The 288,358-nt window shown below is 38.3% G+C and overlaps 10 protein-coding genes across 23 annotated transcripts; 1 reads left to right on the top strand and 9 right to left on the bottom strand.

The window, feature by feature from the left end:
- Window positions 1–67,488: 67,488 nt before the first annotated feature.
- Window positions 67,489–116,378, bottom strand: synrg (synergin, gamma). 7 transcript variants are annotated; one of them, XM_039670443.2, is made up of 24 exons: window positions 116,290–116,378; window positions 111,782–111,822; window positions 111,484–111,608; window positions 111,252–111,379; window positions 111,069–111,174; window positions 109,542–109,653; window positions 106,968–107,270; window positions 104,926–105,201; window positions 103,057–103,131; window positions 102,762–102,958; window positions 101,081–101,320; window positions 100,862–100,992; window positions 99,754–99,872; window positions 99,402–99,464; window positions 96,582–97,529; window positions 88,450–89,001; window positions 85,729–85,892; window positions 85,510–85,563; window positions 83,838–83,934; window positions 82,816–82,964; window positions 81,231–81,341; window positions 79,650–79,688; window positions 74,224–74,256; window positions 67,489–68,013 (listed from the first exon to the last, which is right to left on the bottom strand). In XM_039670443.2, the coding sequence occupies exons 1-24, from the start codon at window positions 116,322–116,324 to the stop codon at window positions 67,882–67,884; spliced, it is 4,230 nt and encodes a 1,409-aa protein (XP_039526377.2). In that variant the 5' UTR covers window positions 116,325–116,378; the 3' UTR covers window positions 67,489–67,881. The 7 variants fall into 7 exon arrangements, with proteins under 7 accessions (XP_039526377.2, XP_039526380.2, XP_039526381.2 ...); XM_039670446.2 differs by lacking the exon at window positions 104,926–105,201; XM_039670447.2 differs by lacking the exon at window positions 106,968–107,270.
- A 5,956-nt stretch (window positions 116,379–122,334) lies between these two features.
- On the bottom strand, window positions 122,335–154,361 carry hnf1ba (HNF1 homeobox Ba). 4 transcript variants are annotated; one of them, XM_089121364.1, is made up of 12 exons: window positions 154,302–154,361; window positions 144,202–144,313; window positions 140,609–140,815; window positions 136,835–137,160; window positions 134,459–134,658; window positions 132,572–132,842; window positions 132,261–132,496; window positions 128,170–128,330; window positions 127,322–127,448; window positions 127,065–127,244; window positions 126,856–126,974; window positions 122,335–123,878 (listed from the first exon to the last, which is right to left on the bottom strand). In XM_089121364.1, exons 3-12 carry the CDS (start codon window positions 140,633–140,635, stop codon window positions 123,858–123,860), a joined length of 1,668 nt encoding a protein of 555 aa, XP_088977490.1. In that variant the 5' UTR covers window positions 140,636–140,815; window positions 144,202–144,313; window positions 154,302–154,361; the 3' UTR covers window positions 122,335–123,857. The 4 variants fall into 4 exon arrangements, with proteins under 4 accessions (XP_088977490.1, XP_088977489.1, XP_039527199.1 ...); XM_089121363.1 differs by lacking the exon at window positions 154,302–154,361 and adding an exon at window positions 154,225–154,278; XM_039671265.2 differs by lacking the exons at window positions 140,609–140,815; window positions 144,202–144,313; window positions 154,302–154,361 and having other exon boundaries at window positions 136,835–137,348.
- Window positions 154,362–155,289: 928 nt separating this feature from the next.
- dynll2a (dynein, light chain, LC8-type 2a) lies at window positions 155,290–157,186 on the bottom strand. The gene is made up of 3 exons (XM_039671268.2): window positions 156,963–157,186; window positions 156,052–156,188; window positions 155,290–155,948 (listed from the first exon to the last, which is right to left on the bottom strand). Exons 2-3 carry the CDS (start codon window positions 156,181–156,183, stop codon window positions 155,811–155,813), a joined length of 270 nt encoding a protein of 89 aa, XP_039527202.1. The 5' UTR covers window positions 156,184–156,188; window positions 156,963–157,186; the 3' UTR covers window positions 155,290–155,810.
- A 1,658-nt stretch (window positions 157,187–158,844) lies between these two features.
- Window positions 158,845–162,416, bottom strand: srsf1a (serine and arginine rich splicing factor 1a). 2 transcript variants are annotated; one of them, XM_039671266.2, is made up of 5 exons: window positions 162,275–162,416; window positions 161,939–162,161; window positions 160,635–160,855; window positions 160,389–160,561; window positions 158,845–159,465 (listed from the first exon to the last, which is right to left on the bottom strand). In XM_039671266.2, exons 2-5 carry the CDS (start codon window positions 162,130–162,132, stop codon window positions 159,271–159,273), a joined length of 783 nt encoding a protein of 260 aa, XP_039527200.1. In that variant the 5' UTR covers window positions 162,133–162,161; window positions 162,275–162,416; the 3' UTR covers window positions 158,845–159,270. The 2 variants fall into 2 exon arrangements, with proteins under 2 accessions (XP_039527200.1, XP_039527201.1); XM_039671267.2 differs by having other exon boundaries at window positions 161,939–162,158; window positions 162,275–162,404.
- A 508-nt stretch (window positions 162,417–162,924) lies between these two features.
- aldoca (aldolase, fructose-bisphosphate C, a) lies at window positions 162,925–169,252 on the bottom strand. Its single transcript, XM_039671260.2, has 9 exons — window positions 169,163–169,252; window positions 167,789–167,920; window positions 167,492–167,703; window positions 166,028–166,082; window positions 165,288–165,448; window positions 165,119–165,202; window positions 164,146–164,320; window positions 163,857–164,056; window positions 162,925–163,468 (listed from the first exon to the last, which is right to left on the bottom strand). Exons 2-9 carry the CDS (start codon window positions 167,898–167,900, stop codon window positions 163,373–163,375), a joined length of 1,095 nt encoding a protein of 364 aa, XP_039527194.1. The 5' UTR covers window positions 167,901–167,920; window positions 169,163–169,252; the 3' UTR covers window positions 162,925–163,372.
- Window positions 169,253–169,372: 120 nt separating this feature from the next.
- On the bottom strand, window positions 169,373–179,974 carry rskra (ribosomal protein S6 kinase related a). The gene is made up of 12 exons (XM_039671259.2): window positions 179,777–179,974; window positions 178,826–179,071; window positions 177,954–178,037; window positions 177,770–177,838; window positions 177,473–177,542; window positions 175,659–175,766; window positions 175,504–175,544; window positions 175,240–175,267; window positions 174,757–174,846; window positions 174,502–174,590; window positions 174,222–174,332; window positions 169,373–171,470 (listed from the first exon to the last, which is right to left on the bottom strand). The coding sequence occupies exons 1-12, from the start codon at window positions 179,801–179,803 to the stop codon at window positions 171,159–171,161; spliced, it is 1,275 nt and encodes a 424-aa protein (XP_039527193.2). The 5' UTR covers window positions 179,804–179,974; the 3' UTR covers window positions 169,373–171,158.
- Window positions 179,975–180,406: 432 nt separating this feature from the next.
- Window positions 180,407–205,357, bottom strand: bltp2 (bridge-like lipid transfer protein family member 2). Of its 4 annotated transcripts, XM_089121360.1 has the most exons (41): window positions 205,260–205,353; window positions 205,088–205,190; window positions 204,560–204,687; window positions 204,328–204,454; window positions 204,055–204,104; window positions 203,840–203,981; window positions 203,248–203,366; window positions 202,528–202,588; window positions 202,229–202,418; window positions 200,836–200,959; window positions 200,630–200,754; window positions 200,445–200,512; window positions 200,215–200,351; window positions 200,001–200,119; window positions 198,850–199,037; window positions 198,475–198,739; window positions 198,160–198,365; window positions 195,686–196,724; window positions 194,353–194,544; window positions 194,064–194,266; window positions 193,866–193,984; window positions 193,547–193,770; window positions 192,514–192,704; window positions 191,933–192,032; window positions 191,648–191,847; window positions 191,178–191,475; window positions 190,874–191,031; window positions 190,584–190,790; window positions 190,391–190,490; window positions 188,218–188,400; window positions 188,005–188,126; window positions 187,769–187,924; window positions 187,542–187,663; window positions 187,272–187,452; window positions 187,040–187,126; window positions 184,757–184,867; window positions 184,519–184,654; window positions 183,689–183,810; window positions 183,511–183,612; window positions 181,712–181,846; window positions 180,407–181,612 (listed from the first exon to the last, which is right to left on the bottom strand). In XM_089121360.1, exons 3-41 carry the CDS (start codon window positions 204,625–204,627, stop codon window positions 181,427–181,429), a joined length of 6,663 nt encoding a protein of 2,220 aa, XP_088977486.1. In that variant the 5' UTR covers window positions 204,628–204,687; window positions 205,088–205,190; window positions 205,260–205,353; the 3' UTR covers window positions 180,407–181,426. The 4 variants fall into 4 exon arrangements, with proteins under 4 accessions (XP_088977486.1, XP_039526642.2, XP_088977487.1 ...); XM_039670708.2 differs by having other exon boundaries at window positions 205,088–205,357; XM_089121361.1 differs by lacking the exon at window positions 205,088–205,190 and having other exon boundaries at window positions 205,260–205,357.
- A 610-nt stretch (window positions 205,358–205,967) lies between these two features.
- Window positions 205,968–209,557, bottom strand: glod4 (glyoxalase domain containing 4). Its single transcript, XM_039670373.2, has 9 exons — window positions 209,397–209,557; window positions 209,127–209,176; window positions 208,884–209,004; window positions 208,044–208,188; window positions 207,758–207,894; window positions 206,998–207,084; window positions 206,805–206,918; window positions 206,633–206,719; window positions 205,968–206,553 (listed from the first exon to the last, which is right to left on the bottom strand). Exons 1-9 carry the CDS (start codon window positions 209,484–209,486, stop codon window positions 206,488–206,490), a joined length of 897 nt encoding a protein of 298 aa, XP_039526307.2. The 5' UTR covers window positions 209,487–209,557; the 3' UTR covers window positions 205,968–206,487.
- A 682-nt stretch (window positions 209,558–210,239) lies between these two features.
- mrm3a (mitochondrial rRNA methyltransferase 3a) lies at window positions 210,240–212,591 on the top strand. The gene is made up of 4 exons (XM_039670426.2): window positions 210,240–210,679; window positions 211,310–211,554; window positions 211,639–211,806; window positions 211,941–212,591. The coding sequence occupies exons 1-4, from the start codon at window positions 210,279–210,281 to the stop codon at window positions 212,465–212,467; spliced, it is 1,341 nt and encodes a 446-aa protein (XP_039526360.2). The 5' UTR covers window positions 210,240–210,278; the 3' UTR covers window positions 212,468–212,591.
- A 2,043-nt stretch (window positions 212,592–214,634) lies between these two features.
- nxn (nucleoredoxin) lies at window positions 214,635–288,131 on the bottom strand. The gene is made up of 8 exons (XM_039671135.2): window positions 287,634–288,131; window positions 232,250–232,367; window positions 227,707–227,840; window positions 225,134–225,234; window positions 224,233–224,339; window positions 221,867–222,046; window positions 221,600–221,724; window positions 214,635–215,211 (listed from the first exon to the last, which is right to left on the bottom strand). The coding sequence occupies exons 1-8, from the start codon at window positions 287,940–287,942 to the stop codon at window positions 215,029–215,031; spliced, it is 1,257 nt and encodes a 418-aa protein (XP_039527069.2). The 5' UTR covers window positions 287,943–288,131; the 3' UTR covers window positions 214,635–215,028.
- Between the last annotated feature and the right edge of the window lie 227 nt (window positions 288,132–288,358).

The raw sequence follows: 288,358 nt of genomic DNA, 5'->3' as shown, positions 1-288,358 counted from the left end.
GAGTGCAAAAATGGAGGCTCTAGACCCTTCCAGAGCTGAGATATCAAAATTCAAAATTTCGACCCGAAAAAAAAACGACAGTGTTACCCCTTTCGTTTTTTTTCATTTTTGGGCGAAAAATTAAGTTTCTCCAATCTTCTCAAAACTCTGGATTATGATAGAGGGCCACGAGACTTTCACCTGAGTGTAAAAATGGAGGCTCTAGACCCTTCCAGAGCTGAGATATCAAAATTCAAAATTTCGACCCGAAAAAAAACCGACAGTGTTACCCCTTTCGTTTTTTTTTCATTTTTGGGCGAAAAATTAAGTTTCTCCAATCTTCTCAAAACTCTGGATTATGATAGAGGGCCACGAGACTTTCACCTGAGTGCAAAAATGGAGGCTCTAGACCCTTCCAGAGCTGAGATATCAAAATTCAAAATATCGACCCGAAAAAAAAAAACGACAGTGTTACCCCTTTCGTTTTTTTTTTCATTTTTGGGCGAAAAATTAAGTTTCTCCAATCTTCTCAAAACTCTGGATTATGATAGAGGGCCACGAGACTTTCACCTGAGTGTAAAAATGGAGGCTCTAGACCCTTCCAGAGCTGAGATATCAAAATTCAAAATTTCGACCCGAAAAAAAAAACGACAGTGTTACCCCTTTCGTTTTTTTTCATTTTTGGGCGAAAAATTAAGTTTCTCCAATCTTCTCAAAACTCTGGATTATGATAGAGGGCCACGAGACTTTCACCTGAGTGCAAAAATGGAGGCTCTAGACCCTTCCAGAGCTGAGATATCAAAATTCAAAATTTCGACCCGAAAAAAAAAACGACAGTGTTACCCCTTTCGTTTTTTTTCATTTTTGGGCGAAAAATTAAGTTTCTCCAATCTTCTCAAAACTCTGGATTATGATAGAGGGCCACGAGACTTTCACCTGAGTGCAAAAATGGAGGCTCTAGACCCTTCCAGAGCTGAGATATCAAAATTCAAAATTTCGACCCGAAAAAAAAACGACAGTGTTACCCCTTTCGTTTTTTTTCATTTTTGGGCGAAAAATTAAGTTTCTCCAATCTTCTCAAAACTCTGGATTATGATAGAGGGCCACGAGACTTTCACCTGAGTGCAAAAATGGAGGCTCTAGACCCTTCCAGAGCTGAGATATCAAATTTCAAAATTTCGACCCGAAAAAAAAACGACAGTGTTACCCCTTTCGTTTTTTTTTTTCATTTTTGGGCGAAAAATTAAGTTTCTCCAATCTTCTCAAAACTCTGGATTATGATAGAGGGCCACGAGACTTTCACCTGAGTGCAAAAATGGAGGCTCTAGACCCTTCCAGAGCTGAGATATCAAATTTCAAAATTTCGACCCGAAAAAAAAACGACAGTGTTACCCCTTTCGTTTTTTTTCATTTTTGGGCGAAAAATTAAGTTTCTCCAATCTTCTCAAAACTCTGGATTATGATAGAGGGCCACGAGACTTTCACCTGAGTGCAAAAATGGAGGCTCTAGACCCTTCTAGAGCTGAGATATCAAAATTCAAAATTTCGACCCGAAAAAAAAAACGACAGTGTTACCCCTTTCGTTTTTTTTCATTTTTGGGCGAAAAATTAAGTTTCTCCAATCTTCTCAAAACTCTGGATTATGATAGAGGGCCACGAGACTTTCACCTGAGTGTAAAAATGGAGGCTCTAGACCCTTCCAGAGCTGAGATATCAAAATTCAAAATTTCGACCCGAAAAAAAAACGACAGTGTTACCCCTTTCGTTTTTTTTCATTTTTGGGCGAAAAATTAAGTTTCTCCAATCTTCTCAAAACTCTGGATTATGATAGAGGGCCACGAGACTTTCACCTGAGTGCAAAAATGGAGGCTCTAGACCCTTCCAGAGCTGATATATCAAAATTCAAAATTTCGACCCGAAAAAAAAACGACAGTGTTACCTCTTTCGTTTTTTTTCATTTTGGGGCGAAAAATTAAGTTTCTCCAATCTTCTCAAAACTCTGGATTATGATAGAGGGCCACGAGACTTTGATCTGAGTGCAAAAATGGAGGCTCTAGACCCTTCCAGAGCTGAGATATCAAAATTCAAAATTTCGACCCGAAAAAAAAACGACAGTGTTACCCCTTTCGTTTTTTTTCATTTTTGGGCGAAAAATTAAGTTTCTCCAATCTTCTCAAAACTCTGGATTATGATAGAGGGTCACGAGACTTTCACCTGAGTGCAAAAATGGAGGCTCTAGACCCTTCCAGAGCTGAGATATCAAAATTCAAAATTTCGACCCGAAAAAAAAACGACAGTGTTACCCCTTTCGTTTTTTTTCATTTTTGGGCGAAAAATTAAGTTTCTCCAATCTTCTCAAAACTCTGGATTATGATAGAGGGCCACGAGACTTTCACCTGAGTGTAAAAATGGAGGCTCTAGACCCTTCCAGAGCTGAGATATCAAAATTCAAAATTTCGACCCGAAAAAAAACCGACAGTGTTACCCCTTTCGTTTTTTTTTCATTTTTGGGCGAAAAATTAAGTTTCTCCAATCTTCTCAAAACTCTGGATTATGATAGAGGGCCACGAGACTTTCACCTGAGTGCAAAAATGGAGGCTCTAGACCCTTCCAGAGCTGAGATATCAAATTTCAAAATTTCGACCCGAAAAAAAAACCGACAGTGTTACCCCTTTCGTTTTTTTTCATTTTTGGGCGAAAAATTAAGTTTCTCCAATCTTCTCAAAACTCTGGATTATGATAGAGGGCCACGAGACTTTCACCTGAGTGTAAAAATGGAGGCTCTAGACCCTTCCAGAGCTGAGATATCAAAATTCAAAATTTCGACCCGAAAAAAAACCGACAGTGTTACCCCTTTCGTTTTTTTTTCATTTTTGGGCGAAAAATTAAGTTTCTCCAATCTTCTCAAAACTCTGGATTATGATAGAGGGCCACGAGACTTTCACCTGAGTGTAAAAATGGAGGCTCTAGACCCTTCCAGAGCTGAGATATCAAAATTCAAAATTTCGACCCGAAAAAAAAAACGACAGTGTTACCCCTTTCGTTTTTTTTCATTTTTGGGCGAAAAATTAAGTTTCTCCAATCTTCTCAAAACTCTGGATTATGATAGAGGGCCACGAGACTTTCACCTGAGTGCAAAAATGGAGGCTCTAGACCCTTCCAGAGCTGAGATATCAAAATTCAAAATTTCGACCCGAAAAAAAAACGACAGTGTTACCCCTTTCGTTTTTTTTCATTTTTGGGCGAAAAATTAAGTTTCTCCAATCTTCTCAAAACTCTGGATTATGATAGAGGGCCACGAGACTTTCACCTGAGTGCAAAAATGGAGGCTCTAGACCCTTCCAGAGCTGAGATATCAAATTTCAAAATTTCGACCCGAAAAAAAAACGACAGTGTTACCCCTTTCGTTTTTTTTTTTCATTTTTGGGCGAAAAATTAAGTTTCTCCAATCTTCTCAAAACTCTGGATTATGATAGAGGGCCACGAGACTTTCACCTGAGTGCAAAAATGGAGGCTCTAGACCCTTCCAGAGCTGAGATATCAAATTTCAAAATTTCGACCCGAAAAAAAAACGACAGTGTTACCCCTTTCGTTTTTTTTCATTTTTGGGCGAAAAATTAAGTTTCTCCAATCTTCTCAAAACTCTGGATTATGATAGAGGGCCACGATACTTTCACCTGAGTGCAAAAATGGAGGCTCTAGACCCTTCCAGAGCTGATATATCAAAATTCAAAATTTCGACCCGAAAAAAAAACGACAGTGTTACTACCTCTTTCGTTTTTTTTCATTTTTGGGCGAAAAATTAAGTTTCTCCAATCTTCTCAAAACTCTGGATTATGATAGAGGGCCACGAGACTTTGATCTGAGTGCAAAAATGGAGGCTCTAGACCCTTCCAGAGCTGAGATATCAAAATTCAAAATTTCGACCCGAAAAAAAAAACGACAGTGTTACCCCTTTCGTTTTTTTTCATTTTTGGGCGAAAAATTAAGTTTCTCCAATCTTCTCAAAACTCTGGATTATGATAGAGGGTCACGAGACTTTCACCTGAGTGCAAAAATGGAGGCTCTAGACCCTTCCAGAGCTGAGATATCAAAATTCAAAATTTCGACCCGAAAAAAAAAACGACAGTGTTACCCCTTTCGTTTTTTTTTCATTTTTGGGCGAAAAATTAAGTTTCTCCAATCTTCTCAAAACTCTGGATTATGATAGAGGGCCACGAGACTTTCACCTGAGTGCAAAAATGGAGGCTCTAGACCCTTCCAGAGCTGAGATATCAAAATTCAAAATTTCGCCTCGAAAAAAAAACGACAGTGTTACCCCTTTCGTTTTTTTTTCATTTTTGGGCGAAAAATTAAGTTTCTCCAATCTTCTCAAAACTCTGGATTATGATAGAGGGCCACGAGACTTTCACCTAAGTGCAAAAATGGAGGCTCTAGACCCTTCCAGAGCTGAGATATCAAAATTCAAAATTTCGACCCGGAAAAAAAACGACAGTGTTACCCCTTTCGTTTTTTTTCATTTTTGGGCGAAAAATTAAGTTTCTCCAATCTTCTCAAAACTCTGGATTATGATAGAGGGCCACGAGACTTTCACCTGAGTGCAAAAATGGAGGCTCTAGACCCTTCCAGAGCTGAGATATCAAATTTCAAAATTTCGACCCGAAAAAAAAACGACAGTGTTACCCCTTTCGTTTTTTTTCATTTTTGGGCGAAAAATTAAGTTTCTCCAATCTTCTCAAAACTCTGGATTATGATAGAGGGCCACGAGACTTTGATCTGAGTGCAAAAATGGAGGCTCTAGACCCTTCCAGAGCTGAGATATCAAAATTCAAAATTTCGACCCGAAAAAAAAACGACAGTGTTACCCCTTTCGTTTTTTTTCATTTTTGGGCGAAAAATTAAGTTTCTCCAATCTTCTCAAAACTCCGGATTATGACAGAGGGCCACGAGACTTTCACCTGAGTGCAAAAATGGAGGCTCTAGACCCTTCCAGAGCTGAGATATCAAAATTCAAAATTTCGACCCGAAAAAAAAAACGACAGTGTTACCCCTTTCGTTTTTTTTTCATTTTTGGGCGAAAAATTAAGTTTCTCCAATCTTCTCAAAACTCTGGATTATGATAGAGGGCCACGAGACTTTCACCCGAGTGTAAAAATGGAGGCTCTAGACCCTTCCAGAGCTGAGATATCAAAATTCAAAATTTCGACCCGAAAAAAAAAACGACAGGGTTACCCCTTTCGTTTTTTTTCATTTTTGGGCGAAAAATTAAGTTTCTCCAATCTTCTCAAAACTCTGGATTATGATAGAGGGCCACGAGACTTTCACTTGAGTGTAAAAATGGAGGCTCTAGACCCTTCCAGAGCTGAGATATCAAAATTCAAAATTTCGACCCGAAAAAAAAACGACAGTGTTACCCCTTTCGTTTTTTTTCATTTTTGGGCGAAAAATTAAGTTTCTCCAATCTTCTCAAAACTCTGGATTATGATAGAGGGCCACGAGACTTTCACCTGAGTGCAAAAATGGAGGCTCTAGACCCTTCCAGAGCTGAGATATCAAATTTCAAAATTTCGACCCGAAAAAAAAAACGACAGTGTTACCCCTTTCGTTTTTTTTCATTTTTGGGCGAAAAATTAAGTTTCTCCAATCTTCTCAAAACTCTGGATTATGATAGAGGGCCACGAGACTTTCACCTGAGTGCAAAAATGGAGGCTCTAGACCCTTCCAGAGCTGAGATATCAAAATTTTTAAAATTTCGACCCGAAAAAAAAACGACAGTGTTACCCCTTTCGTTTTTTTTTCATTTTTGGGCGAAAAATTAAGTTTCTCCAATCTTCTCAAAACTCTGGATTATGATAGAGGGCCACGAGACTTTCACCTGAGTGCAAAAATGGAGGCTCTAGACCCTTCCAGAGCTGAGATATCAAATTTCAAAATTTCGACCCGAAAAAAAAAACGACAGTGTTACCCCTTTCGTTTTTTTTCATTTTTGGGCGAAAAATTAAGTTTCTCCAATCTTCTCAAAACTCTGGATTATGATAGAGGGCCACGAGACTTTCACCTGAGTGCAAAAATGGAGGCTCTAGACCCTTCCAGAGCTGAGATATCAAATTTCAAAATTTCGACCCGAAAAAAAAAACGACAGTGTTACCCCTTTCGTTTTTTTTTTTCATTTTTGGGCGAAAAATTAAGTTTCTCCAATCTTCTCAAAACTCTGGATTATGATAGAGGGCCACGAGACTTTCACCTGAGTGCAAAAATGGAGGCTCTAGACCCTTCCAGAGCTGAGATATCAAATTTCAAAATTTCGACCCGAAAAAAAAACGACAGTGTTACCCCTTTCGTTTTTTTTCATTTTTGGGCGAAAAATTAAGTTTCTCCAATCTTCTCAAAACTCTGGATTATGATAGAGGGCCACGAGACTTTCACCTGAGTGCAAAAATGGAGGCTCTAGACCCTTCTAGAGCTGAGATATCAAAATTCAAAATTTCGACCCGAAAAAAAAAACGACAGTGTTACCCCTTTCGTTTTTTTTCATTTTTGGGCGAAAAATTAAGTTTCTCCAATCTTCTCAAAACTCTGGATTATGATAGAGGGCCACGAGACTTTCACCTGAGTGTAAAAATGGAGGCTCTAGACCCTTCCAGAGCTGAGATATCAAAATTCAAAATTTCGACCCGAAAAAAAAACGACAGTGTTACCCCTTTCGTTTTTTTTCATTTTTGGGCGAAAAATTAAGTTTCTCCAATCTTCTCAAAACTCTGGATTATGATAGAGGGCCACGAGACTTTCACCTGAGTGCAAAAATGGAGGCTCTAGACCCTTCCAGAGCTGATATATCAAAATTCAAAATTTCGACCCGAAAAAAAAACGACAGTGTTACCTCTTTCGTTTTTTTTCATTTTGGGGCGAAAAATTAAGTTTCTCCAATCTTCTCAAAACTCTGGATTATGATAGAGGGCCACGAGACTTTGATCTGAGTGCAAAAATGGAGGCTCTAGACCCTTCCAGAGCTGAGATATCAAAATTCAAAATTTCGACCCGAAAAAAAAACGACAGTGTTACCCCTTTCGTTTTTTTTCATTTTTGGGCGAAAAATTAAGTTTCTCCAATCTTCTCAAAACTCTGGATTATGATAGAGGGTCACGAGACTTTCACCTGAGTGCAAAAATGGAGGCTCTAGACCCTTCCAGAGCTGAGATATCAAAATTCAAAATTTCGACCCGAAAAAAAAACGACAGTGTTACCCCTTTCGTTTTTTTTCATTTTTGGGCGAAAAATTAAGTTTCTCCAATCTTCTCAAAACTCTGGATTATGATAGAGGGCCACGAGACTTTCACCTGAGTGTAAAAATGGAGGCTCTAGACCCTTCCAGAGCTGAGATATCAAAATTCAAAATTTCGACCCGAAAAAAAACCGACAGTGTTACCCCTTTCGTTTTTTTTTCATTTTTGGGCGAAAAATTAAGTTTCTCCAATCTTCTCAAAACTCTGGATTATGATAGAGGGCCACGAGACTTTCACCTGAGTGCAAAAATGGAGGCTCTAGACCCTTCCAGAGCTGAGATATCAAATTTCAAAATTTCGACCCGAAAAAAAAACCGACAGTGTTACCCCTTTCGTTTTTTTTCATTTTTGGGCGAAAAATTAAGTTTCTCCAATCTTCTCAAAACTCTGGATTATGATAGAGGGCCACGAGACTTTCACCTGAGTGTAAAAATGGAGGCTCTAGACCCTTCCAGAGCTGAGATATCAAAATTCAAAATTTCGACCCGAAAAAAAACCGACAGTGTTACCCCTTTCGTTTTTTTTTCATTTTTGGGCGAAAAATTAAGTTTCTCCAATCTTCTCAAAACTCTGGATTATGATAGAGGGCCACGAGACTTTCACCTGAGTGTAAAAATGGAGGCTCTAGACCCTTCCAGAGCTGAGATATCAAAATTCAAAATTTCGACCCGAAAAAAAAAACGACAGTGTTACCCCTTTCGTTTTTTTTCATTTTTGGGCGAAAAATTAAGTTTCTCCAATCTTCTCAAAACTCTGGATTATGATAGAGGGCCACGAGACTTTCACCTGAGTGCAAAAATGGAGGCTCTAGACCCTTCCAGAGCTGAGATATCAAAATTCAAAATTTCGACCCGAAAAAAAAACGACAGTGTTACCCCTTTCGTTTTTTTTCATTTTTGGGCGAAAAATTAAGTTTCTCCAATCTTCTCAAAACTCTGGATTATGATAGAGGGCCACGAGACTTTCACCTGAGTGCAAAAATGGAGGCTCTAGACCCTTCCAGAGCTGAGATATCAAATTTCAAAATTTCGACCCGAAAAAAAAACGACAGTGTTACCCCTTTCGTTTTTTTTTTTCATTTTTGGGCGAAAAATTAAGTTTCTCCAATCTTCTCAAAACTCTGGATTATGATAGAGGGCCACGAGACTTTCACCTGAGTGCAAAAATGGAGGCTCTAGACCCTTCCAGAGCTGAGATATCAAATTTCAAAATTTCGACCCGAAAAAAAAACGACAGTGTTACCCCTTTCGTTTTTTTTCATTTTTGGGCGAAAAATTAAGTTTCTCCAATCTTCTCAAAACTCTGGATTATGATAGAGGGCCACGATACTTTCACCTGAGTGCAAAAATGGAGGCTCTAGACCCTTCCAGAGCTGATATATCAAAATTCAAAATTTCGACCCGAAAAAAAAACGACAGTGTTACTACCTCTTTCGTTTTTTTTCATTTTTGGGCGAAAAATTAAGTTTCTCCAATCTTCTCAAAACTCTGGATTATGATAGAGGGCCACGAGACTTTGATCTGAGTGCAAAAATGGAGGCTCTAGACCCTTCCAGAGCTGAGATATCAAAATTCAAAATTTCGACCCGAAAAAAAAAACGACAGTGTTACCCCTTTCGTTTTTTTTCATTTTTGGGCGAAAAATTAAGTTTCTCCAATCTTCTCAAAACTCTGGATTATGATAGAGGGTCACGAGACTTTCACCTGAGTGCAAAAATGGAGGCTCTAGACCCTTCCAGAGCTGAGATATCAAAATTCAAAATTTCGACCCGAAAAAAAAAACGACAGTGTTACCCCTTTCGTTTTTTTTTCATTTTTGGGCGAAAAATTAAGTTTCTCCAATCTTCTCAAAACTCTGGATTATGATAGAGGGCCACGAGACTTTCACCTGAGTGCAAAAATGGAGGCTCTAGACCCTTCCAGAGCTGAGATATCAAAATTCAAAATTTCGCCTCGAAAAAAAAACGACAGTGTTACCCCTTTCGTTTTTTTTTTCATTTTTGGGCGAAAAATTAAGTTTCTCCAATCTTCTCAAAACTCTGGATTATGATAGAGGGCCACGAGACTTTCACCTAAGTGCAAAAATGGAGGCTCTAGACCCTTCCAGAGCTGAGATATCAAAATTCAAAATTTCGACCCGGAAAAAAAACGACAGTGTTACCCCTTTCGTTTTTTTTCATTTTTGGGCGAAAAATTAAGTTTCTCCAATCTTCTCAAAACTCTGGATTATGATAGAGGGCCACGAGACTTTCACCTGAGTGCAAAAATGGAGGCTCTAGACCCTTCCAGAGCTGAGATATCAAATTTCAAAATTTCGACCCGAAAAAAAAACGACAGTGTTACCCCTTTCGTTTTTTTTCATTTTTGGGCGAAAAATTAAGTTTCTCCAATCTTCTCAAAACTCTGGATTATGATAGAGGGCCACGAGACTTTGATCTGAGTGCAAAAATGGAGGCTCTAGACCCTTCCAGAGCTGAGATATCAAAATTCAAAATTTCGACCCGAAAAAAAAACGACAGTGTTACCCCTTTCGTTTTTTTTCATTTTTGGGCGAAAAATTAAGTTTCTCCAATCTTCTCAAAACTCCGGATTATGACAGAGGGCCACGAGACTTTCACCTGAGTGCAAAAATGGAGGCTCTAGACCCTTCCAGAGCTGAGATATCAAAATTCAAAATTTCGACCCGAAAAAAAAAACGACAGTGTTACCCCTTTCGTTTTTTTTTCATTTTTGGGCGAAAAATTAAGTTTCTCCAATCTTCTCAAAACTCTGGATTATGATAGAGGGCCACGAGACTTTCACCCGAGTGTAAAAATGGAGGCTCTAGACCCTTCCAGAGCTGAGATATCAAAATTCAAAATTTCGACCCGAAAAAAAAAACGACAGGGTTACCCCTTTCGTTTTTTTTCATTTTTGGGCGAAAAATTAAGTTTCTCCAATCTTCTCAAAACTCTGGATTATGATAGAGGGCCACGAGACTTTCACTTGAGTGTAAAAATGGAGGCTCTAGACCCTTCCAGAGCTGAGATATCAAAATTCAAAATTTCGACCCGAAAAAAAAACGACAGTGTTACCCCTTTCGTTTTTTTTCATTTTTGGGCGAAAAATTAAGTTTCTCCAATCTTCTCAAAACTCTGGATTATGATAGAGGGCCACGAGACTTTCACCTGAGTGCAAAAATGGAGGCTCTAGACCCTTCCAGAGCTGAGATATCAAATTTCAAAATTTCGACCCGAAAAAAAAAACGACAGTGTTACCCCTTTCGTTTTTTTTCATTTTTGGGCGAAAAATTAAGTTTCTCCAATCTTCTCAAAACTCTGGATTATGATAGAGGGCCACGAGACTTTCACCTGAGTGCAAAAATGGAGGCTCTAGACCCTTCCAGAGCTGAGATATCAAAATTTTTAAAATTTCGACCCGAAAAAAAAACGACAGTGTTACCCCTTTCGTTTTTTTTTCATTTTTGGGCGAAAAATTAAGTTTCTCCAATCTTCTCAAAACTCTGGATTATGATAGAGGGCCACGAGACTTTCACCTGAGTGCAAAAATGGAGGCTCTAGACCCTTCCAGAGCTGAGATATCAAATTTCAAAATTTCGACCCGAAAAAAAAAACGACAGTGTTACCCCTTTCGTTTTTTTTCATTTTTGGGCGAAAAATTAAGTTTCTCCAATCTTCTCAAAACTCTGGATTATGATAGAGGGCCACGAGACTTTCACCTGAGTGCAAAAATGGAGGCTCTAGACCCTTCCAGAGCTGAGATATCAAAATTCAAAATTTCGACCCGAAAAAAAAACGACTGTGTTACCCCTTTCGTTTTTTTTCATTTTTGGGCGAAAAATTAAGTTTCTCCAATCTTCTCAAAACTCTGGATTATGATAGAGGGCCACGAGACTTTCACCTGAGTGCAAAAATGGAGGCTCTAGACCCTTCCAGAGCTGAGATATCAAATTTCAAAATTTCGACCCGAAAAAAAAAACGACAGTGTTACCCCTTTCGTTTTTTTTCATTTTTGGGCGAAAAATTAAGTTTCTCCAATCTTCTCAAAACTCTGGATTATGATAGAGGGCCATGAGACTTTCACCTGAGTGCAAAAATGGAGGCTCTAGACCCTTCCAGAGCTGAGATATCAAAATTTTTAAAATTTCGACCCGAAAAAAAAACGACAGTGTTACCCCTTTCGTTTTTTTTTCATTTTTGGGCGAAAAATTAAGTTTCTCCAATCTTCTCAAAACTCTGGATTATGATAGAGGGCCACGAGACTTTCACCTGAGTGCAAAAATGGAGGCTCTAGACCCTTCCAGAGCTGAGATATCAAATTTCAAAATTTCGACCCGAAAAAAAAAACGACAGTGTTACCCCTTTCGTTTTTTTTCATTTTTGGGCGAAAAATTAAGTTTCTCCAATCTTCTCAAAACTCTGGATTATGATAGAGGGCCACGAGACTTTCACCTGAGTGCAAAAATGGAGGCTCTAGACCCTTCCAGAGCTGAGATATCAAAATTCAAAATTTCGACCCGAAAAAAAAACGACAGTGTTACCCCTTTCGTTTTTTTTCATTTTTGGGCGAAAAATTAAGTTTCTCCAATCTTCTCAAAACTCTGGATTATGATAGAGGGCCACGAGACTTTCACCTGAGTGTAAAAATGGAGGCTCTAGACCCTTCCAGAGCTGAGATATCAAAATTCAAAATTTCGACCCGAAAAAAAAACGACAGTGTTACCCCTTTCGTTTTTTTTTCATTTTTGGGCGAAAAATTAAGTTTCTCCAATCTTCTCAAAACTCTGGATTATGATAGAGGGCCACGAGACTTTGATCTGAGTGCAAAAATGGAGGCTCTAGACCCTTCCAGAGCTGAGATATCATAATTCAAAATTTCGACCCGAAAAAAAAAACGACAGTGTTACCCCTTTCGTTTTTTTTCATTTTTGGGCGAAAAATTAAGTTTCTCCAATCTTCTCAAAACTCTGGATTATGATAGAGGGCCACGAGACTTTCACCTGAGTGTAAAAATGGAGGCTCTAGACCCTTCCAGAGCTGAGATATCAAAATTCAAAATTTCGACCAGAAAAAAAAAACGACAGTGTTACCCCTTTCGTTTTTTTTTCATTTTTGGGCGAAAAATTAAGTTTCTCCAATCTTCTCAAAACTCTGGATTATGATAGAGGGCCACGAGACTTTCACCTGAGTGCAAAAATGGAGGCTCTAGACCCTTCCAGAGCTGATATATCAAAATTCAAAATTTCGACCCGAAAAAAAAACGACAGTGTTACCTCTTTCGTTTTTTTTCATTTTGGGGCGAAAAATTAAGTTTCTCCAATCTTCTCAAAACTCTGGATTATGATAGAGGGCCACGAGACTTTGATCTGAGTGCAAAAATGGAGGCTCTAGACCCTTCCAGAGCTGAGATATCAAAATTCAAAATTTCGACCCGAAAAAAAAAACGACAGTGTTACCCCTTTCGTTTTTTTTCATTTTTGGGCGAAAAATTAAGTTTCTCCAATCTTCTCAAAACTCTGGATTATGATAGAGGGCCACGAGACTTTCACCTGAGTGTAAAAATGGAGGCTCTAGACCCTTCCAGAGCTGAGATATCAAAATTCAAAATTTCGACCCGAAAAAAAAACAACAGTGTTACCCCTTTCGTTTTTTTTTCATTTTTGGGTGAAAAATTAAGTTTCTCCAATCTTCTCAAAACTCTGGATTATGATAGAGGGCCACGAGACTTTCACCTGAGTGCAAAAATGGAGGCTCTAGACCCTTCCAGAGCTGAGATATCAAAATTCAAAATTTCGACCCGAAAAAAAAACGACAGTGTTACCCCTTTCGTTTTTTTTCATTTTTGGGCGAAAAATTAAGTTTCTCCAATCTTCTCAAAACTCTGGATTATGATAGAGGGCCACGAGACTTTCACCTGAGTGTAAAAATGGAGGCTCTAGACCCTTCCAGAGCTGAGATATCAAAATTCAAAATTTCGACCAGAAAAAAAAAACGACAGTGTTACCCCTTTCGTTTTTTTTTCATTTTTGGGCGAAAAATTAAGTTTCTCCAATCTTCTCAAAACTCTGGATTATGATAGAGGGCCACGAGACTTTCACCTGAGTGCAAAAATGGAGGCTCTAGACCCTTCCAGAGCTGAGATATCAAATTTCAAAATTTCGACCCGAAAAAAAAACGACAGTGTTACCCCTTTCGTTTTTTTTCATTTTTGGGCGAAAAATTAAGTTTCTCCAATCTTCTCAAAACTCTGGATTATGATAGAGGGCCACGAGACTTTCACCTGAGTGCAAAAATGGAGGCTCTAGACCCTTCCAGAGCTGAGATATCAAAATTCCAAATTTCGACCCGAAAAAAAAACGACAGTGTTACCCCTTTCGTTTTTTTTCATTTTTGGGCGAAAAATTAAGTTTCTCCAATCTTCTCAAAACTCTGGATTATGATAGAGGGCCACGAGACTTTCACCTGAGTGTAAAAATGGAGGCTCTAGACCCTTCCAGAGCTGAGATATCAAAATTCAAAATTTCGACCCGAAAAAAAAACAACAGTGTTACCCCTTTCGTTTTTTTTTCATTTTTGGGTGAAAAATTAAGTTTCTCCAATCTTCTCAAAACTCTGGATTATGATAGAGGGCCACGAGACTTTCACCTGAGTGCAAAAATGGAGGCTCTAGACCCTTCCAGAGCTGAGATATCAAAATTCAAAATTTCGACCCGAAAAAAAAAACGACAGTGTTACCCCTTTCGTTTTTTTTCATTTTTGGGCGAAAAATTAAGTTTCTCCAATCTTCTCAAAACTCTGGATTATGATAGAGGGCCACGAGACTTTCACCTGAGTGTAAAAATGGAGGCTCTAGACCCTTCCAGAGCTGAGATATCAAAATTCAAAATTTCGACCCGAAAAAACAACAACAGTGTTACCCCTTTCGTTTTTTTTTCATTTTTGGGTGAAAAATTAAGTTTCTCCAATCTTCTCAAAACTCTGGATTATGATAGAGGGCCACGAGACTTTCACCTGAGTGCAAAAATGGAGGCTCTAGACCCTTCCAGAGCTGAGATATCAAAATTCAAAATTTCGACCCGAAAAAAAAACGACAGTGTTACCCCTTTCGTTTTTTTTCATTTTTGGGCGAAAAATTAAGTTTCTCCAATCTTCTCAAAACTCTGGATTATGATAGAGGGCCACGAGACTTTCACCTGAGTGTAAAAATGGAGGCTCTAGACCCTTCCAGAGCTGAGATATCAAAATTCAAAATTTCGACCAGAAAAAAAAAACGACAGTGTTACCCCTTTCGTTTTTTTTTCATTTTTGGGCGAAAAATTAAGTTTCTCCAATCTTCTCAAAACTCTGGATTATGATAGAGGGCCACGAGACTTTCACCTGAGTGCAAAAATGGAGGCTCTAGACCCTTCCAGAGCTGAGATATCAAATTTCAAAATTTCGACCCGAAAAAAAAACGACAGTGTTACCCCTTTCGTTTTTTTTCATTTTTGGGCGAAAAATTAAGTTTCTCCAATCTTCTCAAAACTCTGGATTATGATAGAGGGCCACGAGACTTTCACCTGAGTGCAAAAATGGAGGCTCTAGACCCTTCCAGAGCTGAGATATCAAAATTCCAAATTTCGACCCGAAAAAAAAACGACAGTGTTACCCCTTTCGTTTTTTTTCATTTTTGGGCGAAAAATTAAGTTTCTCCAATCTTCTCAAAACTCTGGATTATGATAGAGGGCCACGAGACTTTCACCTGAGTGTAAAAATGGAGGCTCTAGACCCTTCCAGAGCTGAGATATCAAAATTCAAAATTTCGACCCGAAAAAAAAACAACAGTGTTACCCCTTTCGTTTTTTTTCATTTTTGGGCGAAAAATTAAGTTTCTCCAATCTTCTCAAAACTCTGGATTATGATAGAGGGCCACGAGACTTTCACCTGAGTGCAAAAATGGAGGCTCTAGACCCTTCCAGAGCTGAGATATCAAAATTCAAAATTTCGACCCGAAAAAAAAACGACAGTGTTACCCCTTTCGTTTTTTTTTCATTTTTGGGCGAAAAATTAAGTTTCTCCAATCTTCTCAAAACTCTGGATTATGATAGAGGGCCACGAGACTTTCACCTGAGTGTAAAAATGGAGGCTCTAGACCCTTCCAGAGCTGAGATATCAAAATTCAAAATTTCGACCCGAAAAAAAAACGACAGTGTTACCCCTTTCGTTTTTTTTTCATTTTTGGGCGAAAAATTAAGTTTCTCCAATCTTCTCAAAACTCTGGATTATGATAGAGGGTCACGAGACTTTCACCTGAGTGCAAAAATGGAGGCTCTAGACCCTTCCAGAGCTGAGATATCAAAATTCAAAATTTCGACCCGAAAAAAAAACGACAGTGTTACCCCTTTCGTTTTTTTTCATTTTTGGGCGAAAAATTAAGTTTCTCCAATCTTCTCAAAACTCTGGATTATGACAGAGGGCCACGAGACTTTCACCTGAGTGCAAAAATGGAGGCTCTAGACCCTTCCAGAGCTGAGATATCAAAATTCAAAATTTCGACCCGAAAAAAAAACGACAGTGTTACCCCTTTCGTTTTTTTTTCATTTTTGGGCGAAAAATTAAGTTTCTCCAATCTTCTCAAAACTCTGGATTATGATAGAGGGCCACGAGACTTTGATCTGAGTGCAAAAATGGAGGCTCTAGACCCTTCCAGAGCTGAGATATCAAAATTCAAAATTTCGACCCGAAAAAAAAACGACAGTGTTACCCCTTTCGTTTTTTTTTTCATTTTTGGGCGAAAAATTAAGTTTCTCCAATCTTCTCAAAACTCTGGATTATGATAGAGGGCCACGAGACTTTCACCTGAGTGCAAAAATGGAGGCTCTAGACCCTTCCAGAGCTGAGATATCAAATTTCAAAATTTCGACCCGAAAAAAAAACGACAGTGTTACCCCTTTCGTTTTTTTTTCATTTTTGGGCGAAAAATTAAGTTTCTCCAATCTTCTCAAAACTCTGGATTATGATAGAGGGCCACGAGACTTTCACCTGAGTGCAAAAATGGAGGCTCTAGACCCTTCCAGAGCTGAGATATCAAATTTCAAAGTTTCGACCCGAAAAAAAAACGACAGTGTTACCCCTTTCGTTTTTTTTCATTTTTGGGCGAAAAATTAAGTTTCTCCAATCTTCTCAAAACTCTGGATTATGATAGAGGGCCACGAGACTTTCACCTGAGTGTAAAAATGGAGGCTCTAGACCCTTCCAGAGCTGAGATATCAAAATTCAAAATTTCGACCCGAAAAAAAAACGACAGTGTTACCCCTTTCGTTTTTTTTTCATTTTTGGGCGAAAAATTAAGTTTCTCCAATCTTCTCAAAACTCTGGATTATGATAGAGGGCCACGAGACTTTCACCTGAGTGCAAAAATGGAGGCTCTAGACCCTTCCAGAGCTGAGATATCAAAATTAAAAATTTCGACCCGAAAAAAAAACGACAGTGTTACCCCTTTCGTTTTTTTTCATTTTTGGGCGAAAAATTAAGTTTCTCCAATCTTCTCAAAACTCTGGATTATGATAGAGGGCCACGAGACTTTCACCTGAGTGCAAAAATGGAGGCTCTAGACCCTTCCAGAGCTGAGATATCAAAATTCAAAATTTCGACCCGAAAAAAAAACGACAGTGTTACCCCTTTCGTTTTTTTTCATTTTTGGGCGAAAAATTAAGTTTCTCCAATCTTCTCAAAACTCTGGATTATGATAGAGGGCCACGAGACTTTCACCTGAGTGCAAAAATGGAGGCTCTAGACCCTTCCAGAGCTGAGATATCAAAATTCAAAATTTCGACCCGAAAAAAAAAACGACAGTGTTACCCCTTTCGTTTTTTTTCATTTTTGGGCGAAATATTAAGTTTCTCCAATCTTCTCAAAACTCTGGATTATGATAGAGGGCCACGAGACTTTCACCTGAGTGCAAAAATGGAGGCTCTAGACCCTTCCAGAGCTGAGATATCAAAATTCAAAATATCGACCCGAAAAAAAAAACGACAGTGTTACCCCTTTCGTTTTTTTTTCATTTTTGGGCGAAAAATTAAGTTTCTCCAATCTTCTCAAAACTCTGGATTATGATAGAGGGCCACGAGACTTTCACCTGAGTGTAAAAATGGAGGCTCTAGACCCTTCCAGAGCTGAGATATCAAAATTCAAAATTTCGACCCGAAAAAAAAAACGACAGTGTTACCCCTTTCGTTTTTTTTCATTTTTGGGCGAAAAATTAAGTTTCTCCAATCTTCTCAAAACTCTGGATTATGATAGAGGGCCACGAGACTTTCACCTGAGTGCAAAAATGGAGGCTCTAGACCCTTCCAGAGCTAAGATATCAAAATTCAAAATTTCGACCCGAAAAAAAAACCGACAGTGTTACCCCTTTTGTTTTTTTTCATTTTTGGGCGAAAAATTTAGTTTCTCCAATCTTCTCAAAACTCTGGATTATGATAGAGGGCCACGAGACTTTCACCTGAGTGCAAAAATGGAGGCTCTAGACCCTTCCAGAGCTGAGATATCAAAATTCAAAATTTCGACCCGAAAAAAAAACGACAGTGTTACCCCTTTCGTTTTTTTTCATTTTTGGGCGAAAAATTAAGTTTCTCCAATCTTCTCAAAACTCTGGATTATGATAGAGGGCCACGAGACTTTCACCTGAGTGCAAAAATGGAGGCTCTAGACCCTTCCAGAGCTGAGATATCAAATTTCAAAATTTCGACCCGAAAAAAAAACGACAGTGTTACCCCTTTCGTTTTTTTTTTTCATTTTTGGGCGAAAAATTAAGTTTCTCCAATCTTCTCAAAACTCTGGATTATGATAGAGGGCCACGAGACTTTCACCTGAGTGCAAAAATGGAGGCTCTAGACCCTTCCAGAGCTGAGATATCAAATTTCAAAATTTCGACCCGAAAAAAAACGACAGTGTTACCCCTTTCGTTTTTTTTCATTTTTGGGCGAAAAATTAAGTTTCTCCAATCTTCTCAAAACTCTGGATTATGATAGAGGGCCACGAGACTTTCACCTGAGTGCAAAAATGGAGGCTCTAGACCCTTCTAGAGCTGAGATATCAAAATTCAAAATTTCGACCCGAAAAAAAAACGACAGTGTTACCCCTTTCGTTTTTTTTCATTTTTGGGCGAAAAATTAAGTTTCTCCAATCTTCTCAAAACTCTGGATTGTGATAGAGGGCCACGAGACTTTCACCTGAGTGTAAAAATGGAGGCTCTAGACCCTTCCAGAGCTGAGATATCAAAATTCAAAATTTCGACCAGAAAAAAAAAACGACAGTGTTACCCCTTTCGTTTTTTTTTTCATTTTTGGGCGAAAAATTAAGTTTCTCCAATCTTCTCAAAACTCTGGATTATGATAGAGGGCCACGAGACTTTCACCTGAGTGCAAAAATGGAGGCTCTAGACCCTTCCAGAGCTGATATATCAAAATTCAAAATTTCGACCCGAAAAAAAAACGACAGTGTTACCTCTTTCGTTTTTTTTCATTTTGGGGCGAAAAATTAAGTTTCTCCAATCTTCTCAAAACTCTGGATTATGATAGAGGGCCACGAGACTTTGATCTGAGTGCAAAAATGGAGGCTCTAGACCCTTCCAGAGCTGAGATATCAAAATTCAAAATTTCGACCCGAAAAAAAAACGACAGTGTTACCCCTTTCGTTTTTTTTCATTTTTGGGCGAAAAATTAAGTTTCTCCAATCTTCTCAAAACTCTGGATTATGATAGAGGGTCACGAGACTTTCACCTGAGTGCAAAAATGGAGGCTCTAGACCCTTCCAGAGCTGAGATATCAAAATTCAAAATTTCGACCCGAAAAAAAAACGACAGTGTTACCCCTTTCGTTTTTTTTTCATTTTTGGGCGAAAAATTAAGTTTCTCCAATCTTCTCAAAACTCTGGATTATGATAGAGGGCCACAAGACTTTCACCTGAGTGCAAAAATGGAGGCTCTAGACCCTTCCAGAGCTGAGATATCAAATTTCAAAATTTCGACCCGAAAAAAAAACGACAGTGTTACCCCTTTCGTTTTTTTTCATTTTTGGGCGAAAAATTAAGTTTCTCCAATCTTCTCAAAACTCTGGATTATGATAGAGGGCCACGAGACTTTCACCTGAGTGCAAAAATGGAGGCTCTAGACCCTTCCAGAGCTGAGATATCAAAATTCAAAATTTCGACCCGAAAAAAAAACGACAGTGTTACCCCTTTCGTTTTTTTTCATTTTTGGGCGAAAAATTAAGTTTCTCCAATCTTCTCAAAACTCTGGATTATGATAGAGGGCCACGAGACTTTCACCTGAGTGCAAAAATGGAGGCTCTAGACCCTTCCAGAGCTGAGATATCAAATTTCAAAATTTCGACCCGAAAAAAAAACGACAGTGTTACCCCTTTCGTTTTTTTCATTTTTGGGCGAAAAATTAAGTTTCTCCAATCTTCTTGTTACGTTCCGTGTGTACTCGTTCCTAAATCAGATGGAACTTTCCGTTTTTGCACGGATTATCGGAAGGTGAACGCGGTTACGAGGCCAGATTGCTATCCCCTTCCTCGGATGGAGGATTGCATTGATAACATTGGTTCTGCACGCTTCGTTACTAAATTAGATCTACTAAAAGGCTATTGGCAAGTGCCTTTAACTAGTCGTGCATCGCAAATCTCCGCATTCGTGACACCTGATCACCTTATGGAATATAAAGTTATGGCGTTCGGTTTGCGGAACGCACCCGCAACCTTTCAAAGGTTGGTGAACTTAGTGTTGGCGGGTGTGCCAAATTGTAATGCGTACTTGGATGATTTGGTCGTATACTCTTCAGAATGGTCAGAACATCTATCCTTGCTGCACACTGTCTTTGAACGACTGGAAAAAGCTACGTTAACCCTGAATCTAGCCAAATGCGAATTTGCCCGAGCAACGGTGACGTATCTTGGTAAGGAGGTTGGTCAGGGGCAGGTTCGACCTGTAGCCGCTAAGGTTTCTGCTATCAATGAATTCTCCATTCCCACAACCAGACGCGAATTACGCCGGTTTTTGGGAATGGCAGGATATTATCGTAGTTTTTGTCGAAACTTTTCCAGCGTGGTGCATCCACTCACGAGTCTACTGAGTCCGTCTAGAGCATTTGTTTGGTCACCTGAGTGCCAACATTCGTTTGATAGTGTAAAAGCTTTGCTGTGTAGTACTCCTGTCTTGGCAGCTCCGGATTTTGCTTTGCCTTTTAAACTTGAGGTCGACGCAAGTGCTGTAGGTGCTGGTGCAGTACTCCTTCAAGAGGATAAAAACCACGTTGAACATCCTGTGTGTTATTTCTCTCGAAAATTTAATAAACATCAGTGTAATTATTCGACCATTGAGAAGGAGGCTCTGGCATTACTGTTGGCATTGCAATACTTTGAGGTTTACATCGGCTCTAGTCCTCTCCCGGTTATCGTTTACACGGACCATAATCCGTTAGTGTTTCTTTCCCGCATGTACAACCAGAATCAGCGACTCATGCGCTGGTCTCTGATTGTGCAAAATTATAATTTGGAAATCCGTCACAAGAAAGGAACAGAAAATGTTGTAGCCGATGCCCTTTCTAGGTGTGCTTAGTTCTTGACTTGGCTAGGTTCAGGTATGTATAAAAAAAATAGGTGACCTACTTGTTTTTTTTTTTGTTGTTTTTTTTATTTGTCTTGATTGTAACAAACTAATCATTTCATCATTATAAGTTTGTTCTTATGGAGGGGGATGTTACGTTCCCGTATCGCGTGTGTGTTCTTGTGTTTTTCTTTCCCGCTTTCTCTCTCTCTCGGTTACTTTCACTTTTGTAGGTACCCGTGATTGGCCAATTGACCTGTCAATCATCGTTGGCGCTGACGTCACCTCTTTTCGCCATCGCCAATAGGAACAGGCCACCTGGGGAATAAGAGTGCACGCCAGACGTCTCCACGGAAGCTCTCGGCTCGCTGAGACTCAAACCACGCTGCTCTCTGTTACTGTTACGCTGTCCCTTTGTATACCCTGTTGAGGTTATGATTCTCGTTCACTCGGTGTGATGTTAAGTAGTATGAGTGAATGCTCCCTGTGTTGACTCTCTGATTTTATGTGACCTGCTCTACAGAGCTCAGTAGGTTACTAGTATGGAGAAGAGATAGACAGATAGCATGTCACGTGACATACACTGCACCACGCAGGGGTTTTCGATTCTGTTTAGTACACTAGGGTAGGGGCGAGCGCCACACTTTGTATTTCTGCTTCTGTTAGTTAGTGGAGACTAGATAGGGCGTCCTGGACGCTGAAGATTATTATTTTCTTCTTTATTTTCTTAGTTAGGATTAGAGGTTATTTAACAGCTAGACTTCATTTGGTTTTGTTCTTTTCTTTTCTTTGGCGCCGTCCACGTCTATCTTTTCTTCTTATTAACTTTATCCACCTTACAGAAATTCTGTATAACATGTCCATTTTTACATTTATGTTAATCTATATTCGTATAGATTAAATTCTTTTCACTTTTGCCACTGACCTTATTTGTTAAATAAAGGTTTTGGCTTTTTTGCACAGTAAATCTGGTTGTAGAGTGTTTTTTGTACAACTCATGGTTTATGTAGGTTTCTCTATAATGTCATCTTTAAAATGTTGGACTCCCGAACCCCTGGACTAACTCGGGGGTCGTAACACTTCTCAAAACTCTGGATTATGATAGAGGGCCACGAGACTTTCACCTGAGTGCAAAAATGGAGGCTCTAGACCCTTCCAGAGCTGAGATATCAAAATTCAAAATTTCGACCCGAAAAAAAAACGACAGTGTTACCCCTTTCGTTTTTTTTCATTTTTGGGCGAAAAATTAAGTTTCTCCAATCTTCTCAAAACTCTGGATTATGATAGAGGGCCACGAGACTTTCACCTGAGTGTAAAAATGGAGGCTCTAGACCCTTCCAGAGCTGAGATATCAAAATTCAAAATTTCGACCCGAAAAAAAACCGACAGTGTTACCCCTTTCGTTTTTTTTTCATTTTTGGGCGAAAAATTAAGTTTCTCCAATCTTCTCAAAACTCTGGATTATGATAGAGGGCCACGAGACTTTCACCTGAGTGCAAAAATGGAGGCTCTAGACCCTTCCAGAGCTGAGATATCAAATTTCAAAATTTCGACCCGAAAAAAAAACGACAGTGTTACCCCTTTCGTTTTTTTTCATTTTTGGGCGAAAAATTAAGTTTCTCCAATCTTCTCAAAACTCTGGATTATGATAGAGGGCCACGAGACTTTCACCTGAGTGCAAAAATGGAGGCTCTAGACCCTTCCAGAGCTGAGATATCAAATTTCAAAATTTCGACCCGAAAAAAAAACGACAGTGTTACCCCTTTCGTTTTTTTTCATTTTTGGGCGAAAAATTAAGTTTCTCCAATCTTCTCAAAACTCTGGATTATGATAGAGGGCCACGAGACTTTCACCTGAGTGCAAAAATGGAGGCTCTAGACCCTTCCAGAGCTGAGATATCAAATTTCAAAATTTCGACCCGAAAAAAAAACGACAGTGTTACCCCTTTCGTTTTTTTTTTTCATTTTTGGGCGAAAAATTAAGTTTCTCCAATCTTCTCAAAACTCTGGATTATGATAGAGGGCCACGAGACTTTCACCTGAGTGCAAAAATGGAGGCTCTAGACCCTTCCAGAGCTGAGATATCAAATTTCAAAATTTCGACCCGAAAAAAAACGACAGTGTTACCCCTTTCGTTTTTTTTCATTTTTGGGCGAAAAATTAAGTTTCTCCAATCTTCTCAAAACTCTGGATTATGATAGAGGGCCACGAGACTTTCACCTGAGTGCAAAAATGGAGGCTCTAGACCCTTCTAGAGCTGAGATATCAAAATTCAAAATTTCGACCCGAAAAAAAAACGACAGTGTTACCCCTTTCGTTTTTTTTCATTTTTGGGCGAAAAATTAAGTTTCTCCAATCTTCTCAAAACTCTGGATTGTGATAGAGGGCCACGAGACTTTCACCTGAGTGTAAAAATGGAGGCTCTAGACCCTTCCAGAGCTGAGATATCAAAATTCAAAATTTCGACCAGAAAAAAAAAACGACAGTGTTACCCCTTTCGTTTTTTTTTTCATTTTTGGGCGAAAAATTAAGTTTCTCCAATCTTCTCAAAACTCTGGATTATGATAGAGGGCCACGAGACTTTCACCTGAGTGCAAAAATGGAGGCTCTAGACCCTTCCAGAGCTGATATATCAAAATTCAAAATTTCGACCCGAAAAAAAAACGACAGTGTTACCTCTTTCGTTTTTTTTCATTTTGGGGCGAAAAATTAAGTTTCTCCAATCTTCTCAAAACTCTGGATTATGATAGAGGGCCACGAGACTTTGATCTGAGTGCAAAAATGGAGGCTCTAGACCCTTCCAGAGCTGAGATATCAAAATTCAAAATTTCGACCCGAAAAAAAAACGACAGTGTTACCCCTTTCGTTTTTTTTCATTTTTGGGCGAAAAATTAAGTTTCTCCAATCTTCTCAAAACTCTGGATTATGATAGAGGGTCACGAGACTTTCACCTGAGTGCAAAAATGGAGGCTCTAGACCCTTCCAGAGCTGAGATATCAAAATTCAAAATTTCGACCCGAAAAAAAAACGACAGTGTTACCCCTTTCGTTTTTTTTTCATTTTTGGGCGAAAAATTAAGTTTCTCCAATCTTCTCAAAACTCTGGATTATGATAGAGGGCCACAAGACTTTCACCTGAGTGCAAAAATGGAGGCTCTAGACCCTTCCAGAGCTGAGATATCAAATTTCAAAATTTCGACCCGAAAAAAAAACGACAGTGTTACCCCTTTCGTTTTTTTTCATTTTTGGGCGAAAAATTAAGTTTCTCCAATCTTCTCAAAACTCTGGATTATGATAGAGGGCCACGAGACTTTCACCTGAGTGCAAAAATGGAGGCTCTAGACCCTTCCAGAGCTGAGATATCAAAATTCAAAATTTCGACCCGAAAAAAAAACGACAGTGTTACCCCTTTCGTTTTTTTTCATTTTTGGGCGAAAAATTAAGTTTCTCCAATCTTCTCAAAACTCTGGATTATGATAGAGGGCCACGAGACTTTCACCTGAGTGCAAAAATGGAGGCTCTAGACCCTTCCAGAGCTGAGATATCAAATTTCAAAATTTCGACCCGAAAAAAAAACGACAGTGTTACCCCTTTCGTTTTTTTCATTTTTGGGCGAAAAATTAAGTTTCTCCAATCTTCTTGTTACGTTCCGTGTGTACTCGTTCCTAAATCAGATGGAACTTTCCGTTTTTGCACGGATTATCGGAAGGTGAACGCGGTTACGAGGCCAGATTGCTATCCCCTTCCTCGGATGGAGGATTGCATTGATAACATTGGTTCTGCACGCTTCGTTACTAAATTAGATCTACTAAAAGGCTATTGGCAAGTGCCTTTAACTAGTCGTGCATCGCAAATCTCCGCATTCGTGACACCTGATCACCTTATGGAATATAAAGTTATGGCGTTCGGTTTGCGGAACGCACCCGCAACCTTTCAAAGGTTGGTGAACTTAGTGTTGGCGGGTGTGCCAAATTGTAATGCGTACTTGGATGATTTGGTCGTATACTCTTCAGAATGGTCAGAACATCTATCCTTGCTGCACACTGTCTTTGAACGACTGGAAAAAGCTACGTTAACCCTGAATCTAGCCAAATGCGAATTTGCCCGAGCAACGGTGACGTATCTTGGTAAGGAGGTTGGTCAGGGGCAGGTTCGACCTGTAGCCGCTAAGGTTTCTGCTATCAATGAATTCTCCATTCCCACAACCAGACGCGAATTACGCCGGTTTTTGGGAATGGCAGGATATTATCGTAGTTTTTGTCGAAACTTTTCCAGCGTGGTGCATCCACTCACGAGTCTACTGAGTCCGTCTAGAGCATTTGTTTGGTCACCTGAGTGCCAACATTCGTTTGATAGTGTAAAAGCTTTGCTGTGTAGTACTCCTGTCTTGGCAGCTCCGGATTTTGCTTTGCCTTTTAAACTTGAGGTCGACGCAAGTGCTGTAGGTGCTGGTGCAGTACTCCTTCAAGAGGATAAAAACCACGTTGAACATCCTGTGTGTTATTTCTCTCGAAAATTTAATAAACATCAGTGTAATTATTCGACCATTGAGAAGGAGGCTCTGGCATTACTGTTGGCATTGCAATACTTTGAGGTTTACATCGGCTCTAGTCCTCTCCCGGTTATCGTTTACACGGACCATAATCCGTTAGTGTTTCTTTCCCGCATGTACAACCAGAATCAGCGACTCATGCGCTGGTCTCTGATTGTGCAAAATTATAATTTGGAAATCCGTCACAAGAAAGGAACAGAAAATGTTGTAGCCGATGCCCTTTCTAGGTGTGCTTAGTTCTTGACTTGGCTAGGTTCAGGTATGTATAAAAAAAATAGGTGACCTACTTGTTTTTTTTTTTTGTTGTTTTTTTTATTTGTCTTGATTGTAACAAACTAATCATTTCATCATTATAAGTTTGTTCTTATGGAGGGGGATGTTACGTTCCCGTATCGCGTGTGTGTTCTTGTGTTTTTCTTTCCCGCTTTCTCTCTCTCTCGGTTACTTTCACTTTTGTAGGTACCCGTGATTGGCCAATTGACCTGTCAATCATCGTTGGCGCTGACGTCACCTCTTTTCGCCATCGCCAATAGGAACAGGCCACCTGGGGAATAAGAGTGCACGCCAGACGTCTCCACGGAAGCTCTCGGCTCGCTGAGACTCAAACCACGCTGCTCTCTGTTACTGTTACGCTGTCCCTTTGTATACCCTGTTGAGGTTATGATTCTCGTTCACTCGGTGTGATGTTAAGTAGTATGAGTGAATGCTCCCTGTGTTGACTCTCTGATTTTATGTGACCTGCTCTACAGAGCTCAGTAGGTTACTAGTATGGAGAAGAGATAGACAGATAGCATGTCACGTGACATACACTGCACCACGCAGGGGTTTTCGATTCTGTTTAGTACACTAGGGTAGGGGCGAGCGCCACACTTTGTATTTCTGCTTCTGTTAGTTAGTGGAGACTAGATAGGGCGTCCTGGACGCTGAAGATTATTATTTTCTTCTTTATTTTCTTAGTTAGGATTAGAGGTTATTTAACAGCTAGACTTCATTTGGTTTTGTTCTTTTCTTTTCTTTGGCGCCGTCCACGTCTATCTTTTCTTCTTATTAACTTTATCCACCTTACAGAAATTCTGTATAACATGTCCATTTTTACATTTATGTTAATCTATATTCGTATAGATTAAATTCTTTTCACTTTTGCCACTGACCTTATTTGTTAAATAAAGGTTTTGGCTTTTTTGCACAGTAAATCTGGTTGTAGAGTGTTTTTTGTACAACTCATGGTTTATGTAGGTTTCTCTATAATGTCATCTTTAAAATGTTGGACTCCCGAACCCCTGGACTAACTCGGGGGTCGTAACACTTCTCAAAACTCTGGATTATGATAGAGGGCCACGAGACTTTCACCTGAGTGCAAAAATGGAGGCTCTAGACCCTTCCAGAGCTGAGATATCAAAATTCAAAATTTCGACCCGAAAAAAAAACGACAGTGTTACCCCTTTCGTTTTTTTTCATTTTTGGGCGAAAAATTAAGTTTCTCCAATCTTCTCAAAACTCTGGATTATGATAGAGGGCCACGAGACTTTCACCTGAGTGTAAAAATGGAGGCTCTAGACCCTTCCAGAGCTGAGATATCAAAATTCAAAATTTCGACCCGAAAAAAAACCGACAGTGTTACCCCTTTCGTTTTTTTTTCATTTTTGGGCGAAAAATTAAGTTTCTCCAATCTTCTCAAAACTCTGGATTATGATAGAGGGCCACGAGACTTTCACCTGAGTGCAAAAATGGAGGCTCTAGACCCTTCCAGAGCTGAGATATCAAAATTCAAAATATCGACCCGAAAAAAAAAAACGACAGTGTTACCCCTTTCGTTTTTTTTTTCATTTTTGGGCGAAAAATTAAGTTTCTCCAATCTTCTCAAAACTCTGGATTATGATAGAGGGCCACGAGACTTTCACCTGAGTGTAAAAATGGAGGCTCTAGACCCTTCCAGAGCTGAGATATCAAAATTCAAAATTTCGACCCGAAAAAAAAAACGACAGTGTTACCCCTTTCGTTTTTTTTCATTTTTGGGCGAAAAATTAAGTTTCTCCAATCTTCTCAAAACTCTGGATTATGATAGAGGGCCACGAGACTTTCACCTGAGTGCAAAAATGGAGGCTCTAGACCCTTCCAGAGCTGAGATATCAAAATTCAAAATTTCGACCCGAAAAAAAAAACGACAGTGTTACCCCTTTCGTTTTTTTTCATTTTTGGGCGAAAAATTAAGTTTCTCCAATCTTCTCAAAACTCTGGATTATGATAGAGGGCCACGAGACTTTCACCTGAGTGCAAAAATGGAGGCTCTAGACCCTTCCAGAGCTGAGATATCAAAATTCAAAATTTCGACCCGAAAAAAAAACGACAGTGTTACCCCTTTCGTTTTTTTTCATTTTTGGGCGAAAAATTAAGTTTCTCCAATCTTCTCAAAACTCTGGATTATGATAGAGGGCCACGAGACTTTCACCTGAGTGCAAAAATGGAGGCTCTAGACCCTTCCAGAGCTGAGATATCAAATTTCAAAATTTCGACCCGAAAAAAAAACGACAGTGTTACCCCTTTCGTTTTTTTTTTTCATTTTTGGGCGAAAAATTAAGTTTCTCCAATCTTCTCAAAACTCTGGATTATGATAGAGGGCCACGAGACTTTCACCTGAGTGCAAAAATGGAGGCTCTAGACCCTTCCAGAGCTGAGATATCAAATTTCAAAATTTCGACCCGAAAAAAAAACGACAGTGTTACCCCTTTCGTTTTTTTTCATTTTTGGGCGAAAAATTAAGTTTCTCCAATCTTCTCAAAACTCTGGATTATGATAGAGGGCCACGAGACTTTCACCTGAGTGCAAAAATGGAGGCTCTAGACCCTTCTAGAGCTGAGATATCAAAATTCAAAATTTCGACCCGAAAAAAAAAACGACAGTGTTACCCCTTTCGTTTTTTTTCATTTTTGGGCGAAAAATTAAGTTTCTCCAATCTTCTCAAAACTCTGGATTATGATAGAGGGCCACGAGACTTTCACCTGAGTGTAAAAATGGAGGCTCTAGACCCTTCCAGAGCTGAGATATCAAAATTCAAAATTTCGACCCGAAAAAAAAACGACAGTGTTACCCCTTTCGTTTTTTTTCATTTTTGGGCGAAAAATTAAGTTTCTCCAATCTTCTCAAAACTCTGGATTATGATAGAGGGCCACGAGACTTTCACCTGAGTGCAAAAATGGAGGCTCTAGACCCTTCCAGAGCTGATATATCAAAATTCAAAATTTCGACCCGAAAAAAAAACGACAGTGTTACCTCTTTCGTTTTTTTTCATTTTGGGGCGAAAAATTAAGTTTCTCCAATCTTCTCAAAACTCTGGATTATGATAGAGGGCCACGAGACTTTGATCTGAGTGCAAAAATGGAGGCTCTAGACCCTTCCAGAGCTGAGATATCAAAATTCAAAATTTCGACCCGAAAAAAAAACGACAGTGTTACCCCTTTCGTTTTTTTTCATTTTTGGGCGAAAAATTAAGTTTCTCCAATCTTCTCAAAACTCTGGATTATGATAGAGGGTCACGAGACTTTCACCTGAGTGCAAAAATGGAGGCTCTAGACCCTTCCAGAGCTGAGATATCAAAATTCAAAATTTCGACCCGAAAAAAAAACGACAGTGTTACCCCTTTCGTTTTTTTTCATTTTTGGGCGAAAAATTAAGTTTCTCCAATCTTCTCAAAACTCTGGATTATGATAGAGGGCCACGAGACTTTCACCTGAGTGTAAAAATGGAGGCTCTAGACCCTTCCAGAGCTGAGATATCAAAATTCAAAATTTCGACCCGAAAAAAAAACGACAGTGTTACCCCTTTCGTTTTTTTTTCATTTTTGGGCGAAAAATTAAGTTTCTCCAATCTTCTCAAAACTCTGGATTATGATAGAGGGCCACGAGACTTTCACCTGAGTGCAAAAATGGAGGCTCTAGACCCTTCCAGAGCTGAGATATCAAATTTCAAAATTTCGACCCGAAAAAAAAACCGACAGTGTTACCCCTTTCGTTTTTTTTCATTTTTGGGCGAAAAATTAAGTTTCTCCAATCTTCTCAAAACTCTGGATTATGATAGAGGGCCACGAGACTTTCACCTGAGTGTAAAAATGGAGGCTCTAGACCCTTCCAGAGCTGAGATATCAAAATTCAAAATTTCGACCCGAAAAAAAACCGACAGTGTTACCCCTTTCGTTTTTTTTTCATTTTTGGGCGAAAAATTAAGTTTCTCCAATCTTCTCAAAACTCTGGATTATGATAGAGGGCCACGAGACTTTCACCTGAGTGTAAAAATGGAGGCTCTAGACCCTTCCAGAGCTGAGATATCAAAATTCAAAATTTCGACCCGAAAAAAAAAACGACAGTGTTACCCCTTTCGTTTTTTTTCATTTTTGGGCGAAAAATTAAGTTTCTCCAATCTTCTCAAAACTCTGGATTATGATAGAGGGCCACGAGACTTTCACCTGAGTGCAAAAATGGAGGCTCTAGACCCTTCCAGAGCTGAGATATCAAAATTCAAAATTTCGACCCGAAAAAAAAACGACAGTGTTACCCCTTTCGTTTTTTTTCATTTTTGGGCGAAAAATTAAGTTTCTCCAATCTTCTCAAAACTCTGGATTATGATAGAGGGCCACGAGACTTTCACCTGAGTGCAAAAATGGAGGCTCTAGACCCTTCCAGAGCTGAGATATCAAATTTCAAAATTTCGACCCGAAAAAAAAACGACAGTGTTACCCCTTTCGTTTTTTTTTTTCATTTTTGGGCGAAAAATTAAGTTTCTCCAATCTTCTCAAAACTCTGGATTATGATAGAGGGCCACGAGACTTTCACCTGAGTGCAAAAATGGAGGCTCTAGACCCTTCCAGAGCTGAGATATCAAATTTCAAAATTTCGACCCGAAAAAAAAACGACAGTGTTACCCCTTTCGTTTTTTTTCATTTTTGGGCGAAAAATTAAGTTTCTCCAATCTTCTCAAAACTCTGGATTATGATAGAGGGCCACGAGACTTTCACCTGAGTGCAAAAATGGAGGCTCTGGACCCTTCTAGAGCTGAGATATCAAAATTCAAAATTTCGACCCGAAAAAAAAAACGACAGTGTTACCCCTTTCGTTTTTTTTCATTTTTGGGCGAAAAATTAAGTTTCTCCAATCTTCTCAAAACTCTGGATTATGATAGAGGGCCACGAGACTTTCACCTGAGTGTAAAAATGGAGGCTCTAGACCCTTCCAGAGCTGAGATATCAAAATTCAAAATTTCGACCCGAAAAAAAAACGACAGTGTTACCCCTTTCGTTTTTTTTCATTTTTGGGCGAAAAATTAAGTTTCTCCAATCTTCTCAAAACTCTGGATTATGATAGAGGGCCACGAGACTTTCACCTGAGTGCAAAAATGGAGGCTCTAGACCCTTCCAGAGCTGATATATCAAAATTCAAAATTTCGACCCGAAAAAAAAACGACAGTGTTACCTCTTTCGTTTTTTTTCATTTTGGGGCGAAAAATTAAGTTTCTCCAATCTTCTCAAAACTCTGGATTATGATAGAGGGCCACGAGACTTTGATCTGAGTGCAAAAATGGAGGCTCTAGACCCTTCCAGAGCTGAGATATCAAAATTCAAAATTTCGACCCGAAAAAAAAACGACAGTGTTACCCCTTTCGTTTTTTTTCATTTTTGGGCGAAAAATTTAGTTTCTCCAATCTTCTCAAAACTCTGGATTATGATAGAGGGTCACGAGACTTTCACCTGAGTGCAAAAATGGAGGCTCTAGACCCTTCCAGAGCTGAGATATCAAAATTCAAAATTTCGACCCGAAAAAAAAACGACAGTGTTACCCCTTTCGTTTTTTTTCATTTTTGGGCGAAAAATTAAGTTTCTCCAATCTTCTCAAAACTCTGGATTATGATAGAGGGCCACGAGACTTTCACCTGAGTGTAAAAATGGAGGCTCTAGACCCTTCCAGAGCTGAGATATCAAAATTCAAAATTTCGACCCGAAAAAAAACCGACAGTGTTACCCCTTTCGTTTTTTTTTCATTTTTGGGCGAAAAATTAAGTTTCTCCAATCTTCTCAAAACTCTGGATTATGATAGAGGGCCACGAGACTTTCACCTGAGTGCAAAAATGGAGGCTCTAGACCCTTCCAGAGCTGAGATATCAAAATTCAAAATATCGACCCGAAAAAAAAAAACGACAGTGTTACCCCTTTCGTTTTTTTTTTCATTTTTGGGCGAAAAATTAAGTTTCTCCAATCTTCTCAAAACTCTGGATTATGATAGAGGGCCACGAGACTTTCACCTGAGTGTAAAAATGGAGGCTCTAGACCCTTCCAGAGCTGAGATATCAAAATTCAAAATTTCGACCCGAAAAAAAAAACGACAGTGTTACCCCTTTCGTTTTTTTTCATTTTTGGGCGAAAAATTAAGTTTCTCCAATCTTCTCAAAACTCTGGATTATGATAGAGGGCCACGAGACTTTCACCTGAGTGCAAAAATGGAGGCTCTAGACCCTTCCAGAGCTGAGATATCAAAATTCAAAATTTCGACCCGAAAAAAAAAACGACAGTGTTACCCCTTTCGTTTTTTTTCATTTTTGGGCGAAAAATTAAGTTTCTCCAATCTTCTCAAAACTCTGGATTATGATAGAGGGCCACGAGACTTTCACCTGAGTGCAAAAATGGAGGCTCTAGACCCTTCCAGAGCTGAGATATCAAAATTCAAAATTTCGACCCGAAAAAAAAACGACAGTGTTACCCCTTTCGTTTTTTTTCATTTTTGGGCGAAAAATTAAGTTTCTCCAATCTTCTCAAAACTCTGGATTATGATAGAGGGCCACGAGACTTTCACCTGAGTGCAAAAATGGAGGCTCTAGACCCTTCCAGAGCTGAGATATCAAATTTCAAAATTTCGACCCGAAAAAAAAACGACAGTGTTACCCCTTTCGTTTTTTTTTTTCATTTTTGGGCGAAAAATTAAGTTTCTCCAATCTTCTCAAAACTCTGGATTATGATAGAGGGCCACGAGACTTTCACCTGAGTGCAAAAATGGAGGCTCTAGACCCTTCCAGAGCTGAGATATCAAATTTCAAAATTTCGACCCGAAAAAAAAACGACAGTGTTACCCCTTTCGTTTTTTTTCATTTTTGGGCGAAAAATTAAGTTTCTCCAATCTTCTCAAAACTCTGGATTATGATAGAGGGCCACGAGACTTTCACCTGAGTGCAAAAATGGAGGCTCTAGACCCTTCTAGAGCTGAGATATCAAAATTCAAAATTTCGACCCGAAAAAAAAAACGACAGTGTTACCCCTTTCGTTTTTTTTCATTTTTGGGCGAAAAATTAAGTTTCTCCAATCTTCTCAAAACTCTGGATTATGATAGAGGGCCACGAGACTTTCACCTGAGTGTAAAAATGGAGGCTCTAGACCCTTCCAGAGCTGAGATATCAAAATTCAAAATTTCGACCCGAAAAAAAAACGACAGTGTTACCCCTTTCGTTTTTTTTCATTTTTGGGCGAAAAATTAAGTTTCTCCAATCTTCTCAAAACTCTGGATTATGATAGAGGGCCACGAGACTTTCACCTGAGTGCAAAAATGGAGGCTCTAGACCCTTCCAGAGCTGATATATCAAAATTCAAAATTTCGACCCGAAAAAAAAACGACAGTGTTACCTCTTTCGTTTTTTTTCATTTTGGGGCGAAAAATTAAGTTTCTCCAATCTTCTCAAAACTCTGGATTATGATAGAGGGCCACGAGACTTTGATCTGAGTGCAAAAATGGAGGCTCTAGACCCTTCCAGAGCTGAGATATCAAAATTCAAAATTTCGACCCGAAAAAAAAACGACAGTGTTACCCCTTTCGTTTTTTTTCATTTTTGGGCGAAAAATTAAGTTTCTCCAATCTTCTCAAAACTCTGGATTATGATAGAGGGTCACGAGACTTTCACCTGAGTGCAAAAATGGAGGCTCTAGACCCTTCCAGAGCTGAGATATCAAAATTCAAAATTTCGACCCGAAAAAAAAAACGACAGTGTTACCCCTTTCGTTTTTTTTTTTCATTTTTGGGCGAAAAATTAAGTTTCTCCAATCTTCTCAAAACTCTGGATTATGATAGAGGGCCACGAGACTTTCACCTGAGTGCAAAAATGGAGGCTCTAGACCCTTCCAGAGCTGAGATATCAAATTTCAAAATTTCGACCCGAAAAAAAAACGACAGTGTTACCCCTTTCGTTTTTTTTCATTTTTGGGCGAAAAATTAAGTTTCTCCAATCTTCTCAAAACTCTGGATTATGATAGAGGGCCACGAGACTTTCACCTGAGTGCAAAAATGGAGGCTCTAGACCCTTCCAGAGCTGAGATATCAAAATTCAAAATTTCGACCCGAAAAAAAAACGACAGTGTTACCCCTTTCGTTTTTTTTCATTTTTGGGCGAAAAATTAAGTTTCTCCAATCTTCTCAAAACTCTGGATTATGATAGAGGGCCACGAGACTTTCACCTGAGTGCAAAAATGGAGGCTCTAGACCCTTCCAGAGCTGAGATATCAAATTTCAAAATTTCGACCCGAAAAAAAAACGACAGTGTTACCCCTTTCGTTTTTTTTTTCATTTTTGGGCGAAAAATTAAGTTTCTCCAATCTTCTCAAAACTCTGGATTATGATAGAGGGCCACGAGACTTTCACCTGAGTGCAAAAATGGAGGCTCTAGACCCTTCCAGAGCTGAGATATCAAAATTCAAAATTTCGACCCGAAAAAAAAACGACAGTGTTACCCCTTTCGTTTTTTTTTCATTTTTGGGCGAAAAATTAAGTTTCTCCAATCTTCTCAAAACTCTGGATTATGATAGAGGGCCACGAGACTTTCACCTGAGTGTAAAAATGGAGGCTCTAGACCCTTCCAGAGCTGAGATATCAAAATTCAAAATTTCGACCCGAAAAAAAAACGACCTTTCGTTTTTTTTCATTTTTGGGCGAAAAATTAAGTTTCTCCAATCTTCTCAAAACTCTGGATTATGATAGAGGGCCACGAGACTTTCACCTAAGTGTAAAAATGGAGGCTCTAGACCCTTCCAGAGCTGAGATATCAAAATTCAAAATTTCGACCAGAAAAAAAAAAGACAGTGTTACCCCTTTCGTTTTTTTCATTTTTGGGCGAAAAATTAAGTTTCTCCAATCTTCTCAAAACTCTGGATTATGATAGAGGGCCACGAGACTTTCACCTGAGTGCAAAAATGGAGGCTCTAGACCCTTCCAGAGCTGATATATCAAAATTCAAAATTTCGACCCGAAAAAAAAACGACAGTGTTACCTCTTTCGTTTTTTTTCATTTTGGGGCGAAAAATTAAGTTTCTCCAATCTTCTCAAAACTCTGGATTATGATAGAGGGCCACGAGACTTTCACCTGAGTGTAAAAATGGAGGCTCTAGACCCTTCCAGAGCTGAGATATCAAAATTCAAAATTTCGACCCGAAAAAAAAACGACAGTGTTACCCCTTTCGTTTTTTTTCATTTTTGGGCGAAAAATTAAGTTTCTCCAATCTTCTCAAAACTCTGGATTATGATAGAGGGTCACGAGACTTTCACCTGAGTGCAAAAATGGAGGCTCTAGACCCTTCCAGAGCTGAGATATCAAAATTCAAAATTTCGACCCGAAAAAAAAACGACAGTGTTACCCCTTTCGTTTTTTTTCATTTTTGGGCGAAAAATTAAGTTTCTCCAATCTTCTCAAAACTCTGGATTATGATAGAGGGCCACGAGACTTTCACCTGAGTGCAAAAATGGAGGCTCTAGACCCTTCCAGAGCTGAGATATCAAATTTCAAAATTTCGACCCGAAAAAAAAACGACAGTGTTACCCCTTTCGTTTTTTTTCATTTTTGGGCGAAAAATTAAGTTTCTCCAATCTTCTCAAAACTCTGGATTATGATAGAGGGCCACGAGACTTTCACCTGAGTGCAAAAATGGAGGCTCTAGACCCTTCCAGAGCTGAGATATCAAAATTCAAGATTTCGACCCGAAAAAAAAACGACAATGTTACCCCTTTCGTTTTTTTTCATTTTTGGGCGAAAAATTAAGTTTCTCCAATCTTCTCAAAACTCTGGATTATGATAGAGGGCCACGAGACTTTCACCTGAGTGCAAAAATGGAGGCTCTAGACCCTTCCAGAGCTGAGATATCAAAATTCAAAATTTCGACCCGAAAAAAAAACGACCTTTCGTTTTTTTTCATTTTTGGGCGAAAAATTAAGTTTCTCCAATCTTCTCAAAACTCTGGATTATGATAGAGGGCCACGCGACTTTCACCTGAGTGTAAAAATGGAGGCTCTAGACCCTTCCAGAGCTGAGATATCAAAATTCAAAATTTCGACCCGAAAAAAAAAACGACAGTGTTACCCCTTTCGTTTTTTTTTTATTTTTGGGCGAAAAATTAAGTTTCTCCAATCTTCTCAAAACTCTGGATTATGACAGAGGGCCACGAGACTTTCACCTGAGTGCAAAAATGGAGGCTCTAGACCCTTCCAGAGCTGAGATATCAAAATTCAAAATTTCGACCCGAAAAAAAAACGACAGTGTTACCCCTTTCGTTTTTTTTCATTTTTGGGCGAAAAATTAAGTTTCTCCAATCTTCTCAAAACTCTGGATTATGATAGAGGGCCACGAGACTTTCACCTGAGTGCAAAAATGGAGGCTCTAGACCCTTCCAGAGCTGAGATATCAAAATTCAAAATTTCGACCCGAAAAAAAAACGACAGTGTTACCCCTTTCGTTTTTTTTTCATTTTTGGGCGAAAAATTAAGTTTCTCCAATCTTCTCAAAACTCTGGATTATGATAGAGGGCCACGAGACTTTCACCTGAGTGCAAAAATGGAGGCTCTAGACCCTTCCAGAGCTGAGATATAAAATTTCAAAATTTCGACCCGAAAAAAAAACGACAGTGTTACCCCTTTCGTTTTTTTTCATTTTTGGGCGAAAAATTAAGTTTCTCCAATCTTCTCAAAACTCTGGATTATGATAGAGGGTCACGAGACTTTCACCTGAGTGCAAAAATGGAGGCTCTAGACCCTTCCAGAGCTGAGATATCAAAATTCAAAATTTCGACCCGAAAAAAAAACGACAGTGTTACCCCTTTCGTTTTTTTTCATTTTTGGGCGAAAAATTAAGTTTCTCCAATCTTCTCAAAACTCTGGATTATGATAGAGGGCCACGAGACTTTCACCTGAGTGCAAAAATGGAGGCTCTAGACCCTTCCAGAGCTGAGATATCAAATTTCAAAATTTCGACCCGAAAAAAAAACGACAGTGTTACCCCTTTCGTTTTTTTTCATTTTTGGGCGAAAAATCAAGTTTCTCCAATCTTCTCAAAACTCTGGATTATGATAGAGGGCCACGAGACTTTCACCTGAGTGCAAAAATGGAGGCTCTAGACCCTTCCAGAGCTGAGATATCAAAATTCAAAATTTCGACCCGAAAAAAAAACGACAGTGTTACCCCTTTCGTTTTTTTTCATTTTTGGGCGAAAAATTAAGTTTCTCCAATCTTCTCAAAACTCTGGATTATGATAGAGGGCCACGAGACTTTCACCTGAGTGCAAAAATGGAGGCTCTAGACCCTTCCAGAGCTGAGATATCAAATTTCAAAATTTCGACCCGAAAAAAAAACGACAGTGTTACCCCTTTCGTTTTTTTTTCATTTTTGGGCGAAAAATTAAGTTTCTCCAATCTTCTCAAAACTCTGGATTATGATAGAGGGCCACGAGACTTTCACCTGAGTGCAAAAATGGAGGCTCTAGACCCTTCCAGAGCTGAGATATCAAAATTCAAAATTTCGACCCGAAAAAAAAACGACCTTTCGTTTTTTTTCATTTTTGGGCGAAAAATTAAGTTTCTCCAATCTTCTCAAAACTCTGGATTATGATAGAGGGCCACGAGACTTTCACCTGAGTGTAAAAATGGAGGCTCTAGACCCTTCCAGAGCTGAGATATCAAAATTCAAAATTTCGACCCGAAAAAAAAAACGACAGTGTTACCCCTTTCGTTTTTTTTTTATTTTTGGGCGAAAAATTAAGTTTCTCCAATCTTCTCAAAACTCTGGATTATGACAGAGGGCCACGAGACTTTCACCTGAGTGCAAAAATGGAGGCTCTAGACCCTTCCAGAGCTGAGATATCAAAATTCAAAATTTCGACCCGAAAAAAAAACGACAGTGTTACCCCTTTCGTTTTTTTTCATTTTTGGGCGAAAAATTAAGTTTCTCCAATCTTCTCAAAACTCTGGATTATGATAGAGGGCCACGAGACTTTCACCTGAGTGCAAAAATGGAGGCTCTAGACCCTTCCAGAGCTGAGATATCAAAATTCAAAATTTCGACCCGAAAAAAAAACGACAGTGTTACCCCTTTCGTTTTTTTTTCATTTTTGGGCGAAAAATTAAGTTTCTCCAATCTTCTCAAAACTCTGGATTATGATAGAGGGCCACGAGACTTTCACCTGAGTGCAAAAATGGAGGCTCTAGACCCTTCCAGAGCTGAGATATCAAATTTCAAAATTTCGACCCGAAAAAAAAAACGACAGTGTTACCCCTTTCGTTTTTTTTTCATTTTTGGGCGAAAAATTAAGTTTCTCCAATCTTCTCAAAACTCTGGATTATGATAGAGGACCACGAGACTTTCACCTGAGTGCAAAAATGGAGGCTCTAGACCCTTCCAGAGCTGAGATATCAAATTTCAAAATTTCGACCCGAAAAAAAAACGACAGTGTTACCCCTTTCGTTTTTTTTCATTTTTGGGCGAAAAATTAAGTTTCTCCAATCTTCTCAAAACTCTGGATTATGATAGAGGGCCACGAGACTTTCACCTGAGTGTAAAAATGGAGGCTCTAGACCCTTCCAGAGCTGAGATATCAAAATTCAAAATTTCGACCCGAAAAAAAAACGACAGTGTTACCCCTTTCGTTTTTTTTCATTTTTGGGCGAAAAATTAAGTTTCTCCAATCTTCTCAAAACTCTGGATTATGATAGAGGGCCACGAGACTTTCACCTGAGTGTAAAAATGGAGGCTCTAGACCCTTCCAGAGCTGAGATATCAAAATTCAAAATTTCGACCCGAAAAAAAAACGACAGTGTTACCCCTTTCGTTTTTTTTCATTTTTGGGCGAAAAATTAAGTTTCTCCAATCTTCTCAAAACTCTGGATTATGATAGAGGGCCACGAGACTTTCACCTGAGTGCAAAAATGGAGGCTCTAGACCCTTCCAGAGCTGAGATATCAAAATTCAAAATTTCGACCCGAAAAAAAAACGACAGTGTTACCCCTTTCGTTTTTTTTCATTTTTGGGCGAAAAATTAAGTTTCTCCAATCTTCTCAAAACTCTGGATTATGATAGAGGGCCACGAGACTTTCACCTGAGTGCAAAAATGGAGGCTCTAGACCCTTCCAGAGCTGAGATATCAAATTTCAAAATTTCGACCCGAAAAAAAAACGACAGTGTTACCCCTTTCGTTTTTTTTTTCATTTTTGGGCGAAAAATTAAGTTTCTCCAATCTTCTCAAAACTCTGGATTATGATAGAGGGCCACGAGACTTTCACCTGAGTGCAAAAATGGAGGCTCTAGACCCTTCCAGAGCTGAGATATCAAAATTCAAAATTTCGACCCGAAAAAAAAACGACCTTTCGTTTTTTTTCATTTTTGGGCGAAAAATTAAGTTTCTCCAATCTTCTCAAAACTCTGGATTATGATAGAGGGCCACGAGACTTTCACCTGAGTGTAAAAATGGAGGCTCTAGACCCTTCCAGAGCTGAGATATCAAAATTCAAAATTTCGACCCGAAAAAAAAAACGACAGTGTTACCCCTTTCGTTTTTTTTTTATTTTTGGGCGAAAAATTAAGTTTCTCCAATCTTCTCAAAACTCTGGATTATGACAGAGGGCCACGAGACTTTCACCTGAGTGCAAAAATGGAGGCTCTAGACCCTTCCAGAGCTGAGATATCAAAATTCAAAATTTCGACCCGAAAAAAAAACGACAGTGTTACCCCTTTCGTTTTTTTTCATTTTTGGGCGAAAAATTAAGTTTCTCCAATCTTCTCAAAACTCTGGATTATGATAGAGGGCCACGAGACTTTCACCTGAGTGCAAAAATGGAGGCTCTAGACCCTTCCAGAGCTGAGATATCAAAATTCAAAATTTCGACCCGAAAAAAAAACGACAGTGTTACCCCTTTCGTTTTTTTTTCATTTTTGGGCGAAAAATTAAGTTTCTCCAATCTTCTCAAAACTCTGGATTATGATAGAGGGCCACGAGACTTTCACCTGAGTGCAAAAATGGAGGCTCTAGACCCTTCCAGAGCTGAGATATCAAATTTCAAAATTTCGACCCGAAAAAAAAAACGACAGTGTTACCCCTTTCGTTTTTTTTTCATTTTTGGGCGAAAAATTAAGTTTCTCCAATCTTCTCAAAACTCTGGATTATGATAGAGGGCCACGAGACTTTCACCTGAGTGCAAAAATGGAGGCTCTAGACCCTTCCAGAGCTGAGATATCAAATTTCAAAATTTCGACCCGAAAAAAAAACGACAGTGTTACCCCTTTCGTTTTTTTTCATTTTTGGGCGAAAAATTAAGTTTCTCCAATCTTCTCAAAACTCTGGATTATGATAGAGGGCCACGAGACTTTCACCTGAGTGTAAAAATGGAGGCTCTAGACCCTTCCAGAGCTGAGATATCAAAATTCAAAATTTCGACCCGAAAAAAAAACGACAGTGTTACCCCTTTCGTTTTTTTTTCATTTTTGGGCGAAAAATTAAGTTTCTCCAATCTTCTCAAAACTCTGGATTATGATAGAGGGCCACGAGACTTTCACCTGAGTGTAAAAATGGAGGCTCTAGACCCTTCCAGAGCTGAGATATCAAAATTCAAAATTTCGACCCGAAAAAAAAACGACAGTGTTACCCCTTTCGTTTTTTTTTCATTTTTGGGCGAAAAATTAAGTTTCTCCAATCTTCTCAAAACTCTGGATTATGATAGAGGGCCACGAGACTTTCACCTGAGTGCAAAAATGGAGGCTCTAGACCCTTCCAGAGCTGAGATATCAAAATTCAAAATTTCGACCCGAAAAAAAAACGACAGTGTTACCCCTTTCGTTTTTTTTTCATTTTTGGGCGAAAAATTAAGTTTCTCCAATCTTCTCAAAACTCTGGATTATGATAGAGGGCCACGAGACTTTCACCTGAGTGCAAAAATGGAGGCTCTAGACCCTTCCAGAGCTGAGATATCAAAATTCAAAATATCGACCCGAAAAAAAAAACGACAGTGTTACCCCTTTCGTTTTTTTTTTCATTTTTGGGCGAAAAATTAAGTTTCTCCAATCTTCTCAAAACTCTGGATTATGATAGAGGGCCACGAGACTTTCACCTGAGTGTAAAAATGGAGGCTCTAGACCCTTCCAGAGCTGAGATATCAAAATTCAAAATTTCGACCCGAAAAAAAAAACGACAGTGTTACCCCTTTCGTTTTTTTTCATTTTTGGGCGAAAAATTAAGTTTCTCCAATCTTCTCAAAACTCTGGATTATGATAGAGGGCCACGAGACTTTCACCTGAGTGCAAAAATGGAGGCTCTAGACCCTTCCAGAGCTGAGATATCAAAATTCAAAATTTCGACCCGAAAAAAAAACCGACAGTGTTACCCCTTTCGTTTTTTTTTCATTTTTGGGCGAAAAATTAAGTTTCTCCAATCTTCTCAAAACTCTGGATTATGATAGAGGGCCACGAGACTTTCACCTGAGTGCAAAAATGGAGGCTCTAGACCCTTCCAGAGCTGAGATATCAAAATTCAAAATTTCGACCCGAAAAAAAAACGACAGTGTTACCCCTTTCGTTTTTTTTCATTTTTGGGCGAAAAATTAAGTTTCTCCAATCTTCTCAAAACTCTGGATTATGATAGAGGGCCACGAGACTTTCACCTGAGTGCAAAAATGGAGGCTCTAGACACTTCCAGAGCTGAGATATCAAATTTCAAAATTTCGACCCGAAAAAAAAACCGACAGTGTTACCCCTTTCGTTTTTTTTTTTCATTTTTGGGCGAAAAATTAAGTTTCTCCAATCTTCTCAAAACTCTGGATTATGATAGAGGGCCACGAGACTTTCACCTGAGTGCAAAAATGGAGGCTCTAGACCCTTCCAGAGCTGAGATATCAAATTTCAAAATTTCGACCCGAAAAAAAAACGACAGTGTTACCCCTTTCGTTTTTTTCATTTTTGGGCAAAAAATTAAGTTTCTCCAATCTTCTCAAAACTCTGGATTATGATAGAGGGCCACGAGACTTTCACCTGAGTGTAAAAATGGAGGCTCTAGACCCTTCCAGAGCTGAGATATCAAAATTCAAAATTTCGACCCGAAAAAAAAACGACAGTGTTACCCCTTTCGTTTTTTTTTCATTTTTGGGCGAAAAATTAAGTTTCTCCAATCTTCTCAAAACTCTGGATTATGATAGAGGGCCACGAGACTTTCACCTGAGTGCAAAAATGGAGGCTCTAGACCCTTCCAGAGCTGAGATATCAAAATTCAAAATTTCGACCCGAAAAAAAAACGACAGTGTTACCCCTTTCGTTTTTTTTCATTTTTGGGCGAAAAATTAAGTTTCTCCAATCTTCTCAAAACTCTGGATTATGATAGAGGGCCACGAGACTTTCACCTGAGTGTAAAAATGGAGGCTCTAGACCCTTCCAGAGCTGAGATATCAAAATTCAAAATTTCGACCCGAAAAAAAAACGACAGTGTTACCCCTTTCGTTTTTTTTCATTTTTGGGCGAAAAATTAAGTTTCTCCAATCTTCTCAAAACTCTGGATTATGATAGAGGGCCACGAGACTTTCACCTGAGTGCAAAAATGGAGGCTCTAGACCCTTCCAGAGCTGAGATATCAAAATTCAAAATTTCGACCCGAAAAAAAAAACGACAGTGTTACCCCTTTCGTTTTTTTTCATTTTTGGGCGAAAAATTAAGTTTCTCCAATCTTCTCAAAACTCTGGATTATGATAGAGGGCCACGAGACTTTCACCTGAGTGCAAAAATGGAGGCTCTAGACCCTTCCAGAGCTTAGAAATCAAAATTCAAAATTTCGACCCGAAAAAAAAAACGACAGTGTTACCCCTTTCGTTTTTTTTTTTCATTTTTGGGCGAAAAATTAAGTTTCTCCAATCTTCTCAAAACTCTGGATTATGATAGAGGGCCACGAGACTTTCACCTGAGTGCAAAAATGGAGGCTCTAGACCCTTCCAGAGCTGAGATATCAAATTTCAAAATTTCGACCCGAAAAAAAAACGACAGTGTTACCCCTTTCGTTTTTTTTCATTTTTGGGCGAAAAATTAAGTTTCTCCAATCTTCTCAAAACTCTGGATTATGATAGAGGGCCACGAGACTTTCACCTGAGTGCAAAAATGGAGGCTCTAGACCCTTCCAGAGCTGAGATATCAAAATTCAAAATTTCGACCCGAAAAAAAAACGACAGTGTTACCCCTTTCGTTTTTTTTCATTTTTGGGCGAAAAATTACGTTTCTCCAATCTTCTCAAAACTCTGGATTATGATAGAGGGCCACGAGACTTTCACCTGAGTGTAAAAATGGAGGCTCTAGACCCTTCCAGAGCTGAGATATCAAAATTCAAAATTTCGACCCGAAAAAAAAACGACAGTGTTACCCCTTTCGTTTTTTTTTCATTTTTGGGCGAAAAATTAAGTTTCTCCAATCTTCTCAAAACTCTGGATTATGATAGAGGGCCACGAGACTTTGATCTGAGTGCAAAAATGGAGGCTCTAGACCCTTCCAGAGCTGAGATATCAACATTCAAAATTTCGACCCGAAAAAAAAACCGACAGTGTTACCCCTTTCGTTTTTTTTTCATTTTTGGGCGAAAAATTAAGTTTCTCCAATCTTCTCAAAACTCTGGATTATGATAGAGGGCCACGAGACTTTCACCTGAGTGTAAAAATGGAGGCTCTAGACCCTTCCAGAGCTGAGATATCAAAATTCAAAATTTCGACCAGAAAAAAAAAACGACAGTGTTACCCCTTTCGTTTTTTTTCATTTTTGGGCGAAAAATTAAGTTTCTCCAATCTTCTCAAAACTCTGGATTATGATAGAGGGCCACGAGACTTTCACCTGAGTGCAAAAATGGAGGCTCTAGACCCTTCCAGAGCTGATATATCAAAATTCAAAATTTCGACCCGAAAAAAAAACGACAGTGTTACCTCTTTCGTTTTTTTTCATTTTGGGGCGAAAAATTAAGTTTCTCCAATCTTCTCAAAACTCTGGATTATGATAGAGGGCCACGAGACTTTGATCTGAGTGCAAAAATGGAGGCTCTAGACCCTTCCAGAGCTGAGATATCAAAATTCAAAATTTCGACCCGAAAAAAAAACGACAGTGTTACCCCTTTCGTTTTTTTTCATTTTTGGGCGAAAAATTAAGTTTCTCCAATCTTCTCAAAACTCTGGATTATGATAGAGGGTCACGAGACTTTCACCTGAGTGCAAAAATGGAGGCTCTAGACCCTTCCAGAGCTGAGATATCAAAATTCAAAATTTCGACCCGAAAAAAAAACGACAGTGTTACCCCTTTCGTTTTTTTTCATTTTTGGGCGAAAAATTAAGTTTCTCCAATCTTCTCAAAACTCTGGATTATGATAGAGGGCCACGAGACTTTCACCTGAGTGCAAAAATGGAGGCTCTAGACCCTTCCAGAGCTGAGATCTCAAATTTCAAAATTTCGACCCGAAAAAAAAACGACAGTGTTACCCCTTTCGTTTTTTTTCATTTTTGGGCGAAAAATTAAGTTTCTCCAATCTTCTCAAAACTCTGGATTATGATAGAGGGCCACGAGACTTTCACCTGAGTGCAAAAATGGAGGCTCTAGACCCTTCCAGAGCTGAGATATCAAAATTCAAAATTTCGACCCGAAAAAAAAACGACAGTGTTACCCCTTTCGTTTTTTTTCATTTTTGGGCGAAAAATTAAGTTTCTCCAATCTTCTCAAAACTCTGGATTATGATAGAGGGCCACGAGACTTTCACCTGAGTGCAAAAATGGAGGCTCTAGACCCTTCCAGAGCTGAGATATCAAAATTCAAAATTTCGACCCGAAAAAAAAAACGACAGTGTTACCCCTTTCGTTTTTTTTTCATTTTTGGGCGAAAAATTAAGTTTCTCCAATCTTCTCAAAACTCTGGATTATGATAGAGGGCCACGAGACTTTCACCTGAGTGCAAAAATGGAGGCTCTAGACCCTTCCAGAGCTGAGATATCAAAATTCAAAATTTCGACCCGAAAAAAAAACGACAGTGTTACCCCTTTCGTTTTTTTTCATTTTTGGGCGAAAAATTAAGTTTCTCCAATCTTCTCAAAACTCTGGATTATGATAGAGGGCCACGAGACTTTCACCTGAGTGTAAAAATGGAGGCTCTAGACCCTTCCAGAGCTGAGATATCAAAATTCAAAATTTCGACCCGAAAAAAAAACGACAGTGTTACCCCTTTCGTTTTTTTTTTATTTTTGGGCGAAAAATTAAGTTTCTCCAATCTTCTCAAAACTCTGGATTATGATAGAGGGCCACGAGACTTTCACCTGAGTGCAAAAATGGAGGCTCTAGACCCTTCCAGAGCTGAGATATCAAAATTCAAAATTTCGACCCGAAAAAAAAACGACAGTGTTACCCCTTTCGTTTTTTTTTTCATTTTTGGGCGAAAAATTAAGTTTCTCCAATCTTCTCAAAACTCTGGATTATGATAGAGGGCCACGAGACTTTCACCTGAGTGCAAAAATGGAGGCTCTAGACCCTTCCAGAGCTGAGATATCAAATTTCAAAATTTCGACCCGAAAAAAAAAACGACAGTGTTACCCCTTTCGTTTTTTTTCATTTTTGGGCGAAAAATTAAGTTTCTCCAATCTTCTCAAAACTCTGGATTATGATAGAGGGCCACGAGACTTTCACCTGAGTGTAAAAATGGAGGCTCTAGACCCTTCCAGAGCTGAGATATCAAAATTCAAAATTTCGACCCGAAAAAAAAACGACAGTGTTACCCCTTTCGTTTTTTTTCATTTTTGGGCGAAAAATTAAGTTTCTCCAATCTTCTCAAAACTCTGGATTATGATAGAGGGCCACGAGACTTTCACCTGAGTGCAAAAATGGAGGCTCTAGACCCTTCCAGAGCTGAGATATCAAAATTCAAAATTTCGACCCGAAAAAAAAAACGACAGTGTTACCCCTTTCGTTTTTTTTCATTTTTGGGCGAAAAATTAAGTTTCTCCAATCTTCTCAAAACTCTGGATTATGATAGAGGGCCACGAGACTTTCACCTGAGTGCAAAAATGGAGGCTCTAGACCCTTCCAGAGCTGAGAAATCAAAATTCAAAATTTCGACCCGAAAAAAAAAACGACAGTGTTACCCCTTTCGTTTTTTTTTTTCATTTTTGGGCGAAAAATTAAGTTTCTCCAATCTTCTCAAAACTCTGGATTATGATAGAGGGCCACGAGACTTTCACCTGAGTGCAAAAATGGAGGCTCTAGACCCTTCCAGAGCTGAGATATCAAATTTCAAAATTTCGACCCGAAAAAAAAACGACAGTGTTACCCCTTTCGTTTTTTTTCATTTTTGGGCGAAAAATTAAGTTTCTCCAATCTTCTCAAAACTCTGGATTATGATAGAGGGCCACGAGACTTTCACCTGAGTGCAAAAATGGAGGCTCTAGACCCTTCCAGAGCTGAGATATCAAAATTCAAAATTTCGACCCGAAAAAAAAACGACAGTGTTACCCCTTTCGTTTTTTTTCATTTTTGGGCGAAAAATTACGTTTCTCCAATCTTCTCAAAACTCTGGATTATGATAGAGGGCCACGAGACTTTCACCTGAGTGTAAAAATGGAGGCTCTAGACCCTTCCAGAGCTGAGATATCAAAATTCTAAATTTCGACCCGAAAAAAAAACGACAGTGTTACCCCTTTCGTTTTTTTTTTCATTTTTGGGCGAAAAATTAAGTTTCTCCAATCTTCTCAAAACTCTGGATTATGATAGAGGGCCACGAGACTTTGATCTGAGTGCAAAAATGGAGGCTCTAGACCCTTCCAGAGCTGAGATATCAAAATTCAAAATTTCGACCCGAAAAAAAAAACGACAGTGTTACCCCTTTCGTTTTTTTTTTCATTTTTGGGCGAAAAATTAAGTTTCTCCAATCTTCTCAAAACTCTGGATTATGATAGAGGGCCACGAGACTTTCACCTGAGTGTAAAAATGGAGGCTCTAGACCCTTCCAGAGCTGAGATATCAAAATTCAAAATTTCGACCAGAAAAAAAAAACGACAGTGTTACCCCTTTCGTTTTTTTTCATTTTTGGGCGAAAAATTAAGTTTCTCCAATCTTCTCAAAACTCTGGATTATGATAGAGGGCCACGAGACTTTCACCTGAGTGCAAAAATGGAGGCTCTAGACCCTTCCAGAGCTGATATATCAAAATTCAAAATTTCGACCCGAAAAAAAAACGACAGTGTTACCCCTTTCGTTTTTTTTCATTTTGGGGCGAAAAATTAAGTTTCTCCAATCTTCTCAAAACTCTGGATTATGATAGAGGGCCACGAGACTTTGATCTGAGTGCAAAAATGGAGGCTCTAGACCCTTCCAGAGCTGAGATATCAAAATTCAAAATTTCGACCCGAAAAAAAAACGACAGTCTTACCCCTTTCGTTTTTTTTCATTTTTGGGCGAAAAATTAAGTTTCTCCAATCTTCTCAAAACTCTGGATTATGATAGAGGGTCACGAGACTTTCACCTGAGTGCAAAAATGGAGGCTCTAGACCCTTCCAGAGCTGAGATATCAAAATTCAAAATTTCGACCCGAAAAAAAAACGACAGTGTTACCCCTTTCGTTTTTTTTCATTTTTGGGCGAAAAATTAAGTTTCTCCAATCTTCTCAAAACTCTGGATTATGATAGAGGGCCACGAGACTTTCACCTGAGTGCAAAAATGGAGGCTCTAGACCCTTCCAGAGCTGAGATATCAAATTTCAAAATTTCGACCCGAAAAAAAAACGACAGTGTTACCCCTTTCGTTTTTTTTCATTTTTGGGCGAAAAATTAAGTTTCTCCAATCTTCTCAAAACTCTGGATTATGATAGAGGGCCACGAGACTTTCACCTGAGTGCAAAAATGGAGGCTCTAGACCCTTCCAGAGCTGAGATATCAAAATTCAAAATTTCGACCCGAAAAAAAAACGACAGTGTTACCCCTTTCGTTTTTTTTCATTTTTGGGCGAAAAATTAAGTTTCTCCAATCTTCTCAAAACTCTGGATTATGATAGAGGGCCACGAGACTTTCACCTGAGTGCAAAAATGGAGGCTCTAGACCCTTCCAGAGCTGAGATATCAAATTTCAAAATTTCGACCCGAAAAAAAAAACGACAGTGTTACCCCTTTCGTTTTTTTTCATTTTTGGGCGAAAAATTAAGTTTCTCCAATCTTCTCAAAACTCTGGATTATGATAGAGGGCCACGAGACTTTCACCTGAGTGCAAAAATGGAGGCTCTAGACCCTTCCAGAGCTGAGATATCAAAATTCAAAATTTCGACCCGAAAAAAAAACGACAGTGTTACCCCTTTCGTTTTTTTTCATTTTTGGGCGAAAAATTAAGTTTCTCCAATCTTCTCAAAACTCTGGATTATGATAGAGGGCCACGAGACTTTCACCTGAGTGTAAAAATGGAGGCTCTAGACCCTTCCAGAGCTGAGATATCAAAATTCAAAATTTCGACCCGAAAAAAAAACGACAGTGTTACCCCTTTCGGTTTTTTTTTATTTTTGGGCGAAAAATTAAGTTTCTCCAATCTTCTCAAAACTCTGGATTATGATAGAGGGCCACGAGACTTTCACCTGAGTGCAAAAATGGAGGCTCTAGACCCTTCCAGAGCTGAGATATCAAAATTCAAAATTTCGACCCGAAAAAAAAACGACAGTGTTACCCCTTTCGTTTTTTTTTTCATTTTTGGGCGAAAAATTAAGTTTCTCCAATCTTCTCAAAACTCTGGATTATGATAGAGGGCCACGAGACTTTCACCTGAGTGCAAAAATGGAGGCTCTAGACCCTTCCAGAGCTGAGATATCAAATTTCAAAATTTCGACCCGAAAAAAAAACGACAGTGTTACCCCTTTCGTTTTTTTTCATTTTTGGGCGAAAAATTAAGTTTCTCCAATCTTCTCAAAACTCTGGATTATGATAGAGGGCCACGAGACTTTCACCTGAGTGTAAAAATGGAGGCTCTAGACCCTTCCAGAGCTGAGATATCAAAATTCAAAATTTCGACCCGAAAAAAAAACGACAGTGTTACCCCTTTCGTTTTTTTTCATTTTTGGGCGAAAAATTAAGTTTCTCCAATCTTCTCAAAACTCTGGATTATGATAGAGGGCCACGAGACTTTCACCTGAGTGTAAAAATGGAGGCTCTAGACCCTTCCAGAGCTGAGATATCAAAATTCAAAATTTCGACCCGAAAAAAAAACGACAGTGTTACCCCTTTCGTTTTTTTTCATTTTTGGGCGAAAAATTAAGTTTCTCCAATCTTCTCAAAACTCTGGATTATGATAGAGGGCCACGAGACTTTCACCTGAGTGCAAAAATGGAGGCTCTAGACCCTTCCAGAGCTGAGATATCAAAATTCAAAATTTCGACCCGAAAAAAAAACGACAGTGTTACCCCTTTCGTTTTTTTTTCATTTTTGGGCGAAAAATTAAGTTTCTCCAATCTTCTCAAAACTCTGGATTATGATAGAGGGCCACGAGACTTTCACCTGAGTGCAAAAATGGAGGCTCTAGACCCTTCCAGAGCTGAGATATCAAAATTCAAAATATCGACCCGAAAAAAAAAAACGACAGTGTTACCCCTTTCGTTTTTTTTTTCATTTTTGGGCGAAAAATTAAGTTTCTCCAATCTTCTCAAAACTCTGGATTATGATAGAGGGCCACAAGACTTTCACCTGAGTGTAAAAATGGAGGCTCTAGACCCTTCCAGAGCTGAGATATCAAAATTCAAAATTTCGACCCGAAAAAAAAACGACCTTTCGTTTTTTTTCATTTTTGGGCGAAAAATTAAGTTTCTCCAATCTTCTCAAAACTCTGGATTATGATAGAGGGCCACGAGACTTTCACCTGAGTGTAAAAATGGAGGCTCTAGACCCTTCCAGAGCTGAGATATCAAAATTCAAAATTTCGACCCGAAAAAAAAAACGACAGTGTTACCCCTTTCGTTTTTTTTTTATTTTTGGGCGAAAAATTAAGTTTCTCCAATCTTCTCAAAACTCTGGATTATGACAGAGGGCCACGAGACTTTCACCTGAGTGCAAAAATGGAGGCTCTAGACCCTTCCAGAGCTGAGATATCAAAATTCAAAATTTCGACCCGAAAAAAAAACGACAGTGTTACCCCTTTCGTTTTTTTTCATTTTTGGGCGAAAAATTAAGTTTCTCCAATCTTCTCAAAACTCTGGATTATGATAGAGGGCCACGAGACTTTCACCTGAGTGCAAAAATGGAGGCTCTAGACCCTTCCAGAGCTGAGATATCAAAATTCAAAATTTCGACCCGAAAAAAAAACGACAGTGTTACCCCTTTCGTTTTTTTTTCATTTTTGGGCGAAAAATTAAGTTTCTCCAATCTTCTCAAAACTCTGGATTATGATAGAGGGCCACGAGACTTTCACCTGAGTGCAAAAATGGAGGCTCTAGACCCTTCCAGAGCTGAGATATCAAATTTCAAAATTTCGACCCGAAAAAAAAACGACAGTGTTACCCCTTTCGTTTTTTTTCATTTTTGGGCGAAAAATTAAGTTTCTCCAATCTTCTCAAAACTCTGGATTATGATAGAGGGTCACGAGACTTTCACCTGAGTGCAAAAATGGAGGCTCTAGACCCTTCCAGAGCTGAGATATCAAAATTCAAAATTTCGACCCGAAAAAAAAACGACAGTGTTACCCCTTTCATTTTTTTTCATTTTTGGGCGAAAAATTAAGTTTCTCCAATCTTCTCAAAACTCTGGATTATGATAGAGGGCCACGAGACTTTCACCTGAGTGCAAAAATGGAGGCTCTAGACCCTTCCAGAGCTGAGATATCAAATTTCAAAATTTCGACCCGAAAAAAAAACGACAGTGTTACCCCTTTCGTTTTTTTTCATTTTTGGGCGAAAAATCAAGTTTCTCCAATCTTCTCAAAACTCTGGATTATGATAGAGGGCCACGAGACTTTCACCTGAGTGCAAAAATGGAGGCTCTAGACCCTTCCAGAGCTGAGATATCAAAATTCAAAATTTCGACCCGAAAAAAAAACGACAGTGTTACCCCTTTCGTTTTTTTTCATTTTTGGGCGAAAAATTAAGTTTCTCCAATCTTCTCAAAACTCTGGATTATGATAGAGGGCCACGAGACTTTCACCTGAGTGCAAAAATGGAGGCTCTAGACCCTTCCAGAGCTGAGATATCAAATTTCAAAATTTCGACCCGAAAAAAAAACGACAGTGTTACCCCTTTCGTTTTTTTTTCATTTTTGGGCGAAAAATTAAGTTTCTCCAATCTTCTCAAAACTCTGGATTATGATAGAGGGCCACGAGACTTTCACCTGAGTGCAAAAATGGAGGCTCTAGACCCTTCCAGAGCTGAGATATCAAAATTCAAAATTTCGACCCGAAAAAAAAACGACCTTTCGTTTTTTTTCATTTTTGGGCGAAAAATTAAGTTTCTCCAATCTTCTCAAAACTCTGGATTATGATAGAGGGCCACGAGACTTTCACCTGAGTGTAAAAATGGAGGCTCTAGACCCTTCCAGAGCTGAGATATCAAAATTCAAAATTTCGACCCGAAAAAAAAAACGACAGTGTTACCCCTTTCGTTTTTTTTTTATTTTTGGGCGAAAAATTAAGTTTCTCCAATCTTCTCAAAACTCTGGATTATGACAGAGGGCCACGAGACTTTCACCTGAGTGCAAAAATGGAGGCTCTAGACCCTTCCAGAGCTGAGATATCAAAATTCAAAATTTCGACCCGAAAAAAAAACGACAGTGTTACCCCTTTCGTTTTTTTTCATTTTTGGGCGAAAAATTAAGTTTCTCCAATCTTCTCAAAACTCTGGATTATGATAGAGGGCCACGAGACTTTCACCTGAGTGCAAAAATGGAGGCTCTAGACCCTTCCAGAGCTGAGATATCAAAATTCAAAATTTCGACCCGAAAAAAAAACGACAGTGTTACCCCTTTCGTTTTTTTTTCATTTTTGGGCGAAAAATTAAGTTTCTCCAATCTTCTCAAAACTCTGGATTATGATAGAGGGCCACGAGACTTTCACCTGAGTGCAAAAATGGAGGCTCTAGACCCTTCCAGAGCTGAGATATCAAATTTCAAAATTTCGACCCGAAAAAAAAAACGACAGTGTTACCCCTTTCGTTTTTTTTTCATTTTTGGGCGAAAAATTAAGTTTCTCCAATCTTCTCAAAACTCTGGATTATGATAGAGGGCCACGAGACTTTCACCTGAGTGCAAAAATGGAGGCTCTAGACCCTTCCAGAGCTGAGATATCAAATTTCAAAATTTCGACCCGAAAAAAAAACGACAGTGTTACCCCTTTCGTTTTTTTTCATTTTTGGGCGAAAAATTAAGTTTCTCCAATCTTCTCAAAACTCTGGATTATGATAGAGGGCCACGAGACTTTCACCTGAGTGTAAAAATGGAGGCTCTAGACCCTTCCAGAGCTGAGATATCAAAATTCAAAATTTCGACCCGAAAAAAAAACGACAGTGTTACCCCTTTCGTTTTTTTTCATTTTTGGGCGAAAAATTAAGTTTCTCCAATCTTCTCAAAACTCTGGATTATGATAGAGGGCCACGAGACTTTCACCTGAGTGTAAAAATGGAGGCTCTAGACCCTTCCAGAGCTGAGATATCAAAATTCAAAATTTCGACCCGAAAAAAAAACGACAGTGTTACCCCTTTCGTTTTTTTTCATTTTTGGGCGAAAAATTAAGTTTCTCCAATCTTCTCAAAACTCTGGATTATGATAGAGGGCCACGAGACTTTCACCTGAGTGCAAAAATGGAGGCTCTAGACCCTTCCAGAGCTGAGATATCAAAATTCAAAATTTCGACCCGAAAAAAAAACGACAGTGTTACCCCTTTCGTTTTTTTTCATTTTTGGGCGAAAAATTAAGTTTCTCCAATCTTCTCAAAACTCTGGATTATGATAGAGGGCCACGAGACTTTCACCTGAGTGCAAAAATGGAGGCTCTAGACCCTTCCAGAGCTGAGATATCAAAATTCAAAATATCGACCCGAAAAAAAAAACGACAGTGTTACCCCTTTCGTTTTTTTTTTCATTTTTGGGCGAAAAATTAAGTTTCTCCAATCTTCTCAAAACTCTGGATTATGATAGAGGGCCACGAGACTTTCACCTGAGTGTAAAAATGGAGGCTCTAGACCCTTCCAGAGCTGAGATATCAAAATTCAAAATTTCGACCCGAAAAAAAAAACGACAGTGTTACCCCTTTCGTTTTTTTTCATTTTTGGGCGAAAAATTAAGTTTCTCCAATCTTCTCAAAACTCTGGATTATGATAGAGGGCCACGAGACTTTCACCTGAGTGCAAAAATGGAGGCTCTAGACCCTTCCAGAGCTGAGATATCAAAATTCAAAATTTCGACCCGAAAAAAAAAACGACAGTGTTACCCCTTTCGTTTTTTTTTCATTTTTGGGCGAAAAATTAAGTTTCTCCAATCTTCTCAAAACTCTGGATTATGATAGAGGGCCACGAGACTTTCACCTGAGTGCAAAAATGGAGGCTCTAGACCCTTCCAGAGCTGAGATATCAAAATTCAAAATTTCGACCCGAAAAAAAAACGACAGTGTTACCCCTTTCGTTTTTTTTCATTTTTGGGCGAAAAATTAAGTTTCTCCAATCTTCTCAAAACTCTGGATTATGATAGAGGGCCACGAGACTTTCACCTGAGTGCAAAAATGGAGGCTCTAGACCCTTCCAGAGCTGAGATATCAAATTTCAAAATTTCGACCCGAAAAAAAAACCGACAGTGTTACCCCTTTCGTTTTTTTTTTTCATTTTTGGGCGAAAAATTAAGTTTCTCCAATCTTCTCAAAACTCTGGATTATGATAGAGGGCCACGAGACTTTCACCTGAGTGCAAAAATGGAGGCTCTAGACCCTTCCAGAGCTGAGATATCAAATTTCAAAATTTCGACCCGAAAAAAAAACGACAGTGTTACCCCTTTCGTTTTTTTCATTTTTGGGCAAAAAATTAAGTTTCTCCAATCTTCTCAAAACTCTGGATTATGATAGAGGGCCACGAGACTTTCACCTGAGTGTAAAAATGGAGGCTCTAGACCCTTCCAGAGCTGAGATATCAAAATTCAAAATTTCGACCCGAAAAAAAAACGACAGTGTTACCCCTTTCGTTTTTTTTTCATTTTTGGGCGAAAAATTAAGTTTCTCCAATCTTCTCAAAACTCTGGATTATGATAGAGGGCCACGAGACTTTCACCTGAGTGCAAAAATGGAGGCTCTAGACCCTTCCAGAGCTGAGATATCAAAATTCAAAATTTCGACCCGAAAAAAAAACGACAGTGTTACCCCTTTCGTTTTTTTTCATTTTTGGGCGAAAAATTAAGTTTCTCCAATCTTCTCAAAACTCTGGATTATGATAGAGGGCCACGAGACTTTCACCTGAGTGTAAAAATGGAGGCTCTAGACCCTTCCAGAGCTGAGATATCAAAATTCAAAATTTCGACCCGAAAAAAAAACGACAGTGTTACCCCTTTCGTTTTTTTTCATTTTTGGGCGAAAAATTAAGTTTCTCCAATCTTCTCAAAACTCTGGATTATGATAGAGGGCCACGAGACTTTCACCTGAGTGCAAAAATGGAGGCTCTAGACCCTTCCAGAGCTGAGATATCAAAATTCAAAATTTCGACCCGAAAAAAAAAACGACAGTGTTACCCCTTTCGTTTTTTTTCATTTTTGGGCGAAAAATTAAGTTTCTCCAATCTTCTCAAAACTCTGGATTATGATAGAGGGCCACGAGACTTTCACCTGAGTGCAAAAATGGAGGCTCTAGACCCTTCCAGAGCTTAGAAATCAAAATTCAAAATTTCGACCCGAAAAAAAAAACGACAGTGTTACCCCTTTCGTTTTTTTTTTTCATTTTTGGGCGAAAAATTAAGTTTCTCCAATCTTCTCAAAACTCTGGATTATGATAGAGGGCCACGAGACTTTCACCTGAGTGCAAAAATGGAGGCTCTAGACCCTTCCAGAGCTGAGATATCAAATTTCAAAATTTCGACCCGAAAAAAAAACGACAGTGTTACCCCTTTCGTTTTTTTTCATTTTTGGGCGAAAAATTAAGTTTCTCCAATCTTCTCAAAACTCTGGATTATGATAGAGGGCCACGAGACTTTCACCTGAGTGCAAAAATGGAGGCTCTAGACCCTTCCAGAGCTGAGATATCAAAATTCAAAATTTCGACCCGAAAAAAAAACGACAGTGTTACCCCTTTCGTTTTTTTTCATTTTTGGGCGAAAAATTACGTTTCTCCAATCTTCTCAAAACTCTGGATTATGATAGAGGGCCACGAGACTTTCACCTGAGTGTAAAAATGGAGGCTCTAGACCCTTCCAGAGCTGAGATATCAAAATTCAAAATTTCGACCCGAAAAAAAAACGACAGTGTTACCCCTTTCGTTTTTTTTTCATTTTTGGGCGAAAAATTAAGTTTCTCCAATCTTCTCAAAACTCTGGATTATGATAGAGGGCCACGAGACTTTGATCTGAGTGCAAAAATGGAGGCTCTAGACCCTTCCAGAGCTGAGATATCAACATTCAAAATTTCGACCCGAAAAAAAAACCGACAGTGTTACCCCTTTCGTTTTTTTTTCATTTTTGGGCGAAAAATTAAGTTTCTCCAATCTTCTCAAAACTCTGGATTATGATAGAGGGCCACGAGACTTTCACCTGAGTGTAAAAATGGAGGCTCTAGACCCTTCCAGAGCTGAGATATCAAAATTCAAAATTTCGACCAGAAAAAAAAAACGACAGTGTTACCCCTTTCGTTTTTTTTCATTTTTGGGCGAAAAATTAAGTTTCTCCAATCTTCTCAAAACTCTGGATTATGATAGAGGGCCACGAGACTTTCACCTGAGTGCAAAAATGGAGGCTCTAGACCCTTCCAGAGCTGATATATCAAAATTCAAAATTTCGACCCGAAAAAAAAACGACAGTGTTACCTCTTTCGTTTTTTTTCATTTTGGGGCGAAAAATTAAGTTTCTCCAATCTTCTCAAAACTCTGGATTATGATAGAGGGCCACGAGACTTTGATCTGAGTGCAAAAATGGAGGCTCTAGACCCTTCCAGAGCTGAGATATCAAAATTCAAAATTTCGACCCGAAAAAAAAACGACAGTGTTACCCCTTTCGTTTTTTTTCATTTTTGGGCGAAAAATTAAGTTTCTCCAATCTTCTCAAAACTCTGGATTATGATAGAGGGTCACGAGACTTTCACCTGAGTGCAAAAATGGAGGCTCTAGACCCTTCCAGAGCTGAGATATCAAAATTCAAAATTTCGACCCGAAAAAAAAACGACAGTGTTACCCCTTTCGTTTTTTTTCATTTTTGGGCGAAAAATTAAGTTTCTCCAATCTTCTCAAAACTCTGGATTATGATAGAGGGCCACGAGACTTTCACCTGAGTGCAAAAATGGAGGCTCTAGACCCTTCCAGAGCTGAGATCTCAAATTTCAAAATTTCGACCCGAAAAAAAAACGACAGTGTTACCCCTTTCGTTTTTTTTCATTTTTGGGCGAAAAATTAAGTTTCTCCAATCTTCTCAAAACTCTGGATTATGATAGAGGGCCACGAGACTTTCACCTGAGTGCAAAAATGGAGGCTCTAGACCCTTCCAGAGCTGAGATATCAAAATTCAAAATTTCGACCCGAAAAAAAAACGACAGTGTTACCCCTTTCGTTTTTTTTCATTTTTGGGCGAAAAATTAAGTTTCTCCAATCTTCTCAAAACTCTGGATTATGATAGAGGGCCACGAGACTTTCACCTGAGTGCAAAAATGGAGGCTCTAGACCCTTCCAGAGCTGAGATATCAAAATTCAAAATTTCGACCCGAAAAAAAAAACGACAGTGTTACCCCTTTCGTTTTTTTTTCATTTTTGGGCGAAAAATTAAGTTTCTCCAATCTTCTCAAAACTCTGGATTATGATAGAGGGCCACGAGACTTTCACCTGAGTGCAAAAATGGAGGCTCTAGACCCTTCCAGAGCTGAGATATCAAAATTCAAAATTTCGACCCGAAAAAAAAACGACAGTGTTACCCCTTTCGTTTTTTTTCATTTTTGGGCGAAAAATTAAGTTTCTCCAATCTTCTCAAAACTCTGGATTATGATAGAGGGCCACGAGACTTTCACCTGAGTGTAAAAATGGAGGCTCTAGACCCTTCCAGAGCTGAGATATCAAAATTCAAAATTTCGACCCGAAAAAAAAACGACAGTGTTACCCCTTTCGTTTTTTTTTTATTTTTGGGCGAAAAATTAAGTTTCTCCAATCTTCTCAAAACTCTGGATTATGATAGAGGGCCACGAGACTTTCACCTGAGTGCAAAAATGGAGGCTCTAGACCCTTCCAGAGCTGAGATATCAAAATTCAAAATTTCGACCCGAAAAAAAAACGACAGTGTTACCCCTTTCGTTTTTTTTTTCATTTTTCGGCGAAAAATTAAGTTTCTCCAATCTTCTCAAAACTCTGGATTATGATAGAGGGCCACGAGACTTTCACCTGAGTGCAAAAATGGAGGCTCTAGACCCTTCCAGAGCTGAGATATCAAATTTCAAAATTTCGACCCGAAAAAAAAAACGACAGTGTTACCCCTTTCGTTTTTTTTCATTTTTGGGCGAAAAATTAAGTTTCTCCAATCTTCTCAAAACTCTGGATTATGATAGAGGGCCACGAGACTTTCACCTGAGTGTAAAAATGGAGGCTCTAGACCCTTCCAGAGCTGAGATATCAAAATTCAAAATTTCGACCCGAAAAAAAAACGACAGTGTTACCCCTTTCGTTTTTTTTTCATTTTTGGGCGAAAAATTAAGTTTCTCCAATCTTCTCAAAACTCTGGATTATGATAGAGGGCCACGAGACTTTCACCTGAGTGCAAAAATGGAGGCTCTAGACCCTTCCAGAGCTGAGATATCAAAATTCAAAATTTCGACCCGAAAAAAAAAACGACAGTGTTACCCCTTTCGTTTTTTTTCATTTTTGGGCGAAAAATTAAGTTTCTCCAATCTTCTCAAAACTCTGGATTATGATAGAGGGCCACGAGACTTTCACCTGAGTGCAAAAATGGAGGCTCTAGACCCTTCCAGAGCTGAGAAATCAAAATTCAAAATTTCGACCCGAAAAAAAAAACGACAGTGTTACCCCTTTCGTTTTTTTTTTTCATTTTTGGGCGAAAAATTAAGTTTCTCCAATCTTCTCAAAACTCTGGATTATGATAGAGGGCCACGAGACTTTCACCTGAGTGCAAAAATGGAGGCTCTAGACCCTTCCAGAGCTGAGATATCAAATTTCAAAATTTCGACCCGAAAAAAAAACGACAGTGTTACCCCTTTCGTTTTTTTTCATTTTTGGGCGAAAAATTAAGTTTCTCCAATCTTCTCAAAACTCTGGATTATGATAGAGGGCCACGAGACTTTCACCTGAGTGCAAAAATGGAGGCTCTAGACCCTTCCAGAGCTGAGATATCAAAATTCAAAATTTCGACCCGAAAAAAAAACGACAGTGTTACCCCTTTCGTTTTTTTTCATTTTTGGGCGAAAAATTACGTTTCTCCAATCTTCTCAAAACTCTGGATTATGATAGAGGGCCACGAGACTTTCACCTGAGTGTAAAAATGGAGGCTCTAGACCCTTCCAGAGCTGAGATATCAAAATTCAAAATTTCGACCCGAAAAAAAAACGACAGTGTTACCCCTTTCGTTTTTTTTTCATTTTTGGGCGAAAAATTAAGTTTCTCCAATCTTCTCAAAACTCTGGATTATGATAGAGGGCCACGAGACTTTGATCTGAGTGCAAAAATGGAGGCTCTAGACCCTTCCAGAGCTGAGATATCAAAATTCAAAATTTCGACCCGAAAAAAAAAACGACAGTGTTACCCCTTTCGTTTTTTTTTCATTTTTGGGCGAAAAATTAAGTTTCTCCAATCTTCTCAAAACTCTGGATTATGATAGAGGGCCACGAGACTTTCACCTGAGTGTAAAAATGGAGGCTCTAGACCCTTCCAGAGCTGAGATATCAAAATTCAAAATTTCGACCAGAAAAAAAAAACGACAGTGTTACCCCTTTCGTTTTTTTTCATTTTTGGGCGAAAAATTAAGTTTCTCCAATCTTCTCAAAACTCTGGATTATGATAGAGGGCCACGAGACTTTCACCTGAGTGCAAAAATGGAGGCTCTAGACCCTTCCAGAGCTGATATATCAAAATTCAAAATTTCGACCCGAAAAAAAAACGACAGTGTTACCCCTTTCGTTTTTTTTCATTTTGGGGCGAAAAATTAAGTTTCTCCAATCTTCTCAAAACTCTGGATTATGATAGAGGGCCACGAGACTTTGATCTGAGTGCAAAAATGGAGGCTCTAGACCCTTCCAGAGCTGAGATATCAAAATTCAAAATTTCGACCCGAAAAAAAAACGACAGTCTTACCCCTTTCGTTTTTTTTCATTTTTGGGCGAAAAATTAAGTTTCTCCAATCTTCTCAAAACTCTGGATTATGATAGAGGGTCACGAGACTTTCACCTGAGTGCAAAAATGGAGGCTCTAGACCCTTCCAGAGCTGAGATATCAAAATTCAAAATTTCGACCCGAAAAAAAAACGACAGTGTTACCCCTTTCGTTTTTTTTCATTTTTGGGCGAAAAATTAAGTTTCTCCAATCTTCTCAAAACTCTGGATTATGATAGAGGGCCACGAGACTTTCACCTGAGTGCAAAAATGGAGGCTCTAGACCCTTCCAGAGCTGAGATATCAAATTTCAAAATTTCGACCCGAAAAAAAAACGACAGTGTTACCCCTTTCGTTTTTTTTCATTTTTGGGCGAAAAATTAAGTTTCTCCAATCTTCTCAAAACTCTGGATTATGATAGAGGGCCACGAGACTTTCACCTGAGTGCAAAAATGGAGGCTCTAGACCCTTCCAGAGCTGAGATATCAAAATTCAAAATTTCGACCCGAAAAAAAAACGACAGTGTTACCCCTTTCGTTTTTTTTCATTTTTGGGCGAAAAATTAAGTTTCTCCAATCTTCTCAAAACTCTGGATTATGATAGAGGGCCACGAGACTTTCACCTGAGTGCAAAAATGGAGGCTCTAGACCCTTCCAGAGCTGAGATATCAAATTTCAAAATTTCGACCCGAAAAAAAAAACGACAGTGTTACCCCTTTCGTTTTTTTTCATTTTTGGGCGAAAAATTAAGTTTCTCCAATCTTCTCAAAACTCTGGATTATGATAGAGGGCCACGAGACTTTCACCTGAGTGCAAAAATGGAGGCTCTAGACCCTTCCAGAGCTGAGATATCAAAATTCAAAATTTCGACCCGAAAAAAAAACGACAGTGTTACCCCTTTCGTTTTTTTTCATTTTTGGGCGAAAAATTAAGTTTCTCCAATCTTCTCAAAACTCTGGATTATGATAGAGGGCCACGAGACTTTCACCTGAGTGTAAAAATGGAGGCTCTAGACCCTTCCAGAGCTGAGATATCAAAATTCAAAATTTCGACCCGAAAAAAAAACGACAGTGTTACCCCTTTCGGTTTTTTTTTATTTTTGGGCGAAAAATTAAGTTTCTCCAATCTTCTCAAAACTCTGGATTATGATAGAGGGCCACGAGACTTTCACCTGAGTGCAAAAATGGAGGCTCTAGACCCTTCCAGAGCTGAGATATCAAAATTCAAAATTTCGACCCGAAAAAAAAACGACAGTGTTACCCCTTTCGTTTTTTTTTTCATTTTTGGGCGAAAAATTAAGTTTCTCCAATCTTCTCAAAACTCTGGATTATGATAGAGGGCCACGAGACTTTCACCTGAGTGCAAAAATGGAGGCTCTAGACCCTTCCAGAGCTGAGATATCAAATTTCAAAATTTCGACCCGAAAAAAAAACGACAGTGTTACCCCTTTCGTTTTTTTTCATTTTTGGGCGAAAAATTAAGTTTCTCCAATCTTCTCAAAACTCTGGATTATGATAGAGGGCCACGAGACTTTCACCTGAGTGTAAAAATGGAGGCTCTAGACCCTTCCAGAGCTGAGATATCAAAATTCAAAATTTCGACCCGAAAAAAAAACGACAGTGTTACCCCTTTCGTTTTTTTTCATTTTTGGGCGAAAAATTAAGTTTCTCCAATCTTCTCAAAACTCTGGATTATGATAGAGGGCCACGAGACTTTCACCTGAGTGTAAAAATGGAGGCTCTAGACCCTTCCAGAGCTGAGATATCAAAATTCAAAATTTCGACCCGAAAAAAAAACGACAGTGTTACCCCTTTCGTTTTTTTTCATTTTTGGGCGAAAAATTAAGTTTCTCCAATCTTCTCAAAACTCTGGATTATGATAGAGGGCCACGAGACTTTCACCTGAGTGCAAAAATGGAGGCTCTAGACCCTTCCAGAGCTGAGATATCAAAATTCAAAATTTCGACCCGAAAAAAAAACGACAGTGTTACCCCTTTCGTTTTTTTTCATTTTTGGGCGAAAAATTAAGTTTCTCCAATCTTCTCAAAACTCTGGATTATGATAGAGGGCCACGAGACTTTCACCTGAGTGCAAAAATGGAGGCTCTAGACCCTTCCAGAGCTGAGATATCAAAATTCAAAATATCGACCCGAAAAAAAAAAACGACAGTGTTACCCCTTTCGTTTTTTTTTTCATTTTTGGGCGAAAAATTAAGTTTCTCCAATCTTCTCAAAACTCTGGATTATGATAGAGGGCCACAAGACTTTCACCTGAGTGTAAAAATGGAGGCTCTAGACCCTTCCAGAGCTGAGATATCAAAATTCAAAATTTCGACCCGAAAAAAAAAACGACAGTGTTACCCCTTTCGTTTTTTTTCATTTTTGGGCGAAAAATTAAGTTTCTCCAATCTTCTCAAAACTCTGGATTATGATAGAGGGCCACGAGACTTTCACCTGAGTGCAAAAATGGAGGCTCTAGACCCTTCCAGAGCTGAGATATCAAAATTCAAAATTTCGACCCGAAAAAAAAACGACAGTGTTACCCCTTTCGTTTTTTTTCATTTTTGGGCGAAAAATTAAGTTTCTCCAATCTTCTCAAAACTCTGGATTATGATAGAGGGCCACGAGACTTTCACCTGAGTGCAAAAATGGAGGCTCTAGACCCTTCCAGAGCTGAGATATCAAATTTCAAAATTTCGACCCGAAAAAAAAACCGACAGTGTTACCCCTTTCGTTTTTTTTTTTTCATTTTTGGGCGAAAAATTAAGTTTCTCCAATCTTCTCAAAACTCTGGATTATGATAGAGGGCCACGAGACTTTCACCTGAGTGCAAAAATGGAGGCTCTAGACCCTTCCAGAGCTGAGATATCAAATTTCAAAATTTCGACCCGAAAAAAAACGACAGTGTTACCCCTTTCGTTTTTTTTCATTTTTGGGCAAAAAATTAAGTTTCTCCAATCTTCTCAAAACTCTGGATTATGATAGAGGGCCACGAGACTTTCACCTGAGTGTAAAAATGGAGGCTCTAGACCCTTCCAGAGCTGAGATATCAAAATTCAAAATTTCGACCCGAAAAAAAAACGACAGTGTTACCCCTTTCGTTTTTTTTTTCATTTTTGGGCGAAAAATTAAGTTTCTCCAATCTTCTCAAAACTCTGGATTATGATAGAGGGCCACGAGACTTTCACCTGAGTGCAAAAATGGAGGCTCTAGACCCTTCCAGAGCTGAGATATCAAAATTCAAAATTTCGACCCGAAAAAAAAACGACAGTGTTACCCCTTTCGTTTTTTTTCATTTTTGGGCGAAAAATTAAGTTTCTCCAATCTTCTCAAAACTCTGGATTATGATAGAGGGCCACGAGACTTTCACCTGAGTGTAAAAATGGAGGCTCTAGACCCTTCCAGAGCTGAGATATCAAAATTCAAAATTTCGACCCGAAAAAAAAAACGACAGTGTTACCCCTTTCGTTTTTTTTCATTTTTGGGCGAAAAATTAAGTTTCTCCAATCTTCTCAAAACTCTGGATTATGATAGAGGGCCACGAGACTTTCACCTGAGTGCAAAAATGGAGGCTCTAGACCCTTCCAGAGCTGAGATATCAAAATTCAAAATTTCGACCCGAAAAAAAAACGACAGTGTTACCCCTTTCGTTTTTTTTCATTTTTGGGCGAAAAATTAAGTTTCTCCAATCTTCTCAAAACTCTGGATTATGATAGAGGGCCACGAGACTTTCACCTGAGTGCAAAAATGGAGGCTCTAGACCCTTCCAGAGCTGAGATATCAAAATTCAAAATTTCGACCCGAAAAAAAAAACGACAGTGTTACCCCTTTCGTTTTTTTTTTTTCATTTTTGGGCGAAAAATTAAGTTTCTCCAATCTTCTCAAAACTCTGGATTATGATAGAGGGCCACGAGACTTTCACCTGAGTGCAAAAATGGAGGCTCTAGACCCTTCCAGAGCTGAGATATCAAAATTCAAAATTTCGACCCGAAAAAAAAAACGACAGTGTTACCCCTTTCGTTTTTTTTTCATTTTTGGGCGAAAAATTAAGTTTCTCCAATCTTCTCAAAACTCTGGATTATGATAGAGGGCCACGAGACTTTCACCTGAGTGTAAAAATGGAGGCTCTAGACCCTTCCAGAGCTGAGATATCAAAATTCAAAATTTCGACCCGAAAAAAAAAACGACAGTGTTACCCCTTTCGTTTTTTTTCATTTTTGGGCGAAAAATTAAGTTTCTCCAATCTTCTCAAAACTCTGGATTATGATAGAGGGCCACGAGACTTTCACCTGAGTGCAAAAATGGAGGCTCTAGACCCTTCCAGAGCTGAGATATCAAAATTCAAAATTTCGACCCGAAAAAAAAACGACAGTGTTACCAATTTCGTTTTTTTTCATTTTTGGGCGAAAAATTAAGTTTCTCCAATCTTCTCAAAACTCTGGATTATGATAGAGGGCCACGAGACTTTGATCTGAGTGCAAAAATGGAGGCTCTAGACCCTTCAAGAGCTGAGATATCAAAATTCAAAATTTCGACCCGAAAAAAAAACGACAGTGTTACCCCTTTCGTTTTTTTTCATTTTTGGGCGAAAAATTAAGTTTCTCCAATCTTCTCAAAACTCTGGATTATGATAGAGGGTCACGAGACTTTCACCTGAGTGCAAAAATGGAGGCTCTAGACCCTTCCAGAGCTGAGATATCAAAATTCAAAATTTCGACCCGAAAAAAAAAACGACAGTGTTACCCCTTTCGTTTTTTTTCATTTTTGGGCGAAAAATTAAGTTTCTCCAATCTTCTCAAAACACTGGATTATGATAGAGGGCCACGAGACTTTCACCTGAGTGCAAAAATGGAGGCTCTAGACCCTCCCAGAGCTGAGATATCAAATTTCTTAATTTCGACCCGAAAAAAAAAACGACAGTGTTACCCCTTTCGTTTTTTTTCATTTTTGGGCGAAAAATTAAGTTTCTCCAATCTTCTCAAAACTCTGGATTATGATAGAGGGCCACGAGACTTTCACCTGAGTGCAAAAATGGAGGCTCTAGACCCTTCCAGAGCTGAGATATCGAAATTCAAAATTTCAACCCGAAAAAAAAAAACGACAGTGTTACCCCTTTCGTTTTTTTTTTCATTTTCGGGCGAAAAATTACGTTTCTCCAATCTTCTCAAAACTCTGGATTATGATAGAGGGCTGTGAGACTTTGACCTGAGTGCAAAAATGGAGGCTCTAGACCCTTCCAGAGCTGAGATATCAAAATTCAAAAATTCGCTCCGTAAAAAAAACGACAGTGTTACCCCTTTCGTTTTTTTCCGTTTTCGGGCGAAAAATTAAGTTTCTCCAATCTTCTCAAAACTCTGGATTCTGATAGAGGGCCACGAGACTTTGACCTGAGTGCAAAAATGGAGGCTCTAGACCCTTCCAGAGCTGAGATATCAAATTTCAAAATTTCGACCCGAAAAAAAAACGACAGTGTTACCCCTTTCGTTTTTTTTCATTTTTGGGCGAAAAATTAAGTTTCTCCAATCTTCTCAAAACTCTGGATTATGATAGAGGGCCACGAGACTTTCACCTGAGTGCAAAAATGGAGGCTCTAGACCCTTCCAGAGCTGAGATATCGAAATTCAAAATTTCAACCCGAAAAAAAAAAACGACAGTGTTACCCCTTTCGTTTTTTTTTTTCATTTTCGGGCGAAAAATTACAATTCTCCAATCTTCTCAAAACTCTGGATTATGATAGAGGGCTGTGAGACTTTGACCTGAGTGCAAAAATGGAGGCTCTAGACCCTTCCAGAGCTGAGATATCAAAATTCAAAAATTCGCTCCGTAAAAAAAAACGACAGTGTTACCCCTTTCGTTTTTTTCCGTTTTCGGGCGAAAAATTAAGTTTCTCCAATCTTCTCAAAACTCTGGATTCTGATAGAGGGCCACGAGACTTTGACCTGAGTGCAAAAATGGAGGCTCTAGACCCTTCCAGAGCTGAGATATCGAAATTCAAAATTTCAACCCGAAAAAAAAAATGACAGTGTTACCCCTTTCGTTTTTTTTTTCATTTTCGGGCGAAAAATTAAGTTTCTCCAATCTTCTCAAAACTCTGGATTATGATAGAGGGCTGTGAGACTTTGACCTGAGTGCAAAAATTGAGGCTCTAGACCCTTCCAGAGCTGAGATATCAAAATTCAAAATTTAGACCCGAAAAAAAAAACGACAGTGTTACCCCTTTCGTTTTTTTTTCATTTTCGGGCGAAAAATTACGTTTCTCCAATCTTCTCAAAACTCTGGATTATGATAGAGGGCTGTGAGACTTTGACCTGAGTGCAAAAATGGAGGCTCTAGACCCTTCCAGAGCTGAGATATCGAAATTCAAAATTTCAACCCGAAAAAAAAACGACAGTGTTACCCCTTTCGTTTTTTTTCATTTTCGGGCGAAAAATTACGTTTCTCCAATCTTCTCAAAACTCTGGATTATGATAGAGGGCTGTGAGACTTTGACCTGAGTGCAAAAATGGAGGCTCTAGACCCTTCCAGAGCTGAGATATCAAAATTCAAAAATTCGCTCCGTAAAAAAAACGACAGTGTTACCCCTTAAGTTTTTTTCGTTTTCGGGCGAAAAATTAAGTTTCTCCAATCTTCTCAAAACTCTGGATTATGATAGAGGGCTGTGAGACTTTGACCTGAGTGCAAAAATGGAGGCTCTAGACCCTTCCAGAGCTGAGATATCAAAATTCAAAAATTCGCTCCGTAAAAAAAAACGACAGTGTTACCCCTTACGTTTTTTTCGTTTTCGGGCGAAAAATTAAGTTTCTCCAATCTTCTCAAAACTCTGGATTATGATAGAGGGCTGTGAGACTTTGACCTGAGTGCAAAAATGGAGGCTCTAGACCCTTCCAGAGCTGAGATAATGAGATATTTATAATGAAATGGCTCTGGAAGGGTCAAGAGCCTCCATTTTTGCACTCAAGTCTAAGTCTCTTGGCCCCTCTATTAGAATCCAGAGTTTCAAGAAGATGGGAGAAACTTTTTTTCGCACCAAAAAAAAAAAAAAAAACGAGTTTTTTTCTTTTTTTTTTTTGGTGCAAAAAAAAATAAGTTTCTCTAATCTTCTTGAAACTCTGTATTCTGATAGGGGGCCATGAGACTTAGACCTGAGTGCAAAAATGGAGGCTCTAGACCCTTCCAAAGCTGAGATATTGATGTGCACGTAGCATTTATGCCATTATAAAAATAGTGGGTTCGTGGACGGTGGAATTATGGGAGGGCGCTTGGTGCTACGGACTCAGGGGCCCCAGCTGAGTGCAGTAAAATAGTTTTTATCATAAAAGAAACTTTAATTAAATCATTCAATAGATTGCTGGCGGGATTCTGTCCAATTGCAGCTTATTGCATGAACGCTGGGGTTAGTACTTTTCAAATATAGTGGGTTATTGGACACATACATCTATACACACACACACACACACACACACACATATATACTATATATATATATAACATATATATATGTATATGTAGTTGGCCTTATTTCAACAATTTTTTTTGTATGTACAGACTGGGACTAAACTTACTGTATTTTCACAATGTTACAAATTCAAAGTCTTGTATCCTTGGAAACTGCTGCCAAGATTATACTGCTGTGAATGGCAGCTATCAGCGCTGAGTCAGTGTGAGGGATGTGTGAGGAGCTGGTCCTGATACAGATGAAGAAACGCAGAGTAATCACTTTAATGTGTGGCACAGAAATTTCACATTTGTATTCAATACTAACATTCAAAGATTTTAATTTACCCTTGCAGGCTTCAAGTATTAACAGAAATACATACATAAAAGGACACACAAAATAAGTTTAGTAGAAAAGGCTCATAAATTAATAATAATGAATGAGATGAATTCATGATACAATGACAATAAAGACCATTAAAAAACCATTAAGACCCCAGTAAAACACCAACAATGACCATCATGTACAAAGCAATTTAATCTATTTTGTATCCTCATCAATTCATTAATAGTGCCTCAATTAAAAGTTAACTCATTATGAAAGTTTAGGGTCATTCTGCTTGAGTTGGAAGAAGAGGGAAAAGGCTTGACTTTATTTCTTACATCCCCCGACTTTTAAATTTTCTTCAAAGTGTCGCACAACAAAGTCCTTTAAAAGCGTCACATCTAAATTCAGAACACTAAATATCAAAACATTTCAGAACAGCGCCCAGGCTTGATGCTTTAGAAGATGCTCAGAAACTCAAGCATTCAAGGACCGTTTCCAGACCCACTACAAAAGTGACTTGTGTTCCAGCACAATTATAACAGAAAACAATGACACACAAAAGAAAATACCAATATTGAAATATATTTCAGTAATATCTGCTACAAATTTTTGATGCTTTCCAATGTTTTCCCTTTATTGTTTTATATTACAAGTCTAATATTCATAACATGCAGAACAGCTCTGCGGTAATTATTTCACATGGTAGAGAAATCAACAGCAAAGAATCAACCAACCAGACACATCTGTACATGACCGAGTCAGATCCAAAAAGGTAAAGACAAAGACACATTTACAATATTTTAAATAACTATTATTCAGTAGTACATCTCACCTGATCTTCCTACAGACAATGGCAGATCTAGATCTAATTGCATCCCAATTTAAAATGGCGAGAGCTGTACCGGTTGAAAGGCAAACAGCGTTAAACAGTTAAGTGACTCCCATAATCCTTCAGGCAGTGGCTCGGGGTTCTAGAGCAGGTCGGGCAGGATGAGACCCGGGGGTTTGGGTTCCACGCAGTTGATCCAGAAGTTAGCGCAGCTGGCGTGGTACTGGTGACCTCCGTACATGAGCTTGAAGTTGTCCGTCTCAGAATTAAAGGCCTGCAGAGGATTTGTGCAAGAAAAGAAGAAAAAAATTATTTTATAAAATAAACTCCAACTTAATGATAGGGACAGGTTGGGTTGATCTACTGGGATTTTGGCCTGGTTTCACAGACAAGGCTTAGATTAAGACAGGAATAGGCCTTATTTCAATTAGGCTATTTAAGTAGCTTTTATAAACGTGTCTTAGAAAAAAATGTGTCAGTGCCAATGTTTTGTGTCAAGACGCACACAAGTGATGTTTTTAAGATAGGTCTGTGCAATTTGCTTTCAGTTAAAACAGTTCAAATATGGATTTTAGTCCAGGACTAGGCTTAAACCTTGTCTGTGAAACCGGGGGGATAACGTTTTCAGGGTGGGTTTATAGGAATGTTCCAGGTTCAATACAAATTAAGCTTTTTTTAATACAATATATAGTGGCATCATGTCGGTTATCTACCCTATTTTTACATTTAGATTAGCATTGCGGCCATCTAACATCGAATTAAAAACACTAAATTAATAACACTTAACACTGTTAAATGTAATACATTTTTCATACAGTGTATAAGGGCATGTTTACATGACAACGATACACTAAAAACTGAAAAGTTTTTCCTTTGCATTTGTTTACACTAATGTCAAAACAATCCCTGTTCTCACAGATCCGCGAACACGACTATAAACACTGTATTCTGCAGCCAGGCCAGTAGTTGGCGATGCCACTTTGTAGAGAAACACTACGAGCCTATAGACCGAACATGTCACAAGCGACAGTTTTTACAAATTCACATTTTTGTAGTTTAAATGGTATGGTTTTCAAAAACTTGCACTTGGAATCCCACTATCAAATGATTGCGTTTTCAGGCCACAAAACGCTGTTGTCGTGTAAATGAATGCCAAAATGCATAAAACGTTTCCATTTTCAGTTGAAAATAGTGTAGTGTAAACAGCCCCTAAATTCACTAGTCCCAATTTAAACAATTGATATATTTAAACACTTGATATCTATATTTACAAAAGATATATATATATATATATATATATAAATATAATTTATTTTTAGGCAATTTACCTGTACTATCCTTCTCTGATATAATACAATATTTCAACTTCTGGTCACAGTGTTTAGTGGCTTAACATGGCTATGACAGAAGTTCAGCTCATAGCTAGGGTCATTATCATTACCTAATGCCTTGTTTCAACCGAGCGTACGGTACGATTCGGGAAAATTCCTTCCAACTTGTCAAGAAAGAAATTACATTCAATTGAATAACATTCAACCTGCGTCTCTAAACTACATGTTAGATGTTGAACTAGTCATATAGTATCTGATTGCAGGGTGCCATATCACCACACTTCATAAGAGACAAGAGCTCAGCGATGTACTGACAATTTGTAGGATCAATATAGAAAAAGAAGTGCGCAGTCCTCCTACATAAAAGCTCTATATATAGAGAAGCGAAACAAGAACCCAGTGAACTTCACTCAATATACCGATGAGACACGTGCGAGTGTGCTTTCATTCTGAAAGACACAGCTGTAGTTGTGTATTTGAGATAAGGCAGTTATGCAGAATGAAGCTCCTGATGCTGGAAGGAGAAATGGCTCATGTTGTGACTCATCCCCTCCCACACTGATACTATGCATGCACGCACACAAGTTCTTCTAAATTCTCTTGTAAAACAATGTTGTTCTGTTTAAAGAATGTTGCATTACCTTATTTTAAAAAAGTATTAAATAAAAGATATTTTGCCATAAAAGCTTGCCACAAAAGCCACCTTTTCGCAACCTTTTCTAGACCTTTTCGCCCGCCTGCCTCAATATCTCAGCTCTGGAAGGGTCTAGAGTCTCCATTTTTGCACTCATGTCTAGGCTTCATGGCCCTTTATCAGAATCCAGAGTTTCGAGAAGATCAGAGAAACTTTTTTTTTTTTGCACCGAAAAAGTCAACAGGGGTACCCCTGATGGTTTGTTTGGGTCGAAATTTTGAGTTTCTCCGATCTTCTTGAAACTCTGGATAGTGATAGAGGGCCTGGAGATTTAGACCTGAGTACAAAAATGGAGGATCTAGACCCTTCCAGAGCTGAGATATTGAGATATTTATAATGGCATAAATGCTACGTGGGATGTCAATATCTCAGCTCTGGAATAGTCTAGAGCCTCCATTTTTGCACTCAGCTCTAAGTCTCATGGCCCTCTATCAGAATCCAGAGTTTCAAGAAGACTGGAGAAACTTTTTTTTTTCGCACAAAAAAAAAAAAAAAAAACGACAGTGGTACCCCTTTCGTTTTTTTTTTTTTTTTGGTGCAAAAAAATAAGTTTCTCCAATCTTCTTGAAACTCTGGATTCTGATAGAGGGCCATGAGACTTATACCTGAGAGCAAAAATGGAGGCTCTAGACCCTTCCAGAACTGAGATATTGACATCCCACGTAGCATTTATGCCATTATAAAAATAGTGGGTTAAATGCTATGTGATATCTCAAAATCTCAGCTCTGGAAGGGTCTAGAGCCTCCATTTTTGCACTCAGGTCTAAGTCCCATGGCCCTCTATCAGAATCCAGAGTTCCAAGAAGATTGGAGAAACTGTTTTTTTTTTCGCACAAAAAAAAAAACGACAGTGGTACCCCTTTCGGTTTTTTTTTTGGTGCAAAAAAATAAGTTTCTCCAATCTTCTTGAAACTCAGGATTCTGATAGAGGGCCATGAGACTTATACCTGAGTGCAAAAATTGAGGCTCTAGACCCTTCCAGAACTGAGATATTGACATCCCACGTAGCATGTATGCCATTATAAAAATAGTGGGTTAAATGCTATGTGAGATCTCAATATCTCAGCTCTGGAAGGGTCTAGAGTCTCCATTTTTGCACTCAGGTCTAAGTCCCATGGCCCTCTATCAGAATCCAGAGTTTCAAGAAGATTGGAGAAACTTTTTTTTCGCACAAAAAAACAAAACAAAAACGACAGTGGTACCCCTTTCGTTTTTTTTTTTTTTTTGGTGCAAAAAAATAAGTTTCTCCAATCTTCTTGAAACTCTGTATTCTAATAGAGGGCCATGGGACTTAGACCTGAGTGCAAAAATGGAGGCTCTAGAGACCCTTCCAGAGCTGAGATATTGACATCCCACGTAGAATTTATGCCATTATAAAAATAGTGGGTTAAATGCTATGTGATATCTCAAAATCTCAGCTCTGGAAGGGTCTAGAGCCTCCATTTTTGCACTCAGGTCTAAGTCCCATGGCCCTCTATCAGAATCCAGAGTTTCAAGAAGATTGGAGAAATTTTTTTTTTCGCACAAAAAAAAAAAACGACAGTGGTACCCCTTTCGTTTTTTTTTTTTTTGTTGCAAAAAAATACGTTTCTCCAATCTTCTTGAAACTCTGTATTCTGATAGAGGGCAATGAGACTTATACCTGAGTGCAAAAATGGAGGCTCTAGAGACCTTTCCAGAGCTGAGATATTGACATCCCACGTAGAATTTATGCCATTATAAAAATAGTGGGTTAAATGCTATGTGATATCTCAAAATCTCAGCTCTGGAAGGGTGTAGAGCCTCCATTTTTGCACTCAGGTCTAAGTCCCATGGCCCTCTATCAGAATCCAGAGTTTCAAGAAGATTGGAGAAACTTTTTTTTCGCACAAAAAAAAAACAAAAACGACAGTGGTACCCCTTTCGTTTTTTTTTGTTTTTTTTGGTGCAAAAAAATAAGTTTCTCCAATCTTCTTGAAACTCTGTATTCTGATAGAGGGCCATGGGACTTAGACCTGAGTGCAAAAATGGAGGCTCTAGAGACCCTTCCAGAGCTGAGATATTGACATCCCACGTAGAATTTATGCCATTATAAAAATAGTGGGTTAAATGCTATGTGATATCTCAAAATCTCAGCTCTGGAAGGGTCTAGAGCCTCCATTTTTGCACTCAGGTCTGAGATATTGACATCCCACGTAGCATTTATGCCATTATAAAAATAGTGGGTTAAATGCTATGTGAGATCTCAATATCTCAGCTCTGGAAGGGTCTAGAGTCTCCATTTTGCACTCAGGTCTAAGTCCCATGGCCCTCTATCAGAATCCAGAGTTTCAAGAAGATTGAAGAAATTTTTTTTTTCGCACAAAAAAAAAAACGACAGTGGTACCCCTTTCGTTTTTTTTTTTTGTTGCAAAAAAATACGTTTCTCCAATCTTCTTGAAACTCTGTATTCTGATAGAGGGCAATGAGACTTATACCTGAGTGCAAAAATGGAGGCTCTAGAGACCTTTCCAGAGCTGAGATATTGACATCCCACGTAGAATTTATGCCATTATAAAAATAGTGGGTTAAATGCTATGTGATATCTCAAAATCTCAGCTCTGGAAGGGTCTAGAGCCTCCATTTTTGCACTCAGGTCTAAGTCCCATTGCCCTCTATCAGAATCCAGAGTTCCAAGAAGATTGGAGAAACTGTTTTTTTTTCGCACAAAAAAAAAACGACAGTGGTACCCCTTTCGTTTTTTTTTTTGGTGCAAAAAAATAAGTTTCTCCAATCTTCTTGAAACTCTGGATTCTGATAGAGGGCCATGAGACTTAGACCTGAGTGCAAAAATTGAGGCTCTAGACCCTTCCAGAGCTGAGATATTGACATCCCACGTAGCATTTATGCCATTATAAAAATAGTGGGTTAAATGCTATGCGAGATCTCAATATCTCAGCTCTGGAAGGGTCTAGAGTCTCCATTTTTGCACTCAGGTCTAAGTCCCATGGCCCTCTATCAGAATCCAGAGTTTCAAGAAGATTGGAGAAACTTTTTTTTTCGCACAAAAAAAAAAAAACGACAGTGGTACCCCTTTCGTTTTTTTTTTTTGTTGCAAAAAAATAAGTTTCTCCAATCATCTTGAAACTCTGTATTCTGATAGAGGGCATTGAGACTTATACCTGAGTGCAAAAATGGAGGCTCTAGAGACCCTTCCAGAGCTGAGATATTGACATCCCACGTAGCATTTATGTGCAAAAATGGAAAAAAATAAACTTTTTTTTTCGCATCAAAAAAACAACAAAAAAAAAACGACAGTGGTACACCTTTCGGTTTTTTTTGGTGCAAAAAAATAAGTTTCTCCAATCTTCTTGAAACTCTGGATTCTTGTAGAGGGCCATGAGTCTTAGACCCGAGTGCAAAAATGGAGGCTCTAGACCCTTCCAGAGCTGAGATTTTGACATCCCACATAGCATTTATGTGCAAAAATGGAAAAAAAAGAAACTTTTTTTTTCGCATCAAAAAAAAAACAAAAAACGACAGCGGTACCCCTTTCGTTTTTTTTTTTTTGGTGCAAAAAAATAAGTTTCTCCAATCTTCTTGAAACTCTGGATTCTTATAGAGGGCCATGAGACTTATACCTGAGTGCAAAAATGGAGGCTCTAGACCCTTCCAGAGCTGAGATATTGACATCCCACGTAGCATTTATGCCATTATAAAAATAGTGGGTTAAATGCTACATGAGATCTCAATATCTCAGCTTTGGAAGGGTCTACAGTCTCCATTTTTGCACTCAGGTCTAAGTCTCATGGCCCTCTATCAGAATCTAGAGTTTCGAGAAGATCAGAGAAACTTTTTTTTTGCACCTAAAAAGTGCAACCTTAAATCAATAATCTTCAATTTTAAAATTAATTAAACAATATTTGTAATAAAAATAAGTTTACAAATTACACAAAATAAATACAGTATGGTGTAGAATTGAGAGCACTAATGTTTCTATGACAGTGTGTACTGTATTGTAAGATAGTTGGGAATACCAAACTATAGTAAAAGATAAATTATATATCATCAGTCGGTGTCGCTGATGCACTTGGTCATCTCTGTACTAGGAATGTGAAAGGCAGAAAGTGAGAGAGAATGTACGTGTCCGAGTGTCCAACATCTGAACGACGCTGTGTGATGAACGGCTGATCCTGCGGTGTATACGTGCGTGCGTGTGTGTGTGTGTCTGTTGTGCACAGAGGGACAGCAGCTGCTGCACAAGCGCTCTTTCTCTCCTCTCAGATGAACAGGTGGCTCAGAATCACTGAAAAGGTCATCCTAATTCAACAGACCTTGTTTAGCTGGCGGAAAGGTTAATTACTATCTGATTGCAAACAGTGCATCCTACCTGCAAAGATGACAACCCTTCTTACAACAAAGTCTGAAGGACGGTGAGGGACACTTCAGCTTTAACCTACATTCACTAAAGTGAAGCTTTGAGAAAAACTGGAATATTTACCCTTAATTTGGAGCGACTGTCTTTTGTCAGTGCCTGCAAGTAGCATAAACAAGTCAGCATCAGCGTTAGTATAGAGCTTTTTACTATTTTTTTTGTTTGGTTAATGAGCAAAACTAGAGCACCAGAGAGCCCACAGTGGAAGAAGGGTGTCCACTTAAAGGCGGAAGCTTGTTGCAAATTAGCTACAGTACAAGACAAGAAAGGGCAACTGTGAGTAACTAGAGTTCCTAAGAATCATCAAAGATAGCTTTGTACCATTAATAAGAGTGGTGCCGAGCACCGGAAATGCATATACAACCCTTTTCTAAAATGTTTTAGGGTGCTTTCACACTTGGTTCGATTGCCTGGTCTAAACCGGTGATTGATTGCTCCCCCTGTCGGACGATGTTCAGATTATATTATTCGAGTCGACCCACGGTGCGTTTGCATCAAAACAGCTTGGGAATGACGCCACAAAAATTAATAGCGTTAACACAAACACACATTCTTATGATTATCAAAAGCGGTTCACTTTGGTAAGTTTCTCTCCTGATATGACCGCAATCGTTCCAAGTTTACATGAACCGATTTGCAGCTGAGCTCGGAAGACTACGTTCACATCATCCAATCGAACTGAACGCTGATGTCAATCGAACCCAAAAGTGCTAGTGTGAAAGCACCCTTAGGATGTGTTCACACTTGTAGATCGGTTCACTTGGTCCGGACACCAAAAAAATAAAAACATTTAGTCCTGGTCCAATTAGCATTCAGATTGGTATAATCATCACCAAACCAAAAGATACCAAACCTAAAAGACTAAAGGCATATGTTTCACAACCTGATTACTCGGGCTTTTATGATGTACTGGCCATTTTGAGATGGAACTTAGCGAACATCCAAAATGCAGTGTGCTGAGATATATACGCTCAATGTATGTGTGTAACCAGCATGTGATGGTATCTTGACCAGCTGAGGACTTGTGAAGAGCTTATAAAATGTGTAAAGGAGTCAAAACAGCGACAGGAATCTCTCCGTCACACACACAAATGAAGATCCTGATGCCTGTACCGAACTATGATGATGGGCAAACTTACGACTATGAGGAGAAGAAAACCGATATGACCACGAGTGTGAGCATTCGCTCCTTTTAAGGATCTAATCTTCCTGTTTTTGGTTTGTTTACATGTATCTGGTTCATCTTGCGTTCATATATCAGTCGAACAGCACCAGAGTTCGTTTGGAAGCAGACCGAGACCCAGATTGTTTGGCGCGCGCACCAGGGTTCGGATGGCAGCGTTCACAGTTATTCAAATGAACTGCAATAACAGAGGAACCGCACCAGGGTTTGTTTAAATCGAACCAAACATGCCAAGTGTGAACACACCCTTAAAGAAGTCTCCTATGCTCACCAAAGCTGCATTTATTTGATAAAGAAAATACAGTAAAAATTGTACTATTGTGAAATTTTAAAATCACTCCAGCCTTCAGTGCCACATCACATGATCCTTCAGTAATTCAGGGATGGAGGGACCGTTCTAATACGCCGATTTGCTGCTGAAAAAACATTTCTTAGTATTATCAATGTTATTAACACTTGTGCTGCTTAATATTTTTGTGAAAACCATGATTTTTTTAAAATCTGGATTCTTTGATGAAAGTTCAAAAGAACATTTATTTGAAATTCAAATATTTTGTAACAATATAAATTACTGTCATTTTGGATTAATCTAATGCATCCTTGCCAAATAAAAGTATTTTCAAAAATAAAAAATGTATTTCTTACTGTCAATGCACTACTTAATTGACCATGACTTTTTTCCAAGACTGTGGCAACCATTTATAAATGCAAAACTAACAGGTTGCATGTTTTTTTTTTGTGTGTGCAAGACTTCCATTTAATTAGCTGAAAGGGGAATAAGCTTGTTTGTTTACCAACCATGTCATGGGAGGACGTTCAAAACAACAAGACTTCTTACATGATTTTTAACTATTTATGTATTTTGGTGAGCCGATAATGCATAGTAAAACAAAAAGCATAGTGGCCGAATGTCTATCAAAGATCGATGAACTGCTGTTTCTGAAATCTGAAACATTCCACTCTGTCAGAATTATTTTTACATTTGAGATATTGACATCCCACGTAGCATTTATGCCATTATAAAAATAGTGGGTTAAATGCTATGTGAGATCTCAATATCTTAGCTCTGGAAGGGTCTAGAGTCTCCATTTTTGCACTCAGGTCTAAGTCCCATGGCCCTCTATCAGAATCCAGAGTTTCAAGAAGATTGGAGAAACTTTTTTTTTTTTGCACAAAAAAAAAAAAAAAAAAAACGACAGTGGTACCCCTTTCGTTTTTTTTTTTTTGTTGCAAAAAAATAAGTTTCTCCAATCTTCTTGAAACTCTGGATTCTGATAGAGGGCAATGAGACTTATACCTGAGTGCGAAAATGGAGGCTCTAGACCCTTCCAGAGCTGAGATATTGACATCCCACGTAGCATTTATGTGCAAAAATGGAAAAAAAGAAACTTTTTTTTTCACATCAAAAAAAACAAAAAACGACAGTGGTACACCTTTCGGGTTTTTTTTTGGTGCAAAAAAATAAGTTTCTCCAATCTGACAGCTCCTGTCCTGCATAATGTTAAAGGTATGCTGTATCTACTGAAGCAAACTAATGGCTTCCTTTCAACAGCTACTTGTTATTGTTTTTCACATTAGGGGCAACCAGCTGTGCTACAGGTACTTGAATTTAATAACCTGGCATCTGTTCTAATTTTAGCATGGATGCCCACCTCACAGAGTAAGGGTTTTTAATAGGATGCTGTATTAGCGTGACATTTAAGGCTGGAATATACACTACATTGCAAATTCTGAACAGATTTAAAAACACTAGGCATCATACACTTTGTAAATGGTTACCCAGAAAAAGCTGGGAAACATAGACTAAATGACTGAGGATCATACACTACCAGACTTTCAAATCGTTCTGCACACAACACATTCATATTATATTCTGGACATACAGTTTATAATCTAAACACTTCTAAGCAAACATAAAATCTAAAAGTTGTTTACTGCACAAAGTCTTTTGAGAATCTATAACTACTTCTAGTTAATTGACTTGTGAAGTATGCAATATACTTATCAAAATTATCAATCTAACCCATCTAAACAATGGGACGCTTTCTAAATGCTGTTTGTTGGAGTGGTTTGATGCATCTAGCTCAACAAATGGCTGGACTACATGTACTGAGAAGTTTTGCAAGAAACCGATTAGATTGTATGGGAAACCTGATGGATAATCATCATTTTTGCGGTTCAATTTGTGCAAAAAGCTTTACAGAGACCACAACTTGAGTTGTGTGGTTAGCTAGATACATTGGAAAAACAAGCCAAACCGCTTGAAGTGGCCAACCTTAGCATATAAAAGTCTTATAAAATATGAAAATATTCTTTTCAAATATTTTACAAGTCTTATAAAATAAGTTTCTGACTATGCTTAATTTTACGATAATAAGTTTAAAATTGAATTAAAGATTAAAATTGAATTATTGAATAAAGATTAAAATTGAACAAAACAGCAAAAACATTTATAATGTTACAGAAGAATGTTTCTATGTCTTTAAAGACTCCTAAAAATACATGCATCATGGTTTCCACAAAAGCATTAAGCAGCACAACCGTTTTCAATATTAATAAGAATCAGAAATGTTTCTTGAGCAGCAAATTGGCCTATTAGAATGATTTCTGAAGGATCAAATGTATTGGTGCACATACATACATACATACATATTTTAAATATTACTATTTTTAACTGTATTCTTGATATATTACATGCAGCCTTGTTGAGCATAAGAGACTTATTTACAATAAACAAAAACTTACCAACCCCAAACTTTTGACTGGAAGTGTATATAACATTTTATTTTAGTTTGCATAGATAATCTATGCAAAGTGCTAAGTTAATACACTGTTGCCCATTCCTGCAGATAAATCCTGTTAGCAGATGCAGCAGGATCACATGCCTCCCCGGCGGGGACAGAAACTGAATGCTAGCCCAAGGTCAGCAGAGTGAATCATCCACAGCACAGTGAAAATCTCCACCTGCAGCCCAACACCCCCACCTTTAAAAACATCTCATCTCAGAGATGCAGCTCCACCTTCAAAACCCTGATTTCATTCGCCCCAGACAGTGACGGTGCCCCCCAAACCCACCAAAAACGTAATTAAAAAGCGGGATATTAATCGGATGTCAGGAGCAGACGGAAACGGCTCTATTAATCTGCGGCGGGCTGGATGTGTTCAGCGGATCTATTAGCACCTGTGTTTTTGGTTGCCGTGACTGATGACTGAGCTGCATCTGCTCCTCAGACATCCGTCCCATGATTCCTTGCTGCACTGAGCCCCTCCATCCCTGATTGCACTCTGAGCAATGTTTACCCCTTATTACATCAGCAACCCTTGACCGTCACATTAATGTGAGGGAGATTCAGGAGGGTTTCAGTGAGATGAGGAATCTTAATGGCCATTATATGTTAACAGGGCGAGTGACAAAGTGACAATTACGTGTTTAAACCTGTACAGGATTGGATTGTGCTTATGAACAGATTAATAATTAAAAGGGATAGTTCACCCAAAAATTGTAATTCTGTCATATATGTCATGTTGGTCTAAACTACTTTGGTACCAATTCAACACTATAACAAAAAAAATTGAATGAAAATGAGAACCAAGTCAATTTGGTAACAGCATACGGTCTGACTGACAGATGATGGCTGCTTTTTAAAGTCATAGAATTATTGACTTCAAACTCATGACCAAATATAGTGCACAAGTCATATGAAACACTTTAATGCTGTTTTTATGACATCACTTTTAATTCACTTGCATGGTCTGAAAAAGAGCAGCTAGGACATTCTGCTAAAAATATTTTGTGTCCCATTGAAGAAAAGACAAAAAATAGCCTAAGGGTTTGTTTAAATGAAAGTGAGTAAAATTACACATTTTGTGTGAACTATTCCCTTACATATGAAATTTCATTTACCCCATACCACTTTTTCTTCACCGCCCAGGGGTGCCAAAATGACGAATACATCACCTATTTGCCACCTGCCTCATGCTTTTTGGACGTCAATCAGACTCACTGGACTCTTAGGCAATACAAGCTCGACATGAAAGATTTCTGTAAATGCTCAGAAAACAGGAGCTAAGAGCTCATAGCCAAATGAAATACCTAAAGCTACTTGAATGAAAGCGTGGCCTTGACCGAGCGCCTGTAGATTTAGATGCATGAGTCAGAGCGCGCCTCTGAGAGCTGTTTTTGGCAGTCTGAAACGAGTTGAGTGGCAAGAGGCGAGTTCTGGTCATTTTGACTGCAACACATGGGTTTGTCTGTCTGACCCCTGCAACAAGCTGCAAATTGGAGTTGAGGCAGTTCAGTAAATCCTACTCTTTTAAACAGGCGTCCAAAAGTGTTCTCGTTTTTCTTCTGTAAAATTGTGAAAATCAAAGAAATAGTCAGGAGGGATGTTTCTTTTGTTGTTGTTGTTTTTGAATGGGAAATTCAAATGGGAGTTTACCTAAAAATGAAAATTCTCTTATTAATTACTCACCCTCGCGTCGTTCCAAACCCTTAAGACTTTTTTGATATTTTTGATATCAAAATTATTGATATTTAATTATTGATATTTTTGATATGTTTTAGCTTACCTCAAGGGCATCCAAGATGTAGGTGTCTTTGTTTCCACAGTATTTTCAATTTTGACATTTTTCAGTCAAACCGTTGTTGTCTATCAGTCATACACTGGAGGCAAAGGGGGTCCACCAAAAAGCATGCACAGAGAAGTCAAAATTGAACATGATTTAATGACTCGTAAATGTAAGTACACATTGATGGCCTAAGACACGAAACGAGCGGTTTGTGTGAGAAAACTAACAGTATTTATATCGTTTTTACCTCTTGTAATCATAGCCATGACAAAATGATCTGACGGCACGGGCGCTTCGATCTGCGCATGCGCCGGTAGTGACCGCTTGCGCGCCGACGTCACTCTTTGTTTATACAGAGATTTCGGAAGTTTTACCTTTCACTAAACATATTTAGATATACGGGAAACCACAATGGAAGACAATTTCGGTATATCTAAATATCTTTAGTAAAAGGTAAAACTTCTGAAATCTCCGTGTAAATATTGAGTGACGTCACACGCAAGCGATCACTTCCGGCGTAACATTGAACTGATTCAGTTCGGTTCAGTTGGACATTGAACAACTGATTCAGATCACTGTGATTACAAGAGGTAAAAACAATATAAATACTGTTCGTTTTCTCACACAAACCGCTCGTTTCGTGTCTTAGGCCATCAATGTGTACTTACATTTACGAGTCATTAAATCATGTTTAATTTTGACTTCTCTGTGCATTCTTTTTGGTGGACTCCCTTAGCCTCCAGTGTATGACTGATAGACAACAACGGTTTCGGTTAGACTGAAAAATGTCAAAATTGAAAATACTGTGGAAACAAAGACACCTACATCTTGGATGCCCTTGAGGTAAGCTAAAACATATCAAAAATTTATTTCAAAGTTAACTATCCCTTTAACAGCAACAAAACTACCAAAGTTCATAAAGAGATTATAAAAGTAGAGTAAAAAGACATGATTACTTTATATGATGAACAGATTGTATTTAGGCTTTTATTCAAATTAACATATTAACATTGATCAGCAAACATAAACAGTTGCTCAACCAATATATTTTCATGATGGTGGTTTTGAATCTGTCTTTTGAACCAATAAAGCTATGGTTCCTATTCATTGTAATGATATGGAAAAGGAGAGCCAGAACATACTTTAAAAATCCTGTTTTGTGTTAGACAAAAGAAATAGAGTTTGGACCAACATGTCTGGGTAAATAAATAACAGAATTTTCATTTTTGGGTGAACTATAAAACATAAAATACAATATATTTGTTGCGTTAGTGTTGCTAATGATTGAATGCAGATGTGCGTGTTCTTGGTGCGTACAGACCTTGCTGCGCGAGTCCACGTTGAGCAGACACACTCCGCACGCCAGTTCTTTGGCATTCTTAATGCCGTGCCTCAATATACAGGAGGAGAAGTCCAGTGAGCTCTCGTCGGGCTAAAGAAAAAACACACACACAATCATCATGAATTCAGTTCTTAAAAAGCAATCCTCCACACAAATCACTGTCTGCCACTCAAACTTCAGATCAGAGACACCACTGAACCAGCCCATCAACCTCACAGCAGTTGATTGGCCCTGCAGATCAATAGATCAGCTACAGAATCTGGCCAAAACAGCAGGATCCGAGCAGAGGCAAACCCTCCACCCTCTAACCACGTTCATTTTTATTATGCTTCAGAGGGTTTGTGGGTTTTCGGCTGTGTGCCTACACTTCATTTTCCCAAGCTGATATTATCTGACCGCACAACTCTAATATTATCTGCTGGAATTGATATTCTCCCATGAGTACACTGCAGAGAGCTTTATCATGCAACTTGTTCGCTTTCCACAAATAAGGTACCTCATGACTTTATGCTTGCAAAGATATAAACATACAATTGCCATGATTTCTGTAAGAACTATGATATATGCATTGAAATATTATTATCTGACAAGTTAAAATGTTGATTTTCACTTCTCATTGACTCTTGATATAATTCTTTTGTTTTATGTTTTTGTTTACTGACTATCTGTTATAAAACATACTGTTAATGGTTTAAGCACGTTAAAGGTGGGCTGGGAAATTTCAGAGGCTAGCAAGAGCAAGCTAGATTTGAAAGCATAAGACCCCACCCTCCCTTCAGAGCATCTTCACGCCTCCTTCAAAACACAAGAAGGAGTACAGCAGAGTTTGCAAAGCATCACGAGAGACCGTGTTAAATTACGTCATGTCTCAAAGCACATAAACTTACAATAATAATGACCGTAAACAACTAAGAGCTCTGACTTGTACCATCTGACAGCTGAAAATTAATTTCAGTGTTGATAGTGCTGACATAGAAACACATAACTCTGAGTCAGAGGACGTGAACAGCTCCGGGTAGAGTGTCATGGGTAATAACGACATGGTGTGAACATAGCATAAGCTAATTTTTTTGCATCAGGTTTGTTTGTTTGTTTGGGGCACTTGGTGACTGACTATCTACAACTCTGCATAGCCTCATGGGACACATTGATGACCGAATACAATGATTGGAAAAAAATATTTTTTGGGTCCTGAGACTTCCACAGAAGATGTAAATTTTTTAATATTCAGACGACTTCTATTATTTATTCGCTATCAGGATGTGAAGAGTGTTTAAACTAGTGTTATTGCCTACCCACTTCAAGTACTAACACTAAACTGGTTAAGCTGCTTCAGAACACACCATTTGTTGAAAGAAAAAAAATAATTAAATACATTTTATAATAGCTTTAGGCTACATTTTGTATCTTGTGCCACATTTACAGAAGTGCCTATGGCTCCAGAGCTCAAAGCTCACATAAAGCATAGTTTACCTCAGTTATACTCATAAATTAAGCATGAATCAATATTTGTGCCTTACTGGACTTGCTACAAGATCTAGTATTGTTTATTCGGTCAACTCACAGTGAGGTTTGCCAGCGACATGAAGCCCATCAGGTTGTTCCACACACGGCTAATGTCTTTAAGCAGCTCCTGTAGTTTCTCCGAACAAACGGCCGTGGCTTTGATACCCAGCTCCACACGCTTGGTTACACGATACACCTCCACCACACCTGATATATATACGCAAAAAAACAACGACAACATTTGTCATGTAAAAACCTTCGATGTAATGCAAAAACCAAGAGTGTCAATGAAAATAGAAATGTATGATAGTTGTGATTGACATGGTATGAGAGTATTCATGATAGCAGTCAACTCAAAATATGTTCTTTCCCCTAAAATTTGTCTATTTAAAAACAAAAGAACATGTGAATGAGTCTATTTTTGCGTTAACAGTATTTCCAGTTTTCTCTTGCCATCATTACTATAGCAACCAAAGTGAAAGTATTACAGATATTGCCAATGCTGTTTGGATTTGTGTGCGAACAGAGCCTGTGCATAACCAAACAGGAGAAACAATAACCCGGCGGTGCCATTCCCAGCACTCACCAGTGCTGAATGTCCTTTTAAGCTGAACATATTAGAGCGGCCCAGAATAGTTGCTCTGCTCTGTAACACTAGCCTCTCCTGGCCAGACCCACAATGCCCTGCTCTGACTCCAGTCACAATCGCAAGAGCCAGATCAAAGAGCTTTAACTGTTTGTTTCTATGTATAACAGCCACACCCCATGTTCCCTTTCAGCCAGCATAGGCACGTACAGCTCATTAAAGCCACCCTGAGTGAGTGAGTGTGTGTGTGTGTGTGTGTGTGTGTGTGTGTGTGTGTGTGTGTGTGTGTGACAACAGAAATAGGAAGCAGATAACCAAAACACCTGGCCTGTCTGTTTGACGGAAGACTGCAGGGACGCATGAGGAGCAGGTATGAATGTGTTTAAAGATATGGTGTGACATGGCTGATCTTATGAGATTTACTGATGTCTGTTATGATGGGTAATGCTGGCCTCTGATCAGTAAATGAAGCGTGGATGTAGTCGTAGTCTCACCTAGAAGGTACTCCGTCCCCTGTGCAGACTGGATGACCTCTGTGCACACTGTGGAACTGCTGATGCTATTAAGGGTGTTATTAGCAGTGTTGATGACCTGAAAGGAGAAGAAAAGACATGGCTGTAAAGTGGCTAAAGTGGCATGGCTAAAAAGACATGGCTGTATAAATATTTTACATTATCCCCCGGTTTCACAGACAAGGCTTAAAACTAGTCCTGGTCTAGCATGTTTAATCTGTTTTAAACTAAAGCAACTTGCACTAACATCTTAAAATATGTCAGTGCCATTGTTTGTCTCAAGATGCACACAAATAAAAAAAAAACATAGCTTTTTGAATGTCCAAGGCCTAATCCTGGCTTAAATTTAAGCCCCGTCTGTGAAACCAGGCCAAAATGTTTATGTTAATTCATGATTATGACAAATGATTTCATATCAATATTTCCTGAGAAAAGCCCTCAAAATTAATTACTGCTATTCAAAGACATTAAACTGAGGAAAGCACGTAGATTCACAAAAAAAGTCATTGTATGTCCTCATCATTAAACCTTAAGATTATTAATCCAGTCTAAACACACGAATGTATCTAATGTGAATGATTTGAAATTGCTTAAAGGGAATCACAAAAATAAACTAAAGGGATAAACAAACATTCTTTAAAATATCTCCTTTTTTGTTCAATAAAGAAAGAAACTCATACAAGTTTGGAAAAACATGAGGGGGGAATAAATTATGTCAAGGGATAGTTTGCCGAAAAATGAAAATTAAGTAGTAAAAAAAAGGGGGGAAATTAGATTTTTAATTGCCAGCCTGAAATATTCCCTTTAGGGAATATAAATTCATTACTTTTTCTTCTAACAAGCCAACACATTTCTACAACAACCAACAAGACATGTTGTCAAACAAATTTATATAATGATCATAAATGCGAACATAGAACAGTTTCTAAAATGTTTCTATGAAATATTTCTAAAATTTCTGTAATGCAAAAACAAAACAAAAAAAATCATAAAATGTATCTCTCTTTATAAATCAGCTCATCTTAAATTCACAGCAATGTGTACAAGCGCATCACCTCCACCAACACAACGCCCACAAATATCCCTTTATAGTTCAGAAAAGTATCAATAGGCAAGGAAATCCAAGCACACTCTCAGACAATGTATGGCATGGCCTGGTTTCAGTATGTGTGTTTGTAGGCATTTATTATAGTTATTTTCCGGAAATCATTAATATAAATGACTTCATTTCAGTGATGTAATTATTATAATTTGCACATATAATTATACTAATGCATATCATTCCATGATCATGAATTAATTGAATCACTGGTATAAGAGCACCAAAAAGTTTGTACACATGCTTCAGTTGGCGTACACATATTACATTTTCACATCAGTTTCTGCCTTTATAAATCCCTATTTGTTCCTCACTTAGGATGTAGGATAAAATCTATGGAATTTAGGATCAATTCCGATTGCATGTGCATTTTATAAATAAGGCCACAGGTTTATATTTGTGGCAACATAGGTTCCATAATGTTCCAACTCCTACTCTGTTGTTGATTTTGGTATTGTGTTATTGTGATTCTAAGTGTATCTGGAGACTGATAGAGTTTTAAAGTGTAAACAAAACTCTTTATGAATGTGTGCGTGTGTGTGTGGTATACATTACCTGCAGAGCGCTCTCCAAACACCTCTGCCATTCGTACGCATATCGCTCGCTCTCCTGCCAGGAGTGTTTGGACGAGAGACAGTGGGAGAAAAAAAAAATGAAAAAGATGAAACCGAATAAGAGCTTTGTTCATTGAGAAACCTCTGGCTGTATTCAACACAGAGAACCAGTCTGTGTGCACAAAGAGAATGAAGGACGAGAAGAGAGCAAGTGACTGACCTCCACCTCTCCTGTGAGGTCCTTGTACTTGTCGCGGATGATCGGCAGCGCTGGTTTTTCATTTAGGGTGTTGGAGCGGTCTCTGAAGGGCTGCTCAGGGGCAGGAGAGGGGATGGAGCGTACAATTTCTTTCTCTCCCAGACTGTGGCTACGCTTATGAGAACCTTTGTACAATTACATGAAAGTAAAAAATAAAAGAAAGTTTGCCAGAAAGTTTCAATTTAATGACTGTAAAACATCAGGTAATGTAACTTACCAAGTAAAATTGATAATATAGTACAATGTTATCAACATTTAAAATGTATGTCTATATATTATCAAAGGTAAAAAATAAAATATTAAAATGTTTTTGGTCATTGAAATCAAGCTGAAATAAAATGCAAAATTTAGAAATAGAAAAAGTTGGAATTACTAAAACTGCAATAAAAATAAAGTTAAATAAAAAAAATATAGAAAAAAAATATAAAGGATGAAAGCACATAACATTTCTACAACTTAAAGTAAAATTAAAATAAAAAACAGAAAATACAGTATTTTTTAATATTTTAAATTACAGTTATAACAGTATGTATATAATATAAAAATAACAGATCATGAGTCATAGCACAACATTAGCTAAAATTTCCTAACATTTCCTGTTTTATGGGTATTTTTTATGCATGTTAATCACACCACATGGCTTTGGCGAACATATACCATTAAATATTTTTTATATTATGTATAATATAATTATATAAGGTTACGTTAAAACTTTTTTTTTCTACAAAATATTACTTTTCGGTTCAATAATTAAATACTTCTATTGTACCACCCTGACATTTCATGGAAAAAAAAATTTAAAAAGAGATGCACTGGATCCAATGCACTCATTGGGTCTCATTCACTAATAACGGTGTGGATTATTCTGTATTGGTACGCACATGAGAACTCATTCAATCTTAACCTCAAATTTTTTTTTTTTTTAAATCAGAAATTAAAAACATGCACTTCACAGTTCTATTTGAATTGTATTTGTAATACATAGACAGGTCATGTGACAAAGGGGATGACACATCTTACCCCACACTAACTCTATATTTAATGTACGAGTTGAATTGTTGATCTTGCTGTATAATTAAAACGTTCAGGAGCACACAAACTGTCATTGGTAATCCACGGTTGGGCCACAACACGAACCACAAACACCTCATTTGCAACAAATGATAATTATGTGCAAAACAGCAGCATAGTAATATGGACATGCATTATTCATGAGGCATCGCACAGTCAAACGGGCAAGAAAAAGCATGCCGTGCACACATAAGCAAGGAGACGGACAGCGGCACAACAAGCTCATGTGATGCAGGGACAGGTAAATCATCATCAGTCTCTGCATGATTTCAGCCGCTAATCCATTCCAGCACAAACCTCATTCCTCAGATTAACTGTCTGATAGGAGGTCGGCAAAGGAGTAAACCCTCTTTTGTTGAAACAAATGAAATTTAGCGGATGTGGTTGGGGATCAATAAGAGACAAATAAGCGTTTATGCCATTGAATAAGTGCTAATGCATTTTTGGGGAGCGAGGATGAAAAACCAAAGTGATGAGGGAAATGGGTGGTAATGTTTATACATTGACATTGCCATACGCATCAGATGCCACTCTGCCATCTGTTGACTTTCAGAGAGAATGCAGCTGTGGAGATGCACTCATTGGGTCTCATTCACTAATAACTGCGTGGATTATTCTGTATTGGTACGCACATGAGAACTTGTTCAATCTTAACCTCATTTAATGTTAATGAATTTGGATTATAAATGAGCGACCGAGTGCCCAAGGTTAGTCATTTGCATAGAACGTTCTTTCGTGTTTCACAAAACCAAGTTTCACAATCTTTCGTCACTCTCAGAAAGCCTATGATGCCAACTCTAAAGACGTGTTTTCTTCTGAGCACATGCAACAAGAGCCTTAAAAAACGGCAAGTGCGCTATCCTCAAAACCAGTTCCAACACAATAAACACCTTTTATACTGGTACATGTATCGGTGTTATACAGAGAGCTTTTCTTACTCTTTTTCACTATATATTGAAATATCCAAGAATAAAATTTATCATAATGCGATTGTAGTCATCTCGATTATGTGATTTTTGCATACATGTGGTTTAAAGGGATACTCCACTTTTTTTGGAAATAGGCTCATTTTACAACTCCCCCAGAGTTAAACAGTTGAGTTTTACCGTTTTCGAATCCATTCAGACGATTTTCTGATATTTAGAAGAATTTCAGTAACCAGACAGTTTCTGGTCTCATTGACTTCCATAGTAGGAAAAAATATATACTATGGAAGTCAATGAGACCAGAAACTGTCTGGTTACTGATATTCTTCTAAATATCAAAAAATAAGCTGAAAGGGTTCGAAAACGGTAAAACCCAACTGTTTAACTTGTAAAAGGAGCCTATTTCCAAAAAAAGTGGAGTATCCCTTTAAGTTAATTCTACTTGTTTTGTAAACGTAATGTTTGTACAAAAGTTATTGGTGACTCATGATTTGTTTGTAGAAACAATTTGTATGATGATTTCATGCACAAACTTCTGTAGGGAATGAGATCCATAGCTGTCGCATTTGATAACCGCATACATCATTGAGGCTGCCTCATTTCAGAAATGTAACCATTACATTGCAAAGTCAAAAGAAATTACAACAATTTAAATTTTAGCATAAAATATTGTGATGACACTTACCCTGCACGGACAAGTCAAAGGTGGCGAGTTCGTTCTTGATCATTTCTTCGCTGGATTTGACCTTGGCCTGTGTACTGGCCTTCAAGAAATCTGACTTGCCAAATTTGGGCTTGTCTCCTTGGAAGGCTCCAAACTCATCTGTCATTTCGCCCTGGTTGCTCTCCGCTTCTGCGATTCCAGGAGGGGAGTCGGATTTCTCAGAAACCGTGCTGGCAAAGTCGCCAAAGTCGTCGTCGTCGTCGTCATCTTGGCCGGCCTGTTCAATGGAGCCAAAGTCAGCGAAGGCTTCGAAGCGGTTTTCAGCAGTGGAGCCACCGTCTTCGATTGGGAAGGTGGTCACCTTGGCAACTGTGGTGTGGGTGATGTTCTCAGAGCTCCCGAAAGAGGTCTCTTTCCTATGGACAACAGCTGAAGATGGCAGTCCACCTTGAGACTCTCCCTGGAGCTTCTTTCCTTGACCAGATGGGAGATCGTCCTTGTCGGACCAGTCGTAGCTGCCCAGACTGCTGACGGCAGATGTGCCAAAGGGGTCAAATTTTAAATCATCAGACTCTGTAAATGACAAAATGGAACATCCATGAACTTTTAGGTTTCAGTGCCTTAAAAGGATAGTTCACCCAAAAATGTATTACTCACACTCATGTCATTCCAAACGTTTAAAACTTCAGTTAATCTTTGGAACATGAATGGGCAGCTAGACAACTACCATTTTGACTCTAAAAGCTTAAAAAACTAATCCATACGAATTGAGCGGTTTAGTGCAACTTTTCTGAAGAGACTTGTTCACTTTATATGACGAACAGATTGACTTTAGACTTTTATTCATAAACATCCATTAATGCACATATCAGTTGTGGTAAACGAAAGCTTAAGCAAGCTCACTTGATGTGTGAGAACCAATGAGGTTCATTCTCGTGTTACGCAGCACGTTTGAGCTTCTGCAAGAGGCATAGTTGAGCTTCTGTTTATGTCCACTGATCAATGTTAATAATCAAGCCTAAATTCAATCTGTTCATCGAGATCGAGTCCATTCAGAAAATTTGGACTAAACCACTTAATTCATATGGGTTAGTTTTACGATCTATTTATGAACTTTTTGAAGCATTAAAGTGGTAGTTGCACAAACTGTCAATGGAAGAACAGAAATCTCTCAGATTTCATCAAAAATACCTTAATTTGTGTTCCTAAAATGAACGAAAGTCTTGCGGGTTTGGAGTTATATGAGGTTGAGTAATTAATGACAAGATTTTTCATTTTTAGGTAAATTTTAGTACATTTATAGCTATAGTACAGTTTAGCATTAAGTACTTTCATGTTGTAGTATAATTGTAGAATAGGATGTTCTGGGTTCAATAAAAGTATAGTTTTACTGACTGCATTTAATTAAAGCAGCATTTATAGTGGTAATACACTTTCAAAAGTATATGAAGCAAGGCCATACAAAAATGCGTATTTAGGCTGTAAAGTTGTCTAAATTGCCCATTTAGTGGTGGGACTACCGTTCTAGGCTGGTAAAATACACCAGTGGTTCTGGGGCCAATAGGGGTCTCAAGATGACTGAAATGTATTAAATGAATAAATTATTATTAAAATAAAAAAATAAAAACTAAATTGAAATGCTAAAAAACAAGATATAAACATTTCTATTAGAACATAAATAAATAAATAAAAAATTAAAAAAAAAATTAGTTACTCTAAAACTAAATAACAGTTGCCTTCAATTGAAAACTCATAGATGATTAAATATATCAACACTCATAGTTTGAAAACAAGACCAAACAACAAAACAAGCTTTGAAGAAAATACCAAAAAATAGCCAATATCAGGGGACCTTTAAGTCTAAAAGGTTGAGAACCACTGATCTAAAGTCCCTTTTTGATATCCACATTTGTGAAACTTACCATGTTTACCAGCTTTCCATGGTCAGCAGCTGAAAGACTGGATTAGAACAAGTGGCTTTATAACACTCACGTTAATGCTTGTGTAAGTTTTGGAGGTATATTTCTGAAACATGCATTTCACTTTTTTTTTGTGCAACCTTTTGCTTTACAGACTTTCACTAAAATGGCTTTATAGTGCACATTATAGTATTTTTTACACACTGACGAATGAGTTATTATTTTGTGTGGTGATGACACTGATGCTTTCAATACAAATTCAACTTGTGTTGAACCCTCAACTTTCTTTATAAAAGAAGAAAGCTTAAAAGTAAGTCGGGCAAAGTCTTTAAATCTCTCCCCTTTATCTAAATTTGTTTCAAGTTAAAATTGCATTTTTTTTTTAAATGATAAAATCAAAATTTGTAATAAAGTTTGTAATATCTTTAATAAAGATATAGCGTACATATCATTAAGCCTTAGGGGTCTTTCTAACTGGGCACCCAGGTGCAAGTTAAATCATCACCACGGTCAACCCCTACATGTGTTTTGTTGACAAATGAAAGTGTCATTTTGTCTATTGGTTACGGATTCAGGATGGTCTCAAGTGCTCATCCTGGTCATGATAAATTATTCCTGATATCGATGAAGCCCTGGTTCATTAACTAGAGACTTCTGGCACACAAAGCCACTCTAATGATTCCTGAGTCCTTATCTACACCCAGAAGTCATTCTGAGCCGAGGAAGATACACTCAACTTCTTATTCACTAGATTGGGGTGAGTGACATCTGCATATGAGGATTGACAAATGCTTTTCAGATTTGTTACTAGAAGTAAAACTTCATTTTGAAGGTCAAAATAGCCATGTCAGTCATTCTGCACCTTTCATTTTTATAAAATGAATCAGTTTTGACTTCTTTTTTTTTTAATCGCAACTAGACTGACTCACCAAGAGATGTTTTTTGCCATTTTCAGTGTAGTGATGTGCAATCATTCACAATACAATACAATCATCCAGACACTGACAGACTGAAAGAACTGCAAAGCTGTATTGTGCTGTGCACTTTGAAGCCACCGCACACACTTATTTCAAATGCAGATAAATAAGCAGGAACTGGCTTCATATTGAGAGCATAATGTTGATTAAAATGAATAAATTCTACTAAAATACTGAAATTTATAATTGATTGGCAGCTCTAGAAAAAAACAATCACGTATGCATGACAATACCTAATTACCTCACAGTTGAGCGGGGCACGACTGTTCACATACTCAATCAATTTGTGAAATTGACAAGAAGCTGGTGCAGTGTGATAATTCTGATGCCTAAATCTGCTTTGGGTGGCAAGTTTGAAGGATGGAGAGAGAAATCAAGACGGCACGCATGTCTGCTGTACCATTGTTCATATTTATTACGACAACATTGGCAGAGAGAGAAAGAGAAAGAGGTCACAAAATTCCATGAAAGATCTTGTTACAATAGTCTTGCCAAACTAACAATTAAAAAGTGTTTGTTTTTTTTGCATTATAAGAATACAAGGGCATGCAAAGTCAGAAAAAGCAGAAGTGAGAAGGAAACAAAAACAAGACAGAAAATCCCAAATCCAGATGCAGAACCCAGCATTGAGAAGGCACATTCACAGATTAAGATTAGATTAGTTCCCATTGGTCAAAGACACACTGTAGTCAGACTATAAAAGGAAAAAGCAACCAGAAATAAGGGAAGGTGATACAGAACATTTAAGCAAAGATCAAGGTGATGCTATGCAGCTTATTAAAACCCTTTGAGAACCTGAAAGCATTTACAGAGACTCATTATTAAATTTTGTGATAAATTGGCAAGCCACCACCCACAACAACTCATCGAAACTTCAAACTAAGGCTGCACAATTAAATCAAAAGAATAATTGAGAATCCGCTTAGGTCTGCCCTGATTAATGTGTCAATTACAAAGTTCAAATTGGGTCTACTACTATTAAGCATTGTAGTTTGTAACCAATCACACTGATTTAACACCTTTGATTCCCCTTCATTCATGTGAATGTGGACCCTCACAATGTACCCTGCAAGTGACAAAGCTTAAAGGCTCCTTTTTAATTAGTCAACTATTGTAAAATGATTAATTAGATTATAAAATGATGCATATATCTAGCTGTAATAAGCAAATGCATTAGCAAAACCTTGTTGATCCACTACTACTGTAGTTCTTTGATTTAGATGTGTAGCCTACATACACTACAAAATGATTAAATTCTATCAATCAGAATTATTAAATCGCAACTAGGTGCTCAAAGGGTTAAAAGAAACCAGATAAATCCAGCCTATAAGAGCATTTATTGGATCGAGTGACAGGTAAAGAACGACAAAAAGAGACAGTACCCTTTTTCTCTCGCCATCCTGTACATCTCAGTAGGAGCTATTTTTGACCCACACAAGTCAAAAAGGTAACAATTTCATATCACGGCAAGCAGTGTTCTCCTCATAAATACAAATAATATGCTTTCTGGCATTTATGCAACACAACCAGGAGTATTAATCAAGTCTATCTATATTCAAAATAAATAAGAGCTTATTTTCCTGTAATAAAAATACACTATTAAATTTGCATGTATACATTTCCATTCTTGATAAAAACAACCTATTTTGTTAGTATGCCAGAAAAACTGACTAATCCTACTAATTGTTTACTGCATGTATATACTTGTCAATTTCACAAATTGAAGGCTGGCACGTATACTGAAGCATGGAAAAGCAAAGTTAGAAAGAGTTCCACCTTCAGAGTGGTCTACGAGAGCCGCACGTACCGCAACAAACCTGAAGTAAAGTCACCTTCTCATGGAAAGACCACGAGAAGCGCTCTGGCCTGGAAAAGAGATAGCCTACGGTGGTTAGCTACACATCCAAGGGCGTAGGGCAAGTGTTAGGAAACCCAACACTCGAAACATGCTACAATATTTATGCTTGGGCTCTAGAGGTGTCCAGTAACCGAGCTAGAAGCATTTGTATAAGATGTAACTAAAATCAACAGTGTTTGACAGGGTTTAGGTAATGATGACAGAATTCGTTTAGATAAGGCAAAAGGGATTCCTACAGACCTCAGTCGGAGTGAAAGGCAAGTTTAACACGACGTAAGCGAAAATGAGTTCATTCAGTATGTTATATTCTTAACATATATGTGGTTGCTTAACATTCAGCGGATAAGAGAGTGAAAATTGAGAGGAACAAAATGTCTTAAACAATGGGTTGTGAAAATAGTGATGCACAATGCTAAAATTCTTGTCGATACTGGCATTAGATTTTTTCATAGCCAAAAATGCTAAATGGCTGATCAAAATTATTTATTATCTTGCCTAAATAAACTGTAAACACTACAATCAGTTGTTTAAAATACTATAAGTGAATTTAGTTTTAAAATATCAAGTGCACTAAAAAAAATTGCTTATAAATTTCCCAATTAATTTTCAAAGTAAAAAAAAATGTATTAAAAGGTGAAATTTTTACGACTGAAATAGTATTTTCTTGTAAAATGTTCTCCAATTTTACGTTTTAGCATTACATGATGGAAAAGGTAATCTACTGTAAAACAGGAAAAAAACGAGAATTAAATATCCAATATAGACTGAAAAATATCAATATATGATCTCTAGAAATTCACTAAAATTAAACGTGACCTAAAACCTTTACAGAATACAACATATTGAACAAACTACTTTCATCCCTCACGGCCTTGTTTTGCTCAAGTCTAAATACGGCTACTAAATATATCTACTCTGGCTAATGTCTATTGCTACATTCATGTCATGTTGAAATTAGCGTAATTATGAGTTGAAAAGCTCACCTTCAAATATTGAATGTTTTAGTTGCTTTTACGTGAAGGTACAAGAGTCAAAACGGAGAAGTCAGAGCTTTCATTACGTTTCCAATTCAAATAAGTTTGACATAAATGTAAATGGATTCCAGTCAAAAACTGGTAATTACTAGCAAGAAACGTGTAATTATAGAAATTCTGACTAGATGTAGAAGCAGTCTATTATTTTCAGGTATGGTTGTTGGCTCTGGTGAGACCACACAAGTGTATGGGAACTCTTTCTACTGTGCTTCCTCAACTCCAACCAGTCTGTGCACACGAGGGCTGATATGACTGAACTGAACTGAATGAAATACTGTGACTGTGTTCTCACCCTGATACATAATGATGATGAATGATCAAGGGAACACAAGCACACATTTGAGGGATGCATTTCATGCAGAGAATGAGTGTAAATAAATGCTGAATGACTGACTGACATTAGGAAAAAGTGTCAAGAGCTCCTGGCAGTCACCGAGGCCTCTAAGGGAAAACCTCACCAACTTGGCGCCCCAATGTGCACTCCCATTTCTCAGCATGGACTAGTATGAGATGCCTGAGGTATGCAGCTCAAGTACAGGGCAGCCAGTTCATGCTTGTGTGATATGACTCGTGTTAAAGTAGTGCTTTGTCATTTTTGCTTATGTATGCACTGAGGCACGGCATCAAAGTTTCTCCATGCACATGCAAACAGGGATCACATGAACGGATGAACGGTTGCATGCAAAACAAGTGTGTCCAGAATGATATTTAATAAACTATAACACCTGTTCTTTATAACCAAGAAAGGTTGTGATATGGTTTGATAGGAAAGTGGAATTGTGAATCAGATTAAGCAGAGAAATGTTAAGCTCATTTTTCATGCTAAGACCTAGTTGCCTGCAATGAAAAAAATGGCTTCAGCATCATTAGCATATTAATCTGGCAGTTTATATATTCTATTTGAAATTCTGATGAGCACAAAATGGCTCGGAGTCAAAAATCTTAACGAATGTAAAGCCAGACGTCTTGTGTTTGCAGAATTTAAATGAATATTGCCATCTTGTGCAATAATCTCTCATAATCATCTAATCAAAGATTTGAATGTGAACATTATAAAGTCAAATGTGAACATTATACAGTTTGGCTTTGTGGCAAAAGTCCTTTTTTGTTACATCCCACTCCAATCAGTTTAATTTGTCTGAAAAGCATGAAATCCGATATTTACTAATCTAATCCAAACTACATATGAAATCGGATAACATTTTTGGAAATTAATTGTTGGATCAAATAAAAAAAATATCTTTATGAATTTTTGGAAAAGTACATAGTGTCAAAAACACAATGTGCAATAATGCCCGTGTCAGAAATCACTTTTTTTTTAAATGTCTATTTTTCAATAAAATTATTTTCCCCCAAACTACAGTGTGCGGTATTCACTATTTTAGTTTCAGTATGATTTCAGACAAAGCATACTGTAGAAAATGCACTAATGCCTTCAAATTCATGTATTATACATTATCATAATACCTCTGTGTTGCATCTCACAGAGTTCAGCATGTCCAGATGTAAAGAATGGACATGAAGCAAAATTCCACATTTCCTGTCCAAAATCTTTTCTTCCCACATTACCGTCCCAGCTATTCTCATTCTCGTCATTGCTTTACAGTAAGTCATAACTACAGCAACTGATGCAGATATCACTATGGCAACTGATGTAGATATTACCATGGCAACTGAACAAATGGATCTGATTTTATCAGTTGCAAAAATAAGTGGGCAATCAGTCCTAAAAATGTGAGAAATTAAAATTGTGTGCACCCTTCATGATTACATGCTGCTTTGGGTTTGTGATTTGGATACAATGACAATCAAAGCAAGGGGAACTGGGTAACTAATGAGAGATGGCGACAATGACAACACGAACAGACGGACGACAGGAGAGAAAACCAAGTCACGAGCTATTCGAATTAAATTCTGTATATAAATGTGCTTTCTTAACAGCCTGATCACCTGATAACACTAGGAGTTGACAAAACCAGTTATTGTGCTGTTAGCAATAATACTAATCTTATGAGATTCAAATTCACAAGCACAAGGTTTGACTGGTAAAAAATTAATAATACTTAAGCTAAATTAAATAAATAAATAAATACATACATAAATATAAACAACAATCAATACTGTAGTGTAGGTTTACAATTGTGCATGATTAAACTGCAAATGTATTTAACTTCGATGGGAATGACGGCATGTTATGATGTAGCAAGTTTTGATATGTAACTAACTCAGGCGCACTGAACACACATACAGTGTTCTGATAGGGCGGTTGTTCAGCCTTTGAGAGGCCTGAGCATGTATGAAATGGCGAAGTGGCGAAAGAAAGAGTGGGCCAGACTTCACCAGAGCAAGCGTACTAATTCCTCACCTGCAGCTGGGGGTTGATGCGACGACAAACCAGGGAGATCTAGGGAGCTATCAGACATCACGTGCTTCAGGTCTCCGCCCATGTCTGATAACTTCATGTCTAGTTGTACTGAGAGTGTATCCTCTGAGTCCTCCTTCCCCACGCTACTGCCCCCGATGGACGGGAGGTCCAGGGACTTCACAGAGGCAGAGTCCTCTTTGGCCTGCTTGAAGGCGGCCACTTTGTCCACCAGGCTCTTGTCAGACGCGCCCAGCGCCGTACAGAATTTGGAGGACTGGAAATCCGCAAAGTCGTCATTGTCACTCTTGAGCGACGAGAAGGAGCCCCCGCCACTTTCTTTGTTATCGTCGTAGGCCAGGCCACCTTCAAGTGAAAGCTGCTTGAAGACGTCATACTTGTCGCCGCCAATTTGTTGCCGCTGCTGGGACGGCTCTGCCTGGCTCTCGCCGCCACAGTCTCCAGAGTCGGGCTCACTTTTCTGATCTCTTGAGCTCCCGAATGCCATGAAGTCCGCAAAGTCGTCCTGAACCACTGTCCCGGCTCCTCTACCTGCTACAGAGGTGGCAGGAGCTACTTCGGAGGATGATGAGGAGCCAAAAAGGGCAAAATCGCCAAAGTCGTCACCCACTACACTGGGAGGTTTCGGCAATACTAGAGATGGAGGTGCTGAAGGGAACAGATTGAGTTTGGAGTCAGCAGTGGAAGTGGGAGCAGGAGGAGCCATTGTCGTGAAGAGATCCAGGTCTGCCATGTTGAGAAGATTTCTAGGTTGAGCCAGAGAGGATGGCTGCGAATGAGACAGAGATTGAGAAGAAGTGAAAGGAGGAGGAAAAGTTGGCTGGAACTTGGCCTGGTCTGGTGGGTCTAGTGGAGAGACGGCGTCGGCCGTTTTAAAGTCTGTAAAGCCATCGTCGGCACTGACAGACTTGAAATCAGCAAATCCCTCCCCTGCGGAAAAACAAAGAGAAAACAATTGAAGAGCATGGCAAAATGCATTTCACACCAAAACAAAGGACAAAGACGTGGCACGGCACAAAAACAGAGTTTGCCTACAAGTCGCTCAAAGTCTCATTTCACAGGCCTAAAAGGAGAAAAACGGATTAGCGATGCTTAACAAGCTGCATTTGACTGCTGGAATGAAATGAAAAAAGGTGGCACAATGAAACGACTTTTACTGTGAAGACAGAAATCAACCTGATGGAATAGATCACATATACTGTAACAGCATTTTTCAGTCAGCACATTAACACCACCAAAAAACAAACACACTCAGGTGCAACCACAATCCATTCTCATTTCATTTGAAATGAATTGATAAAAGCAGACCAATCGGAGACATTTGGCCATTTTGAGATTGCCCGCTTGGCCGATCAAGATAAGCAATCTAGAGAGATTTTGCCATATCATGTCCATTGCAGCATGTAAATATATCAGCATACTGCAGGACTGCTCATTAACACGTTTGCAGTCACTATATTACATTTTATCAAATACTGGCATTATATCAGTCATTTGCTACTAGGGCTGGGTATTGACAAAAAATTCCGATTCGATTTCGATTCACAAGCTTGCAATTCGATTCGATTCAATATTGATTTTGGATATCAGTTACAATAAATGGCAAATTTTCTCAAGGAAATCAAATCTCTTAACTAATGCTGTAAACTATGGGATTCTAGTTGCAGCCTACTAGGCTTCATTAGCCTAATATGAAGGTAATAATGAACTGTTTTGTAGCTATACAAACACTTAAATTACACTTATTTATTTTTATAATAAGAAGATTATATGAAATATAAACATTTAAATGGTGTCATAAAAACTTGCCAGATTTATTCAAATATGCATTAAATATTGAAGAACATTAAGATTATAATGTGTAATATGGTGTATATATTTAGCAAAATTTAAAAAAAAAAGTATGTACTTTTTCTAGCTGACTAACAAGTTGATGTGGTTTTTCTGAGGTAAATATGACAATAAATGAAATTGATAAGCTGTTTAACTGACGTCTTTCCATGGTTGAAACGCTGATTGAGTGAATCAATGTGACATGATACAGATTTCGATAAGCTGTACTCTATCTTTTAACACACTTTCAGATGCTCATTCATGTTTATTTTGCGCTGTGACCGGTATTATTAAGCCGGAAGAGAGATCAGCGCTGCTGCTTCTCTTGAGCTGCGCCAGAGCGATCTCACGCCACAGCGCCAAAACGTTATTTATGTTTTTTGAATTTCTAAAGAAAATGGACGTAATTTGAAATTTGAGACTTTATTTCATATCAATAGTAACAAAGGACAAAGATTAATGCGATTTTTTGGATGCGCGCAGCCACGATACAATGTTCCATTCATTCAAATGAAACAGGATGACTAATCGATTCTTGAGATTTAAGAATCGATATCGGTTCGTAAAAATGAGAATCGATTTAATATCGAGAAATCGATATTTATTACCCAGCCCTATTTGCTACCATGCCCTCTCAATATGGGCCAGTGAAAGCCCATTTTGAGTGACCACTAGAAGTGAATGACAAACTTTTCCATTTTAGCAGTGAATCAAAGGCAGAGAGAGTTCAGAACAGAATGGGAGTTTTGGAAAAAGGGATCACTGCAACCATTGACTTACTGGCTCTCTCAGAGCTGTCCTCACTGGATTCTGCTCTAGTGAGACAGGGACACGCACACATGCCTACATCAGTGTATGGAGCCCTTCATGAAACTAAACACACTGTAGGCTGGTGAAATTGTTTTAAAAATAATTTTGTGAATGCAGATCTGTGTTGTATACAATGCTGTCAAACATGCATCTGCTTACCAGCTGGTTTTCTGTCTGAAGGCTTCTCAAGCTCTCTGAAAACACTGTATTTGTCCCCTGAATCTAGAACAAAATAGAAACACAGTGAACAATGCCAATGTGTAGAGGCAGTAAAGTGTGCTTTGTATATAGCAGGAGCTGAAAGGTGGTGATGGTGATAAATAGCAGGATAAAATGTATGCAAAACACGTCTGTAAGCCACACAGTAATTCAAAGTCTTATCTCAAATGCATTTAGACGAGAGAATCTGTCTTTAAAGTTAAACTGATATGACGGCAGTCTTTTGAGAGATCTGCCGTCCTCAAAGGGCTAATGAGGTGTATAGAGCTGTGTGTGTTTGTGTGTGTGTTACCTGAGACAGGGGCTGTGGGCTCTGCAGGCTGCTCCACTGACAGCTGTTTGAACACTGCATATTTATCAGAGGAGGAGGAGGATGAAGATCCTGACACTGGAGTGAGCATGGCAGGAACACTGTATGAAGTAGACAAAACATACACGAGTCAAAAAAAAAGATCAATGTGCTTTTACAAGGATTTATACAGGGATTTAGTGTCCCAAATAAAAAAAAAATTTGACAGATACACTATATCGATTAGATTTTGAGAAAGGAGTTCTCAATTTAAAATAATAGATTTAGCTTAATGTGTACACATAAATGCAGAGAGTTTGTGCTATTAATGCATGTCTGATTAGACAATTCAGTGATAGTATGTCTCAACTAAAAAGCATGTATATTTCCGTTCAAAAGTTTGGGGTTGGTAAGATTTTTAAAATATATTTTTTTAAGGAACTGCACTTCCAGTCTTCTTCAGTCACATTATCCTTCAGAAATCATTTTAATATGATAATAAGGAATGTTTCTTGAACACCAAATCGATGTTGAAAACAGTTAAAGCTAAATATATTTATTTTTAAATGTATTGTATTTCAAATTTAGTAACACCAAGCTAATTTTCTATGGTCATTAAAGTATGTACTTTCAGCTCAAGTTCTACTAAAACAACGGATCTTTTGTGCTTAGTGAGGCTGATCGACCGGTAAAGGCCGCCGCACTCAGCCAATACACTTTCCAACCTCTCAATCCCTGCTTTCCATAATTGCCTTTCCCCGTCTTTTCCCTGGGAGCATAAAATCATGCAGATGTGAAGAGAAATAAAATGGGATGAGATTATTAGCTGTCCATTGAAATGGGTTCATTAAAAAAAAGAAAGCATGGTTTAATTGTTGCGCCAGGCAGGTTATTACAAGCTATTACAAAGCAGAGCGTGATTCCATGCTCCAGATGAGCAACCAGACTCTGGAAGAATCAACAGAGCATAAAAACAATATCAGAAAAACTACTAAAGAGAACGACAGGATGCTGTTTTTACGATGCATTTCTCCAAGCTGTTTGCATTATGTATAAAAGAGGCATGCAAAAATATGCCACAACTCAGCTTGACGAAAAGCGGCGATCGTACCAGCTCTGGGATGATGATTTCATGCTGGGGAACGCTCCCCCTGTCTCTCCTTGGAAATCTGTGAATGAGTCATCTCCAGCTTTGGGGGCTTCCTGGAAGTCCTGGAAATCATCGTCATCAGGCTTGGTAGCCTGAAGTAAGCCAACGAAACAATCAATCAGTTTTGTGATAACAGCACACAGTTAGTATACTGTATGTAATAAAGTGTCTAATGTTAACCTGAACTGGAGGGAAGTTGGTGATAAAAGTGGCTGGTGGTTGTGCAGCCGGGTTAGGGGTCATTCCCATGACAGGTGGCGCAGTGACAGGCATGGCCATGGACACGGGTGGCTGGGTCATGATAGGCTGCTGGTGCTGAGGCAGGACAGCATTAATAGCCATAGCCATGGCGGGTAGATTGGGCACAGGCGGGGAGGGGAACTGACCCAGGATGTCCAAACTCATGACTGTAAGACCACTCTGGAGAATACAACCATAATATATAACCAATTCAAAGTCATTCAAAGCAGATTAAACCAGGTTCACGTTATATATTATTTGGCCACAATTTTGTACATCAGGTCACATCAGGTCAGTTGTTTGTTTGTTTATTATACTTTTAACGCAATGTTAGCATTCAAGGCTATTTACGTGGCAAACACAAGGTCAATATCCCAATCCAGAAAATCTCAATAAAACATTTAAACTTGACATAAGATAGAAAATCTCAAATACATTTGGGTGATGCATTCTGAAATATTCAATGTACACATGTTTCTGAATAAAAGCATTTTTTTAGCAGTATTTCCTAAAAATTACAGTCCAATAGAGTATGTTTAATAGTCGAAGGAAGGAAGGAAAGCACCTAGAAAAGACGACTTGGTCGAACTTACACTACGTGCACTGTACGCATACCCTAGCGTACACAAAAACTGAAGTAACTTTGGGCTTAAGAGTGACAGAGAGACTTTTTAAGACCCTGATGAATTTCTGGTAGAGTCAAGAATTTTATGTAGTGTAACTGCTCCTACAAGCGGTCAACAAAATGATAGGATCAAAGTTTAGGCTAGGATCTATATCAAACAGTCTGACATAAGATTTTTGTCCCAATCCAAACAACCTTAATTAACTGGTTCAAGTGTTTCATAATTATTTAAAATTACTGACAAGTGGGATAAATTTAGGATTGGTAGTCAAGCCTGCAGAACACTGGCCCTCCAGGATAGGAGTTAAAGGTTCCATACCACCCCTGTAAGCCAAATAACTATAAAAAGAAGCGTTGATCTCGTCAATGATAAGTAGCACAGATCTTTGAGTGCCGACTGATAAAGGCTGATTGCCAACAGTCATTAAGCTGAGGTATGAGGCACTGCTATAAACATAAGATACTCAATTAAAGCTGATTTTCTTCCTACACATAACAATGATTTAGTGAGCTATTAGACAAGAGCGCTTTAATAAGCCTCGTACAGGAATGGTGAATTTACAGCACGTCTTTCATCAGGGAGACAGAATTGAAAAGCAGGGCTGTCAGACAATAGACCTCCTTCTCCATCCAGATGTCTATTTCTTCCTCTGCCAAGAGGCCGTCTGATTTGTTTGCCTAAAATATTCATTAAAGTCAACTTCCATTTTCAATGCCATTGCTGGCATCCTCCAGAGCTTTTCCTTTTTTATTGCTTTTCAAAACAGGGACTCTGGAAGAGTATTGAGCTTTTAAATTTGCATAACTAATGCATTCATATTGAAAGGGTCCCTTAGGTTGCTGAAAGAGCTACAGTATCTATTCAGGGGACTGCTGCCAAGGGTAGCAAGAGAAGATATGGAGAACCCCAAACCTCTGGCCTTAAGATCCACCTAACAGAGTATGAACATATTCCATTTTTGGAAATTTTGGACTTTCTCAGACTAATGTTTTTACCTGGGCGACTCCAATCAAAGCCAGCACGGTGTACAGCTCTTCCTTGGTCAGCTTGCCAGGTGTGGTTCGGTTGGCCAAGGCCCAGATCTGTCCAAGTGCTTCTCGTGGCAGACCCGATGAGATCAGAATTGGGTAGAGTTTGGCTGTGTCAATGCCTGCTGGTGTCATGGTGAAGTCAAGGACCTTCTTGAACAACTCTGTGAACAGCAACCATTTGCAATTAGACATTGGATATAAAACTTATCTTGGAAAACCACAAAATGACACAAAAGCCAAAGATATCAAGAGTTTATACCTGGGATGAGCGAGTCATTGTACAACCAGGCTGGCACCATGGGTTGCAGGTCTTGTTGGGGGTAGACGCCTACGCCTGTTTGTGATGGACATGGAGACAGTGAGATGTTGTTTTTGGACTATTAAGCTAAGAGTGATTGATCAAGCATATATCCCGTGATTATTGCACAGTCAGACGTCCCCGATGCCTGCTGTCGGCAAAGCCCAGTGCGGATTTACTATTGACACCATGCACAGATACACTAAATACTCCCACTGATTCTGCTGTCAGTTTAGTTGTCTTGAGCCGAGAGCTGGTGAGTTTGCAGGACAAACAGATTGACAAAACATACAAAGAATTTGCTTTGTACTAGCATTGACACTCATCTCATTATAGGCATTGCCAATGTGTACACTATGCTAAAACTGTCCTATGGTGAAATATATATTACGCAAACAGATGAGGCCTATTTTGAGAGGCTACAGCCATTAAGAACAATGAGGTTACAGCCATTAAGTCACCAACTAAGCATCATCAGTAGTGAAACATCCTACATGCCTCCCTTAATGAAACTAGTGGGCTCAGCTCAGCTGACAGACCAAACCAGGAGGAGTATCCAATCCTAAACCTGGAGGGCCACCTTCCTACCAAGGGTAGGACTAATCAAACAGACTAATCAAAGTATTCAGGATTACCAGAAATGACCAGCAAGATTTTTGAAGCTAAACTCTGCAAAAAGATGACCCTCCAGGAGCAGGACTGGACACCCCTGGATTAAACAGACATGTAACTAGGGTTGGGTATCGTTTGAATTTGAACGATTCCGATTCCGATTCCTTGTTTCGATTCCGGTTCCTAACGATTCTCGATTCCGATTCTTTTAAGAGGCAGGGTCAAAAAAGTTTAGCTAACCTTGCTAACCAACGGCCTTTCTGAAGGAAATACTCCTTCTGTAAAAATACTCCTTTTGTCACAAATTTTGCATTTTGCCGAGATTTCGTTATTTTTTGGAAAAGTGAAGCCACACCGACGTAAGGTACTCATGTTCGACTCGCGTGGTTATACCAACACTTCCGGTAGACGCTTCTTCGTTGGTGTTGTTCAGCGGTTTCTTCTTCCGTTCGGCGGACTGTGAATATCAAAACTAAGAATCGAAATTTTAACTTTTGAACGATTCCGGGAAAAACGAAAAGTTAGTCTCGGTTCCAATCGATACTCGATTCTCGATACCCAACCCTACATGTTACCCTGAAAAATCTAGAATCATCATTACAGGTAAATTGCAAAATAAGGAAGAGTGAAGAGGGGGAAAAAAATGCATAGAAGTGGAGAAAAATATTTACATATACATATAGCACCCAGCTAAGAGATGAAGGCCAGCATACGAGTTAAATCACGCACATGCACAATTTTTTTTTTAAATTACATGCACCATTAGTAAGATTTCCAGGACAGAAAGAAGTGTAGAAGATTTTCAGAAGATTTCTTCATCCAGCTGAGATTTTCATTAAGTCATCTTTAGTAATCTTTATCTTATTCTACTTTCCCATTAGTCTTTGCACATATTTCATGCTCAAGAGCAGATTGTCTTCAAAGGCCAATGCATTTTCTCCAGTTTAATGCCTTGGCTTAGCATTACCATAGACATCCAAGTAACCAAATCCTTCATCTTACTTCAGCTATTCATTGAGAACTGTTCGGTATAATCACATTAAGATTTCAATAAAAGACTTTCATAACAAGAACAAGATAAGAAATCAGCCCCTTAAAACCAAGCACATCTCATAATGATTAGCAAACAGAGGCAGGGCAGGAAGTCTCGAGCTGCAAGCGGTGTTAATTTCGTGAAGCTCGGAAAAGAGATGGGACTGAAACTGGATGTTTTCTCACCGCTGACATTAGTGGGCTGGACAGGCGGGCTGTCTGCCACAGGGGGCGACTGAGCTGCGGCGAGAGGCTCAGGAGGCATCCCTGTCATGAAGGCTGAATTGAAGTCATCTTGGGTTTGGGCCCAGTTTCGGGATCTGGCACTGCTGTGAAACTGGGCTGTGACCTGAGCTCTCGGACTCAGCTCAGACAGAGCCTGTCGTGGCTTAAAACTAACCTGGGCCTTCTTATCAGATGTCAAATCGCATGATGAGAACATCTTCTCCTCCAGAGAAGGGCCTGAATCAGTTAGGAACAGAGGCCATATTGAACTGTTGAAACTTATATTTTAACCATGAGTACCAATCATGACTGCATATGTACAAGAAGTCGCTGACAGTTCCATCCAAAGTCACCGTATACAAGATATGTTCAATTAGAGGGATAAGGCTGCCTAAGAAAGCATACAACAAGAAAGCTAACTGGGTTTTGGAACAGATAATGTCCAACTATGACTAAACCGCTTCACTTCACTTGATAAAAAATCTAAGCGAGCCAGGTAAGTAACCAATGTAAATGAGAAAACAGCTTCATTGGGGTGAAACAAGAAATGTTTAAGCATGATATAATTGTCTGGCAAATGTTAAATGCCTTTAATATTGTGCTAATATCACAAAATATTAAGCCACAGTCTGTGATATGCTCTAGTCCAAATTAAATTATTTTCTGTGGTAACAGACATTCAGGACATAAATTCTGTCAGTAGAGTTTTACTTGTTTTGAACCACTAATACTCAAACACACACTTCCATGCAGGCTTCACTTAGCCTTATCAGGGCGCTGTCACAGGGGTTCTGATATTACTCCAGTTTAAATTATAAGAGCATATGGGACACCATCTGCAACCTGACAAAACTGAAGGGAGGTGACGGTTGAGTCAGAATCACTGTGCAGATCTCACAGATGGTGACCATCATATCTGAATCAGAAACCCAGACAGACTTTTGACTCTAAGTCAAGAAACACAGCAAGCTAGCGTTTATGGGCAAAAAGGTCCTAAAGAACTGGAGAAGGGTATGTGTTAACATTCACATTCATTTCAATAAGAGTTGCTTGGCTGGCGCATACAAACCCAATTTTCAGTACACAACTTTTTTTCTGAGCCCATGACATGAGCTGTGAAAGTGGAATGATCGTTCGATATTAAAACTGGTTTGAGAACGGAATGAACTAGCTCACTGAAAAACACCAGGTCAAAAGAACAACTCATTCACACACATTTTAAAAGATATTAAATTTAAATTGTAATAATATTTTTTCACAATATGACATGACACTTTTTTTGATTAAATAAGTGCAGTCTTGGTGAGAATAAGAGACTTCAATCGACCCGAAACTTTCAAATGGCCTACAACGGAGAAACAAACATTGAGGGGCGGTTCAAACGAAACATGTCTTTGCATCTAAAAACGTGAGATGCAGCTCTCAGGAATGGTTTTTAAAAAAGCAGGGTTTTAAGATGCGATTCAAGATGATGCAATAACAAAAATAGCTCAATAGAAAGATACTATTTTTTACACGGGGAAAAAAAGAAAATAAATTGCACAAGCTGTTGTGTCAGACAACGCCAGGACCGAGATCCATTTTGGTTCACCCCATCCTCTGATGCAGATTTAAATACAGGGAATACCATCAAGAGTTAAAGCTAGTTGCAGTCAAATAAAACAGTTGTATAGTACACAAAATGTTGCAACGCTTCCCCAGCCTCCAAAGTCTTCTGATTGGTCCACTGTTTTGGAACTGACATTGTAGCTCTGTGTGTAAAAGTGACACGGCGTCTTAAAAACGCGGCGCTCATGTGTGAGATGCTGCAATAGATGCGATACATGAGCATAATGGTCATACACGTCCATCAGGCGTTTACATAGAAAAACTATGGAAAAGTAGCACACTGGAAAAAAGCGTTCTGTGTTAACGGCCCTCAAGTTGTGTAGTTATGGCATCTGACCCCTGGGTTTAACAAGTGATGGTATGATGAAAAAGAGCGAATGTAAGAGGGGCGTTACCTTGGAATGCAGTTTGGGAGCTGGAGATGACAGAAGAGTGTTGGATGACAGGTGAGACAGAGAGAGATGAAGGGACAGTGTGAGGAAGGGGAGATGAAGGGGGATGCTGGCCAGGCCCCAACTCTAATGGCTGGCTAACTTGAGCGGCTCTTAGTGAAGGGGAGGACGGAGGGAGGGATGAAGTGGGGAAAGAAGAGGAGGCATCAACGGGGCCTTGCACAAAGTCACTAAACTCATCGTCGTCATCGGGGAAAGCAGGAGGAAGCGAATGAGAGGTGACAGAGGTATGAGATGGCGATGAGTCTGCAAAAACCAAACAAGAGAGTGAGACAGACAACACACATCATGAGTTATGACCACACAAAAAAAAAGAGAAACAGTTTTACAAACCACAGGAAGGTACTGAATTTCATTAGGCGTGGTGCTGCTGTTAAATGCAAACTCAACATTTTAATGCAAATGTCAATGGAAATTGAATTGTTGTACTAAAATGAAAAAATGTATAAACAACTACTGACAGGGTCCAAAATGAAAATGAAAATTGATCCTATTCATTTACTTGACACTCATTTCTAGTCTTGCTGTGAATGATTCACCGGTGAATGTTATTCCAAAGAAAATGCTCGTCTTTTCTTTTCCGCTAACATCACTAAGGCCATCCATGCTGATGGATGATGTTATACAAAAGAGCATTCTTTTAGCAGAGTCTCATTCTGACTGCATTCTGTTATGGAACATTGACTTCTCACCATCCAATTAATTACGGCCCACATTTTTTCATTTAATATCCTGACCTGTTTCGCTCAAAAATATGTCACATTAACAATATAAAACTGGATGTGAACGTTCATCCCAAATCAGCGTCAAAGTTGGCTTTGGTGAGTTATTAAAAGTTACTTTATTATTGTAGGTATTAAGAACGACAATCTGACCTGACTGATGACATGCATGCAATTACTAAAAATAAATAAATAAATAAATAAAACAAATTCAGAAGTTTGGATCAGTACATTTTTCTTAAAATACATAATACATTTATTCAGCAAGGATGCATTAAATTGTTTGAAAGAGACAGTAAAGACATTGTCATCTCAGAAATAAATTACGTTTATACTTTTATATATATATATATATATATATATATATATATATATATATATAAAAGTTACTTTAAATTGTATTATACAATTTTACTGTTTTACTGTATTTTTGATCAAATAAATGCAGCCTGAGAATAAGACACTTTAAAAACATTAAAAAACATTAAAAAAAATCTTACTGACCCCAAACTTCACATTAAATAATTGAAACAGAATTTTTTTAGCCAGGGATAAATATTTTTGACCATTTATTTTTTCCGATTCACCTGCAAATTGCAGGGGTGGCCAAAAGTTAATTCTGGACCCTGATTAAAAGATTTACAAAAACACGGTTAACCAGAAACATTGTGATGTTAAGTTGTAGGTGTGAGGGGTCCAACTGCAAGAGTGTGAAGGTGGAGAATGTGTTATATGGAGGATGAGGAAACAGCAAACACTCTCCAATCTGGAGAGCCACCTGGTGGCTGCTGGGAAGAAAACAGCTGTTTGGCTCAATGAAAAAGGTGTGGTGTGTTTGTGTTGAGAGGGCAGAAATGCTTTTAAAGGATGAAAATTCTGTCATCATTTGCATAGAAAATAAAAATCAGTGTTTACATAATATATTTGTGTGTGCCGTCTATAATTATTTTGTATATATGAATACACACACATGCATGTATATATTTAAGAAAATGTGTTATTCATATATAAAATATTTATATTTATATAATATAGATTATGTATTTATATATATACATAATTTAAGTGCAAATAATTCTTAAATATATACATGCATATATATACAAAATAATTATATACAGCACACACAAATATATTATGTAAACACAGACTTTTATATTGGATGCGATTAATCGCAATTAATTTTTGCACAGCCCTAATATATATATATATATATATATATATATATATATATAGCACTAGATCTCTTATTTAAGAGCGAACTAAATTAATGCTCTGCTAGTTAACTGGAGATGTTTTATTTGTATTAGGTACATCCATGCCTCAGTGTTTCCAAAAGTGGAGGGTACAAAATGACGTCCCCACCGAAATCGACGCCTATGCTTACCTCTCTGCACAATATCTGTCTCGCGTGCACGCTCGCTCTAGATTACAGGATATTTGAACTAATTTGGTGTATAACTAGTCGATAACGAGTGGCTCAACAGGTAGGTCAACAGATAAACTCATTTTTCAGGCATTTGACCGACCGGGTTTCACTTCAGCATGAGAATTGGGTCAATTGCGTGAGTCTCACGCTGAACGCGTGAGAGTTGGCAGCCCTGTGTAAATGATGACAGGATTTTTATTTTGGGTGCACTATCCCTTTAACAGTGTGTCCCTGGTAATGTCCTTTAGCTCTTGAAAGGCCACTCTGGCTTTGTCAAAAGATGTCTGAGTTGACGTCATGAGCAGGGGCATGAAAGGCAAATGGCCGGAAGGCGGTCGTGCAGCTGGAACGTGTCACTGGATGTACCTGGTTTCTTAGACTGTGAAGACGGTGTTGGATGCATCTTGGCATCCCTGCTGAACCCATCCAGATTTCCTTTGATGGCCTCTAAGGCATCGTCACGACTCTTCTCCCCAGTCTGTACAAAAATAGAAATTTGGAGGAGTTGATATACAAGAAAAAGAATAGAGTAAGACAGACAGTGGTATAGCACCAATAATAACTCATTATTATTTTAATCAACTTCTCCTGCAGCTATATTGTCCATCATAAAACTTAAATGGATACCAATTTATGACTGGAATATAAAGTGGACAATAATCATGATTAGGTTCAATCAGACAGATTGAACCTAATACGCAAAAAAGTGCTATTCATTTAATTCTACCCCAATTTAAAATAACATTAAAACTGAGCATGTGTTTCTAGCAGGTAAAATGCCGTAAATACAAGACATCTGATGACAAAATTACCTCATCTTTTGCGGTCAAACCTGACTGCACTCACACAAGCAGTGTGTATATGATAAGTTGCGTGCAGATTATGCTGCCTTGGCAAATCACACTATACTGCTGTTCTCGGCAATGTACTTTTGTAACAGTAGGGATATAGCGCTTACTACATAGACACAAACTGTACATAAAGATAGATTTAAGATTCAAACTCTATTCGATACAAAAACATACCTTGTGTGAATTCCTTCGTTTAATGTTGATCCACACAACTGCAAATTTGACATTGATTTTATACAACATTTCATCAAACGAGAGTTATTAATATTAAGTTATGTTCATTTTAAACACATTATTGTCAGTATTTTTGCACAAAAAAAAACAATAGCACAGCAGTGTTTGTGAACAAATAGTGAGATTCAATCATTCATGGCATGCCAGACCTACATCAAGACATTAGGTCTGGGAACTCATCATTGACAGGGCTCAATCCGAGGGGCGGGATAAACGGTTGTCTTTCAAATTCTCTCTGCACGCAATTGGATAGCGCTACAACCAATCAGAGCAACGAGGAAGGTGACGGCTGAATCCCATGCGTTTTCCCACCAGCGGAGCAAGTTGATAAATTAAACTTTTACCGTATCGTCGGCAAAACTCCGAACACATCTTTTTTTTTAAATGACGACGCAAGTGCTGTTCTTTGTTCCGTTTTCAAAGAAAAGCTTAAGTTCAAATCATCCAGAGTAGCAGTCAAAGCCAAATCGAAAGATATAGCTGTTCACCAGCAGCAGCCATTCTTTGCTTTTTAAATAACAGTGAACCATCCCAACTCTGTGACTGTCGTCATTATGTTAAGCCTGCACACCGACTCTATAAACGATGTGATTGGCCTGACCAGAGTTTGGTTTTTCCAGCTAAAACATCTATGGAGAGTTGCTAGACCACACTGGCTTCGAAATAATTTTTGCTGCCACTAGGGTGCGTCTAGATTTCTAGGCTAAATTAAAGTTTTTACCATCATTGCATATTACTCTAGTCACAACAGGCCTAATATTTAGGAAGTAAATATGATCATTTGTTTATGTCATGTTGACCCGCTCACTTTGGGTTTGACGCTGCTCAGTAGACGCAGTTTCTGTTTCTGCTCCTCAAACTGTCTTCTCTTTCGATCCTCCTCCAGCATCCGCTGCTGCTGCTCCAGACGTTTTCTATGGACACACACTAATCAGAAGCGAGTTCTGGCATGCAAACAACTTTCCGGCAGCGGGAATATGTAAAGCCTTACTGATGCTCCTCCGCCATCTGCTTCTGGATGTCCACAGGGAACTGTGGCCCCTGGCCCCTCATGCCCATGAACTGAGGCTGACCCATGAACTGCATCCCGGGAGTCTGCATTCCCATTGCCATCCCACCCTAGAGAAAGACATTTAGGACATCTAACGATTCTGAAGTCCACATTTTTTTATTGTTAAAGCATGTCTTAGACATTTCAAAAGTCTGTTAGAAACAGAACATACCTGTATTGGCATGGCACCAGGCATCTGTGCTCCAAAATTCATTCCCATCATGCCTTGCATGTTGGGCTGCATGACCTGAACCATGGGGAAGCCCTGCTGCTGTTGCTGCTGCATGGGCATCATTCCTGCCATTAAATAACAGTTTAAAAATGTCAATTTTTACGACAAATGTAAAACCTTTGAAAATAATCTATTTAAAATGTTATAAAAGATGTTGTATTGGAGAAGCGCATCCAATACAAAATGATCTAATGTGGAAAGATGCAAATTAAATACAGGCAAAATGTCAGCAGCTTACCTTGCGGTGGTCCAATACCTCCTCCCACAGGGTACATAAAACTAGAAGAGAAAAGACAGGCACATTCAATATTGTATTCATTTACCAGGCTCTCATTTCAAACCCCTGAAGCTCATTTCAGTGTCAAGCTAACGTCTTTACTCTATCGCCCTCCACATGCAAGCGATGACTAAAGGCAACCAATCAATCAGTCAACTGAGAAAACTTTTATGAAAACAGCCGAAGTCCATTATTCTGTTATCGCCCCACAGAGGAAATCAAAATCATTCCAGTATTGGCCCTCCATTACATTGTTTTCGCAGCTCAGAAACACATTACAATAAAACAGAAATAGATGCTTTCATTCGATAAGGAAAATGTAAGTAACATTTTGCAAATATTGTAATGATCAGAGGAAGATCCTACAACAGCAAATGTAAAACAATCATGGGTCATCATGTTTAATAAAAAATTGTGACTTTACATCTCCCAAGAACAGACATTTTGGCAACCAAACATATTCAGCTGAATATTTGGGGTCTTAATTACTTAATTGTAAAAGTAACTCATCGAGAGTCGGCCTTGTTTTGTTTGCTTTTGCAATAGTCTGAAATGTGGGTTAACACTCCACTGAGGCACAAAGCGATCTGTCTGTGTGTGTTGCATCTGTTTGCCTGCAGGCTCACAGCTTTACAGCGCTCACAGAGACTGTGATACAACAGAGGGAGGAGAAAAAAAAAATAAAACACTGGATTAAGGCAGATTAACATTCAAAGAGAGATCTGCTGTGCCATCAGGGTGGAGAGATCACATTTATCCACCATTTTAAACTGTTACTGCCAACATCCATCCATCCATGAGCAAACATGGTTATACCCACGAAACCTGAGATTAAGCTTTTCTGACAGGATTTATGCCTTTGAGAAACATGTAAACTACAGCTTTGATACAGCATATTAATGGCTGTCTAATAATTTATGCAGAGCCATTTATCTCACTCTAAACAATGCTGGGTTGTTTATAACCCAAAATTGGGTAAAATATGGACAAACCCAAATGTTGGGTTAAAAATATAATTCAAAATTTTAACCCAACTTCAACTTTCACTTTCAACTGTACATTTTTAAATTAGATTTTTAAACCAACATTTGGCTTTGTCCATATTTGACCCAAATTTGGGTTGAAATAACCAAGCATTTTTAGAGTGTAGTGTATACAAGATTTTCTCTCTTAAGTCTAACAATATATTGAGCAGAGCAGTTAAGATAAAGTGGTATAAGGAATACATTTGCAAACCAATATAAAATCAACACAATCAAGTGGCATTTAAACAATTAAAAAGTTATGAATACGAACCAGTATATTCAGTTCAAAGATTTGAATGCTTGAATAGGCTATTAGTTCTATCTAAAATCCAATGACATACTGAAGAGCTGCTTTTCCCATTGGACATCCACCAAATATCCCATCTCATGCTATGATAGCAAGGTGTTTATCATAATAAACTAGGAAATCTTTGATTCTTCAATTCATAAATGAGTTTCTTTGTTCTTTTTTATTAATACGTATTAGGGCTGTTAGCTTTATTTAAATAAATACATTTTAACAGGATAATTATTTTAGGATAATTTGACAATGTGGTAAAAAATATAAGACAAAGGTGTTGAATCCTTTTTCCTTCCTATTTTTTTTTTTCAACAAAATTTTCCAAAAAATAAAAAAGTGTGATAAATCATAAACCACTGAATTAACAAGTAACACTCAATACTTCCAAAGACTCACTGGAAAAGAAATTGCCTGTGGTGACATTACTGAAAAATTATATTATATGGCTTCTCGCAGGTTTCATGACAAGGGGCGTTAAAGGGTTAGTTCTCCCAAAAACGAAACTTCTGTATCAATTACAGTCTTTTATGGGTTTGGAACAACATGAGAGCGAGTATAATCATATTTTCATTTTTTTGGGTGAACTATCCCTACAATGCTCTATTGGGTTTGAAAGTAACACTTCCGACAAACTTGACTGATAGTGACACTGGAAACAAAAGCAAAAATGAGATAAAAATATAGTCTCTCTTACAATATGGCATTTCAATCCAACTTTCCAACCAAACAAAACTTTAAATGGGATTTAAGCTTTAGAAATATCCCTAAATCCTTTTTATCTGTTGTCACAGATAATCAGCTCTTCCTTTCCGAATTGATATGGGACTTTGAGAGCTGTCAAACACCTCAAACTCCTTTGTGTTGGGTCTGTGTGAGGCTGGGCACTGGGCTGGCAGACTTATTTATTTAGTCACTGACTTTCACACAGAATAACAGATTGCATCTATGACATTACTGTCTTCAGTCTTTTTTTCTGAACTCTCAGACCTGATAAGCATCTTTTAGGGTGTTGGCAGCAAAAAAATAAATAAATAAAAAATACAATTACACCTGTTCTAATAAACTCCTGCCCTCCACTGCAGCTGTTTGAGAGCCTCGGCCATATGGAAGATGCCCATCACAGCTTTAGCCACCAAACTGGATCTAACTTCATGGAGCGGCCGGCAGCTTCTGCAAACTACTGAATCCTGTCATATAAATCAACCAAAAATATAACTTTTGCATTGTTTACTTCTTTAATATACAGCTTTAGAAGGTAAATAGCATTTAATTTGCATTACAAGGTTGCTGACATCACATATTAGCCTGTTCCTCATCTTCCAGAAGTGGCAAAAGTCCTTCCCTGTAAATTCTGAGTGCATGCTGTTGAACTTTTATTATATTGCCAAATAAAGCAGCTCTATGTAGAACCCTGGTTATTTAGTTTCACAGCAGGTATCAGTATTACCTGATGCTGCCCTGTTTGAAACTAGACATTCATTATTCAAGTGGTTCAGCAGAGACTAAAGCCCTTTAGGTAAATAAAACATGAACTTTCCATCCATTCTGAGTCTGACAGCTATGTGCTCTACTTTGTAAAAACTTTAGAATATTTAAAGTGACTTACTGGCCCGATATCAATATTTGTAAGCTCAATGACACCCACGAGGGCGATACTCTGTTGATACAGAAAACTACACGCAACGTGAATAGCAGCAACTATGAATATATATAGCCCAAGAGCTGTCAAGTCACCAGATCCACATCAGGTACCTGATGTCTCATCTCCAAACATTCATCATGCTGGTCATCAGGGTGGCTATGGTTTGGTCTATCAATTCCTTTAACTTTTATATAGTCAATACCAAAACATTGCAGAATCTTACATGTATAACAGGTACCAGCAAACAATGAATATCACTCTCTATCATTAATATTATTACAGCATTATATTTGAATCACACTTCCAATGCATTTGCGCAGACAAGTAAGTTTTGTATATCCACATTTTGTATACTCAAAATGATCTTTTTGGAATCTTGGATTAATTGAAATGTTAAAAAAGTATTCTGGACATCAATAAAGAAATCATATATATTTGGTCAGAATGGACAATTCTAATAGAATATTTGGGCACCCTAAAATGCTCTGATCGGTTGGTCCATCGCTTTAGATTGAACAAAACCAAACATACACAGCAAACAGTGTAGTCCGACTAAAGAAAAAATGACTCTTATGGGACCGTTCTTAAAATACTCTCAGAATTTGTAGTTACCAAACTGAGAAAGTTCTACAAATGCTTAAATGAATTAACTCACTGAACCAACATTTGACTCACTCACTGAACAACAGTTTAGCTATGGAGGGGTTACACTTACTTGAATCCACACAATATGAAAAATTTCGCGAAATTTCTCCGTGTAAAGTTTAAACAACAAAAAAGTTCATTTGTGAAAAGCGACGTCATGCACATGCGTATAATAACGTGTTTAGTCTTTAGTGTAATTTTTCTATTAAAATTGACATCGCTAACTACTGGCCTAGCATTGCACAATACAGCAATTGTAATCGTTTTCGTATACTGTTGTCATTTTGTAAGCCTACGTACTCAAGGTTCATTAACCATGTATCATCACTACTGACTTATTGTCCATTTAACAATATGAAGTTAAACCATTTCAAAGAGGGGAAAGATTCAATGTATAAAATCATTAATACATTTGTATGTTTTAAAAGTTGTATTATACATGTACACTGAAGGTGAACAGTGCTGCAAACATTTCAGTCTAGGTAGGGCAGTTCACAAGGTTTTGAGACGAGGCCGATAAAAATCGATTTCTGGATGTTAGTCAGTCTGCTGACAAGCGATTTAATAACGTTTGGACATCAATATCGTTATGTATCCACGTGTATGGCAAAAAAAAAGAAACGAATATGAATGTGACGGATGATCATACTGATGCAGTATGACAAACGTCACATCACCATCACAGCTGATCAGACTCAGCTTACACCCCAGACGTTACGCTGCTGAATAAAGTGAAACTGCGGGATCAACGGATTAATTTTCAAACAGACACGTGAATTATCACATACTGACTTCAGAAAGCGTATACATGTAGATAGAAATGAATAACAAAGCATTAAAATATGAAATTATGTACCTGCCGCCTCCCCCTGTTCCGGGCCGAAGCGCCATCTTAAACAGCTCAATGAAATGACGTCATCGGCGAGAACAGACATGCGCCACTTCCGGGGTCACACCACCAGTTACGTCACCTCATCTGACGCATTTATTTTCATTACTTTTTATTTACTTATTTACAACTTTTTTTGTTTCATGTTACAATTTGAAAATTATTTATTATATAATACAATAATAAACTTTAGTCCTTTTAACTTTCATTTGTATGTTTCAATTGTTGTATAGTTTGTATTTTTACACGTTATTATCATTCGTAAATACAATAGCACAGTTTTTGCCATAGACTGAAAAAAAAGGTTTTTGCTCATGTTCGACAACCTGCGCTCATTGCAGTTCCTATAATTGCACAGGCGATGGCGCCATTGTAGTATTTGTCCATACTGTCTATGTATTTGTCCCAGATGTCGTAAATGGGCTCTGGATTGTCCCCATAGACAGTGATTTTCCCAGGGGGCGCTAAAGCTAAACGTCAATTTGGCCTCCACGAAAAGGATACAAAATAGGGGCTGAAAAGTTTTTTTTCTTTAGTCTTCTTCTACTTTCTATTTCATTTTTATTAGTGTATTTTTATTTTCAATTTAATTTCCTTTTTTTTTTTTTTTTTTGGATGAGATTTGCACTTGCAGCCCAGTTATCAAAATTTGGAACTTGACTAAATACAATTTAAAATCCAGATGTTTGGTCCAGTGTTATACTATATCATTGATATACTATTATTGTTCTTATTAATAATTCGTAGCCTATTCGTTTTATTTCATATTTTCCATTTTAATTAAAGTAGTTTAGTCTTTTTTATATAGATTTTTTTTTATTATTTTTATTTAATTTTAGTTTTTGTTATTTTAGTTCATCAAATATTGTCCTGGCAACTATAGCAGGAATAAAATAGTTTTTATATATTTAATTGAATTTGATATAAGTTCATGTTTAATTGATTTCAAGTAGGCCTAGCCTAAAGCAAAGTTAGATGTTTTTTATGGTTTTGGTTTTAGTAAACTATAATAACCCTAGAGTGATCTTGGTATTTTAGCAATAAACTGTAAATAAAGTAGGCAATGTTTATAAAATGTAAAACTAATTAAACATAGGCCACATTTACAACAACATTCAAACATACAATCATGTTGCTTAGGAGGGTCTAGTTTTGTAGGCTACTAAATTTAGTTATTTGATAAATGCACATTTTGCATAAATAAGCATTTTGCTTGATTTTTTAAATGTATTTATTTTGAATTTATTTTTGACAGGAAATTAAATAATTGTTTGTGCCTCAAATCCTTTAAAAATGTCCTTGGACACTGTCCCCAGATATTTTCCTCACATTATTTGTGTTCAGTATTCATTATGTTTAATTAGATGAAACTACAGGATTATGCCAAGTGTTTTTGTGAAAATACATTGGCTGTAAAATAAACTAAAATTCTAATGAATCGCTAATGTCATATTTACTTGATTATCATCAGTCATTAGGGCAGTTAAACTGAATAGAGGAAGAAAACAGTATTACAGTATTTTTTTATTCATTTATTTTGATTTTGAATAATAGTATGGAAAAGGGGGGTGGGGGGGGGGGCTATTGAGTTTGGCTGTGTTAATACATTGGACAAGATTGATATTTCTTTTCTACCCAAGCCCATTCAGCTCTCTGAATAGCCACCTTACATTACCATTAGGATCCATTGAGGAGCTCTGAAGGACGCCGTTTCCCCACTGAGAGTAGTGGGTTTAGCTTGAGGCCAGCCTCATCAGAGGGCCTGATGTGAATACAGGCAGGTTCCAGCAGTGTCCCTGTGACCCAGGTGAACATTAACCCACAAGTGACTCAGAGCATCCCACCAATCACCATAAATCACGGGATCCCGCTCCAGCATCAGCGTGGACACTACTCTCTGACAGGACTTCTTTTTACTGTATGATTCGTCTCTGAGCTGAAAGGCTGGATTTATTCACTCCCATTTAGACACAAATGGCTTGAATGGATCTATTATCATTCCAAAATCCTTGTGTTTAGAATTGATCAATAAACTACCAAAGGATCACACAGGCAGGAATGATGAATTCCTTCACGGCGTGTGTGGGGTCATGAAAATGTCTGTTCATGTTTCTCATCTGTGAGGATTTCACTATCATTGTATTTTGAATGCAATGTGCTTCCCCTCAATAGATGCAGAACAATGATGTGATTAATAATGACATTTTTATTCCTCTCTGCCACCTTTGCTTCAAGTCTTCCAGCTACTGTCAGCCTGTCAAGCCATTAAGCTGTTTATGATGTATTCACTGACTGTGTGTTTTGGATATTTATGAACTGAATTTATGAACTTTGTGAATTTCTAGTTTGTTGTTTCCTTTTTCTTTTCTTTTTTTCCTTTTTTGAAGACTGGATGAATAACAATGAATACAAAACATAACTATTTATTTAAATAATCAAAAGTGTTGGAAATTATATAGTTATAAATTATATAACTATATATATATATATATATATATATATATATATATATGAAGAGTTCAGATGCAAAAGCCTCTAAATGCCATTTGAAATTTTCTTCTTTAATGATGATTTTTATCAAACTTGTATATATAAGTTCAGTAATTTCACTTAAATGGCAATGATAATTACCTATTAATTGTTATTTAAGTGAAATTACTGAACTTAAATATACAAGTTTGATAAAAATCATCATTAAAGAAGAAAGTTTCAAATGGCATTTAGAGGCTTTTGCATCTGAACTCTTCATATATATATATATATATATATATATATATATATATCATATATATATATATAAATAGTTCACAGTTTATACTATGGAATTTGTTTATACCTTATGCACCAGAGAAACGTGGGCGCAGTTATCTTTAGAATATTGTCTTTGAACTTCCGGTTTTGCGGTTGCTGTCGAGAAGTTGGTTAAGTGGATTTGCTTATTGTAGAGTTAACAAAAGTTATCATGAGCTTTGTAATGTTTATCATAAGCATTGTAAAGCAGATGTCTTAACAAATGTTGACCAGGAATTTTTTTTTTACAAGCAGTCCATTCATACTGCAAGATCGCTGTGAAAATACCACAGACCGGAAGTCAAAAGACAACGAGCGCAGCGCTGAAAAAGGGCGGGGCTACATAAGGTCTATATTATGTTTTATTACCTTATATAATAAAATTTCCAAGCGTGTTATACACTGTTCAGATTCAGAACTTCAAAGGCGAATTTTGATCTCAGTTTGACACAATGTTACCAATTAGCCCTGGAAGAGTTTGGCCTCCTGACCTCTGACCCCTGCTGGGTTCTCCTGCCCATTAAAACCCTTTGGGGCCCAGCTGGAGTTGATGTAGTGCCCATTCTCTTCTGACCACTAAACACACAGCAACATTCAGGTTGTAACTTCCATTTTCTGTCCCTTTGTCCCATCTCTATGTTCTCTGTGTGTCCATCTTGCTCTTATGTTGACCTCTGAGTCCCTTTCGGAAACGAAGGCCCAGTCTATATGTTTGAACTGAAAATGAAACACAACTGCCTGTGATTGAAAGATGCACATGATATTTTATGACAAAAACTTCCTTCTATACATCTCATTTCATCTTCCATGTGACAAAAAGTGGCACAGTTTACCCCACTCTCCCCTGCATTTTGACAAACCATCAAGTAATAATCAGCTAAATATTGGTCATATAAAGTCTGTAATTGTTTCGCTATACTATACCACAAAATACACCACATTCAACATCATAAATCTGAAGTCATTCCACCAATATTAGCACTTTATTGTATTTTTTCCATTGCCAAGAATTACAGGCCAGCTTTTACAGCGCTGGCCGTAAATTGAACTAATACAATGGTTATAATTATTGTTGTTGACTGCATTGTTAAGTCAGCACCTCCTCAGAATGCTAATAAGCATTTCTCTCTCTCTCTGCTCTTTTCAGGCCAGCGCAGTAAAAGAGAGCAGCGGTAAGATCTTTAGTGGCTCCCTGGGAGCAAAATCAAAGGCCTCATTGATAACCAAACAGGGCGACATCATTGGGTTACAAGTGTATACCCAGCAGGACGCTCTCTTTCATAACTCCATGAGTGTCTTTGAGGCACATTCAACTGAAAAAAATAATAATAAAAAAAAGTTTTGAAGGGTAACATTGCTACAGAGCTGCTATTAGCACGTCATCAAGCTAGAGAATTACACAATGTGCTTTAAGGTGTCTCTAAAAACAATTTTTATTTCTGCTAAAAGTTCAAATGTCTTACACTGTTTTCAACATTGATAATAATAGAAAATGTTTTTTGAGCAGCAAGACAGCATCAGAATGATTTCTGAAGGATCATAACACCGAAGGCTGATGTAATGATGCTGAAACTTCAAAAGACATTAACTTTGTTTGAAGACATTACTGTCTTAACATATATAAGACATTAATGTCTTCAAAGACATTAACTAATTTTAATGGCATTATTATATATGTGCATATTTAATTGTTTTATACAAAAATGGGGCTGTCTGTGACATCTAGGATGTAATTTCCAACAATTTCTCCCGTCATAAAGTTTTTTTTTTTAAGTTGGTGATCAAGGAGACAACGGTGTCAGAGATGTGATGTTTGAGGAAAACAAAGAAACATCTGCAAATATCACTTATTTTTATTGGTCATCCTTGCCAGTCATACTATAACCCTTCAAACGTGTAAAAATATTATTTAATTTGGTGTATTTAGGAAATGCAAAATGCTGGCTATGGAATTACGTAGTCAACACGTTAATTGTTGGTCATATTCAAAACATATTTGAAACATCCAATATTTTTCTCCAAAAGGTAATAAAAATGTAATTTATAAGATGACAAAAAAAAAACATGGTTATAAAAAACAAAAGGGTCAGAGGTCATGACCTGCCTGAAATGTACATATTCCCATAAACACTCAATTACAGTTTTTTTATTCATACTGGAGTGTCACTAGAACAAAATATAAAGTAATCTCTACAAACCGAGACCAAATGTAGGCATGATTAACAAGACGTTCATTAAATAAAAACAGAAGACTATCACTTAAGCTACACCACTTTCTTGTTTTATTAAAATAGACCCATGTAAACTAAATAAATGTTGTGCGCAAGTAGGCCTATACCTTAGTCCACCTAAGTACAACCGCCTAGCCTAGTCTATTGCCTTCATGGAGCCATCATGTTTTCCCATGCACTTTAAAAAAATATATATTGTTGGTTTAACTTAAAAAATGAAGTAACCTGGTTGCCTTCAAAATTTAAGTTCATTGAAATGAAAAAAAATTAGTTAATACAATGAATGAGATTGATTTAATCACCAGAAACTCAAAATATTATGCTATCTGAACTACATAAATTATTTAAGTTGATTTGACAAATGAAAAAATGTTGTGATTACAAATCATTTTTTACCCTACAGCAAAAACATGGTCACTCACTCTGTGTGGCATTGGCACGAGTTTCGTTTCCATCAACAATGTGCGGCTCATCCTCCAAGTTGTTTAGTAATAGCCATGTGGGGAATTTTAAAAATTGTTGTTTCAGACCTGTAGGAGGAAAACAAAAAGCAACAGGGAGGTTTTCTTCCAAACATGCACTCCATCCTCTCTCACGCTGCTGAACAACATACAAAACACAACATATTTGAAATGAATGGGAAGCACCTGGACTTAAATCGTCAAAATATTGTCCAAACTAAAAATATTTAAGAACACCACAGAATAAGTCACGTGTCCTATAAAGTGTATGGGATTTAACAAGGCAGATAGTGCTTGGCGCAGGAAGGAGGGGTTGGTTGGTAATGGGCCCTTGTTGAATGGAAACACATTCCTAACACCCATGTCATAAAAATCATTGTGTTCAAAAGAAAAAACTAAGCAAAGAACAGTAAAATTTATAATACTGTAGCTTGGCAAATACTACACTATAATATTCAGTATGAGGAAATGTGTAAGAAATACGGAATTTTTTCACATTTCAAATCAGAGACAGACCACTGTTATCAATCTTGAGCAAAAAAAAACTTTACTTGAAACTTTTTTATGTAAAGCATAAATAGTGATTTTAAAAGATTGATTTCATTTTATACAAAAATAATACAATGTGGAAAGAATCACATTTTGTATAAATCCAGCATAAACGGGAGAATAAACCAGTACTGTAACCTCAGGTCAACTGGCAGTGGGAACATAGTCAACAACATTAAAAAAGAACATCGAAGTGACATTTTGACAAGTATTCAAACTCTCAGATGGGACTAAAACGGGACGTTTGTACTAGTTTCTTCAGTTTACCAAAATGACATTGTCAGTTTTCATTTCATGGACCAGTAAAGCACCACAATAAAAACTATTTCACAATGCTTCCTGTTAGTTCAGAGTTGTGTGTGAGCAAATAATACTGTTCGAAATGGCGAACGGCGAACTTTCATGAAAAAAAATCAGTATTCCTACTGATAACAATTACACTGTCCAATAACATACCAATTCAACAGGACGCTCTTTTTCACATATCTCTCCAACATGACAATGACAGTTTGATTGTAGATCAATATTTAGATTAGAAAGGCACGTCGTCATGATTCATGGCCGTTCCCTTCGGTATCACAAAGATGGTGACCGGCTATGCGGATAAGAGTTATCAGTCTCTCTGATCGACCCATAAAATGAATCCAGAATTCGTTGGATGGGAGTCTGTTATACTGAGTTCCTCCATCTGAAAGATGAGTCTTATCTATCTGACGACACCAACGCAAATAGTCAACATTGACAGTAGCGTCTATTTTAAAACCAGATTTAAAGTTAGATCGATAGGTTCAGGTTTTGTTGAATGTGCTTTAACATTTACCTCACTTTTAACCTTTGGAAACTGCACACTCTTCCAATACGTCATACCTGTTCCTTAGATTGTCACATCCTAAATCACAGTTTACATGTTTAGACAGATAAAAGCACACCACATGGATTATCAAATATTTATATCCTTCATAATAATTGCTTGTATTTACATCCAACTGTACAGAACATTGTCTGAGCATTCAGATTTAAAGGAAGACGTTTTTGCATCACAGTTATACGTTACATAAAAGCTTCCAGATGCTTCATTGGCTGATTGTCATTGTTTCACACAGTTCACTGAGCACATCTAGAAACATATTGTGCTCTTATTCCAGGAACACTCCTTTCTGGTGCAGTTTTGTATCTGTAGCTTTGTCTGACCATCTGTTTGTTCTTCAGGATCACCCATGTTCATTAATATGGTTCGTCCATCACTGAGAAGGAAAATACCGTCACTAAAGTTTGTACCGTTGTTGGTCGTCCGTTAATTGCCAGACTTCTTGAACAACCCGACAGTGTTCGGTCTTGTGAGTCTTGCCCTCCACCGCAGCCCCTGGTTTATTGACAAACTCCTCATCCAATGTGCCGCGAGCACTTATTATGGGTTGCCACAGATACGGGCACGATGAGGGAGAATGGAGGTAAGGACGATGTGCTCCTGTTGCTAGGCATCGAGGAAGTCAGGTGTACACGCTCACCAGGCCTGCAGCGGACACTGCAAAATAAAGAGCGAAACAGGAAATGGTCACATAAGCATTCCGTATGAAATGTGAACAAATCCTGCGAGGGTGGAATGTCCTTATCAGCCACACCTGACCAAATATATACCTCATCCCTGTGCGCTCTTTTCCATTGTAACCGACATTTTCGTATTGTTTTGGGTGTTTTTACTCTTTCTTTGGAGAGGGAGAGGCAGGTGACCCTGTCGTGACCCGCTGGCCGACAAACAGACGCACCTGATAAAGGTGCCGGCCAGCTGCTCAGACTACACTCATTAGATGCAGGTCTCCAAACGGAGGTGAGGTTTTGTTGTTAGGCTGAGTGGGATAGCTCGGCAAACAGGAGGGTTATAAAGACAGAGCGTGGTTTGTAATGTCCCCCAAAGTGCCCACTGCACCACCCAGTCCAAATACAGCAGGCTGATAAGAGCTTGAAATTGCTCTCTCGGTACTTTGGGGGTGGGGGGGTTGAGGGACCGCATACCTGGGATATCTAAATGCTTTCAACCGACATCACACAAGTGAAATATTGAGGACATTTGCATATTATTCAGAATTAGAGACAAGATCTTGATAAGTGAACCAAATGCTGGCAGGAGGTTCAAGCCACCAGGGTTTGTGCTGCCAGTGATGTGGCAGCGTGGGAAATTGGCCATGTAAAAGCGGCGACTGCAGACCGCATTTCAGGCTAGAGCGGTCACAGAGCGCAGGGGAAAAGACGTAATTACTTCATACACTCCCATCCACAGCAGCGGAGCCGAAGGAGCACAAGGGCTTTGATTAATAGTGAGGATCATTTCCTGAACTTAAAATGGACTCAGGAATGACTGCATTAAGAGTGAGAAAAGAAAGGAAGATATATAAAAAAAAAAACTGTAAAACAAAACTAATATATATATATATATATATATATATATAAAATAATTTTGAAAAAATAATAAAATAATAAAATAATAAAATAATTAATAAATAATAATTAAACAATTTAAAGAATTAAATAATTAATAAATAATAAAAATAATTTAATTTACTCAATAATTTTAATTTTACTAAAAAAAATTACTAAATAATTTTACAAAATAATTTCTAAAATAATTTTACAGAAAGAAAGAAAGAAAGAAAGAAAGAAAGAAAGAAAGAAAGAAAGAAAGAAAGAAAGAAAGAAAGAAAGAAAGTAAGTGTGACAAAGAAAGCGAAAGGCGGTTTCATCAATCAAGTCGTGCTCAGGCTTGGATCACGGGTGACTGATTGGTCAAGCTGTTCAAAAGGAAATAGGAATTCTGAGGAGTATCCACATTGGTTCGCTTCACTGATCGAGATGTGCAACAAACCCAGCTAAACAAAGACACTGAAGCAGGTTGGGTTTTTGTGCAGATTCTCTGCCTGATAAAAACCCCATTGGCCTTTTCTAACTGAAAAACTCAACATCAGTCCTATCCAGAAATCTTATGCTGATCACTTTAAGAAATGTTAGTGATTAAATGTTGATAAACGGAGCTTAAAAGCAATATTTTGACAATCAACTGTATCTGTACAATCAAAATACTCTTGCCAGTATATGGAGACAGATTGTGGATTAAATATTTAAAAAATCTGTTAATGTTTGGTAGGGTCTGTGCTAATTTATGTAGTAATGTAATATTGTACAGATATGTAAAAAAAAAAATGGAATCTAGTATGAAAACAATTCAATAATAAAAAAATTCTTAGGATCTTTTTTTTTTCCTCTTTGCCACCATTACTTTGCCCAACTGATTGTCATGAATATAGCAGATGAGCAAAAAAAACTATTAATAGTAGCTGGCTTAACAAGGTTTGTGAATCATGGCATAAGCATCTTTGTAGTTTTAATGAAGCTAAAAGTGATTACAGTAAACAATTCCATCCCACATGGCTTTATTTACTCATAAGAAGCTTACAGAAATATGACAGACATGCAGATAGACTTGAGCACCCACAAAGAAACCAATCAGCTCTGTTAGAACAGATTTAAGGCTACATTCACACAGTGAACCTTAGTGTCCCTATTTATTGTTAAGGGGCCGTATTCACAAAGAATTTTATCTTGCCACTAGGAGTACTTCTAAATCGCACTAAAATATTTTAGCTAGGAGTTTTCTCTGAAAAGTTATTCACAATGCCTTTCAGACCAACTATTAGTAAGGAAAAATGACAGGGCCATCATGCGGAACATACTGTAACACAGACGCAACAAATCTAAATATGTCAAAATAATAAAAAAGTGACACGCCCATTATTTTTAGGAGTTGCTCCTAAATTCACCAGTTAGGAGCTACTTTTAGCCTTAAAATTCTTTGTGAATACGGCCCCTGATCAGATTTTTTTGTACAGCTCTTCACATTGTTGTTTGAATGTGGCCAATATTAGTTTCCAGTGTGAACAAATCATGGCCCTGAACTGGCATACGGAAGTAAACACAACTGGAATACGGAAGTAAACACGGCGGACATTTGAGTAAGTGACTTGCGTTTGCGTTTTTAGAGTTTTTAAACATTTATAATACGAGCCGTCATGTTTTGCTTGTACATAGAGCTGTCACTGTAATACTTATGAGTCCTGTCCTTTCCTGACTACCTTTTCGAGACTTTCTTGAAAACGTTGGGTATGTAAAAAAGTGACTCTCATGAGTGCAGAATTGTGACGAATGTTGCTCTGCGTGAATTCCGATATGACTGTTCAGACTGCGGTCGCATCGCTAAACAGCCGCCCTGTATCGGATTTAGTCCCACATATGGAAGTGGCACAAATCAGAATATAAAAGATCAGATTCCACCTGGTTTGTACTGTTTACACTGTCATGAGAAAAGCTGATCTGAGCAAATTTTGTCATATGTGAGGCGAGCAAACTGTGAGGCGAGCAAACTGTGAGCGGATATGGGCCACATTTGCTTGCAGTCTGAACGTAGCCTAACAAACTTAAGTCTGTCTTGGTAAATGTTGTGGGTGACTGACCTGTTTGCTGGAGGACATTGAACTCAGTGTACTGAGGCTGTTGGCATCTGTCACCACCATGGTGGGGGGAAACCGAGACGAGTGAGAATAGTGGGGTGGCTCCTGCTTGTGTGAGTACACTGTAAAGAAAACACAAACAGAAAATCACATAAACAGGTATTTGAAAGAACTTGACTAGATCAGATACTGGACAGACGACGTGGACTGACTGTGTGAGTGTGAGACGGAGGCCATGAAGGGCTGTTGGCTCATGTGGCCTGCTGACTGTTGCATGAGCTGCTGGTGTTGGACGTTTAGCTGTTGCGAGAACTGCACCGGCTGCAGAGCTGCCAGACTGCCTGAAACGCTGTTGATGACAGGTATCGTCTGTGCCTGCGACGTATTCAAACCTGGATGCGAGAACAATTAGGCGTCAAGTGGAGAATGTAAAAAGAATCTGAAAAGGAAAGCAAGGTGGGTCACTCACTTTGTGCGATGGCCATGACTCCAGAGAGGGGCATTATGAGGTTGGGGGTCTGTTGGTGCACATGGTGAGATGCATGGATGTTGGTCAGGGTGCTGACTGGAGGAAGACCTCCACCTGATACAGAGATCTGTGAAGAAAATGCACCGATAGTTCAACGGACTGACTGGAATGAATGCTTCTGTCAGAACTGTTTCAACTGTACTCTTATCTTATGAAGGTGTCGGAGCCCTGACAGAGACACAGAGGTTTATTTGAATAAGCCGAGTTAAGAGTCGGCCATGCTCAGACAACCGTCTGACTACTCAGATAAGCTCCTGTCATACTCCCTTCCTCCTACGCTGCCATTGACAGAAAACCACTCTAAAGCATGATGAATTTAGCCTATAACGCAACACCGCAACCTTGCAGGAAAAATTAATGCATAGAAAATTGTCCTGAAACAAAAAGCTACATGAACATCTCGCCCAACTCAAACATTAGTATTCAGATAACGAACTCCATTGAGCGCCAGTGTCACTCAACCAACAGAGAACAAGCACAACTCCACCCTTCTCCTCCTCTGCAGGGCATTTAATCAATACAAACAGAATGTTTCTTTGTCAGGTTTGTTGGCACAGGCACGGCCGTGCCCCTTTCTCACTTCCACTGGCTAACATTTGCTAAGGTCGGCCCTGCGGTGCACTATGGGCCAAGGCCTGCCTTCTGCCTCTAAGTTTAGCACTGGGAGATACAATGCAGCATTTGTAATCCCACTTACTGGGTGAAGGTAGGTATCTATTAGGCCCTACTTTGTGTTTCTGTGTCAAGGGTAGGCATGCGTTATCTTATCTGGGCTCAGAAGTGCTCACCATCTTGGAGTCAGATGACAGGAGACTGTGACTGGGGTCCAGTGCACCCGGAGAGACCTGCTGTAATACTGACTGGCTGGTTACCATGGCATTACTGCTATGGTGATTGATCGTCGAGGAGGAACTCACTTCACCAGGACCTTGTTGGCTGTACCGGACACCTATTAAGGAAGAAAGCAAGAAAGAAAATGATCAGATTTAGGGCCAATCCCAATTCTACCCCTTACCCCTTCCCTTTCCCCTAGCCCTACCCCTTCACCTTCCCCTTGACCCTTGAAACAGAGTGGCAATGTGTAGGGGTGAAAATATTCCCCTAAGAAATGGGACACCACTACGCCTCCGTTAAACGTCATTATAAGTCGTCGCTAGCGCCTACGTCACAGGAGATGCGCCGATGTTTATCACAACTTCCAAGATCCTGTCGACAGCTGCAGTTATCTCAGTCACGTGGGTTACAGCTATTTTCTTGGGAGACGGAAAATAGCTGGAGACGACGAAAATATGTTGCGGGACTATCGTTAGCAAACTACAGTAATTTTAGCGTTTTTTTTTTTTTTACAAATGTGTCTGTGAAGAAACTGACCGTAAATATGAACACAATATTGAATGTAACATAAAGCAAATCATTATTTGTCGTTATAATACTTATCAAAGCCACAAATCCTTAAATTTATGGGTCTCCTTTGTCGCTTGGGCAGCCAGCCTGGGTTAGCAGTGACACTTCTCATACCCCTTCGTTTGAAGTGTGCTCCCGAAAAATCTTCGTTTGAAGGGCTATCTGGCCCTTCACCCTAGCCCTCCCCCTCCAACCAAAAGAGAATTGGGACAGCCCTACCCCTTCACGTGGACGCGCAAAACAGAGGGGAAGGGGAAAGTGAAGGGGTAAGGGGTAGAATTGGGATTGGCCCTTAGTCTCCTAAATGCTTTGCAAATTTGTCCCAGTCTGGAACTATTAGTTAGGGCAAAGTAAACAAACAGTGCCCTCCGCACCTGGTCCCTGAACGGTCAAGGTCATCTGAACGTGTTCATGTGGGTTGTCCGCAACTCTCCTGCACTGACCTTCAGAACTTCATTATCTACGTCAGGAGTGTCCAATCCTTCTCCTGGAGGGCCACTTTCTAGCAGCGTTTGGCTCTAGCTCGAATTAAACACCCGAACCTGTTATTCTAGGTCTTCAGGATTACTAGAAACTTCCAGGCAACGTGAAATCCATGTAAAATAAAGCTTTATGAGATAATAATGCTCTACGCAAGCTTAATTCTCTGTTTAGACCTTTTATCTTTTGTGGCTACTCTTGAACGTTCAGGGCCACAGGAATTCAGCCCGTCTCCTATCGAATGGGTGTTTGCCAACCCCGAGCTCCAGAGATATGAACAAGGTAAACATTACTCAAGTAATGCTAATGTCATACGCATTTTTCAGTCCAAAAGTCTTCACTCCTACTTTCAAATACCAGGTTTGGCTAGCCAAGCAAGATGACGACACAGCTGAATGAAATAAGGCTTTGTTTTTGATAACCTCTTAATACCCGTAGTGCTCCCAGAGTGATGCACCAAACAAAAAGACCAGCAGAACAGCAAAAATATGGCAGAAAGGTCTTAGAACAAATCGATCTATCGTTTTTTGAGTTTCATTGTGCAGGGAAACTCTGCAGACACGACTTTGCCCCCCTCTGCACACTTACAGCATTGCCAGCTCTCTACAGTTTCTTGTAAACACCAGTGCAGGACAATAAAGCACTCCATTGGACCTACAACCTGCTCAGCACACAATGGGCCAGCAACCATAAACAGTCTTTACTTTACTACCGCGCACCCACTAAAAGTGTCAGAGAGAGAACAGGCTATTGTCTGACTCCATCAGGCATTCACTCGGACTGCAGGGATCTCCTCTCACACTCAATCATTCAGGTCTGCGCTGTCTGGGCCATGCTGACCAGCAGGAGGGCTCGGTTTCTGAGGGAACCAGGAACCGAAATACAACCTCTGAGACCACAACATAAAAGTTACATGGAATGGTATCATAAACCAAGTCTTAATTACGCTATTCAGAAAAGCTACAGACACTTTCAGCAACCATTGCTGGTAGCTATACCTAGACAGTGTATAAGGTTATTGGCTGATACAATAATCTCAAAATAGCTAAATATTGGGAAATATCAATCTCCCTGGACAAGACTTTGTTTTCAACTTTAACAATTCTTTAGTGTAGCTTGACCAATACCGCAAACTTTGGTTAGAGGCAGAGGTCGGTGGGACATCCTAAAGGGGAGTGGTAGCATTAGACTTCAGCAGATTTTAAAGGGTTCAGCTCTCCCTGGGATGCATGTAATATCAAAGCATTGCTCTTCATCCCCAGGCAGTGCTCATTATAGCATTGCCGCATATGAGAGGCCTCCTGGGTCTTAGCAGGACGTACTCGGCCTTTCAGCCTTTCTGTGGCCCCCAATAGACTAAGCAAGGATAGTTGAAATAATGTTCTCTGCTTCTACTTTGCTATTATATGTCAGGGCCCAGGGGTAAATTAAAAAAACATTACTAAAAGGGTCAATTTTCTAGTTTCCTTGGTCATGAGGTGACGGTCTAGATTTAACGATTTAAATTAATAGATACTGTTTCAGTGCTTTAGACAACCACTCCAACGTTTTCTACCTAAATGTTATCAAAGAGAATTCTGGAAACGGTGTGCTTTCCCAACGGCACCACAACACAAACATAGTCAGGCCCCAAAAACACATATCAGTTGACCTTCCAGCAGAGGCAAAACGGCCTGTCTGTTATCAACAGCCCAAACCTGAATCAATAAAAAAAAAGTAGAGTCTCTCTCCGATCTGACCTGGTAACGACCTCTTAACAAAACCTGGGTTTGCGTAGTTTCTGAGAGGGGGGCTGAGACCGGGAATCACCCAGCACCCTCCATACCTCGAGCAGAAGGGGCTCATCAGTCCTGTCTGGCCCGAAAAGAGCCAAAGCCCAGCGGACAGCTCCTGCTGTTCTGCTCAGAGCCCAGCTACTGCTTCTATACCCCAGCCCATAAAGGTGAGAGGGGATCCGAGTTGTCCCTCCCCCCGGCCTAGCAGAGATAAATGAACCTCGGTTACAGTCACTACAGTCTTCTAATATAGCATAAACAAAAGGGTTCCCTGCTGAGACAGGGTAAAGAGAGCAGGGAAGAAGGGAGTCCCTTATCAAAGGCCTGGGAGATGTAGTAGCTGAGGATTTTAATTGTCAATTAAGCATGCATAATACAGGCTGTGCCCTGGCAACGTGATGAGGGGTCCTGCTGTGCCATTCTTGTTAGGCCTGCTTCTGACACCAAAAAACAGCTGATTCTGCTGGCAGGGATCTGGCGGGACACCTTGTAAGACCCTCGAAGAGAAGGCCGATACCATCCCGTTCCTCCCCCTTCTCATCCAAATGAACACAATGAGGTCACTGACTGGTCAGGTGTGCAGAGGGAAACACCACGCCGCACAAACAGACAAGCCACTCATTGCTGTGCCACATGCGTAGAAGCAAGCAAAACCCTTTGGCGCTCAAACATGAAAGAGCAACAATAGGTAATAAGCTGGTTGAGTCAAAGAGTCTATTGCTTTTACTGCTGAAGTCTTGCCATATCAAACTAGGTCAATAAATCCTTCTGGGAATACAATTCATTAGATAACAGAGGAGCGGGCCTGCAGTAAACCGCAGTGACCCTACAGGTATAACTAGGACTCGAGAGTGAGTTGAGCCGCATGACCCAGGGTTGACCCTGTGTCCTGTCCAAGGGTGGCTGCTCTTTGTGCCTCACTCTTGCCTGCTGACTTCAGTAGAGCTGAGATTGCAGGTACAATGCAGATTGTTCTTGGTATGTGTTTCAAAGCTGGGAATAACAATGCCATTTGCTCAGCTCACTCTGTCACACTCATTGATCACTGCCCTGCTCTCTTTCTTTCCCCCTGATCTCATCAACTACCTCATCTCTTCTTCAACTTCGTTGCACACCACACCGCAGAGGAGACAATGATCAATAAATGTATTTTCCGACCCTGAGCCACATACACAGACTAAGAGTAATAGCAAATAATAGACGAGAGATTGTGTCAATACCTTGCATCTTTCCTGGTGGGGAGCTGCTGGCTTGTGGGTGATGTGGGGAACTATGTGAAAGGAGGGAGTTCAGACTGTGCGTTGGCCCACTGTAGGCATCCATGGCCAATTTTTGTCTAAAAGCCTCTTCCTTCCTCCTGTTGGCAAACCAGTTGTAGACTCGCACCTCTGTGACCAGGTTGGAGCCAAGCCCATGAGCTTTGGATGGCGACACTCCTCTCTGGAGGCACTCAGCCCTGAATGTAGTCAAGAGAAACATATTAGCACAACTGGGATGAAAGTGAGGAAGTAGTTTTGACGTTTTTACGTACCGATTGCACTCCTCTACCAGTGCCTCCCTCTCCTCTTTGCTGGGGTTCTTCTGCCGTTCGTAAGCCTGGTAAAGGATCTGTTGGGATGCAGGCCCCCATTTGAAGCGGTTGCGTCTGAGCTTCTTGCAAGCAGGTTCAATGGCAGCATCATCCCCTGGCTGCACCATCCCCTGCGCAGACTGACTATAGTCTGAGAAAAAAAGTAGCACCTGATCCTGATTGCCTTTGTCTGACATGTTGCTGCCACAGCCATGTGAGATCTGGTTGAATTCTGAAAAGTAAAATAGAGGAATGTTGATGTCACTTTCAGAATTTTCTTACGAGACAAAGATTAAATGAGCATATACGTTTAATTCTAGTTGAATAAAGTAACATCTCTTGAAAAAATGGATATTTAACCCTTTGATGCAGTCATTGTAAAGCTTTCCGGATGTGATGTTACACTGAATCACTATGGGGGATAAACTTTGACTGTCCTTTTTATATATCATTGTGCTTTTTATGACAACATAAATTCAAAATGATGATGCAACAAGTAGCCAGTCTCCAAAAAAAAGTATATAAAAAAATTGTAATAATAGGCCTACACTCTTAAAAATAAAGGTTCTTTGTCTGCATATTTGGTTCCATGAAGAACCTTTAGGTTCCACAAAATGTTCTTTTTTAGAATGTTCATTTTTAGAATGTTCTTCACACTATAAGGGGGCGGGAACGGTTCTTTTTAGAACTGTTGACTGGAAGGTTCTTAGGGGAACTGAAAATGGTTCTTCTATGGCATTAATCCTAAAACACCCACTTGGAATCTTTATTTTTATGTGCATCACTAGAAAATACTGGGTTTTTTTAACCCAATTTTGGGTCAAATATGTACTAACCCAAATGTTGGATTAAAAAATGCAATTTATAAATTTAACCCAAACAGTTGGGTTAAAACAACCCAGCATTTTTTAGAGTGATAAAAATAAAGACATGGCATTAATCCTAAAACAATGGATGTTTTACGATTAATGCCATAGAAGAACTGTTTTCGACTCTCCTAAGAACCTTCCAGTCAACAGTTCTAAAAAGAACCATTTCCCACCCCCTTAGTGTAAAGAACATTCTAAAAATGTCCAATATAAAGAACATTTTGTGGAATCTAAAGGTTCTTCATGGAACCAAATATGCCGACAAAGAACCTTTATTTTTAAGAGTGTAGGCCTATAATTTATATATATATATATATGAAGAGTTCAGATGCAAAAGCCTCTAAATGCCATTTGAAATTTTCTTCTAAAATGATCATTTTTATCAAGCTTGTATATTTAAGTTCAGTAATTTCACTTAAATGGCAATGAAGATTACCTATTATTTGTCATTTAAGTGAAATTACTGAACTTAAATATACAAGCTTGATAAAAATGGTCATTTTAGAAGAAAATTTCAAATGGCATTTAGAGGCTTTTGCATCTGAACTCTTCATATATATATATATATATATATATATATATATATATATATGTGTGTGTGTGTGTGTGTGTGTGTGTGTGTGTATGTATACACTCTAAAAAAGGCTAAGTTAAATTGTTGAGTTAAAATGTAATAAAAACAACCCAGCATTTTTTTTTTGTGTGTAATAATCTCTTTCTGCCCTTACTGCATCTGAATCTCTCTAAAATTACATAAGAAAAAAAATAACAATGAAAATGATTTTTATGAAAAAGAATGAAAATATTTTGCATAGGCCATAATCCTCATAATTCATGCATGGATTCCGGTGGAAAGTGCTGCTTTAGGCACACTATTTAATTTCATGCAGTTGATTCGGGCAGTTTAATATTACCAGGACTATTCTCATTAGCACTGTAAACTCTCACATTGCAGCAAGAAATACAAATATTAACTTACGTCGCAAGATCTCCCGCTGTTTCCTGACATACCAGGTGTAGAGCGCAGCCCGTTTCTGCGTTTTCATAGGCGTGCCTTTATTCAGGTGCTGTGACAGGTGCGACTGATTGAGTCCTGTCACATCCACTACCTCGCGCTGAGGGATATTGTGCTGCTGCATGTATCCTTTGATCATGCGGGCCGCGCGCCACGGGTCCTCCCTGAAGAGACCGGAAACACAAAACAATTACTACAACAAACTAATTTTATATCATTAATTTTAGCTCACCTTCTAACCGTTGGTTTCGATTCTTTTATATTTATGATAGTGAATTTATTAATCTGTTTAAAATGTTATTTGTTTTGTAAGTGCGTAAATTGTTCCCAGGGCTAATACACAATCGTTAATCAGTGTATTTCAATAGGTTGTAAATAATTCCAAAGGTTAAAGACTTCATTGCTCGCAATCCAACTACTGTGATTTAATTACAAAAGGACAAGTTAGAGACAACTGAAGGACTTCACGAATCACGACAGCCATATTGTTCACCGAGAACATTGTAAACTCATCTCAAAAACAATACTAAGAATGCCCTAAATTGTAATTAAACGTTTTAAAAATGCTCTGTATTTTAGAGAGAAGGAGAACATTTTGCGTGAGATGAAAATTGCTAAAAACTCGGAAGAAAAAAAGCTATAGGATTAGAGAAACTAAACGAATTTGACATGCTTATAGCATTATGGAATTAGCTTTAAGATAATAACAATATTTTTTATCCATCAACAGAAAAGTTGTTGGATGCTAATAAAAAAAAAACTCTATTCATATTTCAAAATAAATATATTAAGCGCACCGTTCACATTCAGATAGCATTTAAACTTATTTGGTGAACTTGAAGACCTGAGAACTAGGTCTATATATCCTATAACCTAAAATCGTAGAGAAATATCTAGAAAGAAATACAAGATAGACAGAATCATGAAGCTTATTTTCGAGTCCGTAGGCTGGTAAATTTGCAGTCGATGCAACATAATATTAATCTATTATTAAATGTAGGCTATATGCTTTTCCTTAAAAACAAAACTAAATTAAAAGCTGTGTAATGTTTATTAGTCTACTAGTTAAATAAAAATATAGGCTAGTCTATAGGCTAAATAAATAAGACAGGAGAGAAAACGCGAAAAGCCGCAGACATGCTTTAAGATGCATTAAAACGAAGTTTAGTCTTACCATAGTTTCAGATTAAACCTTTGCTCTTGAAATCTGTCCAGACGGTTTGATTTGGAGACTGACAACATGCTATATGTCCGTCCGCGAGCTTGCTTTATAACTTTCGACAATGAATAACTAGATCTCCTTTCACGCTAATCATTCGTCACTGTGTGTCTTTCAGTTGATGATTTATAGGATAAAATTAATAACTCAACTCCACGTGCTTTAGTTTTGATTTTCAGCTTTATTTCGTGACGTCGATGTTGATTATACCATATGCTGAATTATAAAAATAGCCTAGGCCTATAGCCTAATTAAAAAAAATAAATGCAACATTCATTAGGCGTTAGATTTTTTTAATTGTATTTTAAATAATATCATAATTATATGACCTAGAATAGCAATAATAATAGCAATAGCCTACAACAATTTTCATCAATCATTTTATTTACATGGCCTAAAATATACATTCACGGACAACGTCAAAAGAGATGAAATCAGACAACAGAGCGCGTGTAGGCTATTTATTTTCTTTCGAGGGGGCAGAGGTGGTTAATAATAAATAGATCTTCTTTAGTTGATATATCTCTAAAGAAATAACTCACGTAGATAATTAGTAACCAGAATGTGAAAAGAGGAAACACTGGCGCGTGCTTTTAAATTTGTAAACACACTGAAGTCAGTAGTTAAATCTGTTTGGAAAAAGCATTAGGCCTAATGAATTTCGTTTCCAGATTTCAAGCCAATACGCGGTTCAGAAAAGTTTGTTCATTAGGCTACATTATAACCACATATTTTCCGTCTTTTATTACCGCAGTAATTTATAAAATACTAGCTACATTTTATCAGTTTTCAGAACTTCAATCAGAAATTAAATTAAGTGGTAGCAACGTTTCCATTTTAGTGAGATGATTTAATTAAAAATAGGCCTACATTTTTATGTCAGCAGATTTTTAGTAGGCTAAATGTGGACTCTTCTGTGAAAATGTTTGTATTATAACGAATAAATAAACTGTTTTCAACATAACGACAAAATTACAACTTGTCAAACGACAGTAATTTCACAGTAACAGTCGGCCTTTAACTGCTGTAGCCTACAGCTCAGCGGCCCCTTGTCTCTTTCTCAATTCTATATCTCTTTGATTTGTAGCAATATGATTATATTAAACAAGTGATGAACTTACGACAACATCCGATCTATTTCTGCCCTCTGCTCCGCTGCCTCCTCTGTGTTTTGAGACTGCAGTTCTTTCAGTATCGGCGGTGTGTCGAAATCATCCCCGTCCTCCGAGCCCTCATCATCCCCTGATAACTTCCCTTTACTGTGTCCATTGGTCAGCGTGTGAAACACCGGCTTTGAATCCGTATCACTGAGTTTGGAACCGGAGGGCGACATCTGAAGACTGTCCAGTTTAACTCCAAAAGAGCTCGGGCTTGGGTCCAGGTCTTCCAAAGCTTGCAGAAGCACATCTTTCGTAACTCCAGAGTCCAACAAGGCGCTCAAAAGCTCCTGTTGCAAAGACGTCAACTTTGAAACCATTTTTGCGAACATCTAAATGTTTAGTACGCAGGGAGGTGTAAAGAGGGAAATGCAGAATGTGAAATTTTCCCTCTTCACTCCTCCAATGAGCTCCTCCGAAGACACCTGCTCGGAAAAGTTAGGCCACTTCCCTGTCGGACTGAATGATATAACTTGCCATGATGCTTCCAGAGGGCAGGCGATATAAAATATGGTAATGAGTGGGCGTCTGCTGAGGGCCTTTATGCAAATGAGCTGTCGTGGGCCACACTGACTAACGCGCAGGTACAGCGTGTTTACACTGACTGGCCTGTTATCAGCACAACTTGAAAGAACTTTGGACTTTGACGACTCTTTTTAAACCACGTAATAATAATAATAATAATAAGACATTATTAAATAAGTTTAGAAGAATATGTAGGCTACATATTTAAACTTATAGGTCTACAACTGAGAACACACTGACAAAACAAACGCCAAGTGATTTAGACTAACGATGTTTTCGTATGTAAAATAACGTTATCTAAAATTAATATAAATAATAATTAGTTTGATTTTGTCTCAGCTCATCTAGCAATAGTCTGTTCTCAGTCAGAGATTTCTATAAAAAAAAAAATCGGTTTTCTTAACATCTCTAAGGAGGATTAAGAAAAAGTGGCTATCATCAAAATGCATGTGTAACGCAAAATTCCAGAGAAGCAAATAGAGATAGAACACAGATTAATCTTAAATTAAAAGTTAAATCATATAATACAGAGCAAAGCAGTATATGTGCACTTTTCACTAAAGTTCCTCAGAAGAATCTGCTTAAATTCTTTAGCCATGGTGCATGATAATTCTATCACCTGATAAAACTTCACTCCTTTTTTTGGGATTGTCTGCTGAAGTGAACAGAAATAAAACATAAATAACTGCATTAAGAGTTAATTAGAAGTTTTCAGAGAATCAGATAATTTCAAACAACAGATGGATATTATGATTATAAAATCAGATTTATTTTTTTCTAAATAGCTAATTCTGGCTATTTATTTTTTTTACTAATGAGCTTTTATATAACTGTGTATTTATTTTTGCTGTCAAATTGATAAATTGAGATTAAACACATCTAACAAAATTTTTTATATATCTTTACATATATATATATATATATATATATATATATATATATATATATATATATACACACACTTAAAAATGCTGGATTATTTCTACCCAAAGTTGGGTCAAATATGGACAAACCCAAATGTTGGGTTAAAAATTTAATTAAAAAATGTACAGTTGAAAGTGAAAGTTGAAGTTAAAGTAACATTTAAAATTTAAAATTAAAAAAAAAAATTAAATTACATTTCAGGTTAAAAATTTAAATTACATTTTTAACCAAAATTTAGGTTGGGTTAAATATATATACACACATATATATTAACAAACACGATTCATCGATTTGACTGCAATATCTTCATTTATTCATTAATTTACTCATCTCCCAAAACATTTTTCAAGGCCAAATGAAGATAGGCTTGCATGACTAATTTTCTCATGTCTTTTTTAACCATTAACAACAAATAATAACAAACAGCAAAAAAGCAATGGCTCATCTCTGTTGTGAAAGCATTGTGTAGTAAAGCGTATCGAGAAACAGACATCTCATAGAGAGAAGGTAGATCATAGATCATATCAACACCCCACAAGACTATAAAAAATCAGTTGTGAAAATATGAGTCTTCTGAGTCATCTGAGTCTTAGTCGGTGCTCCGGTCAGTTAGAATGATTTTGGACACTTTTTACCTGCGAGACCACCTTAAACAAAGCGACTTACATCTGAGGCGAAGCGAATAGTCTGAATTTGGAATTTCAAATGAACTGGATTCAAGTGAATTTTCAATAGAGTGAAAATAGTAAAAATCCATGATGCATCTCGAATTGCATCTTTACATAATTTTTGCTAAATAACAGCAAAACATAAAAGATGGAAGGACATAACTGCTATTCATATGGGCACCAGCAGGGGCAGTTTGAATATGTGGGTTTGAAGGTTTGTGGAACAGTTGGATGACAGTAACGCGCATGCAAATTTCATTTACGGCCAGACATCCTGCCAGGTGCCTGAGCTCCATAACGGACATTCATGACCACAGGAACACAGGATTTTAAAGACATCCAGTTTCTGAGTAATTCTGAGAGTTTGAAGAAAGAGTAACGTTTTTCAACTCATTTCTACTCCTAAAAATTCCTACGTAGGAATATTTGTATATACTGATATTGATATTTGTAAATGAAAACTATGTGGTAAAAGAATAGCAACAGATGAAGTCTTTTTCTTTTGTATTCGGCTGGTACTTCCATGAGTTTCGTGTTGAAAAAAAAGATTTCTAAAAATGGCATTTTCAAAAGCAAGTTTAATCCGGTTCAAGTCAGTTCATGGTGGTTTCTGTGTGAATGGGATGAAGCAAGAGGTTTTAGGTTAACTATGAGCATAGCAGGTTGACCCAAACTGTGCTTGGCAGCCATTTGGATCTGTGACCCCCTCCTCCTCCCTCAGCCTCCCTCCATCACAGTCTGGGGCACAGAGCGGAACGCTTGGAAACTTTTTGGGCGAAAAGGGCAGCGAAGTGTGTGTGTGTGTGTGTGTGTGTGTGAGAGAGAGAGAGATTCAGCAGCCGCTGATCATGTCTCGTTCCACACGGTAACCTGGACCTTACCCCCAGCATGCACCCTCCGACCGTTCCACTCTACTGAAGAGCCTGTTTTTCTTTTAAAACATACAACTTGCTGGAATTGTAAATGACGGTAAATTTGGCCATTTTCATAGCAATATTAGTGCCCAAAGTGAAACAGTTAACCTGAATAAATTTGTTTAAAATGTATATTTATATGACTCATATAATAAAAATTAGTAAAATATTTGAAAAAAAATATTCTATGAAATATTAGGTCCACTACTGTTTAAAAGTTTGGATTTTTAAAAAACAAAAAACAATAATCATTTACTTGATCAAAAATACAGTAAAACTATAATATTTCACAATATTACAAAATATTACAATTGTTGTGCTGCTTAATATATACTTAATAATTTACTTAATGTTTTTGTGGAAGGGCATGACATTTTTTTCATGATTCTTTGATGAATGTAACGTACAAACAATATATACATTTTTTGATTACTATTATTAATATTTTTATTATAATTTTTTTTGTAGCTTAATTAATGCCTACTGTTACATTTGTTCACATTCCTTGGTGAATAAAAGTAATAATTAAACCAAAAATAATAAACTGCTATTAAAATGATTATTTTAAGTGTACGTAATTTAAACATGGCTTATTAGACGCACAGGAGAAGATCCCTTCATATTATATTTGAAAACCAAAGATTGTCAATTTAATGTAAAACACTTGTGGTGTGCAAACATTCTGATATGAGAAGCTGATTTAATACCTGGGAAGAGTTGACAGATCCTCTCATTGTGAAGCGTTGAATGAAGCGTTGAATGAAGCATGAGTGACACTGATTAAGAGCCTAGGATCTGATTGGATCACAGAGTTTCGGCCGAAAGCAAATGAAGCTTTGATCTGTCTCAGAGAAACTTGGGAGTTCTCAAAAATACATTTCATTTAAGGATCAATTTTGAATCTGATGTTTCTCCTAAAATGGAAGAAATAAAAGCAGACATACATGAGACAATACAATAATAGGGAAAAGCTATAAAACGTATCTAAATAGCAGATCATTTATGAAAAAATCTGAAGATGCTGGTGGAGTTCATATTGAATCTGACTTTTGAAAAGTGTCTAAACAACACAGCCGAAAATGACATGAGGACGAAGCTCAACAGAGTTCAATTCTAATACCTCCTGCTACGCAAACAGGGCCTGTGATTGGCTGTGGCTCTCTGTCTCGGGCCTTGACTGACTGACACAATGTTGGCTCAGTCAACACACACTAAAGAGTAAGTGTGGGTATGTGTACACTTTTCCTGAATGGTGCCCAAAACATGAAAGTCTCCTTGTTGTGTTTATTCTTACAAGTACAAGTACAAGAGGTGTGTGTAGGGCCCGTGAATCAACTGTTCTGATTTGTTAAGACCTGTCCAATCGCACATGCTTTGAGGTTGAATTATTGGCTTGTTGGCTTTTCTGCCTCCTATAGTGACTTCTTTGTTTCCTTAAAATATGCTAGTGACCGAATACACTGATTGGAAATACAAGCCTAAAAAGCACACTGCACCAGGTGTTAGGTATCAAATCCTTTCTAACAGATGAAAGCTCACCTTCAATAAGGGCAAATTACTCTCACAACAAATGAATGAAGTAGGTTAGGGAGGCATCTATGGAGGAACCCCATCTCTGTTCAGGGTCAGGATGCCCTCTTTAGCTCCTCATCAGGACTCTATGACCCCATGCATACACCTCCCTTTCCTTTTTGCCTGTCCCACCGCAATTCTGAACCATTACATCAGACGTTCACAAGGTTTTACCATAACAAGCATGTAATTCCCAGCAGTTTGTGCTAATAAACATGCTCTATACTCCTGAGATGAACATTCAGCCAGGGATGAGTTATTATGACATATAGAAAAGGAATTAGACAAAAATATTAAATAGGCTATATAAAATTGGCTATAATTCTTAAAGGGACAGGTCACCCAAAAGATGAACATTCAGTCAACATTTCAAACCTATACGACTTACTTTCTTTAAGTCTCAGTGTTTTTTTGTCCATTTAATGAAGTCAGTGGGGTTCAACGTTGTTTGTAAATAATAAATAAATTCCATATAATACAATATACTGTATATATATATTAGGGCTGTGCAAAAATTAATTGCGATTAATCGCATCCAAAATAAAAGTCTGTGTTTACATAATATATTTGTGTGTGCTGTATATAATTGTGTATGTATATATTTGTGTATATATTATTACACACACATGCATGTATATATTTAAGAAAATGTGTTATTCATATATAAAATATTTATATTTATATAATAGATTATGTATATATATATATATATATACAGAATTTAAGCGCAAATAATTCTTAAATATATACATGAATGCATAGGTATTTATATATACAAAATAATTACATAGAGCACACACAAATATGTTATGTAAACACAGACTTTTATTTTGGATACGATAAATCGTAATTAATTTTTGCACAGCCCTAATATATATATATATATATATATATATAATATATTAATATTAATACATCAGGCACTTTGCAATGAATAGTTCAAACTGGCTGGAAAATATTTGGCACAGTTCATGCTCAGTGGTTCTTCCAGCCCAGAGAGATGTGAATGTTGAGTCCTGTCCACCTGACTAAAGCTGGGCAATTAATCAGACAGCTGGCGCTCAGGTTAATAGCTCGCGCATATTCAAAGGGAATGACTCTGAGAAAACAAATGACCCAAAAACACACATGCAGACACACTGAGGCATGAAAGGAAAGAGAAAAAGACGCCAACCAAATCCCATTTCGTCCCCCAGCCTAAAGGTGCACATCAATGATAGTGAAAGGTCACATGAGACAAATGTGTTAGCTTGGCTTTTGTTTGCTATGACTTGAGTGGCTGGAGGTGGAGGACAGTCACTTTCCAGACTGCAACTTTATCGACTTCCCGCTCCACTATAGTATTTGAATGAGTTTGGTGGTTTAAATCAGTGTCATAAATGAAAGTCTACCTGGAAGAAAAGGAGATATGTTTAGTCCGCCAACACCCAGCCACTCCTAAACATTCCAGACAGAAGAAGGCCAAAGGATCCACACCTGTGACAGGCCACTAGACTGTGTGTTAGTTAGCTATCAGTGTTTCTGGTGCGTTGCGTTTGGTGGTTAAATTTTAAAAGTTTAGGTAGTCTGATGATGGAGTTTCACTGCTTTTCACACACTGGCCTGTTGTGTGTGTCAGTCTGTTGACGTTTTCCCTCACTGGCGCCACCCAGAGGTCAGAGGGAAAAAAATCAATTAACAACCGGTGAGCAAAAATACAGAAAGAGAAATATTTTGCTTGTTGTTTATAGTCTATATGTTGTTGTACTTCTTTAAATCGATTCTTTATATTTATTAGTTTGCTAAACAAAAGTAACTAGTAACTATAGTCAATGACGTTTTTAAATCTCGTTATTTTAGTATTATTTCTATAGACCTTATTCAGAGCAGCGCCATGACAGGTATGAAGGATAGACTTACCGTGTTTCCAATGGCATCCACTGTAAAAAGCTGAATAAAGCTCCTAGATTACTTACAATTTTTTGAGTTTTTTGTCAACTAAAATTTCTTGGAAAGATATTTTTCCATTAAATAACAGTACAGCCCATTGAAGAGATGCATGTCTATCCCTCACAGCCTCGCTTTCATTCTCATTAAAAATCAAACACGGCGCTTCCGTGAATAAGGCGTATAGTATTGTACTATTTCAGTTTTAGTCATTTTATTTAAACTTAAAATTATATTTAAGCTAGCTGGCCAGGTTAACATTCCTACATTTTAATTATTGTTTTTCCATCTACTATTAATGCTTTATTTTATTTTAGCTTTATATCAAATAATAAACTGAAAAAAAATTACAAGTTACAAATAAACAGCAAGTACAACTGAAATACTATTTTCTTGTAACATATTCCATTAACCATTGTTTTATTTCAAACGAAACACCACAATAACAGCCCTGGCATCTGAATTTATCCAAAAATCCTATTTCAATATTTTAGGGGTGTAACTCTAGAGTCACAACTCTCGTGGTGATTACGCAAAAGTCATGATGTCATGTTGCACAATGAATAGAGAAGCCTTATTAAGGGGAATCATTCTGTCTTCAGCCAAAACAAAGCAGGACAAGTTCTCAGATTCACCTTAAACCCTGAATTCAGGCCTAATTCATTCTATGAGTGGCTCTCCATATCTTTCCACAGACATACTGAAATCAAGTGCTTGATTTAACCCTCCTCCTCAATTTCACTCAATGTCCTCCACCTCCCACCCAACATACACACGCAATTAAACATTCAAAGGCAATTACCTGCATGGTTTCCTCTGTGATTAAGGCTAGGTTTGGAGCAGCCTCATTAATGCAGCGGCACGCAGGACGGCCATCAGCGGCCATGAGAAGCACAAATGTTCTTACCAAAAACCTGCAAAGAAAGCACAGCTTAGTTTTCACAGAAATACACTTCAGAAACTTTCAATTAGGCTCATTTGAGGGAAGTTCATTCAAAACTCAGAGTCAGAACTATATTTATCTTATTTCTTAAGTTAATCTAATCATACAGCCAGGCACTAAAAATAATAATAATTATATATATATATATATATATATATATATATATATATATGCAGGATATTAATCAAACCTATATTAATCCAGTTGTTTATGCCTATTTATTCAGTTTAAATTCAATCACATAAAAACATCTAGCTGTGAGATGTTAAAGTCTGAAGTGGGAACTCCACACGTAAATTGAAATCTTCGCGAAAGTTCAGAAAGATGCTTTTACAATCTCCTCAATAAAGGCCACTGAACCATCAGTTGTACAGTCTTACGTCGTTTATAGGCAATAATGTCATTGTCTACTTTTATGACAATGTAAAACACAGTGATATTTTGCATCCAGCATGCAACTTTTATGTCTTTTCACCTCACCAAGATCTGTTCAAGGACGCTGAGCCATTTCGATTTCACACCACTACTTAGCTCTTCACTAACTGATACACAGTCAAATCTGCAAATACAGCTAGATTTATCCAAGAAAGATCTGTTGTTTGTATTCCTATAATAACTCTGATATTTGGAATGACTTTGGTTTGGTTTTCCAACAATTATTTAATTTCTGTACCCAGTTTTTCTACATGAGTGTACACAGAGTCTCATGGAGTGAATCTTATTGCACCTATTAACTGTGCAGGTAAGCCAAAATGCAAGTGTCAAGATTTTATTCTGTCAGCAAATTGTCATCCTGCTCTGACGGCAGCAGTAGCAAGTTATCTATTTCCTCTTTATTTCATTTTTTCCCAGCTGTTAATGAATAACACATAAGGTGAGAATCAGCATTTCCCTTTAGCTCAGACACTAATCAATGTTTCTGCGGTGTGTGTGTGTGTGAGGGAGATCTAAATGGAGGTATTGTTTCACTGTAACTGTCCCTCAACTCAAACACAGGACACACATAAGGAAGGTTAAGGTGGTGATAACAGTAATGCACGATACATGAGTCCACTGATAAGATTGGAGAAAAATAAAAGAAATTTATTTTTAATACATTCATTTAAAAAATAAAAGAACATAAAATTGGTAACACTTTAGTTTAGGGTCCTAGTTGCTTATTAGCAAGCATTATAGAATATTGGCTCTTTATAAAGCACATAAACGCCTTGTTCTGCATGACCATATTCTACATCCCTTATATGACATCATGACTTAAACATATACGCCACTTTCGAGTCAGGTGGCGTGTTATCGCTACGCATTGTGAGCTGTCCGCGTGTATCTGCGTCTATGCGTATATGTCTACGCCATTAACGTCCGCGTCATTCCGCGTGTCCGTACACGGAGTCAAATCTCCAGTCATAAATGCCATTAACCCTAGTGACGGTTAAGTTTAGGGATGGGGTTGAGGTAAGTCATATCTTTTTTTTTTACCTAGGATGGAAAGGGAACAGTCATAAATGCCATTAACCCCAGTGACGGTTAGGTTTAGGGACGGGGTTGAGGTAACTCATATGTTTATATAACGTTAAGTCAACGGCGTTCATAAACACGCTGAAAGGCGATTATGCATCTTGATAGCACGCCAAAAATTGAAATACGAATTGGCGTGTCATACACACGCTACTTCATGAGATCAGTCTGCAATACCTGAACTTGACAAAACTATTAATAAGCAGTAATTAGGAGTTTATTGAGGCAAAACTCATGTTCGGCTTAAGAATAAGATACTAATTAGATCAATGACATTTGTTTGCCGACAGTTATCTTGGCAAATCTGCACAATTTGTGATCTTTTTGGATCTAGAAACACATGATATATAGGTTTTTGATTTTTTTTTATTCTCAGGAGAAACACCTGGGAAGCTAGAGTCAGTCTACCAAGGACAATCAATCGCGATTTGTCTGGATTGAAATACTGGAAGGGACTATGAAATCACCTCTTTAACATTTAGTTATCCAGAAATCACAAATGATCCCAGACAACACAACCATGTAAGTTGTGTTTACCGGTGTCTCGATGGCTGCGTTCCGAATCTCTGAGTGTATCTGCTTGCCATGTTCTTTCGATGCCCCCCTAAGGTCTCAATCTTGAGCAAATACCTGGCAAAATGCCACCTAATGTTAAAGCCAACGTTATCCATTATTTCATGAGTAAAGAGAAAAACTTCACACTCAATCAACCATGGCGTCTGTCCCAATGTCTCGAAACACCTTCGCTCCCTTCGCCATCATCACACAGATTAATTTAACTCATCGCGCTTAACGTGCTGTCATGTAAGACCAAAAAAATGTGCTCAGAAAAGATTCTTGTTTGCATGACAGCCCCTAAAGTGAGAAAGGATCGATCGGATCTTATCAAAGTGAGAATATTTGGACAGTCTTGTTTTGTTTGATCGTGTCACTATGGTGCTGGTGGCCCGATGGTCACCAAACCGGCCCCCTTCTTTCAGAGTGGACTCTGCCTTGTGTCCCTTTGCTCTCCGTCTCCACGGTCCTCTGCTCCTCCGCTAATGAATTCATCTGCACATCTCCTTTCCTCAACCAGCACATTAACCCTGACCACTGGAGCCATCCTCATGGAAAAACGGTCCCTCTCCAAGCATGGAGAGCCGCATCGGATTGACCTTTCCACCTCGGCCCCCTCGCGACCCCTTGCTCTGAGTCTCGGCCCATCTGCATTTCAACACAGTGCCAGCGCATACTCAACCTCCTGCCCCTCACGCCATGACACATTGTCGACAGCTCGTGGGGGTCTAAAAAACAGCCCTCCTGGGTGCCCGGACTGCATGCCACCGTATCGTTCACTACATTCAGGAATGAAGCTGTGGATTTCTATGTTGAAGAAAGAGTGAATCAAATTAAGTCATTGACTTGTCCACCCCCCAGATTGATCAGACATTACTACTCTACCTCTTCGCAACCCCCCTACTGAGACGGTCAACCCAAAAAAGTTCAGGAATGAAATACACCGTGAAAGTAACAGACACGTTACTACATGTACTTACTATAGCAATAACAGTAAATAAGGCATAATTACAAGTAACTAACCCTGACCAAACCCTAACCACAACTCTATAGTAAGTACATGTAGTTATTAACCTTAAAATAAAGTGTAACCAATGTTTGTACTTTAAACTAGAGCCCGACCGATAAAGGATTTTGAAGGCCGATATGATATTTGGAATGACCATAATGGTGTTTTGTATTTTTGTGTTTGACACGGTGCACCTTCGATATATTTATGTATTTATCTCAGTTATCTACTTGAACTTGAAGATGAACTTTGATTTGATTTCTCTTTACCCTTATTGTGGCAAAACTGATTTTCACTGTAAAAAAACCATATGATCAGTAAACTATGGAAACTTGGCAACTTATGTTTTTACATTACTTTAACTCATCAAAATAAGTTAAGCAATTTCAAGTTACAAGTTTAACAAGATCCCGTTGAAAAGACTTGTACAATCAAGTTTATTGTACCTTAAAATTGAACAGAAGCAACTGAACCAAGTGAAAATAGGTGGAATTGTTTTTTAGTGCTAAGCAGAAAAGAGTTGTTGAAGTTACCAGTTTAATGTTTTGTGTGTGTAAATTACAGTTTTAAAGTGCAACATTTGCAGGTTGGTCTGTAAATATGTTTACATTTTTACTGTATTTTTACAAAATTATTCCACAATTACTAAACAACCACAGCTATCCATTTGTTTTTCTACACTGTAAAAAATATTGTTGGTTTAACTTAAAAAAATAAGTAATCTGGTTGCCTTAAAATTAAGTTCATTGAAATGGAAAAATTGAGTTAATACAATGAAGGCGACTGATTTAATCACCAGAAACTCATGAACAACATAAATCATCTAAGTTGATTTGACAAAAGAAAAAATGTTGTGATTACAAAATCATGAAAATATTTTTTTTTTTACAATGAAAACAACAGGCCTTTTTTTTTTTTTTTTACAGTGTAACATTATTTTTGCCCACCTTTGAAGCTAAAGATAGAGCATAACCGGCCCATCAGATCATGCAACTTGCTAAGGAGAAGGCGATCTATAAAGAAAAAAGTCATAAACCTGCACATATTCAGAATTTTTGGTTTAAGTAAGCAAGGTTTGGTTGAACTGTTCCTGGTTTGGTTGAACTGTTCCTTGACTCTATGAGCCTGATTTTTCAGCGAGTCATAAACATAAATCACAAGTGTGCAGTCAAAATCCCTGACAGCCGTACATTTTAGTAAATCATTAACATAAAGCACAAGTGCAGACTGATTTCAAAACAAAATGACAAAATCACTTTTCACAAAATGAGCACATCTTTCAGTCAATCATAAACGGGTTGATTCCCAAATGAATGACTCTTATGAGCCTGAATTTTCAGAGAATCAAAAACTTAAATCACAATAACAGCATTTTGATCCCCGACAAAATTACTCTTATGAGTCTGTTAATTTTAGTAAATTAAAATGAGGGTAAAAAAACCCCCACTAATGACTCTTATAATACACACAGCTGTGAGACTAGATGCAGATTGGTTGTTCATGTGAAAATGTGCAGTTAAACATACGAGTAGCAAAATTGTCTATAAATAAATAGGCCTAAATGAAATGTTAGCACATTTTTCTGTCAAAATACGTTATTTGCTGTATACTTAAAGCCTATTACTGGATCATATTTACGTATATTTTTCCCAAAATATCATCCTCAAAAATATTAAAAGAATCATACACTGAACCTTATAAGGAACTTTGATAATTAAGTGAAATTGGATTGATTAATTCATCCTAACACTTAGATGATTAGACATTTTACAAGACAAAACTGCAGGTGATTTTTTTTTATCTCTCATTCCTCAGATTTACCACAGCAATGATCTTTGGGATTAAACCTTAACCAATCCATCCGTCTCCAAATCGGTGCAGTGCAAACATGAGCGAATGACAGAGAGAGAAGAAGGTCCTGCGGCGAATCGCTCATCGAGCGTGGAGCGAAGCCTATAAGGTTTCTCAGGAACACTCATAAAGCGTTGCGCCGCTTTACAACCCCATTGCTCAACATCACATGCCTTGAGAGACGGGATATTACCTGAGATAAGGCAAGAGGGATCAAGCTTGGCACCAATCTGACCTCTCCCTCCATCCCTTCACACACACAACCACAGGGAGTGGGACATTTTCATAAGGGGGGTTCCAGACCTCCAAGGGCTTCCTGAATGACATTAAAAGTCAGGCACTGATGCACAGTAGCTATGTGATGTATTTGCTAATACTCTCTCCCTGAATCACTGATCCAGGACTTTAATACGTCTTGCTGGAAAGCAGTGGAGAGTGAGATGTTTTACCGAAATCAAAGAGGATCAGTGTGGTACCGCAAGGACTGTGTCACTTGTAGATTCTATAAATCATGACTTGGTGATAAGCTAATTGCCTTATCCTTGACAGCAGCTCACTGAGAAAGCAATAAAGGGGCAGGATTACAAGATGTAGAGCCATAAAGAGCTGGCCGAGCAGGCGGCGGAGAAAGAGGGAAGAGGGAATGATGCAAGAGAAAAGCATTAGAAAGTGGGACTAAACTAATGGTGAGAGCAAGACAGCAGGATGTTTTTCTTTGCCTTTAGTTCTGCCTGAAGGATCTTAAAGCCTGGTGAAAATGACTGAAAAGGCACCAAGCAAGGCTATCAGGATAATGTAGATCCAGGAAGTAACTATTCCTTCCTTGTCTGTTCGTATGTGGAATCAAGGTCAAGAGGAGAACAACTTTCATGACTGTTGCGGCCTCATAAAAGACTTTGTGCATCACCTTTACCCTGTTTCCTGTAGTATCACTGACATTGTTGGCCAACAAGATCTCAAACAATGTTACAGAGTCTCCTTCTACACTCACTCTGTTCAAATGCTTTGTAAGAAGTCTATTATGCTCACTAAGACTGCATTTGTGTGATAGATAATGCTGTAAAATCACAGTAGAATTGTGAAATATTATTGCAGTTTAAAATAACTGTTTCCTATTTGAATATATTTGAAAATGTCATTTATTTCTGTGACGCAAAGCTGATCATAACTCCAGTCTTCAGTGTCACATGATCTTTCAGAAATCATTCTGAAATCGCTGCTTTATAGCGTTTCTTGCTGCTCAAGAAACATTTCTTCTTATTATTATTATTATCAATTTTGACAACAGTTATGCTGTTCAAAAAGAACAGCATTCAAAAGAATAGCATTTTTGGGACATTATAATTTCATAATATTAATTTTATGCATCCTTACTGGAAAAAAATTCGCAAAAATTTTTTTTTTCAAAACATATCTTTATGACCACAAACTTTTGAACAGTAGAGTACCTATTATTCTCATAAGAGTCTCATATTTATCATAAGAGATTTGTAAATCTGAAAATGACAAGCTTTATAATTAAATTAAATTTAGTGCAGTCAAAAGTAAGTTTTACTTTAGAATTTGGTAGAAAAATTAATTACATTAGGGCTGTTAAATGATTAATCACGATTAATCGCATCCAAACTAAAAGTTTGTGTTTACATATATGTCTGTGCACTGTGTATAATTATTTTATATATATAAATACACACACATGCTTGTATATATTTAAGAAACATTTTCATGTATATACTGTATATAGATTTAAATATAATTTATATTATAAATAAATATTTTTTAAATACATTTTTTTTCTTCTTAAATATACGTATGCATGTGTGTGTATTTATATATATACAAAATAATTATACACAGTGCACCGACAAATATTATGTAAACACAAAACTTTTATTTTGGATGCGATTAATCGTGATTAATCACTTGACAGCCCTAAATTATATATATATATATATATATATATATATATATATATATATATAAAAGATCAGAAAAGGTATGAAATAACTATTGTAATATGTTGCATTATGGAGGCGAGGACCTCTGCTTTGTTTAGTGAATCAGGTGGATGGCAGTTCCAGGCCTGAAGTGTTGTGTTCAGCGTGACTGCCTCAGACATTTCCTGCTCGGCTTTGTTCAGCCCCATGGCTGCCGCTCAATTTTGAGCAAAGCTATTAGAACAAACTTCTCTTGGGGGCACAAAGGTAGATTGGGCATGACGCTAAGAAGCTAATCACCCAAATGTCCCCTGCGCAAGGACGAACTTTGAAGACTGAGGACAACTGATTCCGAAATGGAAAAGAGGATCTTAAGGAGTTTGAGCATTTCATTTGATCTAAAGAATTAAATACTGTTCTTTTGAATACTATTAATCAAAAAGTCACTGTTTCCACAAAAAAAAAATGTTAAGCAGCACAATGTTTTCAACAGCGATAAGAATGTTTCTTGAGCAGCAAATCATCATATTAGAATGATTTCTGAAGGATCATGTGACACTGAAGACTGGAGCGGTGATGCTGAAAATTCAGCTTTGATCACAGGAATAAATTTTTAAAACATATATAAAAAAGGAAGCAGTTAATTTAAACTGTAATATTATTTAACAGTATTAGTTTTTACTGTATTTTTTATCAAATAAATGCAGGCTTGGTAAACAGAAGAGGCTTTAAAAAATCGTACCAACCCCAAACCTTTGAACAGCAATGTTAATTTAAATAAACAAACAAGCAAGCAAATAAATAAAGTCAATTTAAAAAAAAAAAAAACTCTCTAGCTCTAAAATTCTTAATCTTTTTTAACTTTCTCTTCTGCCTGAGCATAATTCACCTCTTTTAATAAAACAAGTGAGGAAATCATTAACTCTTCAGGGGAAATCCTCCTATCCAGCCTACAAACATCACAGTTCCTTCTTGAAATCACCAAACTATGATCTTGATAAGGACTATGGGGAGTTTCATTAAAAGAGACATCTTCATTTCTTTTGTGGTTTGCATTACTTAATATAAGAAGATGGGACTTTTCCGATAATTACATTCAGACATTTAATGGAAAATATACAGATGAAACTCAAAAAATTTGAATATCAAAAGTTCATTTATTTCAGTTATTCAACTTAAAAGGTGAAACTAACATATTATAAAGACTCATTACATGCAAATAAAGATTTTTCAAGCCTTTATTTGTTATAATTTTGATTATGGCTTGGCTTATATGAACCCCCCACATTTAAAATTAGAATATTGTGAAAAGGTTATTATAGCTGTAAGCCATAATCATCAAAATTACAACAAAGGCTTGAAATATTTCACTTTGCATGTAATGAGTCCATTTACTTTTAAGTTGAATTACTGAAATAAATTAACTTTTTTGCTGATATTAACATTTTTTGACTTTCGTCTGTATAGGATAAACACATCCATCATAATATGACTATTCCATTTGATAATTATTATTATGTAGCAAAAATAAATAAATAAAACAATCTAATCTGGCTCTAGCAAATAAGGCAACCATGGATTAAAGACCTGCCCTTCCAAAGCACTGGAATAAACTTGCCACAGCCATAAAATCAGAAAGAGGAGAAAAACAAAGAGCCATGCTCCAGCACATCTTATCACACATTATGGGCTGTAAAACAAACCGAAAGACACTTGAGCTCCTGATTGGTCTCTGAATTCACATGATTAGATTCAGCAGGTTAATGGTGTCACTTACACAAAACAGGACAAGCGCAAAAATCTATCTATCTATCTATCTATCTATCTATCTATCTATCTATCTATCTATCTATCTATCTATCTATCTATCTATCTATCATTATGTCCATCTGTCTATCCATCTCTCTCTCTCTCTCTAATCTAATCTTGACAAGAATTTGACAGTATTATAGTATTATTAGAAGAATAAGACAATATTTAAAGTTTGTCTTGACAAACTGTCCATTTCATTATAAAAACGTGAAATTGCCAAAGCCAGTTTTCTCAAATTACTTTTTTCCCCCTCAAAACAATAAGTTCAGATCTCTGTACAATTAGTTTATTGTTCACAGCGGATTTGAATTTCTTATTGATTTAAGCAAATTGCATGTGCTTTGGCACGTCTTCAAAAGAGTAAGTACAATTATCTACCATTTGAACAATGACTAAATGCACACAGCTTGTTGATCAAAACTGATGAGTTGATTCTCTGTGAAATTGTCAATCTCTTCACAAACTATAAACATTCTTTCATCGTGTGAGCCATCACATGCAAAATGATCCATTCAGTGATCAAAATCTGTCAGACATATTATATTCCATAAATATTTATGACATGGAATGTTTGTAATGTTTGCTAAATGGGCATATTACCTGCTCATTGTAATGAAATAAGAATCACAATCTTATCAACCAATCAAATTTGGATATGGAGTTTGAGCCCAATCACCACCATTTTTGAACATGGAGGAACATCACATCAGCAGCTACAACAGTACTGTATTAATACACGTGTATTACAGTACTTTTTTTCAAGAATTGTTACATGCAAACAAAAAACTTGTCATGGAAAAGCAATAGGAAGTTATGTAACTATGAAGATATTGTAACTGAGAATATTCAGTTTACATGTAACACATTGCTGTAAAAATAAATGGACTGCGTTTTTATTTTGGTCGCATTGGCCAATTAACTGACACTTAACTAAGGTTTTGGGTTTTTAAGCATGAATTCAATGTTTAGTTACCCATTTTAGTTACTACTAAAACCTTACTACGTTTTCCAGACGTTCCAGAAAAGAGTTGTGAGTGACACTTAGAATGTTAAAGCTACACTGTCACTGTGTAACTCTTTAGTTTATTCTTAGCTAAAGCACTTAATTCTTTCAAAAATATATGTGCTCGTCAATGTATATTGACTTCGTTCAAGTAATAAAGTATTCTCGTGAGTGTATAATATGCCATTGAAAATACATACGGGTGAGGGGGGGTTGTAATGTCGGTCGCCATGTTGCCCCTCAATCTTGAAAGTACATTAGTCAAAGAGGGACATACCCGTTCATTCAAGCTTCGCCTTTCTCGTTTACGTTTGTTTTGTTCATGGACGACGTTCATTCTCTGGTCGAACTGGAAGCCATGTTAATTTTGGACTACATTGGCCACCGTACGAGTTAAAAGGAAATCGGAAATATTCACTGGATGTGCGTATAAGTTACCTGTAGCTTTAAGACTGTTTCGAAAAATGTGCCAGTGATTAAGAAAAACTGTAAAACTTGATTATCGCCATTATGACGTCACTAACACAAAGCCTCTTAGACATTAAATTCCCTCATATTTCTTTTATACAAATGAATTGTAGGTGTGTTAAAAGTGTTGACGCTTCGTCTCTCACCATTTTAAACGAATGTTTCTATGTCAGCAGTAGCATCATCATCATCATTCAGGCTGTAGGTAGGCCTCACAGAGATGTGCGATGAGAGGGAGCCCTCTATTGGCTCAGTGCTGATAATGGCTACTGCAGGGCCTAGGCCCAGATAGAAGAAGAACGAGCGACAAAAATACACAATAGCAAACAAAGTCTTTCAATCACGTTTTAATGAATCTGACAGGCCGCTTTTGTCAATGGCGGTACCTGAGTGGGCTTTTGGCATATGCAATGTGCAAACCATAAAGACATATGATCAGGTGCAGACTTAAGTCAAAAAAAAAAAAAAAAAACAGACACATGCAAATTAACTCTACTCCGAAATAGCAGAACAGCAGACAAGAAGACAACAAATACATCTGTTGTGCGATCAGACCTTACTAATTACATTCAGAAACCTGTTCTGCAGACGACTACATGAAAAGACTTGACGACAACATGTTATTGGCTTGATGGTGTTAGTATTTGATGGACTTAGTGTTATGACTTACATGTGATGTTTTTGCTCTTAAACTTAATTACATGTGCATGTCAATTACATACATCTAATCCATTGTATAGTCAGATAACACATTGCCAAAAGTCAATACTAGCTCTCTCAAAACACAATACCTCAAATGAAAAGAAAATATACATTTTACTGCAGAGGTAATCAGACAAAAACATTCCTTCTAGAACAAAATGCTTCCAATCAAACTATACAGATCCACCTCCATTCAACCAAATGTGCTTCTAGGCTTTGCCCCAATACCCCAAAAATGACATGTAGCGCATGGCATTCAAAATATTACAGCACTAAGTCACCAAAAATATATCCATTTATAGCAGACATTTGTGCTGGTTAATACTCACATTTTCTGACTTCCGCAATTATGCTTGTTAGCTCCTTTTTTTATTTATTTTTACAACATATGTGCTAGGAAAAACCTGCAAGGACCATTAACAAAAACTTGGGGCCTCTAATGAAAAGCAATTTAACTGCAACATGTACACAAGTAGTATGGGATATGATCCATGCAGTTGTGCACAGCCAGCATAGTCATGGTATGGTCTCGTTTAATATTTCATTGATGACATCAGCCACCAGTGCATCACAGTCTTCACAGGAGATACATTCTAGGGTCTGGTCCGGTCTAGATTCAGCCAGATTTGAACAGGAGAATGGCCACCTGGCCCAAGTAGAAGTAGATGAAGTGTTTTGTCTCATGGGTCACGTAGCTGCCGAAGTTCCTTCCCACAATGCAATGCCACGTAGGATTGTATTTCTTATCGAACTCCTGTAACATGAGACGACATGGTTTTAGCACAAGGAAATGCTAACGGAACAAAATTACACATCGGGGCCGGGGGTCTAAGATAACAGTATGGCTCAAATCTCACCTTTTTGATGTATGCGGCAATGTCCTTTTCTATGTTGTATTTCTCCATGGCCTGTGTAGCACAGTCCACCGCATCCTGCTGCATGTCTTCAGACATGTCGGCATTCTTGATCACAGCCTTCCTGTCAGTCATGGTGCCTGAAAAAAATAAAAAACAAACTTAGTTAAGTCTCCACTTCCACTCGAAACAGTGGGGCCTTTCATGGGTGCTTCTTCCCTGACAATGGCAGGTAAATTCCTGACAGAAAGCCATCAACGGAGAGCATCTGATTTGTTAAGGTAATTCAAATCAGATGTCACTGGATACTTTTCATGAGAACCAAGAGGCAGGTCTTTCAATCAAACACTAAAACTACATTTGCAGCTATCAAAGAAGGCCATATTTTCATACTACTAATGTTAGACAAACTGTGTTCAAATTAAGTGAAATCCTGTATAAAAGTACTTAAACTAGTTAATAACTAACAATGATGCATTTGCTCCAAATGCATGCAAAACTACTATAAAGCAGCACTGAAAGATCATGCACAGCTACGTCAGCACTTCACACCACGCTTATTTAGCAGTGAAACTAATAATCATGGTGGCAGTCGACCAAATGACGATTTACGGTCTGGATCATCTATCAAGACATTGACAGGTAAGGATGGAGGAATGCTACGTCACACCTCCATTCAAAGCGTGCGCGTTTGATGCTCCAGCAGATCAATGAAGCTCAGGTGCACGCGGCGTTCTCATCATCTTCATTTCAAAGTCAAATACATCTTTGCTAAAGCGATATTGTCCCCCCTCCCAAAAAAAAAAAAAAAAAAAAAAACGCGATTTAAATTTCCAAAACGAATGTATCCGGCTCAAAATACATGCTAGATCATTCTTTGTACATCACTCGAGATGGTAAACTACTCCACTCACCTGTCAATAATATTTGGCAAGAGAAGTGTGCTATTCAAAACAGTCGCCGTACGAGCTTTCGTCGTTTCGGGTGTCCCTTTTGACGCTAGGAGAAGAACATAAGGATCAAGTCAAACGCTGACTGGTGCCCGCGCTAAAATCCCTGGCTCTTCACAATGCCGTCCTACACAGCGCTCGCCATTGGCTGCAGACCAGCCGCTCCCTGCGCCCCTCTGCCAGCATCTTATTTCATCCCACAATGCATCTTTAACCGGAGACCAGAGGGAATGTGCTTGTTTGGTTATAAGCCTCGGGACTGTGTAGGCCAGGAAATAGCTTAAATTAGATTCGGTGGACCACCACGTCACAATAAATTATTGCAAGGTTAGAGAGATACCTCATGGTCATTCCCACGCAGTGCAATGTAACCAGAACTGAATAATTGTAATGATACTGGATCCGATTCTTTTAGAATTTTATAGAATTATGCGTGTGTGTCATTCTTATGAGATTTCTTATTTCTACAGAATAAGAATTTACATTTAATTCAGTTCTTGACAAGAAGTGCACTTCCATACCACATGGAGTTACTAAAAAAAAACCTACTCAATTAATTATTCTAACTACATAACAGAAATACTATTGCTTACTGTCGTTTTTAAAATTTCACTGATTGCAAAGAAACTCAAGTTGTCATCACTCAAGAGTTGACACGGATTCAAGACTGAACAAAACAAAAACACAGTTCCAGTTCATTTTTTCATGACTATCATAATGCTTTGATTCACAAAAACAGCCGGTTCACGAGTAATTCTTTTGAGAATGAATCTATTTCTTACATAATTCCTTATCCAAACTACAGTTTACAGTCGCTAAGCAAATGTCTTTACATCCCTAACATGAATGAATAACATTCTCATGTAGAATTCTTAAGTGTAGTTTTTTTTTTATGTACGTTTCTGCCGTTCATTAAAATCTTTCGGACTTTTAGTTTGAACAAATAAACAAATAAATAAAAACAGCAAGCAGAAATTCCACCTGAATCTTACAGACTTCAATCATTATTAATTTTTAGTAAATTACAATTTTAGATCAGTCAGAATTTTACTTTATATCCAACCATTCAAAAGCAAATAAATGCATCATACAATGTTTTGTACCAATGAAACCTTTATTTAGGCAAAAAAACGTCACTAAAAGAAACAAAATGCTAGTGATGTTAAAGCATCTACCGTCCACATTGGGACAGTGTAAATCTAAAAATGCCTGAGTATACCCCCCAACCCCAAAAGACACTCCCCCCCCCCCCCCCCCCATTTACCATACGGTTCCTGTCGACTCCATCCCCACAGATTGCTCCAGCCTCTGCTCCTCCAATGTGTTAAATGTGAAGGGCCAAAACGTCTACATATTCCACTGAGGTATAAAGAAAATAAAGGGGGCAGGGAAGTACTTTTGAACTGTGGTCTTAAAATCCTATGATCCTGGGAGCAATTGATCCTGTTCCATGTATCCAGCAATCCCTATCCTATCTTCATTATGTACTGATCCCAGTGATCCGGCATCCACTGAGCCTCTCCTCCAATCCAAACCTTAAGATACCAGCAAAATCAAGACAAAGGAGGTAAAGAGTTAGAATCAAATCCACTCAAACCTGCCTTTCTTTGATGCATGCATACAGCATTAAGGCCAAAACAGACTAGCCTAACACTAAAACTGATTTAAAGTTGCTATCTATGAACACAAACCCAACTAGTACATCTTTACAATGCAAACAATGATGTCATCTGATTACCTAAAATTTGTAGTTACCCAAATAATATCCTGTAGGCCAATAATAGTACATTTCTAGATGTAATGTCAATTTCTAGTGCTCAAATTCACCCTTTTACGCAACAAAGTATAGATTCAGTAATCCTTTATTACAAAGCATCAGTTCTGTGTCACGTCTAGAGGAAGACAGCATAAAACAGTTGTTGTGGAACCCACTATCCCATTAAACATACATGGCATTTACAAAAATATTGGGAGCCATTACATAACCCTTTGTTTGGTCTATGAAAAAGACGTCCACTTTGTATAAAAAAAAAAAAGTGATGGGCAAAACAAAAGGAAGTCAGTTAAAAACGTACGTTTAAAAATAACCAAATGGATGGGAGGGAGAGAAGACGGAACATAAGACATTCATAAGATCATAAGTCTCACAAACCAAGAGGGGGGGATTAAAACATATGGGGTTTGTGATGTGTAATGACTATAAAAAAAAAACAAAAAAACAAACACAAATGGTTCACGGCCTCCACCAAAGAGGTGAGAAGGGTGGAGCACTTTAGGAGCGAGAGCGGGAACGGCTATGGCGAGGGGAGTACTGCGGGGATCCTCGGCTGCGGCGTGGGGAGTAGCTTCGGCTACGGTTGTTGCTGCGGCTGCGGCTCCTGCTGCGACTGCGGCTCCTTGACCTTGATCTTCCATAGCTCGGACTGCGGGGACCGTCCACCTTCACGCGGATATACGCAGTTTCTCCCTGGCAGAGAAAGAACTTTCCACTGAGCAAATGTAACGAATAATCATGCTAACATTATACATCACTATACTTACCAGAGTTTGGTTGCCCTCAAAACACCAGTATGCCCATTTCCATTAACCAGTAAGCACTGACTACACAAGACGTCAAGTTTGACATGGTTTACCTTTGGCATTCACAAGGAGAGGTCAACCGATACTGGATTTTGCTGATACTAACTACATTTGGAAATGTCCGATAAGAGATCAATAGCATTTAAAATCAGTAATATGAAAGAAAACTAAACGAAAAGTAGTGCTGAACTGTTACAAAATTAACGAAAGACTTTTTGTAATGGATTAAAATAGCTTTAAGACAAAAACATTTTTTGGTCATGAAATAAAAATGTACAAGAGAAAAGAAAATCAGTTTTTCAGAATGTAATTTTAATGGCATGTACTAAATTTTCATGTGTATTTTACCTTGCTCTTACATTTTTGCACACAACTACTTAAATGTTTTTTTGTAAGAAGAAAAGTTTGTAAAACTAAAATCAGTGATTTCTATATATATATATAAAATGTATATACATTTATAATATATTATATAAATTGATTCATTTAACATTAATAATGTAGAACCCTCCAGCCATGTGAAATACACAAATGTGTGCGTATGGGATATTCAAATTAATTAAACAATCAGTAATAACCATGATCAGCTCTACATACATGTTTTTTATTTATTTATATAATGATAAAAAAGCAACTATTTTCCCCCTCAACAACCACAGATTAAGCAGCAAAAACAATGAGCCAACTGCTATTCACAAAGACAGGTTCACTTACAACATGGACCTTTTGCTTATCCAGGGATTTTGCTTACCTTAAGAATATTCCAATGCTAAGCATATCCAAATGTTGGGATTAAAATGTCAAACCTACCTCATGCGACCGGAATTTTGTGTTATCCAGTTTGCGAACGGCGTAGGTCATGTCTTCTTTGCGAACAAACTCCACCACACCAGTTCCATCTCGGAAAACGTCAGCGTAACATACATCACCTGCTTCACGCATGTGATCCTTCAGATCCTGCCAGCTACCACTCGGTGGAAGCCCTGAAATTAAATACAACAGTCAATACAAAATCAAATGGCTCTTAAATCAAGCAGAACTCTGACACTACTTTACCTGAAACGATAACTCTGTACTCTGAACGTCTGGAGGGGGGTCCATATCTACCCCTAGGAGCCCCACCGCCACCGCCGCCGCCACCACCACCACCTCCGCCGCCGCCACCTCCGCCAAAACCACCTCTCCCCATACCCCTCCCGCTTCTCGGAAACTCCACTCGAAGACGATAACCATCGTAGTCATAGCCATCACGAGCATAAACAGCATCTTCAGCATCTCTGAAGGAGGTAGAGCAAGAAAAGCATGTAAATATCAAGCCAGTCAGTACAGTTAGGGTCATACTGAGATAAACTACTAACAGGGTCCTAATCCTCAACAACTAATCTGACCATCTAGTTAAGAACACATCATTGTGAATTGTATTCCCTTTTAAACTGAACGTCATTACATTTTAGACAGGAACAACATGGATATATTTTCATTTACAGTCCTAATAGGTTTGTTACCCAGATAAGAGTAGCTTCAACATAGTGTTGGTACATAAACCAGACCATTGAATCATATTTTGATTATCCCTAGAAAGAAAACGGTTTATGGTCGTGCTGCTCCAAATGATTGGAACATGCTACAAAAGTCATTGAAATAGGAACAGATATTTCAATCTCTGAATTTAAAAAAAACTACTAGGGAGTGTTTTTAAAGCACTGACTGCAAATGTTTAATTGAATGTATGAGTGTATAACAATGTATGTTTTTATGTCTTTCAGGAGATTTTAACTCTCCTGCCAGACTGCTGTTGAAAATAAGAACTTGTTCCTATGCGACTTGCCTGGATAAATAAACCTAAAAAACATCGGGAGCCTTTATATTAAAAGAAAACTGCCTAAAAATACAGAGCAAGTTAAACACTTGTTTTCAGTAAGGAACTCGTTGCAGCTAATTTAAATCAAGCTTAAGCCTTTTGTCGAGTTAAAGAAAATTTCCATTTTTTAAACAGAACAAATGAAACTCAAGTTTGCACATTAAATACTTTATAGATCAAAAATGGATAATTGAATGTTGCAAAGCCTACCCTCATTACGAAGACAAGCATTAGTGAATAATATACAATTGAGCTCTGGAAACATGGTGAGCACAGCTAAGCTAATTAGCATGTTAGCACAGAAAACAAAAGTAAAACGGTTCGGTGAGTATACAAATATAGACCCACACGCTTTTTCACACAGATATAGATACTGTTAAAACACAGTGACAAAAGGAATTGGTTTGAAAAAAAAATAAAGAATTTAAGAAGTAGAATGTAAACGTTGAAACAAACAGATTAGCTTTTAGCTAAAGGCTCAAGGTTCAGTTTTACACACCTGGGGTCTTCAAACTCGACAAAAGCGAATGGCGGTCCGCCACGTCGGTTTTTCAAATCGATATCCCGAATGGCTCCGTACTTATAAAAGACATCTTCGACATCTTTGGTGCGGATATCAGGGGGCAGATTCCCCACATAGATGCGGCAGTCGTTACTCCCAGCAGGGCCGCGGATCACACCACCACCAGACATCTCTACACAGATAAACCCTCACCTTCCTGCTAAACAGAGAAATTACACTTTTCAAGTCTGATAAACAAAGGATCATTGTTTAACTTTCGAAAAACATTGAATAAACCTAGTTACTACTCAAATACAAAACAAAGAGACTTACTATTGTTTGAAGCGCCGCTCGCACACGCACTCCGAGAGCGTGTTTTCTCTGGAATCGCGCGGGTCTCTTCCTCTTCAGCCAGCCAACGCGGATGAATCTAGACAAACGGTCTTTTCGGTGGGTAATGGCGTAGCTACATCCGCGAAGCAAATTAGTTCGCATTTGGAAAACAGGGGTGTGGAATTTAGGGACGTGTCCCTCCCTACCAATATCCAGTAACACTGATAATATCCCTAGCATTAATTTATATCAAACCTTAAAATTTATTTATACTTTGATGTCCCGTCCCTACCAATTTCAAAATCAAACCTACACTAAATTATTTAGGCCAACACACGTTGCTCAGTCTAGGTGATGTTTTTTTGACATACAATATATAAACAAATGCAGACAAACAATATACAAATGTAAGAGGGTATAATACACATTGTTCAGTATAAAAATCATTATCAATGGAAATTCCCCATAAAACATGAAAACGCAATGTATGTGTGTGTGCGTGTGTGTGTGCACTCAAAAATTACAGTGCAAACTTTATTGCAGCATTTTCAGTTTTGTATTAATTCATAATTTATTTTTAACTTTGGTCAACAATGCGTTCAAGCCAAACATTCTGAATTAGAAACTTATAATAAATCACAAACTCGTAATCCACGTGGTTATTCTTCATCAGAGCAAAGGCTTTATTAAAGCTTTAGATGATGAACATTTAGATTTCAGAAGCTAGCACAGATCCTTATAACCATCCTAAGAAACCCTTACATTTTGACAGTGAAAATGATCAATATTACACAGTCAACTGTAACTTTAATAATAAACTTAACAGTTTAATCATTATTACCAAAGAACTGTCTCAGCGACAGAAGCTAATTGTACAATGTTTTTAAGACAAGCAGCTAGAGGACACCGCACATTCCCACATCCTCAGAAACTTACTTAGCTATCACTTTCATGTGCTGTTTTACATTACATCAACATCACATTTATGAGATGATGATAATAATAATTATTCTACATATGTTAAAGACTTTTATATGGAAGTGGCAGTGAAATTTGCTAGCTTTCAGCTAATGCTGGAATATAGGAATCAACAGCATTTCAATATGCATAGCTGGAAAGGTAATGGGAAAGACCAATGGCTCCGCTGCTGTCACCACAAACTGTGTACTTCCCTTGGGATGCCAGACTGTTGATCTGAGGACAAAAGACAGAAGAAGAGAAGCAATTAGAAAGAAAGAATCTATCTATCTATCTATCTATCTATCTATCTATCTATCTATCTATCTATCTATCTATCTATCTATCTATCTATCCATCCATCCATCCATCCATCCATCCATCCATCCATCCATCCATCCATCCATCCATCCATCCATCCATCCATCCATCCATCCATCCATCCATCCATCCATCCATCCATCCATCCATCCATCCATCCATCCATCTATCTGTCTATCTATGTGTCTATCTGTCTATCTTTGTCTGTCTGTCTGTCTGTCTGTCTGTCTATCTATCTATCTATCTATCTATCTCTGTCCGTCCATCCGTCCATCCATCCATCTGCATAATATAGTTGTCATGCCTCTGCTCGTTTGATGAATTCTTCGGTTGCGGCGGTCTCCTTTTCTCTCTGTCCACGCCAGGTCTTCAGAGCCGAGGCCTGCAGAGCTCGGCCGAACGAGAAGGAAAGAGCCCAGGGCTTCACCAGCGGGCAGTTATTGATGGCATTTAGATTAATGGAGGCCTCTTCCTCACTTTGACCTCCTGAGAGAAAGGTCACCCCTGAAAGTGCAGGAAGTCTGTAAATTACGCAGTGTCCAGACTCGTCGGTGAATTTGAAACCAGGTTTACAGTTTTTAATATATCCTTACCCGTGACAGCAGGTGGGACAGTACGCCGCAGAGCAGTGACTGTTGCCATGGCAACCTCTTCTGCACTGTATTTGGTTGGGCAGCTGTGTCCAGGGGTTACCATGTTGGGCTTGAGTAGTGTGCCTTCCAGATACACATGATGATCAAACATGGCTTTGTAGACCGCTGCAAGCACCTGAATCAATGACAGTGAATTTACATCAAAGTGGTGGTTGATTATGATTTCACTTTTCTAACTTTAGCTAGTGTGTAATGTTGCTGTTTGAGCATAAACAACATCTGTAAGGTTACAACGCTCAAAGTTCAAAGCAAAGGGAGATATTTGCTTTTAAAGAAATTGCTTTTTAAGGACTACAACAAACGACTGGTAGGAACTACACAAGCTTCCTCTCGGGTTAGTGACATCACCAACCCTAAACATTTACAACTTCTTTTTGAGTCTCTCCATCATAGTCTGAGTATGGTTTGAACATAAAAGGCTGAAAGTTTTTGAAATTTTCACTGCATGTCTGTGTGTGTGTAAGCTGTTGTAGCTCCGCCCCCTGTACTGGCAGCAGCAGCTTATATGCATTTAAAGGGACAGACACAAAAACGGTGCATTTGCTCACCCTCAAAAAGTCATGGTTTTAACATGCTAAAAAATATCTGTGGGGTATTTTAAGCTAACACTTCACATACACAATCTGGGGACATCAGAGACTTATTTTACATCTTGTGAAAGGGGCATTATAGCTACCACCCCTTTAAATCATGTGATTATTCCAGCAATTTTAAATATGTCAATAATATTAAAGGGGTAGATGAAAAAGATCCAAGACTTAACTTCATGTTTTTCCAGACTGCGTTTCAATGTATGGACACACATAGATTTTTAAAGTCATACAGGTTTGGAATGACATGAATAGGAGTAATTAATAACATAATTTACATTTTTGAGTGAACCATCCCTATAAGTACATAAAAAGTAACCAACCCTCTCTGTGACAAACTGGCAGCGCTTTAAATCATGGTCTCCATCAGGCAGGATCTCAGGTTCCACGATGGGTACAATCCCATGCTGGAAGAACAGTTGGGAGCATTAACATGTGATCTTTAACATATTTCTATTTGTATTTTCTATAACTCAATTTCGCCTCATTGACCTGCTGACAAATAGTAGCATAGCGAGCAAGGACTTTTGCATTTTCTGTAATGCACAGGTTTGACGGGGTGGTATCACTGATTTTCATCACACAGCGCCACTTTGCAAAGTCAGCTCCATCCTTTTTATACTGAGCGCAGCGTTCTGAGAGCCCATCCAGACCTGTGGAGACAGTAGCGCTACATTTTTATAATGTTAAAATTCGGGGTACTATCATATGTTCTGCCTCAAAATGACCCTAATTGGATTCAATACATTTTACCAATGCGAATAATAAAAAAGTAGGATGTATAGGTAAGTATAATATATATATATATTATTTATTTAATTTTTTTTTTTTTGCATTTTTAAAAAAATATTTTTTCTGTGCTTTCCTGAAGCTTAAAAAGTAGAGCATAACGCAAGCAAAATCCACATGCAACTGATAAAAATTTATGCCTTCACCTCAGCATAATATTCATTTTTTTCCAAATATAAAAGTATATAAATGTAAAAAACCTCACAGGGTAGTTGAGAATCTGACAAGACAAAGTACATTAAAAATACATGTATATTGGGTCTGTGCACCTGCTTTTAACCATGACATTTGCAGGTCAATTTGTCACACAGTTACATTTTCAAGAAACCAGCACTTTAACAAAAACCAAAAAAAAAAAAAAAAAAAAAAAAAGAAAAGAAAAAAAAAGAAAATTGAATGAACAGATATATTTGGATCCAGAGAAGAGATATTTTTTAAATGACCTTGTGTAGTGGTCTCTCCATTAGTCCCTGGCAAGGGGACTACACCTTTATCGACCTGTGAAGAAAGGGCAAAAGATTGGCTTAAATGCACTGCCAGAAAAAAAAGATATCTTTAGAAGCACAACAGATTATCACTGGGGCAGTACCTTTAAAGGAATCGTTCACCCAAACATGTAAAATCATCCCATAATTTACTCACCCTCAAGCCGTCCTAGGTGTATAAGACTTTCTTCATTCAGACGAACACAATCAGAGTTATATGAAGTAATATCCTGGCTATTCCCAGCTTTATAATGGCAATGAATAGTGCCATTATAGAGTTTTTAGTGCCTGTATGTGCCATTGAATAGTGCCTGAGTTTTTGAAGCTCAGAAAAGAGTATCCTTCCATCATAAAAGTAATCCATAGGACTCCATTGGGTTAATGGGCTCTATGCACGGCGTTATTTCCGGTGAAGGATTAAGGATGCTCGATAACTTCCGCCGATCATAGAGTCCAATGCAATACCGAGAATTTATATTGAATTTTATACTCCATGGTTATACTAATGAAACGTTAGTCACAAAAACAGATGAAACAGACACCCCTCGTTGTGTTTATGCTTCTTTTTAAAATTATATTAAATAAACATAACTATATATAAAATTACATCTAAACGTATGTACGTTTCGTTTCAAAGACGGGAGGACAGTAAATATTGAAGACTCTGTCATAATCCCGTTTTCTCCGGTTTTCCTCCGCTTTAATCTACACAACCGGAAATGGACGAGCATCCTTACGTCAAATGCGGAACTTATGCGTGCATATAGCCCATAAAGGCCTTCTGAAGAAGAGAAGTGCTTGAGTCTTCAGGTCAGAGGTCACCCTTCCGCAGGAACTCAAATCTCTCGTAAACACGTGTACGGCCATTCCTGGACACCAGTGATTATATTTTCTAAAGTTTTAAATAGATATTTTTCTTACAAAAACCAATCTCTTCGCTTCTTCAGAAGGCCTTTATTAACCCACTGGAGTCATAAGAATTAATTTTATGATGGATGAATAATGCGCTTTTCTGAGCTTCTAAAACTCGGACAGGATATTATTTAATAAAACTCTGATTGTGTTCAACTGAAAAAACAAAATGTTATGTACACCTTGGATGGCTTGAGTGTGAGTAAATTATGGGACAATTTTCATTTTTGGGTGAACTACTGGAGTAACTGTGTACCTCATCTACCCCTAAAAGGGGCATATTCATACCTTAGACTAGAGTAATAAGGGTTCCATCTTTTAGTGGTAAATATGGTAGGGCACTGCCTAAGTGGCACGCTGTAGTACCTCTAAAAATAACATTTCGGAACAAATAAATACGAAAAGCAAAAACGAAGTTGGGATTGTAAAATGTTGCAAGCCAGATTCAAACACCAAGGCTCAACATGTCAAAGCAAATCTATGCCAGTAAACCCAGGTGAGACTTCATACCTTGATCCCAATAGTGATGCCCTTGTCCTTTATCATCTTAACGAACGGGATGCCACCATCAGAGTTCTGGTAGAGTGTTTCGTGGAAGAAGATCACTCCACCGATGCAGTTATCAATGCGGTCATCAGCGGTGAAGAGCACCTGACGGAAGAGACGGCGGTTCTCCTCGTTGTTCTCTACCCCTATCTGGTTCAAACGCTTCCCCATGCTGCCTGTTAGAACGAAACCAAAGTGAGTTCTTGCGGTTTTCTTTGACACTGCAATTTCTGTCGAATAACTGGAGTAAGTCCCACTAACCAATGGACTCGTCTGCAGCTAGGATGCCTTTCCCTGGTGACACTATACGCAAAGCTATCTCATGTAGCTCCTTCTTTTTCTCAGTGGTGAGGGGAGGAAACTGATGGGTCATCCTAAACCTTCTGATACAACCTGAGGATACAGAAAGAGTAAATGAACACTACAAAACCAAAATGGGATTTCACCATATTGCCTTCCTGCTGAAGTCATCTAGGATTCATATGGTTAACATACACAAGAACTTTTTTTTTGTAGAAAGCAGATAATGTGCAAATCACCATTATCTTCAATGTTAAGTTTATGGACATTTCCTTCAAACTTAAAACACATAATTCAAAATGTATCTAACACTTATTGGAGCTGTTTGCAAGATTGTGGCCAAAACTGGTACTGCAATCACTTTCAAATTAGGGTATATCCCCGCCTTCCCCCATGACTCGAGGTTGCCAGATATGCTGCAGGTTCCAGCAGGAACGTAGGCTGCAACAAGAAGCTTCTGTTAATTATTTATTTCGGACCTTGTAACAAAGCATTTCGGAATCATATCGAGTTTTTTGGGGTTTCGCTACGTTAGAATTTTTTCATCCGATTCCGACATGTTTGTATCTGCAGCTGGGGTAAATAGACAAAGAGCTGGCAACCCGAATGCCGTAACACTGCTGACTACGTGATTGGTAGACCGGTGGAGGGTGACGCATCAGAACAAAACAAAACATCACAACATCAACATCAGTTGAGGGCTGCGACTTCACTTTTTAAATGACAATATCCTGGCCGGACTACTGTTGTCAGTGATATAAGTATTTGAAATGAACATGATTTCTTAATGTCTAGTGACATATCAGGGAAAACTTATGATTAATTGAAATAAATTTCTTAAATACAGCTCCTTTAATAAACAAGGTTCCAAGAGAGAGTTTTCGTAATGATGCCACAGAAGGATCATTTTTGGTTCCCCATAGAAATCTTCAGTTTCTTAAAAGAAACATTTTTCTATTAGTGTGAAGAACATTTTAATAACCTAAAGACTCATTTTCCACTTTAACAAACCTTTTGTGCAATGGCAAATTTGCATAGACGTTAACCAGTGAAAAATCAATGCGCTCTAATTTTAGACTTTTCTTAGACTGGGAAACCTGGAAATATCAGGGAATTGTAAGAATTGTAAAAATTTCCTGGCCTAAAATTGAAAAATAAATAAGTTAGAAAGAAGAAGTTTTCAGTTAGAAATTGGTTTCTGTAAGTTCAATCTCTAGAAAATGATTTTAAAAAATCCTTATCCAATAAACATATTCTTGAAGATTTAAGAAGCATTTTCGAAAAAGGCAAGTTCAAGGCAGTAAATTCAACAGATGGAACGACAGCGATACTTACCAAGTCAGAGCAGACCGAAGAACTCAGACCAGAAGGGCTTTTTCCAACAGACGAGATGAGATGTGACTGATTCTTTAACAGTGGCTGTGTCCCAATTCTTTATGAAGGTGATATCCCAGAGGATGCTGACACTTGTAGGGCGGAGCTTAACGTCATGCCCTCATTAAGTTATTGGGGGAGGTGTTAAAGGCCACCAAAGGTTGCCCACCCGATCCCATTTCTCTAGCAGCATGAATTCTCATTATTTTACACAAAATGTAATGCAATCTAACTAGATTTTTTAAATGGTGCAAAAGTTGCTAGGGTAGTGTGGGTTGTTGCCAGGGTGTTGCTAAGCTGTCCTGGGATGTTGCTAGGTTGTTCTGGGTAGCTACATACTCAAAAGAGCCCAGATGAGGCTCGGATCCTTTCTTCAGTGGATTTTTTTTGCCCGTTTTATCATATGCCAGGTGAAAATTGAGTCTGATCCCTATTGTAAGTCACATTGTAACCTGTGATCACAAGGGTCTTCCAGGCAACAAAAGAGGGTCTGTATTCCTGTCAATAATATAATTAGATCAAATCCCCGAATCAAGTCAGATGAGACTCGCATCATACCCTTAGGTAAATGTTGGCAGTCACCGAGCGGCTGAGATTCAAGCATATATGTGTGATAAAAAAAATGAGGTGGGGTCATGGCATCATTTCAAGTTCTACACAGGTGAGCAGAATTTTTAGATGACTTCATGATCTAGTTTTTCAAGGACAAAAAATGGAGTCAAAGTTTGGAGATTCAGTTTACCAACACATTGATTTGTTTTGAAATGATGTGATGCTTTTGGATCTAAAAGTGTCTAATTTATTCAATTTATAATATGCATAATAAAGACAGACATTTTTAAGACCGTGTCGTTCAATCCACACGAAAGCAATAAGATAATGTAGATAAAAATGGCAGGTTTAGAGGGATACCCAATAAAGGACCGAACACATCTGAAGTAGACTCTCAGGAGAACTGTTAAGAGTTACGGATATTTTAAGCCACCTCTGGGGCTGTGATTTTTTTTCCTGATACCTAATTAAAAACATTAATAATGATGCTTTATCTGGTGTTCAATTTTCAGCCCTATTAAGGCTGCTCCCATTTGGGTTTGTCATTGCGCTCACAAATAGGTCACACCAAAGTCTCAAAGTTGGAAGAATGTCTCCAGGTATCATTCGCCGATATATCATTTACCATTCTATCTTTTGAATAATAATGATATGAATTTCTACTTTCATTCTCCACGTCAATTGATGAACAAATTCTATTTTGGGGATTTTGTTGAGAATGATCTTGACTGAGTAAACTCATTTATACAATCGAAGCCAACTGCCAGTGAATCAAAATTTCTTTAGTTTACTATCAATCAGCTATTTTTTTGCACTAATACTAAATTGTACTGAAATTTACTGTATTATAGTATTGTATTGGTCCGTTCATTCCATTGTACAGCTATGCTATTCTACTTGCATTACTGTACATTTCACATATTGTGCATTCCATATACGATTTTTTTATTGTACATACATAACCTGTGTATATTGCACATAATTTTACTTCTATGCTACAGAACTATTATTTGCAGAAAAAGTAACTGGCAATATTGTGTCTAAAAAGTTACTTAGTATTAGTATCACAGTATAATTATGTGTAAGCATGGGTTAGTTTGATTTATCACAGTCAGATTATCCACTGTAACCGGTATAAATATGTAAAAAATTAAGAAAAACCCTACAGTTCTATCATTATAAAAATACTCCAAGGCAAAAAAAGGTAAAAGTGAGGTCAAAAGTCTAATAAACTTTCTGCAAATTCTGAAAAAAAAAAGAAATCTGATTATTATATATACTAAAACAACTTAGTAGTAAGACTTGTTAATGAATGGCTTGTCTCATCTAGGTGAATTATCAAAAAATACTGACATTTTATCTTGTCTTTGGCAAAACGTTGCATGTCACATAGAAATTTCTGTTTTCACGGTGAACTGGTTTCTGTTGCTTGTGTTTCAGTCCCAGCTGTGTCTTCATTCACCTCAAACTTCATCAAGGACAAATCCACAGGGGTCGATGGAGAGTTCAGCAGGTCACACTCAAAATTCTTAAGCAGATCTGACGATAAACCTCGCATGGACCTTTCCGATCGGTCAGGATGATTCTTCAGCTCGAGGATTGGCTTGACGGGACGTTTCTGCAGCAGCTGGGAATCAAAGGACATGCCGTGGAAAAACTTCTGGCTTTGGAAGTGCTCCAGGCACCGTAAGCGACGCGTGGGGAACTTGCAGAGAAGCTACATTTGGACAAAGTCAGAGCGTGTTTTAGGTTTGAGTATGTGCGTAAACAACAGGGTTGTGCTCCATTCAGAACTGAGAATCCCTGAATTTTACAATTCAATTCCTGAATTTGATTTGAAATAGCAAACAGAATTGTCATTTAAATTTGAAGGAAGTCACTGTAAAAAATCTTTTTTTCTTTTGTCAAATCAACTTAAATAATTTATTTAGTTCAGATAACATATAATTTTGAGTTTCTAATGATTAAATCAATCTCCTTCATTGTATTAACTCACTTTTTCCATTTCAATGAACTTAAAATTTTTAAGGCAACCAGGTTACTTAAAGGGATACTCAACTTTTTTTGGAAATAGGCTCATTTTACCACTCCCCCAGAGTTAAACAGTTGGGTTTTACCGTTTTCGAATCCATTTAGCCGATTTTCTGATATTTAGAAGAATATCAGTAACCAGACAGTTTCTGGTCTCATTGACTTCCATAGTATATTTTTTTTCCTGTATGGAAGTCACTGAGACCAGAAACTGTCTGGTTACGGATATTCTTCTGAATATCAGAAAATCGGCTGAATGGATTCGAAAACGGTAAAACCCAACTGTTTAACTCTGGGGGAGTGATTAAATGAGCCTATCCCTTTAAACCAACAATATTTTTTACAGTGTAGAATTAAAAATAGAGTATCCCTTTAAACCAACAATATTTTTTACAGCGTAGAATTAAAATTCAAAGAAATTCATATACATGCTGTATTTTTAAGTGTATTTTTAACTATACATTTTCAGGATGAATTATCCATAAATGATATATAATTTATACCCATAAAAATCAGATGGTATTAATTGTACTTCTTAATAAAATATCAATACAAAAAATGTATCTTTACATTTATTTATATATTTTAAAGGAACACTCCACCATTTTTTGAAATAGGGCTTATTCACAGTGTCCCCTACATTAAAAATAGTTTGGAAAAAGCATTTTTTTCAAAGTGCATGCATTGTCTTGGTTTGGCAGCGCCGATGCTAGCTTAGCTTAGCATAATGAATGGAATCCTATGTTGCCAAGTAGCATGTCGTGAGTTGAAGTGATTAAAAAACAAACAAACAAAACCTAATTACTTCTTGCAGCCTGTGTATTCACAACGAGTACAAATATCATTTCAAATTAAGACATGGCGAATAAATAGGCAGATATTGACTTGGGACTATATTAGGGTGAATCACAGGCGAAGCACTGCTGCTTGGGCACAGTCAAATCACGCAACACCTGAAATACCCCAACTTCCGTCAACATACCGGCGTGAATATTAGCTGGCTATTTTTACGACAGTAGACATGAATGGTGATTGACATGGGGTTTTTTTTGCGAGACCAAGAGGGTGACTTGAATAACTGTGAATAAGCCCTATTTAAAAAAAAACAGTGGAGTGTTCCTTTAAACATACTATATATATATATATATACACTCACCGGCCACTATATTAGGTACATCTGTCCAACTGCTCGTTAACACTTAATTTCTAAGCAGCCAATCACATGGCGGCAACTCAGTGCATTTAGGCATGTAGACATGGTAAAGACAATCTCCTGCAGTTCAAACCGAGCATCAGTATGGGGAAGAAAGGTGATTTGAGTGACTTTGAACGTGGCATGATTGTTGGTGCCAGAAGGGCTGGTCTGAGTATTTCAGAAACTGCTAATCTACTGGGATTTTCACGCACAACCATCTCTAGGGTTTACAGAGAATGGTCCGAAAAATAAAAAACATCCAGTGAGCGGCAGTTCTGTGGGCGGAAATGCCTTGTTGATGCCAGAGTTCAGAGGAGAATGGCCAGACTGGTTCGAGCTGATAGAAGGGCAACAGTGACTCAAATAACCACCCGTTACAACCAAGGTGGGCAGAAGAGCATCTCTGAACGCACAGTACGTCGAACTTTGAGGCAGATGGGCTACAGCAGCAGAAGACCACACCGGGTGCCACTCCTTTCAGCTAAGAACAGGAAACTGAGGCTACAATTTGCACAAGCTCATCGAAATTGGACAATAGAAGATTGGAAAAACGTTGCCTGGTCTGATGAGTCTCGATTTCTGCTGCGACATTCGGATGGTAGGGTCAGAATTTGGCGTCTACAACATGAAAGCATGGATCCATCCTGCCTTGTATCAACGGTTCAGGCTGGTGGTGGTGGTGTCATGGTGTGGGGAATATTTTCTTGGCACTCTTTGGGCCCCTTGGTACCATTTGAGCATCGTTGCAACGCCACAGCCTACCTGAGTATTGTTGCTGAGCATGTCTATCCCTTTATGACCACAATGTACCCAACTTCTGATGGCTACTTTCAGCAGGATAATGCGCCATGTCATAAAGCTGGAATCATCTCAAACTGGTTTCTTGAACATGACAATGAGTTCGCTGTACTCAAATGGCCTCCACAGTCACCAGATCTCAATCCAATAGAGCATCTTTGGGATGTGGTGGAACGGGAGATTCGCATCATGGATGTGCAGCCGACAAATCTGCGGCAACTGTGTGATGCCATCATGTCAATATGGACCAAACTCCCTGAGGAATGCTTCCAGCACCTTGTTGAATCTATGCCACGAAGAATTGAGGCAGTTCTGAAGGCAAAAGGGGGTCCAACCCGTTACTAGCATGGGGTACCTAATAAAGTGGCCGGTGAGTGTATATATATATATATATTATTGACATCTTAATGCAAAAAATAGCAATGCAACATATACTAATGTCACCTCTATGAGCAGAAAGGCCAGAGCTGGACTGAGGTTTTCAGGCATGTCGTATGGATGCTCACTGACCCTGTTCATCATACTACAGTGGTCTGCTTCCGCAGGCAAAGGAAACTAAAAAAATCAAAATAATAAAGAAAAGGCTCAGACGGTTTTAATAAGCAGCCTGTAGCACTTTCTAAACATCATCACTGAGATCTGCACATTTCTCCAGATGTGATTTTGTGTCACATTCATCAAGAATAATGCTCATCTTGTAATATGGCTTCTGGATATGTCTTACCCCTCCAGTGGCTAAAGCGTAGATAAGAATACCAAGAGACCACCAGTCTGCAGCATGGCCGTACGGGCCCCCGCTCAGGACTTCAGGAGCTGTTTAATGACCGGATAATGTAATTAAATATCCATTTTTAGAGAAATAGCTCAGTTGCTTCGAGCTATACATGTCTTTAGTTACTGCCAGATATACTTGATGGTAAACACAGTCTTACTAGAGAAATCCTATCCTGTTTGAAACGAGTTCAGATTCCAGCCTCACCCATGTACTGTATGGTGCCACAGATAGTAAATGCTCTATCCCCACGCTCAAGGCGGCGAGACAGCCCAAAATCAGTCAAGCGGATGTGACCTAAATGAGACAGCGTTAATATTTATATTCCAGAATTCCCTTTACCAAAAGATAAAAGAGTCACATCTGAATACAATCCAAAGCTCTTGCTATATGGCAAAATTATGCAATTAATTATTCTATCTATCTATCTATCTATCTATCTATCTATCTATCTATCTATCTATCTATCTATCTATCTATCTATCTATCTATCTATCTATCTATCTATCTATCTATCTATCTATCTATCTATCTATCTATCTATCTATCTATCTATCTATCTATCTATCTATCTATCTATCTATCTGACAGAAAATGTTTATTAATAACCAGTGATATTATACAAATGTACAAATATTATATATGGTGGTGCATGGCTGTCACTGACGTTTCCCACAGAATCAGCTTTACCTTTATCAGTCAGAAGGATGTTCTCCATCTATTTAAGAAAAAAATAAACAATTTTCAGAGCATTTTATAGGGCTGAATACAAACTTTTATCATCTTAAATCATTTTTTAAATATATTTATTTGTATTTTTAAACACAGAGGGGTCATACCTATGCATTTTAATATTCCTTGTTCATGTTTGATTTTCAACTTTTGGTCAGAAACCAGAATACATAAACATAGCAGTCAAACTAAATAAAAATGTACTGTGCAATATTGTAATACCTTCACATCCCTATGTATTATTCCGAAGTCATGCAAAAATCCTGGAGAGGAAAAAAGTGTGGTAACATATTACAGTACTTTGACTGTCATTGATACAAATCTACAACACCTGTGTGTGTGAAAATACTCAAGACTAAACATCGAACAACACTCACCCAGGGCAGAGCCCAATTCAGCAGCAAACACGCGAACATCTCTCTCATCAAACCGGCCCTTCAGTGTCCAGTAAGTATACAGGTCTCCAGTGCTGCAGTAATCACACACTGAAGACAAACACACAGAAGTGAGAGAAAACATAAGAGATTAGAAAGACAATGTCAAAGTAGACTAAGTGGCCTGACCTCGAGGCCACCTATTATAGATCACACTCTAAAGGGACTTCATTCAAACATGATATGAACTGGAGCAGTATTTTTATAATCACAAGCGAGTGACACAATTTCAGTCTGTCACAGGGTCACGGAGGGAGACTTTGGAAAGGAAGAAGACAAAACACAATGATTAAGTCTCCTGGCTTGCCCTGGATGGTGAACGGACGTGGAGAGTAGAACATGGGGCAAAAATACATCGAACCAAACTGATAAATCACATAGAAAAAGGACAAAATCAAATACAATCATGTAGACCTTTGGGCAGATCTTTCAAGACATATTCATAACCAATTATTTTCTACATATAAAATATTTTACTACTATATGTAGACATATATCTGGAAAATATTTCAGAATTAGGTAGTTAAATAAATATAAATTATTATAATATATAAATATATATTCATGAATAATTGTTTTCATATTTCTGAAAAATGTCTTATGTAGTAAATAATTAGCTAAATTACTTTTTAATAATACTTTTTTAAACAGATAGATGTTAAACCTGAAGAGAAACATTTTAAATTAAAAAAAAAATTGAATAGCATCCATAAAATCCTAAGTGAACAAGCAAAGATGACGGTGTTAAAATAAAACACTTAAAGGGGCTTTATGTAGGAATTTTCATGTGCTGATGGCTCTTTTTTTGCCAATGTGTAAACAGATAGTAACAAAACTTAAAAAATGAGACCTTCCCAGACTTCCGTTGTCTATGAAAGCCTGTACAGAGATTTTTATGTGAAGGCCTCTGGCATGTTTTGCTGGGAAAAATTAAAAGGATGAGACATTTATGCGCTCCCGAGAGCATCACTTCCGTTCAATGACACGTGAAATGAATGTTTATGCAATGTTCAGGAAAATGCAGAAAGAGCCATTCTGCACTGTAATGTCATTGTCATGCAAAGCAAATGCATTAATTCAAACTATAGTCTCATAGCCTGATCTTTTAGTCTATCTCGGATATTTATGTTATAATCAGACTATATCTGTCATTTTAATGACCTCGTGTTGACATGATGTCGGTGAATTCCTGCAGATGCTGGTGAAAATTTAAACAGATAATTAAATGATAATTAAATGACAATTTAAACAGATTTTATGACGAGGTCAGTGAGGATGGGAAAAATCGTACATTTCTGTGCAAACTTTGCCCGTCGATAAAATAATTGCTGTCTGTGGTTGTATATGGGCTGTGGCAATAAAAAAATAAAATAAAAACAACCTCGCAACATTTGGAAAAAAAGAACCATGAATGAACTAATTCATTTTTTGAAGTATGAACTATGAACTGAACTAGTTCATTTTAAAATGTGTGAACTGAACTTCGAACTAGTTCACGTAGAAAGTGATCTTTCCCAACACTGCAGGTTTGGAACAAAATGAATTGAATCATTTTTGGGTGAACTGTCTCTTTAAGTTGTTGGCTGCAGTTCACTTAATAGCCACCGGTGTCACTAATAACAAGAGTTTCTGAATTCTACACAGAGCCTCTTTAATTTCCTTTCAGCAAATAAAATGATTGCTATTAATGCCATGATCTCTGACGAGTCTTTAGAAAGCAGAATGAAAAATGAAATATTGTATGTGGTGTGACTCACTGATGAAAAGATTGCTCTGGCTCTGCCAACAGTCCCGGAGACTGAGGAGGAAAGGATGCCTGACTTGTCGCTACAACGTAACAGTTGACAACACAAAATGAGATGGACATGAGTGCAGGCGCTGAGAGGACATGAGAGTATACTGTAAAGGAATGAACAAAACAATTGAAGTATGAAATATGTGCATGCTTATAGGCTATAGAGGAGGTCAGTGTTATCCATGTATCACTGGCCCGGTTAGAACCAGATCAGGCGAGCCGTAGCTAACACAGAGCGCAGCGGCGCAGTGTGACTCACTTGAATTATAACCTCCTCTTTGGACTGCTGGAGGACTCCATGTCTCAAAACATCAGCCTTGGGTAAAACCTAAACAACAGTGACAAGAAATTCTGAGGTGACGAAGGCGTACCAAACACATAACATTTTTAAAAATGAAATAGAATGATAGAGAATTTAGAAAAAGGCATGAAAAAAAAATCACCTTAATAGCATAGGTCTCATCTTTAGACAGGTCCTTCACCTTCAGGATTGGACCAAACGAACCTTTAGCTATAAAACCAAGAATCTGTGAAGAGAATCATTAGTTACAAAAAAAAAAAAAAAAAAAATCACAGTATTTAAAGGTTCTCCATGTGAAAAAGAAGAGCACATAGTTATATTGAGTGTGCACTTGTGTTGTACTTCAAATCTTAAAAGTATGTATTTTTGACAACTGCACTTGAAGATAGTATAATATTGATGAAATACAAGGAGAGTACACTTTCTTGACTATGTTTCTAAACACGTTTTGAAAACACTACAAATGAAAAGTTTTACTTTAAAGTACATTTAAAAACATTATGTTTTGACATAAACATAAAAACATAATGCGATTAATCGATTTGAGTCGGCAGCACTAATATTTCACCATAAATGTTCTTCAGTACATTTGGCAGTGCACTTATACCATATTTCCAAAGACAACAGAAGTAAATACAAATTTAAATATAAAGATTTTATATAAGAATTTAAGTTTGTCAAAAAAACACTCTCACAAGTTCAACAAATTGCATTTCCTATAAATTTGAAGTGTGATACATTTTTATTTAATCTTAAATCGTCTATCTTTTAAAAGTGTAAATTATTTCTGAAATAACTAGGCTACTATTTTTATAGTATGCTAAACAAGAGTCAGTTGACACAAAATTAAAATAGTAATCATTTAATCACCCGTATGTCGTTCCAGACCTGAATGAATGTTTCATCTGTGGACTTTCATTCTTCAAAATGTCTCTTTTTGTGTTCTACAGAACAAAGATGGGTTTGGATTTTCGGATTTTGGATCACATATTATGATTAGAGCCATATAACTACCTGTAAATGCATGTGTCCAGTAAACCTGTGCGGGAATTCTGGCAGGAAAATGGAAATAAAGCCTGGCAGTGTCCACTCTAGACGAGGCCCCTCAGGGTTTGCGTCTGAGGGCCGAGATTGCTCAGAGATGATGGGGTATTCTCTGTGCTGGGCGCTGTGATGAACAAGCGGAGCCGAGAGAGACAGGAAGCCCTGATGACATGACAGGGATCTCCTCTTCACCAGTGATGAAGATGATGATGATGCCTGGAGTGAAGAGAACATCACTGATAAACACCAGTACAAAATCACAAACACTTATTATAACATAAGGCTCACGATGGCCCGAAAAGACAGGCTACATTTAAAATGTATGAGTGATATATAACAAAATATAAAAAATTGTGGCATTTCAAAATCGCAGTGAATGTGAATCTGCAGTGAAATAAAGTGTTGGACCAAATTGTATGACAATATATTCAAATGACAGTTTATAGTACATGTTTTCATTATTTTCCACGTTTCTAAATAGATTTTTGAAAAATAACTAATAACCTGTAAATCACCTTGTAATGTTATTTTACACTAATTTTGTGCATAGTTATTTTATACGTCATCAATATCATCCAGTGTGGTTCAATGGAACTAATCGATACCATAAAGTACCTTCAAATGTATGTCATCATTATTATCAATGTCGTGTTAGCTCTTTTAAATCATTCTCATAACAGTAAACACATTTAATTGAGTAACACATTAGAATACTAAGTGTCAATGTAATCTTTATATCATTTTTTCCCACATGAAATCTATATTTTAGCCTCTATTTTAGAGCCACGAAACTGCAAAGCACAATCAATATATAAATCACACTCATGTTACCGTGTACACACTGAAATTTTATACAAACTATTGTTTTATAATTCATTGATGTGTGAGGTGTGTGAATATCAGAGTAGTAAACACTCTTACCTTATTTTTACTCCCGTCGCCGCCCATCACATTTTATAAACAAATAAACGACTTGCGACCTTCTTTAAAACAAACCTATTTTCCCTCAGAAGTCCGTAAATTAAACGTGAACCCCATGCCAGTTATTTATGTCATCTTCTTTTCTTTTCCACACAAAATAACGCTGTTTTAACAAGCGCATTAGTCAGTGTCCAAACCTTTGATTCACATTTAGGAGCGCCGCCCACTCATTAATATTAACATATAAACAATGATCACGTTACAGCAGTGCACTCCATCATGCATCAGGAACGTCATAATCGATTGATTACGCAACTCACATACTTACGGACGTAACCTTTTTTTTTTCTAGTGGTGTCTAATGCCCATAGGAAAATCTATGTATTTTAATAACGTACTGAACGATAAAATAATTATATCTAATTCTGGCATATTATGCTTATGCTTTTCTGTATACTTCTGTATTCTAAAAATAGTTTTAGTTCTTAATACCTTACACCATAATCATTATAATAATGCATCCTTATTAAAACAGATTACTGGCTACTTAATACAATACATTTTACAAAGCTTTAAATAATTATTAACTAACAATACAGAAACGAATGGTTTAAAATAAGTTTGAAGAGCTCATGGGGGCTGCTTTTATTTTATTGACTTATTAATTTACATGCTCAGTGACATTTAATACCTCCCATTATTTGTACAAAAAACAATACAAGAATCATTGCCTGACACAGTGGGTTGTGGGGAGAAAATCTAAATATAGTGCTCATTTTTAAACATTCAAGCTGAAATATCATTTCACTTTCGAAGCTGACAAGCAAAAATCAGCAGCATCTGAAGACATATTGAAAATGATACAGAAGATATCCACAGATACAAAAATATCAGAAAATACTTTGTGTAAAAAGTGCAATAGTGTTAAAATTACAAAGTATTAATCCGACAGGCTGCAAAAATGGCATAAAACAAGATGCTTCCGATAACATCCGAAAACCCAACTGCTCTACAAGCAGAAGATCCTCATTCCATTTGCTTTTGTATTGCACTATGTAGTTAGTACAGTAAAACAGTGGTCAACAAACTAATGTCAAGTACAATTCACTCTTGAGCTTAAATGGGGACAAATACTTGATTTTTTGGCTATTTCACCAACAGCGGACTAATATGGGTTTCCAGTATATGTGAATTTCAGACTTTTCTTTCTTTCTGCCCAACAAACACAAGTATCTCCTGATCCAGCAGGAGGGGCATTGCAATGCTCAAAACACAAAATAGAGATAACGGAAAGATAAACCATTGAATTGTGGGACAGTCTTGAGCTGCGAGGACGTTATCTTATTTAATAAAGATAGTATGTAATTGAAATGATTTATGGCACAACAGGAGCACATAAAAACAACGTTAGGTGTACAGCACTCATATTAGACAGTAGAATGACTATCTCATCTTCTCTTTGTCAGCAGTCATGGTTTGACCATGGCGCTGGTTTCCGTGTCCACACCCAGCGCGGACGTTTAAAGGCACCACTGGTGAAGATGAGAGGAAACTCGGAGTCGGACTCGATTTGTTTATCATAGTTCCCACCCCTTTCCCACTGACGGGGACTCGGTAAGGTACAGCAGCGCTTCAAGACGTGAAGGAGCTTCACTTGCGGCGACTGAAGATGCTCTTTTTGCTGGAGCTCCTGTCGGCGGAGCTGAAGCCGATCAGAAGTCTTGCCTTCTCGTCCTCCACCTGCTGCTGGAGGCTGCTGTCCGATTTCCCATCTGCAGCTTTACCTCGAGACTCGGAGCCTGAGGCTGGTTTTAACCGTAGCTTCTCCTTTATCATCTATTTATTTTGGGACAGCAGTAAAACGGAATTTGAACTCTACTGCAACTACTGTATTTAAACGTTGCGTTTGGAGCCGAGGTGTTTGAGAGGGATTACCTGTGCGACCAGAGCCTTACGACTGTCTCTCTTCACAGCCATCGCGAAGTCCAGCCAGGTCCAGGTGTTGTTATGATACTCCAAACAGGGCAGAACCAGGTTCAGATCCTTCCAGTCTACACTGCTCTTCTCTCCCTATAGATACACCACAAGAGAAACGCATAGTCACACTAGGGAATATGAATTGAATACTAACAATATATGAAGAGTTCAGATGCAAAAGCCTCTAAGTGCCATTTGAAATTTTCTTCTAGAATGATCATTTTTATCAAGCTTGTATATTTAAGTTCAGTGATTTCACTTAAATGGCAATGATAATTACCTATTAATTATTATTTAAGTGAAATTACTGAACTTAAATATACAAGTTTGATAAAAATCATCATTAAAAAAGAAAATTTCAAATGGCATTTAGAGGCTTTTGCATCTGAACTCTTCATATATTTGCAATGCTGTTCCTTTGAATTTTCTATTTAACAAAAAAAAAGTATCACGGTCTCCACATAAATATTAAGCAGCACAAATGTATTCAAAACTGATAATAATAAGAAATGTTTCTTGAGTACCAAATCAGCATATTATAATGATTTCTGAAAGATCATGTAATTTGAGTATCGTTTGAATTTTAGCGATTTGGATTCCGCTCATCGACTTACAGTTCATCGATGATCAGTTGTGGTAAACTGAAGCTCAAGCATGATCGCTTGACATGTGAGAACCAATGAGGTTCATTCGTGTGTGTGTGTGTGTGTTACGCAGCACGTTTGTACGGAAAAAAAATTGAGATGGGAGAAAAAAATTAGTCAATGCTATTGGTTTCAACGGTTTGCAAACATTTGCGTTCACCCGAGAAACTTTGCGTTCGCTCGCAAAACCTTTTGAAAGAAAAAGCAAACAAATAATGCACTAAATTCAATCTGTTCATTATGTAAAGCGAAAAAATAAATTGTACTCAACCACTCAATTTATATGGATTAGTTTTACAATCTCTTTACGAACTTTTTCATTAAAAATATCTTCATTTGCGTTCCAAAGACGAACGAAAGTCTTACGCATTTGGAACGACATGAGGGTGAGTAATTAAAGAGCAACTAAACCCTTAACCAACTTTTTTTAGTTAATGATCTGTAAGAATGAATCTTTATTAATACCAGTCATTGATTCGAGTAACTTTTTTGACATTTGTGTATAAAGTGTTTTATTTCTACAATATATAGTGTAAAAACGTCTTAGTGCTGCCCTCTTCAGGTTGAACGGTGGCTACTGCAGTTGAATTTTCCTATTGGATGTTAGCGGTTCTTCGTGACATTTCAGCTCACCACGCTCTTGGTACGAGCTACACCCTTGGCAGTATAAAAACCAGCTTGTTTTGTCCAAACCACTGTAGCGAGTCAGGGGTTGGAATTGCGAGTATTGAAAACAATCAGGATAGAGTGTTTTTGCATCTATTTCGTCCCCTTGATCTCCGCTGGGGTCTGCCCACTTTTTCAACATTTTTCAAATATTCCCAGTGGGTGGAGTCAGGCTATGCTTGCTAGGCTAGGCTTATCCTTCAGGCCGTGTGTCCACCAAAACATTTTTCCACGCGCCTGGCGTATGTTTTCAATTGTTTTCAATGGAAGCGCCGCGTTTTTTAAACGCCAAAACGCTCTCAAGCGCCCAAAGCACGGCGTCTTCAGCAGAGCGTCTAGCGTTTTCAGCTGGCTAAAACGCTTTGGTGGACACACGGCCTGTTTTTGGGTGAACTATCCCTTTAAGAGAAGTCTTTTAAAAACATTATAACAATAGCCGGGACCAACCTTGTAACTAACGCAGAGGGGAACCTGGGGAATCTTGATGTAGATGAAAGAATTATTCATGGCTGCTCTCTCTTTCATCTTATCAATGTCATCAACAGGATGCTGAATGGGGGAGAGATTTAGAGGTTAGATAACTTACATATCGTTCAACCCGTCATCTCTTTAAAATAAAAAATACCTCAGGTGCTTTGCGAAAAGACCTCCTGACTCCAGCGGTTCGATTTAACCCTTGCGTGACCCCTTTTCCGGGTCCAAGCCCTCCTATGGAGTCTTCAGAGAGCTGCCTGGGTTTCACGACACCTGTGATTCAAGAAGACAATAAGACTTAGGGCCGTTTCGCACAAAACACGTTTTGCACAAGGACATAGGTCAGTGTGAAGGAAAAAAAAAAACGCAAGGTCTAGTTTATTTGTTTTTAACTTGAGCTCCACGCTTTTAGAACGCCATGTCACATGTGAGACTCAAACATATCTGTCTAGCTGCGGGTTTTTACATTGAAAGAAGTGTAGTAGAATGGAAAACTGTTCTATGTGATCAGCCCCTCCACAACTCCACAATGTGCACGAAAGTCACCCCGAAGCAATATCAGATACAAAACACTTCAATGTCAAAGGAGCAATGAGCTTTTAATAGCCAAGAATGGGCCATCAGTGTGGCAAAACATCAGCTGACAGCAATCTAATACCCTCACAGGAGTACGGAGGGGGGAAAAAAGAGAAATGGATGTCAACTGATATTGATCAGCATGGGGCAAGCTATTGATGTCAGTGCAGTGAGTGCTGAGAGTGGTTAAAACAGGAATGTAAAGAAAAAGAGTGCATCAGTTCACCAGTAGAACTGTGATACTTAAATGCAGCTTTCCAAGAGGATATGTTTTTTTTCCTCTCCAGTTCTTGTACTTACAAATGAATTAGATTTTTTTTCAAGATATCTGCATATGACATAGCATAGGTGAACATTGAGCATCACAACAGGGATGCTCATGTCAAGAAGGAAAAGTTCACAAACCTGTGGTAACCAGTCTGAACTTGTCTTCCTCATCCCCAACTTCCTCTTCTTCCACATTTCTTCCGGGGAAGAAAAACCCCATCATCCTCTTGAAGAACTGGTACATGAGCTGAATGGTGAGTGGTACCACATTTACCTAAAAATGAAAACATTTTTCCGAAATAAGAGGACAGCTATATGTGTGATTAAGATTCTCCGGTGTTACGATGTAAACAGCACTGGATTTCATGGTAGTGACCTCAAAGTGCTCTTTGACGGAAATCCCTCCAACCGGGGGGCGGACCTTACTGAAGATGCGTAGGGCAAGCTGGCGTCCTGATTGGCAGGGGCTCTGAGGACGCAGAACCACCTACAACACAGAAGATTATCACAATTACACCTACTTGACTGAAGTAGTTGTATTTGTTTAGATGCAAACCATGAAACAAAGGAAAACATGGACATGGCCAACCGAAATGACTGTACGGATGTATAAATATTAAATAAAAGGACAAACAACGTGGAAGGCAATGCCATTAGCCTGGAATATCGAACTACAAGGGAAAATGCAGGTGAATTTTGTCAAAACAGGAGCGTAAAACTCTCTGAGCAGGCATGTCTGGATGAGGATGAAGGTGTTGGACTAACAATCATAAGATTTTACCCACTCCATACATACCCTTACGTGCTGCACAAGAGAAACCAAGCAGAGGTATAAGATTAACAAATAGAAGATGTGTGGACAATGCTAAAATGAACTTGTCGCGTGTTGTCTGAATGAGTCGTTTACAAAACATTAGGGGTGTGACGAGATCTCGTCCCATGAGATTAAAATGTGACGATATTTCTCAACTAGGTGGAAAGCTGTCTCAGAGCTGCCATCTCGAACGCATTCAGGGTGAAACTCTCGCAACTGACGCAAAAACACCAATAGACAGGACGGAGCATGTTCTTTTTAATATGAAAAAGGCTCCACTTTCAAATACTGACAGTAAATCTATGGCAAAACACAGGAGAATACATCAATATGTTTTTAAATATGTGAATTATTCATTGCGATTTCCAAATAAAGTTTAAACCCTTGCTCTGTCTGAGTTTGCACGTTTTAATGTCCACATGTTCTTGTTCAAGAAATTGCAGTGGCTGTAGCGTCTCAATCATCAGTTTAGATTAGGGTACAATTCATTTAACTAACTATTAACTATGACTTTTGCCTCAATAAACGTCTAATTACTGTTTATTGATAGTTAGTAGTTGTTGAATTTAGCTATTGGGTAGGATTAAGAGATGTAGAATGGTCATGCATGCAGAATAAGGCATTAATATGTGCTTTATAAGTACTAATAAACAGCTAATATCCAAGTAAAATGCCAATAAGCTTTAAGCAACTAGTTAATAGTGGGATTTGGACCCTAAACTAAAGTGTAACCGAACATTAGAATTAAATGTTGTTTGGCCAATATTAAACAAGGATTTGATCTTGCTGTAAAGTGTAACAACAACAATCACACCACTGGCGCCCTCTGCAGGCATTTGTCATAATACATGACGCATATAATTTGAATATGATTACATTATATGTTTTTAACTGGGTTGTTCAGTAAAACTACATGATTACTTGCCTTTGATACTTTATTTGAACCAATTATTGTGCCTTCATTATTATATTATGTACTTCAAATAATTTTAAAGGCTATTGTTCACTTGAGTCTAGTTTTATTACCACAGAAAACATAAATTACTCGATTTATTGTCAAAATAATAGACCAATTACTTGAATACCATAATAACAGCCCTAGATTAGTTAAACATTTCAAAATGCACCTTGACTTTCAGTCAAATAAAAGACTATTTCTCCAGTCATGTATTTATTTTTTCTTTAAAATAGTTAAAATAGTCTCGTCTTGTGAGCTAAGGTTATCGTCACACCCCTAAAAAACACAGATCCAACATTTTTCTTAAGGATCTACAGTATAGTTGCTATTATAGTGGATAGTAATATCAGGAGCGTTGCTCTCATCAACAATAATTATCATGAAATCTATTGTATAAAATTTGATGATGCAATTCAAGTTGATGAAACATTAAAATATTAGTGATAAAATGCTCTATCTAGATAAATCTTCGATTTATGTGGACCTCTAACTATTGGGCTAGTTGGTTAATGGACAACTAATATACTAGATGACAGTCAGGAGACAGGACAGTCAATAAGTCGACTAGAAGTCAAACAAGAATATTGTTAACAAACATAATACAATAGACCTCCAACTAATCGACTAGTTGACTGTTGGATATTTAGTAGACCGTCCAGCTCCCTCCATAAAAAATGGCACCAAATGAAAATGTGCTCTAAACCAGCCTCCTATGCAGGCTTCACCTCAGACTGTATTTATTCGTGTCAAAAACCCAGAACCATTGAAAGAACTTAGAGGTCAATAACAGCAGATATTCAATGACAAATCTGAAATAATGTCATGTTATTCTCATATTTCAACTACGCCCTCTTGGACATCTAGTGGGAATCATTAAGCAGCTGTACCTTGTACACAGCATTGGGGAGCAGGTTATTCATTGTGAACCAGCCCAATTCCAGGAGATGCTCTGCTGTGTCATCAGATTTATTCAACTGTGGAAGAGAACATACCTTGAAGAGATCTGTAGCCAATCATGCACAGTCACATACATAGTAGCTAACTTTTTACCAATGATAAGCAAAGAACATTCAGCAATTTCAACCAAAACCTCTAAATGGTGAGTCCTTGCAGACATACCTTGCTGTACATGAACCTCTGCAGTTCAAGCTCAGCAATCCCCAACTGTCCATCTTCCTCCGTGAGACACCAGCGGGCCTGAGCAAAGTAGATCTCAGTACGACGTACAACGCTAACGTCTTCTGGGGGTTTCCGCAGCTCAAGTTTGTTTGCCCTCTGCAGTTGGAAGTCCTTAAAACACCTGAGAGGGAGATTAATATAGTGGGACTTTGATACATCTAACCATTTGAATCTATTATTGCTAATGAATCAACTGTAATGGTGACCAACCGGATGAGGATATTGAGTTCTTCACTCTTCATCTGCATGTCTGTCTTCTCCTGGTTGAGCTGATTCTGCAGGCGCAGGTTGATGTCCGACAGCTCGTCTCCTCTGAACTCTTCTGATTGGGACTGTGTGGAGTCAGATCAAAGATCATAATGCATGAACCTCAGAGTAGTTTGGAGGACATGATCTCAAATGGAAATGAACACACTAAAGTGTAGACGTGCACTAACCCTCATGTTGGAGTAGATCTGTTTCTCCAGGCACCGGATTTGAGCCAAATGCTGACGTACTGCTTCCTGAAGGTGCAAGATACTGCTACGCTGTTCCTCAGGGTTGCTGGAGATCTCCAACTGGAAACGCACACGCTGCTTCCTCTCGCTGTGCTCCTAAATAAAGCCAAATATTAAGCCAATCAGCACAAAACAACTCCAAAATTGGTTTTCAGACAATTAAAGACAATTCGAACCTTGCGTCGGGGTTCCACATGGAGCAGCAGGTTATTGACAATGTCCAGGATCATGGAGTACTGCACTGGATTGGTAGAAATCTCCAAGTCATTGTGGATGAGGGTGAAGGTGTCAACCGCACCTGATATGACCGGAACAAAACGATAATATCGCTCTGACTAAACAGATTACAGAATCTTAAGCCAATTCCTGTTTTGCTTGAAGTCACATACCAGCCTGTTTCTTTAAAAGGTCTTCCTTCTCATGGCGGTCACTGATCTCTGGTGGTTTGATGGAGGTGGCCAGTTCAGGGTCAATGTCGTGGCTGTACCCGATGTAGTACATGCGACAGCTACAGCGAGAGATGATACGCTGGACCTGCTGGGTCTCCTGAACCTGGGACGGCTGGTTCCAGTCTAAATCAGAGCCAAAGGAAATGATTCAAAAACACTACACTGTGGTTGCTGATTGTGACATGCAAAAGTCACCACCCCAAGGATGAGAGATGGCCCACTTGTAGGAAAATGAATGGGAGAAATCGTTACTCTCAATGTTCCTGACCCAAATTAAATCCAAAGCCCTCATAATCTTCGTCCAAGTTCACACGTTTGTTATGTAATGCCGCTTTGATAGTCAGGTAGAAATCTGCTGTGGTGCTCATTTCAATACAGGCTTGGCAGATAGTGAATGCAAAGGCGCCTCGTGAGCATCCTTTGTAAGCAAGTCCATTAAGCTGGAAGTGCGCATGAAGTGTGCCATTTGTAATGACTAATATGGAAGCTTCAGGAATGAATGTCCAAGGGTCATTAACAAAATGGCTATTGAGTGACTTGCTTTAAAGGATTTTTGGGTGTTCTGTGTGTTATTTAACAAGCTGCTATGTTAGGGTGACCAACTGTCCTGTTTTCCCAGGACAAGTCCTGTTTTCAAATAACAATATAACAATTTTCTATCCATACAGAGGAGGCATAACCTACTTTAAATGTATTGAAATTAATAAGGTATCTTTGAGTAAACTTTGAGTATCATTTGAGTAGGCCCATCTGTTTGCCGGGCCGAGTGTCCTGGTTTTTGGTAATCAAAATATGGTCACCCTATGCTATGTTAACCTGCTATGCCAGTTGGCAAGATATTCTAAGCAGTTGTTAGGGCATAATGAGTTGGTTCACCCCAAGGGTTAAATGCAGCTATGAACTAAAGGGACTATGAATTATTAAAGGACAACTATTATGCTTTTTTTGAGTTTACCTTTCTTTTAGAGCAGGGGTAGCCAACCCTGCTTTTGGAGGGCTACCTTCCTGCAGACTTCAATTCCAAACCTGCTCCGGCACAAAGACTCTCGTCTGACATCTTGCTTTATCCAAAGACTTTTTGGTCTGAGCCTTTTCAAATACTGTCTTCCTTTTGTGCCTGGTTTTCCTTCGCTGACTGTATATGCAGGTAACTGGGAATTTTTGGTAGCGAGGGAGAGTGACAGTCGCCCAGTCAATCATTAATAATGAGCTTTGTTTATTGCAGCACTGAGAGGACTACAGACACTCGATCTGCATACTTTCTTTTCCAGAGTACTTGCATTTGAATTATGTATTGGTATACATAGACAGTTTAAACAAATTTGGGAAAAAGATTTTTTAGAAAATTTCTACCTACCCTGCCTTTAATGAAATATATATATATATATAAAATACTGTTTACAGCTGCTCATGGAGCTAAAATATGATTATGGTAAAGATATCAAACAAACACTCTAAACAACTGATTCTTCGGAAAGGCTGGCTTTAAAGAGAACAGAACCAAAACGAGAAAAAAGTGAAAAGTGGTTGTGCAGCAATTTAAAGTATGAGAACAAATAATGTGTTTTGATGTGTGCGGTCCAAAAATATAATTATGAACTTAAAGGACAACTCCGGCGCAAAATGAATCTTTGGTCTAATTACACATTGCTACCTAGTCAACCGTTATCTGAGATTTGGATCGGCGTTCGTAGATCGACTGGTAGAGACTATTTTTCAAAGATGGCTTCTTCCTGTATTTGCGAAGTTGACTGTGTGTATAAAATATCTTCTTATTAAACTATTTGGACACTGACAAAGTTCTCAATGCTTCGGTTTGAATGTAGGGACCCTTGTTATGCTGTCGTGTTACTGTGGGGCTATTTTGAGCCTTGTTAGTGGTAATAACAAGCGATTTTTATTTGTCATTACTCTATGCCCTATATACTAGCATTATACTAGCGTTATAGGCTAAACTGTTTTTAGAGATAAAACTATTTACATTCGGCAATCATGAAAACAAATCTCAGATAACGGTTGACTAGGTAACAATGTGTAATTAGACCAAAGGTTCATTTTGCGCCAGAGTTGTCCTTTAATATGAACATAATATGGGCACTATAAAATGGCACACCTGTGGTGGTGCTGACCATGCCTCCAACAGCCTGGCCACTCTCCATCAGCTCCTGCACTGAGTCCAGGTTCCTCTGCCTGTGCTCCTCAATGTTCTTCACCTGTAGGTCCACAAAATCGGATTTGACTGCTGAAACGCAACGCTTTGTCATTCATAAATCGCATTAGAGTGATGTCTGGACTTCTTAACCCACCTCCAGCCATAGCTGCCAGTCTTCTTGTTCAGAGGGGTTTTGCTCCATGGTGGCGAAATACTGCATACCATCCAGCAGGCACGTCCAGGTGGTCTTCTGCTTGAGTGTGTCGCTGTACCAAGCGGGATGGTGTTCACATTGCAGTAGTTGTGCCTTGGCGGCAGACACCAGCACACAGCCGGCAGTCTCTGTGCCTCGCAACATCATCTAAACACAGTGACCATGGGAAGATGTTTAGATATTCTAAAACAGTATCCTGCACCGTAGGTTACTGCTCTTGGAATTCATACCTGACAATTGACAAGCTCTATGAACCAGTTGCGGTTATAAACGTCATCGGTTTGGCATGCGGCAATACCACAGAGGTGGTCGCTCACTCCCGCGTCCTCTTCGGAGAAGACCACAAACTTATCAGTCTCCTCGATAAGCTTCTGCAGCATGGAGGTTCCTAAAAAGGATCAACTGGGTTAAAGAAAGCCTATGTAGACTTGAGGACTCGCCAGTTTCAGAACTTTGTTAGTCCGGAATAATAAAACCTCACAAATGAGCAACAATATGCAGATTTTTGGGCTGACAGTCTAAAGAAGAGACTACCTTCATTCTGACTTTTCTCTGGGCGAGTGGTTGCGGTGATGACTGGTGTAGCAGGAGCAGTGTTTGAGGAGTAGCTGGACATGGAGCGCTTTAGCTTTTTCATCTGCACCTGGGTGTCGATTCGCAGACCCTTCAGAGCCTCGGTGGAGAGGTTCCTCTTCAGCACAGCTGCTTTCTTATAGCCGTCATATAACCCAAAGGCAATGTTCCTATTGGTGGTAGTCCAAGAGGCCCGCAAGTCCACTAAACACAACTTGTGCGTGTATGAAGCATTGGTCTCGTCTTTTGAGTTCACCTCCTGAGACAGTTTAAGCAGTGATATAGATTGATATCAGTGATATTAGTCTGTCAATAAAGGCCTACTTAATAAATAAAGGCCTACCAAATTTCATCTGGAAAAAACTTTAGAGTGATATGTTTTATAAAATAATATATAGTGAAATTATTTCCTGTAGATAAATGATCATCACCTCCTCGATGCGGTTGCTCTGTCTCTGGTAGCTGAGCGAGGACAGGCTGAGCAGGTGGGTCTTCTTCACCTGGGCGTTCATCTGGTGGTCGGCAGTCTCGTCCCAGGTGGAGGCCATGAGGTGCACGGTGACCAGAGAGAGCTCGCTCACCATCTGAGTAACATTCCACTCGGAGATCAATCGCCTCATCACAGTACCAGCTGTAAAACAGGTATCGTTTCAGCAGAACATTTCAACAGGGTGTGTTAAGCAGAGAGATTGACTGAAGGCTGTTTGTTATCTCACCCTGTGGGATGAGCCTCTGTGCTCCTCTGGTGAAGACATGACCTTTACTGCACTCCACCTGGATGCCTCTCTGCTGAGCAAATGATGCCCAGTAATGGACCTGCACAGGAACATTAATACAGGTTTAACTTAAAGGGATACTGTATTTGTTAAAGGAGTCTTAAAGGAGTTAAACTGTTGAGTTCAGCCGACCTCCAGTTCTGGCGGTAACACTTTTAGCATACATCATTAAAGTGCACAAGACCATTAGCATTTCTCCCCAAATATCAAAACACTTTGGTCATTTTTTTTCTGAGAAATGCTAATGGTCTTGTGCACTTCAATGATGTATGCTAAGCTATGCTAAAAGTGGTACCGCCAGAACCGGAGATCGGCTGAATGGATTCAAAAAAGGTAAAACTCAACAGTTTAACTCTGGGGGAGTTGTAAAATGAGCCTATTTTTTTTTTTTTTTTTTTTTAAAGTGGAGTATCCCTTTAACCTTAATCTTTAACTATCTTTCCAAAATTACAAAAGATGAAACTCCTTTGAATAAGAAGACGGATAGACAAAGTATTGTGTGACTGGAGCCGGTGCTTTACCTGTAGTTGTGGGAAAGACGCCGTGTAAGACATCTGTTTGTAGTGCTGTCCGAGCTTCCTGCGGGAGGGTCTGAGGCTTTGGAAGAGCTTGCCTCTGCAGATGGGCCGGGACACACTCGTCCAGGTGGCCCAGAAGTTCTGCATCCAGCGAAGGGTGCTGCTGTAGAGGAGGATTCTGGGCTGGCAGAGCTCTGGGAGGAACACACACAATTTAAAACATTGAAGAAAAGTGGAGTATCCCTTTAAAGGCTGGAATACACAACACGTCGATTGCTCTGATTTTCAGTCTGGATGAGTCAACGCTAGTTGCTTGAAGTCAGAACCAGTCTGCAGATCGCAGTCGGAGTTAAATAAAAAATAAACATAATGTAGTGTTTGATGGGCACACACTTTTTTTGGTTTTGGTTTCCTTTTGATGCAATAGATATAAACATGTTTGATATTTTGTGCGGATTTTAGAACACATTGTCACATGTTTCTGCACGAATTTGTGTTTGGAACGACTTGAAAGACTGTTTGCGCGTTTAGTTTTCTCTGCAACCATTTACAGTTGGCAAGTGTCTAATGCTAGGGCTGTCAAACGATTAATAGCATCCAAAATAAAAGTTTGTGTTTACATAATATATGTGGGTGCACTGTGTATAATTATTTTATATATGTAAATACACAAACATGCTTGTATATATTTAAGAATTATTTTCATGTATATACTGTATATAGATTTATATATAATTTATATATTATATTTTATATATAAATAATATTTTTCTTAAATATAGATGCATGTGTGTGTATTTTTATATATACAAAATAATTATACACAGTGCACCCACATATATTATGTAAACACAAACTTTTATTTTTGATGCGATTAATCGTTTGACAGCCCTATCTAATGCCTTTTAAAATTGTCTAATGCCTTTCTAAGTGTCTAATTGTTTTAAAATCTGTTCCAAACAAAAAAGTGCATAATGGTAAAAAGTCTATTCCAGCCTTTATCAGCATTTGGATAAAAAAAGTGTATAGTTCTAACTTTTGCCACAGTGCTGGTCGAGGTCCATGGTGTTGGAGAGGTTGAGGTTTTCAGAACGGAAGGCCCTGTAGGAGTCATGCGGCTGGACTGAGGCGACATCCGCAACGTTCTCTACAGCACAGAGCATTACGGCATGGTGGTCATGTGGATTACCATGGCATAGCCATTGGAAGTCAAGGGTCATACATAGGCTCGGGAGATGCAAGAAGCAGATATCATCATACCTGTATAGAAACAGACCAGGCACCGTTAAATCTTCACAAATTAAAACATAAGTCACATTTTATTGTAATGCAACTACTAGTCAACAAGCATGTACTTGGAGGCTGTTCTAACGTTGACATCAAGGTCACCCTTGAAGACAAACTGCCCAGGATTCCAGTCAAAGTTAAGCTTGCTCCACTCCCAGTGCAGGTTCTCTGTAGTGTTGTAAGGGTCCTACACAAATTAAACATTATAGTCAGCACAAGATGTTTACATGAGTTTTTAGGAAAGAAGCCTGGGAATGTGTTAGTACCTCAGTAGCGAGCTGGTGCAGGTTGGCCTGTTCGATGTCCATTACCCAGCGGCCATGCAGAAGAAGTCTGCTTTTATCCCACCAGGTCAGTAGAGGGGACGGGTCAGCTGTAGGTTTGGTCAGTAGATCAACAGCCTGGCCAATCAGCGTCCAAGCAGGATCCCAGCATGGCCCCCACACAATGGTGTAGAGGGATATATTTGCTGTACACAGAATTAGGACCAGTTGAGTATTATTGTTGTGCCACCATGTTACAGACTCACAACATCAATAGGGTGTTGTGACTCACAATGGACATCGTAGTAGAACTTCAGTGGTGGCATATTCCTGTAAACGGTCACATCACCCCATGGCTGGCCGAGCTGGACGACCTGTTTGCGCTTTGCTCTCAGCTGCCCATCCTGCTCGGTTCCCATCAAGCGTCCCGCCAGAGCCCACTCTCTGATCTCAAACAGGTATCGAGGGTAGTCCCGTATCCGCACTGAACCACAAAAGAAAAGGAGCATGCTAGCTATCATGGACCATTATAATTGTCTGAGAATAGAATCCTGTATTCACACTCACAGTTGATTTCAATAGAGTTGGGACACAAAAATTAGGTAAAATAGTAAATTCTAAAATTAATCCAAAGTAATTTTTTCGACACTTTTCTGCCATTTCTTTTTGTTGGCCATCTTGGATGATTTTTTCACCAAACTTTTATAAAAAAAATAAATAAATAAAAATCAAATGTTTTCTTGACAATAACTGAAATTTTAAGTTTAAACAACTAAATTTAACAGAACTGAAATAAATAAATGATAATATAAATAAATAACCTAAAAATGTATAAAAACAAAAAACTTAAAATATAAAAATAGTCAATTAAAAAAATATTTGGTACTTTCCTGTTATCCGGACCCCACGATGGCCTACGCCTAACCCTGCCCCTAAACCTACCCGTCACTTGGGTTAAGACCAATCAGGGATGACTATAGTTCCGAAATAGTATATGGTGGGGTCCGGATAACAGGAAAGTACCAAATATTTATATTAACTAGTATATAAGTAATACTAAAATAACATATTGGTACTGCCTTTTCTACAAAGGATTCATCCCATGCTGCTTTAGATTTTGGTGAAAGCAAGTCTTATTGATGTGTTAATAATACTGTTAAGTTAACTTAAAATGGTGTCTAGGTAGGGATTTCACAGATGTGTCAGATTACTGACAGTAGATATTCACAAAATAGCAAAGCAAGCATCATTCATTAGATATTAACATTGGGGTGTTTAATTTCGCCATATCAAGTGCCACTGTCCTGTAAAGTTTAGCCCCAACCCCAATTAAACACTCCTGAACCAGCTAATTCAGGTCTTCCGATTACAAGACACTTTAAGGTACATTTCAATTTATGCATTTGGTAGACGCTTCAGTGACTTCCACTGCATTTAAGGTATTTTATAAATTCATGCATAACCTGGATCTTGAACTCATGACTGTGGAGCTGCTGGTTCTATGCTCTACTCTTTGAGCTACAGGAAAGGTGAGCTGCTGTGGCAATGTGGAGCTAAACTCTGCCAGACATTGGCCCTCCAGGGGCAGGATTGGACACTCCTATATTAAAGCATGCTCGACTTACCCAGAAATGCATTAAGCTTGAATTTAAAAGCACGGCACCACTGGACAACCAGCTGCAGCCCATCTCTAGGGAAAGGGCTGATGCCATCGATGTCCCTCAGCTGCTCTCGGATCCGCTCAGGACCGTGCAACGACTGATCCGCAAGTGCCACCAGCTCGAACTCCGACACAGTCCAGGTGAGCAAGGACTTGCGCATGGGCGTGTTGGCGTACAGCCTCTTAGATCTCTGAATATAGATCTCAATGTGCTTACGCTCGAGTGAGGTGTAGAGCTCCTCAATTTTCCGGGCCGGCAGGAGCTCGCCGTGCTGTTTGCGTAGGTCAGCCACCTTCTTGTCCAGCAGCTGCAGGCGCTTGGCACTTTCCTTGCTTTCGTCCTTCATTAGCTCGTAATTGTCGCGGAGTTTGATCTCAAAGACGTCGTCCAGGAACACGAAGGAGAACTGGTTGATGCGGATCAGCAGGTCCGGAGGCAGGCTACAAGGTTCTGCTGGCGGGGCGGCACCTCTGTGTAGGGTCTTCAGCCACTTCTGCACGCTGATGGCCTTGTCGAAAGTGTCTGAGAAGTTGTATTGATAAGGGAACTCAATGGCAAGGCTGGGGGCAGTGAAGAGCCAGGTGCGATTGCGAGGTGTTTGGAGGAAAGGGAATTGAGATCTGTGATGTTGCATCACTTCGAGATCATCCAGCATCTGAACCTCTGCACCAGAAAAGGAGAAGATATCATTGCCATCGAAGTTGAACACCAGGTGAGGAGTCTTCATCAGCATCGCTCCAGGGCGCTTGGAAAGCGACAAGGCTTCTGAAGCGAAGATGATGAAGTTGTTCTCGGCCACGTGGGCGGTAAGCTGAGTGCTTGCCAGCTCTATACACACTAACATGCCAGAGGAAGAGGCTGCAGACTCTGGTTCATCCTTTTGTCTTAGGCTTAGAGATGCAGATAGAGCCTTCCAATAGCTTTGGCTCTCGGTGACGTGTTGATACAGAAACATGTGATCCGATGGGGTCCACTGCACTGTTAAGGCATTTTCACTCCGCACCTGATCATATAAAGATGGGAGGAAATGAAATCATGCTGTGGTTAAAGCATAGCTGTCAACAATGAACATTGAAAATAAGGGAGATTTCCCGGAATCCATCGCCAAAATAAGTTTTTTTTTTTTACATTATTAAGAGAAACAAAGGAAAAACGAAAAAGATATTTTATTCCTATGTTATGCTATGACTTCTGTAGTGGACACCAGGACTCGATTGTTTAAAAAAATGACATGAAAATATATACAGGCAAAAATAATGGAAATTTTTGATATAAACATCGTTTTTTTTTTTTTTTGCCAGGAAACGCTTCCAACACGCTTGCGTGTCGCATGAAAAATAGGCATCTCTGGTTCTATTTCTAGCATGCAAGCGTTTGCACGCGTCACGCAGGCAGTGTGCAAGCTCTAATCTGTTAACATGGGAGCCGAAATAAAAAACATAGACAGTAAAATAAAAACGGTCACGCCACGCAGCTGAGACGCACGCAGCCAGTATGTCTCCGGCCAGCGCGCGTGGCACTGCATCCCAGTATGAACGACTTTAAGCCGAATAGGTCCGAGCTTGTACGTCTCACACAATCAGAGTGTAAAAATACAGGATATTTTACGGGAAAATAATAAAACGGGAAGACAGCGGGAACAGAGATAAAATACGTGAGAAACCCGGAAAAAAACGGGAGGGTTGACAGCTATGGGTTTAAGTTGGCATGAAACAGAAATTACGAACTTTTCTTAATTATTGTGATGTATATATGAGTGAAATGACTTCTATATGAGTGAAAAAAAAAGTAGGGTGGGACTTGATTTGTCTTTTGGGAATGACAGGAATTATTGTCCTGCACTCGTGCTGATGTACACCTCATCGGAGAAGATATGTCGTTGCGAGAGCAAGTTAATGTTGTTTTTATTAAAGATTACAAGGGCACATGAATTTTAAACAAATACTGGATTTCATAGATTATTGTATAATTAACTTTAGCACTTTTTACTGCAAAGTCCAAATGACTAAGATAATGCAATTAATTTCAAGCATAACAAAACGTGCAAAGCGCACACAGTAGGATTTGTGTCGAATGAGGGAGGTATTTTTTTTTTTATAAAAAAAGTCATGATTTAAGTATTTTAGATCATAAATAATCACCTAAAATTCCACCATAAAATTCAAAATGAGGCCCTATTTTGACATGTTTGTAGCAAAACATTGCTTATTTCATTTTATATTTAATTCCCAGATTTTTAGAGTGGTCTCAAAAGTGTAGGACCCCACTATAGTTGTTAATGGGTTTCAAATGCTATAAACTGTTTTGAATAAATAAATAAAACACTACGAATGCGTTTTCGTGCAGTCACTGCAATCACTTCTGAGAACTAGTGGTTATGAAATAACTGATCCTATGTGAGGAGGTCATGACAGCTGTGTGTAGGAGCAGTGTAGTACCTCCAGACTGCGGGTGGTGATGTGGTAGGAGACGGTGAACGTGGTTAGGGTCAGGATGGGGTTGGGAGTTTGGGCGGCTGGACAGCAGGGCTCAATACTCTCAGTAATGGCCTTCACCACAGCTAGAGAAACACCCTGGACAGACACACTTGAGTTCTCCCCCGATCCTTCAGCCACCACTGTGTCCACCCGCACTCCAACAGCCCCTTTAATGCAATTCAGAAAAACAAGCCATTACATACTGGAACAAGCTAAAATGCATAAAAAAAAAATCAGAGTACAATTGTTATTTTAAGGGCTTATTTTATTTCCTACCTGCAACATTGGAAAGTGTGAATGCGTTTACATCCTCAAGACTGAGTTTAAATTTAAAGAGTTGTGGTGGGCAGGTTGGAGGCTTTTCAAGAGGGGAATGCAAGGAGACGTTTTCTCCTTTGTCCAGTTTAAGGACGGAGAACAGACGAGACAGACACAGAGTGCAAGTCTCGGACACTTCCACCTGCAGGCCTTTCAGATTTGACTCCACACAAACACTCCTAGAGGGGTTGGAGTTCACCGTCCTCTGCTTACTATAGCTGCCCTGTGAACAAATTAAGAAGGGATCACGCACAGCCAGATTGTTTCAGAATATAGACCATCATGCATAATGAATAAATGACACCTTACTAGTTAAACACATATTGATTTTACCTGCAGTGTGAGGCAGTCTAGAATAAGGGCTTCCCCCCAGACATGTTTTCCAGGTGGATGAGGAGCCTGCTGGATATGGGAGCCCTGGCCCACACGCCACCAGAAATGATCCAGGGACAGAGAGGCTTTCTCAGTCACAGTGAGACTCTTTACGCCATCGTCTTCTGAGTCCAACAAGTGCTGCAGTTCTGTGAGGCACACCATAGTCAGTAACAGTTATGCACGACATTTTTTATTATTTTGAAATAAGAATTTAGTCCTCATTTTTTAGGCAACAGACAGTGTTTGATATCCAAAAATAAACTACAAAAATAGTTTTGATTAACTGAAATAAAGTAAAATATAAATATTTAGATGCATTCAAACTAAACGCTGCCTTGGCAAAGGAAAGCTAAATAGAAATATCCTAAATGAATGAATACAAGTGACAAAAGCACATAACAAAACTAGTAAAACCTAAATTCAAATTAAAACGAAAAATACAAAATAAAAGCTAATTAACATAATAATTATTATAATAGTATATAATAATAATAAAATAACTATTTACAGTCCATTCACACCACAAGCCAAAGTGGCAATTCAGATTTTAGATTTTTTTACTCAAATCTATTATTTTTGTTTATGAGATTGTTCACATGACCTTTTGTGTCCCATATTAAACATTGATCTGATGCTTTTAACCAGTTTTCTTTCTTTAACACCATTCCAGCTTCTATATCTATGTTCTCTTAACCTTTTAGCTACCATTAATATACTAATTCTCTATTATTTATCATCATAATTATACAACAATAAAATGTCATTATAAAATATTACATTAATATAAATATTCGTATTAATATTTAAGCAAGAACAAATCTTAATTATACAAAAAATATTAATATTACATTAAAAGTTCTGCATTTGTAATAACATAAGGTGCTAATTATATTATTGGCTTAAAAATGTAACTAATCACCAAATTAATAGGATGTTCAAATGCCACAGTCAATGTGATTCTGTAGGGAAGATCAGTGTCACATTCGAATGTTTTCTGGTCTTTGAAACTCTAAAGCTTAGAACATGCCTTCATAAAAACTTCTAGGATGTAGCTAAGCTACATATTTCTTTCCACAGTGAAAATACACATTTATGTCTGACAAATTTACCAGCATTGGCTGAGATGAAGCCCAAAGCAAAGGGTGGCGTATCTCCTAACTGCACGGACACATTGACATTGGACACGGAGGAGCTTATCAACACGGGGGCATCCAGCTGAGGGAAACGCCTGGGAGACAAAAGGACACTTATGTGAGAACAATAAACAAGACCTCCATCACAGCCAAATCTGTGACGCTCAGCAAGCAAGTGGAGGATTAATACCTATTTTTACGAGTCGTTTGTTTGTGCGAGAGCTGCTCCCATGACAACATGTCCAGCCAATGGGAGAACTCTTGATGACGGTAGTGGATGATACAAGTGTTGATGGTGACCGTGCTAGAGATGTCAACCGATGTCACCTTAAGTGAAGCGTGAAGACAGAAACAATAGTGAAAAAAAGACAAAAGCTCTGATTTGGATAGAGAATTCATGAAAGCAACAAAACAACTTACCTGCAGTATGGTTCTGAGAGTGTTTAGACATAAAATCCTCTGTCTACTTTGTGACAGAAGAAGGCCATCTGAAAAACACCCAGTCACCCACAATATTTATAGTTAAGGCTTTGTTCATATTACTAATCTTATGTATAATCAATAATAATAGTGATAAAGAGTGTGTTCTTGAGTCCTACACCCACCCTCAAGCAGAAGCTCCAGGCGGCTCTGTGGGAAACTGAGCTCAGGGGTGAAACTCTTCAGAGGAAGCTGTTCATCATCACGATCATAACCCACCTTTAAAGACTTCAAAGTCCAGTTCAAGTGTCTGAGAAATCAAACACAGTTTGTTAGAGCGCAAAAATCATCATTTAAGATTAATCACAATGACTCTACCAGCACATCTTACCTCTTCTGACTATGCATGGAGAGTGTGATATTAGTGTTTTCAAAATCCACATTGACCTTCTGTGGAACCAGTTTGTGAAGCCCCTCAATTGCTTCCGTTTGAATGAAAGAGTCCTCTTTATCATCTTCAAAAGACATAAACATTATATAAGCTTTAACAGAGTTGAATTTACAGCAGGTTTATACACACTGGGCACGTTTGCTGCGGTTGCAACTTGATTCTATCGAACCCTGGTGCATCTTACGTCATCAAAAAATGTGCACGACGCATGATAGGAAATGCATGTGAATATATATATATATATATATATATATATATTTTTATTTTTTTTTAATATGGTGCTATTATGTGCAGCAAAGTGAATGAGACTTGTGTTTACTGTATGTATGTTGCATAAAGTTTTGCAAACAGACACTTTTAAGGAGACAGCGGGTTGCGAGCGATTCATTTGCCATTTTTAATTGCACTCAATCTGCAAGGTGACACTGCATTCTTACTCTAGCTCCTATCCAGGGAAAAATCATCACATTACAGAGGTGTTTTGATAAATTAATGAAGTCATCATCAGCTAAAACGCATGTGCAGGTTACTTTACATCCTGAACAAGTGGGCACCCGAGTCAGAGATGTGAATCGCGACACAGTTTCAGTCCAAACTCGCCCAATATAAAAACTTAAACTAATTTCAATTCACTTTCTTGCCAAGGCAACATTTCAAATTTTTTTTTAGTTTAACATGAAGCACTAAAATAACAGAAACTGAACAAAAAATTCATAAAAACTATCCATTAACATATTAAAATAAATAATAAAAACAACCAAAACAACACATTTTGAACAAAATAACTAAAACTGAAAATGGAAAATATAAAAATAAAAACAACATAAAAAAATCTAAATATTTATAAAAACTAAGTATGTAAATTAGGTATGCACTGAATAATTTATACATAAACTTACTATTTTATTTAGCAGAACAACTGTAAAACTACAATACTATTAGATGACTGTCTTCTTTTCATCATTTTGAAATGTTATGACCAAGGTTTTATTTGGAAAACCACAGGGAGCCCATACATTTCCTTTTTTTTTTTGACAACAGCCGGTTCATAAGCAATTCTCCTAATTACAAGTTAGGAAAGATGTAATGTTCCCAAAAGCATGTTATAAATGTCCCAAACTCAGAGCAGATGCAGAGATCTTCATACAAAGCAGAATGTACAAGCTGCTTTGAGACACTGAAAACACTGGAATATAAAAACACAGTGCTGTACTTCACTCTGAAATTTTGATATTCCCACTAAGCCATTTCACGACTTTGGCTGAATAATGATTAATCATGCAGCCCCAATTTAATGTTTGTATCTCAAATTTAAAACCTGATTTGGTCAAACCTGCAGTTCGACTGATGCATGGAGCTGGAGCAGATCCTGGAAGTTTGGGTAACTGGCTGAGGAACAGACCCTCGTGAAGTTCAGCCAGCAGAGTTCTGACACACAGTCCTAGACGGCCTGGCCTGAGATCAGGCAGACTCACGTCACCATTAAGGGCCAGACTCAGGGACACATCAGCCAGACAAGTGTCCTGTTAATGAGAGAACAGGCACTCTGTTATCACCTTGTAACCCAATTATTTATGTTTTGAACACTGAAGTAAAACCTTAACACATGTACAGTATATGTGGTGTACATACCAGTCTGCTGCTCTTTAGAACTTTACTGCTAAGTTGTCCCATTGAGAAATCCCAGGCCAACCTAACAACATATAAAGAAGTTGTCATTTTGGGTAACCGGTTTCTTTAAAAGCCTTGCTCAGGGGCAAAACAGTGCAAGTTTGTGGCTTGATCCTCATGGGAAATTAAATAGAGATGCACAATACAAAACAGGCATTTCAAATTGTAATATTAATAATAATTTACAATATTTATTGCATTTTAGATCAAATTAAATGCAGCCTGAGAGAGACATCAGTCTAAAACATTAAAATCTTACCAACCCCAAATTTTTGAATGTAGTGTTCTGTCATCGAACGCTCAGTTAATCTTAAAAAGACACTGATGATTAAATAACACTTAAATGTGCCATTTTCCATACTGCACATTATAATATTTACAATGCCTAAATTTACTTGTAGCTTTTAACATGACTTATTTTAGTTTTGAGAGCTTTATTTTTTTTATTTTATTTAGATAAAGAGTTTTAATATTGGTCATTTATTCTTCATACATGGTCATTTGTTATTCATTTAAATCGGCCCCAACATGAGTTACCGGCTTAATGGTTTAAAATTTTTATATCAGTGCATCTCATCTAGCCAGCCCTGAACTCATCCCATTATACACACAGCTAAAGTAACAACACCATGCAAAGGTCTTTTTAAAGAGCAGAAGTTCTCCTTTTCAGAGGTTAATCACCTTTTACTTTGATGATCCAGCAGCAAAGTGATGGCAGAGGACGTCATGTGCCAGAGTGACTCAGGCAGGGCCAGATTCAACACCATCACATTTATGGAGTCGATGTGGAATGACAGCAGCTACAAAAACAGAGACAACTGGAAACTTTAAATTAACTGTATACAAAACAATCACATTTACAGTAACACACTTTCAATAGAAGCCCATAGAGAAAGGCATTCTGAAGGTTTTAAAAGCACTTACATGAAAATGTGTGTAAAGGAAATAAAAGGTTGGATATAATTTCGCACAGACCAACTTAGTAAACAATTTTACACGTTAACAAGTATAATGTTTAAATCTTGAGTTGATATTTTTAAATAGAGCAACGGACCAACTTAGTATGGTGTTGATGAACAGCCTGTACCTAAACTTTTATCTCAGTGCAAAATCTTGCAGCATTTCCTTCCATTGCAAGTGCATTATTATACTTTTCTGTAGAACGATATGAAATTATCTTCTGTGGTAATTATTAGCATTCTTGGCTTAACTTGTATTGAACCTGAAACATTCCAGAACTCTAAACTCTAGTTCTAAATGTTGATCACCTCACCTGAGAGAAAAAATGCAGAGTAGAGGGACTGAGAGCTAGTTTTTTAGTATTCTCTTCATTGCTTTTGGGAGCCCGGGGCCTAAAGGGCTGCAGCAGGTCGAAGCGGAGCCGGGCATCACCCACACACAATGCCAAGAACCTCCTATAAGAAATAAAACACAATGAATTGACAACAGAAAATATTAATTCTAGCTACATCTCATTACTATACTTACGGCAAGTCCGGGTTAAATAGTTTACAAGAAATCCATATCCTGTCAATTTCCTGCAAAACACAAGAGTGAACAATGATTTAAAGCGCCAGAAAAGATAAAACAAAGCAGTTACAGCTCTTAACCCTATAAATCCTACTGTATCACATTTGATATGAACATTTCTAAGACATGATCATGACTTTGCTGAAAAACCTGTTGCACAATCTACTAAATGCCTTGTCACATGATTGATAGTTGTTGTCAATGTTTTATTAATGCAGAAACCAAACCAACCAGAGTGTGTTGAGGCTGAAACTGAACACTGATTCCTCGCACCGAGAACAGACCAACAGACTTGATCTTGAGATCAGCATTCAGGACATTGTGGAAAAAACGAACAGCCAAACTGCGGGCAAACCATCTAATAAAACATGAAGAAGAGAGTATCTCATAGGCTTTAATGTAGCATTTGCAACTCATTTTATTTCTGTAAGTTGACAATCATTCATGTATGCTGGTTTCTTACCTAAAGAGTAAAATTAATACAAGTGCCAGGATGAGAAACACTGAGATGGCAATCAGCAGGGCAGACATTTTGCTGCAGATGATTCTTCACATTTAGCCTACAATCATGGCACACTGACTCCAGACCACCTGTCAAACAGACACCGATGTTAATTCCTCTAGAATTATCTACAAGACTTGTTAGTTACTTATATTAGTTAATAAAATAAAGTTAAAAACATATAGGCTAGCTGAATACTGACACAGAACGAGAATGTCTTGCATTACCATTTCACAAAGGCAAACTGAGAGCTTTATGCAGTAAACAATATAAAATTAATATTATGTTGAGTATTATTCTCAACAAAATCTAATTATTTGATCGGCAGTCTTAAGTGTTGTGCCACTCTGGCAATTCAAACAGCTTTTGGGCGGATATGGCAATGCAAGCATAAGCAAGATAACAGGCAAAACAATTCAACCAAGAATTATTTAACTTCGTAGTTAAGGTGTTCGATGTAATTAGCAACGTTTAAGTCGGGTTACCCACCTGAAATGGTTTGTAATGCAAAACCTATGGATCTCTACGTGTAACGTTACACCGCCCCTCCGTCTCATGCTAGGCTATCTAGCAACGGCATCATGACAGCCTTCTGTCAACAAACAGACATGCTAATCATGTTAATACGCCTCTTAAAACACACATAATTACAAGTACATACGTTTTAAGGCTGATAAACAAGGTTTCATTTTGTTTTAGCATCGAAGTGATAGGCTTTCCACTTGCAATACTTGTTTCAAGTGTGAAAGCAGAAATATTAAGTGTTTTTTTCATAATAAAAGCCCACGAGAAGAGCACAGAAAATAATTAAAAGTTATGTTATTTTTTACTAAAGAGCCAGAAACGTTTAATAAGTCTTACCATCTGTATAGGTACGCAATATTGAAATTATTGTCTTTTAACTAACGTTATAAATAAACGTGGGCAAATATATACTTATAGTTTTATAAGTTGGACAGTCAGCTGAGTGTCATCGTGTCACCTGACTACAGGTGAGCTACACCATGGGCTCTCAAAAGGTGTGTTAGACTTGAAGCAGTTTGTTTTAAGTATTTGAGCAGTGTTTTTTTTAGTATACTGCATCAAACAATAAACTAACAGAAAAGACAGGACAGACAGAACCACTACTACAGGAATGAAACTTCATGTAAAGTTTCACAAACAAAAAAAGAAAAAGAAAAAGAGAAAAAATAACATAAAGACATACAAAAGAATAAGACCAATCAATCTGTGCAGTGTCACCTCGTCGAACACACCTAATTTTTGTCTCGAAGGACACCCGGTTTGGCTACAATGTTTTCTTTGGTACTTCTGCAGTAATTATAACAACACTGCTTGTTTTCAAAAAAAATTAATTCACAAAACTTGGAAGTGTTGAATATTTTACATTTATTTATATGATTTACATTATATGATGAATAGGTATTATAATACTGATCTCTGCTGGTCAGTAGAATGAAACGGAAGGCGTTGTCTTTTCTTTCTCTGCACTTCGGAATGTACCATGAATGTTTCTATGCATTTGTCATTGTAAACTAATAATTGCAATTAATTTGGTATGGCACCAAAGGAAATGTTTATTTTAATAGCCACTGAATATTTGTAACATTACATTACACTTGCTGATTATCCTCTTTATTTATCAAAAATATACACTTTTAAGAGAATAACTACATAATCATGAGGATTAACAGAAATATTTTTCATCACGTCCAAAAGTGTGTCCAATTGAGGTTTTAGGAATTGTAAAGTGTTCTTGATAGAATTGTGATTACTTTCATCAAATAAACCAGGATTCTCATTAGTAAACCCTGGATATGTATAACAATAGTCTGGTTGACTGCACACCCTGGATCTTTTCACACATCGTCAATGAGGTCAGACAGTCTTTATGCTGAAGCCTTCTGCTGGTTGCGTTTGGCAAACCACTCGTCACTCTTATCTGCAGCCATCGCCTATGAAAGAAACCAAACAGTAAACATATGGCTTCGGCTTGTAAGTGGATCACAGGATTAATTTTATACTCTAAATTACCTTATCCAGTAAGTCATTTCCCTTCGGATCCATTGCAGAAAGCTGCCTAAATGCCTCGTCACCCACAAAGCAGATTTCGTGACCGTCCTACATTATGTGGAGATCTGAGTCAGCCAAGCATACTTTTGCAAATACTCAACATTCAGTTTCAATAACATTAATAAATACTCACAGGATCTGCAAGAATGACGACTTCCACTGTGGCTTTTCCAGGTGTATCCAGACTCACAAGCGGGGTGAGGATTTTGTGATTTTCTTTTTTCATTATGGCCTCAATGTCTGGTAACTGCAAAACAAAGACATTTCTTTAAAATTACAAGAAGTAAAATCTGATGTGGATGTTGGTTTTGAGTAAATGATCTGACCTGATCCCGAGAGCAAGCGAATGCGATCCTTCCAAAAGCAGTTGCATGTTCCACATCACATCCAATGTCCTGTAACTCCAGCTTACACTACAAAAGCACAATAATTAATTTTATGACACATACAATACCCATCAAAGGTTAGTATGATTTTTAAACGTTTTGACAAAAAAAGAAAGAAAAAAGTTTCTTGTGCTCAATAGGGCTGCATTTTTATGGTCAAAAATACAGTAAAAACTGTAATATTGTGAAATATTATTACAATTTAAAATAACTGTTTTCTATTCAAATATATTTTAAAATGAAATTTATTTCTGTGATGGCAAAGCTGATTTTTCAGCATCATTACTCCAGTCTTAAGTGTCACATGATCCTTCAGAAATCATTCTAATTTGCTGACTTACTGCTCATGAAACATCGTATTAATATCAATATTGAAAACATAATTTTTTGTGGGAACAGGATTTTTTAATGAATATCAAATAAAATAACATTATTCATAATAAAAATATTTGGTAACAGTATAAACTTTTTGATCCTTGCTGAATGAAAGAAATAATTTCTTTCATGAACTTGCTTTTGAGCGGTAGTGTGTATATGCAATTGTATAAATTAATTTCCAGTAATAAGGGCCTGATAGAAATTTTATTAAAAAAAAGAGGATAACCAAACTCAAGACTATTCACAGGGTCTAAGTGAGTGGCATGCCCTTATAATTTAATTATTGCCAAAAATACAATAAATGGATTATTTTCAGCCAAACCTGATTATCTGGGAATCCCATTAAGGCAATCTTTTTGTCCTCATTTTTCTCAATAACTTTCATTCCCAGCAGGGCAGACCAATAATGAATAGAGCGCTGCAGATCAGAGACTGCCAGGGAGACCTTCTGGACAGGATCTATTACCAAGAAAATAAACAATCAATGTTAGGAGTCAGTATATAATGGTGCAGTTAACTACTAAAGTTACCTCATATATCTGCTTCCACATTTCATGAAGGAAGTTTTCACATCCCTATAATGACACGAGCTTCTCGCAAATACCCACCACAGCTCGGCTGTTCCTTGTCTATAAGGAAGAAGCGGTATCCTCCCGGAGCTTCAGTCATGTAGAGAGAGTCTCCAACTTGTGTGAGAGGCCAGTTTAACCTCTTCGCATTACTCACAGCCTGACTAGACTGGAGAGTGAGACCCTAATATTGAAGAGAATAGATAGAGGAATGATCAGGATCCCATTTCACACAAAATATACGGTGTGTGGACCAAAAGTCAGAAACTGCTAGTGAAAATGCTTTATTTAAGTTTGATTGTACCTAAATATAAATTGTTTTATTATGTCAATTCAAGTTAAAAGTTTAATTGTAAATTATATATATATATATATATATATATATATATAAATGATTTTTGTGATACAAAGCTGAATTTTCAGGATCATTACTCCAGTCTTCAGTTTCACATGATCTTTCAGAAATCATTCTAATATACTGATTTTGTGCTCAAGAAACATTTATTATTATTATGTTGAAAACAGCTGTGTACACATTTTTATTTTGTATTCTTTGAATAGAAAGTTCAAAAGAACAGCATTTATCTGAAATAGAAAGCTTTTGTAACATACAGTACACAACTGACAATTCTGGCGTCAGTAAAAAAAAAAAAAGAAATTGGAAAGAAACGAATACTTCAGTGACAGTAAAAACTTTCTGTTCTTCAAAGAATCCTAAAAACAATTACACACAACGTTTGAACACATACAGACAGACAGATATAGTATATATAGTATTATTAATTTAATTCTATTTTTTTTTCTTAAAGATCTCAGATGTGTATATTCAAGTAATCCTACTGTATGTGTGGTGTCAATGTAAATGTATAAGGAGTTTACCAGGAAGTCATTGCCAAGGCGATATTCACCCACTCCATAGTTATAGGTCAACTCTGCCACAAAGTGGTCATCTTCTGGTCCAAAGCCCACCATGGTTTTACTCCATTTCCCATCATATGGACTGACAACACAAGAACATATCAATGTTTCGAATGTGCCTATAATACAGGTTATACAAGTAGTAACAGCTTAAGTAGTAAGCTAGTAAGATAAAAAAAAATAAAATGATATGATATGACTAACCCATTGCAGGTTGCTTTGCAGCCCTCCTCAAATTCTTCATGACGCAGAATCTGTAAGTAAATTAGAGTCATTAGTTATTGTTTATAAGTCTGTAATTTGAGACTGTAATTTTGAGAACACAAACTGAGGTAAGATATGCGACGTGTCAAAACTGCAGTTGGTAATAACACCATTAACTGTCTTATCACCATTATTAGGAGGCAAAGTCCTCAATGAATTTAAAATACAGAACTGGAATATTACAATAAGCTCAGTAGAAAGCTCTTCTACCTTCATTCCTAAGACATCCCTGTAAAAAGTGGCTGTTCTGGCCCTGTCTCCTACTTTAAAAACAAAATGCAGTGCTCTTCTAAGTGCCATCACTCTTGAAAGTCTCCCACTGTAAACGCGACGATCACACACACTCTGTATCGATGCACACACCTTGCGATCGATTGCTCTGCTGTCAACCTGCCACAGTGGTCTAAACCAAATTAATTTGTTTAATTTTTACGTGGATTTGTAATACCATTGTATATATGGGCACATTACGTCATTTAGAAAAATATATTTATATATAATACAAAAAGCACTACATTTAAAAAAAAAATGTTTATAACACATTTCTTGGTCAATTCTTATATCTTTGGTACAGTCCATTCTAGTAATGGGAAAACGGAATCACACGAATCGGTTCATTTCAACAGTTCTGTTCAAAGAATCGGTTGATATATTGCATCCGTCAGTGTGTTGTAGCTCTGATTCAGCTCAAACAGACATTGAAATGTATTGCATTTGTTTCGTAAGTGTTAGTAAATCTGTCATACTCATACAAATTATTTATTTAATTTCTATTTGTTCATGTTTTCATCTCTCAAATCCTCAGTTTCCACCACTGATTTAGTCTGTCGCTCATCAATGTCCAAATATTATGGATTAACATCAGTTGAAATACATTACACCATGTCTAATTTGTGTATTATGCACCATTTAGTAAGTAATTATATCGATATTTTAGATTTAATAATACTGTTTTGTGTTCTAACGCAGAGTTTAGTGAACCAATACATCCAACTCTTGGGAAAGATCCGATTTAATAAAAGTAAACAATTCGTTCACGAATCAGACATCGGTAGTTCATTCATTCAGTGACGCAGGTCGCGGTCAACAAACATGGCAGCGCTCATGTATAACGTGAGTCGTGGATTTGTTATTTTCGGGGAACATAGTTTATTATTTAGAGGGCATAACCAGATCTTGGTGAATTCGAGGCGATATGTCCGAGCCCTCCGACGGAGACCCGTGGCGGTCTTGTATCCCAATGGAGAACGAGAGACATTTATTAAATCGAAGGAAACAACTGATAAAATGAATCAAAATATTTTCAAACAAAAAGGCAAAAACCTTTCTGAGAGTGATATTAAATCTCGCAAAGAGAAAGTCTCTGAGAGAGCTGTCAACAAGAAGTGGAGTGGTCATCATGTCTCTGAATGTGCAGAAGAGTCTCCTCACATTATGGACAGGCTTGGTGGACTGCGATACGAAAAGGCCCCTGCTGGAGATAACAGACTCGCGTGAGTACAAATATTATTGGAAAATCACGGTTACCAACATCATATCATCTGCATTCTTGCAAAATACATAATTTGAGTGTTGAATGTAAAGATGTCTGCATATTTTCCATTTAATTTGTTTATTTATTCCCATACAGATTCACATCTGGAGCACCACATATAAGATTGTGGATCTCTATTAAAGGGATAGTTCACCCAAAAAAATGAAAATTGTCAACTGTTGGCCCATCAACTGTTTGATTACCATCATTCTTCAAATATCTTCTTAATGTTCAGCAGAAAAACAAAAACAAATTGAGGATGAGTAAAGGATGACAGAATTGTCATTTTGGGTGAACTATCCCTTTAAAGCTGCACTGGGAAGAAAACTGAAAAGTTGAATCCCGTATTTTTGTGTAAAACATGGACATAAATATATATATTTTTTAACAACTGTTTATTACCCAGAGGTTTTGACGTTATGATCCATTGTCTATGTTCTTGTTTGTTGTGACAACAAACTTTAAATATCATGATGCCATTCAGCGCCAGAGTTTTTTTTCTCCTCATGGGTGAATGACTAAAAATGATAAACATTAGTAGGCATTAGGTAATGTCATAAAACAATGATGTCGTTCGTTGTCCCCTCAGGAAGGTGTCCAGTGTGGCCCGCTCCAGAACGTTTCGGGAGAAGGAAGGGAAGGTGCTGCTGGAGGGCAGGCGTCTGATCTGTGACGCTCTGTCTGCTGGAGCGTCTCCTCAGATGCTCTTCTTCAGTATGGTGGAAAGACTGCAGGAGCTTCCTCTAGATAAACTACAGCAGGTCAAGCTCATCAAGGTCAAATATGAAGACATGAAGACCTGGTCTGACCTGGTCACTCCTCAGGGTGTTATAGGTCAGTTGGCGAATCTCTTATAAACCCAGTTTACTTCTAAATGTTTATAACACAACTCAAATCACACTGTTTGTCAAATCACAGCTATATTCTCAAAACCCGATGCCTCCCGTCTGGCATTTCCAAAAGACATCCGTCACCAGTCTGTGCCTTTGTTCCTGATATGCGACAATGTTCGTGACGCTGGAAACCTAGGCACTATTTTACGCTGTGCAGCGGCTGCTGGTTGTGACCGTGTTCTCCTAACCAAAGGTAATCAAATAGTTAAATTATGTTAAATTAGGTATTTTTATGTACTTTTTTTTTTTTGAAAGAAATCTGAATTAAATCACCCAAATGTGTTATTTAAAACACTAAGCACTGGCTGTTTATTTGTATTTTTCCAGGTTGTGTGGATGCCTGGGAGCCCAAGGTTCTACGCGCCGCAATGGGAGCTCATTTCCGCCTTCCGGTCTATCCTAATCTGGACTGGGATGACATTTCGAAGCACTTACCAAAGGACGTGATTGTCCATATAGCGGATAACTGTAGCATTTTTACAAAAGACCCTGCATCTGCTCAAGTTCCAGGACAAATACAAAATGTTACTTTGGATAAATCCAGCGACTCTGACTCTGAAAGCGACTCCGATGATGAACTTTCACTGCCGTGTGTGAAGCCTCAGGTGTACCATGAGAGTTGGGCTCAGAAGAGCACGGCCCTGGTGATTGGTGGAGAGACGTGTGGACTGAGTTTGGAGGCTCTTGGATTGGCCGAGGAAACGGACGGTAGAAGGATCTTTGTTCCCATGGCTCCCGGAGTGGAGAGCCTGAACTCTGCTATGGCTGCTAGTATACTGTTGTTTGAAGGCAGACGGCAGCTTCTGAAGGCATCTGACAAAACCCGCAGAAGAGCAAGATCTAAAATGTTCTAATGATTGTTTTTCTTGTAATGTTTAAAACAAAGATATTTTACCAAATGATGTCCATTTCTATATGCTGCACACTTTAAGTATGTCAAACAATATCACCAATAAACAGTAGCAGGCTAGTATTCTACATTGTCACATGACCTCATTGCATTCCATGTTTAATTAAAGGAGTAGTTCACTTTTAAAAAAAACTTTTGCTGATAATTTACTCACCCCCATGTCATCCAAGATGTCCATGTCTTTCTTTCTTCAGTTTTTGATGAAAACATTCCAGGATTTTTCTCCATATAATGCCCTTTACTGGTAACCAAATGGTTAAAGGTCCAAATGACAGTTTCAGTGCAAACTGTTCCAAGGGCTTTACATGATTTTGTGTAAAGGGACTCATTCATCAAAATGAACGAATCTTTTTCCGAGTCATTTGGTTCATTCAACGAACGAAACGAACGAATTGACTCAGAAAAAGGTTTGTTCATTTTGATGAACGAGTTCGAACAGGAGAGTCACGAACGTGCGTCACGTTATTTATTTATTAAGCAAAAGTTTTTTCAAAAGTGATCTTCACCTTTAAGCTAGGTTATTTTGAAGAGAATTCCAATTTTGTGCGAAAATATTAGAGGTTAGAATTCTGGCCAGTATTGATATTACAATATTATACTATTTAGCCTAAATTAATCAATGAATTTGATCATTTTAAATACTTCTAGTAACTTTAGGCATTACAACATTATAACGTACAATAAAATGGTCAGTGTACAAAATGTAAAGATTACATTATTAAATTAAGATTACATTTGTTAAATCAGGTCGATGATGGCAAATATAAAGTAAGGGTATGTTTACACGACAATGATGTGGTAAAAACAGAAAACGTGAATCTGACAAAAAAACGTTGTATTATTCATGCCAGGCCAGTAGTTGGCGATGTCACTTTGAGAAACGATACACATCTCTAGGCTGAATATGTAATACGCATTACGTCACCACAAATACCAGATTTTGTAGTTTATATGGAGTCGACAACTGAATTGTTTTCAAAAACTTGTACTTTGAAACCCATTTTCAAAAGTTTTGCTGTTGCCGTGTAAATGAACGTAAATTTTTTTTAAATCTTTTTTTAGATGGAAATAAAGAGTGTAATATAAACAACCCTTAATGTCAAAAAAAGCATGCAAAATGAAATATGGAAAAATTCCTACGGATTGAATGACCTGAAAATAAAATTATAGCTTGAATGCTATGTCGCTTTGGATATGCGTCTATTAAATGCATAAATACAAATATCTAGTATCAACCAATAATAAAAGACGTTTGTCAGGTTAGACGCCATTTTGAATTGAATTCAGATGAAAACGAGGCTGTGAGGGATTGACTTACAGAGTTTACAATGCCACAGATTGCATAAAGGTCCAAGATCACATCTTTCACAACTCAAAACTTTTAAAACTGTTTCATGCATTTTTGTCCAAAGAAAGTTTCATCGGCTGAACAATCAATATGTTGTGTTAATCATCAGTACACGCTGTATTATATTCACGGCCTGGTTTTCATTCCAGTCAAAAATTAAATAAAGTGTAATGCCGTTACCCTGACTGAGGTCAATTACCAACAGCAATATAAAATCAAGCAATAACTAATGAAAGTAGAATTAACTTAATCACGTAGATAGCTATAGTGATTCTACATGAAACCAATTCGAGTAATATGTATAAAAAGAACGCAGATGTTTTAGACAGTGAGTTTTAATGCTATGACATTATTGGAAACAACCAAGGACAGACTGTGTGCTTTAATTGGCTACATTTCATGAGGAATCTTGCAGTTAGATGCTATTTATTGTGCCTTCAAAAAACACAGACCACTTTAATACTGGGGACCTTCACAGAAAATCCACTTACAGTAAATGTCATGTTTGAGATGGGAACTGATCAGCCATTCAACAACATCAAATATCAACAAGGTGGGCGAAGTCCTTATAAGAATCAACTATAGACAGCTGCATTCAAAATAAACAGCGGCAGCTACACGAAGAATAGATAGTGCCTTCTATACAAGGATATTAACATCAGCTTGTTCATGTATGCATATTTATCAGCACCCATAAGAAGACAATCACAGCCGTACGGAACATATGGCCATGGACAATGTGCAGTGTCTGTGGAAAAATGATGATAATAACAATACACTTACCAAGCTATATTTATTCTAAGCTCTTGATTCTTGAAACAATATCGAAGGAAACACTTGCTAAAAATCTTGATAAGAGCAAATCGGAACAAAGGTGTGTTCACTTGCAGCTGCAGGGTTCAGTCTAATCTCTAAATGTAACGGCAAAAAAGACGATCAACGTAAAAATCTGCATTATACCATCAGCGCTGTAGCAAATGCAAGGCACCACAGGAGGAGGCGGCCGCTTCATGATGGAGGGGCGCGTATTAAAAGAAGAAAAATGTCAATACAAAGTACGATTCTGTTTTCGAACAGTCTGACAGGAAGAGAAGGGAGCGCACACCTGGAGGTCAAGGGCCAGATGGAGGTTCGGGAGTTTAGTGCAGTCCACGACTTCAAATGGGCTCTGGTTTGAGCTTCTCGGCTAGAAAGTCATTAACAAACTGTTCTACCACAGCCGGCGTGATCTCCTCCACGTCTTTAACGTATTTGGCGCGAGCCGACATGTCCAGGATGGTGAGAAGTGGCGCGGCCTCAGGCAGGTTAGTGTAGTCCCGCAGGGAATCGCTCATATCGTCCTGTTGGGAGATGAAAAGTATGAATATCATTGTCTGTGAAAAGCGAAATTACTAAATTGAGCCTACAACTACAAAGAGTGAAGAAATGAACTGAGTATGTGAGAAACAACCCCCAAGGAGACACAGGGAACCAAAAAAAGTGCATTGAGGCCGGTATAAAGCGCTCACACTCTGGAAACCAGCATGACGGCACAGACGGGGGAGTTTCGCTGAGCAGAGTTGAAGCTCCTCTCTCTCCCCATGGAGAGGAGGTCTCTACTTCAGCAGGAGAGGACCAGGAGGGGGGACAAAAACATCGCATCACCCACCTTGTTGTTTCTGAGGCACTACAACCCCAGGAAACTTCAGAGAGATGAATCACACAGTGTGTGTGGAAAACATTCCCATTATTTCCATTGGGGGTTCCTAAATGTGTGTTTGTGGAGTAACAAAGGCAAAGCCAGAGTGTTTTTATTTTCTGAATGTCTTTCTTCAAGATGTGATTGGACCTTAAAGGGATACTCCACTTTTTTTGGAAATAGGCTCATTTTACCACTCCCCCAGAGTCTCATTGACTTCCATAGTATATTTTTTTTCCAACTATGGAAGCCAATGAGACTAGAAACTGTCTGGTTACTGAATGCATTTGAAAATGGTGAAACTCAACTGTTTAACTCTGGGGGAGTTGTAAAATGAGCATATTTCCAAAAAAAAAAGGTGGAGTATCCCTTTAATACCAAATGCTGCACACCATAATATACGAAAAACAAATAAACATAACATCTATATTGTTTAATGAATTAAAGAAATATTTAATGTGAAAAATTTGATTATGGTTTTGGCAAGAATGTTGACTTGAGGTCATTTTTTCTATGAAATATGATAATATATCTAATGAGACACCAATGTGTCCCTGAGCAAGACACTTAACCCCTAGTTGCTCCAGAAGCGTGCGACCTCTGACATATAGAGCAATTGTAAGTCTCTTTGGATACAAGTGTCAGCTAAATGAATAAATGTAAAAAAAATCTATGAAATCTTTATTGATTTCTATTATCTAAAAATCGTCATGTGTTGAACATTTACTAGAGTGAAGCGACAAAGGTTTACTTAATAATCCATACATCATTTTTTATATAGAAAAATCATGTTGAAATGAGAGTATAAAATATGATGACCAGGCTTTTGAGGAACGTTTATTTATGCATCCCAATCTTCATTGTATTGCAGTGAATTATATGTTTTGCTCCCCACAATATAAATCTTTGATCATAAAACAAAGCATTTATATAGAGTGATGTGGAGAGATATAGAGCGACACTGATAATTATATCCAATTTATGCAAGTAGTCTGCTATATATCTGCTATTACTACATGAAATAGCATTTTTTGCTTGGTTTGGGCCTCTTAATAAAACTGGTTCTCAAATATCAAATATGACAATCAACAGCAACAACAAAAAACAGATATCCAAACGTTTTTAGATGTTCTTTTATATTTTTAAGGGTTCAATAAACAGTTCAACTTATATATATATATATATATATATATATATATATTTAATATACATATATTTAAGGGCCTACTTTACAACACAATAGGCCAACTAGTCTAACACAAATCGATTATACTTAAAAGGCCTTTCAAATGAGCGTGTCTTGGAAAGAACTGCATAGTAAGTTCATATGGAAGCCATTATTATAATGCAATACATGAGTAGCGGTTTTTGACCACGAGAGGGCAGTACAACAGTTTCGATGAGATCTCGACTCGAATTTATTCTCATCTCTAACTGGCTCGCAGTGAAACTATGAGCTATTCCACAGCAGTACGTGAATTAAACCGCATAATCAGATCTTGAGCCTGTAAAAACAACTCGCTTCGCCGTTTTTGCTACCTAAAAAGGACAACAGAAAGTTTGTGACCTCGAATTCAAACAAAACTACTAAGAGATGGAATGGCTGTATTGTTACAATAGTCTAACATTATAGTTACTACCTAAACATGCAATATATAAGGTGGTGAATCACTAATATAATTGCAGATCGTCCATTTCCTGTTTTATAAAACAGGAAAAGTGGATCACATGGGGTTACTGGTGCTTTTACCCATAATCATTTCCCTTTCCATGTTCCAGATGCATTCCAGTCTGATCTGAGCTCACAACACACTGCAGTAGATTAAATTGCTCAACCAGGAGAGACAATGACTGTCAAAAATTGACGTATAACAACGCGTAAAGCTTGTTTCTGGGATTTGCGCTCAATGGCCCCTTGTCAAATTGTGAACCGATAAAGATCAGCGAAAGCCGTACATCAGCAGGAGCAAATACAGTGAGAAATTGACTCTTGTCAGTGTAACCCTTCCAGGTTTTTAGATATGAAAAGATTACATCTTTCGGGCTGTCTACCTCTCGATGGAAAGCCATGCATCTTCTATTGTGGAGTAGCTAACCTTGTGTAAACTGTTCTTCAACCCTGGCAGCCCTTTCACACACACACACACACACACACAGTCCCTCGCCGCCTCCAGCGCTGAGCTCTCCGTGCGGAGACAAAGGGTCAGCCTGTGGCTGGCTCCAGCTGCTAGCGTGATAAGGGACAGTGTGTTTACCAAATTGCACCGGCCCTACAACGTGAAGTTTATTCTGCCTATTGTGTGCCTGTAGCATTCCATAAGCATTAGCCATCTGCTCATGCAAGCAGTGATAAGGCTGTCTGATTGGCCAGCACACTATGAAGGGCCTGTGCTGATTGGTTATCTGAGAGAGCTCTGATCTAAACTCAAAAGAGTGTTCTAGCTGTAGGTTCAAATAATCACACATTGGAAATGAATACAAACCATCGGTGCAAGAATGCGTCTCCCGCTGCCAGGCTTTGATCGACTATTTCGTCACTGATTAAAGAAGTATACTCAGTTAGATACACATTAAGCTCTAACAACAGCATTTGAGGTATGCTATTGATTAGCACAGAAAAAAAAATGTCTACTGATTTATAGGGGTGGTGATGGCGCAGTGGATAAGAAACCCAGGTTCGAATCCACTGTGAGACACCAATGTGTCCCTGAGCAAGACACTTAACACCTAGTTGCTCCAGAGGCGTGCGACCTCTGACATATAGAGCAATTGTAAGTCGCTTTGGATAAAAGCGTCAGCTAAATGAATAAATGTAAATTATAAAGACAGTGGACAAACCCCATTTAAAGTAAAATGTTTTAATGTTTTTGAAAGAAGCCTCTAATGCTCACCAAGGCTGCATTTACTTGATCAAAAATTTTGAAAGCATCATTACTCTAGTCTTCCGTCAAGTGATCCTTCAGAAATAATTCTGATTTGCTGCTCAAGAAACATTTATAATTATTATAAGTGTTGAAAACAGTGGATTTTTTTTTTTTTGAATTTGTAAGGATTTTTTGATGAATAGAAAGTTCAAAAGCACAGCGTTTATCTGAAATGGAAATCTTTGAGACATTATAAGTCTACTGCCACTTTTGATCAATTTAATGCTTCCTTGCAAAATAAAAAAAACAAAAATACATTAAGATTTTGTACTTCCTGACCCTAAGCTCTTGAACTAAAGTGCATGCGCGCACACACACATACACACACGCTCTGGCCCTTGACAGGCTACATGAGTTACTGCATCTCATTTCCTTTATTTCTTCACTCGCACGATCTGCTTTGATTTGACAACACTGGCCTGTAAACATGAAGTTAATACTTGATACTGATTTGCAGTTGGTTTCTGGACTGTGTTAGAAGTGAAACAATGTGTCGAGTTATGCAATGAATGAATAAATGGGCCTGTTGAAAATGTGCTCCACATAACAGCCATATATTCTGTCTTCAATACAGGTTCAATTATTAACATAAGTGACTTGTGGTCAAATACCACAGGATATTATTTTGGCCCCGTTTGAAAGAAAAACGGCATTTACGTCATTTACTTACAATGAAAGTCTATAGGGCAAGTCATTTTGCCAGGATAATAAAATACATAAAAGTATCGCCACAAGACTTAAAAGGTGTTAACATGAGACATTTATTCATTTAGCTGACACTTTTTTTTATCCAAAGAGACTTACAATTGCTATATATGTCAGAGGTCGCACGCAACGCAAGGTGAAAAAATTTTTTTTTTTGCAAAATGCGCAGTATCATAACTTGTATAATAATTTGTATTATTAACTACAAATACAAAAAACACCACCAAGTACAATAGCATAAAATAGAAAGGAAGTACACAAAGCAAGTCACTTTGAGGGGTTATATTGTGAGATGTTGATGTGTAGAGTAGGGCTCAGTTAGACGTGCACAGCTACAGAAACATGCGTGGGGAATCCCTGAAACTCAAACCATGGCAAAGCCAAATGCCATCCTGAAGATCTGCCATTTCTGGGCGTGCCTCACACAAAGAAAGACTGAACGCCGAGAGGAAAGTTAAAGTGAGACGGGGAAAAGGAAAGAAAGGGGGCGGCTAATCGTCTATTAATTAACACTGCCGTCACACGACTTCCGCAACGTTCACAAAGAGAAAACAGGAGATAAAAGTTATAAAAATGTTGTCTTTCCTCCCTCTTAGCATGCAGGCTTGAAAGACAAAGAGGTGATCAGGGAGATGAAAAAAGCAAAGGAGGGAGAGAGAGAGAGAGAAAGAGAGAGAGAGAGAGAGAGAGAGAGAGAGAGAGGGGGGCACAGCTGTTTTGGCACCCTCTGGGTTTGAGGCTTGCGCTACATGTGCTTGCCATTCAACTGCAGCTCCTTTTATTTACTGCATGTACATGTTGGTGATTGCAGGCCGCCCTCCTGAAGGATTGTTTTACACAAATATACAGAAACAGATGGCACATCACACTTGTGTGTAAAAGCAAGCCATCATTCAGATTGTTGTGGCAGAGAAGAAAAAAGGATTTAAATAAATCTCACTCAGTAAACCTCATGAACCCATGAAGTCATATGATGCTTTGTGTGTTAAAAAGACCAAAATTTTAAATCATTATTCGATAATAGTCTTCCCCCTCCAGTGAACCGGGGAACGCAAACTGAATTTGATTCATGACTCTGTTCGACTCTGTTTCATTCAAACCAATTTTGTGAACTGATTCATTAATAGATCCAAAAGATCCATTCATGCATCTTTTTTTGTGTTTATCACTTGACAATGAATACTACTTCTTTAATATACTTTGGCTGTTCGACTCTGTTCGACCCTGTTCGGCCCTGTTCGACCCTGTTTCATTCAAACCAATTTTGTGAACTGATTCATTAATAGATCCAAAAGAACCATTCATGCATCTTTTTTTGTGTTTATCACTTGACAATGAATACTACTTCTTTAATATACTTTGGCTGTTCGACTCTGTTCGACTCAGTTCGGCCCTGTTCGACCCTGTTACATTCAAACCAATTTTGTGAACTGATTCATTAATAGATCCAAAAGATCCATTCATGCATCTTTTTTTGTGTTTATCACTTGACAATGAATACTACTTCTTTAATATACTTTGGCTGTTCGACTCTGTTCGACTCAGTTCGACCCTGTTCCACCCTGTTCGACCCTGTTTCATTCAAACCAATTTTGTGAACTGATTCATTAATAGATCCAAAAGAACCATTCATGCATCTTTTTTTGTGTTTATCACTTGACAATGAATACTACTTCTTTAATATACTTTGGCTGTTCGACTCTGTTCGACCCTGTTCGGCCCTGTTCGACCCTGTTACATTCAAACCAATTTTGTGAACTGATTCATTAATAGATCCAAAAGAACCATTCATGCACCTTTTTTTTGTGTTTATCACTTGACAATGAATACTACTTCTTTAATATACTTTGGCTGTTCGACTCTGTTCGACCCTGTTCGGCCCTGTTCGACCCTGTTACATTCAAACCAATTTTGTGAACTGATTCATTAATAGATCCAAAAGAACCATTCATGCACCTTTTTTTGTGTTTATCACTTGACAATGAATACTACTTCTTTAATATACTTTTACTAGTATTCATATGATGGATAATTTATTTATTTGGTCATTTTAGAGCTTGACAGCACCATTCACTTTTATTATACTGCCAAAACTGACCAACAGATTCTACAAAATAAATTCTATGCAGAAGAATGTCAGTCGTACAGGTTTGAAACTGTCTGGTTACTGATATTCTTCTAAATATCATAAAATCGGCCGAATGCATTAGAAAACTGTGAAAATCAACTGCTTAACTCTGGGGGAGTGGTAAAATGAGCCTATTTCCAAAAAAAAAAAAAGTGGAGTATCCCTTTAATCAAATCAGATTTTCAGGATTCTAAGATTTGTGGAAATTAATTCACCAAGACATGAGGTTGCATTAATTACTAGTGAACTATTCCTCAAATTGTTCAATTACACACATACATCAACAAACGTACCTCTCCAGCTACAAAAAAGAGCAGTGGCGTCTCTTCCTCTTTGGCTTTGAACTTGGCCATGATCTTCTCTGCGATTGGCTGGATGAGCTCCTTGGCCGGCTCCAGCTCTCCCTCTTCCTCAGCGTCTAAATGAGAGGTTAAAAACAGTGAGAGAGAGAGAGATGAATGAGCATTGTAGTTGGAAAAGGGAGGTGGAGACAAGAGTCAATAGGCTTTGAGTGCTTGTCAGCAATGATCTCAAAAGTAAGAAGAGAAGAATCATCTGACCTACGAACAGCACGAGACAGGGCCCTTCATGCAGCTGTACGGCGTTGGATTCGCTGAGCTCCAGCACGGGTCGCGGGTGCCACGGGAAGAACCGACAGTCGGGGTCATTGAGAACCTCCACTCGCCCCTGTCGCGTGATCATGTGACCCTCTGTGTCCAGAAAAATGAGTGTGGGTATACCTGGAGAAAGAAAGAAAAAACAGTATATAAATGCATAAAAATGACATTTATTCACATAAACCGGTGTTTGTCCTAACCATCTGTGACAAGTGGTCACCCAAATCACCTTTTTTTTACATTATTTAATAATAAACATCAAACACACAAATATAGCTTTTTTGTGTCGACCAAAAACCATGACTTGATGCTGGAAATTCTTGATGTGTCCTGACACGACGTGACTGTCCTTCTTACTGGTCATTATAGGATTCAAGCATACAGTGTTAAAGGGATACTCCACTTTTTTTGGAAATAGGCTCATTTTACAACTCCTCCAGAGAGTTTTACCATTTTCGAATCCATTCAGCCGATTTTCTGATATTTAGAAGAACATCAGTAACCAGACAGTTTCTGGTCTCATTGACTTCCATGGTATATTTTTTTTCCTACTATGGAAGTCAATGAGACCAGAAACTGTCTGGTTACTGATATTCTCCTAAATATCATAAAAATCGGCCGAATGCATTAGAAACTGTGAAACTCAACTGCTTAACTTTGGGGGAGTGGTAAAATGAGCCTATTTCAAAAAAAAAAAAAAAAAAAAAAAAAAGTGGAGTATCGCTTTAATCAAATCAGATTTTTAAGATTCTAAGATTTGTAGAAATTAATTCACCAAGACAGGATGCATTAAATTGACCAACATTTAAAAGACATTATACTTTTACAAAGCACTTCTTTATTACATAAATCTTTTTCTTTTTAACTTTCCTTAAAAAAGAAGTGCATCACGGTTTCCACAAAACATTAACAATAATGAGAAATATTTCTTGAGCACAAATCATCATTTTAATCACGTGACACTGAAGACTGGAATAATGATGCTGAAAATTTAACTGCCATAAATTATTTTAAATGTATTAAAATATAAAATGGAGGATTTAAATTGTAATATTTTACTGTTTTACTGTTATTTTGATCAAATAAATGCAGCCTTGGTGAGAATAAGAGACAAAACATTAAAACAAATTAAACACCGTTATTCATGCAAGTATATAAACATACTACTTGTATAAGAATTAACATGAACTACAATTAAGATTAAAATAAAATATTGTTTAACTTTTGTGTTAAACTTGTTTTTTAAAGTATTAGCAATATGTCACATTTTTTTAAATGTGTTTTCATCGTTTTTGTGCTTTAGTTGACAAAACGATAAAAATGTATGAATGTGACAAAATGTTAACAAAATTGAAGGACAATTCCATAAAATTGACTTTAATGGTTAGCGTGTGAGATGGTGAGTGGAGCTTACAACGGCCCACACAACGGTCCTCCACACCCTAAGCAAAGCACCAGCACACATTCTTCCACAAAGACACAGTCAGACAGCCTCTGGTCACCCTGATCTCTCTGTACGGCCGGACTTTCTCAAGCCCTCTTTGAGATAGAAATCTGCCTGCAGTATTAGTGGCCTTATCAGACTCACGCACCGACTTCAAGCTGGAGGGAGTCAGTATCAACTCATCCAAGATAAATTCCACACATTCCAGACCGGATAGGCCAGAAGCCAGTTCTTTCTCTCTCAATGCATCCACTCCCAATGGAGAAGAGCAGAAAGCAAAAAGAGAGACTTGTTTGACTGTTAGGGGTTGTATGATACCTGGTCCATGTATAAAGAGTTTTTTGGGGGGCAAAAAACCATCAGAATATTTTTCATCCCCATTCTTTCACATTCAGACATGTTTACGGCAGAGAGATTTACATTTAAAAAACAAAACAACAAAAATAGTAGTGGACATACAATGAAAGTCAATGGGATCCAAGTGTTATTTTGGACCCCATTGACTTTCATTAAACGGATAACAGTTGAAACGTTCTTTAAAATATCTTAATATAAAATCATGTAGGTTTGTAACAACATGAGGGTGAACAAATAGCGACATATTGATCATTTTTGGTCGAACCATCCCTTTAAAAACAGAATTGTTAGACAGAGTGAGAGCTAGAGAGAGAGGGAGCGGTGGGGAACAGTAATAGTAAAGTAAACTTGATTATACGCCCACATTCCTGAGGTCCTACAGCTCAGTTTGCAGTTCCTGGCAGGGTCAGCAGTATCCAGCGACGGCCAACGTGACATCCAACCACATGCTGTTATATCAAGCAAACGCACTTCCACCTGAGCCAGAGTTAAAAGTCCACAGACGTACCTTGGATTCCATAGAGTCTGTTGAGTCGTGACCGTCTGGCCTCGTCTGTGTACGGCACTGCCAACCATGGCATCTCGCTGAAGTACTGCGTAAACGACTCCTCCGACCTACATCACAACATACTACATCTTTATTACATGTCCTCCAATTCATATATGGCTGATATTGTGCGAAAGTTAGAAATGCACCATATATCTGTGCCATATGAATTATCAGCTGATATTAGCTATTTTTATTGTATTGCTATCAGTTGATATTGTACTGTATATAACCGTATATAGGCCAATATTGGATAATTGCGCACAATTTTCCCATTTTTACATTTAGATGATCTTTGCTATCATCTAAAGCACACTTAAAGTTAATCTTTAACACCTAATTAAGTATTTAATTACACTTTTAAATGTAATCTTTAACAAATGTCAAAAGTAATATCCATTTTAATACTGTCCAAGCATTGAAAATGATTGTTTTTAGAGTTTTACTTTTTATTTTTTAAGACAAAATTGGCCATTTATTTGGTTATCGGCCAGAACGGTGCTTGGCTTTTGCAAGCGTATATATAAAAAATACATTATACATTTTATATATATATATATATAAATGTAAAATATATAAATATATATATATATATATATATATAAATAATGTAAAAAGTCCAAAAGTCTAAGATCAGATCGAAAAAAAGAGATTTAAAATAAATTTAAGCCTAGAAATTTAGGATTTTGAAAAATTAAAAAAAATGTAAAAAAACCAATTAAAGAAAATAAATTAAAATTAAAATAATAGTACGACATTAAATGAATCCATTGTGCAAATTATTATGCCCATAATATAATTTGTAATGAAAAAAAAAAGAAAAAGAAAAAAAAAAGAAAAACGTTTAAGACGCGTTTCTTACCTATCAGCACTGACGAATACAATCTCAAATTTATGCCCTGATTCTTTCACTTTCCGGTATGTTTCCACCAAAACGCGTGTTAGACTGCGACAAGGAGGACACTACAAGAGAAAACACACACAAACACATAAATAAGTTATGACAAGATCTCCTAAAGGGTTTCTGATAATAAACAGCACTTAGTGGCCTAGTGAGCGCCCAGAGCACTTAATATTACTCTCTCTGCAGTTCAGCACTCCTGAACTGAAAAAAAAACACAACAAAAACAAAACAAATGTGAATAGGGCCTGGAAGAGCTTTTAAACTCATCCTCTCTTTTATGGCTTGGAGGTATTTTGTGCTGAATGTTTTTCTCTTTTCACAAGAGTGCTACATACAGCCTGACATGCCTCACTCAGCTCTCTTCAAGAGCTCTCAAGACCTTTGACTACCGGCAGGCCCACACTCAACGAAAGCTCAGCAGATTCACACAGAACTCAAAACGCCCGTCATTCACAAAGTTGTAAATATCCTCCGGCCCTACTGCCTTTCTTATTTAATATTTAAGCAGATCTGATTAATGCTTCCAGATACCAGTATGTGTAATAGTACTCATTTACCATATTTATCCACAGATTTCTTTAATAACATGTGCATAATAACTGTGCAGAAAAAGCGATTTTGTCTAGGCTCAATTATCAGCATGAATTAGACCAGAAGAGACTTTTTTGTAACATTATAAATGTCACTTTTGATCATTGTCTTCATCCTTGCTGACTAAATATCTTATAAACCTATACTTTTGACGAAATGTACATTTAACAGATTTACACTAAATTGTTTCACGTAGACCATCATATAATATAAAACAGCAATCATTTGTGATGACGATTAAATCTAATGTAATTTAATAGTAAAAGTAACTCTGATAGAACGTAAAATAATTTACCAGCAACACCACAAACTAAAATTTTGTGAATTTATAATGTTTTATAAGTTTACAACTGAAAATGTTGACCTTTAAAAGATGGTGGTGCTGTTGACGTATCAGTCAGCTGAATGTGGCATTAAGTTATTCATTTTCCTGAGCCGACCAATCGGACTTGATCAACAATTTCATTCTGTAGAAAACTAAAACTATAAACTAAAAATCATTCCCATTAAAATAAACAGTTTCACTTTATTTTGATAGTCCACTTAAGACTTGTAGTAGATTATAATCAACCCTGCACTTACATGTCAATTAACACTCATTAATATTAGTTAGTTGAGTGAAGACTGTTAGGTTAGGTTGACATGAAGTTGAAATATTACTTATATATTACTCATAGTCATCAGAATGTCTAAAGGAGCCTATCAAAATAAAGTGTTAGCAAATGATTGATTTCGCTTCAAATTTACAGTATGTTATGTTGGAGGTCCAGCATGTGTGTGAATTGACTTTTATTCTTTAATATTATTAATATTTATTAGATTATTATTGAAAAATAAGAGGACCCTGTCTGATATTCAGCTGTAAAAAAAAAAACAGTAAAATATTCTCCTTTCTTCATTCCTATCAGTCTCTGTGTGTTTCTTTACAGAGTCGTAAAGCTAAAACTCTGTTTCCTTGAGGTCATCTGAGGTCATTTTCAAATGGAGGAAAAAGTAGCATTAGTTTATCGTCGGCAGCAATATGTCCAGGCACACTTAGTCTTATAAAAGTCACTTTAATAGAGGTTCCTTTACGCTGGTTAGGAATGAGGAATGCGGTGTTGGAATAATAAACTGAAATATATAGCCTGGTTTTGTGGCTCATCCTCACATTTTGTCTGGGTTTGGAAAAGAGGGGGACTGGAAAAACAAGCTCCCGCTACTGTGGCGGCTGCCCTGTGGACTGGCACTAGCAGTGATCGTGTTTGCCGAAGCGACGAGAAACCCTGTCAGTCAGGAAACTGTTCCCCTGTGAACATAAATGTGCGCGTCACACACTTTTACAGTGCGACATAACAGGTTGTATGTGGAAAAGGTTTCATATGATGGGAAACCCAAGGGGAACAGTAACACAGCTCAGCCTTGATATCCGATTCATGAAAAAAAAAAAAATCACTCTTATGAACTGGCACTTTTAAAAGATTCAATGAAAAAGATTCATAAAAAGATCTCATACTTGCACATGAGTTGTTGGTGGTTTGAATCTGATTCAGATTCAGCAAATCTTTCAGAGCTATAGCTGATTCACTTACTTGTTTGCTCAATTCTGTGTCACTGTGGTTTTTATCAATTTCTAACCAGTGTTATTTTAGTATCATTGAGATATTATTATAGTTTTTATTCATATTTAAAAAAAAAATATATATATATATATACTGTATATATATATATATATATATATATATATATATATATATATTCCATTTTTTGTAATTTTGTCATTTAGCAAAGTTTGTGTCATTCTTAGCATATTTATATATATATATATTATATATATATATATATTTTTTTTTTAAACGTGTCAATATGATTTTTATAATTTGCTATGAGTTTTAGTTATTTTGGTACTGACTGCAATTTTGTCTCAAAGTATGGCTAGGTTAGCAACACAAAGCACTCACCCAGTGTGCAGAGAAGTAAACCCCCACGTAGGACCCCTCCAGGGCACTGCTGTCTGCCGTCTGTCGGTTGTTCCTGAGCAAGGGCCCGGACACCACCTCCGCAAAGGGCTTCGGCCCCCAGGGGAACTCCAGGCCTGCAGGACGGGTGGGAGAGGAGAAGTGCAGGACTCTGATTACTGTCACACAATCCTCCTTTTACTGCCAGCACAGCACATGCATACATGTCATTCATATATTTATAATACACAGGAGCCTCTCCTCTGGATCCTGATAGCATGCGAATGGGAGCCGAAGCAAATACCAGGTCTAAATGTAAGATGGAAGTCCATCCATTTCTCCAAAATATCACATAACTATTTAAAAGTGTTGTTTATTTAGTATACCTCTAAAAATGAAGAGTTAAAGGTGTACTTTACTGGTGGCAAAATAGGCTTTTAATAAAACCTGGCTGCCTACAGACGTTATGAGAAACAAGGGCACTGCCATCTTTAGCATATTGTCTTTGAACTTCTGGTTTTGCAGTCGCTCTGTATATTTCTATGGCATTGCCGTCCAGGAGTAATTCGGTTTAAAGTGGATTTACTTAATGTGAAGTAAAAAAAGTTATCATGAGGGTTGTAATGTTTAAAATCAATTGTCTTAACAAATTTCTGTAGACCGGGAAGATTTTAAAACGAGCCTTTCATTCATAAATAGGCAAGATCACTGTGAAAATACAGACCGGAAGACAAAAGACAACGAGCGCAACACTGAAAAGGGGCGAGGTTACATAAGGTCTATACAGTAGAAAGGCAAAAATGTTGAAATCGGTGCTACTTGACAAGAGAAAACAGAAAAAAAGGCTGTTGTCTTCCCTTTTGCTGAATAGGTTGAACAACTTCAACACCCATAATGAACTGGGCACCAAGGCCACTCCCAGGCTGCTATGGATATGCTTACCAGAGTCAAATACAGCCTTGCTTTAGAAGGAAATACTTCTAACATTTAATCAAAGTGGTGTCGACTTGTATTGTTTCCAGGTGCAAGAATTCAACGAGTAAACATTTAGCGGCTCCATGTTGTCCTTTATTCCTTTATTCAGCAACAGTGAATAAAGGCTGCAAAGAAACGTAAATACAGAGAGAACGTTGCAATGGAAAATCTGAAAAACCTCTGTGTTTGTAGTCAACATTTCAAACAGGATGACTTTACAACTCTCGTTCGATCAGTTCTGCCTCCTTCAAAGCAATACACCATTGCGTACAGGTAAGAAAGCTGTTGCTGAAGAATTCCCCCTTCACCATAATGCAGAGTAGACACAACATGATACAAGTTTCAGTGATATCCTAGTCGTTTCAACTGTCCGTGGGCAGGGAAACAAAAATGCAGAAGTATAATATGTAGTTCTCATGAAAGCCCTGGAGCTGTCAAAAATGAACACAAGTCCTTAGATTCATCAATGAATCAGTCTTAAATGGGAAACAAACCAATCTTTTTTTGTGAAAAGAACCGGAATGATCAGAATCACTGAATTAGTCCATTACTAATCTAGTTCTCAAGTTCAGCTCACTGATCACAGTTCACAGTTCACCGGCAGGAATGTTTATCAGTGAATAATGACTTAAAAGTTGGCGTATTAGTTCTACAAATCTATCCTATGGAATATAGCTTGGTACATAGTGCTATGTATGGAGCATTTTTATGATGCTTTTTAACATTTTTGTGCCATTTTTGGAGCTTAACAAACATGGCCACTTTAATACACCCTAAGCTTTGGAACAAAGAGTGAAAGATCAATAGCAAGTGTCTTCATTATTTTGTTAAAGAACAAAAGCACAGGGCTGTCACTGGGGTTTCGAACCTGCTCCTGTATATTCTCATACACACACACACACACACTATACAAACACAACGGATACGGCACATGCTTTCAAACAAAAGCTCTAGGCTATGTCATCCCATTGAAAGCAGCAGCATCATCAATCCTGCGCAGCAGTGTTTCAGAATGGCAATGACTGTGCTTTATGAATCAACAAGTTCATTTTTCACGCTTACTGCTGGCAACCGTTGGAGCTGAGGCTCATTAAGCCGAGGAGGTGAATCTGTCATGTTGATCACCTGACAAATTCCACTGCATGAATATTTTTATGAAAATTCATCTGCCTTTTCAGACAAATAAATGCCTTCCTTTCACCTGCAGAGAGGAGTTGCAATGCAGATGACAGCACTCAAGTGAGCCGGGAGCTATCAAATGCACAGAGCTCTTCAAATACAGACAGGTGAATAGAAGGGAAGCGAAGGACAGCCATGTACTGTGGTGCCAAGCCACGTATGCACTGTGAGTTCCTGAGCATGTGAAAGTCAAGTAAAAGAAACGGTTCAACAGCAAATAAATGAATCATTAAAAAAACGTATTTGTTCGTTTCAAACCTGAATGACTTTCCTTTTTTTTGGAACACAAAAGTAGTTTGGAGAATCTATACACAGATTGTTACCATCATGTAGTAATGTTGTCCATGTAGTGAACTCTCTTTCATAAATGAATCACTCAAATTCATGTTTACTGAAAATAACTCTCTCATCTGAATCTAGTACGTGTTCAGTGCGCATGGCAAAAATGATATCATCAGCATAGCACACACACCCGGGCCCGTACTATGGCCTGGGCCGTTGTTTCACAGTCAAAAAGAAATGGAAGAGACAGAACATCAACAAACTACTGGAGACGCAACAACTAGGGTTGCCAACTTTCTGATTTGGAAATAAGGAAGGGGGGGATGAAAAGTGAATAGAAGTGGAGAAAATGACCCCTGAAATTCGGTTACATGGAAGAAATGACCCCTGAAATTCATACATTATGGCATATTATAATGCAACTTATATACAAAGACATTAAGACATTTCAATCAGTCATAATTTCTGAAGAGACATAGCACAGAGGCAGGACAGGATGAATCTTTCTAGTTTGCACGAGTCAAATGCATGCATTTTAAAGGTTACAGGTTTGGCTGTATGCATACGACAAGTGTTCGCGTCAAAACTTACGGCAATTATACTTTGGGCTTAACTTATCTCAGCTCATGCGAGTAAAAAAAAAAATTGGAAAACACAAAACAACAATAGATGACTGCGTTGACAAGTGCTTTTGAGAGGGGTTTAACAGATACTCACAACTCGTGTTTAAATTAGTGCTGTCAAACGATTAAAATATTTAATCGCGGTTAATCACATTAATGCTATAGTTAACCAACGATTAATCGCACATTTTTATCTATTCTAAATGTCTCTTGATTTCTTTTTATCCCATTATTTTGTCTCATTTTAATGCTCTCATCAACATGAAAAAGTGGATCGGCTTGCGTTGTGCAAATCTATTTTATTACAAACAACACTGGCATATACGGTGTTCAAATTCACAATAAAAAAATTCTCACTTGGAGCAAATAATCTCTCACACAATGTAACACTGTCCATCAATAAAAGGGTGAAAGAAATACTTACGAGGTCCTATTATTGACGAGGAGGCGGAGAATTCGCATCAGCTGTGTGTGTGTGTGTGCTTGGCCATCATCAAGCGGTATTTCAGACTGGATGTGCTGCGATGATGATAGCTCAAGTTCACAACGACAAAACACACAATCACTTTGGTCTTGTCAATGGAACCATTTGGCAACTTTTTAAAAGTAAACTTTCCATTCAGAATCTTATTGGCATCCATTTGCGCTCGTCATCCACTCAAAACGTAACGTTAACCAACTATTTGGCCGGCTCGCAAACCCAAACGAATGTGTGGGGCGTGCCTTTTGTTTTGTTTACGGTCTAGCTAGATCTGCTTGCGCTTTGGTCGGCGAAGCAACAAAACCTCCTCGCGCGGCAACAGCCATTGAAATGAATGGGTTTCATAGCGCAGCACGCGCATGCCACATCCTGTTGCAAAAGCATGTGAAAGAAAACTGCAAAGTTTGCTTGGCCAAAAAGACCGTTAATCATGCAATAAAAAATTGACGCCGTTAAAATGGGTTTGCGTGAACACCGTTAATAACACGTTTAACAGACAGCCCTAGTTTAAACTAATACAAAAAAACATTTTTATTGATCATAACTTCTGGAGAAATAGAGAAAAGGACCTTCTAGAGCAAATATCATGTTTAGAGTCTGTGTATACACATGCTATCAAAAGGCTACGCGTTCAGCTATACACATACACTTAACTTTTGTGTCGAAACCGAAGTGCACTTTGGACTAGAAGATGGGGGATAAGCTATATGGCCATCTTTTATGCAGCATTGTTAGTGTTTTTATGCCATTTTTTGAGATTTTTCAATTAGTTCTCCTTTAGTGTTCAACAGGGAAAAAAAACAGCATAAGTGTTTGGAACAACAAGAGGGTAAGTTAATGTTACTGGTCCCATTCGATTTTCACACCTGAAAGCTAAAGACCTCTAGCATCAGTCACTAGCTGGCCTCTGTTACATTTATAACAACATAAGTCCATTTTTTGGGTGAACTATCCCTTTAAACCCTTTAGAGAGTGAGTGAGTGAAAAATTTAACACCGGTATTCACCTTTTGGATCATCTCTGACCACGAGCAAGCCGTTCCGACACACCATCTTCCCCGTGGCAGCATCGATGAACACCAGAGAGGGAATACTAGTCACCTTGTACTTGTTCCATAGCTTCATCTACAAAAAGAAAAGACAGACAGACATAGACTGAGATTAGAGACCAGGAATCAAAAGGAATATGACAGATAGAATAAGCAGGAGTGGGAATGTGTGTGTTCGAAAGCGAGAGCACGAATCATCTCAGCTCATTCCTCTTATTTTTCAAAGCTCGTTTGCCTTTTTAACCATTAGAGATACAATCATTGCTTTCCCATCTTTCCACGTGAGGCTTAAAAATAGGGTACAAAACGTCTTCCTCTCGCTCTGAAGTATAAAGAGACTCAGAAATGTGGCGAGTAGAATTAAGTGCTATCCGCCGCCGAGGCGAGCCAGTGAAGAATTAGCTGAGGGCCAGAATCAAACATCTACGGGGCTGATTTAACTTTAAAGAGACTGGCATCTGAGGAAATTCGAAGGGAGCGCTTTATCTTTCTGTAGTCTCACTCAAACCGTGGCACACGGACTAAAAAGCCAGCGATTAAACCTCGCTCGACAGAGACGTTTGCCTGTGTAGTCTCATGACTGTGGGCCTTCATCCTTCAGCAGGTGAGAAGAAACCTGGTAAATTATTCAGCACGTGGACATGTGAAGGTTCAGTGGATGAAAGACACCTATAAAAGTAAACTACAGTAACTGCAGTGGACTGATGCGAAACGTAACGCATGAAAACACGGGTGCTACGGAGATGAATGATTTATCAAAACACTAGACGCACGTGCAAAGACTAAAGCCGTCAGCCGATTACATTTTTAAATTAACTACATGATATTGGAAGTATGAATAAATAATTTTTGCAGAGAAAAATAAAAGAGAATATTTACCAAGTTGCTTTATAATCAGGGCCAAATTCCTCATCTCATTTACATTCAGATCAAGGGCATGACTAAGTGTACAATAAATGACATTAAATAATTAATCAGTCACATTACATTGATAAAACTGACAGCACTAGGGATGAGTTAGGGCTGGAAATCAATACAGATAAACATTTGTTTTGATGTGATTTTGATTCACAAGCTCAAAGTCAGTTTGATTCTATGTCATTGATCATGCTTTATTTGGGTATATTTTAGTTTAATGTCAATTTGTTTACATATTCTGCAAATACTGTAACTAATAAAGAGCATTGTTTCAGACAGATTCATCATCTTTTGTGAATTATTCATTCAGTTTATAAGAGCCGTTGGTTTCATGTTCGTGATTCACTAAAGAAAATTACCTTGTGGTCGTGATTCTACAATATTACATTCTACAATCCAGGTAAAATATGATTTCTTTACACACACAGCCACTTAAAATTCTACACAGCCTTGTTGTAGTTTCAGTTAGAAATATACATCGAGTATGAAGTCAAATGTTAAATGTGGCTGAATAAAACAGTGGCGGTTCAAATGCGCTGTGCGATCAAACTCTTTGATGCGTGGCTGATGAAATGTTTTCACCGGAGGTGAGTTTAGATGTGAACAGACAGTCAAAGAGTGTTACTCTATTTCTCTAAGCCTGAAAGATTGCGTCCAGCGTCCAGAGAATGGCTCCAACACAAACCTGCAGCGCTGCCATTGTCAACATTCAAGTTGCTCGCTTAATCATCGACCTGTCTGCACCCAAACTTCTCACTCAGACCTGAAGCGCAAGCGGCCTACGCTTCAAATCAGTGAGGTTAAAGGGCACTAAGTGTGAAGTATCTCAAGTATCAACACTGCTTCTTACCTTACACACACCTGTGAATCTGACACAGCTGTGTGTTTGGGTTCAGCTCAACAGCGAGTCGTGAGAGAACAAAGCTCGGCCGCAGGCTGTGAGATTGCTGTATGAGTGACTGGATGAAGGAGACGGGTAATATGAAATGAAAGACAGCTCCATGATCAGTCATGTCAACGGCTGCCCATCAGTTCAGTGAGGCTAAAAACACACTCAGCCTGAACCTGATGAAAACAGCCAATCAAGGAAGGACATGGACAGTGATGAATGCTGACATGTTTTAGAGGTCAAAAAGTTTCTTCAAGAAACCAGCTGATGAGCCTGTTCGTTTAGTATAAGGCGGCAAAACAAGCAATTTTACTGTACAAAATATACAATCAAACCAATATATATATATATTGGTTTGGTTGTATTGTATATTGGTTTGAGACATATTATATTCAAAAATTCTTCATACAGTGGACTACCAGAAACATTTATAAAAATTTGGGACTAAAAATTATTCAGACACTTTGACCTGACCATGTTTTGCTGAAGTGTTTTTTCTTGAATTGGTAACGCGACCTCTTTACACAACAGACTGAACACAATTATAATTTGTTTCACTCATTTTTGAGACAGTCTAACAGAAGGATGGCCAAAACCAGTGAAATATCAACTGATTTGATAACTCTGAGTTCTTCTCATAATTTATTACCATTTTCTAAACTACAGCAAAAATAAAGTGTGATAATGTGAGAAATTTTGGTTTCGACTATATATATTTGATCTCATATATAAAATTAAATGACCTGAATGGATCCAACCAGATGGAAAATTCACATAGTCCTACATTACTTTTGCCGTTGCAAATGTCCAAATCAAAATGAACATGGTATTAAAGGTGTGATGATCTGAGAAATACAATTTTCCTTGAGCTTTTGACATCTAAGAGGTCATCAGATTCATATTATAAGAATATCCTGTAAGTTTCAGAACTGAAAACGTCCTTGTTAGTCCAATAAAAGCTTTTATCGACACCAGGCTCAGCAAACGACTCGTTTTTCAAAGTGGTGAACTATGACGACAAAGTGGATAAAACACCACCCCCGCAGAAGAAGATCAACGCCCACTTCAACACGGCCGGTTTAGCCCCGCCCACCGATTCGCGCATTAGACGCAAAGCTAAATAACATAGATAGACCTCGTTATGACAAACCGGATCGAGCTACCGAGCAGTAAACATGCCATTTACAAAATATTATGCAGCGCCTCTGGATGCTTCCCCTGGATTCCAATAGGGATGCATGGTTAAACTTTATTTTTAATGACGTTCCAGCTGATGAGGTAAAACATTGTCTGTTTGTTCGCTATTTTTGTAAACAAGACACAGGTCAAGACTGGATTTGCAGACCGATTAAGATTAAGGCCCCGTCCACACTACTGCGTTTTCGTTTAAAAACGGAGACCTTTTGCTACGTTTGCACCTCCCGTCCACACTAAAACGGGAAAAACGAAGACCTAAAATGGAGAAGTTTAGAAACGCTGCAGCTGCGTTTTGCGTTTTGAATCTCCGGAGGGCGTTTTAGTGTGGACGAGACAAAACGGAGGAGTTTACAAACGATGACGCAGAGGCTCACGCTCGGCTCTATGATTGGGTGTCATCAGTCATGACGTATCTTTCCCTGATTCGCCAACCACTGTTTACACCGGCGCGCGCATGCCCAGTGTTGGTGAATGGTCACGTGATCCACGTTTTCAGTCGTTTTAGTTTGGACGGAGATAAATTCTAATACGCAGGTAAAACGCTGGTGTGGACGGAGATCGTATTCGTTTTAATTCTCCGTTTTTAAACGAAAACGCAGTAGTGTGGACGGGGCCTAAATGTGCCGTCTACATTGAATCTGACAGGAAAGATGCAACACACGGACTCTGGGTCGAACATGTATGGCCAAATCTTTCCGGTCGCCATTTTACAACATTGGACGTTTTCAAAACAATTTCCCCCACGTGCATCGACGGGTGAGTTGAAACTCATTATAATATGCAAAACTGTTATCCACTCAGCATTGGCCGCTTACTTCCAAGACTTCAATGCGAGACACCCATAAAAACCAAGCGTTTTTGAGCTAGGCTCAAAACTAGGGTAGAAAATAGCCTATTACTTATTCATTTTGATGTTTTAAAATGTAAAAACCAAGCGAACCTCATTCGTTGACCTCAGAAAACAATACAAAAAAATTTAAAAAGCCAGTTCATGAGCCCTTTAATAATATCAGACCAGCAACAATGATTTGTATCAGTATACAAATCATTAAGTAACATTTCCATGTTGCCTTACCGCAGCTCTCTTGCACCTTCATATGCACAAAATATCACAGAACCACCTACACACAGCAGCATGAACAGAAGTATAGCACAGAGAAAAGACTGAAAGAGAGCAAAGAAACCAATAGCAGCCGCTCTCGCATACAAATGACGACTTAAAGCATTTTCTCGTCTATAGACAGCATTTGGTTCTGTTTCAGAACGGCGTAGCCTGGCAAATCACTCCACAACTGAGATCATCAAGCAACAGAGTATCACAATTCACCGATTAACATAATCCTGCAGGGGATGATGGCCGGTAATCATGGCGTCTGCTTCACAGGCATTCATCAGGCACTGTAACCCACATCAGTAGAGGCTTCTCGAAATAATGATGATTTATGGCAAATAACTTTTCAAATTCTTTTTACTTTTCTGGTGCAATTCAAGTGATAGAGAAAAAAAAAAACTGTGATTGTTCTTATGACAGGCTGTAGGGGAACACAATTCCCTCATTTAAAACTAGTCTGCATTGCAAAGTGTGGGCTCTCTTTTACAGGACCATATTATTAATTTTCTCGTTTCTATGTAATGGCAACATTTACACAGACTCTCTAGAGGGCTGCACACTCATTTAGAAAGCTCCGAGCACTGTTTCTGAAAACTCTGCTGTACGCATGATGAAATACAGAGATTTCATTTCACACCAGTAACAATAATGGCCTCAGAGACGTGCCATTGGCAAAATCAACAAACATTAGTGACAGCCGCCATTAATAACCTTCGTCTATGGCCGCTCATGTTGTTTCGCTACTTTACTCAAGAGCAAGGCCTTCAATCTGCCAATATTCCCTGCTGTGACCATTTAACAACCACAGTGGACATTAACTATACATTACATTCACTCAAACACACGGGTCGAGCTCAGGCCATTTGTTCAACCACAAATGGATCAAACGCGCTTGAGAAGTAATGAAAGAAGACTCTCTTTGCGGAGAAAGAGAGTGAAAAGTGATGAAAGGACAGAAATAATTACATATTAAAGAAAATTAAGCTTATTATATTGCGTGGTGAAATAATTATGACAAAACTCGTTAAAAAAAAAATGATCCTTAAAAAAGTTTTTAATGATATACAGTAATTTTATAGGCTATATAAAGTAAATTTGTACAGAGCCCCTAAGGGGACATGGTGAAAATAAGATGCTTTTGCCTTCTCTCCTAAATGTTTTGCGTTCCCCTGAGAAACGTTGCGTTCGCTCGCAAAACATTTTGAGCTCATTCTGAACTCTTCTTGGCTGAACGCAAAAGTTGTCAAAAGCATTGACTTCATATTTTCCCTCCCATCTCATGTTTTTCTGTACAAAATTGAACTTCAGCTTATTTGAAAAAAAATCATCTTGTCTACTCTGTACATTGTTTTTAGCATCGTATTACCCAACAGTGGAAAAGTGGATATATATGTTGAATACTTTTGGCAATAAAAGTCTTTAAAACATTGTTTTCAACAAATACCGAAGCGGCAAACTTTGTAAAACATAAAATTTGTCACCGCCAATACTTTACAAGACACATCTGATGAAAAACAAGAATTTTATAAACAAAACGAGATGTCATGCATTTGCAGCTTTGCTCCATCAACTGGCCCAGTGATTCTTACTAGGGCTGTGAAACGATTAATCGCGATTAATCACATCCAAAATAAAAGTTTGTTTTTATATAATATATGAGTGTGTAGTGTGTATAATTATTTTGTATATAGAAAAAAACACACATGCATGTATATATTTAAGAAATATTTGCATGTATACTTTATATATATTTATACAAAATGAATATTATACATAAATATAAATATTTGATATATTAATAACACATTTTTCTTAAATATATAGATGCATGTGTGTGTATTTATATATACAAAATAATTATATACACTACACACGCATATATTATGTAAACAAAAACCTTTATTTTGGATGCGATTAATCGCGAGTATGCGATTAATCGTTTCACAAAAATGCGATTAATCGTTTCACAGCCCTACTTCGGGGCAAAATTTTAGGATGGTGAAAGCTATGAAGAGGTGCAGCTATTCTCTGTAGAGTGCAAATCCTTTGTAATAGTGTTTTTCCCTATCTGTAGCTACCAAACTCCCTCTCCGCCCTCGGCCTCCTGTGTTCTCTTCTCCACGAAGAAACGCCTGCCGGCCACTGGGTTTTAACAGCACGTGACTCCTACACCAGCAAGCAGAAGATATTCCCGCAGTCATCGTCCCATTCACCTCCCGCCGTTAGAACTCTGACTCCGAGCGGATCTACTTTCAATAGAGGGGGAGAACAAGGGGCACGTGCCAAGTGGCAGCGCCACGGACCAGTTTTCAGAAAACACCCGCTAACCAATGCAGGCAACACATGGAACACATGTACAGCGCTCAGCCTGCCGTCGAGAGAAAGACAACGTGCTTGCTCTTCAAAGGAAAATGAAAACATTAGCATAGGCGTTTTTGGCAAACGCTTAAAAAGGAAGCACTAGAGCTCTACAGCGTCAGACAATAAAGCTAGTGTCGCGATTCATCCCCGAGTGCTTCAACAGAGCAGTGCGGATACCGTGACTGAGCTGACACCATATTGGTTTCATGGAATTCATAGATGGAGGCCAGAGAGTTGTCAAGTTCCTGGCATGATGCCTTCGGACATGCGGACTCCCATCCTTTAATCCTCTTAATAATAATCTGCATCAGATGAAGAGATCACTTAACTTGAGCCCCTGGAGACACGGCAGTCACTAACCAGCGAAAAAGGGGCATCAATAACTGCGCCACTTGGCATCAGCTATGATTTATTGTCACTGTGATCTCAAAAAAGCAACTATATTAGAGGGCTGCATAAAAGCTGAAAATATGTACCATAGAAACAGACTGTCTCTGGTTTGATTAGAGCTTTCAAAGTGGAAACATGAGACTTGAGTCTAAAAGGTCCGAACTACTATTGCAAATATCATTAATAACCTAGTAAATCCACTTAAAAAAATGACTGTACAGTAGATTCGGTATTCTGTTTTATTGTCTGGATCTGAGGATCTCGCAATCTTTTCTAACAAAAGAATAGTGTTTTCATTAGGGGTTTTTTTTGTTATAGATCAGGCCTGCAGGCAAATGAATATCTAAACAGGTTAAAAAAAATTATAGTAAAAATATATCAATAAAAAAATGGAAAAAAAAATGCATTATTACGGTGGTGATCAGTGCAAAGCAGATTAGTAGTTCAAGTATGCCAGTATATTACCTTAAAGGGTTAGTACACCCAAAAATGAAAATTAAGTCATTAATTACTCACCCCCATGCTGTTCCAACCCCGTAAGATCTTCGTTCGTCTTCGGAACACAAATGAAGATATTTTTGATTAAATTTGAGAGCTGTATAACTACCACATTGGCTCCTAAGGGACTGCCTCTTGACGGCCCAGAAAGTCAATGAAGAAAATGTTTAAATATCCCAAGTGACTACCGTGGCTCAACTATATGTTTATCAAGCGTCGCGAATACTTTTTGTGCGAAAAAACAAACAAAAATAACGAGTTTATTCGACTATTTCTTTTTCTTTCTTGTAGGCCAGAAACGAGACTTCCTTAGATTTCCACGACGCATGCGCGAGAATTGCGATCTGCTTACACCAGCACTACTTCAGATCGCAATTCTCGCGCATGCGTCGTGGAAATCTAAGGAAATCTCGTTTCTGGCCTACAAGAAAGAAAAGAAATAGTCGAATAAACTCGTTATTTTTGTTTGTTTTTTCGCACAAAAAGTATTCGCGTCGCTTGATAAACATATAGTTGAGCCACGGTAGTCACTTGGGATATTTAAACATTTTCTTCATTGACTTTCTGGCCCGTCAAGAGGCAGTCCCTTAGGAGCCAATGTGGTAGTTATACAGCTCTCAAATTTAATCAAAAATATCTTCATTTGTGTTCCGAAGACGAACGAAGGTCTTACGGGGTTGGTACAGCATGGGGGTGAGTAATTAATGACTTAATTTTCATTTTTGGGTGAACTAACCCTTTAAATCAGTTAATACAATTCTTAAAATCTAAACTACATCGGCATGATAAATGTCACAACATAAAGCCTGAAATTAAATTTAACAAAATTTGTTTTTACACTGCAGGTTGGCTCTCTGAGACCAGAAACGGACCTCTTCCCATCTGATATTTCCTCTGGTCTCAAACCTCTGCTTGTGCAAAGTGAAATAACATGTTGTATTTCATTTAGCAAAGCCCTGATGGGTTAATGGCAGAAGATGAGTAAAATATGAGTCTGGACAAGGTCCGTTTCGTACTTCGAGCAGAGAGAGACGCTTTGGAACAGTTTGTGCATTTCACGTCTCGCCCTTACTTCCTCTCTGATGAGCATAGCAGGCCTCTCTCACGGGCATTCACTTCATCACAAAAGCTGTGACGCCTTTATGACCTTCATCGTGAGGGACAAATCACAATTCTAGGAAACGGATTCCTCGCACACGGTCATTTATCCCCCTCCCGCTTTTAAAACTCAGCGTGATATTGCTGCATCATATTTACAGGCTACAATATTCATTGGCCCATCCGTTAGTGGGTAGAGGCATTGTACACGCCAAAACGCAGGCTAAATTGCTTTTTGGATTGAGGGGTTCGGTTGCCATGGAAACTGCCCAGTCAGGACATGTCATAGAGTGGCAGGCACATTGTGGGATCTCGGGTAATAATTCAGTGATAAATTAATGCTTTAGTGAGGAAAACAGGTGCCGGAGTGGCACGGGGGAGTGTAGAAGAGGGGAACAAAAAAAAAGAGAAAAGAGACAGGCTCATTCAGACGTAGAGGAAAAAGTGAGACGGAATGACACAGATGGAGACAGAGAGAAAAAAAAAAAGAGAGTGGGGGTGTTCTTCCAGCTTTAGGCCCAGCCATACAAAAGCCATTTTCTGAAAGCAGGATTAATCCTGACTTGCGCTCTCAATGGCAGGGGGTCTTTAGTTCAAGGTTTTGCTTGGTAAAGAATGCAGGCTAAAAGCAGAGGATTGTAGAAGCGTAAAAAGCAAGGCTTTAAGCGATACGCAGCATTGTCTACGACAAATCCCGTTTGCTACCGAGCCCCTGAGGAACAGGGTTAGAAGTCATGGCAGCGTGGGGGTGCTTTCTGTCCCTTGGCCTGGAAAAGCCTAGATGCTCTAGCATTGAACTTAAAGGAGTGGTTCGCTTTAAAATGAAAAGATTCTGAAGCAAAGAAATGAATTTGTATAAGAAAAATATTAATATTTAAAACGATGCAAAGTAAAAGTCTAGCTTCCTGCCGAACAGCCATTCGCAGTCGGCTTACACACAAAGCTCAACTTACGCAACTTATGACGTCGGAAGTAGCGTAGTGCGTCATGGTGTAGTGCAGTGATGCGCGGGTTGATCCGAAATGAGCGGGTGCCTGCGGTCACCCGCGGTTACCCGCAGTTACGGGTCATCCAAAAATGTTTTTAATGATATTCGGGTCGCGGTCGGTCGGGTCGTTTGAAAAAAGATGCCAATTAAACATTTGTATTAATATAGTACTAGACACAATGTTTGATGAAATATACAGCCCTACACATTATTGGCTGCAATAACTGGCACGAAGATAACACACAAGCTCAGTCTAAACAGTTCTCGGTTCTATACTAGTGATTCGAGAACCGCTGTCCCTGTGCGTTCGGTATACGCAGTATCAGCTGCTCGTGCTCATCACTTCTCTCAACAGTGGCACATGTCTCGGTTCAGTGAACTGTTGGAGTTACTGGAGTAAAATATAATTCAGGATATTGATTTATTTCGATTCGTAAGCAACTGTCAGGCATGTCTGAAAGTGAGTAACTTCAGTAACTTGTGGATCAGCACTGACGCAAGACGCGAACTGTTTCGAACGATTCAGTTCGATTTAGTGTACTGGTTCGACCGGTTCACTAAAAAGAACCGGTTCAAAAGAACGATTCGTTCACGAACCGGCCATGATCACTACAGTCTGCAGAGAGATGGAGGCGGCAAGAGAAAAGGTGATGACTGGGGAGTGGAAGCTCCGCAAATACACAAATAGAAAGAGTAAAAGTGTGGGAGACATTTGCTGAAATAATGAAAGATGATGGCGAAAGTGCTGGCTTTGCCTTTGTTATGTGTAGGCATACGTCTTCTTGCGATGCTGTGTTGTTACACATCTATGGCCCAATAACGCTCCGATGAGCATTTACTAATTTTTAAAAATGCGGTCAGGAAGCGGGTCGGGTACAATATTTTTTTACTTTTTTTTGCGGTCCGAGTTGCGGGCGGGTAGTTGAAAACGTCGGTCGGTTGCGGGTTGTTTATACATTGACCCGCGCATCACTGGTGTAGCGTAAATATCAGCAATACGTCGCATTACTCGTAACTCATAAGTTGAACTTTAGGCGTAAGTGGAATCCGTATCTTCGTTTGTAAACTTTCCGCAAATGTTCATTTTTTCCCAAACTGTCATAAGAATATTATTCTAAATAGCAATTAAATTGTGTAGTTTTAAAATTGTACAATTTAAATAGAAATGTGATGTGATCTGGAAAAACCCGTCTGATGTCGCGCTGGTACGTTTTCAGTAAGGTCTAAATATAGATTGAATGTCAGTTTTTTTGTCAAAATTGGGTTTTTAATTAAATTATTATTCTATAACATCTTGTTTATCATCTCTGAATATATCTTGGGAAAATTCACTAGTTTAGTTCAGGAAAATGGCGATTTATAATGTCCAACTGAAAAAAGTAGGCGGAGTGGAAGGGCAAAATACAATATCTCCCGTTTAGCTCTCCTTCTCTTAACACCACAACAAAGTTCACCTATCAAAATAAACTACATAACAGAATAAAGTCCAGTCCTGGGTGAACTACAACAGCCCGCAAGTTTTTATTTATTTATTTTTTTATTCAGTGTTATCGTGTGGTGAGATTCGGAGCACAAAAGAACAACAGAGATTGAAGCTGCTTGTTTAAAAGATCTTGCTCGCCTCTCAATCGTCCAATTTCAAAACGGTTTTCACAGGATGAATTTTGCGTTTGTAAGCTTTTGAATGATACCTAATCTATGATGATTATTAAAATATGTGATATAAAAAAAGGGAGCACCAGTCGTCCCGCTAGCAGGACGTGACCGTTAATTAAACCTGTTTTTCTTGAAATTCTGTTTCTGAAAATCACAGCGATCAGCCGACTTCAGATAACTATAACTTTTGTTACAGACAAACGATAAAATAAATAAAAACAGATTTGGAAAGGGCTTGAATATGGTCTCAAAACCTGTAATGTGTCAAATTTCATCATGTGGTGGGTTTTCCCAGATCGCATCACAAATGTGGATATTGTATGATATTCATCCAATTTTTTAAAAGAATACTGCAATGTAAATTTGTGCTTATATACTGTATATCGCTCACCCCATGACATGTCGTGTCTACTCATATTGGATTTGGATCGCAATTTATACCATTTTTAGTTGACCATTTTCGTCATCCTGCACTGCAAAAATAATAAAAATACAAAGAATGCAAGCACAGACATGAACAATAGCGGTTCACTTTTATAAATCATGCCGGATTGCATTCATACCAATTGCAAAACATAAACCATTCCTCGTCCTGGGTGCGGTTCCTTAGTGCGCATTCAAACTCTGAAAGCCATCAAATGGACTGTGAGCTGACACAATGCAGTGTCAGCAGTGGCCCTTCCTTTCTCCACTCATCAACTTGAGACCTGAACAATTTCTGGCAGTGTAAACTGGAACAGCACCAACCAGACCAGGCTGAGATACAGGGCACGGCAGTCTGAATCACAATGGCCCCACTCACGGCGAGGAGAGGTTCACTTACAACACGTTTTTCATAGCTCCTGGCTGCTGCCAACAGTAACTCACATCACACCCTGTAGAAGAGGAAACACAATCCTGTATGCTGAGGTGGGTGGCAAAGACCCACAGAACAAGAGCTTAAGCCTTCTACATGTTCATCCCCTTCAAAAAAAACAATGCATCTGGAAGCTTCACAGAAGATGCCAAGCACGATACGGTCAGAGCAGACGCTGCAGACAGGTTTGGGTTTATAAGGGGGCGATCATTCATTCCCTTCGCTTCTTTCGTCACCTCATCCTGACCTTTCATTGAACACCCACTCAGTCCCTCTGGGCAGAAGAACAGAGAAAGGGAAAGAATGAGAGAGGCAGAGATTATGCATTTAAGCATTGCTGCACCACAAAGAATTCTCATCAGTGGCCCACAATGCGATCACTCAGTGAAAACATCATTGGTAATATCTTGCTGCAGAGCCACTAATGTACGTCCCACTCGGGCCGCCTGATGGGCACGAGGAAATTATGACCACAAGAGCTATTGACACTGATTCGGGGTTTTGGGGCCAATCGGAGAGCAAGCCATTGTGGCATAGATGTCAAGTCGGTTTTACTTCTTAAACAAGAAAAAAACAAAAAAAAAACAAGGGTTATCCACATCAGGAAACTTTTAAAGGATATAAAGACATGACAGAAAACGTGTTTTGTTTGTGTTATTTGTGTTCACAATAAAAGGATTTTTTTTTATTCTTTCCACGACATTGATGGAATTTTCAAGCTTTCTGTGTTTTCTCGGTTATTATATGGCAGGGGGCACTATTACACATTTATTACTCTAAGAGTAGATCAACTCCAGGAACAAGCGATAGAAGCATTGCATATGCATGTAGTCTTTGAAAAAAAAGATTTTCTCAGCTTTTTGTTAAAAATGTTGCCTTTTTAAATGAAGCTAGAATACAATTAAATGCATTTAAAGCAGAGGCTCTGTTCTTTCTTTTTGATAAACTGCATGTTTAGATATGCATACAAGAAAATATAATATATTAATATATATTAAAAAAGCAAGAAAGTATAAAAGAAAATTATCAAAAATGTTAGTGGTGGTTGGCATTTTTTTTTTTTTTTTTTTACGCTGAGAGGGATAGAGTTAATATCTAATTTATGACACCTGTGCAAATATCTTAAAAATGTCTTCATGTTGGTTTTAAAGAACTTTAAACCACTTTTAAAGAAATTTTAAAAAATCCTAAAAATTTCACATAGTACTATAAAGTATATATTATATAGATAGTTATATTTATTTTTTAAGTACACTACTGTTCAAAGGTTTGTTAGTAGATATTTTTAAGATATTTTTATTGCTTTTCAAAAAAAAGTCTCTCTAAAGCTGCATTTTTTTTAAACAATAACAGTAACATTGTGAAATACTGTAACAATTAATACAAAATTTAAATAATCATTTCCTATTTAAATATATATTAAAATCTAATTTATTCCTGTGATGTGATGTGATATGATATGGGTGGTGATGGCGCAGTGGATAAGACACATGCCTTTGGTGTGAGCAACCCAGGTTTGAATCCACTGTGAGACACCAATGTGTCCCTGAGCTAGGCACTTAACCTCTAGTTGCTCCAGAGACGTGCGACCTCTGACATGAATAGCAATTGTAAGTCGCTTTGGATAAAAGCGTTAGCTAAATAAATAAAAGTAATGTAAATGTGTTGATGCAAAGCTGAATTTTCAGCATCATTACTCCAGTCTTCAGTGTCACATGATCCTTCAGAAATCATTCTAATAGGCTCAATTTGATTTGCTGCTCAATAAAAATTTTATTATTATTATCAATGTTGAAATCGGTCATGCTGCTAAACAGTTTGGTGGAAACAATAATACTTTCCCCCCAGGATTATTTAAATAAAAAGAACAGCACTTCTTTGAAATAAAAGTCCTTTGTAAACTTTTGATATATTGAATGCTTCTTTCCTGAATAAAATGATTCCTTTTCCCTAAAAAAAAAAAAATACAAACTTCTGAATGACAGTGTGTATAACAAAAAAAGTAAATAAAGATAAAAAAAAGTGTCATGTCACTGATCCATCTCCACATAGTAGCACATCGTTCATGAGAAAACCCAAATACCCATCCATCTTAAAGAGACAGTTTTATTTTTAGGTCCCTCCCTTAATTCACCAAAGCTGAACATCTTCAGCATATGGGTCGTCTCAGACTCTCCAGGGCGTTGTAAATCTCAAGAGTAGTTCGGTGGGCTGCACAGCTTCATAAAGCTACTATAGAGGCCTGACAGCAGGACGACTCCAGAGCTTTGGCTCCAAGCTACTTCAGAGGAAACTGAAGGCACTTTATACGCCGATAAATGCTTTTGGCGGACGACTCGAAAGTGTTTTACACTTCATATTTCAGACAGCGTCATAAACTACACCTTTATAATGTAGAATGATGATTCGTTTATGCTTTTTATATGAGCAAGCAGAGTAACCGTGTGACTGCGTGGCATGCAGGAACACTGGATTTCACTGTGACATTTTATATCTGTCTATTAACCCATTTCCTCTTCTCTTCTTTCACTCATTAAAGAACACATGTTTTCTGCAGCTGCAGGGCAACACTGGAAGTGATGTGTATCTGGCCAGACCTAGTCTTAACGCGCACAAACACGCCGATGCCCTTTCGCTCACTGATCCCAGAACAGTGGTAAGAGCATAAAATGCTGTTAAAATCAGATAAGCAGGGATTGGGCACTCTCAGAGAGACGATTATACCGACAACTTTCATAGGTTTATTGGCTTAGGCCCACCGAATTTCCAAATCTTTAAAGCCTCCAACCTCTTGACCTAGTTTTGACTTTGCTTGGGCTGCCGCATGCAAACGAACGTCTGCTTTGGGTACGCAATGCTAAAAAAGCACCAAAGAAACACTGAACGTCCCTCAGCGAGATTTACGAGTGTCAGTTGGTGTGTAAAAGAGGGGGGTGTTCAGTGTGTGTTATAAGGAGAAGGATACGGACAGCTGAGCGTCAGGCTTTCAGGGTCACTTCGGCACATGGGGCAGCTGTTGGCCGGGCGGCCCGGTGGGCAGCGGAGGGGAAGGAATCAAAGGTCATGGTTTATAACATGGTCGCAGGGACCAGTCACATCCACACAACCCTTGCACTCCAGTGGCCCACGAGTCCCCAAATGAAGGCATCTTTAAACAAACACCAGCCTTTAAAGATCTGCCATGCTCCTGACGCCACACACAGAAGTAAGAAGATCTACCAGTAAAGCATATTGTCTTCGTTAAGGTAACATGAGCAGCATTGAAGTGTGCTTGAAAGGGACTACATCAAACAAAGCGTGGCATGGTGAAGACGCATTCTCAGCACGACGGACCGCTCGTCACCTACAGCAGAGGTCAGAGGTCAGAAATCAGACGCTCAGGGTCTCTCTAAAGTAACGTCTGTAGTTCGACAGAGACGGACTGAGTGCTGTACGGCCATTATGATCATGATGGCTTTGTTGATTTGGCGAATTGTGATTAAAGCTACACTGTGTAACTCTTTTAGTTTATTCTTGGCTAAAAACACTTAGTTCTTTCAAAAATATATGTGCTCATTTACTTCGTTCAAGTAATAAAGTATTCTCGTGAGTGTATAATATGCCATTGAAAATACATACGGGTAAGGGGTTCTAATGTCGGTCGCCATGTTGCCCCTCCATCTTGAAAGTACATTAGCCAAAGAGGGACATACCCGTTAATTCAAGCTTCGCCTTTTGCGTTTACGTTTGAGTTAACACTCATGGACGAGGTCGAACTGGAAGCCATGTTAATCTTGGACTACATTGGCCACCGTAGGAGTTAAAACGAAATCGGAATTGAGAGGATGAATTTTGAGTTTGTAAGCTTTCGAATGATACCTAATCTATGATGATTACTAAAATATGGGATATGAAAAAAGGCAATAAAAAAAAGGGATCGCCAGTCGTCCCGCTAGCAGGACGTGACCGTTAATTAAACCTAGTTTTCTCGAAATTCCGTTTCTGAAAATCACAGCGATCAGCCGACTTCAGATAACCATAACTTTTGTTAAAGACAAACGATAAAATAAATATTTGGAAAGGGCTTGAACCCAGCTTTAATATGGCCTCAAACCCTGCAATATGTCAAATTTCACCATGAGGTGGGTTTTCCCAGATCGCATCACATTTTATTAGGTACAATATATTCCATTTACTAAATGATACCAATAAATAAATAAAACAAACAACAATAGAACATTATGACTAGTGTGCGTTACAAGAGCAACAGTTATATAGCGACTGCGTATGACCTGGATACGTAGATTTGTAATTGGGGGAATTCACATGGAGCAAAGGCTGTGTGAAGTCAAGCGCTGACCTACTGACCCGACAAAGTAAAGGGAATTATGAGAAGAATGAACCACGAAGTGTGGTTGAGCGAGAGAGGTCAGTGTTTATTATCCTTCTGAAGTGGATTGGAGGTAGTTTGCTTGAAGTACTGTGGCCAAGTACCGGTCCCTTTAATGTGAGCAAATAGGCACAGATAAATACGCTCAATTGTTTTGCCTCCTTGTTCCTTCAGGCATTGTGTACTTGCTCTGTGAATCCTGTAGAGCCGTACACTATCAAGACAGGAAGGAAAGGGAGCGCCGCTTGCTGCGGTACAAACTTAGTCCAGAATTCCTTCCATAAGAGCTGAAACTAAAAACTACCTGAATGCACTAATATGACCCCTTTACAGTGCTTTTTCATTTCTGGAATGTTAATATAGTGTTTTATGATGTCTTATTATGCACTGTGTAAAGAGTCATTAAACCATAAACTGTGATCTCAACCGCCGATTGTTTACATAGGTTATTTTTTTCCAGTGCATAATCTGCATAGCCGGAAGATGTGTGTATAGTCGTTAAGCAGCGCAGAGTACGACATCGGGCCTAAACCCTCATCAGAAAGGTGTAATTAATGTTTTCCACTGATGCATATAAAAGCACACCCTGGAGAGAGCAATGGAAAGGAAAAGCAAAAGGAAAAAGAAAAGAGAGAGAAGGATATTGTGGCTTTTAGCCCACAAAATTTGTGTTAGACAAATGTATATCTGAAATTCCTCTGCTGTTGACAAGAAGGTCACAATTCAAGATGACCACAAGTGGTAGTTGTAACTACAATAAGACAAACATTTCAGGAAGACTTCTTTAGCTGCATTGATAGAAAAAACGCAATAATGAACACCAGTGGTGGAATTCAAGGGTGGTTATGAAGCATTCCCAGACTAAAGAAAAGATAATCAAATTATCATATTCCCTTTTGGTTTCACTTTATTTTGACGGTCCCATTAACCCATTCTGTTGACTATAAGTAACGCAGCACTAACATGTCTACTAACTGGTGGGGTTATAGGGTTAGAATAAGTTGACGCATGCAGTTGCAAAGTAACTTATAGTCAGTAAAAAATCTGTTGAGGAGTAGGCTTGCCGCGATAGACGGTGTTGACGGTGTTACCGGTTTTAAGCCCCATCACCGGTGACATCACTTTCCCACCGTGACACCGCGATGTCTTGACTTTTTTTTTTTAAAGTATTCGTTTTTGCTAAAATATTTATTTGAATTAATTAAAAATAATAATTTTCAATTATTTAGTTCTGAAGAGAGCATTATAATTAAAAATGAGCTGCGCAACGCGTGCCGTCACGTCACAGATCAGCAAGCATCAGGATTCCATTTAGCACGTGTGGAGACGAGAACGAGTCAAATTACAGAAAAGCAAGATAATGGCGGAAGATTTGGTGTCAAAACGCAATGCAAAAGCGCCTGTTTGGCAATATTTTGGCCAATATATATTAATGTTAATAAATGCCAATTTATAGTGTTTTACTTTTTTTTAGAGTGCTGTCATTTATGTAGGCTTTTTAAGTTTTTATTTTATATTCGTCTCTTTTTATTTGGTTTTATCTTATTTAAACTTTGTTTAATTTATTTAGGCCTATTTTGTTTTCTTATTCGTTAATAAACGTTTTTATTATTTTTTTTTGGGCCCACAGTTTGCCGATTTTCACTTTTTTCAGCCTATGCATGGGGTTATTTTTATTCGTTCGTTATGCTAATAAAATTTCTGTCTATATTTTATTCGTTTATTATTCTAATAAAAGTGCTGTCTAAATAAAAGTTTATTGTCAGCGAGTTGTTTTTTTTTTTTTTTTCCATTCCAGCAATTGACGCTGAATTGCAATTGACGCTTATTTCGAAAGTGAAAGTATGTCATTTATGTAGGCTAAGGTCCGTTTTGAAGTTTTTATTTTATATTCGTCTCTTTTTAATTGGTTTTATCTCATTTAAACTTTGTGTAATTTATTTAGGCCTATTTTATTTTCTTATTCGTTAATAAACGTTTTATGGTTCTTATTTGTTTGGGCCCACATTTTGCCGATTTTCACTTTTTTCAGCCTATGCATAGGGTTATTTTTATTCGTTCGTTATGCTAATAAAAGTCTATAAATAAAAGTTTTATTATCAGCGAGTTGGTTTTTTTTTTGTCCATTCAAGCAATTGACGCTTATTTCGAAAGTGAAAGTATAACGCGCACGCATTTAAAAGCTATTTAACCCCCCCCCCCGCCCTGCCCTCCACGGTGACACCGGGATTACCGGTGTTGTCACACGTCGATTAACCGGTGGGAAATTTTTCTCACCGCGGCAACCCTATTGAGGAGCATCACAATAAAGTAGCAGATATTAAGCAGACAGTCTACTAATACTCTAATGAGAGATACGCAGTTGCAAAGTTACTTGTAGTTATACTAGAATGATCAAAAGGGACCATCAAAATAAAGTGTTACCTCACTGTTTTTATTTTGAATCAACATTAATCTCCCGTTTACAAGAAGGGAAGACGCAGATATTTCCCTACGGTTTGGCCTCTCGTTTTACACGAAAATGCAGTTTTTAATCACAGAAAATGATTATCTCTAAAAACTCCGGTCGAAGTGGATATTTATGATAACGCCGGTTATGTGTTGCCATGTCAATTGGGACAAACAGGGTTTTAGGTTCTCAAAAGTCACATTATGGGCCAGAAAACGTCATGTGAGCGCCCAAAACAGCATGAATTTTAATTCAGTGAATTGCCTCTCATTGTTTTTTCTAATGCCTTGATTAAAATTGTAAGACACCATGTCAAATTAAAAATATCTCAAAAATATCTCAAGAGTCAAGACCCTAGCCGTTTCTCAGAGGAATAACATGTTTTGTATTATATGTGTTTTTACTGTAGGTCCAACAACTAGTTTGTTAGATAGTCAATCATTGCTTTGAATTTTGGGGCGGCCAATCACATTTTAGTCGACCGATCTGGACACGCCCATGATAAACACTAAAACAACATCCCACTCTTCACTCCAGATAAGTCATTCGTTCCCCAAGAAAACAATAATTACAAACAAGCAATGGATGTGTGGTGTAATCGAACAACAGTTAAACTATGTGCTACCGTGACAGACCCTTAATAATCCACTTTCAGGAATAAAAATGTGTTTCACCGCTAGTGTCCCCAGAGGAACCATGTCAGGCACAAAAGCAGCTCACATCATTGCGGCAAAGCTCTGTTCGAGAAGGCCTGGAATGCACTGCAGGTTGACACAATTTATAAATAACCAGCAGAAAGAGTCAGACACAAAAGCCAGTGCTGTTCAGCCCCTCCACCGAGCAAAGCTGTGTCGGTCTTGCCATACAGCCTTTAACTTGGCTAATGCCAGCAGCTGGCGTTGCCAACAAATCAGAGAATGTCAAGGCAGCCAGGCTGCCAACAAAAGACTGTGTGTGTGTGTGTGTGTGTGTAGAAGAGGAACAGAGAGGCAGAGCTAGTGAGAGTGGTAGAGGGCATTGCCTGCAGCAATAGAAAACGATTTATGAAATAAAGCATAAAATAAAACGCATTTTTATGAAATCGCCAGCTTCAAATCTTATCCCGCATTGTGATTGAACACCATCATAGTGGGAGGTAAAAGGAAGACTCAGTGTGCGTGTGTATATGGATATATATTTGTGTATATATACAGTATATTATACACAGTGGACCCACATTATGTAAACACAAACTTTTATTTTGGATGCGATTAATCGATATATATATATATATATATATATATATATATATATATATATACACACACTGTGTATAATTATTTTATATATATATATATATACATACACACACACACACACACACATATGCTTATATATAATTTATATTATATATAAATATTTTTATATATAAATAATATTTTTTTCTTAAATATACATGCATGTGTGTGTATTTATACATATACAAAATAATTATACATAGTGCACCCACATATTTTATGTAAACACAAACTTTTATTTTGGATGTGATTACTCCCGATTAATCGTTTGACAGCCCTAATATATATATATATATATATATATATATATATATATATTTATTGTTAATATGCTAATATTTATAGGCTATCATTTTAGTTTAGTGAAGTAAATGCAAAAAAAAATAAAAGTACATAAAGTTTTATACAATGTGTACTTTTGATATCTATATGTAATTGTTAAATAATTGATTTACAATTACCATTATTAAGTATTATACCTATACCTACTTAATTAATAAAAACTATTATTATATAAATATCCAGTATAACATACATTATACAATACACTAGCCTCACCATAACAGCGCGTCTAATAATTGTTTTGCTAGAATCAAATAAGCCTCAGGTCACCTCAGACACAAATCACTGCTGCCAGCCTCTCCACTAACACCACACACACACACACACACACACACACACACACACACACACACACACACACACACACACACACCTTAATCTGCTAGACCACAGTGTGACCAGACAATGAAATACTTATGGATTGGGGGAATGATAGTACAGCGTAGGTAATTACATCTCATTTGTTACAGTGCAGAAAACCAGATTTCAATGTTGGATCAGCAAGAAACATGATACAGTTTGTCAGAATCGCTGCCTTCATAAATCAGCCAGAGATGAAAGAAGAATCAGTGACTAATGGTGTGTTCACACTTGTACTTCGGCTCTCTTGGTTCGGACCAAAAAGTGTTCACACTCTCATTTTTAAAACCGAAACTAAAGACACACACACAAACAGCTTTTATGATGTATATTTTGCAAAGGAACTAAAACATCTAAAACAATGCTGTGTGCAGGGTAAAACATGCTCATTGTGAAGAGACTACATGTCAAGGTGTCAAAACAGTGGCAGTAATTCCTCCAGATTCCACAAAAACGAAGATCTGCAGCAATGAACTATGCAACGTAGCTCATATGTTGAGAAAACCAGCTACGGTTGAGCACTCTGTCCTTTTTAGTCACATCTTTAGTGACATCACATCCGGTTTTTGGCTCATTTACATCTTTGGTCTGTCTTGCGGTGCGGTCATTTTTCATTCGAACCACACCAGAGTTTGTTTGGTGCGCACCAGGGTTCGGATTCGAGCGATCGCACCAAAGTTTGTTTTAATCTAAACAAACATGCCAAATGTGAACTTGAAGTGTGAACCAAGTGTGTTTGATTCGCCATCAAATTCATTCTTTGCAATGAATTAGTTCAAAACTGCATAAAGCAGTGACCATTTGTTTTTCTGTTAATGTAATCTTTAAGGAATTGATTTATTATTTACTCAGATTTCATCCACACTTCGATTCTGCGAAACTGTATTATTCGTTCAACGTCATTTTCAATGATTTAAATCTTTCATTAAATGTTAGCATTTACAAACAGCCAATCAGGACAGTCATGAGTGTAGAATCAGCTTCCATTTGGTATTAATTATTATAAAACTATCAAAGGCATGTCTTGTACATCACATCCAGGTCTTATTCGTATCAGCCTCATCTGCTTCAAGCGGCTCTAATTAAATGCTGTTCCACATTAACAGGATTGAGTGAACTTGCCATTTCTTGTCCGCTGCCCCGTCAAGCTTTTGAATGGCGTTTACTGTAATGCACACAAGCAGCCGCAAGATGAAATGTTTCCTTCAATACATATGTGCCGCCAGACAGAAGTGAAACTGACATTTGTATGTACACGGAGGCTGGCTTTACATTGTTCCCAGGGATTTGTGGGACATGCTGGAGCAAGAGGGGGAAGGAGCTAATTTTACACTAACACAAAAGAAGGAACGATTACGTTTCAAGTAGTCTTGAGCCTTGAGGTGAGTGTGAACGTGCTATGGCTGCTTCTTTTTGTTCAGTTTAAGGAACATCCTGTTCAAACCTTCCAACGCGAAGACTATAACAAGTACCTCATAGCTCACTTGTGCTTATGCCACAGTTCAACAAACCAAGACTTCCATGAAAAATTTGGCCTGAGATTCAAAGAGTGAGCATGAATATTTCAGAAGATTAGTATCGTGTTTTTGTTTTATTTTGTTCAACCAGTCATCCAGCCCAGCAAACGCAGCCAATTGTCATCCTCTGCTCTCTTGTTTGTATGTCGTTTATCTCAGCCAACAAGACAGCTGAAAAGCATGTGGCTTTTCTTTTCTTTTTTTATTTTCAAGCAGTACAATGTTCACTTGTGTTACATTGTTCTCTTGAATGAATCTGGGTGGTCTTGTTCATTCTGTGAGGCAGCAGCTAATGGGTCGATCTGGACCGGTTCAGCTCAAACCAGACTTCACAAGAGATTCTTTAGGGGTTTTGCTTCCATCGGCCAAGTTTCCTTGAAAATAGAAAGCCCTCACTGCAAAACAAAACACTCAATGTTACCATTATCTCTGTAATGAGCTCAAAGACAATGCAAATGGCCAGGCAGTTTAATTAAGAAAGTCAGACGATTGCTCATGCCCAACAACAAAGACAACTGGCAAAGGACCATTGCAGGCATGTACAGAATACATGCTGGCTCTATCGTCATGATCTCTGATTGAGCTTTCCCACAAATGAACGGCTTCCTGGCTCAGGTCCATCAATCCTCATTTGTGTTATTCTTTGTTTGCCAGTACTGTAGCCTAGGTCAACCATTCTTCCTCAATGTTCTTCTTCACCTGAGCACCACTCTCTCATCGTAAATGACTTACTCCTTCACCCCATTGTTGATTCCAACCCATCCAATAAACCACTGATTTCCTCAGAGACTGCAACCTCTATATATCAAGCATTAGAGCAGCTTTTAGGTGGCAACAGCTGAGACACCCAACAACTCGTTTTCTATCTATCTAAGCCTTCTATGTCTGCCTGTGACTAATGATTCCTAACAAAGAAAATGGGGCAGACCGACCTCAAACCGATGGAGGTATTTTTATTTTTTTTGGTCTCTAGGGATCGACAGGATGTTTGCAAACTGTCGTCATCTTCTGTAAATCCTTTGAGCTATCATGAACAGAGAAAGCAGGAGAAATTGGTCAGCCCATTAAACATGTAGTTTAACACACTACAAAAAGTTCAGATGAGTCATTCTGATTCATTTAAACAGGCATTGTATGCAGCTAGGCTTACTAACAGGACAATGATACACAAAAAAATAGGAAGGATGTCCTGCCTTTAGAGTTTTACCCCTCAACTAATTTTAACTTTATTCTAAAAATACATTCGTTTTCTGTCTGTTTAAATTACAACCATATGAGATCCAATTCATATTTTCAGGGAGTTTGTGATTATCATAAGGGATATTAGCTCTGTACTCGGATAACCCAAGACTTCTTTCCCCCACCCTACACAAACAGACACCAAGCCAAAACACAATCTTCTCCAAATTAAAACCGTAGCTCGCTTGGAGCTTTTGCTTACCATACAAGATGAATCTGCTCCTTTCCTGGGCCTTTTAGTATCCCTGTGGCTTAATATCGGAGAGATGAGCCAAAGAGAAAGTCATAGGAGTTGTAATGCAATTATTTTTGGTCTTTAATAACCAGCATTCCTGCACTGAAGTCTGAGGGATTGTGGTTTCTGTTAGAATGATGCTGTGGGCTATTTTACGTCATGAAAGTATAAGGACAAGAAACAATACACTGATGGTTAGGCTAGGGAAACCTTATAAAATGGTAGTACTTTGTCTCAATTCAACATCTCAAATAACCTGAATCATCCTGCCAGGTCACAATTTCAACACATACCCACAGGCTAACATCACATCCTTTCCCAGCCAGAAGAAAATCTACACAGCGAGCAGTCGAGCACCCAAGTACTTTCTTCTTCAGGCTCGATGCCTACATTTCTTGCAACACTCCAACATCAGCTCAGCAAGCAATCAATAGCATGTAATTATAATAACAGGCTCTCACTCTCCTATGATGTAAACAAATCAGCCTGTTGTGAAAAAAACTTTGAAGCTGATTAATTCAGAAACACCAAACAACCTCACCAGCATGTAAGCATACAAAGACTTCTTCATGTCATAAGTCGCAAATGATGTAAAATGACAATAGAAACAGCAAAGTTACTTGAGCGGCACTCCACAAGATAATACGACTTGTTTTTTGGAGTATGTCTCTTTTAAGTGTATTTTGTCGTAAAAAATTGACAAAATCAGGGAGTGCAGGAGGACAAAATACAATCCAAGAAAGATGCATGAAAACAAATCTGCTTTTATCTCGCATTCATTCATTTTTCAAAAATGCTGACGGGGAAAGAGTTAATACTTTATATCAGGAATGCCCAATCCGTCTGTTGGCCTAGTATTTGAAAGGTTCCACATTTCAGCTCTAGTAGATTCAGCATATTGAATTAAGATTGGGGCCATCTGTGAGAAAAATGACAGTTCTCTAATTGGCAGTTCAGTTTGGAAAGAAGAAAGTGATTAAATCCAAAATGGTAAGCAAGCGCTCCTTTGTTTACAGTTTGTATATCTGCAAACCGTTTCAGTTTTCCTTTTTTTGAGTGAGGAATATAGACTATTGATACCGGCTGATTAGGGGTGCAGCAATTCATTGATATGAGTCAATGCATCAATCAAACGTCTAACGATACGATGCATCAATCCCACAAATAAAATATTGATACAGGTTCAATTATTATCTCTTCTTCGGGACGTGAAAGGAAAATAAAAGCTGAACATTTTTCACAGAACCTTACTAAAGCAGCACGTTAGTGGTGAGGGAAAAGCTCCCTGTATGTATTGCCTCTAATCACAACAACAAACTTTGTCAGGCGTCCATGTCAGCAGAGAAGATTAAGGTTACAAAGATTAACCGAGTGATTTATTATGCATCATCATAGCAATAACTTGGCCTTGTTTAACTCGGAATTTTTTTTTTTTTTTAACAAATATTATTACTTAAACCCAGCAGCAGTTTGAATGATATTACTTCAACTGCACAATAAATTTAAAAAAAGAAGACGGAGTTATCAGTTTTTGCAAATTAACTTTTCTGTTGTAAATATCCCAATTGGGGGAGGGAACTCAGAGAGTTTAATTAAACATTCATTTTACATATTTTGGTTGCATTTAAGAGTTAATAAAAATGTTACTGGTTGTGTAAACTTGGCACATAATATCTAAATATCGATAAATCAAACGATATAGCCCTGAATTGAATTGAATTGTAATTGTATTGCAGAATTTTTTGAAAGAATCTGCTAATATCGTATCGCTGGCTGAGAGAATCGATATCTTTTTAAATCGTGATGAACTGTCCGATTCTGTCTCATTCTGCTGATATAGACAGTCATTTTACTCACCGGTGCAGAACGCACATGCTAGTTGACTGTCAGCTGTAGTCAATATGGTGCTAGTTCTTTGACATCGGCTTGGTGTGTCATGGCCTATATAATCTTATTTAGGCCAACCAAAAGGTGCATTGTAGTACTCTATTACCTACTGGTACTAGAAACTCTTTGGGGTGGATAAGGTACAGATGTGCCCCTTTAAGGGTACTGCCCCAGTGGCAAGCTGTTATCCCCTAAAAAGGAAACATTTTGGCACATTTTCTTCTGAGAGTGCAACTATATGACACAGTCACACAGTCAAAAACTCATTAAAAAGACATCTTAGTGGAAGTGACACATAACCAGGACTAGAAACGCCTATTGGCGACCTCTCAGAAGCGACGGGCAATGTGCTGTGAAATATTTCCTGGCAGCGAGATCAGTGCTTCAAACCTGCTGGTCATGAAACAGGAACCAGTAAATCCAAGCCAACAATACCCTCACCACAACATTTTTAAAACAGTGATGCAATTTGGCTAGACAATCACAAAAATAAAACTACATGGCAAAAAGTTAGATCGCTTCCAAATCAAGTAAACCACAGCTAGCCGTGACGCGCATTCGATTGACAGACGGATAGCCCGTTCCTAGCTAAAGAAAACAAAGTCCATAAAACATTCTACTACTGAGTTATGCCAGCCTTGCCAAGGTCCAGCACGCAATGTTTTACCATGCTGTCATCACATTGGCACTTCCACTGCAGTCTTTCTACCAGTTCAACTGACTACCTTCATCTTCAAAACCAACTATTCAAGCAGCCAATCAGGATAAACATCCCACCCGTTCCTTTTAACCCTCCAATTCCCATAACCCCCTGCCCCTGGCCTTGATCTTCAAATATCAGCACCAATTCTCCATTTTCACAAAAAAAAAGGCAATTTAATGCTTAGAAAGGTTGATGATTGAATAATTACATTTTTAATGAAGTCTGAAAACAGCCTGACTACGAGGAAAATGCAGAGAGAACGGAAAAAGTGAGAGAGCAATCTGCCCGTGTCCAGAAGGCGAGATTAATCCTTGACACCTGTCAAAGTGCTCAGACAGCGCAGACTCCCGTGGTTCATTAAAGGCTGCAGTTGCACATAAAGGCTTAACCCAAGAGCCACTGCTTTGAGACGGACCTCTCAGCCCAGGGGGAGGTAATCCATGCACAACTGAAGATACCCTCTTTACGTTCAATAACACATCTGTCTGAGTTGCATGCAGATCAAACCTCACACTTACAGCTCTCTTTAGCGAACTCAGCGGGGTGCTCAGTCAAACAATAACCAGGAGGTTAAGCATTTTACAAGTAAGCTTTTACTGAAGCATTTCAGAATTATATTTAGAGTTCATTTATGCACACTAGAGGGTGACTTCTGCATTGGGGGGAATAGGAAGGTGTAGGTTCACGAGTTCACACTCACTAATGATCAGAGAATAAAAATAGTTATGCGTATTTGGCGTGCTGTCCGGGGGGAGGGCTCCGAGCTCGGAAATTGGGCCCGAACCCAGAGTACTCCCCCCGTATCTCTGTTTAGGAAGATAATTAGGCAAGTGTGAGGAGATGGGGTGGTGGAGGGATGCTGAGAACAGTCGAGAAATAAGGGTGAGTCAACTGTGTGTTTTTATAGGCTTTACTTGTGCTGATTGAGTGAACCAGTTGATTACTGATTGCTGACAGCTGGCTGACTTGATTGTTTGATCATTAGAACGTGATCCTCCCGAAACTTGTTAATAAAACATCGATTCACGAGTTCACACTCACTAATGATCAGAGAATAAAAATAGTTATGCGTATTTGGCGTGCTGTCCGGGGGGAGGGCTCCGAGCTCGGAAATTGGGCCCGAACCCAGAGTACTCCCCAAAAAGCAAAGTAAGTAAAGGACAGCCGCCTGCTTAAAGACCCCCCGAAAAGAGCGCAGAGATTGGCGGGCTGGCATTTCAAGGAGAGCCTGGTAGTTTTGGCTGGGAGAGCTCGCGGTGTCCGAACGGGAGGGTTCTTGTGGCAAAGGTCCCGGCATCGGTAAGCCTCACCAGTCCTGAAAGAAAAACATAGATGCTTTACTGGGAGGGTTAGGCTATGTCCACTGGGAGGTCAATACTCGCTGGATGGAGGAGGAGATGAAGATGCTCGACCAAGGGAGCTCTCGCTGAGTCCGCTGGGAGATCAATACTCGCTGGATGGAGGAGGAGATGAAGATGCTCGACCAAGGGAGCTCTTGCTGAGTCCGCTGGGAGATCAATACTCGCTGGATGGAGGAGGAGATGAAGATGCTCGACCAAGGGAGCTCTCGCTGAGTCCGCTGGGAGATCAATACTCGCTGGACGGAGAAAGGGGAGATATGCGTACCTGACCAGGAAGGCTATCTCTGGGTCCGCTGGGAGATCAATACTCGCTGGATGGAGAAAGAGGAGATACACGTACTCGATCGGGAAGGCTGTCTCTGGGTCCGCTGGGAGATCAATACTCGCTGGACGGAGAAAGAATAGATATAAATAATTGACCGGGAAAGCTCTCGCTGTGTCCGCTGGGAGATCAATACTCGCTGGACGGAGAAATAATAGACATAAATAATCGACCAGGAAAGCTCTTGCTGTGTCCGCTAGATCAATACTCGCTGGACGGAGAAAGAGGAGATATATAATTACTCGACTGGGAAGGCTGTCTCTGGGTCCGCTGGGAGATTAATACTTGCTGGACGGAGACAGAGAAGACATAGAAGCTCGACCAGGAAGGCTCTCGCTATGTCCGCTGGGAGATCAATATTTGCCGGATGAAGAACGAGAAGGCATGGAATGGATACTCGAAATTTTTTTTTTTTTTTTTTTTTTTTTTTTTTTTTTTAACCAATGAGGATTTGGTGGGCTTTTTTGACATGGAAACGATTAGTTCTGATATAAGTTTGGAACGCGTCTGAGGACCATCTTCCGAGCGCTTGGATCTGTTGCTGAGAGAGGCCTTTTTGGGCTGCTGAGGTTGCTGCTCCAATGCGGAAGGAATGACTGGAGAAATTCTCTGCTGGGATGCCTGAAAGTTGGAGAACAGATTTTAGGTGTTTTTGGAACCAAAAGCGTGTCACGGGTTTGTTAGAATCGTCGATGAACAAGGGTTCGAGAGGGGATTTGCATGAGAGTTTCTCAGTTGGAGGTAGGCTAATATAGTTTGGAACGGTTGAATTGGTGACGAGAGGTTGAAAATATATATGAAGTGGCCTTTTTTGGTTTGGTCTGTTTTGCTCTGTTTAATCAGAAACGAGATTGTTTCGTTGTCGAGCACTGAGAGATCTGAGATGTTTGGGTGGATTTTTGGGTCAAATCTGGAAGTGATAGCCAGTTCAGAGCATCTTAGGAAACCAAAAAAGGCTAGAATGAACATGGCGTCGAGTGTGCGGGAGGTATTGAGGGATCGGTAGCCTGTGCGGAGGGTCTGAATGCATTTAGTGAGAATATCTAAAGTTATGGGTTGTCTGGTATCCGGGCGGGTGGGCTGGGATCGTTGGATGCCTTTAATCAAGAGGGAGGTTTGTGAATTATTTATTTCCGGAGAGGGGGCGCCGTGGATCAATTTGTGAAAAAATTGGATGCCGCTTAAATAACTTTTGATGGACCCGACTTGGAGGTTTTTGACGCTGTCGAGGTAAGAGATAAAGGAGGTTATTGTAAGGAGGGAAAAATCAGGGAATGGCGTGTTATAAGAAAGGTGGAAGGCTTTAAAACATCTCCATGCGGTCACATAGGATTGGAGAGTTCTGGGGGAAACAGCTTGGAGAATGGTGTCGAGCGATCTGTTGAGGAGGGATTTTTGCGGGTGAGTTATGGGAATATTAATTCCGAATAATGAGGTACTGGAGTTGGGAGCTCGTCCGCCTCTGGAGCCAGCATCCTGAATTTCTGAAACATAAAGCGAGACAGAGAGTCAGCAATTTGGTTTTTTGACCCGAGGATGTGTTTTGCGATTAAGATAAATTGGTCACATGCGGAAATCCAGGTTAGACGTCTTAAAAGTGGCATTAGAGCGGGTGCATGGGAACGGCCTTTATTAATGCACTGGACTGTAGCTTCGTTGTCACAATGCACTACAATGCTGCTAGCAGTCCATTCTTTCCCCCACAGGAAGGCTGCTACTACGAGAGGGTAGAGCTCGAATAATGCAGAGGACTGAAGCGTGTCCTGTATTTGGGGGGGCCACGTAGACGCGAACCAGCGACCTTGGTAGAACCCTCCAAAGCCAACAGAGGGGGCTGCATCTGTGAACAGCTGGATGTCGAGGGGGGAGGAAATTAGATCCTTATAGAAAAAGGATAGGCCGTTCCACTGTTTAAGGAAAGTTATCCATAGCCCGAGTTCGTCGCGGCATGCCGGAGTTATGGAAATTAGATCCTCTAGTGCGTGGACTGAAGACGCGAGAAAGAGGAGATGAGAAATAAAAGGGCGGCCTTGTGGAATAATGCGCATGGCGAAGTTTAAGTGGCCGAGCATGGATAGGAGTTCGCGTTTGGAACACTCTGGACTGTCCGCGAGGGTAGATGAGATGAGGATTATCCTATCAATTTTCTCCTTGGGCAGGGAGGCCTGGAATCGAACTGAATCTAGATTAATGCCAAGGAACTCGATGGATGTAGCGGGACCCATGGTTTTTTCCTGGGCGATGGGGATTCCGAGCTCGGAAAAGACTTTTTGAACTGTGAGGATCTGGGCTGCTGGAATGGCGCCAGGAGGCGAAATTATTAGAAAATCGTCCAGCAGGTGAATGAGGTGAGGAATTGCGTAATTGTTTGACAAGATCCAGCAAACGGCTTCAGATAGCATGTCGAAAATTTTGGGGCTGCTTTTGCATCCAAAAGTTAAGCGTACGGCGAAATAAAATTTCTCATGCCAGCGCACGCCGAATAAGTGCCATGAATCCGGGTGGATGGGCATCACTTTAAAAGCTGAAGTGATGTCAATTTTAGCGAGCCAGGCACCCCGACCCACGATTTTAATCAGGTCGATTGCGTGATCTACGTCGTGGTATTTGAGAGAAAATTCGTTGAGTGGGATCAGGCTGTTAATGCTTGGGAACATGGACTTATGTGGAGCTGACAGATCGACTATGAGGCGTTTCTTACCTGAAAACTTTCTCGTAGCCACTCCAATGGGGCTAATGCGAAAATTTTTGAAAGGAGGCTCGTCAAAAGGGCCGATCATAAAGCCTGACTCGACTTCTTTTTTAATCAGGTTGTCTACCACGTCGGGCTCGGCGAGAGCCGATTGGAGATTATCGCAGATGATGTTTTGGGAGAGCGGACAAACCACTCCAGGTTTAAAGCCGTGTAGTAGGCCAGACAGCAGATATTCGGTGAATTCGGAGTCCGGGTGGTGAGCTAGTTCGATGGAAAGGCGAGAAATATTCACAGGAGTCGATAAATAATTTCTAGATTTTTTATTGACATCTTTATATACAGGGCATACGGGACGGGCATGAGCACCGCCGCAAAAGCTGCATATGTGCAAGTACCGACAACGCTGCCTGGTGCATTTGCCAATGTTAAAATTGTTGCAAGGCTGTTTGTTGTCTGTGAGTGCTCTGGAGCTGAATTTAGCCTCGTGAAGGTTGCTAGTCGCCGGTCTTGGTGTGTAGCTAGTGGATTTGACTGGAGCTGTTTCAGAAGAAACGAAGGGGTTAACTTGGGGACACGATGTCGTGGGATGCGACACTGACCTACAGACCGCGCAGGAAATATTCCTGCAGCCGAGGAAGACTCTACTGTGTAAGTCAGTGTCTAGTGCTCCCCAGTAAGGGCATTGGTTCCACTGAGAAACCCTAACGGCGCATTTTGCTGAAAAGAGTTTGTGGTAAGTGTAAAAGTGCCCTCCCCCGTAGGACAACGCGAGCTCGGCTATCAGTGCTAAATAGTCGTTCAGTTCGCGTCGTCTATGGGGGAAGGCTGAGCAAATGATGTCTGTGTAGTGGCTGAAAGCAATTGAAAACTCTGGAAAAGAAAGTAAACGTGACGAATGTGTATTTTGATTTTTTAAAGTGACTGAAAAATCCCCGCAGTCTAACTGACGGTTGGAATCGGATACGGGAAAAAGAGAAAGTAAATGTGAGAGATCTACATCCGCACCTGCCATAATCTGTGCTCGGATGTTTTGAGTCACCGGGGGAGGCTCCAGAGCGACGGCGTTTGGTGGAACTGGCATCGGGGAAGCTGTGAAAAGAGAATATTGTGATTTGGCATTTAGAAGAGAGCTGTAAGGGAGAGAAGCCTGGGCTGCGACTGTCGGCGGAGGCAGCCTCACGCTTAGGTCGGCCTGTGGGGTTTGAGAAGGAAGATTGAAATAAGCACCAGAGGGAAAAGGAGAAAATGGATGAGATGCCTGAGCCTGTGTTGCAAGCGGAGGTGGTCTTGCGCTTGCTTGGGCTGCAGGCCACTGAAAAGGGGAGGGGTTAGTCGCAGGAAACTGGTGGAAAGTTTGAGCCTCTGCCGCTAGCGGAGGCAACCTCACGCTAGCGTTTGCTACGGGAGCCGGAGGCCACTGCAGAGGAAAGGGGTTAGAAACAGCAGGAGGAAAAAAATGTGAGCCGGCGGGCCCAGCTGTGAATGGCGCTGCGGCGGGAAGCGCCGTGCTGAAAAGCTGAGGTGAAGCGAGAGGCGAGTGATGTCTCGTGGCGGTGGAATCTGGAGCGCGACCCAGGCTCGCAGAAATCCTGGCGCTCCGGGCCGAAGCGCGCGGAAAACCAGACCTTGTACGGGAAGGTTGCAGAGTCGGGCGAGGCGAGTTCAGGGCCTCGCGAGAATTTCCCGGCCTGCTGGCCGCCTTGGAACCTGGGGTGGATCTAGGAGAGATGTTTGATGATTGCAAGGTAACGTACATGTTGTAAAGTTGCACTTTAGTCATCCTGCGCGAGGGCTGAAAATCTGAGTTTATCAGCGCTTGTCTTAGACTCAAGACTGTCCACTTTTCAATAGGCGGAATCGTTGGCACGGCCGAACGATAGGAGGACGCTGGGGAGGAAGCTGGAGTCCTCGCCGGTGGAGGTGAGGGTAAGCCCCGGCGTCTTGGCATGCAAGGAGTTGTTTGTACCGACCGGCGCCCACGAGATGAAACGTGGGGCTCGGAGGCGGTATCAGGTGGAGAAGTTGTCCTGGGGCCAGCTGATGGCGGCGGAGCATGGTTGAGGTCGTCATCGGATGTTGAAAGTTGCATTTGGGACATCTTTTTGCAAAGCAGTAGCTGCTACACCAAATGCTGAGAACAGTCGAGAAATAAGGGTGAGTCAACTGTGTGTTTTTATAGGCTTTACTTGTGCTGATTGAGTGAACCAGTTGATTACTGATTGCTGACAGCTGGCTGACTTGATTGTTTGATCATTAGAACGTGATCCTCCCGAAACTTGTTAATAAAACATCGATAAAAGAGAAGCTAATGCGCATAAAAGCACAAGAATGCCAGCGGGTTGCATCGAATCTTGCTCAGAGGTGCCATGGTCCCCCACCGAGAGTTGTGGAATACATCTCGAATACTGCCCAACATTCCTAGTGTCTTTCGCCCAAACTGCAAAGCAACAGACCAACTGACTTGCTGCTTGGATCAATAAACTGGCAAGATTTAATTGTTTCCACACACTAGAGTTCCACTTCCAGTCAATTGTGCACCTCCCCCCGGCTTTGAACTTGACTTGACATGCAGCCAAATGCACAGAATGAAGCAGCCAAAATGTGAAATCAAGGTCACTTTGGCTGGTCACAAGCACAGGTATCCATTGGGTTGACAGGACTGCAGGGGGCCTGGACTTTAGAAGGGATTTAGTGGTAGATGAATGAGACAGAAGAAGAGGGGATTATGGGGGCCGGTCGTGAGGGACTATTGTTCGAGCCTGAGAAAGTGTGTAATGGTTGCATGGTTGCATTCAGAGGAAAAGGGAGCAGCGACTCCTCAAAGCGACGGGGAACCTTCCAGCAATGAAGAGTGGGTTAGTGGAGTCTTGCTGAGCCCTCTCAACAGTCTATTAAATGTCCAGGACACTTCCCTTTCACGAGAATTAGACCAATGTGGTGAAAATGACTTTGTTGGAAACGTTGGATTCGGATTTTGGTTTCTGGCTACTTGTCTGAGTCCTAAAAGGCAAACTTGATGTTTATCGTTTTACAGACATATGGCGGGCACTTCAAAAGTCCACAGCATGCCCCGTGTGTCATTTATGATTCTGAAGGGTGATCAAGGTGCAGCCAAGTACAGCCCTTTTGCCGAGCCTAAATTGATGCAGACTTCCACCAGACGGTCTATATGGGATTACATCACCAAAGTGCGCAGGACCGCAAGGTCTTAGGGCAACATTCGGGACAGGGCCCTGGACCAGAGAACAGCAATGGTTAAATGCTTCTCACAGGGGAAACTGCTGCAAGGAGCTACTAAGAAGCAAATCCTTCCAGCCTGTGAATGCAATTATCTCACAGGCCTTGAGCTCCTTCCACCAACAGCAAATATATGTTGTCATCATAATCATACCAGTATTTTTACAAGGAAACACAGCTAATCCATCTTGTCATTCTGGAATGTGTCTAGACCAGCAAGAAGGTGGAAACTAGACCGGCTAATCAAATTCATTGTTAACTATTTTCAGTAAAATAGTTGCACACCTAATGTGTATAATATACACATTAGGTATGAAAATATTTTAGTGTTGGGCGGTATACCGGTTCATACCGAAAACCGGTGTATGTTTTTGTTACGATGTTCATTTTTAATATACCGCCATACCTCTGTATTTAATTACACATCGGAACGAATGTTACGCTGCGCCACCGACACTGTTTCAGACGGACCCTTTACAATGTTGCACTTCTAAGCAGAGACATTAAGGCGAGGGTAAACCAAACAGCTGTGCTCTGGTGTTACGTTACAGGGAAGGTGGATTCCTGTTAAATGTCGAGGGCGCACTATTGTAGCACGAAAGTACATTAATATAATGCGCGAACGCGAATCTCTGCTCGTGCGTGGAATACTGTGCGGTACGATACACACTGCTCTTGTAAGAATAGGTCTATTTTCACTGGTCTCACTGATAAAATCCTGCGCTTAAAACGTGTTCAGTGCAGTTGCAAATCTTTTAGGTTATAAGAACATTTTCATAACGTTCCCATTAAGTTATAAAAACGTTATTTCTGAATGTTCTAGGAACATTCTAGGAAGTCAATTTATTGCAGTAATTCCGCTATCAACCAGCAGAAAATGCTTTGAACAGCAGATTATGCATGGAAAAACCTGTCATAAACCGGAAAAACGGCTTAATTTTGACAAAAAACGTGGTATTAAATTTTGGTCAAACCGCCCAGCACTATATAGCAACAAGAAAAGCAAACAATTCGAGAATGAAGAGAGCAAGTAATGGGAAAGAGAGGCCACCATCAACTCTTTTGTTTCCATGCTAAATGAGACACTCTTGTAAGGCTGAACAGTGGGCAAGGGAGGAGAAACAAAGCATGTGTTCAGGTCTCCCCCTTTGGCCTTTTCACCTCGCTCTGGCATAGTAAATTTTTAAGCGGCTCTCTCCACACTTAAGTGTCTGTTCTCACTCTTGGATATTCACCCCTGCAGTGCAGACCATTAAACTTTAACAGTATTTTTTTTTTCAAATGCCACAGACCCTCAGGTACCACTCCCAAGAACGAGAACCTCTGACCTGTTTCAGACAGGAGAAAAACAAAACAGATTTAATATGCAAATGCATAAATACGGTTTAAGAGCTACGGTGGAGGGGGAGATCTTCAGTTATCACGGGATTATAACGACTTCAGAAGATTGCATTAGACAAATAAATAAATACTTTTTTGTGTTCCATAGACCTCAAAAAGTCAATAACATAATGGTTATAAAAAAAAAAAAATCATATTTAGGTGAGCTGTCCTTTTAAAAGTCTCAGTCCCCAAGTCTAATGTCCTTCACTGTTGATTTTTTTGCCTTTCTTCCTTGTAGTTCACACAATGCAAACCCATACCACAACCCAAATTCCACCACTTAGTGTAAACCTCAACCCAAAACCAATCTACTCTTTTGAGAAAGCCCTCTCCGTCCCACCAGTGGAGTGGCTGGTGAGGTTTGACTGAAAATAACCTTCAGAATAACACAGCTGCTTATTCCCACGCAAATCAAAAGATGAGCCACCAAAGCAAACCACTATGAAGACATATGTCATGTCGTAATTACAATTATGGCTAACAACAGAACGTTAATATGTGGAATTAACATGGTATATTATGAAATGCAGTGACTGCAATTTAAAGATCAAAGTTTGAGACAGTTCTTTGGAAAGGCCTTTTAATCTTGCTTCCCCTCTCAGCCTGGCCTTCAAGCTGTGATGACTTGAGACTGCATCAGTCAGTCTTATAATTTTCCCAATGATGCCTGCATTAACTGGAGTTATGAGGCAATGGCAGCCCAATTAAAATAATATTCGAGCATAGGCAGCTCGCCTTTCAAGGCCAAATTCACTCACGGGTAGATCTTCAAAAAAAAAAAGGGGGATAATCCTGAATTGGAACAGGGAAGAGAGAAAGGAATGGCACAGCAAGAGCCTGGAAACCAAAACAATACCACTGAAACTTTTATTGTTGAGTTCACCGCCGGAGGAAACAGAACAGGCAACACCTGCAGTTTTTGGTGTGAAAGATCAAACTGACGCACAAGTGGGCTGTTTCATGTGACATACTTCCAGAATTGTGATATTTTGCGTATAAATATTAAATGACTACATCTAAACACATTATATTATGGTTAGCCTAATCTGCATTGTACAGATTTCAGAATTATTTGTTACACAAATCATTTTAACTTTTGGTTGTTGTAAAACAAATAAAATAATTTATTAATAAAATGTATTAAATTAAATTTTAAAATGTATTTATTAAAAAAAAAATTATTAATGTATATTACCGGTGTGTATTAAAGATGATTAAAAATAGATGGATATACGGTCACTGTGTTATAAATTAGCTCATACCGGTGATGCTACCTATTCCCAGGAAAAGCAAAAATGCAGGAAAAGTACTTAAGTCCTTCTAAAAAAAACTGATTGACGAAACAACATTTCACTGTTACCCACAAAACGGGCCACAAAAGGCAGTTTTTCGCATATGTCTGTCCCAGCACTTAAAAAACTTTACTTTTTCACTTTAGAAACATTCCATGAATTGAAGCCAAGCCAGATATTTTGTTTGGCTGCGCTCATCATAGCTGGGGGACAACAGACAGAATAAAATGAATCAAGGCAGGATGAAGAATGGCCGGTCATTCACTCGACGGGGTGCCTTTGTACTAATCTACACACTGCCTCCAATACACCCCCCTCAGGGGACGAAAGACTCTCCTTCTCATACCCAAATCTGAACAAAATGCACCATTCAATTGTGTGCATGAAAACATTTGCAGCAAACTTTCAAAATGGAGAATTATAGATGTTTATTGAAATCAACATAGCTAAACTCCCTAATTTGTCACCGTAATACATAGAGCTGCACGATTAGTAATCGTTAAAAGGTCGCGATCGTTAAGCTATGCCACTAAAAAATAAAGGCTAAAAATTATATTAATAAAGTCTGAAAATATCATTTACCCTTAGTAAATGACTGATGGTCTAGTTAGTAAGTTTACATCCTGATCCATTCCAAGAATGCTCGGAAAAACAAAACCCAACTTTAAGGAACATAAATATGAGAATTTAAATCTCTCTCTTTTTAAAAAAAAAACATCTTAAATAATCGATTAGCATATGAAAGCAGATGATACATTGTGGGCTTTACTGGAGCTCTGTGCTTCCAGAAGGACTCAAAACAATTATACATCCCTCCTCAGCAGACTTGAGCAATTCAGGTCAGTGTTCAAGTGTACAATCCTGACCAATGCAATATTTCATCTAACAGAGCTTTGCAGCAATAAAAAGCAGGAGGTGAGCAACTTGGATGTGCGTCTAACTAAATAAGACTGCAGCTAAATCTGTACAACAGTTTGGTGCCTTGTTCCCATTTAATATGATTTCTGCAGTATTCATCCAACTCAGCAGCTGAGGAACATAAACAGACACTGATCAAGCTGTAATTAGCATTAAGGGGCTTATGGGTTATTAAAGTGAGGATTTGAGGTATGTTTCAAATACACGTCCACCCTCCCCCGCAAAGAGCCACCCACGCAGTGAAGCAGCACTCATCGAAGTCTCCATTTGAGCACATCGATTACACTGAGATCTTCTAGAGGAGCTTGAGTCACTGCAGGTCATTCGAGGTTAATAGTCCTCGCTCAGTAATAAGGATGTGGATTGTAGACGATGCCTCGTTTCTGTAACCCGTACCCTCCAGGTAACCAGCGTTCTCCATGGGATATCCCTGACTAAGATTCTGTTACAGAAAATGGTGAAATTGTTTGGTCTGCAGAGCCCTAAATGAAAGGACAGTAATTCAACTGCATTATAACGTCATTACAAATCACACTGTACGATATGGAGCTAATAAACTTGGGTACAACAGGCATGTAGACTGTGTGATGATGACACCTATTGAATTGTAGGCTATGATAGAAGTTAGTAGAAGAATAAAATGTCATCAGCATGTGCTAATGGTAAACAAATAAAGCAAGATGAATTGCAAAAAAAGATAAGAAAAGAGCGAAAGAGAATCTCTTTCACTTACAACGTAGGAACACCGTTTATGACCACAGAAATCGCCATGATTGGTCATCTTTTATCTGGGACAGCCGAAACCCGTACAATGTGTAACAGGCATTAAACAAATGCTAGCAGTGAACTAAAACAACCACACTCAACAAAACCAAGTGATACAGAAGTCAGTGTCATTTTAGTATTATTTAAATGATATTATGGTACTTATTTATATTTTTAATTTGATTAATATTAACATTTTATATAATAATATGTTATATAAATTTTTAATAAATTAATTAATTTTAATTTTAGTTTACATAAAGAGTAGTTTACATTACTCTTTTAATTTTAGTTTACATAACTGTATGTGCATTTGTCAGTTTTAGTTTTAATTTCTATTTAACTTCAATTTATTTATTTTTATTTCAATTTCAGGGTGTATTCACACCAAATCAGGGTGATTTGGTGTTTGTTTGGTGTGGTTCGCTTTCACACTGCTTTTTTAGCAAGTGAACCAAAATTTGTACACAAAACCACACGTGTCAAGGTCAGCCATTCATTGGACAAAAATTCGAACCGTACCAGAGTTCGTTTGGAGCCGGACAGAGACCACCTCTTCAGCTGGGTCTTGGTACGGTTGTTTGGTCCGCATCCGAGTGTGATTGTTGTATTCACACCAGCCCCAAGGGGTAAAGTAACTTGAATTCGATTCAATCGAACTAAACAAGACAGGTGTGAATACACCCTTCGTTTCAGTCATTTTTGTACAACTAACTGTTTCAAGGCAATATTTTTCATGTAATATTTATATATTTTTTTCAGCTTCACAATCTTATTGCAACATCCTACAACATGGTTGTGGATTTTCAAATTGCTCAGGTATCAAACGAATCAATTATTTATCCTTTTTCTGTGGATAGTAAAGTGCATTTACAGCATTCATCTTAAAGGGTTTATTAACTTTTTTTTTTTAATCATCATTTACTCAATTTTCTGTCATTTTAGGATATATTTCGATGAATGTTCACACTTAAATGATATTATAAGTGTAAAAGGCAGAACTTTCCTATTTGGGTGAACTATCCTTTAACAATTCTCACTGTACCACCCCCTTCAGAAATAACACTTTCCGTTAAAACATTAAGGATGGGCAACGATTAATCGCATCCAAAATAAAAGTTTGTGTTTACATAATATATGTTTTTGTAGTGTGTATAATTAATTTGTTTATATAAATACCCACATATGCATCTATATATTTAAGAAATATGTGCCAGTATACATTTTATATATATTTATTGACAATTAGTAAATATTTGATATGTTAATAACACATTTTTCTTAACCCTTATGCTGCATTAGGGACATTTTTGGTCTTTTGCAGTTTAATTTCTTTGACCATTTTGGCTGTTTTAATGCAAATGGTATGAAATTTGGCAAAATTGTGACTTTTTGGATACATGTAAAAAATGTGATCCCATTTTGCAAAATATGTATAACACACACTGTGTAGATCAAATAGTAACACTCAGCACCATAAAGACCAAAAATGGCCCATTGAAACCCATTAAAACGTTTAAATCTGAGGCTGTCAGTAATACATGAAACATGATTTTTGCACAAACATCCTTTCATTTTGAAGCAAAAGCATTATATTTGCATTATATAGTGTATTCCACCAGATGACGTCACTACATATTCATTCCCTATGGGTGGAAATGCACCTTATTTTAGGCAATAGGCAATGTTTAATAGGTGGCCATTTTTGGTCTCTAACGCGCTAAGTGGGATTTTTTGCAAAGTGGGACTGTGATAATCCAAATCCAAAGTTTTCTCTTTGCATTTAGTTTATTGAAAATAATTGAATTTTTGTATTTTTTCCTCTTATACAAATCGATGGTTTCGCAAACAAAACTGGTAATTAAAGGGTTAAAATCCTGAAATTGAATACATTTTTGGTAGTTATGATGAGGACTGATGCTGGTTAAAAGATTTAACTTGGTAAAAGTGGAAAATAATAATAATATATAATATTTTAGGCAATGTTTAATATGTGGCCATTTTTGGTCCTTAATGCACTCAACGGTGTTAAAAATCTAATGCAGCACAAGGGTTAAATATATACATGCATGTGTGGGTATTTATATACAAATTAATTATACACATATGTAAACACAAACTTTTATTTTGGATGCGATTAATCGCGATTAATCGTTGCCCATCAATGAATATCTTTTCCTAGATGGTTTTCAATCGCACCAGCAGCTGTTGCTCATATTATACTGTTACAGCCTCAAACAAACCCTCCCATGTCCTATTAGAGGCAGAAGAGGCAGAGCGGCATTTGGCAGTCAAACAGGCGGCCCTTACACATGGCCTCCACTTCTATAAACAAACAAGCTGCACATTCACCCCATCCAGAGTCGAATCTCCGCTCCATCAGCAGCTAGTGATGCATACAGAAACAAAATGGCATGGGGAATAAGAAGCACCCAAAGTAGAGAGGCAAAAGCAGCATCCAGGGCCAAACTGCCTGGTCTGCGGGGCTTTTTAAAGCCGCTGGAGAAATGAACAGGTGGTGAAGGATACGCTTACCTGTACTGGGTTGAGGAGCCGCAGGATTAAAATGACGCCTGCTGCTGCTCCGCTTAACTTATAATTCTACTGACTGATGTTTACAAGTGAGCAATGGCAGGTTCACAACATACTCGTATCACCTGATATGCAATAACGACACTTAGACACAGTCAGTTCTGGATATAGACCTAGACACCACAGATCCATATAGAAAGTTCTAGCAAGACAGATTAGATGCATAAATAGAGCAAGAGATGACTCAAGATCCCAGATAATAAGATCTACGTTGAATTTGATATACTGACAGATGAACAGCTTTAGATATAAATAATTTAAGATCTAGACAAAAAGACTTGCACAAACATTTTGTACAGACTGTGGGTTGTACCGATAGACGATATTGTGTATCGACGATAGCCAGAGATTCCATCGAAAGCTTCAGCCAATGAGAACACTCATAAGCCACGTGTTCACACCAAACATGACATGAAAGCACATGAAACAAGACAAAACAGGTGTGTCAGGGCTCTATCACAAAACCAAGAAATAAACTAGACAGAAGTAACAGAACCCTGAAAGTGATTATGATTTTTTTTTCTAGAAGTACTAGAAACAGCAAATAATATGCATCCTAATAAGTGACTAGTTAATTGTGAGAATTGGACCCTAAACTAAAGTGTAACTAAAAATGTTATAACAACAACAATCCATAATAGGTCAGATACAGATTAGACAGACATACAGATGATAGATTAGATAATAAACTAGGAAAATAAAGAATACAACACTGAGGCCCATTCTTGAAAAAAAAAACATGATAAACAATATAACTTCCACTTCAGCATATCTTCTTGTGAACCACACACAATGAGCATGAGAATCGACATCTGGCTTAATGTTTAACCTGGACCAACAATGCTAAATAGGGAAATGGGACATTATACGCTTTTTTCGCAGTAGTAATCTCACAGGCAGTATGAAGCGTCTCTAATTGTCCGGACACATCTATCCAAAACGCTCTCTAAAGATGCGACCTTTCGTGCTTGTACAAGCGCCTTAAGCCGATAAACCCTTTAATTTCATCCAGCCTGGACTCGAGATCAATTCCCCCTCAGTTTCAAAAGCTGCAGAGAAAATGATTGATCAAAACAGCTATTACGGCCATCCGCAAAGTCACACAGACTCCCCACTGTTTCCTCTCAGTGGGAGGCGACCGCCGACCGTTGTCTCTGCGCTCATGGAAAAAGCATGCGATTCTTTCGCTTCATTTACAACAAAAACTAGCTATTACACACAATCCATGTGAAATAATTGCAGCCGCTGGAATACCAGATTAATCTATTTTACACCGTATAAGCTATCAAAAGTCAGAACTGAAATGATGAAATGAAAATACCAGAAAATGCATTACAATGGGTTTAGAATTAATTATAGAAAAAGCAAGATCTCCCACTTTTAGGGAAATTAACATTATATATCATCACATGACTACTTGTGATTGGATCACTAGTGATATCTTGCTGTAAACTGGGCCTATATGATTTAATCTGATTCACAACCATGTATTTTAAAACGTTCATGTAACATTTTAAGAAAATTAAAGCTTTTAGAAAAACATATCAGAAGACTGCTGAAATTATTTTGTGTAGAGTATTTTTACAAAAAAACTTTTTTTAATGGTCATTCCAGCTGTATTTATGAACAATCAGTGTCACTTCATGATCCCCAATCGAGCAGAACAACAGCTGGAGGGAAACGATTCATCGCCTGCAGCCCATTAATTCAGGCCTCCATGCAACAAGCTTGTGAAAAACAAATCTTATATAGTGAAAGTTCACAAGCTACTTTTATACCAACAGCAATGTATTTGTGGTTTTTGAATCAGAAAATCAGATTAAGGCTCTAAAAATATGATATCATTCCATTTTGACAAGGAAGAAAAGTGTTTTTACTAAAATTCAAAACCGCGATAAAGCAAAAAGACCACGAACAGAAGGGGGTAGGGGGGCAAAGACTTGGTTCAATCCATTGGAAGTTGATTGGATGGAGGCAGATCTGAATGACAGCTGGCAATAGATTTTAAGAAAGGGGCAGATTTTATGTCCGAAGTAACAGATGACTTGTTCAAAATAAGATAAATATTGTGCATTTAGAAAATAGCGTGAATTTCCATTTCATGACGACTTCGATGTCAAGCACCGTTCACACCGCCAGCAACTTACTGTGATGTCGCTTGTGGGCGTTTGTTGTGCTGTCGCTCTGATGTTATTGCATGTCTGGCCATATCTATACAAAATACCATCACAAGTAATATATACAACTATATAATTTTAATTCGACTCTGAATAAATTACTTTTAAGGCTAAAAAGAAACCGTATGCTGTTGGAAGAGTGTTTTTATATTACCACAACAGTGTTCAGTGGATTAAATTTACTAGATTAACGATTGATCAATGAACGAATTAAACTCACTCATACTGTCATAAATTATAAAAACGTCATTCGAATTCGACAAATAATACATTTTCTTGTCCCTAATAGTCAAAGTAATGCAGGGGAAATTGTAAAATGAACTGCAGCAGAGCTCTACAGAAAGTCTTCTTTCCTATTGGTTGTCGCTCGGAAAAAAATAAAATAAAAATAAAAATAAAAAATAAAATAAAAAAATAATCGCTTTTCATTTACATACGAAATTTCATTTGAAATTTCTCAAATTTTGTCGCCTTGTCTCTTGTTGCATGTCACGCCCACATTCTGTCGCCAACGGTCACAGTCGCTCGTGTCGCCGGAAGTCGCCAGCGCTCCATTGAAAGGAATGGGATCACGCCGCTTTGTCACTGCGTGTCGCTGGGTGTGTGAATGGGGCTTTAGGGTAGGGAATTTTTGTATAAACACTTTTTGTTTTGTTATATTGGTATACTGCAATTGATAAAATAAATGGTCTAAATATTTTTTATTAACAAATTTTGATTAAAAAAATTTTTGGTCCAACTATTGCATCCGGAGCTGTTCACGTCTTCAGACTCGCATTTATGCGTTTTTATGTCAACTCTATCAACGACGAAATTAATCTGCAGCAGTCAATACCAGGACTCTGGTACAAGTAAGAGCTCTTTAATATAGTTTATTATAATTGTTATGTTATGTGCTGTGGTAATTTCCCGCCACCTCGTGTGATGCTTTGCAGACTCTGCTCTGGCTGTGCTTGTTCATGTGTTTTGGAGGAGATGCTCTGAAGGAAGGGTGGGATCTCTCATTCCTCAGAAGAAAGTCTGAATATGAACTGCAGCAGAGTGCAACTCATCATGAAAAAGTGCTTCAATCCCGTTGATCGTTGATGATTATTCCAATAAAGTAAAAGTTTCTTAACTTTTTGGAGGCATTTTCACGGCGTTGGCCTGTCCACTGAAATTGAAACTGAATTACTTTGTCATTCACTATGAATGTCCCTTCAGACTCCCCGGAATACCCCTAAATATCCTTCTACTAAAACTCTCGCTGTTCTTAACTTTTCATTTCAGCACACAATTACGGCCCTGCATTCTGGAAATTCTCTGTCGTTTCCCATAATTCAATCACAAGACACCAATTGTGAAATACTGAAGGCTCACAGTTGTCGGAGCAGAGAGGAGCTGGACCCTTTCAGTCGACTGAGAGTTCAAACCACACTGGAAGAAAACTCGATTATGAAGCTTGTCCCACTTGCTCTGCTGTGCCAATACACACTAAAGACAGATTTGCATTTATAAGGAATATGATAACATCTATTACAAAAGAGGATTTACATTTTGCATTGTTTTCATTCACTTTAGAAATATAGAGGATTTTACTGGAGAAAGCGGACAGTGGATTTCTTTAGTGTCTACTGGGCGCACTAGCCGCAAGGATTGTATGACATCCTTTGACGAAACACCAGACATATAACAAGGTCAATAAAAAGCAGATGGAATTTTATTAGACACTATACAACCCAATCTGCCAGAGGGAAATACTTCCAGGTTCCAGCGGCCGCAAAGCACTTTCTGCACAAATGTTAAAAACACATCCGCAGCTGATATACCAAATAAAAAACGAAAAGAAACGCCATGACAGACGGTGGAAACATCCTTTATTGTTTTCATTTATTGGAACGTTTTGTACTAGGACACTTTGAGACGCTATAAAAAAAAAGCTAATTTCAGGGTCAGCGGTCCGATGTCCCGTTTCCTCCACGCTTCACATCTGTTAATGCTAATGTACATGCTGTAGGGCAGCACCTCTGTCCTGTTATTAGCCACACCTGCACCTTTAGTCAATCAACAGCTTTCATAAAGCCCCTCCGACCGTTAAAGCTGAAACAGGAGAAGCATGCAGGACTAGCAATAATAAAAACCACACAAACAGAAGTATAGCCCCAAAGCTAGCACTCAAAACCTTCAGTTTATTGGCTGAGGTTCAACAGCACATGCCTGCAAGGAACGTTTGGATATAACGCTAAAGCTAAAGAGACATGACAGACACCGTTAGATACAGTCACACTATTAGATTATTTATCCAGGCTGGGAAATTAATGTTGAGCCCATTAGCCTCACAAAATAAAAATACAGTGATTTTCAGCCATTTTGATTTTTTCAACTCCAGGGCTCGACAATGAGGATGGCCCGACGGGCCGGGCCCAGCATAAAAGACGCTCGGGACATTTGACAGAACTGTCACTTGTCTGATCAGGACAATAAAACTGAAAAGTCTTCTCACTTTTGATACGAGTCCAATAAAACTGCAAGTCATATCTTCCTTAACCGACAGCCGCTTTCATATCTGGAGGGAGAGCAGAGCATTTGAGTCAAACATGCAACACAAAACTGACGACAGGAGCAGCTCCAAACAGCTCATGTCTCCATCGCTTACTTCAACAAGTGTATGACGTTATTTTTAAACAGCAGCTATTTTCGTCAAACGAAAATGAGAAACATGTCGCCAACAAAATTAGCCGCCACAGTGAAATAAAACAAAACTGCATTCAGCTGGTGTTAACTTCCCACCCTGTACACGACTGGAGCTTAGCAGCTTCTCTCCAAATCTAACATCTGTCTTCTAAGTTACCAAGAGCAAAGGCCAGAAACGCTGGTGGAGACCGACTGACACAGAGGAGTCATTTCAGGTCAGAGCAGGTCTTGTCCCTCAGAGGTGAAGGGACAAGCAGAATCATCCGGAGCGAGGGGTCGCTGTGATGACTTCAGAGGTGCTAATCGGCTATAATCCACTTGAGATGAAGCGATTAGCAGGATTTGGCAAGGCCCCAGGTCTTCCCACTTACCGCAGAAGAAACGCGCTCCCGGTTCATTCCCCAGGCTATGTGGCAGAGTGTGTGCACCAAGGTTATATAACGTTTCATCAACCCCCATGACTCATTCATTTGGGTTCTTGTTAATCATAAGTGAGCACCAGTTTTTATGGCTTTAAGCAATTCTGACAAGAAAAAGGCCAACTGGATTATTACTTTGAGGGAATTTAGCAGAGGATAAGCTATAATAAAACCATTAATTACATATTTCCACTGCGGGGTCGTTTGATCTCAGGACCAAAATGGGATGATTCCCATCAAAGGCGTCAAGTCCCTCAATTAAGACGTCACGTCAGTGGTTTTGGAGTTCTAAGACATCACCCTCCTTTGCCTCAATTTTCATTTCCTCCATCAAGGCGATGAATGGGAACAGGCAATACGGAAGAAATTTTGTAAATAAAAGCAATATAAGAAGCTCTTCACATCTTGAAATTGGTTGAGTTGCAGCAAGTCGTATAGACAAGTCACTAGGTGTTCAAAGAGCTATAGAGGGTCTGTGAACAGTTCGAGAAAAGAAAACAAATTTTGCATTATGTAATGTATGTTTAGGGCAATCAAAGTTAATGTTAACTTAATTAAGTTTAACGATAAATAAAAAAGTAAATATTTTAACTTAAATATATTTATTTCGTTCAACATTGCCTAAATAAAAAAGTTAGTTAACTAGAATATGTTAAAAAAAAATATTAACTAATAAATAGACTAAATAAAAAAGTTAATATCAACTTAAATTTAACAAAATAAATAAAATAAACAATAACTTCAATATGTTTAACAAAATGAGTGAATGAAAGAAATCATACACTGTAAAAAAATATTGTTGGTTTAACTTAAAAAAATAAGTAACCTGGTGAAAAACTCAAAAAATAAGTTAATACAATGAAGGAGATTAATTTAAATCACCAGAAACTCAAAATATTATGTTATCTGAACTACATTAATTATCTAAGTTGATTTGACAAAAGAAAAAATGTTGCGATTACAAATAATGAAAATATTTTTTTTTACAGTGTACCAATTTTAAACAAATATTTAATACATCTTTGTTCAATAAACTATTTAGCTGTCTTCATACTTCAGGATAGTGGGAACAGCATATTTTCCCAAAAGGTTTGAAAATCCATGGTATAAACTCATTTTTGGGGCTTTACAGTCCAAAAAAAAAAAACCACCATTTACATATGTTGTGAAAAGATAAGCCTCGACATTTGGAAAAACATCTTCTTTTGTGTTTCAAAGAAGAAAGATGATTCACATAACAAAACGAAACCAAGGCGAAAGGCATTCTAGTGAATATTAGCAACAAGTTTGGACGGATACCACAGCAACACAGTGGCAGGATTTCGCTTTGTGGTAAGACAAAAAAAAAAACACAACAACTTCATTTTGCTCAACGCACACTCGACTGCAGTTTCACAGGAGGGTCGGCGCCAGTTTCTAAGAGTGCCAGACTGCCAGGAGAGACAGTCGGCATGTTTGTACTGCGCTTCAGCACTAAACCATCGGGCAACCATCCACCACACACCATTCATGAATCCCTGACATTGAGTCAACTACAGCACTGATACCATTACAATCACGGCACATCTGTACGAACACAGCCATAGGGACAGATGTCTAAGCACAGTGGGACTAGAGGACACTTTAATAAAATGAGCTTAAAAACCACTCACATTCACCATGTTTCTGAATTTGGTCAATTAGAAAATGTAACTGCAGTGTTTATTTTAACTTGTTCAGTAATGGTAGACTTAACCATGTAATTCGGTGCATTGAATCAATTCAGAATTTATTCTGATGTGTTGAAAATGAAATGCTCTGTTCCCAACTGTACATTTCTGTGAGGTTCGTCTCAAATTCCAAATTTTGTAAAGCCCAAAGTATACTATATGATGCGTGTGCAACACCGCATGTGCGATTGACACCCAGACGCGTCTTTCCGCACTCACGGGAGCAAAATGCAGAAAATGAAGTATACCCACTACCCAGGCCTTATCCCTGCCACAAGGTGATAAACAGACACAATGGCCTCTTTCAGTCAAGCTAGACGATAATCTGAAACTTGTACTTGGACAACAAACTTGTCCAGGGTCACATCCCAACATCTATTGTTTTATTTTCCATCGACTGCAGGGAACAGAAGAGTCTCACGTTGCACTTTCCTCTGGATGTCCTTTCTCCCCCTGTTTTCATCTAGTCTCAATAGGTAACTAAAAACCGAAGAAACCAGTCCTCCATTCGGATTCACCATGTCCACACTCCTATTGTAACTATTGACATTAACATTACAGTGCTTCCAGTGAGAAAGACACAAGGGGGAATGAAAGGAGGTGTAAATCTAGTCTGGAATAAGGAGTTAAATTTGGCAACTGCTGTGTTTATAAAGCTCTGCAGAGCCTCTATCTAACAACTATACACACACACACATTCCTAACATAATCTCTTGTTATATATTGTATACAATCGCAAGAAATTGAAGGTGCAACAGGGTCACAGACAGACATAACACTTCTCTGTGTGTAATAGCACTGCAGCTTAAGGGGATATATCAGAAGAGGACTGTATGGGCTGTCAATCCTCCAAAGAGAACTTGAGGTAAAATATTGTTTTCTTATATATTTTTACTTTTAACGTTAGCACCATCGTCTCTCTTTCGTTTCGCCATTTTTGAAAGTTGTGTACGGAAAAGCTTCTGTGCTCCTATTGGTCTACCTCATACATGTGACGAAACCGTCGTGGACGACCGTTAAAAAAAAAATTAAACATGCTAGTCTTTTTGTCGTGAAGCATCGCAGACGCGACGTAGGTTGTCGCCCACTATGACACACTATACAAGATGATACGATCGAATCTTGCGTCCCGACGCTCATTGTAGTTTACGAATCCCCACGACACCCTACGTCAAACGGATCGTGCCAAAATCGGGCTAAAATCGTGTAATCTGAATCAGGCATTAATGAATGACGATGTAAATTACATCGTGCACTTCACATACAAAGTATTGGCCAACCATACACATTCTTCAGATTATTAAAATATTTTGTTTTAATTTGAATAAATAAAAATACACTTAGATTAAATTAACGTTAGATGACAGCAAGGGTAAAGTCAATCTGTTATTCATTTTTAAAACACTATTAAATGCAAAATGTAGCAAATCTCCAAATAAATATAAATTTTTCTTACTAGACATCAAAAATGAATACTGTAACCTTATGATGTTATTAAAAAAATGTTTACTTAAAGTTAATATTTAGACAAAATATTAAACAATTACTTAAATTGGCCTGAATGTTAATGTCTGTGCTTCCTTAAAGTAAAATAGTCAAGAATAATTAAAACTTTAAAAAAAAAAAAAAGCCTTGACTAAGTTTGTCTTCATCATGAAAAAAGTAAATGGTACAAAAAGTGTAGAAACCAATAGGTTAAATAACGTTGACCATGTAGTAAAAAAAAAAAAAAATCTGGAAACCATGGAAGTATAATCTTTCAACTCTGAAATGAATTTAGTGTCATTCACAGGTTCATCTCAATTAACCTGAGCTCAGCGTTTCCTACCGAGCTGCATTATCAGCACACAGCATCACTCAGCAGAGAGAAAATCTGTGTTCGTCACACTGAGCCAAATGTACCGTTCGCTGATAGCGAAGCCGGCATAATCACCTGCAGATAAGGCCGTCTTTTTCTATCCGCCAGCCCTGAAATCAAAGCCGCACGGAGGGGCATGGCTCTAGGATATGTGATGAACGGAGAGCGCAGGGTTTTTCATCAGATCACTGACACCCTGATGACAGCAGCCCTTAGCAATCTCAAAAGCTCCGAGCAGCTGCCTCTGAATCTGCAGAGAGACGGTGGCACAGCAGAGGTCCAGGAGGCCTCCTCCTCTTTCTCTCGGGTGTAGAACCACCACCTCTACGCTTACTTTACGACGTGGGCAGATCTGGGCCAAACCTGTAATTGATTTACGAGCAGCTTTCCCCACTCCGCCTGACGCTAGTGTCCTTGTAAGGCAGTGCCAGCACAGACTTCCCTTGATACCCTGCAGACACCCTCAAACACAACTTCTCCTCTAAACATGACTGGAAAAACACGAAATTAAAATGATATGGCTCAAAAGTTGTAGACATTAAGTGCACTGATGATCGGTGCAAACACGGTGTCCAGTTAGAGGTGAAAATCGAAGCCATTTAGTGTATCCATATATAAACCGATTTCTATTTATTTTTCAATTTCACAATTAAAGTTCATTATTGGCATTTATTCACCCTCATATTCATTCCTTGATGTTTTCCACAGAACACAAGAAGGAGATGTTCAGAAGAATGACCAAGCTGCTCTTTTCATGGTGCAAGTAAATGAGGGGTGGAAAAAACGTCACAGAATCATCAAAAAAAATCTCCATATGGCTTGCGCACTATATTAAAAGTCTTCTGTAGCCATTCGATAGATATGAGAGAACCAGAACAAAATTTAAAAAAACAAAGCAAAAAAAAAACCTCGTCACAGCTCAAAAGTCGTTTTTGCGCTAACCACTAAAACTTGATTGGATTGTAAAATAGTGTGCAGTTATATTATTGGCTATTCTTTCCAACAATCCTGGTTACAAATAATTGTTTCAGATGGAAAATGCGTGTAACATTTTAATGAAAAAGCTTTTAGTAACAAAAAAAAAAATGTGCACTTACGAACCTACAAGCTTAAGTTAACATTTTAAAGAGTTAAAATTAGGGCTGTGAAACGATTAATCGCATTCAAATAAAAGTTTGTGTTTACATAATATATGTGTGCGTAGTGTGTATTATTATTTTGTATATATAAATACACACATGCATCTATATATTTAAGAAAAATGTGTTCTCAATATATCAAATATGTATATATGTAATATTCATTATGTATAAATAAATATAAAGTATACATGCAAATATTTCTTAAATATATACATGCATGTGTGTATATATATATACAAAATAATTATACACACCACACACACATTACGTAAACACAACACAAACTTTTATTTGGATGCGATTAATCGTTTCACAGCCCTAGTTAAAATGTCACCTTTGAGCAGACAAATAAGAATGGCTGTCTCCGAATATGCATACGTCACTACAATATATAGCATGTGGGAAAGAGTATGTCCAAATTCACAGTATTCATAAAACAGTATGCAAAAAAGCACAAATTCTGGTGAGATTTAGAAGTTCTCATCCGATGGACACTTCACTTTCCCATGAGGCCACAGAAGAGGAGTTGTGAAAAACCACATAGCAACAAAACTGACACTGATAGGTTATCACTGTCATGTGACATTACGAATTTAGTATGCCCAGATTACTTTCACACTAGCCTAAAAATGTGACGGTTAAAAAGGTACAAAGCACATACTTGTTACAAAAGAAGTACCTACTGACAACATGCGATTTCGGACCCAGGCCGGGTCAGAGAGCCAAGTTCAGTGCTTGGCTCTCTGAAATTTCATTATCAGCACATCTGCTTCAAAATGACTCCTTTATTAAAAGGTATTTTGACAAAATGTGGTCAATGAGGTGTGGGTATCATATCTCTCACCTGCCCTCAATTTTACAGATGTTATTGATGCGGTTTTGAATCCACAGCATATTAAAAGAGAGTCGTAACAAGGTTAAGGACTTAGTTTTGGTGTGGAGGTATGATGAAGTGGCTGATGGGAAACAGGACAGACGGAGTGTGGTGGAAAAGGAAGAGACAGACCAGGTGATGGGGCAGATTAAAAAAAAGGGAACTGAAGAATAGGATACTACAGTACTTACTATTTCTGCAGTTTATAGTAGCCTATTTATACAGTGCACATTATTTTACATTAAATACCTGGATGACCAACTACAATGGGAAAAATACAAGAGCAATGCTGTGAGGAATACCGTGTCCCACAATGCAAAGCTCTCAACTTGACCTTCCATTTCTGAAGTAAACAAGTAATGTGATAAGTTTGTGACAAACACAATGAGGTCATGTGAATGTAATGTAGCGTGCTACTAATTGAAAAACTTATCCTGGAGTAATGTCTATTTTTTCAGTTACTATAGTAGGCCGTTTATAGTCCTGCAGCGATACACAGAGCCGCCTCTCTTCTGCCCCAGGAGAGAGGGGGAAATGAACCACTTAAAAACCTTCGCTACCACAACCTCAACTCTGCTTTGCAGCAGGCCAACATCACACAGCAATTAAAGCCTTCAAAGAACACACACACAAAAGAGCCACTATATTCACTCTCCCATGAAGAGAGGAAAGACGATTCATCCTCATGCTGGGACAGCAAATAGGAACGTGACATTGGTCGGTCAAAGTCTTTACAGCTAAGACTCTCTGCAGGACGCAAGATGTTATTACTTCAAAACAAACAGTCTTATCTGGACCAGCCTGGGCCATTTACATCTCCCATTAAGAGCAAACTAAATGACCCTCAAGTCAAATCTAAGATGTGTGATCCACGTAACAGCAAGCTACAATGGTTTAGGATTATTTAGGGCTTCGTATTATGTTACGGCTTAGTCAGCCTTGCTAACGCACTTAGGCAAGCAATGTAAAAGTGTAGCTAATAAGCAGAAACAGATGAAGAATATGCTGTAATATCTAAATATTCTAAATATAATAATATGGCCTTCACAATAAATTGCTTGTGTTTTTTCCACATTTGTCAATCTGAAGAATCAATGTAATGTAATTATTTGTGTAGTGTGTGTGTATATATATATATATATATATATATATATATATATATATATATATGTGCATGTATATGTGTATGTGTATATATATATATATATATACACACACATATACATATATATACACATATACATATACACACACACAAACACACACACACACACACACACACACACACATATATATATATATATATACCAAAATTTATTGTGAAGGCCACATTGAAGGACACAAATGTAATTTTAGACAAGAATATTATGAGCTAAATGCACTATGTAAATTGAGGGGAAAAAACAATACTGTCAAAGAAAAGGCATGAAACTATAGGCTAAGTGTGTTAGAGCAGAGATGTGGAAATTTCTGTAAATAATTGGATGTAAATTATATTTGTAATCTTAAAATACATGGGAAAACATTCTATTAAACACCAAACAAGCTAAAAAGCCAAGATCCAAAACCTAAGAAAATCCCCCACCCTCTTCTTCTGGAGTATGATGCATGATATTGTGCAAAACCATGTGAGCATGTAAAATTTGTTTAAATAATAATAATAATTATAATAATAGAAACAATTCAAAAGTAGTCTTGACCTGTGCAAAATCATTGAAAAATAATAAATCTTTCACAACACAACCAACCAACCAAATCAAAGCTAAATCATAAAATATAAAACAAACAACATTCATCATAAAACAATAATAATCATAAAACAACATTCTCTTTTCACCACACATGTAAACACACAGCATTTGTCAATCTGCATTACCAAAACACTGCATGCAATACAATCAGCATGCAGCATGATGGCAGATTTTATCTGAAATATTTATATGGCTGCCACTGTAAACCAGTATGAGCAATTAAATGTACATCGTTTGCTCATCGATGAGACGTGCCACGGCATGCTGCAGGAGGTGGAGCTGGTGCAGTGGACCAAAATGGATACCAGCACACACAGGCAAATCTGAGCATGATCCTAATGGTATTATCCATAAAAAACAAACACTCAAAAACCCAAGACACACAATACTGCGCTAAAGTATCAACCAAATGATTTGGTGGTAAACATATCAGGGGTGAAAAAAAACACAATGACACACAACAGAATTTACAATGCGATTTATGCAACGCCGAGTCTGTGTTTAGAATGGTAATCGTGATAAATGAATTCATTTTTTTCTGATGGTAATCCAGATTTAATAAAGGTTATTTCTCATCCCTGGTACACCAGAGCTGCCAACCTGAAATATTTACAACCGCAAGAGGATAACTCAATTAAAAGTGTTCTGAGACGCAGTAATAATTTCCAGATTTGTTCTAATAAATTACATAAAACAGGCCTGGTAAAAATTTGAACAGGAAATGTGCTTTCAATAATGAAATACTTTAAAAAAAAAGGTTAGTTTAGCTATTAGAGAGAGAGAGAGAGAGAAAAAAAAGAGTTAATTTCTACAGCCTTAATTTAAAAGGACAGATAAATCATCTAGACGCATTATAATGATTTATGTGTTATCGCACAACTTGAGCACACAGTCAACACCAAACAATAAAAAAAAAACATTCATTCACCTTGTAAAGATGCATTTAGCAACTAATTATTTCTATAATAATTATGTAATGGCTTAAAGTGTTAATCGGTAATTTATGATGACTCATTTTTGTAATGAAAAGCACTTTTTTTTTACACACTGTGTCTAACTACTAAACTAAAGTGACCTAACTAGACAGCATTTTTTGATTGTGTAGGTAGGTAAATGACAGCTAAAATGAGTATCTCATATGAGTGTAATGGTTTAGGCCAGGGTGGTTTAAGTAAGTATATGTTTAGTGTGGTTTGTAAAGGATGTGTTTTCACATTTACAACAGCCAGCAGCATCAAGCCTCCAGCTTAAATAAAAAGACACCTGCCTACAACAAAAGCCTCATTATTCTCTCGGATTACAGTTAATTCATATAGGCTACTGTTAGATAGGAGTCATATAATTAAATTGAAGTGTGGCTGGTTTTCATTGTGTATCTTATAACGAAATTTTTTCAGGCTTCATTCCCTTTTCCATCCACAAATGCCAAGTCTATTTTTTCTTCAAGAACAACTGAATAAAAACGTTTAGATTTAAATTTAGATAGGGATGAAGAATAAAAAAATGTATTTGCCCTAGGTGAATGTTAGAAATGTTGCTATCTTTAAAGATGTTTCAAAAACCTCAGTTTGCTAAGTTTTAGACTTTTATAATGCTAATAAAGATGTTTTAATTAGTTCCCTGGCATTGAGAAGAATTTAGTGATTAGCCTGATCAGGTTATCCTCTGAAAATGATCATTATAAATGGTCAAAGGGTGTACAGCAGTATATCAGACTTCTTTTGTCCTTTACACCTGCACACACACAATGTTCGTCTCTTCGTCATTAAAAAAAAAGACATTTATATTGATGTAACACATTTCCAATCTTATGTCATCTGTTAAATCACCTTACCTTTTTGTGTCTGTCTTTAAAAGGCAACGCCGGCCATTGCATCTCCTGCAAGAAGTCCTGCCACTGTTTCTGGTCCTGATCCGATGAGATGAAGACGATTTCTAATTTGTCCTTGTGCTCTGAGGATTTCTTAAACTTGCTATAAAACTCACACAGACTCGCGTTGAACTGCTTGCAAGGACCGTTTAAACTGCAGCCGAAGTAGAGCCCGAGCAAAGACAGCTTACTGCCCAGCGCATGAACATCCACCTCGGCTTTCTCCCCGTTGACGAGCCGCTCTCCGAGCAGATTCACCAGAAACTCCGACATCGCTGCTGAGCTCTCGAAGCGGACTGCTTTAGGTTTCGTTTGCTTGTTCAGGTGATTCGAAATAAAACCCAAAGTCCTGGATGAATATCCGCATGCCCTGGTGCCGTTTGGCTGTCCTGGAGTCGCCGCACGGGTTTGAGTCGAGAGACAGCGGCCGTCGTGTGTGTCTCCACAGTGAGCGCTGTTATGGAATGCACGCTCTCGTTATAGACCGTCCCTCAGCAACAGCGCCGACTCCCACTGTGAGACTTTCTCGACATCTAGTGGCGAGATGGTGCAATTGCATCCTTTGCCCAGAGAGTGCACAAAGAAATTAATAAAGATGTCAAGCAGAAAACCATCATCACACAATATATCTATGTCTCTGCATAGAATGATACCTACATTTTCTCTTTAGTATGGATGCATGCATGGAG

Source organism: Pimephales promelas, chromosome 16 (assembly GCF_988280905.1).
Source record: "Pimephales promelas chromosome 16, fPimPro1.hap1.1, whole genome shotgun sequence".
In the NCBI taxonomy this organism is placed as follows: Eukaryota; Metazoa; Chordata; class Actinopteri; order Cypriniformes; family Leuciscidae; genus Pimephales; species Pimephales promelas.
Note: the sequence above shows the minus strand (reverse complement) of the source record. Positions and strands in the feature narration are given on the sequence as shown.

Bases quoted from the DNA above. Each gene is read 5' to 3' on its own strand.
- synrg (XM_039670443.2), bottom strand. From the start codon at position 116,324: ATGGCGCTTCGGCCCGGAACAGGGGGAGGCGGCAG. The intron at 111,380-111,483 runs GTATGTTCTGTT...GTCTTTCTCTAG, and splicing joins CTGGTGCCATGCCAATACAG to GGTGGGATGGCAATGGGAAT. The intron at 105,202-106,967 runs GTAACGCCCCTC...TAACTGATTCAG, and splicing joins CTCCCAAACTGCATTCCAAG to GCCCTTCTCTGGAGGAGAAG.
- hnf1ba (XM_039671265.2), bottom strand. From the start codon at position 137,202: ATGTTCGCAAAAATGGTTTCAAAGTTGACGTCTTTGCAACAGGAGCTT. The intron at 132,843-134,458 runs GTAAGTTAATAT...TTTACTTTTCAG, and splicing joins ACAGCGGGAGATCTTGCGAC to AATTCAACCAGATCTCACAT. The intron at 123,879-126,855 runs GTCAGTCACCCA...TTTATTTTGCAG, and splicing joins CAATGTCCTCCAGCAAACAG to TGTCCGCTGCAGGCCTGGTG.
- dynll2a (XM_039671268.2), bottom strand. From the start codon at position 156,183: ATGACTGACAGGAAGGCTGTGATCAAGAATGCCGACATGTCTGAAGAC. The intron at 155,949-156,051 runs GTGAGATTTGAG...CTCATGTTACAG, and splicing joins TTGCCGCATACATCAAAAAG to GAGTTCGATAAGAAATACAA.
- srsf1a (XM_039671266.2), bottom strand. From the start codon at position 162,132: ATGTCTGGTGGTGGTGTGATCCGCGGCCCTGCTGGGAGTAACGACTGC. The intron at 160,856-161,938 runs GTGTGTAAAACT...TACCTCCTTCAG, and splicing joins GTCGAGTTTGAAGACCCCAG to AGATGCTGAAGATGCTGTTT. The intron at 159,466-160,388 runs GTAGGTTTGACA...TTTCTCTGCCAG, and splicing joins CAAAATTCCGGTCGCATGAG to GGAGAAACTGCGTATATCCG.
- aldoca (XM_039671260.2), bottom strand. From the start codon at position 167,900: ATGACCCATCAGTTTCCTCCCCTCACCACTGAGAAAAAGAAGGAGCTA. The intron at 167,704-167,788 runs GTTAGTGGGACT...TCGTTCTAACAG, and splicing joins AGCTGCAGACGAGTCCATTG to GCAGCATGGGGAAGCGTTTG. The intron at 164,321-165,118 runs GTTGGTTACTTT...TCATTGATTCAG, and splicing joins GCCAGTTTGTCACAGAGAGG to GTGCTTGCAGCGGTCTACAA.
- rskra (XM_039671259.2), bottom strand. From the start codon at position 179,803: ATGGGCGGCGACGGGAGTAAAAATAAG. The intron at 177,543-177,769 runs GTGAGTCACACT...GTTACGTTGTAG, and splicing joins AAGAGGAGGTTATAATTCAA to CGACAAGTCAGGCATCCTTT. The intron at 175,767-177,472 runs GTGAGTCACACC...GTTTGTCTTCAG, and splicing joins CCAGAGCAATCTTTTCATCA to TGTGTGATTACTGCAGCACT.
- bltp2 (XM_039670708.2), bottom strand. From the start codon at position 204,627: ATGTCTGCCCTGCTGATTGCCATCTCAGTGTTTCTCATCCTGGCACTT. The intron at 203,982-204,054 runs GTAAGTATAGTA...TATTTCTTATAG, and splicing joins CTATTTAACCCGGACTTGCC to GAGGTTCTTGGCATTGTGTG. The intron at 202,419-202,527 runs GTATGTACACCA...TCTCATTAACAG, and splicing joins TTCTAAAGAGCAGCAGACTG to GACACTTGTCTGGCTGATGT.
- glod4 (XM_039670373.2), bottom strand. From the start codon at position 209,486: ATGGCACTTAGAAGAGCACTGCATTTTGTTTTTAAAGTAGGAGACAGG. The intron at 207,895-208,043 runs GTGGGTATTTGC...TCTTGGTAATAG, and splicing joins CAAGGAACAGCCGAGCTGTG to ATCCTGTCCAGAAGGTCTCC. The intron at 206,720-206,804 runs GTGAGTATTTAT...CACATAATGTAG, and splicing joins TCGTCATTCTTGCAGATCCT to GACGGTCACGAAATCTGCTT.
- mrm3a (XM_039670426.2), top strand. From the start codon at position 210,279: ATGGCAGCGCTCATGTATAACGTGAGTCGTGGATTTGTTATTTTCGGG. The intron at 210,680-211,309 runs GTGAGTACAAAT...TTGTCCCCTCAG, and splicing joins GCTGGAGATAACAGACTCGC to GAAGGTGTCCAGTGTGGCCC. The intron at 211,807-211,940 runs GTAATCAAATAG...GTATTTTTCCAG, and splicing joins CCGTGTTCTCCTAACCAAAG to GTTGTGTGGATGCCTGGGAG.
- nxn (XM_039671135.2), bottom strand. From the start codon at position 287,942: ATGTCGGAGTTTCTGGTGAATCTGCTCGGAGAGCGGCTCGTCAACGGG. The intron at 232,368-287,633 runs GTAAGGTGATTT...TTCTTTTTGTAG, and splicing joins TTAAAGACAGACACAAAAAG to ATGAAGCTATGGAACAAGTA. The intron at 215,212-221,599 runs GTACGTTTGTTG...ATCTCCCAACAG, and splicing joins TCTTTTTTGTAGCTGGAGAG to GACGATATGAGCGATTCCCT.